Source organism: Sciurus carolinensis, chromosome 15, assembly GCF_902686445.1.
Source record: "Sciurus carolinensis chromosome 15, mSciCar1.2, whole genome shotgun sequence".
Lineage (NCBI taxonomy): Eukaryota > Metazoa > Chordata > Mammalia > Rodentia > Sciuridae > Sciurus > Sciurus carolinensis.
Window position 1 is genome coordinate 11,386,816 of NC_062227.1, and position 288,358 is coordinate 11,675,173.

At 43.9% G+C, this 288,358-nt stretch overlaps 2 protein-coding genes, 1 long non-coding RNA gene and 1 pseudogene across 4 annotated transcripts; 2 read left to right on the forward strand and 2 right to left on the reverse strand.

Annotated features, from left to right (window-relative positions):
• The first annotated feature begins 35,861 nt into the window (after window positions 1-35,861).
• On the forward strand, window positions 35,862-50,197 carry S1pr3 (sphingosine-1-phosphate receptor 3). Its single transcript, XM_047526521.1, has 2 exons — window positions 35,862-36,061; window positions 44,664-50,197. Exon 2 carries the CDS (start codon window positions 44,812-44,814, stop codon window positions 45,946-45,948), a length of 1,137 nt encoding a protein of 378 aa, XP_047382477.1. The 5' UTR covers window positions 35,862-36,061; window positions 44,664-44,811; the 3' UTR covers window positions 45,949-50,197.
• Window positions 48,952-233,677, reverse strand: Shc3 (SHC adaptor protein 3). Of its 2 annotated transcripts, none has more exons than XM_047526520.1 (12): window positions 232,937-233,677; window positions 187,324-187,394; window positions 150,002-150,065; window positions 147,381-147,500; window positions 144,252-144,305; window positions 139,107-139,158; window positions 113,498-113,624; window positions 104,481-104,631; window positions 103,338-103,425; window positions 100,554-100,712; window positions 95,819-96,114; window positions 48,952-56,486 (listed from the first exon to the last, which is right to left on the reverse strand). In XM_047526520.1, exons 1-12 carry the CDS (start codon window positions 233,414-233,416, stop codon window positions 56,358-56,360), a joined length of 1,791 nt encoding a protein of 596 aa, XP_047382476.1. In that variant the 5' UTR covers window positions 233,417-233,677; the 3' UTR covers window positions 48,952-56,357. The 2 variants fall into 2 exon arrangements, with proteins under 2 accessions (XP_047382476.1, XP_047382475.1); XM_047526519.1 differs by having other exon boundaries at window positions 103,326-103,425.
• On the reverse strand, window positions 161,707-183,207 carry LOC124965519 (uncharacterized). The gene is made up of 3 exons (XR_007105192.1): window positions 182,206-183,207; window positions 181,765-181,843; window positions 161,707-161,948 (listed from the first exon to the last, which is right to left on the reverse strand). It is a non-coding gene; the product is annotated as an uncharacterized LOC124965519 (long non-coding RNA).
• A 27,602-nt stretch (window positions 233,678-261,279) lies between the features above and the next one.
• LOC124965768 (microtubule-associated proteins 1A/1B light chain 3A-like) lies at window positions 261,280-264,632 on the forward strand (annotated as a pseudogene).
• The last annotated feature ends 23,726 nt before the right edge of the window (window positions 264,633-288,358 follow it).

Consider the following 288,358-nt stretch of genomic DNA (forward strand, 5'->3'; position numbering starts at 1 on the left):
ACCACTACAGACTATTTAGAATATTTTTGGTGAGGTAAACGCCGTAAGGAAAATAAGGGAGTGGGTCGGATTGGTGAGAGATGGCAACATGGCCTGATTAACTGCACATGCTGAAAATTTAATTCCTCGTAATGAAGGGCTATTTACCTGGATAGCCATCAGCTGATTAGGAGGGTCAAACAGGCCAAAGGTCCACAGGCTATGGATTATGAGTTGACCTTTAGGTCCTTGATAATACGCTCCAGGGCTTTTGACTTGCTTTTGTGTTACATGGAGAAACGTAGGTTTGGGTAATCTTGACCCAAGTTCAATAAATTTACCTCTAACGATGCGCCTGGGTGGTCACTACCACATGTGTATACAAGCACACGTGTGTGTGTGCATGCATGAATGTGCGTTCCTGTGAGTGTGCACGTATGTGCCCCTGAGCAGACATGCCTGCATCCGGCTCAGCAGAACAATGCATGCCACCCGGCTCTTTCTGTGGCTTCATAGGCTGCATTGCTCCCATGGTCCCACTGGTTTGACAGTCAACTTGGCTTAGCTATGGTGTCCAGATGTTTAGTCAAACACCTGCTATGAAATTGTTTTTTTAAGATGTGATTAATTGAATCAGAGGACTCTGAATCAAGCAGGCTATCCTCTACAGTATGGGTGGGCCTCACCTAGTCAGGTGAACTGTTAGGAAAAATACTGTTTCCCTGGAAGAGGAAATGCTGTCTCCAGATGATCTTCAGGTTGGAGCCACGGCATCAGCTCTTCAACTCTTCCCTGGTTCTCCAGCCTGCCCTACAGATTTTGGACTGTCACAACTGCATGAGCCAATTCCTTAAAATAAATAAATCTATCTCTGCACAAACACCCTATAGGCTCTGCCTCTCTGGAGGACCCTGACCAGTATGCTGGCTGATGGACTCATGGACTATTTCTCTGGTTGGAATCCAAGCAATGTAACCATCAATGATGTTCAGTGAACACCGTGGTGCATCTCCTGGATCCCTGGGAAATACAGTGAAGCACAAGCCTTGCTCTCTAGGGTCTCCAGGCAGAGAAGGACCCCAGGTTGCTGAAAGAAGAGACAAACCATCTGACCATGAACAAGGAAAGGGGAGAAAGTCTTTGGCATGAGGAAAGTCATCTTGGAAAGAGGCAGCTAGAGGGATTCCTCCAAGGCCTGGAAAAAAGGTATCAGAATGTTTATGAAACCAGCTCTATTTTGCCCAATGCACAGTATGCCAATCACTGAAAGGATGAGTTTTGCAAAGAGAGAAAGTTCATTTGCAAGGCATCTTGGTGTGGAGGTGGAAGACCTAAGTCTCTAATCCACCTCTGTAGGGAGAGGGTTTAGAGATACTAATGGGACAAAGAAGCAGGGTGAAAAGATGAATGGAAGAGAAGTAGTCAGTGGTCTGCACACGTGAAATCAATCTTTGTGGGTTCTTCATGGGACACGTGTTGAGAAAATTGTTTCATTAGCATGACCTGATGGTGGAGTTTTGGGCCTCCTGAAGTCAAAAGATCACCCATTGGATATTCACAGAGGCCCAAGTGAAGAGTCGGTGGTTTATGACAAAGTGGTCTTCACATCTCTGGAAAGTACCCAGGCAACCCATATTATTGTAACCCACACATCGGGGGTGTTGTCTACAGCAAAGACAGTGGGAAACTAATGATCTGTTGTCTATCTGTGTAACCTCTAAAATTAGTAATTTAAAAAAAAAAAGTCATCTAACAGCCCATGAAGCAAGAGGGCTATTCAGGTTTTCCCTTGGTTTCTGAATGACAGTGGAAAGGGAGGGCCCTAGCATTGGTAATCCTGAGCTGAATTTTGCCTCAGCTCATCTTTAGTGTTCCAAAGCTTACTGCTTCTCATTGCAATGGTTCTCGTGCGTCAGAATCCCATCGAGAACTTTTAAAAATAAAAATTGCTGGATCCTACCCCAGAGTTCCCAGGTCTGGGTTACAGTGTGAAGAAGAAGAAAGAGTGAAACTTCTGCTTTAGAGACACTGCTATGGTTTGAAAATGTCTGCTAAAAAGCAAATGTTGGAAACTTAATCTCCAAAGCAACAGGGTTGGGAGGTGGGGCCTCGGGGGAGCTGTTTAGGTCACGAGGACTCTGCCCTCCTGGGTGCCTATTCTAAGAGGGCTTGAGGTTGTAGGTTTGATCTCCTGATATCTCTGGAGTGCATTCTTGCCCTTCCACCTTCCACCGTAGGATGACAAGCCCGAATCCAGAACCTCAGCCCCAGAGCTCCTTCCTGCGGTGTGGCACCTAGGAGGCATCATGACAGTCATAATAGTCTGACGCAGAGAGCCCAGTGGTGGTCCACCCTCGCCCTGCTGGTGTCTTGGGTAGCCAAGCTCACAGGACCCATCTGTTACAACACTCAATAAGTACATGTTACCAATGTTTCTGTGCGGACTGAAAGGTGCCATGATGCCTTCCACTCCTGGAAACAATGAAGAGATATTAACTAGCAAAAATATCTAACTGGTGGCGTGCGAAGAGCTTTCTCTGGGAAGTGGCCTCTGATTATTCTTGGTGGTCCATGGTTGTTGTCAAATGTTGTAACGACCTCTGCAGAGTCATTCTTACACTTAACCTACATACAAACTGGCAAAGAGTTGATTTTCAAGCTTTGTGAAAATTTGTCCCTAAATCAAAGATTTTTCTAATTTTGCCAATGAGTTTTACCATCTTGTGCTAATTTACACAGCTTACTATGACTATGGTCATTTCCTGTTTTTTTTTTTTTATATTAGTCTATATAAACAGTTAAATAGGGCAATATCTCTGCTTCCTTTCTCATCATTCATCATACAAGAATATTGATCATGGCAAGCATGTCATTTAATAAGAATGATTAAATAATTTAGTGAAGATGGCTTTTAAGTTGAGTAAAAGGCAAATGAGACTACGAGTTACCTAAACTAATGATGGTAATCTCAAAACTTACAGTCATTCCATGGTATCCCTGGGGGATTGGCTCCAGAACTCCTATAGATACCATGGATATACAAGTTCCTTACTTAAAATGATGTACTACTTACATATAACTACACACATCCTCCCATATACTTTAAATAATTTCTAAGTTACTTATAATACTAAATACAATGTAAATTGTATAAAAACACTTGCTATATTCTATCAGGTGGGGAATAGTGGTAAAAAATTGTTCAGTGTAGTTGAAAGTTTTAGCACATATTTTCAATCCAAGGTTGACTGAGTGTGTAGACACAGAATCCTCAGATATGGAAGACCAACTGCATTTCCCTCTTGCAACATGAAGGAGGTCTAGCAGAATAATTTCTATGGTATTTTGATTTTTCATCTGACTTGAAAAGCCCCTAAAGGTGAGTATTCCCTATGTCACTCAGAGAACCCTGGAATACATCTGAGGCTAAATGAGAGAGGGGCCTTGGCCAGATGCAGCTGGCAGCAGAGGGCTGTGGCTCCAGTTTCCTTTGTCCACTTTGAGGGACACGTAGGGTGGGCAGCTCTGGCTTTGGGTGAGTCTAGGGCTGACCTGGCACCCAGAGGGCTGCTACTCTGCTGGGGACACTGTGACAGTGTAAGAACACCCACAGAGGATCCTAATTAGGATGTTTGCAGCTTGAACAACTTCCTGACGCATGCAGGATAAAAACCCAAACTGGTTACCTAGCTGACAATGACAACATAATGGCCCCATAAAGCCATCCTAATTCCCAGAATCAGTGAACACGCTCTCTTACATGGCAAAGGGGAAAATGGAATTAAAGCTGCTAATCCATTGATCTTGAAAATGAAATGAATGATTGTTCTGGATTATTCGTGAGAATCGCATATTCACAGGGTCCTTGAAGGGAAGTTGGGATCAGAAGAGATGACTTCCGAGAGGCAACCTACAGTTGATGTTGCTGCTATGAAGGAGGAGAAAGGAGCCATGAGTCTTAGGCTATGGTGTCCTTTAGAAACTGAAAACAGCAAAGAAACAGAAACACTTCCAGAAAGGAACCAGCCCTGCAGACCCCTTGATCTTAGCCCAGTGAGACCAGAGATGCATCTCTAATCCCTGAACTATAGGGTAACAAATTTGTGTTGTTTCAGTCACTGAGTTTGTGGTTAAGTTTTTATAGCAGCCTGAGGAAACTAAGACTTAGAGGATTTGTCCTTGACCGTGGTTTGAACCATTCTCAACCTGACCTGTTACCTTCTGGGCAGGCTGTTCTTTTTTTTTTTTTTTTTTTGTCTTCACTCCTCCCTAATATGCCAAGCTGGTTTCTACCTCAGGACCTTTGCACTGGCCACTCTTTCTACTTGTACCACTTGGGCACCTGTCCTCACATTGGTCAACCTCCCAGGAATTGCTCATAGTCACAGGTAAGTACATCCTCAGAGAGGCCTCCCTAGCCACCCAGCTAAACTACCACTGGTCACTTACCTCATATCACAGTAATCTATTCCACACAGTGTTGCTGAGTTGGCAGGGGAAGTCGAATGGACTCAGCTCAGGCTCAAGGCTGGCATAGGATACTCCTCTGCTGTTAATGCTGTCATCCTTCCACCAGATGTGCATTGACAGAGTCCATCATTTGTTTGATTTTTATTTTGTCTGCTGCTCCTTAGTGGGCTGTACACAACCTCACCTGTCTTATAGAGGCACTGAGGAGGACGCTTTCAATAACAAATGATTCACGGAATAATCGGATGGTCCTGCTGGAATCAAGGGAAAAGACGAAACACTCTCAGGGTGACCGCTAGCTCTGCGAGTCCAGGATTCCAAGTCACAAGCAGTCATAGATTTGAATTTCCCCTTCATGATACGATCTCTCTCTTGTGGGGATAACCAGTCCAATATAAGGCTCTGTGGAGGCAGGAGGCTGTCAGGGCAGACGGGGGAGGACAGGTGTGGAAGCGGGGAGGTGGGGACACCGCAGGCCACAGAACTCCAGCTCCGCTGTGATTTGGGCAAAGGCACCTGCCCACGTCACCCCACCCCATGCAAGGACAGACATGAACATCATCACTTTTATTTCTGTCTGGCTTCCTTCTTCCGGTAAGTCTTTCTCCTCTTTTTCGCACTGTTCTCTTTTTCCCTTGGTGCCACAAAACCCAAACCTTAGTGGGACTTCACAAGCCCCTTAAAATGAGAGCCTGGTAGAGACCGAAGCCCTGGCCCTGGCACATCAAAAGTGTCCAATCTGGCTGCAGCAGGGGACAGAATGTTTGGAGCAACTGAGGGATGATCCCTGGAGGTCCCTGGGGGTCCCTGGGACTTCACTTCCCCAGAGGCACAAGCAGGGGGTGTAAAATCTCAAGCATATAATTTTAGAAACACAATTGTTTTATCTCAGGAGATTTAGTAACAATCATATTTGCAATTAACACCTTCCTTTAAAAGAACACTTTTAACGATATTAATTATTCCAATCCATGAACATGGGCTTTCTTTCCATTTAATTATGTCATCTTCAATTTTTTTATTAATGTTTTATAAGTATAGAGTTTTCTATGTATGGGTCTTTCACTTCCTCGGTAAAATTTAATCCTAAGTGTTTTGTGTTAAGTGTTTGGATTTTTAAAAGCTTTCTTTTTTAGATAATTTGCTGTTGGTGCATAGAAATGCTACTGATCTTTGTATGTTGGCTCTATCTTGAGACTTTGCTGAATTTCTTTATTGGTTCTGAGTATTTTAGTGAGATACATATGCATATCTGTCTTTGTATTATGTCCGTCCCTTAGCTGCCTTAGCTCTTGGGTCAGATCCTCTGTACGTGTACGTGCTGATGGCTCATTGGAGCAGATATGTCTTCTTCTACCCACCCACGTGGGTTTTTAGCAGGTATAGCTGCAATCCACACACCTGGAGTCCTTCAGCCTATCATAGGGCTCAGACCAAGCCACAAGGCTAGAGTGTTTGCACAAAACATTGGCATCAGCCCATGAGTAATTCAGTTTCCAGGACAAGGTGGCCATGGCCATCTGTTGGACTGTCTTGAGCAAGGAGAAACATCATTTGGAACTGTGCCCCCAGCTAATGCAAAATTACCAAACCCCCGTCCACCCCAGCAAATCAATGAAAGCTTGCATCTCCCTGTTCAGGGGACAGCATGGTCCCTCACTCACTGCTGTCTCCCTGCAGCTGAAGCCCCAGTTTCCCCCTTTGGCCAAAACTTCAATTAAAGCCTCGCCTAGGTATTCAAGCTCATCTGACCTGATTTCTTTTCTACTGTCACTGAGTCAAAAGTCCTGCCTCTGGTATCATATCCATTATGGAAAACAGGATGGAGTTTCCTCAAAAAAAAAAAAAGAAAGAAAGAAAGAAGTAGAACTACTGTGTGATCAGCAAAGCCACCACTGAGTGTACAACCAAAGAAACGAAATCAGTCCCTCAGAGAGATGTCGGGGCGCCCATGTCCACTGCAGCAATTGCAGCGTTATTGACTAGAGCTACCATACAGAATCGACCTGAGTGTCCCCCAACAGATGAGTGGATGAAGAATATGTGGAATATATACGGAATGAAATGAAGTTTTGTTTAGATTTTAACAAAAGCATTTGTTAAAAACATGCCTGAACCCAAAGGCCCTGATGTTAAGTGACACGCGCCATGCAAATACAAGATGAGTTTGCTTACATGTGGAACCTAATGTGCTGAACTCACGGAAGCAGAGGCAGAGTGCAGGGTGCCAGGGATGAGGAGTAGGGAAATGGGGAGGTGTTTGTCAGAGGATGTGGAGCTGCAGCCAGAGAGGAGACACGAGCCCGAGATCTTTGGTGCAGCCTTGTTACTAATGCATTGTATACCTGGAAACTAGCAGGAGGTTAGATATGCAATGTTCTTGCCACAAAAACACACTAAGTAGATGAGGTGCTGGACATGCTAACTGACCTGATTCAATCATTTCACAACATACCTATGTATCAAAACTTCGGGTTGTACTCCAAAAATATAGACAATTTTTTATTTTGTCTGATAAACCTTAATAAGCCTGGGGGAGAAAAATGCTTTGAAGTCACCATCAGTCCTAGATGTGATGGCCTGTCTGCTGGGATCAGTCACACCCTGCTGTTGTCGCAACTGCCTGTCACTCTTCGCACCCAGGCCTCAGAGAGGAGAGGCCCTGGCTTCAGTCCAGGAAGTGAGAGGTGGGGCTTCTCCGCCAGCACCTCCAAAGCATTTGGCACTGATGTCCTTAGTTATTTGCCACTGATGTCATTAGCCAAAAGCAGAATCAATACCAAGGTTTGGAGTCCAAGACTTTATGGTAAAAATGACCGATGTTTTATAAAATCGCCATTGATTATCAATAAGTTGATAAGGGAGACATTGGAAAGGATTTTTATAAATGAAGAGTGATTCGCTGTAGCTCTAGCAGAGAGGTCTTTGAGCTGTATAGGTCAGATCGAATTAGAACAAAATGCTTCCCTTTCAGGTTAGAGCTGTAAGGGTGGGGAGGAAATGTCTCAGGACTTCCTGGGAAAGGCCCCCAGCGGGTGAAGTCCAAGGAATTGATACATAAAGCTCTCCAGCACTGCAGTGGACATCCTACCCCAGGTCCCAGAGGCTGTGCCTCTCCACTTGCATACACAAATTCTGCAAAGCCACTTGGTATTTTTCTCTTCTGTGTAAACCTGTCAAATGTGCCACCTGGAGGGCAGACCTTTAAGCCTTCCGGGGCTTTAGGTCTCAGGTTTGATTGGCAGTGGCCCTGTGTTCTTAGAGGTTTAATATCTCCCAGGGTCTGGTCTCCCAGTCTGGTCTCTGTTCTTCATCTCCAAACTTGGATCTGTATTGCCAGCCCCTACGAAGTGTGGAGTGATCTCAAAAAGTGTCTTCATTGTCAAGTTTCTTACCTGGAGGAACACCCTTTGGAGGAACATTCTTTTTGTTTATCTTCTGCAAAGGGATTTGAAAGGGAATGCTACCCAGATATTTTAATGCAAAGTATCTCAGCATTTCTTAGAGAAATTTTGTCCACTAAATCAAGAAAAGGAAGTCCCTATAAGCAAAGTCACAGACTATCAGCCTATTTTTGGCAAGCCCTCTGCCAACCTTCTCAAACGTCCTTCCTTCTCAAGCATCCATCTTTTGAGGATCATCCCTGGAAAGTGCTGGAAGAGTCCAGGTTTCTAGATGTAATTCACTCTCAGCTGCTTGTTTCTCCAGACGGCATTGTCTCCACCTTGTCAAACTACCTTGGAATTGAAACATTCTGGAAAAAGGAGCTGACAACCTTTTCCTTTGATATAATTTTTAGCATTAACAGTACATTGTCCCAGCAAGAGAGGCAGATGGTCCCCTACTGTCCCTGTGGGCCTTGGGCCCTCGCGTCAGCCTTGGCCTTGTCCCCCACTCTGCCCTTGCCTGTTTGGTCTTCTCTGCAGAGAGGAAACCCCTCCTGGGAGGGAGTGCCTGGTCACTGCAGCTGACCACATCCTGCCTGGCAGAGGCCATTCTGCAAGCCTTCGACCTCAGGTCCTGGCAGCCCTTCTCGCCTGGAATGGGAGAGAAGGCTCCATCCCTTTGCCCATAAGTGGACACTGGTCTGGGTCAGGAGTCTCCTGTGCTTTTCTGGGAGCCCCTCTGGATCCAGTTATCAAATCCAACATGGCCAGGAAACCCCATGGCAGAGTCTCCACCTGACTCTTGCCCCGAGCTCTCTGCCGTCACCCTGAACCTCTTGGCTCACTGTCACGCCCTTTCCTGCAGCCCATCTCGCGTCCATCTTTCCACCCTGATTGGGACAGGAGCGTGGCACATCGTGTCCTGGCTAACAGCCTCTGGGGCTGCTCACAGCTCGTTTCTCTCCACCCCACATCCTGCAGCCAGCTCACCACTGCCCGGGGCCATTGCCCCCCGTGACTGCTGTACCCCACAACACAACCCATTTGTCATTTGTCCTTTCTGGATTGCGGCCTGCAGGGAGCTCAGAACCTGCACCTGGGGAGCTTCCTCCGGGCTTCTGGCCATCATCAGGACCCCCAGAGTGAATCCTTCCTTGGACGTTTGTGTGTAAGTTGTCATGATAGCAGTAAGAAGTCCTCCACGTCACAGGACTGCCACTGTCAGGCAACTGCTGAGGACCCCACAGGTGTCTCCCGTGGCCCTGCAGCTGCGGTGGCGGAGCCACGTTCTCCCTGCTGCTCCTCAGTGACCTGCCGGTTCTCCCTCCCCAGCCACGCCCTGCAGTGACTCTCCCCACCCCACTCACTTACTGCTGATTCTTACTCAATTTCAAAGAGTAAAAGATGTTTTTTCAAACAAAACTTTGTATTGTTTACCTTAAACTCTCTAAGTCTCGGCACAGTGAATCAGAACCCAAAGATGGAAAATGAACATCAAAACATTCAGACTCTTTACCCTAAGGAAGCGTTCTCAGCCAGGTGCCGTGGTGCACCCATAATCCCAGTGACTCAGGAAGTTGAGGCAGGAGGATCACAAGTTCCAGTCCTTAGCAATTTAGAAAGACCCCGTCTCAAAATAATAAAAAATAAAAAAGAGGGATGGAGAAGAACTTAGTGGCAAAGCATCCCTGGGTTCCATCCCCAGTACCAGAAAAGAAAAAAGGAAAAAAAAAAAAAAAAAAAGAATTCTCATGATAAAGTTTCATTTGTCATCTGTTTGCATTGAAAATAATGATCATCAGGCCACCAACCTGCAGAGAATCACAGGTAGGAAAAAGAATTGGAACAAATATGACAGGATTATAATATTTTTTTAAAAAGCAAAATATTTCCCACAATATTAGTGAACAGAATTTTTAGGCTGAAATGAATGTGCGTGTATGTGCACCTATATGTGAAGCATATGTATCAAGGTGGTTACACACTGGCACGTTTCAGGGCAGTGTGCTTGAGTCGTATGTGTTCACGTGTGCTTGTATTACAAGCATATTGAACGCATGCGGTGTGTATCCTCTGTTCAGCTAGGAGTGTGTTAAACAAAGTATAAGCCCCAAAGGCACGCCCCAGTGACCTATCTCCTCTAGTCACACTGTACCCACCTATAGTTACTGCCCAGTTAATCAGGATATTTAGCATCTCTTCAGGGACTGGAAAGTCTTTAACAACCACAACTTCCTTAAGCCCAGTTTTACTTGGACTTTTCTGCCACTTCACAAGTTTTTCGAATTTTTCTTCTCCTGATTATCACAAGCACCTGCCTAAAAGCTGCCAGCAATATCCACGCCTCTGCCTGAATGTGACCTAGAAATTCCTTCCCCCAGATTAAGAAATCCATCACCTTTAAATTCAGACTCACAGAATGTCTCAGGACATGGGCAAAACCTAGACAGTTTCTGAGCCAGACTAAAAGATGAATGTCCTCTAGTTCAATGTCCAATAGAGGTCTCTAAAACCTCAGGAGCCCAGTCTATACTGTCCACAGAATTGCCTGTTAAGCTCCTCTGAAGACAATCTAAAATTTTTGCAGCTTGCATCTGCAAAATTTTCCAAAATTCTTCCCACATTTTCTGAAAAGCTCCAAAGGCTTCTGACTAGTCAGGTTAGTCATAGCAACGACCCCACTTCTCGGTAACCATTTCTGTTTTAGTCAGCTTTTTCGCTGCTGTGACCAAAAGACCTGACAAGAGCCATTAGAGGAGGAGAAGTTTATCTGGGGACTCTTGGTTTCAGAGGCCTCAATGCATAGACTCCATTGCCTATGCCTGGGGTGAGGAAAGCAGCTCAGGACAGACAAGCAGGCAGCAGAGGCTAAGCTATTGTGACTCACTAGGGACACCATATCTACCTCCAAGGCACGCCCCCCCCCTACCCCTGGCCACCTGTCTCCTTCAGCTACACCCACCTGCCTACGGTCGCCATCCGGTTGACCCGTTCGGTGGATGGATGCACTGGTGAGGTTGGGCTCTCACAACACAATCATCTCTCCTCTACACTTTCTTGCACTGTCTCTCACATGAGCTTTTGGGGGACACCTCACATCTAAACCATAATAGGGCATCTGTTGGACATATGGAGTCTGGAGTTCAGGGAGAGCTGAGGCTAGGGGTCCCCGTGTGACCCTCGCAGGTGGGGTTTAAAGCCAGGGATGCAGGTAGAGGAGAGAAGAGGTTGAGGCTGAGCCCTTGGGACTACAAGGCTTATGTCGCCAGGCAAGAGGACAATCCTGCCAAAGGTTTAAAGGCACAACTTCAAGGCAGGGGGACCAGAGAGCGGTGCTGTCCCATGACAAGTGAGGAGGATTTCCAGAAAGAAGACCCGCCCCAGGATAAACTCTCTAATGGGACAGAAAGGTGTGACAGGAGATTGGGGTCCAAGGCCTGACCCCAGGAAGTTCTAGGAAGGGCACAAGGTGGAGTGATGGGGATCGTGAGGAGAAGACTTTGGAGATGTCTGCCGACCCAGGTGTTGGGGGTGGTCCACAGCACTCCGCATTGACAAGAGCCAGTCAGGAGATGGTAAGCAGCTGCCACCATGTCATCTGACTTCAAGTCCCCCTGCACTCTCTGGGCAGAAACAGCTCAGCCACCCACCAGGAACAACGGGAAGTCCAGTGGGAAGTTCCAGAGAGGGCGTCCATCTCAACGGGAAAGAGGGCAGCATCTGGGCATAGGGCCAGTAGGTTGGTGGACACTGTATGCAATGATGTACAGGTGCACACAGTCCCTTGCAGTGAGAAGGGGTGAGATTGTCAACTGCAAGTGACGAGGAGGGCAGGGCACTGGAGCATGGGGGAGGAGATGTGAAGTCATGGCATCCATGTGTGGTCAGTGAATGGACCAGAGAACAAAGTCACCTTCCAGGGTGGAACCAAGTCCACCAGGGTGTGAGGCCGGGGGGAAGATGGGACTCATCAGCAAGAATTCTGGAATTTTTCCACTCTCAATGGGCTGCCGAAGATGGATAAAGCAGGTACAGAGTTTGACTCAACCAAGTTCAAGGTCTTGTTAAGGTCCCAACAAGCAGCAAGAGAAGAGAGGGTGAAAGTAGGTGAGGGCTCTGGAGAAGGAGGATTGTAACAAGGACAGTGGAGGAGCGCGGTGAGGTTAGGTGGAGGTAGGTGATAGCCAGTGGGTAAGATGGAGAGATTTGAAGATGACTTTCTCTGGGCCATACCGACAGGCCTTGGCTCGTGGGTGTGGGTGGGTCCTGGTTTGGTATGCTGAGGCTGCTGAGCCACAGAGGACCAGCAGGAGGCCAAGGGATGCCACGGGGTGGAGGGCGAGAACGTGGAGAGTACGGAGTTGCTCATGGAGGCAGGTCGGAGGTTCTGAATCTGTGGCAGAGCTGGACATCGGGCCACCATGGCAGTGAGCTGTCACACAGGGGTGTGGGCTCAGGCGAGCCAACCTGCTAGGTGAGCCTGGAGGAGTCCCTCAGCCCCAGCTGCCTGGGACAAACGATTGACATTCATGCCAGGTCACCCCAGGCAGGCTGATCCTGTTGGTGTGGACGGTGACCAGGACCAGAGCTGTGAAACCCTCCCTCGGTGTGTGGACTCCAGCTCAGAGCTCCTCCCCGCCCAGCATGCTCGGGAGAGTCCTGGAGTTCAGGTTAAAACAGGTTCTGAGGCAGGAGGCCTAGGTCAGGAGGGCCTGAGGTCTGCGCTGTAAGCAGCTCCCGGGTGCTGTCCCTGGGAACTTGGAGGAGACGATGCCGCAAGGCCCCCTTCAGCCTGACGGCTTATGCCAGCCAACAAGCACGCACCTCCGAGAGTACTTGCCACTGCTAGGTGAGAGACATGCAGACAGAAAGCAAGCAAACGGTCCCTAAGGCATTTCCAGGGAGGAAGCACAGCACTGTCCCGCCACCGCTCAGGGCTGCGTCGCGGGAAGCGCCAGGTTCTCTCAGCCCTTAGCAGACAGTCCAGGCCGGCCTCCCGGGCCTCTGCTCTCCTTTCCTTTGGAGACTGCGAAGGAAGCCCTTTCTCACCAGGAGAACATGGAGGTCTGAGATGGAAAAGGTTTCCTGATCAGTCCTGACCCTAACAATTGACCAAATCCCCCAGGAAGAGGCTAGAGGAAACTCACAATTGGCTGGTCCCCACATTTCAGTCCTTCCTGACTCCTTGTAGCTCACAGAATCTCCCACAGTCCCTCAGCCTCTAAGCTCCTGAGTAAGGTCTATTCAGCTTCTTTTTCTGAAGGAGATTTGGTTGTCTATGGCCAGGAACTCTGACCAGTGTGTCATCCTTCAGGATCTTAGACCTCGCTACTCTGCAGAGACGCCAGCACGATGCCTCAGCACCAGGGCCACCAACGTGCCACCTTTATGCCCTGCACTGGTGTATCGCGTTCACACAGGGCACCACTGCACATTTATGATTTGCATCCTGCGCTGCACACGCCGTATTGATATCCTCCGTGTACACGTGGCCTGCACAGTGTGTAAATCCCACGCTGCACATGCATCTACGCGGGGCACTGCTGTGAGTCATTTACACGGTCCACGCAGCATTTGCCACCTTCCCTGACACCCCTGTGTCACTCACGTCCCCGGCACCTGCGGCGTCACACACTGTGGAACGGCCCCGGGAGCTGGCCGCCTCTCCCTGCTCCTTCCACGGGCATCCCTCTAGAACCTGTCCTAGGCCCGTCACGTGTTCAAGGCTTGTTGGGCTACCTGTCCTTTGTGCCAGCCAAGCCTCCTTCCCTTAACTTTCCAGTCTTTCCAGGAACTGTATCCCTTGGGCTGCGTGGAGTACAGTCCATTCAGTTTAATTGGGGCTGAGCAGGAATCCCTGAGAACAGAGGTATCTAGGCAGGGTCCCAGCCCACCGCCAGCTTCACGCCTGCTTCTGGGCCAGGTCCAAGTGCCTGCTCTGTAACCAGCACTAGGAAAGCAAACCGAGGGAGCCAGGCACCCTGGCAGACCCAGCAGACCTGGGCTTTCTTTTCTCTTCCTTCCTTCCTTCCTTCCTTCCTTCCTTCCTTCCTTCCTTCCCTCCCTCCCTCCCTCCCTCCCTCCTTCCCTCCCTCCCTCCCTCCTTCCTTCCTTCCTTCCTTCCTTCCTTCCTTCCTTCCTTCCTTCCTTTCCTCCCTCCCTCCCTCCCTCCCTCCCTCCCTCCTTCCTTCCTTCCTTCCTTCCTTCCTTCCCTTTCCCTCCTTCTTTCTTTTCTTTTCTCTCTTTCTTTTCTTCCCTTCCTTCCTTCCTTCCTTCCTTCCTTCTTTCTTTCTGTCAGATCTGAGTTTTTGACTTTGATGGCAAACCTAACTGCCTGGTGATCAAAGCCACAGCCTGGAATTGCAGCTCGGCTAGGCTGGAGGGCTGGAAGGGCTGGCACCTCGCCTTCCTCGGGTTGCCACAGCACTGCCAGGCTCCCAGGGTCCCCACGGTTTAGCCGACTCCTTCCCCAGCTGCTGGCCTGACCATGCCCGGGGAGCCCCTGGGAGGGAAGCATCCTCCCTCCTCTCTTCTCATCCTCCTCAGGTGCCTCCTTGGTCCTGGTGGCCTTTGCTCAGGCCATGGCCCCTGGAAAATGAGAAAGCGGTGACAGCATCAGCGCAGAGTGTCACACTCCAACTGAAGGTGGAACAGGTGCCGCAGACGGGGACAGTCTTCTGCAGCAGCTCCGGGAGGCAGGCCTGCCTTCCCCTCTTCCTGTGCCCTGGCCAAGTGGTCAGAACACGCACCAGGCACTTCCTGGAGAGAGCTGGGAACGCTGGGCGTCTGCCGCTTTCCTCCACCGTGCCAGCCCTGCAGCACGCACGCGACCACACACGCGACCACACACCCACGCACATGCCACACGCTCACACGTCACTCACGGGCCTCAGAGCCCTCCAGCTCGAGCCCGTCAGGGGCCTGCTCCCTCCAGGCGGTGCCACCCCAGCGTCCTGTCCCAGCCAGGTGCTTATTTCCTTCTGCCTTTGGAGGTCAGAAGTCTGCTCCTTCAGGAAGCCTGTGTCCCCTCCCACTGCAGGCTGGGGGTCGCCTGTGCCCCACGTGAGAGCCGCTCTTGTGTTTGTTGCGGTGTCCGCCTTCTGGGTCCTTGCTCCTCACAGGTGGTAGGCCTTTGAGGCCATTTTTAAACATTTGCTCCTTTTAGTTATACAGGCCAGTAGGGTGTATTTTGACATATCACACAAACGTGGAGCATGACTTCCCATTTCTGTGGCTGTACATGATGTGGAGTTTCGCTGGTCGTGTATTCACATGTGAATGTAGGAAAGTGATGTCCTGTTCATTCCACTGTTTTCCCCTTCCCATCCCTTTTCCCTTCCCTTCATTCCCCTTTGTCTAATCCAAAGTTCTTCTATTCTCCTCCCTCTCCTTTATCATGTGATAGCATCCGCATATCAGGGAGAACATTTGGCCTTTGGTTTTTTGGGATTGACTTATTTCACTTAGCATGATATTCTCCAGTTCCATCCATTTATGAGCAAAAGCCATAATTTCATTCTTCTTTATGGCCGAGTAATATTCCTTTGTGTACATATACCACATTTTCTTTATCCATTCATCTGTTGAAGGGCATCTCGGTTGATTCTGGAGCTTGGCTATTGTGAATCGAACTGCTGTAAACATTGGTGTGGTTGTGTCATTGTAGTATGCTGACTTTAAGTCCTTTAGGTGAAATGGTGGTCCCATTCCAAGTTTTCTGAGGAATCACCATACTGCTTTCCAGAGTGTTTGCACCAATTTGCAGTCCCACCAGCAAGGTACGAGGGTACCTTTCTCCCCACATCCTCGCCAACATTTATTGTCACATGTATACTTGATAATTTCCCTTCTGATTGGAGTGAATGGAATCTCATCTTTGTTCCTATTCATCACTGCTATAATTTGGTTCTTGAGTGTCCCCCAAAAGCCTATGTGGTAAATACTCAGTCCCCAGTGTGGCACTATTGGGAGGTGGAGGAAGTTGTAAGAGATTGGGCCTAGCAGGAAGTCTTCAGGTCAGAGGGGCTGAAAGTCCCCATTCTCTCCCTCTTCCTTTCTGTGGCTTCCCAGCCATGAAGTAAGTGGCTTTGCTCTGTCACACACTCCTGCCATGACGTGCTGTGTGACCTGAGGCCCAAAGCAATGTGGCTGATTCCTCATGGTCTGAAACCTCTGAAGTCATAAGACAAAATAAACCTTTCTCTTTGTAAGTTGATTATCTCAGGTATTTTATTATAGTAACAGAAAGCTGATTAATACAATCACCATGCACCCAATGCCAGTTCTGAGCCTGGCATAGTGAACACTAGTTAATGGATTGAATTTAAAAAATAAATGAATGATAGAAAGGGGGAAGGGAGAGGAAGAAGAGGGAAAGCATTTAGCTGCCCAAACCTGTTTTCTTCTTTTTTTAAGGGACCCTGGAATTTACTCTCTGTATGACAGAGCACATGGCAAAAGAGACACTGGTGAATGCGGTGGGTTTGCATTTAAAGTTTAGTTAAAAGTGACATGAACATAAACGTAAGTTGCTTGGGTAACGAGTGGGTCTAAACTTCACCCATGGACAGAATAGCAAGGCTGCCGTGCTGCACACTTAGGTGAGCATAACTAAGCGCCTGCCCCACTGCTGACACTATTACACAGAAAGCACCCAGCTTCCCCGAGGTCCAGACCCAACAAGATGAAGAGTGGTAAAGAAAATCTGAGGGGTTTCATCTTAAATTTTCTTCCAACATAGCTAACAGAAAATGGGTTGAAAATTCTAGAATCAAAGTGACATTTGGCATAAAACCTTTAGATGGGCATCAGAAACCACCCTGGGCAAGGAACCTGGGGACAGGGCAGCCCTGCTCCAAACAGCCTGCTCCAGCTGCTCCAAGGTACAGACACACGTGTACACATGGGAATACACACACACACGTGTGCATCCATGTGCACCCACACTCAAAAGCATGTGCACATGCACAGCTGGAAGCACGTGCATCTGCCCATGTGTTTTCTCATGCACCTGTGTTCACACACATGCACATTCATCAGCATGCACGTGTGTACATAAACATGTGCCAGCACACAAACACACAAGCACGTAGGTGCACATCTATGCACATGTGCCTTTGCACACATACACAAAGCACATATGCCTTTGTGCACACGTGTGATCCACACTTGCCTTCCATCTTCTTCGCAGGTCCTGCTGAGCTTCAGGAACACGGGATGTGGTGCCTACATTTCTACCATCTCCAGGTGTTGGAACCCACCCAAAGCGGCTGTCTGTTTTCCCAGCCGTGGTGCCAAGGATAGACTTCCCTCCTGCCCACTCGTGTTATGCAACCAACTGGCAAGCGGCTTAACCTGTGAGCAAAACGCTCTGGGGCCTGGAAGACTGTGAATTAAACGCGGCCTTGTTCTCCCTCCACACCGTCAACCTGCCTCACGTCTGCCTGCCGCGGGCTCCGTGCCCACCAAGAGTGTCATTGAGTGGATGCCCCCAGGCCTGGCTGCGGCATGGGGATGCCCCAGGTGATTCCCCAGGGCTGCTGAGCACCAGGTCCCAGTGCAGGAGACCATGCTACAGTGAGACCAGAAATAGTCACCACATCCTGAAGGTTTGCTGCTGTTATATGTAGATTTTAATTGTTTGAATTTTTAAAAATAAAAATACCATCTCATGTAAAGGAAAGAGATACACATTCTCTCGCCCCACCTCACACCCCAAAAAAGATCAGGAACTGCGTCATTTCCAGGCAGGTCTTCAAAGCGAATTTAAATTGTGTTTCCACTCCACAGGGGAACAGAGACCAGCCCCCCTGCCATGGAGCTGGCTTGAAGGATAAAGGACATCAGGGATGCGTTGCTCACGTGCAAGGGATCCAAGCCCTCTCCACAGGGAGCTCAGGGGGTCTAGGCAGAGGTAGAATCCAGGTGAGGGTGAGGGATGGAGACTAGGGAAGCATTTTTCTCTTGAGTGGACAGGAGGAGATAGGGAGCAAATCAGATAGTTCAGGAAAGGCCTCCTGTAGGAAGGATCAGTTCATCTGGAAGCGTGTGGGGAAGTAAAAGGGAGGCAGACACTCAGGTTACGGGAACGGTCTGTGCAAAAGCCCTGTGGCAGAGGCAGCTTGCTGAGGACCAGGTTTCCAAAGCTATAGAGGACAGAGTTGAGAGAGAGCAGGGTGTGACAGGGCAGGGGATGGATTGGGGGTCAGGTATGCAGGGCACAAAGGCTGTGAAAGAATGTGGACTTCACCCCCAAATCTGGGGCACCGCTGAGGGGCATTTTGGAAAGATCCCTTAGACTGCAACGATTCAGTGGTGTGTGCACATAACCTTTATGGAAATGGAAAACGAGGGGCCTCTACCCAGCCCTAGGGTAGCCACGGCTGAGCCCCAGGGGAAAACAGGCACATGCAAAGCAGAACAGAGGGACCACAGAGAGGAGGATAACCAAGGGCCAAGGACGCAGCAGCCATCAGGAAGGCAGGGTCCCAGAGGCTGAGGGGTCACCGTGAACAAAGGGGCAGCGGGGTTCAGCCACATGTGGTCTCAGGCGGTCTAGGCAGGAGACGTTTTGACTGGCGCAATGGATTCAAGCAAAGAGGGAGGGAACCCAGGAGAAAGAGAAGGAGAGGAAGGAGGGAGGGAGAAGCTTGGGGAGGAAGCGACAGTCAGGTGAGCAGGTCGCAGTGTGGTGGTCCTCACTATTGTTTAAAATGAGAAACGCGCCCCTGGGTTCAGAGCCCAGGGTGCTCTGCAGCCGAGGGTGGGGCACATACCACACTCATCCCCCTCCCCGCCAGCTAGAGTGGCCCTAAATCTACGCACTTAGAAGGTCAAAGGGATAAAGGAAGACGGACCAGTGACATCAGGGAAAGACACAGCTCAACCCACTTTGGGGAGAGGAACGTGGAGGCCAGGGCTGGAACTGCCGTGGAGGAAGCTGCAGAGGGGAATGATGGCAGCGAGCTCACAGGGCTTCCTCCAGACCTGCCCGCCTCAGAGATGTGGGCTTGAGGCAGGAGCAGACACAGAATCAAGCAGGGCAGGAACCCTGGGTGCCCCACTGCCTGCTCCCAGAGCCCAGCCGGGCTGCTATCTCAGAGTGAGAAGACCAGAAGATTCTACTGCCAGAGAACAACTGGGTGTCAAACCAAAGAACTGCAGGCACTACACTTAGGTCCCCTACCCACAAGACCCCCTGTGTTGTCCAGCTTTCCATCACTATAACAAAATACCTAAAGAGAATCAACTTATAAAGACGAAAGATTTGTTTGGGCTCATAGTTTTGGAGGTTTCAATGATTGATTAGCTCTGTTGTTTGGGGGCCCAGGATGAGGCAGCAAATCATGATGGGACCCTGGGCTACAGCAAAGATGCTCAACTCATGGCAGCCGGGAAGTGAGAGCAAGAAGAGGGGTCCCAATATCTCCTTATGGGCATGCCCCAATAAATGGAAGACCTCCTAAGCTGTCTGTCACCTCCTAATAACATCAAGTTGGAGATCAAGCCTTTACACGTGGGCCTTTGAGAGGTGTTTCAGATCCAAACTATAGCACCAACTGACTGCTCCTACGTACCAATGTAAACAGAGTGCAGACCATGTCTGACAAAGACCTCCAGCTTACCAGGAGTCAACACAAGCAAATGGCAAAAAGTGGGAGGCCCGGGGGAAAAAATATCATGCAAGAAGAGAAGAAGACACTTTTGAAAATCATAGCTACAGAGAAAAATGTGCATAAAAAAATAAAATCAAGAGCTATTGAAAGGGAAGAATCAGAGAACGAGCCCCAAGGCTCAGAGAGACAGATAGGCAGACACGTATGTGTGGACACACACACATATTTATATAAAGTGTTGAAATTCAGCAGATATATTAGATGGGATTTTAAGAGAAGTTCAAAACAATGATCTCCCAATTAGAGAAAAAGTCAAAGAGAGGTTAAATAAAGAATAAAGGAAAAATACAATTAAAGGTTAAATCCAGAAATTCAATGTTTCAGAGGAGAACAGAAAAAAAAAATTGCTTTCAGATTGAAAAGACTCCCAAAGTCCCTGGACAATTACTAATTAAATTCCACACTAATTACCAAAACATTCCAGAAGTTTAGGACAAAGAAAAAACCCCAAATGGTGCCAGTGAGAGATCAGCCATGTTCCAGGAAAGAGTCAATGGAAAACAGACATGGTGGCTGCAGTCTCCTCGGCCCCAGGTGAAACAACACCTTTAAAATTCCAAGGGAAAATGATCTTCACCCTGGAACTCAACACCCAACCAAACTATCAGCCAAGTCTGAGGCTACTGTAAAGATGTCTTGAAACCACACAAGGAGTCCGACAGTTTGACCCTGATCTCCCTTTCTTGGGAAGTCACTTGAGAATGGGTTTCAGCAATGAGAGTGACCAGGGACTCTGGAGAGAGGAGACACAAGCCCTGTGCTCCTGAAGGCCAACGCCAGGGTGCTGCAGGAGCCCACAGAGGAGGCAAAGCAGGAGGCCAGTCGGCGATCTCCTCCACTCCTACTCTTCTTGGCACTGGAAGGTTGAAGAGCTCACACGAGCCCTCCATTGGCTTCCTGTCTGGGCTGTTCCTGGGCAATGGATGAATCCAGAGGTTCTGGGATGGAAACACTGGGGTGACAGGCAGCGTGTAGGAGCAGTTGGTGTTGAGGGAGGGAGAGGGAAGGACACACGTGTGAGTGTTGGATTGAGGAAGGCACTGGAGGAAAGGCTGCTTACAGGGAAGGTGTTAGATTGAATCATGTGGAATGACCACCGGCGCCATTTTGAACCATTAAAATGGCCATTGTACCACAGTGAATTCCACCATGGTGTACATCCGACGATGGCGTCCTAAGTAGAATAAGCTGTCCTCCATGCTAGTACAGTTCATCAGAATGCATGCTGCTGTCGTGTACTACTAAAAAGAACCAAATAAATAAATAAATAAAATGACTTAAAAGATTAAAGTATCATTTTATTTTATTTTTATTGGTTTATATTTAATTGAAACACAAAAGCTCTTCCGTCTAAATGCCCTCAGTCTTCCATGAACTAAACCCACCCACGCTCATCCCTTCCTCCTTTCCTCCCTGTCTCTCCCTGTTCCCTTCACTAGGCCAAATGATAAGGAAAGAAAGAAAGTGACCTGAGTCCTTCAGGCCTAGAGGCCTGTGACAGCTTTTGATCTGAAAATCTCTAATTTTAGTAAAGCCACCGAAGGTCCTCAGATTCCTAGTTCTGGAGGCTGTGGTAGCCTTAGCCTCTTGTAAAGTCAGATAAAAGCAGAGGTAAATCATAACCTAGAAAATAACTCCTGCCCACAAAGTGTAGCCTGCTGTCTGAAGCCTCACGGGTTGGAGAGGGCTGGAAACTTTTCCAATCATCTGATAAAAAGATTCTTTTGCACCAGAAGAAATTAACTTTGATTCCCATAGCAGAGTGGATTCCATTCGCTAAAAGGGGAGCAGGAGGGAAGGTACGGGGCCTCCCAGCCGATCAGGGCCTACGTAGGCACTTGAAGATAAATTAAGGGGAAAGCTAAGGGGGTGGGGACAGCCTTTGGAGCACTATGATTTTAAATTTAGAGGCTCAGGCTAACCAAGAGGGATGAAGAGATAAACCCAGGAAAAATAAACACGCAGGCTGGGAACTCCACAGCTATCTCGAAGGCCGAGCCGAAGGCAGCTAATGAACCAGAGAGGACGGCAGGAGCCACGCTGAGCCCCAGACGCAGGAAGTGGCCAAGCAGCCCCAGCCCTGAGCACTTCGCAACGGGCACAGAAAGCTGCAGCCCGGGGACTGCTCCCACCTCCCCAGTGACCTTGGGATCCCGGTTGCTGGCTCCAGTCCTTTGAGTTCTGTAAGCCATACTGCATTATCTGAAATGAGGATGTTTAGGGAAAAAGGAATTCCTCCCTGAGACCACAGTGCCAGGAGCAGCAACAAAATTTGAAACCAAGTCTGTGGGATTGCTACACGTGGTTTTCTGCCACCCCTCCTGTCCCCATGTGAAAGGATAACCTGGTTCTTTCTCACGGGGGGGTCTACACTCTTGTCTGGTCCTTAGAACACACTGTCCACACCACGCCGCTTCAATGTCCCCGTGGTACAAAGGGATACCCGTTGTGAAATCTTTTGTCAGAAAAAAACAGTTTTCTGATTTTTAATTAACTTTACATTTTGAAATCGTTGGAGATTGACGGGAATTTGCCAGGATAAGAATAGGACTCGAGTACCCTTTGTCCCAATCCCCCGGTGAGGACATCTTACATCATTCCAGCACAACATCAAAACCAGGAGGCTGACACTACAGGGCACGTGGGTAGTTCTGTGCCGTTGGTCACAGGCATAGACTGTGTCACCACCGTCCCAATCATGTCCACACCCTCTCCCTCTCACCAGAAGCCCCCCGTCCCCGCCCCTGGCAGCCATAATCTGTTCCCCATCCCCAATTATGTCACACATTAGGTGACCTTTAGAGACAGCTCGAGACCCTTGAGATCACCTAGACTGTGGCACAGGTCAGCATGGAGTCCCCTTCACTGCTGAGTGGAACTCCAGAGGGACCCCCCACCCACTGAACGATTCACCTATTGAGAATGTTTTGGTTGTTTCTGGTTTGGGGTGACCACAGGCCACCCTGCTGGGAACCATCCCTGGACGGTCTTTCTGTGGACGCTCCGTGGAGTTCCGCTGGGATGGGTTTCATTTCAATCCCAGGGAGGTGCCTGTCAGGGGGTTCAACTCCTGAGTTGTTTGGTATGGCAAGTATAAGTTTTTAGGAAAGGGCTAAAATGTTTTCCAGAGGGACTGTACCATTTTGCATTCCCACTGGCGTGATCCAGTTTCTCCACATCCTCACAAGCAGTTGGCTTGGGCAGAATTCCTGTTTGTTGTTTTGTTTGAGGGTCGTCGCAGGTGGGTCGTGAACTCTCAGGGTGGCGTTATTTGCACTAATCGCTAGCTCTGTGTCTACTCCACCCGGGTGACTGCTTTACCTCTTTTGCCCGTGTTCTATTTGAAGCTTTTGGATTATTTTGCTGTTGAGTTTTGAGAGGTTTTTTTTTAATATTCTAGAGAACCCTTTATCAGACCTGTGGTTTGCAAATGTTTTCTTCCAGTTTACAGTTTGTCGGTTTACTCTTTTAACAGGGTTTTTTTTTTTTTTTTTTTTTCTGCCTGAGAGAAAGTTTCCATTTTGATGAGGTTCTGTTTATTGATATTTTTCTTTTCTGGATCGTGTCTTGCTGCCCTATCTAATTACTCTTCATCAAACTCTAGGTCCTAACGCTATTCTATGCTATGTTGTAAAAATGTTTATAATTTTATACTTTATATTTAAATCTATGGTCTACTCTGAGTTAGCTATTAGATTTAGATCAAGGTACATTTCTTTGCTTATGGATATCCAATTGCTCTAGTACCATTGGTTGACAAGAAGATTGTCCATGTATTGACCTGCTTTTGCAGTACAATAAATAAAATAAAGACTACTGACCGATATTCCTTATCCATATAGACACATTCTTATGAAATAGTAATCCAGCAATATATAAAATACAACATGACCAAGTTAGGTTTATTTCAGGAATGGAAGAAAGGTTTACAAAATATCAAACAATATAATCCAAAAACTTGTTTAACATCTGGGAACCATATCTGTGTAAGGTTGTGTCTGGGTTCTTTATTATGGGTTCTTTATTCTGCTCCATTTATCTCTCCCTCAGCCAATATCATAGATTTTGATTAATGTAGTGAAATATTAAATCCTGAGATTTTATAAAGTGATTCCCTCTCAATTTTATTCTTCTTTGCTTTTGTAGTTTTTAGAATAATTTTTATCCATGTCTACCAAAACTCTTGCAGGGATTCTGATAGGAATTACATTAAATCCATGCATCAATTTGAAAGAACACCTTCATAACGTTGAATCTTCCAATCCATGGACATGGTATGTTTCTCTGTTTATTTCGACCTTTGATTTTTCTTCTCAGCACTTTGTACTTTTCAGCATACAAATCTCATGTATGTTTTGTGAGATTTATACTCTAGGAATTCCTTTTTTTCTTCCCTTCTTTTTCTTTTAGTGTTTGTAAGATACATTGCAGTTTAATTTTAACTTCCATGTGTTCTTTGCTGGAATATAAAAATGATAGATTTTTACATGTTGATTTCATATCTTGAAACCTTACTGATTAATATTTAGTTACTATTTAGGAGTATTTAGTTTGCTTGTTTTGTTTGTTTTTGTAGATACCTTGACATTTTCTGTGTAGACCATCATCTATCATCTGCAAATACAGACAGTTTCATTTCTTCCTTTCTGGTTTATATGCCTTTCATTTTCTTTTCTTTCCCACTAGGCTGACTGAACTTTGACTATTATGTTGAATAGAAATAGTAACAGGAGACATCTTTGTCTTTTTCTAGATCTTAGAAGAATACAATCTTTCGCCCTGAGGTATGATATTATCTGTGGGATTTTGCAGGTGCTATTTATTAAACTGAGGTGTGTCCATTCTGCTCCTACTTTCCCAAGAGTTTTATGGGAAATAAAGAAAAAGGAGAAATGAGTGGTGGATTTTGTCAAGTATTTTTACTTCATAGATTGATATGATATTGTGATTTTTCTCATTTAGCCTAAGAGTATTTGTGTCAGTATTTATAAGGGATATTGATCTCTAGCATTTTTTAACTGTATTTGTGTGATTTTGGAATAAGGATAACACTTGCTTCATAAAATGCATTGGGGAGTACCCATATGTCTTCTGTTTTCTGGTAAGGATTGTACAGAATCAACACGAATTATGTGTTTGGTACAATTTTTTGTGAAACCCTATGTCTTGAGATTTCTTTCTTACTTACTTTTTAAGGAAGTTTATAAATTATTAATTCCATTTTCTTAATATTTATAGGCAGGCTATTTTGTTTTCTTATTTCATATTAGGAGAAATGTGGTAAATGTTGCCTTTCAGTAAATTAGTCCATTTTATCTAAGCAGTGAAATGTATGTAACAGTTGTTCACAGAAACCTTTTAGTCTCCTCCTCATAACTGCAAGGGAATATTATTTTTCATTCATGATATTAGTGATTTCCCTTCCCTTCCCTCCCCTCCTCCTCCCCCTCCTCTCCTCCTCCTACTCCTCCTCCTCTTTCCTCCTCTTCTTCTTCTTCTTCTCTCTCTCTCTCTCTCTCTCTTATTTATTTATTTATTTGTTTATTTATTTATTTATTTCGTACCAGGGAAACCTAGGGGTGCTTAAGGGTGTTTAATGCTAAGCCACATCCCCAGCCCTTTTTATTTTTTCTTTTGAGCAGGGTCTCACCATGTTGCTTATAGTCTTACTAATTTGCTGAGCCTGGCTTTGAACCTATGATCCTTCTGCCTCAGTCTCCTAAGCTGTTGGGATTACAGGTGTGTACCACTGTGCCCAGCTTCTATTTTCTTCATTAAGCCCTTCCTTCTGCTTCTTTTGAATTCCTTTTGCTCTTTTTTTTTCTAGTTTCTTGAAGTGAGAGCTTAGATTATTGCTTTGGGAATTTTTCTTTCTTTACCTGAACTTCTTAAAAATTTTTCTTTTTAATCAAGAAGTAAGATTCATGAATGGTTTCAACTCAAGTAATAGGCAAGTAGAAAGTTTCCATGCCTGCATATACTGTATAAATTTGTAGAACTTCTGTGGTCCCTGTAAATGCCCAGATACCTAACACCATACCCAGAGGTGGAGGCCAACATGTTCCAGATGAGAACACCAACATGCAGAGGTTAAACTCTTTATTAACCAAGAGTGAAGTGGAGGCAAGACACTACCATTCTCCCCGCTACTGTACCCCAATCCGTGCTGGCCATCCTCAAGGGCAGGGGCAGGGACTGTCCAAAATGAATCCTCTGGAATCCATCCAGCCTCTCTAAAACCAACCCATGGTGAGCCACAGCTGGGAGGTGTAGGGAGATATAGGATTGACGGTCTGTCCTTCTTCCTTCCTGTCCTGCTTCCTCTCTGCTGGGCCCCAGGCATTGGTCACCCATGCAGAAAGGCAAGCCAGTGTCTTCCGGGGGAGGTCTCCAAAGCTCTGCAGCAGATCAAAAACCTCCCACTGGGCAAGGCATCCCAATGGGTTTCAAGTGGCCAGGGTCAAATCACACCTCTGTCACTTGCCAACTGTGCAACTCCCAGTAAATTGCCTCAGTTTTCTCGTCTGAAGAATGGGATGGTATTGTCAGTGATCTCCTTGGGTTGTTCTGAGGAGCAAGTCACTGCATCTAAGCTGGTTGAACAGCGCCTGGCCCACGTAGACACCAGATCAACGTTTATTGGCGTTTGCTCTTATTGCCCCATGAAAACGTCAGTCCTTAAAACCCACAGCCTTTGATGTTGGAGGAGTGAGGAAATTGGCAATTACTATTTTCATTGATCTCCACCCTATCTCTCCACCCTCACCATCAAGTAGACCAATTGGTGGCCAAGGAAAAGCAAAGTCACTTGGGAGCATTGCAGGCACTTGTTCCAAACCCCAGGGGCACAGCAGAAATATACCAAACCAGTTTAGCAGAAAACAGACAGGTTTGCACATAACCACTCTATTCACTGCATGCTGTTGAACGGATGAGTAAACACCACTGGGCACTCTTGCTGAATTACACGGTTCACCTTGTGTGTGAACAGTTTGTCAGTGGAGAGCCTTGCTCCAGCGAGCAGGCCCCTACCACAATTTCCCAGATGGGGCATTCACAAAATCAGGGAGAATTGGATTAATTTGACCTAAGGCCTCAAGGTTGCTGTGGACTGAGCTACCGGTTGGTGGAATTCAGCTGTAAGCTTCACTGCAAACCCTCCAGAGCCTCAAGACAGTAGAGAGTGAATTGAGATTGCTTCCACCCACTGGTGCATCTGCGAGCTCTTTCTCTGGTTGCTTTCAGAAGGTAGGACTTTTACGCAAAAGCGCGCATATGCAAGCACAAGAATCCCCCCTCCTCCCCTGAGTTCTCAGTTCCCTTTCTGTCTGTTCCCACTGCATCTGAAAACCCCTACATCCTGCCCATTTCAAGCCCTACTCCTCATGCCAGAGGAAGTTATTTATTTTTCCCAAGTCTTAAAACGATGTTGAGCTAGCAAAGTCTGAGCTGACCAGAGTCCTCCGAGGTTGCAGTACAGATAACCAAGATCAATTTGCAGGGACCTAGAACCCCTGAGTAAAAGCAGCCAGGCAGCCACTTGCTATAATAATATGGACCGTGTTTGCTTCCTTTCTTTAATATGGTGGTTAAACATCAGGTTTCCCAGCAGGATCACTGGGAAGGGGCTGGGGCAGGACTGGGAGAGCAGAGGTGGGAATATGGTTATGTGACAAGCACCAGCTCTCCTACTTATGGGCCATGTGGGCTTTGAGTTCCCCTTTCTAAGTCATGTTTTCTCATTTGCAAACCACAGCAAAGCTTCACAGAAAGGCGTCTGGAGCAACCCAGTGCAGATCTCAGCACACACGTAGCAGGTGCTTGGTGGGTGTTAGTTCCCTCACTGCCCCCAACATATCTGGGCCTTTCCCCAAGTGTGTTTCTATGTTTAAACCAGTTACTGTTTCCTATGCTTTTGAGGTCTATCCAGAAAATCATTGCCTGTACCAATGTGTCAAAGTGTTTCCCTTATTCCAAAAATATAAGAAAGAACTCTCAATACCATTAGCCTTGGGGAAATGCAAATCAAAACTACAAGGAGATAGCATTTCGCCCCAGTTAGAGTAGCTATTATTTTAAAAAACAAATAAATAAAGCAAACAATAAATTCTGGAGAGACAGTGGGAATGTAAATGAGTGCAGCCATTTTGGAGAGAAGTATGGAGGTTCATCCAAAAACTAAAAACATATCTAGCACTTGATCCAGCTGTCCCACTTCTGGGTATATATCCAAGGGAAATGCAATCAACATACCAATGAGAGATCTGCACTCCGTGTTTATTTTAGCAATATTCACAATAGCTAAAATATGGAATCAGTCTAGGTGTCCATCAGCAGATGAATGGATAAAGCAAATTTGGCACATGTTATAGTTTGGTTCTGAAATGTTCCCCAAAGACTCATGTGCCCAAGGCTAGGTCCCCAGCTCGTAGTGCTGCTGGGAAGCGGTGGAAGCTTCAGGAGGAGGGGCCTGATTGCAGGCAGTGGGTCACTGGGGGTGTCCTTGAAGGGGTCATCCTTTTCCCTTCCCCCACTTCACTCTCTGTCTTTTTTCACTTCCTGGCTGCCATGAGGTGAGAAGCTCTTTCCCACCAGGTGCTCCTGACTATGAAGTTCTGCTTTACCAGAGGCCAAAGCAAAGAGGTTGAGCAATCATGGACTGAAAACTCTGACACCGAGAGCTGGAATAAATCTTTCATCCGTTAGTCGATTTCCTTGGGTACTTGGTCACCGTGATGAAAGGCTGACTAACATGTCCCATGTACACGACGGAATGCTATTCAGCCATGAAGAAGAATGAAATCCTGTCATTTGCCACAAAATGGGTAGAACTGGAGAGTGCAGTGGTGTTAAGTGAAATAAGCCAGACACAGAAAGACAAGTGTGGCATGTTCTCTCTCATGTGGAAACTAAAAAGAGTCGAACTGAAAGTGAAATAGTGTTTAGCAGGAATTGGGAAGGGTTTGGGCGTGGGTGGTATGGAAACAGGGTATGTGGATTTGCTTTGTGTTGACTGTATACATATCTGGAGATATCACAATGAACCCCATAAATATGTACTAGTAATACTTGTTAATAAAAGCAACAATAAAGGACTGAACCAGTCAATTTTTCCACCTATGATGAGACTTTCATTTTTTATGGTTATCTATACATTGAAATGTCACAATTCTAAGGAAAATAGTGACGGTGGATGTGCTGAAGACAGGTCGTTAACATTTTTTTGTTGTTTTTAATGTAAAATTCTTGCATCGTGTGGGTTCTTCTGAGCTGATTGTCGTTGTGCTTGGAGAGCATTTCAATCCGCTGCCCAGTGGTTGGAAGAGGAAATAGTGATCACAGGCTCAAGGGGTGGTTAATTCCCATTTCGTCATGTGGTCAGGGACAGGGTTGGGTGGGGGAGGCTTTTACCCAGAAAAGAACTGTGATTGGTGGAATCTGCCATTTGGTCATTAACCCCTTCATGAGCCGGGCCTGATGTGCACCTGTCACTCAGACGTGCGGCTGGATTTTTACCTGAGGGCTAACTCCAGCGCTGCCTGGGCAGGATGTAGCCCAGGAAAGGAGTGAGAAGAGGGTAGCGGAGCCAGCAGAAAGCCACACAGGAGGCCACTAGAGGCCTCAGGCTGCTCCTCCCCGCTGCTGCCCCCTACTGCGCCCCCATTGTGGCTGACAAAGGAGCCATAAGAAGTAGAAGGCCAGGGGACAGTCCAGGCTGTGGCTCTCGATTGTGAAGACTGCCTTCCTCCAACACTGCTCTCCAGGGGCCCCTCCACCTGTGGCTGCCCCGGGTGACCAGCAGGGAACTCAGGTGGGGCCCAGGGCATACGCGGGGGAGGCCACCGTTCTCTGAACTGGCCTGGTCTTCAGGTCTCCACAGAGCCATCCAGGCGGAGCGGCTGGGCTGGGTGGAGCAGACCTGGGTGACAGAGCAAGGATGGACAGGCGCACTGGAGGATGGAAGGCTTCACGGCAAAAACTCAGCCACACGAAGCTCCGAATCAAAACAGCTCCATCCCGAACACCTTGTGTAGGCCTTCGTTACATATGGATCATTGTCGGATAACGTTTTCCAATCCAGATTGTCTTTAAACAAAGATAATATGTCCACATGGTAAAACGACTCAAATTATAAAGCCACAAATAAAAGGAAAGTCATTCTTCCCACACCACCTAACCCTACTCCTCAAAATGTGGGCAGTCTTCCAGAAATCTCCTGGACGGACTCAGATAATTTTTTTGGGGGGGTATCCGGGATTGAACCCAGGGGTGTTTTGCCACTGAGCCCCATCTCCAGCCCTTTTAAAAATATTTCCTTTTGAGTCAGGGTCTCGCTAAGTTGCTTAGGGCCACTGAGGCTGGCTTTGAACTTTCTGTCCTCCTGCCTCAGCCTCCCGTGGCACTGGGATTAGAGGTGTATGCCACCATGCCTGGCTTGTAGAATAATTTCTAACACCTTCAGTGAAATGTAATTCATCCCCTAAGTTCATGATTTAAAGTGCACGATTCAGTGGATTTTAGAGGATTCACAGAGTAGTGTGACCATCACCACCCTGGGTTTCAGACTCTTTCTATCGGCCTCCCAGGAAGCCCTGCCTGCTCCCAGCTGTGGTCAATTTTCCTCTCCACCCACTGGCCTCCCAGCTGGGGGGCATCACCAATCTACTCTCTGTCTCTACACATTTGCTTATTCTAGACATTTCATGTGGTCCCTCCTTGGCGGGTTCCGCATTCACAAATTCAAACAATTTCAGATAAAAAATATTCTTAAAAATATTTCAGAGTATTTTGAAACTATTTTAAAAAATAGTTTAGATAGTCTAGACCGAACACGCAGACTTTTTTTCTAGTCTTATTTCCTCAACAATACAGCATAACAACCATTTCCATAGCGTTTCCCTTGTCTTAAGTGTTACGAGTCATCTAGAGATGATTTAGGTCTATGGGAGGATGTGTGCACGTCATCTGAAAACGGTGCAGCGTTTTATACGAGGATTTGAACACTTGCAGACTGTTCGGGATCTGAAGGGGATCCTGGAACCCGTCTCCTGTGGAAACAAGGGACGACTGTAAGTAGAATCCTGCTCTCTGCTGCTTTCACACACGTTAACAGAGAGGGGATCCCACCTCACTTGCTTTCTCCCTTGATAGACTATCTTAAGTGATCTTATCATGTGAGTGCAACAGATCTATCTCATGGATTAAAATGCCTACGGAGCTACTCAGCCCCTGCTGACAGATGATCAGATTGTTCGTGCCTCATGGGCCACGCTGTAATTAAATGTGTCTTGCTGAATTCTTTCAGGTAAAAACATGGGAAATTCTGACCATGAAGTAACTAATGAAATGGTCTGTTCAGGTTAAGCCAGGATGGATGTTCCAGAGTCCCTCCAGAAAGGTGTCACATGTCATCACACCAGGAGGCAGAGACACACACAGGGCAGGCCAAGAGCCTCCAAGGAAATGAAAGTCACCAAAGCATGTGAAAATGAGAGTAGGGAAGGCTTTGCAATGCAGTGCCCTGTCTGCCATCCCCTCCAGGGTTTGGGATGATTGGCAGCCGAGAGGACCTGCAGAACAGGCAGAGGAAAATGGGGCAGTGAGGGGCTGCGGGCTGGGGGAGGGCCTCCTCCCACTGGCGGTCAGGGGCATCTTGTGGAGCTCCTCAGCTGTGGCAGCAGAACCTGCGGCCAGTGAGCCTCTCTGTGGATCTTCCTGATCAGGGTCTGGGAGGTTGTTTCCAAGAACAAACGCACCATTCCGACACCAGCTGGTTATTCAATGCTGCAACACCACCGAGCGTCCTAGCGTCTACTCTGACCTAACTCCCTGGAGTTAGCAAGGATCCTGCAGGTTAATGGGTCAGTCCCACAAGACTGTCCCCACTGTGGACAGTGATGCACACTTCTGTCCACAGGATCACCCATCTAGGGGTTCCCATGAGGCCCCCTTAGGTTCCATAACTTGCCAGGATGACTAACGGAACTCAAGGACACTTTTTACTTAGAATAATGGTGTGTTATAACATGTTTATTATAAAGGACTCCACTCCTCATCAGCCAGATGGCGAGACGCAGAAGGAGGGGCACGCAGAAGGAGGGGCACGCAGCTCGTGCACTGCCTCAGGCTCCGTTGCTGCTCACCCACTTGGACGCCCTCCAGTTCCCGAGTAGGGTCTGCGTGGAGGTTTCCCAGCCTCACCGTGTGGATCAGTGACTGGCTATGGGTGATGGCTGTCTCCAGTCCCGCTCCCCTCTCTGCAGAGCTGGGGTTAATGCTGAAACTCTCTGAGCCCATCACTATTTTTCCAGACACCAGCCTCCATCCTAAAACTAACAGGGCCCCAAGCTAGTCAGTCATTTCATTAGATTAGATACAAAAGAGAGCAGCCCCAGGATTTCAGGAGCTGCCATAGAAACCCAAAAGGCCAAGGTCCTTGTGTATATATTCCTCAAGGGGCTGGATGCAATCCCACCCTCTCCTGCACACACACACACAAACACACACACACACACACACCACACTCCACATTCATACACACACCACACACATACACACTTACCACACCATGCATACTACACACATCACACACAACACCACACATACATACCACACACACATGATATGCACATACATAGACACATACCACACACGCCTCACACACATGCACACACCACATGCTATGCATACACCACACACACTCACACTGTGAACATACATACACATATGACACACCTCACAGGCATCATATGTACACACACCACTCACATTACATACCACATATATGCCATATGCATGAACTCACACTATGCTACACACATCACACACCACACACCATGCACTTACATACCTGCCTCACATACGTCACACATACATGCACACCATATACACACACCACACATCACACAGACACACACCACACGCACATTACATATCACATATATGCCACCCACATGAATACTCACTACACCACACACATCACACACACCATGCACATACATACATACCTAACATACAGCACACCTACACAAACACCATATACATACACACACCACACATGCACACATACTACACACACACATGCACATCACTCACACATCGCATACATTTCACACATATGCACACGCACCATACATACCACATACACACTAATTAGGTTTCTAAGTGTTAGAAACATTCTTATAAAATGTGAAATGTGGAAAGAACAAATCCTGGCACCCTGATAGCTCCTAGTGACCTCAAGGGTGGAAGCAGGGGAGAGCAGGAGTGTGATGATGGGATCACTCGGCTTTGGGAGACATCTCTGTCAGTGAGGGTACACTCCTCCTTGAAGGACTCCAACAGTGAGTCAGAGGCTTCCTTTGGGTCCAGACAGGCTTACTGTATAAAAGGCAAAATTTCATTTGCAAATCCACATCAAGATGGATATTTTAAAGTTATTGCTCCTGAGTATAGAGCAAGTCAGCAGAGAAGAAGCGGCTTTGGGTTGTCTGTCACCTTGCAGACAGAGTGACCACAAGACCTGAGTGGCCAGCATTACTCAGGGCTTCTTTCTACCACCATAGCCCTATCTGTGAAAAGGTCTTCCCTTTCCCTGGGGCCACCATATCATGTTGGGACCCTCCAAAGAAACAAACAAGAGGCGATGTACACACACACTCACACACACACACACACACACACACACACACAGGCAGATCTACCATGAGGGACAGGTTCACACAATTATGGAGGCTGGCAAATCCAAAATCTATACAACTGATGTCCCTGCTCAATTCTGAAGCTATGTACACTATTGTAGAGCAATGTAAAGACAGACTCTAACTAAGGGGTGTGTTGGTCTTTTGTCTTCAACAAAGATCCATTCAGGCCTTCAACAGACTGGATGAGGGCCACTCACACTGGGGAGGGACATCGGCTTTACTCAGTCTACAGATTCGAATGTTCATTTCATCCAAAATCACCTTCACAGACATGCTCAGAATAATGCTTGACTAAATATCTGGGCATCTCATGGCCCAGTCAAGTTGATACATAATATCAACCATTCCACCCACCAAAAGTCTCTATGGAAGGTGGAAAAGCCTTTATCCTCTTCCAGTGAGCATTCTGTGATTAGCTGGATTGCCTGCACACTTTCACCTGCAGGCACCACACCACACCTACTGGCGCACCCTGGCTGACTCAATTATTTCATCCAGGGTTGCAGAATGAGGATTTCCTAACTCGCCTGCTCCTTCTTGTACCTACAAGTGGGTATCCCTCCATTAAACTGCTTTCCTCATGAACCAGGGATGCACAAGGTGAGACTTTTATTCAACCGAACTGTAGGGAGAGATATTCTCCCCAGAGAAGCAGTGAGAGAAATACCTCTCTAGGGGCTTTACAGGGGCACAGAATGCCCCATTGTCAGGACGAGCATCTTGAGTCTTAAAGTCCAGAGACAAGATGAGGCCCTTGCTTAGTGAGAGTCCTGTGTGTGGGGAGAGCTTCTCCAAACTAGGAATCTTTGGAGAAAATAAATTTAATTGAAAGAGGAGTTTTGGGGACCCCTTAGTGATGCTGTGGGCCAAATCCCTGTATCTCTTTTATGGAAATCTTCAGTGAAGAACAAAGAGTCCCATTTTATCCTCAGGACTGCTGGAGTCCACTCTGAAAACCTCAGCAGGACTTATGAATTAGGGTTACAGATTTTCTCTGTGAATGAAGACATGGGTGCTGTTCAAACTTCAGTCAGCACCCCAACAGTGAATTTCACATAGTGGGAGGTAACTCAGTGAGCACACTTGTTAATGAACCCATTGACCACCTTCATGAAATGCAGATTTAGTGGCCAGGCTGCGGTGTTGTTACCCCATATGGTAAAGGCCTGTGAAGCGCACTGCCCCCTCCTCTTCTTGACTTGATGCTGTAGGACTCAAACAAATGGAAGCACATTTGGTCCCACCTGCAGTTGGAGTCAGAAATTTTTTTTTCTTTTTTTTTTTTTTTCCCCAGTGCTCTGCATAAGACTGAGAGCAAATTTGGTAGACTAGGCAAATTAGGTGATGTGAAAACACTAAGCCGGCTCAGGGACCCACTTTACCAGCAAGTCCTAGGGTAGGAGAGCCCTGCAGCCTCAGCTGGGCAGGGTTCATGTCCCTGAGGGTTTGCATTTCTCACCAGGCGACAAAACTCGCCAACTTCTGCTCTGTGCCCTAATATGCCAGATGCAACCCTAATAAGCATACGCTCCCTGCTCCGAGGGAAGGATGTGGGGGCAGTGGGGGGCGGGGGGAGGGCGCATCCTCTGAGGTAAGACGACAAAGTGAAAAGGGACCCCGGAGCTTTTTACACCGAGAACCCTAAACTCTCTCCAGGGGCTTCCACGCTGTCTGCCCAGGAATTTACAGTCCTGATCTGGATAATAGCCCTTTAGTTCCTCCTTCTTTTTTGTCTCCCCTTCTCCCTCTCCCTCCTCCCCAAAGCGTCTAGGATTGTACCCCTATTGAGGCCATCAAGGTCTTTGCTTTCCGCTTTTAATTGACAATTTGGCCCTTCCCTGCGGGGGGTTCTTCTGTTTAAAGACTTCACAGGGATGACCTCAGTTATCCACACACGGGGAGAAAATCCCGGCGCATAGCTGGAGGTGCAGCACCGCCGTGGTGGGGTGGGGGGGTTCACAGGTCATCTGGTTGCTGGGCTCTTTGCTGGACGGCTCCGGTGCCCAAGGGTGGGCGCGGCGCCCGAACAGCAGCCGGGAGTGCGTTCCCAGAGGAGCTGGGTTCTCCCGGCTTCAGAGGGGTCCCATCGCCGAGAGGGACCCGGCAGGCGCAGGAGGGGAGATGGGCAGAGAGGGAAGAAGTCCAGAAGAAACTACTGCCCGTCGCCAGAGGCTAACCCACAAGTTCAAACCGGCGGACGGTCAATTTCAGACAGGGATGGTAGCGATCAGGACAATAATAACACTATTAATAATGGCAACAACGATATTAATAGTTTAATCACCATCAGTCCGAACCCTCGCTCTCAGCTCTCGCTGGACACGGGTTCGTCCAGTTAGATTTCTGCCCCGCCCGTCCTGGGCGCCCTCGGGAGCTCCCGTGAGGGTCGCAGGTGTGGCATTGGTCTGGGCCCAGGACCTGGTGTCCGGGCGGCCCCCAGGGGACTGAGGAATAGGGCAGCGGGCGTCCAGGCTGGGTGGCGAGCCCCTGCTCAGGTAAGAGGGGCCGATGGCGGGGGCCGGCGCCGGTCTCCAGGCTGGGCGGGCAGAAGGGGCGGGCAGAGGGACGTGAGTCGGTGGCGGGAGGAGGGCTCTGCGGGGCCCCGCCCCGGCGGGCCGCTGGAAAAGTTTGTGCTCTGACTCGCTGGAGCAGAGGCTGAGCGAGCCGGTTCCAGGGACACGCGACAACGACTCGGCCCCGAGTGAGTGTGCAGGACGAGCTCAAGGGAAACGCCAGGGCAGGAGCGACCTCCCGCCCCTCTAGACTTGAGCAGAGGAAGGAGCGCCCCGGTCACCACCGCACCCCACCCGCCAGGATGCTGGTGGCCCAATGCTCTTTCCAGACGGAGGTGAGCGAACGGCACTGGTCCCGGGGACTCGTGGACACGGAGCCCTGGTTGGGTGGCCTGGTGGTGGTGGGGTTCCCTCTGGGCCCACTTTTCGAACAAAATTCCAGCCGATGCTGGGTGCCATCGTGACCTGGTTCGCTGAGCAGCCAGAGCGCTTCCCATCAGCATCCCCCTCCGGTGACCGAGCCACGGAAGGGGCAGGGAGGGGCAATGCCTTTTAAACTACCCTGGGACCGCTTAAAAAGATCTGGATCTGGGGGTGGATGGATGGGTGGGGGGTAAATTGAATGAAAGTGAGGTGACTTGAAGTTCCTTTAGTATTTTCCTTGGACAATTGAAAATGTTAGGCGCCCTCCCCAAATGAGGACCTGGGGAACCGTGGGCGTGAAGGAGGGTTGGGTTTCTTCTCCTGAAAAAAAAAAAAATCATTATTTTAGGTTCCATTAGCCACAACATGCCAGTTTTCCTAACATATTTCAAACGAGTCAATTAAGGCTATCGGCATCGGAGCTGGAAGACAAAGTCCCCACAAAACTGTAACCAAGTTCTCAACAGAAAATTGGCACTGTTAGTTTCATAATTGAGGTGCAGCCTAGGAAGAGACCAGTCTCAGAATGGTCTCTGTCTCAAGCCATCTTTCTGGTTGCTTCTGTCTCTCTTTCTGGCTTTGGGCACTCCCAATGGCATATTTCTTTGTGGTGTTTTTATATTTAGATGTAAGAGAGGGACTCCTTGTTGGGTTTTTAAAGGGAACACACTTTGATTGGAGCACTGCAGAAAAGAAAGGACAGCAACTTAAACTGAGGGTTCTTCTATCCTGTGTCTAGTATCCCTGGCCAGAACTCTGAGACTTCCAGAATGATGTGTCTTTCTAAAATCTGAACAGTAAAATTAACAAATGTTCCATGTAATCACATGTGTGCCATTTATTTTTTTCAATATCATTTTATTCTTTTCTTCATGGATGCAAATCTTGCAGACAGGGTTAAGGAAACTATAATTCCTAGAAAGTATAGAGAAGGCTTTTGTTCTGTAGGTCAATGACCAGAGCCAGTTTTTGTATGAGTGGTGGGTGGTGGTGGGGATATATGTATATGCGTGCTCTGCTTGAGTCATGGAAGTGTCCAGATTTTAATGGATACAGAGCTCAACGTTCAGATGAATTATTTTGTTGCCATAGAAGAACTACACATTGGGTTTTTTAAATCAACAAACCAACAAATGTCCACATTGTCCCTACTAAGTCCTTCCTGTTCTCTGACACCAGAGATCTACCCTGCAAAGGCAGTCCTTTAGCCCCCCCCTCCAAGATGCAAGGAAGAATGAAGTTACGACCAGATTTCAGCTTTGAAAAGGCCCTTTTTCTCATTACACTTGTGAATTTTTTAAGTGTCCAACTGTCCTATTTTTCTACCATATTTGGATGCTAGAAACTCTCATTTCCTGTAGGAGAAGCTTTACGTATTGGCCTAATGACCTGATTCCTCAAAATTCAGAGACTGATTTCCCTCTTTCTGGAAATCATGATGCTTACTTATTTCCATGGTATCTCTTCCATCTTCCTCAATATCTACAGCATATTTATATATATACATATTTTTGATTTATAGAAAATAATGAAAATAATGGAAAATAATGGAAAAACTGGGGATTTCCCTATTGTAGACCCCCTTTTTCCTGCCAAATCCCGGGGAAACCCTTGAGCAAACCATTCAGGGCTGGAACCGTGGTGCCGCAGGTTACCCACGCCTTTCTAGCTCTTCACATCTGGCTTCATAAGTTTCTCTTATCACTTTTGGAGCCATTTCATATTATTCCTGTGTCATGCATTTTCTGTTCAATTAATTATCTTAAGAGATTTTTCAGAAGATTTTGGAGATCATGTTTTGAGGAAAAGAATACACTCCGTAGAATCCTATTTAGTTTTAGTTAGTACATTTCAGCTGTTGCTTTTGTTACTGCTACTGGGCAAAAATTCTCCCGTTTTGTTTTTGCATTCAACTTTTGAGGAATTGAAGCTGTTTCAATGCAACAAGGCAATGGGCCAATTAGGTGAAAAGATTTGGGCATGCAGAGTGTGACACTCAGTAGATAGGTGACTTTTCCCTGTTGGCAAGCGTGCTGGTGGTGTGGTCAAGCAGCGTCCCGGAGGGAGGTCCTCAGCCACCTCTTTTGTCTTGAAGGTTCTTCTCCATTTCCCTGGCTTCAGAATTTTCTGAATATTTCAGTAAAGCCCCCAGAGTGTCATTCCAACATATTTCCAGCACAGTAGCTAGGCAATTCAGCTGTAAAACACACTGGAAAAGTTCTTATCACCTCCTAGTTAAAGGGCATGTGGCAAGGTGACAGCCTTCCAAAGCGCTTATCCCTGAGGGCATGCATGGGAACCAGATGACAGGGACATCCAGCCCAGCCAGGCTCTACAACTAAGGACAAACGACCCCTCCCCCAGTCTTAGTTTCCTACTGTGCCCACTCAGATGCATATGATACTGTGGCTCTAGTCTTGGCACAGGACGGAACTCAGTGGACTTCTTGGGCAGGACACCTCTTGTGTGAATTTCCTTTGGCTTCCTCGCAGAGCCTGTTTCCACACACCTGCATTCATTTTGTGGAAAGCTTAGCAGCAATTCAATCCAGTGCTCTTGAGGACATGAGCAAAAAGCGTTTGAAAAGACTGGTTAGAAAGCAAAGGGGCAGATTCAATTGTCTCCCCATGGAACAGTCCGGAAGCCTAGGAGGATGTTCACGGGGCGGATGCCTGGGGCCAGTAACTGAGGTTCCTGGGACACAATCCCCCTGTCTAAGGTTCCCTGGACTCTGCCCAGATTCATAATAGCACCCCAGACTTGTTTGCTAAAGAGAACTTGTTTGCTAAAGAGAACATCAGAAAGCAGGAATTCCCACCAGAAAAGTGAATTCAATTCTACACTCTGAAGAAGAAAAGTGGAAAAAGATGCCAAGCCTTTTGTGTGTCATAGACCTGGTGTGTCTATGACGGTTGGCATCTCACAGGGAGCTTCATTAAAGGGCCTAGATCAAAGCATTAGGCACGGAGACTGTGTGTGAAGCCTGCATTTTTCCATGGACGATGTGAAGGCAGAGTGAGGTCACCCAAGAAAACCAGAGCAAGGGAGGAGACTCATTAGTGAGGGAATCTCGCTGGACCCGTGAAAGGGCCAGCTCATTATTTCCTTTCTAAGTTCTTTTAAATGAAAAGAAAAGGGAAATTCTTGCTTTTCAAGAAATTTTGCTTGTTGGCAAACTGCGGGTGCTTTGCATTCAGTTCGGGGGATGAAGTGGTTGACTTTCCTGGGAGAACATTCCTTTTTTTTTGGGGGGGGGGGTACTGTTAAAAACTTAGCATCTTGCATCTGACACGGGAAATGTCTTCCTATCTCATTGTGCTTGCTTTTTATGCCGGGGGGGTTGGGGAGAGAGGGGGCTAGACTTTGTGGAAATATTAGCCTTCTTCTTTTTGCCTTTCCCTTCTTTTTATAGTTTGTTTATTTTTCAAAGCGACATGTGTAGAGAAAGTGAATCGCTGGAGTAGAAGGCACATCTGGAATCCATCTGGCCCCCTCTCCCAGGCTCACCTCCCCCCAGGGGATGCTCCTTTTGGAGTGGGGGAAGGTAGCCATGGTGAACATTGGTAGGGTCTAACTTGGGGTCATCCGCCATGGAATCATCTTCTAGAAGGTGTCTTACTCCATCTGGGCAAAAAAGTAAACATGTTGGTGTTAAATTGCCTCGAGGTAGGCCGGAGATCCCAGGTCAACCATGCCAAAGGGAAGATTCTTAGGAAACAGAGTCCTGAGGGAAGTTCAGGGGTGAGCAGAGCTCTCGTGCAGACCAGGGCAGGCAGGAGGGGAGCAGACACAGGCAAAGAAATGCCCAAGTCCCTGGCAGAGCTGGGGAGTGAGCGGGAGCGAGGGGCTGCCAGCGTGGTCAGGGAGGGTTGTTGGGGAAGGACTCAGCACTGAGCGCTCTTTGCTGATGAACTTCAGGCAAGACGCTGCAGAGGAGTCTGGCTGGCTGGAAAACCCCTGCGGCCCCTCTGCCCTCCTGTGGCTTCTGCCACATGGCCGCTGCTTTCCAGTGCTGCCCAGAACTCTACGCCCGTAGTGGCGTTCCTCAGCATCAGGCTTTCTTTTTAAGTGTTTGGGTGGAAATTAAACAACAATCAACATGTCACTGCCGTCTCCGGACAATGATCGTTTAAAATAAAACAGAACGTGAGACCTCCTGCTGTGTCAGCCTTCCCTGGAGATGAGGGCACCCTGGCTCCCCACTTTGGTTCCGTTTTGCAGGATGAGGAGACAAGTTCCCGTCAGTGCCCACTTCCGGGAAGCCCAGCACCTCAGAATCATGGCACGGGTTCGTCTTAGACACCAGCACGCTGCTCAGAAAGCCAGGGGAACCAGCAGAGCATAGGGGTGTGTTCACCCGGAGGGCACCCTCTCCAGACCTGGCAGCGTTACTGGATGATAAGCAGCATGTGGGCCGTAGAGCAATTACCCTGTGTCCACAAATGAGTTTGAGTAGAGGGTGGCATGTCTGTCCACGTGGTGGATGAAGGCAGTCAGGACTGGCCGTGTCCCCAAGCATGATTCTCATGAGCATCCTAGTGAGAGAAATGTGTCAGACACCATATGTGGAGGGCAGAAACAGGAGGAACTCACCAGGGGATGTCAAGTCCAGAGAGTGACCACACTGGGGGCTGTAGTGACCAGGAGGGCACTAGATAGCCTGGGGGGCTGGGTCCCATCTGGGGATATTCTGGGTGCTGTTCTCATGGTATTTACGTCGTGTCTGTGTGGTGGGACAGGCTGGCCACCCAGTTCTCTGGCAGTGGGAGTCCTGAGCTGAGCTTGCTGGGGACAGAACTTTCTTCCAACACACTTGAGGTCTGTGGCTAGCACCCTTCAGGAGTAGGAGGAAGAACTTGCTCATGATATGCTTTTGACCACTCGCAATAATGTTTAGGCAAAGCCAAAATCAATATGGCCTTTTGGCTTTTAGCCCAGCACTTAACTCTCAGGATGGGTCCAGCTTTGTAAATGCTGATAATCCAAAGAAAATAAGCTTTTAGATTCCAAAGAGAGACTGATATCTTCCAGTTATGCAAATGCAGAGAGTTGTATTTCACAGAAGATGTCCTGCAAAAATATACTCTTTGAGTGATGAATATCTAATTAAGAGAAACGATAAATCTAGCATCGATGGGAAAGTATGTTCACCCTCGAGGTTCATGGTCTTCTTGGTGGCTCTCTGGCACATCTACTAGTTTTATTGTGGTCATTTGATTGCTGGTTACTCGTCTTCATTGTTTGCCTGTTTTTCTGTTGTTCTGCACGATCTTGCATATGGGAAGGAGAGGAAAGATGTGTGCTTACATAGCGTTTTGTCTCTTAACCCTCAGTTCTCTTCCAGATTTGGCTATTTTAAAGGAACTCTCCCCCCCCCCCCCCGCCCCACTTCATGGCAAAATCCAAAGTGTGCAAAACTTTCCAGGGAGCTCTGAGGTGTATAAAACGAGGTGTGCGGTTATTGTGGAGGAAAGTGAGACACAGAAGACAAGATGAGTTAGCTCAAACACAGTCTGAATCATCAAGACTTACCCGTGTTACCTGAGGGGACCATAAATGCAGCACTGCATTGAGTCCCCACCCAGGCAATAGCAATGGAACCAGGGTTTGTCTAAGCCTGTCATTTCCTGGGACCCAGAACCCTGGTGGTGATACAAATTGCCCAGGGACATTTTGAGATAAACCTGGATAGAATGGTGTCTTGGAACATAACTGGTAGCCTGGAGGGGAGCTGGGCAGGGTGTGGCAGGTCAGTTCAGTGACGACGGCTTAGGCCCAGCATCCACAGGACATGGTGCCAGGATCTGTTCATCCCCAACCACGCAGAGTGAGGGAGTGGGAAAGTGATTCTTCAGTCCCTACTCACAGATAAAGAAATAACCAGAGAAGCATCATGAAGGGCACAGGTCTCTGCTGAGCACCTATTAATGTCCAAAGTGGTGGGAAAGACACCGGGAAACGAGCCCATCCAGGCAGAGTGTCCGTGTGTTCATGGGTTTGTAGTTAGTGCTCAGAAAATTTTATCTGCTTCTTATTATCACTGTTCTTCAAAAGATTGCTGTCAATTTTTAGAAAGTGATATTCAGCCTTGGGTCAAGTTCACCAGGGGCTGGGCTGATACCAGAAAATGCTACAAAACAGATAGAACGTGACTTGGGGCCTTGAAGGACAGAAAAGATTTGAATAAAAATCAGGGTTGGGGGCTATGGGAAAGCTGTCCACTGAGCAGCTCTGTCTGCCTCCTGGAGAACCCCAAAGTCCTGCAAGGCTGGGGAACAGGGCTGGATGAGACAGTGCTGGCATGGGGTTGGTCATGAGTGACATGGAGAAGCCTGGGTAGGTGACCCCTCCTGTCCTTCAGTCAGCCCAGCTTCGGAGCTGGGCTGCTTTTCTTTCTGAAGTCAGAAGAGAGCTTTGGTCAACATCTAAAGGTTTCTCCAGCATGTGACATTCAAGCTGACCTTGACCCACGCCCTCTGTGATCCCAGACAGCTCTCATGGAAGGGCCTGGCAGTTCCAAGCAGAGAACAGACGTCAGATCACACAGCTCCTGGGGCTTCCAGAACAACCAACCCTTCAAGCTCCAAAAAACTGGAAGAAGTTCTGCGAAGAAGTCATGAACCCTCTCTTCCCTATCTGGGAAAATCCAAGACTTCCACAGTAATGTAGGGAGGCAAGGACTTGGACTGCGTCTGTGCCCCTGGAGGTTCACTAGGGTGTCAAAAGATTTTAAAGCCACCTTTGTTTCTCAGCCTCACAGTGTAGCTTCCAGTGCAAGCGCCTGCACCCTTCATGGGACTGAGGTCCTCACAGGGTCTGAATTCACACATAGGGAGGAAACGCAGGAGTGGGGACACCTTCAGATTACACCAGGCCCCGAAATGGAGAGCCGCATATTGTCGCAGAGAGATCCAAGTGTCTCTGAACCAGATGCAAGGGCTGCAGCTTAAACACCACGAGAGTAAAACATCTTCACTGGATACACACAGCGGGCTATTTTAAATGAACCTCATTTGGTCTTCTTTAGATTTTTAAATATGTAAATAATTTGAATTTAAAATAAGTGAGTCTAGAAAGATGCCACATGATCTCACTTGTATGCAAAAGTTAAAATGTTCATTTCATAGAAGCAGAGAGTAGAACAGTGATTACTAGAGACTGGGAAAGGGAGGGGCAGGAGGAGGGATAATGGGCACAAAGTTATAGTTAGACACAGAAATAAGTCCCAGTGTTCAGCACAGTGGCTACAGCTTATAACAATTTAATATATATTCCATAAAGAACTAAAAGAGAGGAATTCAAAACTCCCCAACACCGAAAAATGGCAAATGTTTAAGGAGAAGGAAATGCTAATGACCCTGATTAGATCATTACACGTTGTGTTGAACTAACACACGGTACCCCATACAAATGTATGGTTATTATGTGTCAGTTACGAATTAAAAAAATAATTCTACAGAAAGCAATTTCTGCTTTGATAGTTGGGTCCTCATCACTACTAAAGGATGCTGATCAAGATGACCAGTGGTCAGGGTTCAGTGGAGGAAACATTAAAATCCAGAACCCCTCAAAGGCCTGTGCTTGGATCTGCCGCCCCACGACCTCACAATGCTCCCAGACGTGTGGTTTCTTCTGGCTCGCAAGCATTGATTTAGTTTTGCTTAATATTCAGGCCTCTGGTTTTCTTTTTCCTTGAGGTGCTGGGGTGGAACGCAGGGCCTCAAACACGCTTAGTGCACACTCTCCCACTGAGCTACGCCCCAAGCCCAGGCCTCGGCATTTGAAGCACACTCAAAGCCTGCATGGTCTCCATTGCTGTCTCTTCTTCCCTTAACGGCAGGCTTGTACTCCTTCTTCGCCAAGCTTTGAACTCCGGTGCACAGTGGCTGCATGGCCCACACTCCACCTTCAGCTGTTTTTCCCGTGGTGGCTACATGGCGGTCAGGTCTTGGACTCTCTGCCAGGCAGCCCTAAGCCCCTGCAGACCCCAGGGGAAGCTTTCCAAGGAAATACTAGTGTTTCCCACGATGTCACTCCAACTCTCATCTGAGAGGTCTTGAAAATTGAGCAGGCGTCATTCTGGATCCCATCCTGTTGTCCCTTGTTTGTTTGTATGTATTTGGTTGGTTTATTTTTTTTGTTTGGGTTTTGTTGTTTTGTTTTGCTCTGAGAAAACCCTGAATCTCTCTGGGTAACTGGGGAACATGGTTTACCAGCTCCCATGTGGTAGCGGAAGGCTGACAGTTTAGCATTTCCTGGTGCTTGGAGATTTTCAAGTGGAACCTTAATTTGGGTCTGTACAGTCACATGATTGAATTTCACACCTGGGTCACTGCAGACCCCAGAGAGCTTTCCCAGGTCTCTCTCAACCACTTAGAAACTTGGCCTGTGTTTACAAACCCTCCACAGCCCTGACTAGGCCAGCTGTCCAAATGCTTCAGCAGTTTTCTCTCTGTGGTTCCTTGGGTGTGATCAATGGCTTTATCCAGGGCTCTCTCCTCCGTCTTGTTGCAGGAGGCCGTGTGCAACACCCTTGCTGGAATGGGGCCTGCACTCAGTCCTGAAGCCACAGCCAGCCGCAGTCCTGTTTGTCTCTTGAAATGAACGTTCCCTGGGCGCCACCTGGTGGATCGTGGAGCTAACTGTCCGTCGATGCCAAGCGATGGCAACCGTGCTCCCACCAGGTCCCCAACCCGCCTTGGGGAACGAAACTCTGCAGGTACATTACAACTACGTGGGGAAGCTGGAGGACAGGCTGAAGGACTCCTCCGAGGGCAGCACGCTCACCATGGTCCTCTTCTTGGTCGTCTGCAGCTTCATCGTCTTGGAGAACCTGATGGTCTTGATTGCCATCTGGAAAAACAATAAATTTCACAACCGCATGTACTTTTTCATCGGCAACCTGGCTCTCTGCGACCTGCTGGCCGGCATCGTGTACAAGGTCAACATTCTGATGTCGGGCAAGAAGACGTTCGGCCTGTCTCTGACGGTCTGGTTCCTCAGGGAGGGCAGCATGTTCGTGGCCCTGGGGGCGTCCACCTGCAGCTTACTGGCCATCGCCATCGAGCGGCACTTGACCATGATCAAGATGAGGCCCTACGATGCCAACAAGAAGCACCGCGTCTTCCTTCTGATTGGGATGTGCTGGCTCATCGCGTTTTCGCTGGGCGCCTTGCCCATTCTGGGCTGGAACTGCCTGCAGAACCTCCCAGACTGCTCCACCATCCTGCCCCTCTACTCCAAGAAGTACATCGCCTTCTGCATCAGCATCTTCATCGCCATCCTTGTGACCATCGTGATCCTGTACGCACGCATCTACTTCCTGGTCAAGTCCAGCAGCCGCAAGGTGGCCAATCACAACAACTCGGAGCGGTCCATGGCCCTGCTGCGAACCGTGGTGATCGTGGTGAGTGTGTTCATTGCCTGCTGGTCCCCCCTCTTCATCCTCTTCCTCGTAGATGTGGCCTGCCGGGCGAAGGAGTGCTCCATCCTGTTCAAGGACCGGTGGTTCATCATGCTGGCCGTCCTCAACTCGGCCATGAACCCTGTCATCTACACGCTGGCCAGCAAGGAGATGCGCAGGGCCTTCTTCCGTCTGGTCTGCAACTGCCTGGTCAGGGGCAAGGGGGCCCACGCCTCGCCCATGCAGCCAGCTCTCGACCCAAGCAGAAGCAAATCGAGCACCAGCAACAACAGCAGCCACTCCCCGAAGATCAAGGAAGACCTGCCCCAGCCAGCCACCACACCCTGCATCACTGATAGCTCCAGAATGCTTCAGAATGGGATCCTCTGCAAGTGAACGTCTCCGTGCGCCCCACTCTGCAGCCAAGCTCTTATTTATTGTCTGCGTGGCTTCCAAGGGGACCTCGAAAGAGCTGTGGCTCAGGAGATCTACTTGATGTTGCCCGACAAGCTGCCCAGTGGCCATCTCCTGAGGAGGGGACCCAAGGAATCACCAACCCATTTCAATAGACAGAGTGCCTTGTCTGTTTCAGGCACCAGACTACTAAGCTGCTGATGTCATCCACTGCCTTCTGCTGAACTCTGGAGCCACGTTCCATTGTGCATGAAGAGGGAAGGTCACCGGCTACCCGATGCGTAGGGTTTCTCGGTGTGCCTCTGGATGACGTTTCATAACTCCACACTACACTTACTGGGCCTGGAATGGGTGCTTGTATCTTCGTCTCTTTCTGTGTTGCATGGAATTCATGTTCCGGGCATTTGCCACGTGGTGCCGACATAAAGTTCGTACCTTGCTCGTGCAGTTAGGTGACTAGTTCTACAAATGTGTTCTGACTGTAGCACCAGGTACGAGGACATGGTGTGAATTAGGTGGACCTGCTACTCCCAGCCTCTTTAGACTGATATGAAGTCTCACGGTAAGCAAAATTCTAAGGCCTAAATTCCCAAAATAAGGCTTGTCCAAGGCCAGCCTCTGATATGTGAGTCTGACCCTAAATAGCCCTGTGTCCCTTCCATCCTGTGTCCCTGAATAATTTTAAGCATATCCAGAAGTGAGAGATCACTTAATTTAGGGGAGGGGGGTTTCTGCAAATTGTAGCCAGGATCTCCCAAGAGCCTGTGCTCTCCAACTAACCAAAGAAACTGCCCAGGAGGGAGAGGCAGGGTTTTGCCTCCATCCTGGTTTGCCTTACCAAGTCACTGGGGGTTATAATGGGGGAGTTTCCACTGGAAGGAGAGGGTGAGAAGACAGAACTCTGGTTCTATGTCAAGTCTGATTCTGCACTGGAAAAGTGCAGGGCCAGTAACCCCCCATGCCATCGCCGCCGAATAGCTGGGACCATCAACAAAGTCTCACGGCTTCCTGAAAGCAGACATCAATGGTGACTAGGAGAGCAACTTAATTGTCAGGTTAGAAAACGTAATTGACGATTCATGCATGCTTCAGAGAGATGCATCGTAATACTGCATGATACTCTCATTTTATTTTTCAACACAAGTTGGACCTATATCACTCTGTTTACCTTACAAAGGAATTACTCAGAAGCAACCTAGTACGTGTTCTTCCCCAAGGATCTTACATGCGATATACATGGAAGAAAAACGAGTACGTGTGTAGAGCTGGCATGTACGCAGGGTCTCTGTGCTCTTTGTGACAAGAACAGAAGCCCCTTTCAGAAGGCTTCTCGCTGGGAGTGACTTCACATCGGTGCCCCCTACTGTTTTGTTTTGTTTTTTTAGGTTTAGTGAGAACTTTGCCTTATTAATACCTAAAAGAGCAGTCTTAACTCATGAATGACTCTTTGTAACAGAACTTCCCTCCTGGCGAGTTGCTCTTATCAAGGAACATTTCTGTGGGTCCTGGGTAACCTGTATGTACTGACCAAAGACCTTCCTCTTTTTTTTCCTGTTGAGATAGGTCCTATTGGTAAGGAAATGTTCCATGAGGCATCTAATGCTGCCTTTGCTACATCACTGAAAAATAGCGTATTCTCTTATAAATAGCATGAGAGAGCCCAGAGCATTTCTAGGAAAGCTTTATGTAAGGTTCTGGGTTAAGAATAAGAACAATAAAAATGTATTAGGGAGCCAAAAATGCATTTTCACATAGGAAATGAAATTATTTGATCTGTCACGATTCTGAGTTGCTTTGGGGGCCTTGGGTCTCTCTGTCAGTGTTATCGTCACACTTTGGTCCATAACTGTGACTCCTCTGGTATCTGTGCATGTTAGTTTTCATTCATTAACTTTCCTGGGGGGCCACACCTGTCATTCCCTCTAGGAGGCGTTACACAGGCTCCTTGGAGATGACGGGCAAAGCGTTTAAACAATCTGAATGAAAAATACACTTAAAAAGTAATTGTGCTTATTTGATATATGCAAAAGCCAATCACCTTCAATACCCGTATGTGCATTCCTAACTAGCTAACCAACTTCCTAACTAGAAGTTGAGCATGTCAAAGTCATCACGTGAGGTTTGGAAACAGGTGATCTTATATGCTGCAGAGAACCTGTGTTAGATCTTGTTGCAGTTCGTAACCTTTACCATTTCCAATGTATGTTTGTTAAAATAAATAAATAAAACCAAAAGGCCTCATGTCGACCAGTTTTGGGGGAGTCCGTGTGGTGGGATTGTTTTCTCATTTCACCTGGGCCACCCCTAGCGGTGTGCGGTGGAGTGGGCTGGTCACTGCTGCCTGCGCTTCTCAGCATCTTGGGGATAAACAACATTTAGAACCCCAGATCACCTTCTCTGTGGACTTGCCCACTCTTTATTGAAGGTCTGGCGTACTGGATGCTATTTGCACCAATTCTGGTAGAGTCTTCTGTTTTGAGGAAGAGGACTAGGGGGCTCTTTGGACAGGGAGGAGATTGTAAGAGCCATTGCAAGAAAGTACAGCCCAGAGAGATGGAATGTTTGGCTCTGCTTCCTTTGCTGTTATTTAAGCCAAGGGAGTGAGTGGGGCAGAACCCGGCTTTGCAGCTGCTTTCTCCACTACGAATGGTAAGGTTCAGCCTCTCCATCCTGTCCCTGGAAAGAGGAGCTGGTGTTGGACCTCAGGGTTCTGGTGGTGACACTTATAACAACTTACAATAAAAATGCCCCCTACCGCACTAAGAACTGGAGCCCTCCACCCCTCTGTCCACCTTCAGTTCTGTTCAAGGCAGACTAGGCACTAGGTCACAAAATTACCATAAGTTCCCTAGGATGGCTTCTGCCTAGCCACCGCTTTTCCTTCTCCCGGGGAATAACTGAGAATACTATTTTCCAGGGGGGGAAAAGGTTCAAACTACCCTCCTCTCTTTTATGATCCATCATTCAAATGAAAGAGACTTTTCTCAATAGCCTTTATTGCCAGCAGACTTACATTTATAGTCATTGAAACAATGAACTATTTTAAAAATGGTTTTTTTCTCTCAACCCTTCAGCCATAGTTACTCTGCGCTGGTTAAGAGCCTTTCACAGAAATGTAACAAGGTGTATTTTATAGAAAACGTCTAATTACATTGGCAGTTCCATGCTTTTAAATTGTATCTACAAGTGCAAAACCTCGACACCCAAACGTTTTTAGTAGCTAAGTCAAATATTCAAAGGGGTTGCTATGTAATCAGAAATGCACATACCACTATTCCAATAATAAAGGCACATTTGCTGATAACCAATTATAACGAGAAGGGCAGCACGGCCTGAATTACGTGTGCCATCTTTCGCACCTGGGTCACCGTGATGACACCCAGCATGCCACGAGATGTCTCTCCGCTGGGCCATCCCAGAAGCTCAGGGATGCACCAGACGCGAGGTGATGGGCTCTAACGGGAAACCACATCGTTTCCTGAACATGTGAATTGGATTCGTTGAAGGTGAGGAGGGAACCAGAGACAATTGTCGTTACTCGCTTACAGTCAGATCTCCGAAATAACCGAATAACTTAGGTTTTCTCATTCTTCAAAGAAGAAAGATTGGAAAACTTGAAGTCAGTTTTGTATTTCCCCTCCTCAGGGATGTCCCCGAAGCCAATTCCTTTCCAGTCCCAAAGTGGGAAAGGCAAACTGGCAATACAACCAGACAGTAATTCTTTTTGCTTCACGAAAGTTAATGGAAACAAATTTTTCAAATAATCACTCACGTATCGATATGTATAATTTGCCATCCAAATGCTTTTTTAAAAGTAATAAATATCTTATTATTACACATTAAATTTACATGGAATCGTCTCCTAATCCTGGGATTGAAACACCAAATGTTTAATTCTGAATACAAAGAAACATTCACATACTGAATTTCACAATATTCTGGAACAAGTTACAGTCAAGAGTCAAATGAACAGAACATTCCACTTGCAACTCACACATAGTTGTTACAAAAAATGTAACTCATTGTTTGGAGATGGATTTGCCCATTCATTTCTGCTTCGTTAATTGCTGCTTGATTTCAGTGGTCAAGAGAGTTTGGTTGCGGTAAAAATGTCTACTTGTGTGTCAATTCATGACCTTGAAGGCTTGGGGCCATCGGCTCGGCCTCGCTCCCCAGTGTGTGTTTTTCTATCTACAATAGTCCAAGCTGAGACGACCAAACAGATTCATAAATACTTAGTAGGATTGTTTCCTTTCCTGTGATTTCTTCTGTAAAAATCTTTCTCCAAGCCCTGGGGAAAACACCTATGCGTTTTAGGTTTGGGATTCACTTATTCAGGGCATCTGGGAGGAAGAAAGGGGGGAGACTGGGAACCCCACCCCTCCCATCCAGCATCCTTCTGATACTGGTGCCTCACCTGTACCAGGTGGGTCCTGAGCCTCCCCTATTTTTAGCCTTCCACATCTCGACAGCTTCTTCTGACATTCCATGTCAATGCCCAGTGGGCCAAGCCTTCACAGCGGACCCAGACTGACCAGGTCCTGTTGAACATGGGTGCACAAGCAAGGCTTGTCACACTCCAACACTCTCGTGTGTGCGTGCACATGCACACGCGTTGATTTCCTACTGGATTACACTCTCAGGCAGAAACTCTGTGTATTTATTTCTCTATTCCACAAGCTCAGTGCAGGGCCTGCCACCTAAGAATTCATGGGCAACTGAGGCTGAGAAGACTGGTCAGAAAAGAGGTTGTACCCATCAAATGCAGCTGCAACCAGGGAACAACCCACCTTCCAAAGCAGGCTGCCAAGGCGACAGCCTCCCGTACTGCACAGAGGCCTGTTAGGTCTGCAATGCTTTGTCTTCCCTCTCTCTTCGCTTTCCTTTTGTCCTAGCTCTGCCTTCTCCCTCCCAGGGCTTCCCTCGCTGGCTTCTTTTCCCTCTTGTCCCTCATGGCCCACAGTGGCCTCATCCCATCCCAATGTCCTAGTATTTTGTGCTAGGCTCCTGCCAGGGAGGAGTTCGATGGTACACAGCAGAGACTTAACCTGCGTGTGGCACGCACACACACACACCCAAATGCATATCCGTCTTAATCACCCGTACAGGTGTATATATATATATGCAGTTCACATTCACAGGTCCTGGTATAAAGTTGAAATTTTTCTGACTACTATAAAATATGCCAGTTTTAAAACTGTGCATTTGTTGCTTGCAAACTTATAAATATGTGTAAACGTCATTATAAATAAATCGTGGCTGGCAGATGGCGTTTTATCTGCCAGCAATGGTTGCAGGAAGTTATAAGTGCTTATTAATCCTCTGCTTTTGAATTCTCAGCATGGACCCTGGGAACTAAGACACAAAGAAAGTATGAAACTTAATCATAAAACAGAGGGCAGGAACCACCAATAAGTGACAAGAAAACTCTCTTCAGTCAATTGTTCTCAAAGCCAACCAGCTGCACCAAGGTTATCATCAACAAGGTGATACCCTTGTGATGTAATTGAAAAGCAAATGCTCAGGCCTCACTCCAGACTCACTGAGTCAGGAACTCAGGTTGCAGGACTCCGTAATTTGTGTGTGAACCAGCAAGCCAGGTGGTTCCAATTCCTGCCTTTCATGCCAAGTTTGTTTACTAAGAACATCTGTCTTTGCCCAAGGACATCCCGGATTGCAAAGTGTGCTCAGGTGTGCTCAGGGTCCCCCAAAACAGCCTTCCATCAATGATGGACTTGGTAAATAAAGCCCAACTTTCCACCCCTCCCCCATCCACTGGGCTACTTCCGAGGTGTCCTCAGCCCTGACTCTCTGGCCTCCCAGTGGTGAAGGCCCCATTGTCCACATCATGGAAACTTGACAATGCTTCCTTACTACCTTCCTTCCCCCTACTGCTAAAATCATCTCCCAAATAAATTAGATACACTCGAATCTTCTTCAGGTTCTGTTTCCCAAAGAACCCCAACTAAGACAGAGGAAATAGAAGCACTGCCCTTCCCATCTAAATGGCTCAGGCCTTCGTGATTTTGAGATGGAGCATAGAGGTAAAGCCTGAGAACAGAAGCGTATTTGCCATTGTCATGGGGCTGAGCTCCATGTGCAAGCCCTAAAGGACCTTAGTAAGTCCTGCATTCTGTCTTAAATTCATCCACTGACTATTGCCATTCTCCAGCAGGACACCTGGCTCCAGTTTCCTCATCTGAAAAACAAGGGTCCCCTCCCATTGGACCATCCTGTAAAGCTCCCTTGTTATCCTGTATGAAGCCAACAGGCTTAGGTTTTCAAACTGTTCCAGGGATGGGATTCCTCTACTTTGCCTTTCTTAGAAAACACTTTCAGTTCCATGAGAACCAGAGTGCTATTCTGAAACCCACTGCAAAGACTTGTCTGGGTGCAATGATCTATTTTGCAGTCTTTCCAAATCCTCCTACCCACTTCCAATCTGGTTGTCACCCTCCACAGAAAGGGATTTACAGATGGCATGCAACCTTGGGCCAGTGAGAGAGAACCGATGTACACTTTTGTGAATGAGGCATCTCAGCCAGTATCTGTTTACACATTACCCGTTCATCAACCCCCAACACTCCCATGGGGACTACGTGCAGCCACGTTGCAGTGTGGAGCAAGCCATGCTCAGAGAAATCCAGCCACTGACATGCCCAAGGCCGACTCATGCTGGGCATGCTGGAGTTGAGGATGGACAGAGGTGCCCAGCTGCTGCTGGCACTGCCCCAGAGGTGCCTGTGGTGCAGGTTTCTACTCAGCTCAGCCCAACAGGAAAGGACCGTGGGACTGGCTTTCGTATAGCAGCCAATGCAGAGGAAATGAAGACTGGATGTCTGCCTGAAACATCACCTGGATGATGGGGTCATCCAAGTAAGTGGTGCTCCTGGGAAGAAAAGCTTCATTTCAGGAGCTGGGGCATCTTCAGAACCCCAGGATAGGCAAGGAGGTCGAACATGTGTCAGCAGTGACCCTAAGCTGATGGGCCCTCTTGGGCTCACTCCTCACTGGGCCTGTCCTTCCCTCCAGGCGGGGCCTTTACCTCCACTCATGGCTTATCAGTTTTTGTCTTCACTTAAAACTATTTATGATTCCTTCTGCCACCAGGCGACCCTCAAGGACACCATCATATGGTGTCCAATTGGACCCTTGGCCCAATTGGACCTTGGTCCGTTCACCCCAACATCCAAGATGGCCTTAAACAGAATAGTCACTCATCCAGGCTGAGCACGAACCCAGATCTGTGGTCCTTCAAATATCAGAAGCCCCACTCATTGGTAACCGAGGCATAGGATTTAAGGTTGAGTCATTAGACCCTGTCCTTTATCCACCTGCTCACCTGATGCTGTAGGGAGCCCATCCAGGGACAGCCTGAGTCAAAGCTGATCAGACCACAAGGAGCAACCCCGTGGGAGCCCCAACCAGCTTCAGGGGGACAGGGATGTCATCTGAAGCACAGATAATTCACCCAGGAGGGCAGAGGCTGGAGGGGCTGGGTATCCCCAGGTTCACCGTGCCAGAGCAGAGAAGGGCATTTTAAGACTGCTAGGCCCCATCGGGCACTTCCAGCAGAGTTCTGGCTGGGGTGGTGGGATATGCTCATGAGAAGGGGCGAGAGCTCTGGCATACTCTGCAGGGCCCAGGGTGGCCCGGCACAGAGTGCGGCTACTACGCCCAGGGAGTCACAGCCCCAGGATACACCAGACAGTCCTGCTCTGCCTGGGTTTGTTGTTCAGCAGCTCTGCCCCCGCAGGCAGAAATGCAGTCTGAGAATCATGGGGAAACAGAGCCCAGGCGAGGGAGGGAGGAGGTTCCATTAGGTGTGCCTCCAAATCCCAAGCTCCAAGCACAGGCTGGCACATGGCAGAGTTCAGAAAATGCTGGACAAGCAGCATAGCTCTGTTGCCAGCTGGCTGCATGACCTGGAGCAAGCCTCAGTTTCCCACATGGAAGCAAGAGGCTTCTGGGAATGCCCCATCACATTCCCCGGAAGGAATGTGGAAGAATGGGTGAGATGACTCATGTGTGCAGTACCCAGCTGTACAAATGAAGGGAAGGAAGAGTACAAGATCCCTGCCATTCACCACCTCTCATATCTGCTTTGAGATGTTGTTCCCAAAAGGGAATGACAATTTTTTGACTTGGCATTATTTCAGTGTAACTAATCTTGTCATCTGAAATCAAAATTACATATTTTGAATTAATAGTGAAAAGTAAAAATTTGATCCCAATACTTTGGATTTTCTAAATTGATTCCCATGCAGGAAAAAAAAAAAATGTTTCCTATCATCCGCTAAATCAACACTGACTTCAGATAAGAGGGTTACTAGAACCATAGACTAGCACTTTTTATTTCACCAAGAGGAAAATAAAATGGCGTCCGTGGTTCTTAACCTTGGTTTTCTATAATGCTAGTACCCCTAAACATGAATATTTTGACCTTTCACAGTGGGGGATGAAAGAATGTTGAAAGAAGGTAATCTCACAACATTTTTATATGTAGTTTATGCTCACACAGGAGGGTCAGAACTGAATATGCATGTATAGGGGACAGCTTCCCAGGGGACAGGAGTGCAGGGTGATTCAGAGCCACCCCAAACCTATGTGGTCACAAGGCAGGAGTCAAAGCAGCTGCCACCAGCCACCTTGTCAGTCCCACTGAGGTGGATGACATGGAGCAGGGTGTCCAGGCTGTGTCTGAAACCAACAGCATAGAAAGTGCAAGGTGGTCTACACCAGTGCCAGGCTCTCCAGAGTTCCAATCCACCACAGAACATTCTAGAAGACTGACTCAGCTGTCAGCTTGGATTCTTTGGACGCTTCAAGGGCAAAACCTCCAAAGAAGGCTGCTTATATGACATCTGGGAGTCACCCAACCCATCCTCAGTCATTACCTCCACACTGTCCTCCCATTTGGCGGCACATCCCCCAAAGCAGAAGTGGAGACCACACGCTCAGCAATAGAACTTCACCAGACATATTTAAGTCTCCCTTAATTCCTCTGAAAACATCCAATTTTACACGACCCAACTCTGAGTGGAGCATCTTTCAGTTCAATTGGCCAGGGATGCCACGTGCTAACAGGATCTCACTGGGACCAGGGTGACACTGGAGGAGGTGTCAACCAATGACCGAATCATCCAACTGTGTTTGAAAAGACAGCATCTGTTAAGTTACGGGGCAATCTCAGTCCCTATATATTTTTAAAAGTCTTAAGTGTTGCCAACTTCCTAACACCAAAGGACTTATCAGAAAATGACAGCATTTGATCCGGAAGGGAGTCAGGACAGAGAGCTGCCACAGGGGGCACTGGCCCTGCCCACCGAGCAGTTCACCATCCCTCACTCCAGGAGGGGAACCTCAAACTAATTCTGAAGACTGTAGAACTTCCTTCCGGCCGCACAGACCCAGGAGGACCCGCGGGTGTGCGGTCTCCAGGGCTGAACTCTGCGCGCGTGCGCACTCCCGCAGCTCTTAGACGTTCCTCTCTCTGCTGAATACAAAGGGCGGCTGCGGGGCTACTTCACTAGCAGCTATTACAGGCAGCCCGGCACCAACCTGCTGGCTAAGAAAGTGCCTCCGCTGTCTTCCATGCATACTCATTTCATCATGTAGGGAGGAAAACAAGGGTGGCATCTGCCAGTCAAGATCTTGATGGGTGACCTCAAATGAATCCCTACACATAACTGGGGTCAAAGGTGACAGGCTCCCATGCTCAGCAGGGCCCAGAGGAGCTGGAGCATCCCCTGCTTTATAGTGAAGCTGCAGCAAGTGGTCCTGCAGTGGAAACCCCGTGCACACAGAGCCCCGAGGTGCAAGAAGTAGGAACACGTGGAAGGAGGGGCCCAGTTCAGCAAGCCCATCCAATCTCAGGGCCCCTTTCATAACAGTACTTAAAATGCAAGGTTAGACACTACTTCGGCAGCTTGCTACCTTATTGGATTACAATTCCATGTTTATTATGGAACTTCCTGCTTGCCTTGTATTGTGCTTATTAGGTAAAACTGCAGGCTACACCTTCCTAGAGAAATTTCCCAGTGGAACAGGTCAGTGGAGTTAAATTTTTGCCTGGACAACTACAGACAAACTTTTTTTTTTTTTTTCATTAAAAACATACAGCACAGAACATTAGTCTTACATCTTTCTTAGTCTTAAAAAATATAAATATAGAGGGATAATTTGTACAGGATGTATAGGTATGTACACCTTTCATATGCATATGAGAAATTTGGAACAAGTTTATGAAACTTGAACTTGAAGGAAGCTTTCCTTTGGGGGCTTTTGAAGAAGGCTCTGTGCCCTCAGGCGGCAACCCCAGGTCCTGTAGCGGGAGACTGTCGCCCCAGGTCCTCCTGACCTGTGCGGCGTTGGAAGAGGGCCGGGCCAGCTCACTGCTTCCTCTCCACTGGCTGCTGGAGGCAGAGTTCACTCCCCGCAGACACAATAGGCAGGCTGCTCTCAAGGTGGTAGCTGATGAGGTGGCTGATACTGTCGAAGACCCTGTCCTTTGTCCGGATCTGTGCAGGAAGCAAACAGAGGGTTGAGCATGTCCCATAAACAGAAGAAAAGAAAACACTGTATTCAGAGCCAGGTGGACCTTCTGAATTGGCCCAAGGGCAAAGGGCAAGAGGAGGGTAGCCTTCCTGGAACTGGGGCCTCCCCACACTCCAGAGATGCTGTCTATGAAGACCCTGGTCACTAACTGCAGCTGGTCGGTTCAGTCCATTTCATCTGCCCACTCTCTGAGACAGCCCTGAATATCCCAACACACTGCCGCATGGACCCTGTCCACCTTGTTCCTTCCATCCTGACCACACCGGGACAGGGCCCTGGAGGCACAACCTTCCCCAGGGACTACTGCACCAGGGACTACCACACCTCTCTGCCCTGTTCCTTCCCTCACAGAAGCCTCTGTCCAGCCACCCTGCACTTTACCACTGGGGTCAAAGGGCTCCTGTGCCCCTCTTGCGTATGGGCCTTTGCATAGTTTTTCCCTGACCTGTAAGTTCTTCCACCTGAGAATCTGGCTCAGCCTCAGTCTTGAGACCAGAACCTCCTGATGGCCTCTCTCCCACCATGCCTCCCAGACCAGCCCTAGCACATATACGCTGCCGTCACAGGCTCTTCCATTGGCGGATGGGCCTGGCCGAGACAAAAGGATCACACTACATGTTCCTGGGCTTCCAGTTCTAGAGTTGTGCACAGTGTGTGCTGTGGGAAGCTTTCCTTATTTAGCAGAATCAGACTAGCTGAACCATGGGACGCAGAGGCCTGGATTCTAGGAACTGCTGGGAAGCATGTGGCGCTGTGTGGAAGTGGTTCCCTGTCTCCTTCTGGAATTTTCCCCCTAAGAGAATGGCTTCCCTAACTCCACCCTATCCTGTCCATCACAGAAGAAGTTCCTCCCGGTCCTTACCCCCTTTACCTGTATATTATAAATAAAAGAGAGTTGGGCGAGTTGTTGTTTTAAGAGGCCAGAGCTGGTATGACCAGATCCGACATGCCCCCTCCCATTTAAAAAGAGTATTGGCTCTTGTGTGTTTATTGAGTAGATAAGTTTTTTGGATACTAGATTAAAAAACCACCAACATCCTCCTCTGGCAGTTAACCCTTTTCTCCTCCACACGGGATGTAATAGAGAGGACCCCCACAGTGTGCCCCATGAAATTTTCCTGAATAAATAAATGGGAGGCAGAAGAAGGATTTGCATCCTGCTCTGCTCAGTAACCTGTACTGTGGTCCCTGAGGACCAAAAGCCATCTCTACCCTGAGCTGGTAAATTTTATTGGTATACCTGCTCACCTTTGAGCAGCCCAGCTTTGCTCCTTTGAGATGTGGGAGATGGGAAGTCGATGCCTGGCTAGATGGTTAGCCCTCACAGGTCAGGATGCCTGGGTGTTCTGGTCTCACTCTCCAACTGCAGGAGATCCCTCTTCACCAGTGTTCATATGAGTGGCCAGGAGCCCATCCTCTCTCTAGACAGCTAACCCTCTACCACCCTGCAGGAATGTTCAAGGGCACGTATATTCTCTTCCTTACTTATTTGTCCTAATACTCTCCTTTCTCCAAATTCTTAATGTCATTCCCACCTCCCCTAAGGTAGCTCCTCTTGTCTATTCCTCCATCAACCACTGATGGGATGTTAGTTTCTGGGTCATTAGCCCCAGATTCCACTCCCAATCGGGCTGAAGACTCAGAAATTGATATGTTCCGAGTGAATGTGTTGCAAACCCCACCCTAAGTGCTAAAGAAGTGCAAGCCACCTTCTCAGGGCCCTACCCACTGGCAGCTCAAGTAGTTACCAGAAGCTTTGAAATTAGGATTATCTTGCCCTTTGTGGTTTTCCTCCACCTTTCTCTCTGTGCCCTGGAGAGGGAAGAGACTTCCTGAGCTGCAGAGGCCCCTGCTTCATGGGCAACCAGCCTCACCAATGATGAAATCTGTTGGACAAGTTGGAAAAGAATCTTTTTTTGCAAGACTTCCCAGTATCTTTTCATTGAGAAGGTTGTTTAATTCTCTTGAAGCTCCTTGGAATTTCTGACCACCGCCCCCCCTCCAAAAAAAAACCACCCTGGGTGATGCATTAGCTAAGTATTTAGAATCTGGGGCACCCAGAAACTCAGCTTGGGACCAGTATTCTTGGGGTATTGTTTTAAACTTAACCCCTTATTTCTATTTTTTAATATGTTGGTTATGGAGGAATTGGGTGATGAAGGAAGGTGTACGACAGAAAGTGCCTGAAACAGCAGTCTCAGCCAAGACCCAAGTCACCTGAGGGACTTTCAGTAACCCCATACCCAGGTCACACCCAGGACAATTCCATCCAAAGCTGGGGAGGTGATGCCCACACATCCACATAGCTCAGACTTCCCAGGTGATCCCAACATGCTGCCAAAGTCAAGAGCCACCAGTTGGTGTCTTTGAAGTACACAGGCTAGACAACATAAGCACATAGGAGTAGTCATATATTTACTAAATTAAATAAAAGGATCTATTCATCTAATTTCTATAAATACTTCCTAGAACTTCAATCTGGCTCCTGCCCAGAAAACTTGCAGCCTACAGAGTTATCTGTATGGATCCACAAGTTGCACACTAGAAATGCCAGTATCTGATTAAAACCACCCAGCCCCTGGGATAAACCAAGGCTCTAGACAGCTAAAGAGAGTCTGCTGTAGTGAGGACACACTGATTGCTAACCCCAGACAACTAACTGTACAGAGATCTGTATAGCAAAGAGGAAATAAAAATGAGGAAGGAAACTCCATTCTTATCAGTCTACAGAAGAATAGACCAAAATATGCATATATTAAAAAAGAAAGGTCTAAAATCAATAATCTAAGCTTCTACTTTAAGAAACTAGAAATGAAAAAGCAAATTAACCTAAAGTAAGCAGAAATAAATACTGAGAATGAGAACAGAAATCAGGAAATTGAAAGCAGAAAACCAGTAGAGAAAATTAGTGAAATCAAAATATTAACAGAATTGTTAAGCTGTTAGCAAGGCTAAGTAAAATGAGGGGTGGAGGGATACAAATTACAATAAAAAATGAAAGAGGATTACAGATCCCATGAACATTACAAAGATAATAGAGGAATACTATGAACAACTCTATGCCCATAAATTTGATAAACCTGCATGACATGAGGGACAAATTCCCTGAAAGACACAATCTGCTAAAACTCACATGAGAAGAAACAGACAATCTGAATAGGCCTCTCTAGCAAAGAAATTGAATCAATGATTAATAACCCTCCTCAAAAGAAAGCACCAGGCCCAGCTAGGTTCACTGGTGATTTCTATCAATCATTTGAGGAAGAATTTATACTAACTCTCTAAAATGTCTTGCAGAAGACAGAATCAAAGAATACTTCCTGACTCATTCTATGAAGCCAGCATTGCCTTAATACCAAAACCTGGCAAAGATATTATAGGAAAACTATAGAAAGTATTTCAAAAGAACATAAATGCAAAAATTCCCAACAAAATATTGTCAAATCAAATTCAACAATGCATAAAAAATTTATATGTCACAACTGAGGGATTTATTTCAGATGTTTAAAGTTGGCTCAATATTAAGAATCAATATAATAATTTATTACATTAACAAGTTAAAGAAGAAAAATCACATGACAGTATCAATAGATACAGAAAAAGTATTTGACAAAATCCAACACCCATACATGATTTTAAAAAATCTCTCAATAATCTAGGAATAGAAGGGAAGCTTCTAAACTTGATAGAGAATATCTTCCCAAAAACCTACAGATAATACTATAACTAACAGTGAAAAACCAAAGATTTTCTGATAAGATCAGGAACAAGGCAAGGATGCCCTTTCTTATCATCTTTTTCAATATAATATGGGAAGTCCCAAAGTCTTCCTCAGTACAGTAAGACAATAAAAAGAAATAAAAGGTATTCATATTGGCAAGGAAGAAGTAAAACTACCTTTGTTCACAGACTCATGATTGTTCATTAAGAAAATCTGAAAGAATCAACAATAAAAAAGCCCTCCTTAAACTAATAAGCAGTTATAGTAAGGTTGCAAGTTACAAGGTTAATACAAAATTCAATCACTTTCCTATGTATCAGCAATGAAAATATAGAGTTGAAATTTAAATTGCAATACCATTTACATTAGCATCCCCCAAAATGAAACACATAGGTATAACTCCAATGAAGTATATACAAGATCTATATGAAGAAATCTATTAAAGTCTGATGAAGAAAATCGAACAAGAACTAAATATGGAGAAGGTATTACAAGGAATTCCAAGGTATTCCGTGCTTATGGATAGGAAAACTCAATATTGTCAAGAAGTCAGTTCTTCCCAAATTGATCTCTAGATTCAATGCTAAATCAACCAAAATCCTTGCAAGTATGTAATATTGATAAACTTTTTCTATAGTTTATCTGGTGGGGGAAAAAGATCCAGAGTATCTAACACAATACTGAAAGGGGAGAATGAATTTAGAGAATCATCACTACTCAACTTCAAGACTTACTACAAAGTTGTAGCAATCAAGACATTGTGGCATTGGTAGAGTGATAGCCAAATAGATCAATGGATGAGAACGGAGAGCCCAGAAACAGATCCACACAAACATAATCAACTGAGTTTTAACAAGAAGCAAAGGAAACACAGAAAAATATAGTGTGGACATCTCTATTGTTATTGATTGCATATGAAGTAACCTACCCCTGACCCAAAGCTTATGTGTGAGACAATGAAAGAAAGCTCAGAGGTGGAATGATCAGGTTCTGATACCTGTAACCTAATCAGTGGATTCATTCACTGATATGGATTAGCTGAGTGGTAACTGGATAGGTTGCTGTGGCTGGAGGAGATAAGGCACTGGCGTTTGCCTTGGGGGTTTGTATTTTGTCCATGGGGAGTGGAACTCTCTCCCTCTTCCTATTGCTGTATCCTGAGCTGCCTTCCTCTGCACGCCCTTCCACTATGATGTTCTGCTTCACCTTGGGACTGAGCTCTGGAGGCTGATCATGAACTGAACCTCTGAAATAGTGAGTCTAAATGAACTTTTCCTTCTGTGCATTTTTCTTGTTGGGTCTTTGGGTCACAGCAATGGAAAAGCTAACCAAAACACAAGAAAAAAAGGTTAATTTATTTAAAGACAGACTCTTTCAAAAATTAACTCAAAATCTATTACACAGTTAAATGTAAACCAAAAAACTATAAAATCAGAAAAAATGGCAGATGAAGGGAACCTACTGTAAAGTAGCTGCTCTCTGAGATTGAATCAAGACACCAGTTCTGCAACTGCATGGTGCTACTGAAAGAGTGCGGGAAAGTGCCAGAAGGCAATGCGGAGAGCCAGCAACCAGGTGAAACCAGAAATACCAGTATTTATATTAGAGAGAGAATTAATAAAAGAAATAGACTGCGCCAGAGCCCAGCACATGGTGGTTCAGAGGGAAGGGATGCCTCCCTCCAATAAGCTAAAAGTTCCCCAAGGAATTTAAGAAAAGCAGGCTCTTCTGTCCAGCAAAACCACAATCTGAGCAGAAAAGACTCAGATCCTGCAACATGAGCAGATGCTGGAGAGTCCTGACACTTCCCACCAGGTTTAGTGAAAGTGGTGGAGACGGGTCACCTTAAAAAATTTCATTTTTAAAATGAAAATTAGAAACAGAAAATTAGAAATCCCTGAAACTTAACTTTCCTTTTTTTCTTTCTTTCCCCTCCCTCCTTCCCTCCATCCCTCCCTCTTCCTTTCTTTCCTCTCTCTCCTTCCTTCCTTCCTTCCTTTCTTTCTCTCTTTTTCTTTCCTTTTCCTTCCTTCCTTTCTTCCTTTCTTTTTCTTTCTTTCCCCTCCCTCCATCTTTCCCTCCCTCCCACCTACCCCCCTTCTTCCTTCCTCCCTCCCTCCCTCCTTCCCTCCCTCCTTTCCTTCTTCCTTTCTCTGTTGTCTTGTTTTTGGCTTGCTTTCTTATTGTGTACCAAAGACCAATGTCCACCTAGGCTTTAGTTCTCTCTGGATCAGTGGGCGCTCAAATCATGAGCCACTCTAGGCTCACGAGTGGCGCTGGGTGGTGACAGGAGATACAGGTATCATTCTATGGGTCTTCAGAGAAGAGAAAAGGGTGCTTTCATTTGAAATTGTTGGTCTGACTCTATGACAAGGGCAAGGTTGACAAGGTACGGCAGAGGGTGGGCTCAGAGTCCCACAGAAAGCTGCTACCGAAGCTCCCACTGCAGGCCCAACCACTGTCCCCGTGCCTGGGAGGGACCACTGTCCCCGTGCCCAGGAGGATCTCCAGTGCGACGGAGGCACTTCCCACACTCTCCCCAGCGTGTTCACTGGCACCCTTGGAACTGAGGGGCGCTGTACAGTCCCAACCAGTGCCCAGACTACAGAGGGACAGGCTGACCCGCAGAGCCTGCTGCCACTATGCTCCCATTCAGCACACAGACGCCCCTAACGAGAGTGACCAGTCTGGTCTGAGCTTTGAATGGATGGACAGAAACTTAACTGTGTGTGTCACAAACCACCTACAGCTAAGGGCCTCTGAAATCAAATCCCCAGAAAGAACTGTCCATTTCAAACACCTCAGCAAGGAGAAAACTGATATATATATTTTTATTATTGTTGGCGCATTAGATATTTTGTTTAAAGTGTTTTGTTGGATCTTCCTTCATTATTTGTTTTTTCATAGGTCTATCCAATTTTATGTATTTTTCAATTAATTTGATTGTTTTTCTTGACAAGTCTTCTTCCCCATCTATGTTCTGTTCCCTTCTCTTTCATCCTTCTTCTCTCCTTATTTTATGTTTCCTTTCCCTCCCCACCCTCTTTCTTGCCTTTCCCCCTTCTTCCAATATAATTTAGCATTAAGTATACTATTGATTCCTAACTTTACAATCTATTCTATATTCTTTCTAACCCACTTTTATCAATGGTTAGTAGAGCTGTAGAATCATTAAGCTTCTAAATATATGATGCTGTATGGTTTGCTCTTAGGTTTCCTCTGTTAACTGGTGTTTATTCTCTTTTCTCAAAGCACTGCTGGTGGTAGAAGCAAGCACCTCGATGACACTGGATGTTTTGAAGCTAAGACAACCTCAGTTCAGTCTATGGTAAAGGGATAACTGCTTACTGAATGACCTTCACATTTCTTATGTGAGGAGGAGCCTCACAGGGGATGCACGCAGAACATGGAATGTCCAAACACATGAGATAGCAAACCAAGGACATATTTCCAGAAGTTCACACCCCCCTATAACGAAATCCACAGATATTGAAGTGATGAAACGCTGGATGACAAACTTAAAAAGTTGACTGTTAAAATGACCCATGAATTAAAAGAAGAGCTAGGGAATGAACCCAGAGGAAAAAAGTAGGATACAAATGAGCATTTCAATACAGAGACAGAGATTCTGAAAAAGAAATACTCAGAAATCTTGGGAGTGAAAGATGCAATAAATCAAATAAAAAACTCAGTTGAAAGTCTTGCCAACAGATTAGATTAAGTAGAAGGCTATCTTGGAGCTTGAGGACACAGTAAACAGACTCGAACATTCAGGCGGTATTAAAGAAAATTGTAGGAAACTATGATCAGAATAGATGAGAACTCTAGGACAACCTCAAAAGACCAAAGGCAAGGCTCACAGGTATCGAGGAAGGAGCAGAGATACAGGTTAAAGGCATTGGCAGCCTATTCAGTGAAATAATAGCAGAAAATATTCCAAACCTTGGGTTTGGGATGGATATCCAGATACTAGAGGAATTTAAGACCACAGACAAACAAGACGAGAAAAAAGTCTCTCCGTTACACATTATGATTACAATGCCAAAATTCCAGAAAAGAAGGAAGTAATTTTAGAAGCTACAAGAGAGATGACCAGGTCATATTTAAAGGAAAACCAATGAAAATAACAGATTTCTCTGAAGAAACCCTTAAGTCCAGGAAGACTTGGAATAATGGATTTCAAGACCTTAAAAGGAAAAAAAAAAAAGAACCTGCCAACCAAGATTTCTATATCTAGCAAAAGTCTCCTTCAGAGTCAAAGAAAATAAAAACCTCCCAAGGTAAACATGAAGTAAAGGAATTCATGACTACTATGAGAGCTCAGGAAGAATAAATTTCATTAGAATGGATAAGCAAATGAGAATTAGGATTGAAGCAAACATTGGAAATAAATCAAAATGACAGGAAGTAATACGTACCTATCTACAATAACACTGAATGTGAATGTTGTAAATTCTCAATTAAAAGAGACTGTCGGAATGGATTAGAAAACAAGGCCCAAATCTGTTACCTGCAAGAAACACACCTCATAGGTAAAGACGTTCCATCGCAAGGATATTCCATGCAATGGAAACTGGAAGCAAGCAGGAGGATCTCCTCCACCTGACAAAGCAGACTTCAAGCCAAAATCAGTTAGAAGTGACAAAGAAGATCATTATGTACTGGTAAATGAAACAATTCAACAAGAAGATATAACAATAGTAAATATTTATGCCCCAAACAGTCCACCAGATTACATAAAACAAATGTTATTTGACATAAAGCCTCAGACAGATTCAAATACAATAAAACTGGGTAATTTTAATACACCTCAGTCACAAATAGGTAATTCAGACATAAAATCAGCAAAGACACTACAGGGTTAAACCAATGTAAATCAAATGAACATAAAAGGTATCTGCAGAGTATTTCATCCAACAACTAAATATGCTTTGTTTTCAGCTACTCATATAACCTTTTCCAAAACAGATTATATTCTAGGCCACAAAGCAAATCTTAACAAATTAAAAAAAAATGAAATAATTCCTTGCAATTTATCAGATCATATTGGAGTGAAGTTAGAAGCCAAAAGCAAGAAAAACCATAGAAACTAAACAAACACATGGAGATTGAACAATATACTTTTGAATGATGAGAGGATCATTGAAGAAATCAGAGGAGAAATTTAAAAATTCTTAGAATCAAACAAGAATAGAAATAAAACATACCAAAATCTCTGGGACACAGCAAATTCAGATATAAGAACAAAGTCAATTGCAATGAGTATCTACTTAAAAATTGAGAAAGATCCCAAATAAATAATCTGCATCTCAAGGTTTTAGATAAACAAGAACAAACTATTCACAAAATAATTTTGCTTATACTGACAAGCAAAGAAATAATAAATATCAAAGGTAAAATTAATGGAATAGAGAGTAAATGGACAATAATAAGAATAAATGAAGCAAAGGAGTTGGTTGTTTGGAAAGATGAACAAGATTGATAAACCCTTAGCCAAACTAAACAAAAGAAAAAGAGAACACTCAAATTTTAAAGTTAGAGATGAAAAAGGACATATCACAACTGATGAAATCAAAGTTCAGAGAATCATTATGGATTGTTTTGAAAATTTATATTCTAGTAAATTGGAAAATCTAGAAGAAATATATAAATTTTCTACCCATATGAACTACTAAAACTGAACAAAGGGGCCATACAAAACCTAAGCAGAGTGATAATAAGCTATTAGATCACAGCAATAATAAAAAAAATCTTCCAACAAAGAAAAGCTCAAGACCAGATGGATTCTCCACTGAATTCTACTAGACCTTTAAAAAAGAAATAATGCCAATGCTCCTGATATTTTTCTATGAAACATAAAGGGGGGGTACTTCCAAACTCTAAACCACTATCACTTGCAGAGCCCAACCAGAAAAGGACACTTGGAGGAAAGAAAACTGCAAACCAAATTCCTTGAGAAACACAAAGGCAAAAATCCTTAATAAAATTCTAGCAAATTGAATTTAAAAAACACATTACAAAGATTATACACCACAATCAAGTTGATTTCATTCCAGGGATGCAAGGATTGTTGAACATATGTAAATCACTGAACATAATATACCACATAAATGGAACCAAGGACAAAAATTACATGATCATCTCAACAGATGCATAGAAAGTCTTTGACAAAATTCAACACCTATCCATGATTAAAAAAAAAAAACCTGAAGAGTTTAAGAGGAAAAATCCTACCTTAACATCATAAAGGCTACATAAGACAAACTCAAAGACAAGATTATAACAAATGGGGGAAAACTTAAGACCTGTCCTCTAAAATGAGAAACAAGACAAGAATGTCCACTCTCACCCCTTCTATTCAATATGGCACTTGAACTCTTACCCAGTGCAATTAGGTAGGAGCAGGAAGCAAAAGGGACAGACCTAGGAAAGGAAGTAGTCAAATTGTTGCTGTGGGCAGATGATGTGATCCTTTACTTTGAAGATCCTAAAAGCTCCACCGGAAAATCCCTAGAGCTGATAACCAAATTCAGTAAAACAGCAGGATAAAAAATGAACATATAAAAATCAATAGCTTGTTTTATACACCAACAATGGATCTGCTGAGAATGAAATCAGGAAAATTTTATTCACAATAGCTTTAAAAAATAAAATAATTTAGAGTAATTCTAATAAGAAGTAAAACACATCTATGAGAAAATTATGGAACACTGAAAAAAGAAATCAAAGAAGACACTAAAAGATTGAACGACCTCTCATGTTCATATATAGGCAGAATTAATACTGTTAAAACAGCCGTAGTACCAAAAGCAACTTACAGATTCAATGCAATCCTCCTCAAAATACCAATGACACTCTTTTCAGAACTAGAAAAAAAAAAAGTCCTAAAATTCACATGGAAGAACAAATGAATCAGAAGAGCCAAAGCAATTCTGAGCAAAAAGATTCAAGATAGAGGTATCACAATACCTGAGTACAAATTATACTACAGAACTGTAGTTATGAAACAACTTTGGCATAAAAACAGACACATAGGCCAATGGACAGAATAGAAGACAGAGAGACAAACTCAGACAGTCATCTGATTCTTGCCAACATGCCAAATAATTATGTTGGAGAAAAAGACAGCCTTTTTAACAAATGGTGATGGAAAACTGTATATCCATATGTAAAAGATTGAAGCTAGATCTCTCTTTCTCAACCTGCACAAAGACAACTCAAAATGGACGAAAGACCTGGGACTAAGACCAGAAACTTACCAACTGCCAGAAGAGAACATAGAGGAAGCATAACATATAGACATAGGTGGTAACTTCCTCTCCAGGACTCCTACAGCTCAGGAAAAAGAACTGAGAATCAATAAATGGGGTGGCACCAACATAGAAAGTTTCCGCACAGCAAGGGATATAACAGCATGAAGAAAGAACCTGAAGAAGAGGAGAAAATCTTTGCCATCTACTCTTCTGACAGAGACTGAATATGGAGAATATATATAGAACTCAAAAAACAACTCCAAACAAACAAATTGCCCATTCAATGAATGGGTACTTGAACTAAACAGACACTTCTCAAAGAAGAAGTACAAATGATCAACAAATATGTGAAAAAATGTTCACCATCTCCAGCCATCAGGGAAATGCAAGTCAAAACAACACTGAGATTCCTTCTCCCTCCAATAAGAAGAGCAATCATTAATGAGACAAATAACAACAGATGCTGGTGAGGAAGCAGGGAAAGACAGCCCTGTGCACTGTTGACGGGAATGTAAATTAGTACAGCCACTATGCAAAGCAACACAGAGGTCCCTCACAAAACTAAAAATGGAGCTACTGCAAGATCCAGCTCCACTACTCCTTAGTATGTATCCAGAAGAATTAAAGACAGCGTACTTTATACATGCATACTAATGTTTATTGCAGAACAGTTCACAGTAGCCAAGTTTTGGAATTAGCCTATTTATCTATCAACAAATGAATGGATAAGCACAGTGTGGTATATATACACAATGGAGTTTTATTCAGCCATAAATGAGAATGAAATTGTGATATTTTCAGGAAAATGGATGGAACTGGAGAACATTGTTAAGCAAAATAAGCCAGACTCAGAAATATAAGTACCATGTTTTCTTTCACATGTGAAAGCTAGAGAGAAAAAAAGGGGAGACAGAGGACCTTATAAAAATAAAGCAGGGGCCCATTTTAGTAGAAGAGGGAAGAAGGCGGGGAAAGGGAGGGACAAGGTAGGGACACTGATCAAATTATGTCACATGCATGTATGAATATGCCACAATGAAGCACACTCTTGTATAATTAATATGCACTAATACATTTTATTAAAAAACAGAAAATTATAAAACTCTTAGAAAAATACTATAAGAAAAAATATAGACAGGAAGAGGGTGGAAGAGAGGGGTGGATCCGTGGCATGAACCAAGAAAAGCAGGCAGACAGCTTTTTGACAAGGTGAGTGAATGATCAAGAATTAGGGGGGACTTGACTGGAATTTAATACTGGACACTCAAAACAGGTCAGGGACTCAGAAGATCTTATATAATGAAATAAAAGGGGAATCTGCAGCCCCACAGCCAGAGCAGTGGCTAGTAGTGCAAACCAGAACAGTTCCTATGTGAATACAATAAAGCAATAAAGAAATTAAAGGAAACCACATTCTTGGGAAGACCGAGGCATGTTGGGGTATGGAGAGCTCAGAGATAAGAGACGCTGCTCAAAAAACTGTGCTGCACAGTATCCATGTGTGGGAGGGAAGCCACTATCTCTCTCAGTGGCATGCACAGAGGACAGTAGAGGGAACCATGTGCAGCTGTGGTGCAGGGGCTGGCAGCTGGGGGAGCTGATTATTGGCAGACCTGCGTCTGGCAAACCCATGCTGCATGATAGAGAGTACTTAAGTGACCAGCAGAAAAAATCAAACATGGAGAGAGATTTACACAGGGGAATGCTAGTCATGGAACCCCACCTGGCTTCCCCCTTCCCCTCCAATCTGGCTGCTTGCAGGACCAGCTGGGACAAAAGCACCTGATTGGGAATTCAAAAGGACGGGGTAGGGACAAGGTAGGGACACTGATCAAATTATGTCACATGCATGTATGAAATTGAGTTCAGAGACTAAAGCAGAGACCAGGAATCACAGGGTCCACAGGCGAAGTAGTGGGCTAACAACAGCTCCTACAACAACCAGTGGAACCCAAAGAAGATCCCTGGGGTGCAATCTTCCAATGCAGACCAGCAACTGCTGGGCCTTGGAGGTGCACTGACCAGACAATTGGCACCCACTGAAGAGACCCAAGTATACCCAAACCTACAACCTTGTCTCTAGGAGTTCCATCTCCAGGACTAACCCTCTCACCCTAGCAACCCCAATCATCCTGAGAGTGGAGCTAGTATCAAATTCCAAACAACTCCACCTAACTGCTAAGAAGGGAAGCTGAGAAACTTCTGAACTCCAATGGAAACAATTGTTCAATATTTTATGGAGATCCTTTTTCTTTCTTCTCCTCTCACATTTCTACTCTTTTCGAAACCAAGTAGTTCTCCTGCATCATTTTATTAAGGACTGAGATGTCTGAATAGTATATTACAGTTTTGTTACGTATTCTTTTATTTTTACTTTTTCCTTTTTCAAAAATTAGTACTTTATATATATTTTTCCTCTCACTTATCTGTTTCCCTGGATTCTCTTTCTCTCTTTTCTCCAGCTAACAGTCAACTTCTATTAATTCCTCTTTCACTCTTCTTATAATTTTTTACCTCTATCTTCTCTCCTCATTCCTCATAAACATCATATCCTATACCACTTCTGTTCTTTGTCCACCATTTGAAATTGTGAATACATTTGCAAACTTACTGTTTGTATTGTAGACAATAATTGAACACATCATTTCTGTTTAATGCGGCAAAACTGTAGAAGTCTTAATAGGAGCTATTTGGTTTAAGGCTGTATATTGTTCGCATTGGTGCTGTTATTATTTGTCTCCCCCTTAAAGGTGAGGTCCTGGAAACCACGAGGGACACCATAACTCTACAGGGTAGAAACTGTACCACCTAAGATCCACACTGCTAGATGGGAAGACACATGAACAACATGAAAAAACAAGGGGACAAAGTGCCCCAAAGAAACCAAGATGCTCCAATAACAGAATCCAATGACAACACAGTAGAAGAAATGTCATAGAAGAAGTTTAGAATGTACATAGTTAAACTGCTCTGCAAAGTAAAGGATAATGTAAGAAGTGAAATCAAAGATAACTGTCAGGAGGTGAAAGACCACTTCAATAAAGAGATAGAGATTTTGAAAAGAAACCAAGCAGAAATCCTTAAAATGAAGGAATCAATAGACCAAATTAAAAATTCAATGGAAAGCATCAACAACAGACTAGACCATATGGAAGACAGCCCATCAGACAATGAAGACAAAAAATATAATCTTGAAAATAAAGTTGACCACACAGAGGTGATGTTAAGAAACCATGAACAGAACTTCCAAAAATTATGGGATAACATGAAAAGACAAAATTTAAGATGTATCAGGACAGATGAAGGTGCAGAGATACAAACCAAAGGAATGCACAATCTTCTAAATGAAATAGTATTGGAAAATTTCCCAAACCTAAAGAGCGAAATGGAAAATCAAATACAAGAGGCTTAGAGGACCCTAAATGTACAAAATTTCAATAGACCCACACCAAGTCATATTATAACAAAAATGCCTAGCATACAGAATAAGGACAGAATTTCAAAGACTGCAAGAGAAAAATATCAGATTACATATAGGGGGAAAACAATGCAATCTGAGCTGATTTCTCAGTCCAGACCTCAAAGTTGGGAGGTCCTAGAGTAACATATACCAAGCTCTGAAAGAAAATGGATGCCAACCCAAAAATTATGTATATCTGGCAAAACTAAGCTTTGAATTGAAGGTGAAAACCTTCCATGATAAACAAAAGTTAAAAGAATTCACAACTAGAATTCACGCACTACAGAACATTCTCAAAAAAATATTCCATGAGCATGAAATGGAAAAAAGTGAAAACCAGCAAAGGGAGGAACTACACTAAAGGAATAGTCAATCCAAGAAGAAACTATTTTTAATTAAAAAAACAGAAATAAACTAAAATGCCTGGGAATAGGAATCATATCTCAATAATAACCTTCAGTGTTAATGGCCTAAACTCATCAATCAAAAGACACAGACTGGCAAATTGGATTAAAAAACAAGACCCAACAATATGCTGTCTCCAAGAGACTCACCTCATGGGCAAAGACATCCACACACTGAAGGTGAAAGGGTGGGAAAAAACATGTCACTCACGTGGATCATGTAATCAAGCAGGGGTTTCTAGCTTCATATCAGATAAAGTGGACTTCAAGCTTAAGTTAATCAGAAGGGACAAAGAAGGACATTGCATACTGCTTAAGGGAATTATACATCAAGACATAACAATCATGAATATATATGCCCCAAACAATGGAGCATCTATGTACATCAAAGAAACCCTTCCCAATTTCAAGAATCAAATAGACTACAACACAATAATACTGCATGACTTTAACATACTTCTCTCACTACTGGATAGGTTCTACAAACAAAGACTAAACAAAGAAACTATAGAACTAAATAATACAATCAATAATTTAGACTTAACATATATAGAATATTTAGAATATTTAAAATATTTAAATATTTAGAATATTTAAAATATATAGAATATTTCATCCATCAACAAGCAAATACACTTACTTCTTGGCAGCACATGGATTCTTTTCTAAAATAGACCACATCTTATGCCACAAAACAAATCTTAGCAAATACAAAAAACATAGAGGTAATACCCTGCATTCTATCTGATCATAATGGGATGAAATTAGAAATCAACAATAAAATAAAAATCAGAAGCTACTCTAACACGTGGAGACTGATATACTATTGAATAACTGAATGATCAATGGATGTCAGAAGAAATCAGAGATGAAATAAAACAATACTTAGAGGTAAATAAGAATAACAATATGATGTATCAAAATCTCTGGAACACTATGAAGGCAGGGCTAAGAAGAAAGTTCATTGCATTGAACTCATTCATTAAAAGAATAGAAAGTCAATGAATAAGTGACCTAACATGATATCTCAAAACCCTAGAAAAAGAAGAACAAACCAACACCCAAAGTCATAGCAGACAGGAAATAAATAAAATCAGAGTTGAAATTAATGAAATTGAAACAAAAGAAAAAATTCAAAAAATTGCCAAAACAAAAAGTTGGTTCTTTGAAAATATAAAATTAATAAACTCTTAGCCATACTAATAAAGAGAAAAAGAAAGAAAACTCAAATTACTAAAATTCATGATGAAAAAGGAAATATCACAATGGACACTACTGAAACACAGAAGATAATCAGAAACTATTTTGAAAATTTATATTCAAATAACATAGAAAATATTGAAGACATTGACATATGACATATGACCTACCCAAACTGGATCAAGAGGACATACACAATTTAAACAGATCAATTTCAAGCAATAGAATAGAAGACACCATCAAAAGCCTACCAAACAAGAAAAGCCCAGGACTAGATGAATTCTCAGTCGAATTCTCCAAGACCAATACTCCTCAAATTATTCTGTGAAATAGAAAAGAAAGGAACCCTTCTAAACCATTTCTATGAGGCTAGTATACCCTGATACCAAAACCAGACAAAGACACATCAAGGAAAGAAAACTTCAGAGTAACTCTGATGAATGTAGATGCAAAAATTCTCAATAAAATTCTGGCAAATCACATACAAAAACAAACTACAATGATAGTGCACCATAATCAAATGGGGTTCATCCCAGGGACTCAAGTTTGGTTCAACATTCGAAAATCAATAAATGTGATTCATCACATCAATAGACTTAGAGACAAGAATCATACGGTCATCTCAATAGATGCAGAAAAAGCATTTTACAAAATGTAGCACTCCTTCATGCTCAAAACACTAGAAAAACTAAGGATAGTAGGAACCTACCTCAACACTGTAAAACCTATGTATGCTAAATCCAAGGCCAACATCATTCTAAATGGAGAAAATATTGAAAGCATTCCCTCTAAGAATTGGAAAAAGACAAGGATGCCATCTTTCACCACTTTTATTCAACATCATTCTTGAAACTTTAGCCAAAGGAATTAGACAGAAGAAAGACATTAAAGGAATACGAATAGGAAAAGAAGAACTCAAACTATCACTATTTGCTGATGACATGATTCTGTATTTAGAAGATCCAAAAAATTCCACCAGAAAACTTCCAGAACTCATAAATTAATTCAGCAAAATATCAGGATATGAAATTAATATCCATAAATCAAATGCATTCCTATACATCAGTGCTGAATCAACCGAAAGAGAAATTAGGAAAACTACTACATTCACAATAATCTCAAAAAAATAAATATCTGGGAATCAATCTAACAAAGAAGGTGAAAGACCTCTACAATGAAAACTACAGAACCCTAAAGAAAAAAATTTTTAAAAACCTTAGAAGATGGAAAGATCTCCCATGCTCTTGGATAGGCAGAATTAACATTGTCAAAATGACTACACTACCAAAAGTGTTGTAGAGATTTAATGCAAGTCCTATTAAAATCTCAATGACATGGTTCATAGAAATAGGAAAGGCAATCATGAAATTCATTTGGAAAAATAAGAGACCCAGAAAAACCAAAGCTATTTTTAGCATGAAAAGTGAAGCAGGAGGTATCACAATACCAGACCTTAAATTATGCTACAGAGTCATAGTAACAAAAACAGCATGGTATTGGCACCAAAACAGACACATAGACCAATGATACAGAATAGAAGACACACAACCAAACCTACATAAATACAGTTTTCTCATACTAGACAAAGGTACCAAAAACATACATTGGAGAAAAGATAGCCTGTTCAACAAATGGTGCTGGGAAAACTAGAAATCCATAGGTAACAGAATAAAATTAAAGCCCTATCTTGCACCCTGCACAAAACTCAAAGTAGATCAAGGACTGAGGCATTAGAACAGAGACCCTGTGCCTACTAGAAGGAAAAGTAGGCCCAAATTTTCACCATGCTGGCTTAGGATCTAACTTCCTTAACAAGACTCCTAAAGCTCAAGAAGTAAAATCAAGAATCAATAAGTAGAATGAAATCAAACTAAAAACCTTCTTCACAGCAAAGGAAATAATAACTTGAAGAGACAGGCTAAAGAATGGGAGGAAATCTTTAGCTTAGATAGAGCATTAATCTCCAGGATATATAAAGAACTCAAAAGAACACCACCACTAACAACAACAACAACAAAAAACAACAACCCAAACAACAAATGGGCTAAGGAACTGACAGACACTTCACAGAAGAAATATGATTGGTCAACAAATGTATAAAAAAATGTCCAACATCTCTAGCAATTAGAGAAATGCAAATCAAAACTGCTCTAATATTTTATCTCATTCTAGTCAGAATGGCAAGTATCAAGAATACAAGCAACAATAAATGTTGGAGAGGATGTGGGAGAAATTGCTGGTGGGACTGCAAATTGGTGCAACCACTCTGGAAAGCAGTATGGAGATTCCTCAGAAAACTTGGAATGAAACAACCATTTGACCTTGTTATCCCACTCCTTTGTTTATACTCAAAGGACTTAAAATCAGCATACTACAGTGACAGCCAATCAAGTTTATAGCAGCTCAATTCACATTATGGAACCAAACTATGGAACCAACCTAGGTGCCCTTGGACAGAAGAATGAATATAGAAAATATGGTACATATACAGTGGAATATTACTCAGCCTTAAAGGAGAATGAAATTATGGCATTTGCCAGTAAATGGATGGAACTAGAGAATATCATGCTAAGCGAAATAAACTAATCCCAAAGAACCAAAGGACGAATGTTTTCTCTGATATGGGGATGCTAATTACCATGTGGGGGCGGGGGTGGTTAGGGAAGAATAAACCTACTTTGGATTAGACAGGTGTTATGGTTTGGATGTGAGGTGACCCCAAAAGCTCACATGTGAGACAATGCAAGAAGGTTCAGAGGAGAAATGATTGGGTTGTAAGAGTCTTAACTCAATCAGTGAATTAATTCCCTGATAGGGATTAACTAAGTGGTAACTGAAGTGGTGGGGTGTGGCTGGAGGAGGTGGGAATTGGGGCGTAGCTTTGGGTTTGTATTTTGTATCTAGAGAGTGGAGTCAGTCTCTCTCTCTCTCTCTCTCTCTCTCTCTCTCTCTCTCTCTCTCTCTCTCTCTCTCTTTCTCTCTCTCTCTCTACTTCCCTCTGCCACACTGTTCTGCCATGATGTCCTGCCTCACCTTGAGCCCTAAGGAATGGATCCTACTGTCTATGGACTAAGACCTCTGAAACCGTGAGCCCTCAAATAAACTTTTCCTCCTTTAAAATTGTTCTGGTCAGATCCTTTAGTCACAGCAGCAAAGCAGCTGACTGAAACACCAGGGGTGTGAAGCAGGGCAGACCAGGGGTAGGAAGGACAGGAGAATGAACCGAGCATTATCACCCTACATGCATATATGGCTACATGACCAGCGTAACTCCACACCACATACAACCAATGAGAAGTCAAACTCCATTTATCTATGATGTGTCAGAGTGCATTCTACTCTCATGTACAGCTAATTAGAACAAACTTTTAAAAAAGAAAAAAAAATGTAGATAACCTTGGGTTTGGCCATGCCTTTCCAAATACACCACTGAAGCACAATCCATGTAAGAAAGAATTGATAAACTAGACTTCTTTAAAATGAAGAGTTTCTGCTCTGGCTAAGACACGGTCAAGAGAACAAGAAGGCAAGCCACAGACGGGGAGAAAATCTTGGTGAAAAACATATCCAATTAAGTACTGTTACCCAAAACACACATACAAAGGATTCTTAAAGCTGAGCGATAAGAAAATAATCCAATCGGGGAAATGGGCCAAACACCTGAACAGAGCCAAAGAAGATATACAGATGGCAAATAAGCAAAGGAAAAGATTTCCACATTATGTACCATCCAGGAAAAGCTGATTAAAATGTCAACAAGACACTATTGTATCACGTCTTTTGGAATGGCCAAAATCCAGAACAGATAGCAGCAAAAGCTGGCGAAGATGAGGCGTAACCAGAACTCTATTGCTCATGGGAACGCAAACATACAGGAAGGCACAGGGCTGAAAACGCGAAGCAGATTCCCCTCGCTGACCCTGCACTTCCTCCATCAGCAGGGTCTAAGCCAGGTGTGAACACCTACTGAGGGACATTAACACATCTGGCCGAGCTCTACTGTCCAGGCTCACTACCTTGGTGGTGGTCGGAAGTGCCTGTGATGGAAGACGATAGGGGGAGACCTTTGCTCTCTGGTGGTATGTGTGAGCCTTCCGAGGATGGGCGGAGTTTGGGGGACATGCAGAGCGAGTTGTGGGTGATCCACAGAGCTGCAGGCCTGGTTGGACCTCACATACTGTGCATTGAACTTCCATGTCCTTGCGAGAGATGGTAGCCACCAGGCCAGCCCTTTGGAATGCTAACATGCTAACAGAATCATGTGTGTAACTTTTGTTCTAACCATATGGGAAGCATAGTGGTCCCTCAGTGTCCAGAGGGGATTGATGGCAGGACCCCTGTAGATTCCAAATCCATGGATGCTGAAGACCCTTAACATACAATGCCATAGTATTTGCATATGAGGTACATGGACCCTCCTGTAGACTTTAATTTATCTCTAGATTACCTATAATATCAATGACCTTGTAAATGCTATGTAAATTATTGTTATACTCCATTGTATAATGACAACTAAAAAGTCTGTGCATGTTTAGCAGAGGTGCAATTGTATTTCCTGAATACCCACAGTTGGTTGAATCAGCAGATGTGGAACCCACAGTACAGAGGGTATCAAGTCCATTCCACCTTTAAAATGATGTCTCAGGAGCTGGGCCCCTGGGCAGAATAGTTGTCTCTCATCCCTGTCTGAGGAGCTCTCCCCGCCCCCCAAATTCTGACCCCAACTGTGAAAGCCCAGGCTGTCTTGGGAGGTGTGTGGCCTCCAAGAGCCTCCAGGACACCAGCTGATGAGTCACTGAAGAGACCACAAAGAAGTCTCCATTCAGCACCAAACAGGGGTGGGGAGGGATGGGGTGCTGGGACCACCACACTCAATGACCCCAAGCTGTCCAGCCCCCAGAGCCCTCAGGGACCAGAGGTAGCACCAATTCCATTCACAGAGGGGAGGGCCCAGGTCCGAGGACACCAGCCCAGGAAGGTCACAGCTGTTCCACAAACAAACTCTGTATTTTCATAAAACTCCACAAATCCAGAGCAAAGCTGGAGAAGAGGAGGGAGTACAGGCAGGAAGTGTGCAGTGGACTCTCCCCTCAGTCCCCAAGACCTAGAGCAGAGGCCTGATGCTCACCTGCCTGGGGCCCTCCCAGGTGAGGCTCCTCCAGCCCCTGCAAGGTGGAAACGGTGTGCTCCTAGCGCCCCCTTGTGGCCAGAAGAACACAATGGTGGGGGAATTTGAAAATTTCCATTTGAAGGTTCCTTCAACATTTGTCTAGTATCTAGAAACATTTTCTTCTTGGTCATGGAACAACTCTGTCACACAGAACCCTATGTGGACACCCAATATATAAGACCCAGGAAGAAGGCAGGAGGGGCAGGTCACAGAGCACTTCAGGACTTGAAGATGGGTCTTCCCACCCAAGATCTCAAATGGATGGGGAAGTCACCCAACTTGCCCAGGGTCAGAGGTGACTGAAAAATTATTATGGCACCATAATCTCCATATGTTTATAATCAACAAATAACAATGACAACAATAGGAGACGGCACACCTAAATTGCCCACTCTTGTGTTTCAGTGATCATGCAAATTAATTCTACTGAACAGAGAACTCTGCCCCCACCCCACCCCACAGCAGAGATGGACCATGCTGTCATCAGGATTAGTCCCCCAGCTCAAGTCCCAGGCAGGAACCTGCGTAGCCTCCAGCACTGTTCAAGAGGCCTTGACCTTCCCCAGGAACCCAGACTCCAGGAGGTGCAAGGAGACCAAGATGCATGGTCGATGGGGGCCACTCCTGACCCACTGCCTGGCCTGGGACACCCAGCAGGAGGAGGTTGGGCGCCCAGGGCCTTCTCCATGCCTGCTGTGTCAGCGTAGCTGTGGTTCTTTGGCTGGTCTTGCCTTCTTAGGACGGGGACAGGCACAGGCTTTCTCAAAGTGACACAAACTACCCTGGAGTGAGACCTGCATGGGGTCTTAGACACACCCGATTTACGTGGTGAGATCTGACTGGCCTCAGGAGCAGCCTGCTTGATAGGGTTTGTCAGCATGGTCTCTGGGTTGCTTATAATGTTTCTAGTCATTTCAGGAAGAGTCTGAAAGTACAGGAAACTCGGATTCCACAGATGAAAGAGATAAGCGTGGTGGGAAGGAACCAAGCCCCAGGCAACCAAAAGGCCAGGTTTATTTGGGACCAAAGATGCCTGAGAGCCTTGGAGGGAACACGGGTCCTGGCCTTCCCTGACTCCCTTTTCATTCCCAGCAATAGTCTAACTTCCCCCACCAGGCCCAACCTCTGAGGGTCCACCACCTCCCAACAGTGCCCAGCTCTGTGCTGAGCCTTGAACACACGGGCCTTCGGAAGACATTTTAGACCCAAGCTGTAGCACTCCCTGTTCTTCCAGAAATAGATAGAAGTTAGTATTTCAACTTTTAGACCCAAGCTGTAGCACTCCCTGTTCTTCCAGAAATAGGTAGAAGTTAGTATTTCAACTTAGTCACCACACACCTAGGCTACCCGCTCTTGTGTTTCAGTGACTATGTAAAGCAGGACAGATCAGAAGGGACGGCTATGCAGGGGAGAGATCCCTGCTCAAGAAGTCGCCGGTCTAGGGCTTGAATCTCAATTCTGCTAATGTGCTGTTCTTGGTAAGTTACCGAGCGCATCCTTCCTCGTCTTTACAACTTTCTCCACTTGAGTGACATCAGCATGCCCTGGTGGGCTGATGAAAGCTCACGCCGTTGGTCCCTCACTCAGCATTTCTGACTCAGTGGGTCTGGGGAGGCTCTGACAAACTGCATTTCTGAGCAAGTTCCAGATGGTACACGCTACTCGACAGGGGAGCCACTCTGAGGCCCGCTGGGCTAGAAAAAGGGCTCAAAGTTCTGTCAGTCCACTTTTTTCTGTTAATTGGAATTAACACCTGCCCAATCCATTCAGTCCCTCCCACGACCCAGAGGGAACAGAGGGCCCTTCTCCGAGGCCACTGATTACGTGAACAGCCTGGTGGATGCACCGGGCGCCCGTGCATGAAGCAGTGCTCAGGCACAAGCCCCTTCAGTGCCATCTGTCCTGCCCACGACTCCCGTGAGAAGCATTCTGCTGCTGTGATGAGTGACAAGAAGGCAGTTTCGAGCACTGGCTGCATCCGGCCTGTCCCCTTCTGATGGTGCTCCTGAAGGTCAGTACGTGACCTTTCTGTGGAGCGGCTGTCGTGTGTCCGACTTCACAGAGAGGACTACGTCAGAATGACAAGATTGATAAGCACTGAGCGCAGGGCACGGCCTCTCCAAAGGGCTTGGGACGTGGTCACTATTGCTATTCTCTTACCATACTGGGCACTGTGACCTTACCCTGGATGTGACAGGTGTCCCAGGTGGATTCCAGGAAGCGAGTGACCTGAGCAGAGCCTCTGCTGGCAGTGCAGGGGGAGGAGCGGGCTGGTCACTGGAAGGTGGGTGGGGAAGAAGGGCCAGCATTCTGAGTTATTTTGGGGCCATCTGATCAGCATTTGGACGAGGAGCGTGTGAAGGGAGGCTGGGGCAGCTGAGGCTGCCTCCTGGATGGCGGAAAGGCCTCCAGAAGGCCCGCTGGAGCCAGGAGTGAGGAGGACACACGCGCTCTGCCTGCTGCTGGGCTTGCGTTGCCTAGGCAACGTCTAAGTGGAGTTACCCTGCAGGCAGTTAGAAATCCCATTTAAAATTTTTCACTAACAAATACACTCAATCAATGACAAAACGATCATGTCAGGCCCTTCCCAAAGGGTGACACTAGAATGGGCCAAGCTGCCCTGATGCAGGTTCCCTGGGAACAGCTGGCACATGCAGCTGCTGCCCCTCATCTGATTTCCTGGCTCTGGCTGGATCCACTGGGAGGCCCTGACCCCACCCAAGGGCTCCTGCCTGAATCCAGCCCAGCTGGGATGCAGACCAAGCCCAGAAGCACTGCCCTGGCCTCTCCTGGTCCAAAAGTAAGACCAGGTCCTTCCCGGAGGCAATGGTTGGGCCACAGGGCCGACCCCAAACGCCCACTCTCCCTCTCCATGTGACAGTGCCGGGACCTTGTTCACCCACCACTCACACACCCTTTCCCCTGCCCCTCGAGAGCACTCGCTGTTCTCCAGACACTGAGCTTGACCCGGGGGCTCTGCCCAGGTGGGATCCTGATGTTCCTCCCTGGCCTGCTCCCTTGGCCTCCCCAGGCAGCGTGTCCAGGGCAGGAGGAATCTCTGTTTTCTTTGAGTTCAGCCTCCCTGGTCCCACTCCTGACGTAATTTCCCAAGTACTGAGAAGACCCCATCATCCCCAGCTTTGCCCAAGAGTCTGCAAAGTCTCGTTCTGACAACAGAGAATATTAAAAAATAAAATAAAATAAGAGAACTGATCCTGGTGACACAAAAGGAAATTCATAGTAAAGGTCACCAATCAGAACTTCTTCAGATCCAATCAGAGAAGAGAGGGTTTGGGGACACAGGATCCCCAAGCTCCCCCAGACTAGACGCATTAGCCCTGGCCATTTGCATAGCATCAGAGAGAAGGAGGGAAAGTTCCTTAAGCACTGAGTGAGGAAGATGCTAAAATCTAGCTGCTTTTGTTTCTTTAATTGTGCTTGAGTTTGAAATCCTTCACAGAAGATAATAGATACATGAAGCACTGATGTTCAAGATCAGTCAGGAATTTCCCTACTTCTCCTTCCTACACCCAATACACGACGACAGAGGAATAAGCTTCTAAAACAAAAGGGAAGGATGCCGGCTATGGGCTAACAAGAAAGAGGGAGCCTGCCCAAAGAGCCAGGAGGAGGAGCCACCTAGAATGTGGGCGGGGCTTGTGGCCATCCACCTGACAGTGGGAGGGGCCATACACACCAGAGGGAGGGGCTGCAGACTGGGAACGACAGCTCTCCTCCTCTTCCCTCCCTTTTGCCTCCTAACAGCCTGACTAGCATTTTATATTCAGAGAAGAGGTCAGGGAATATTTATTCAGAGAAATCAAACATGCTGTCTGGGAGGAATTAAGCCTGAAGGAGAATCACGGTGACCCAAGGTAGAGGCTTCTTGAGAGGGACCCAGCCTAAAATGTCGCAGTGTCCCCTGCTTTTTTAATCTATCAGGCAACTCCCCAGCCCCTGTGTTCATCCCCTCCATCCTTCCTCCCATCCCAACACACACACACACACAATCTCAGTCAGTCTTCTGATGCCAGGGACAGACAAGAGGGAGAGAGAACTGTATATCACAGCAGAGGAGACCCATCACGGGTAATCAACCCAGCCTCTTTTCCCTAAATCTCACAGTGAAAGCATCTTTAAGGTTACAGAACATAGAGGAAAAGAAAAAGTTAAAAATTCCAGTAAAAAAGTCACCACAAGGGATGAAGCATCAGATCAGCCATACTATAACTAACCATACTGTGAATCAAAAGTGACTTAAAAACACATTTTCAGACAAGTAAGAATGAGAAAGTTTATATGTTGCACCTGTTCTGAGAAAGGCAATTAAGGAAGCGATCCAGTAAAATGTGACTGAATGCCAAGAAAGAAAATTTGAGATACACAGCACACTGAAACTCACCCAAAGTTCAAGGAAAATATGTCTCGGGAGTGATTAATTTGCTCCAGAAACATGTTAGTCCACTTCAGAAGAAGTCTATCTGTCTTCATGTGTGTTGAAAACAATAGAGGAATGATCATGGTGCTGACTGAACACCAGTAATGACACTGTGAGATAAACATAGCTTTCTTCTCTCAAGAAAAGCACACTTAGAAACTTCAAAATTAACTTATTGAAAAAGCAACTGCATGAAAGAGCACATCTATAATGCAATGTTGGGTCTAACATATAGGAATGTGATATAACATCTTTGCCAATAACAGCACAAAGGGAGTGAGTTGCAGTAAATCTACTTTGACTGAGCAAACTTCAGATGGCAATAATTATACCAATATATTTTTTGGCTTGTAATGTTAATAGATATAGTATATATGGCAATAATTCTACACAAAGGAAAAAGAATAGAGCTACACAGAAGTGATATTTTGCATATCAGAAGAATTAAGCTAGTATAGATTTGAAGCTAATTCCGGCAAGATAAAATGTATATAGTTAACTCTGGGGCAATCACAAAAAGATTCAAAAGGTATAATGGAAAAAATCATTAAAAATTAAAAGACAAAGGAAGGTACTAGGAAATTAAAATAATCAAATTATGTTGTGCACCTATATAAATATGGTATAAAAATTCCCATGATTATGTAAAAACAATGCACCAAAAAAAGATATAATGTATTGATCGTTAAAAAATTAACATGCTACATGATAAAATATTCACTTAATGAAAAGGTAAAACAGGCATAGGGGAATAAAAAAAGACTTGAGACATGTAAAAAACAAAAAGTAATACAGCAGTGTAAATCTAGTCATATCAATAATGACACTAAATGTTAGTTAATGGATAAAACAATGCAAAGATTATCAGAATAAATATAAGGAAAAATCATGATCTGACTCTATGCTGTCTGAAGGAGACTTGCTTTAGATTCAAAGATACAAGCAGATTGAAAGTACAGGATAGAAAAGGACATATTATCCAAATAGCAGCCTAAAAAAAATGTTACTTCAGAACAAAAATGTTACTACAAATGAGGAGAGTCATTTAATTTAATACTAATAAAAGGTCACTGTTAGAAGACATAGCAGTCATACACATACGTGCACTTAAGAACAGACCACCAAAATACATGAAGCAAAACTGACAGAAATGGAGAGACAAGTCAACAATAAAAGTTAGACTTTAGTACCCCATTCTTAATAATGGGTAGAATGACCAGGCAGAAGACCAACAAGGAGACAGAAAACTTGAACAGCACTAAAAATCAACTGGGCCTATTGGGTATCTATAAAACACTCCATCCAACAATAGAATATACATTCTTCATACATGATTGCCAATTTGATAGTGAGACAAAATGGACAAATTCCTAGAAAGGCACAAACTATCAAAACTGACACTTGAAGAAATAGACAATCTATTGATCTATGACAATGGAGGAGAATTAGTACTCAAACTACCCAAAACAAAAAAGCTAGGACCAAATGGCTTCACTGCTGAGTTCTGCCAAGAATCTAAGGAAGAATTTACCAACTCTTCATAAACTCTTCCAAGAAGTGGGAGATAGAAACTTCTAAACTCACTTTGTTTACTGCAAAGAGTAAATAATAATAATAATAATAATAATAATAAACCCTACAGATTCCCTTATGACTACAAATGGGAAAATCCTCAACCAAATATTGGCAAACCAAATGTAGCAAATAGTAAATTATACATCCACACCCAAGTGGAATTTGTTCCAGGAATACAAGGTTTAACATCTGAAAATCAGTTGGCATAATACAAAAACCATAAGTCATCTCAGCAGACACAGAAAATAATTTGACAAAATCCACCACTCTCATGTTTAAAAAAAAGTCTCTTAACAAACCAGGGGTAAAATGATTTTTTTTTTTTCAAACTGATAAAGGGTATGTACAAATATCCCAAAGTTAACATACTTGATTGTGAAAAATGGATGTTTTCAGTAACAAGACACAGAGGTCTCCTCTTGCCACTTCTATTTATCATTGTAGGGAGCTTGTAGCTAGGATAATTAGGAAATGCAGAGAAATAAAAGGCATCCAGGTTGGAAAGGAAAAAAAATAAAACTCTATTTGCTGATGACATGATCTTTATATAGAAAATTCTAACTATCCACTAAAATATTAAAACCAGTAATGACTTCAGTACAATTTGCAGTATACAAATATTTCTATACACTTGCGATGAATAGTCTGAAAATAAAATTGAAAAGATAATTCCATTAATAAGAACATTCAGAAGTAAAATACTTAGAAGTAAAATTAACAAAAGAAGTGCAAAACTTATACCCTATAAACTATAAAATATTGCCAAAAATTAAGGAAGATATAAATACATGAGAAAACATCTCTCTATCATGGTTTGGAAGACTTATTTGTTAAGATGTCACTATTCCCCAAATTGATCTGTAGATTCAATGTAATTCCTATCAGAATCACAACTGACTTCTTTGTAGAAGTAGACAAGCTTATTCTAAAATTTATACAGAATTACTAGAAACCCCAAATAGCCAAATCAACCCTGAAAAAGAATAACAAAGTTGGTAGACTCACCTGTCCTGATTTAAAAACTTACTAAAAAAAATGGTAATCAATATTTTAATCCAGTGAATACACTTGAGAGTCCAAAATACAATTATACATCAATGATCAACTGATTTTCAATAGTGGTGCCAGCAATATTCAATAGGGAAAGAATAGTCTTAACAAATGATGACAAGATAACTGAATATCCACAAGTAAAAGAAGAAAGTTCAACTATTACATCATACCATACATACAAATTAACATAAAGTGAATCAAAGGCTTAAATGTTAGCACTAAAACTATAAATTCTTTGAAGAAAATACAGAGGTGAATCTTCATGTCCTTGGATTTGGCAAAAGTCTCAGGTATGACATTAAAAGACCTGAGCATGAAAGAAAAGATAAAATTAACTTCATCAAAATTAAAAACTTTTATGCTTTAGAGGACACCATCAAGAAAGTGAAAAGACTACCTTCAAGAAAGGAAAAAAAATAATGACAAATCATACATCTGACAATGGACTTGTATCTAGCATATATAAAGAACTCTTAGAATGCAATAATAAAAGATAAACAATTCAATTTAAACAAATGGGCAAAGGATCTAAATAGACTTTAAGAAAGATATGTGGTCAATAAGAGAATGAAGAGTTGCTCAACATTATTAGTTATCAGAAAACTATGAATCAAAACCACAATGAGATATCAATTCCTAACCACCAGGATGGCTAGAATCATAAAGTGTGGTGACTTGTTGGTGAGGCTGTGGAAAAATCAAAACCTTCATATGCTGCCAGTTGGAAAGTAAAATGGCACAGTTACCATGGGAAAATCGTCTGGCAGTTTCTCCAAGAATAGAGAAAATAAGGACTTTCTCAAAAAATAATGTCTACCATATGACTCAGCAATTCCACTGCTAGGTTTATATCAAAGAAAAATGAAAACATAAGCTAATATTAACTACAAAAAATATTTACGGCAGTATTATTACTAACAGCCAAAATGTGGAAACAACCCAAGCATCTGTCAACAGATGAATAATAAAATGTGATCTACCCATACAAGGGAGTATTTTAATTCAGCTATAAAAAGAAAACAGTACAAATACATACTACCGATTGGATAAACCTTGAAAACATGCTGAGTGATAGAAGTTGGTCACAAAAGTTCACATACTATTTTATTTATATTAAATTCCAGAATGGAAAACCTACAGGGACAGAAAATATTCCTAAAAGGTCTGTAGGAGGTCAGAGGGTTTAGTGTGATGGGATGGTGTTTGTTTTGATGGTGATAAAAATGTTCTAAGATTGACAGTAGTGATGGATGCAAATGTGAATGAATTTACTGAAAACCAAATATAATAAATGCCCATTTGGGCATGCTCTGTGGATTATATCTCAATAAAATAACATTAAAAAAATCTCTGTACTTTCCAGTTTATAAAAAATACAAGAGAAGGAGACAAAGGAACAAGTTCAACAATACCACAAGGAAGCAACTGCTAAATCTTAGTGCAGGATATTTTACAGACAAAAAAATCTAATTTTTCTAAAAAATCATGAGTCTAGAAGAAAAAAAAAGCTGCAATATGATAAAATCATGTCAAAAGACAACAAAATTCAAATGCATGCCACATTTGGATTCTGATTCCAACAAATTTATAATAAAAAGAACATCTTTGAGACAACTACAAAAAATGAATATGGATTGGGGATTGGATAATGCTGAATAGTTATTTTTAGTTTTGTTAGATGAACAAGGATATCATAGAACTTTTAAGAATATTTTATAGGTGTACACGCATGCTGAAGTTCTTTACAGGCGACATGTATACAAGTCAGGCCTTGTATACACTACAAAATACTTTGAACACTCCCTCCTTCCTCTTCCTTCTCACTCTTTTTCTTTCTTAAATAATCAGTCCAAAAGGCAAGATGCTCTGGGGAGTGGAGGTAACCACTGAGACCCACGTGGGGTTCCCGAGTTCAGACAGTATGGAGAGGGTGCCTCTCTGGTATGACAGATCAGCAGGGAGTTTCAGAGGCCAAGTGGACAGAGGGGAGGGCACGGTGCCAGGGAGAAGGCCCGCAGCCCCGCGTGGGATGTCGGAGTCTGAGGAGGGAAGGGGCCATCTAGGTGAGAGGTGGGCTGGGGTGGGGTGTCAGCATGGATAGGGTGAGCAGAGAGCCCCAGTGGGGACGGGGCGGGGGGACAGGAGGAAGGGCTCACAGAGAGGAGGGGCAGCAGGCAAGACAGGAGAGGGCTTACCTACGGGGGCCTAGGCAAATAAGTGAAGGTATCAAGCGCAGAGGAGTCAGGTAGCTCACTGCTGGGGATGGGATATAAATATGGAAAAAGAAGAATTATAATGAATCCTGAGATACTGAGTTGGAATTGGAAGACTTGCTGTGAATGACATAGAAATAAACGTAGGTATCAATACAAATTGTGTGTGAGGATTGAGTCGGTATGTGTGGGTGTGTGTGCAGGGGTGGGTGGGCACGTGTATGAGTGTGTACTTGGGTGTGCGTGTGTCTGTGTACATGTGAGGGCATTATGTGACTGTGTATGTGGGAGGGTACGTGTGTGTCTGTGTGAGAGTGTTGCGTGTGTGTCCGTGTGCACGTGTGTGTGAGTGTATGTGGCCTAACCTTGTCCATTCAGAGGCCTGGGGCCAGACACACCACTGCTCTGGTCTGAGTAAGTCTCCTGAAGGCCCGTGTGTTGAAGACGTGGCCCTCAGCCTGTGGTGCTGCAGTGAGGCGTGGCCCCTCTAGGAGGTGGGCTTAGAGGAAAGACGTCCGGTGGCTGGGAGCATGCACTTGAAGGGGACGTGGGCACCCAGCCCCTTCCTCTCTCTTTCTTTGCTTCCTGGCTACATTAGGTGAGTGGCTTCCTCCACCACACACTCCCACCATGGTGTCCGCCTCGCCACAGGCCCAAAGGCAAGAGGACCAAGCAACCGTGGACTGAAACCATGAGCCAAGTGGCCCTTTCCTCCTTTAAGTTGATCATGTCAGGAGTTTTGTCATGGAGATGGAAAGATGACCAACACAGCTCCCCGAAAGCACACCTAGGGCCCAATTTTCATCTCTACAGCCATTGCCTCATAAAGGAACTGGGGTCCTCAGGAGGAAAAGTTGACGGCAGGGGAAGATGGGCCTCCTATACGTTTTTGCACTAGGAAGAAGTAGGTGCTCAAACAGTGACAAGGACATGTCACAAGGACAGAAGCCAGTTTGAAGGAGCCTCGGAATAAATACAGAAACAGATTAGAACCCACCAAGTAAAGTGGAAACCACAAATCCACGGCCACAAAAATAAATAAACAGATAGATTAGGAACTAGAGTAATTAGTTTCCAAATACCTCTCACTAGATATGTCTCAATTACAGAGGGAAGAGGAGGAAGTCTAGTGGGGCAGCCTGGCAAACGCCTCCCTAACTGAGTGACCACAATGGACACCATCTGTCATTTCCAGCTCAACAGATATAATAATTCAAGGAACATAATATTAAGTAACAATAAAGACATAATAATTTAATCACATTTCTTTGGGATGATACAGGGTCCCTGTCAAGAGAACTTTCAGAGAAACTACTGTTTCTCTCAGAAATGGTTCCAGTTTCACGTTCATACATTGCTGGTTGAGTTGCAAATTGGTGCAGCCACTCTGAAAATCAGTATGAGATTCCTCAGAAAACTGGAATGGGCCCACCATTTGACCCAGCTATCCCACTCCTCGATTTATACCCAAAGGACTTAAAGTCAGGATACTACAGTGATGCAGCCACATCAACATTTAAAGCAGCTCAATTCACAATAGCTAGATTGTGGAACGAACCTAGATGTCCTTCAATTGATGAATGAATACAGAAACTGTGGTATATATACACAATGGAATACTACTCAGCCATAAAGAAGAATAAAATCATGGCATTTGCAAGTAAATGGATGAAGTTGGAGACTATCATGCTAAGTGAAATAAGCCAATCCCAAAAAAACCAAAGATTAAATGTTTTCCCTGATAAGTGGATGATGATATATAATGGGGGTGTGGGAGGGGGGTGAGAGGAACTATGGATTGTGTAGAGGGAAATGGGGCAGGAGGGGATGGGGGAAGGAAAAATGGTGGAATGAGACAGACATCATTACCATGGGTACATGTATGGTTACACGAATGGTGTGAATCTACGTCGTGCACAACCATAGAAATGAAAAGTTGTACCCCATTTATGTACAACGAATCAAAATGCAGTTTGTAAAAATAAAAAAATAATTTACAAAGAAAAAAAAAGAAATGGTGCAGGGTCAGGAGGAGAGACCAGGTGCAGAGCTTTCTTTAAGAATTTTTCTGCTGGGTCTTACTTGGTTGTATTTTTGGTGTCACACTGATAAAAATGTACGAGGCATGTTGCTGAGGTCATCTGGTTGGGCAAACACTCCATGTCCCTCCTGGCATTCCTCAGCCACCTGTCCAGGTTGGGACAAATGGACTGGGAGGGGAGGTGACAGGTGACACCTCCCCAGCAAGGCCACCAAGAGCCAGAGAGCTTTCTCCAGCCCTCCTCTCCTCTGGGCCTCCATGTGGAGAAGGCAGATCCGGGAGATGAACACCACCAGGTCTGGGTCACTCGAGTGACAAAGGGGTCTGAGGAGCCACGTGACACACAGAGGACTTGGTGTAAGTCAGGGCTGAAGCTGTGTTGGGTGAAGCTTCTGACACATGATCATTGTACTAAATTATGGGGTACAGTATGATGTTTTGATCTGTGTACACACTGTATAATGATCAGATGGATAATTAGCATATCCATCACCTCTCCTGTATTATTTTTTTGTGGAATTCTTTCTTCCAGATTTTTGAAATATACAAGACATTACTGTTAGCTAATCACCCTACCATGCAACAGAACCAGAATTTATCCCTCCTGGCTAACTGTGACTTTGTACCCATTATTGAAACTTTCCCGTCTCCCTCCTCTTCCTTCTCCAGCCTCTGATAACCACGTTTCTACTCTCTTCTAGGAGATCAGTCTCCCTGGATTCCACACGAGTGAGATCACGAGTGGTATTTGTCTCTCTGGGCTTATTTCATTTAACGTCATGCCCTCTAGTTCATCCATCCATCAGTGACAGGATTTCATCCTTTTAGGGCTGAACACACAGTGTCCCTGTGTATAGATACACCATATTTTCTTGATCCATTCATCTGTTCAATTGATCCCACATCTTGGCTGTTGTGAACACCACCACATAAACCCAGGATTGTGGATGTGTCTCTGACATACCGATTTCATTTTGGATCATGCAAGAGCTCTGCTTTCAATTTTGTGAGGGACCTCCATGCTGTTTTCCATAGTGGACACACCACCAAGAGTATGTAAAGTTTTTCTTTACATCCTTACCAGAATTTGATTTTTTTTTTTTTTTGTCTTCAGGATAATGGCCATCTAACTATGGTGAGAGGATATTCCACTGTGGTTTCAATTTGCATTTCCCTGATATTTAGTGACATTGAGCATTGTTTCACACACCTGTTGGCTATTTGAGTGTGTGTGTGTCTCTCTCTCTCTCTCTCTCTGTGTGTGTGTGTGTGTGTGTGTGTGTGTGTGTGTGTGTTTGAGAAATGTCTATTTAGGTCTTCTCGTTTTCAATTGGACTTGTTTCCTACCGAGTTGAGTTCTTTATGAACTCTGGATATTAATCTCTTATTAGATGAATAGTTTGCAGGTTTCTTCACCCATTCTTGGGTTGTCTCTTCATGCTGTTGATTGCTTCCTTTGCTGTGTAAGAAGCTTTTCATATTGATGAGGTCCATTTGTCTAGAGTGCCTTGGCTATCTGTGATTTTGGAGGCTAATCCAAAAAAAATCCTTTCTGTTTTTCAGGATAAAAGAAAAATATAGTAAATGTGGGAGTGTTGGACTGTTGCTGCTGTTTTGTGTGTGTGCTCTTAAATGTGGAATAACCGGAGACCATGTGGGTCACGTCTGTGGAAAGTCCAGCCCCCTATGGGGCAGTGGCATGCCCAAACAGATCAGAGTGCCTGTCCTACTGTGCTCATCCTAAGGGATGAATCCATGGTGAGTGACTCAGAGGATAATTTTAGACACACAGGCTGACTAAATGATTCAGAAGATGTTGAAATTTTTTAAAAAGGTGGGGGGCATTTCCAACTGCAATCCCTGAGGCTGCTGGGACAGACCCGGTCCCCACTCATGCCACCTGCTATTTTAGGGTAAGTATTTTCCACACCTTTCCAGGGATGCTCAGAGGCTGCCAAGGCTGGCCTTCTCTCTGGGTTTCCAGTGACCTCAGCACACAGTGGGAGGCTCAGGGGTTGGTAGACTCTGGAGTAAATTTAGACGCAGAGCTGTTTTTCAGCCTTCCTTCTCTGAGTAATCTGTTCTGCCAAGTTCCCTCCCTTATAGTCAGGGACCGACCAATTACCATGAAAATCAGATGAATAAATATTGAAGAGAATGTGTTCAGCGTCTATTTTGGTGTCCTCACAGCAAGGAAGCGATGTTACATTTTTAATTAAGTCTTTCATTTCCATTTTCTTTTCATCTAAAGCTATCCTCCATAGGATCAATTAAACTAGATAATCAGATCCAGATAAAAGTCCCCCAAAAGAAAAGCCATTAGTAGGTATGACTTAACAAGTGTTCTCAGGGGTGCTACACAGTTCTCCTCCAAAATTAACATACATGAATCGCACAGCGATGGGTAACGGCGATGTGGACACCTGGTTTAACCAAGTTACTACAATTCCACCTCCTCACTTTCTACACCATCTTGAAACCGATTTGTGAATTTATGATAAATATATTATTAACAGGGGCGTATCTCTCTTATTTTTTGGTCTACGAAGACTAAATGGAAAAAATTAATCATCTTTGTTCTATACAATGACATATTTAGTTAGGTTTTAACATTTTGTACATTTCAATAACCCAGATTTTCTGCTGAAATGTGTATCTTCTCATAGAATTGCTCGAATTTTCTCTCCTATTTTTTTGTTAGTTAACCACGATGGAATCATTAGACAGCCTGAGCAGGTAGAAAGAACTCTGGGTTGGTTCTAGTTAGAGAATCTTCCTTGTGAGTCTGCATCTGGGGTAATGCGTGACCCTTGCACCCCTACATACATAAGCCCCTGTAACCTCCCTAGATTCTCAATTTCTAACGAGGAAAAGCCCAAGTTGATCATGTATTCATCGAACGCTTACTGAAACACCTACTGTGTACCAGGGACCATTCCAGGTGCTGGGCGTGGGAGGGACAATAAAGAAAGCCACTACTCTTACAGAGAGCAGAGGCTAGTGGAAGCAGGGAGGCAAGTAATAATCAAATTCACAAATGTACAAATGCTTGCTTGCCGTAAGTGCGTTAAAGTAAAAACAAATCAGAATACAGAAATGGGAAGCACCCAGGGAAGTAAACCCATCAGGGATGCTTCTGATAAACCATCTCTGATCTGGAGAAAGTCCGGCTCCCTCTAGGAAGCAAGCGTGCTCATGTGAGCTTGATGCCCAAGCCAGATGGGCTCACACGCACAAAAGCGGCAAAGACAGTTAAGATGGACTTTGCTTGCCAACAGTCTTAGAAAAATTCTGAAGAAAATATGAGGCATCCAAATCCGACAACGTATCTCACAGTTACTATGCCAAGGGACAGCAGTGCTTATGACAGGCTCCCAACATCAGAAAGACCTACCTGCCCAGCTCCCGTACAGACCGAGTTAAGGAAAACATCACGCTGTTATCTCAAAAGATGCTGAAGAAGCATTTGATGAAGTTCAATACCTGCATCTGATAAAAGTCATGAGGTAATTAATATGTATAAGTCCTGTCGAAGCAGAGATTTTTCTCCTTAAATTGGTTCACGGATACAGACCAAGTGCCAAAAGTGAAGTCAGGATTGAGTAGCTATTCCGTGCACATTTGTTAAATGAATGAATGAATTCCTTTAGGCTGAGAAGAACAAGCCACTAAAAGAAAACTGCAAAAAATGTCCTTGCAGCTGGGTTTAGGCAAGGGTGCTCCCTTCTGATTAATGCTTAACAGTGCCCCTAGTCCGTGCAGTGGTGTGAGATCAGGTGTGAGGATAGGCCCTGGAAGGCAGGAGACAAGACTCCCAATATCTACAAAGGTAGAGAGCCAGGGAAACTGCTGGAATCAGCAAAATTTCTGGGCACAAGATCATAACACATTCCTATTCCTACAGCAGTCATTGTTGAGAAAAAGATAAAAATAACATGCCGTTTACTAGGCACTCTCAGAAATAACCCAACAAGCTGGGCACAGAGGCACACACTTGTAATCTAGGGAGGTTGAGGTTGGAGGATTGTGAGTTCAAAGCCAGCCTCAGCAACTTAGCGAGGCCCTAAGCAACTCAGTGAGACCCTGTCTCTAAATAAAATACAAAAAAGGGCTAGGGATGTAGCTCAGTGGTTAAGCAGCCCTGGGTTCAATTCCTAGTACCAAGAAACAAACAAACAAACAAAAACCTAACAAAGGAAACAGAAGAACTTTCTGCACAGAATTTTTAAACTCAAAGAAAACCTTAAAACCTGGTTCATCACATCGTGGGGTGATAATCTAATATCGAAAACTGGCTGTTCTTTGCCAAAAATAACATAAGTCCTATCGATCCCAGCATGTATTTTGGGGGACTTAAACTGATTTTCCAATCAAGATAAAGAAGAATAAATGTTTGAGAAGTGCTTGAACAATTCTGATAAAGGAAAGTCAAGAGGAAGGACTCACACCACCAGATATTAAGACAGTTGCAAAGTCATAACAATAAAAAGGTCTTATACAAGGAATAAATGGTCAAGTCAACTGAATCAAGGGTCCAGAAACAGACCCAGGATGTCAAGAACTCAGTATGTCACAGAAGGAGAAGGAACTTCAGTAGGGCAAGGAGAAGATGAAAAATTTGATAAATGGTAACAACAAAAAAATGAACTTACTATAATGAAGATTTTAAAATCTGGGGGTTCCTATCTCATATTGTATTCAAAAGTATTTCTCATTGAAATTAAAACCTAATTGTAAATGATCAAACTATAAAGAGAAATAGAAAAAAATATATAGAACACAGTACATTTGTGATTTGTGAGTGGGGGAAAATTTAAAACTCTGAATCATTAATCACAAGGGTAAAAGTGGATGGATTCAGCATTCCAAAGAAAGACTTCTATTTGGTGAAGAACTTCACAGACAAAATGATCAAATAAGCAGAGAAGGAGGAGAAGAAGAGGAGGAGAATATACATGGAAATTCTACTATTGAAAAAACTCAAAAGAAAAGTAGGGGGACAACGGCATAATATTTACAGGAGATAGACCGATTCTTGGCTAATGATGTGCAATCAAAGAATTGACCATGAGCTATACCTTTGCTCCTTACTCCTACCAATCAGCAAAAGCAGAAAGACACTATCTAGGAGGAGAGAGATGTGGGCCCCCCACAGTCTGCTGGTGTGCCCCTCAGTAACCCAGCTGATCTGGAGGCAAGTGCAAACCCTGGTGAAATTAAATGTATGTATTTCCTGTGACGAAAACTTCCACCCCTGGCATATGCCCTAGGGACACTATCCCTGGTATAGAAAGAAACATGCATGAGGGTCTGTAGCAGCCTGGACAACCTTCTCCAGATTCAGTGGGACTCCAGATGTGTGTATGATGACCCCCAGGCAGTCCACCGAAGTGATGAGCCAACACACAGAAAGCACCATTGACACATATGGGCGGAACACGGTGGCCCACACCTGCAATTCCAGCAACTCCAGAGGCTGAGACAGGAGGATGACAAGTTCAAAGGCAGCCTCAGCAAAGGTGAGGCCCTAAGCAACTCAGTGAGGCCCTTTCTCTAAATAAAATACAAAAGCAGGGCCATAGTGCCCCTGAGTTCAATCCTCGGTACCCCCAAGTCCCCCAAAAAGAAGAAAAGCACCATTGATATGTCTCAAAAACTTGAGAGGAAGGAAGAAAACAGAAGAAGATTTGTGGACCATTGTGTTCATAAATTTCTAAGAGACATGGACGCAAAATAGATATTTTCACAGATGACATCTATATAAAAAAATGACTACAGAAAATAGACTGGAAGGAAATGGTTATGTTTATTATAAAATTCCATCCCTGGGAAGTGATTGCCTTGGTAGAAGAGGAACTAGGCAGACAGATGTTCCAAGAATGCCCAGAGCCAAGGTTTACAGGCACCTCAGTCGGGGCCCCTCACGGACCCCCATCCCACCTGCACCTCCCACAGGATGAGGTCAAGTCCAGAGGAAGACCAAAGCTTCACTCTTACCTCTCAATCACTTAAATAATTCCACCTTGCTTTTTTTGTTTTCACCAGATAAGAATTTTTAAACAACAATCCTGGAATTTCCTCAACAGTTAAGTTAATTTGGTTGCATTTATTGCAATTATCTGGACTAAGCCCAGGGTGAAGTCAGATGTATGTACGGATTGCAAGATGGTCAGTTCAGCCAAACCCATACAGTTGTGCAGACACAGCTGCACAGTCAGAGACCCTCAAACGCTGCATCACTAGGCACCATCTCTCTGGGCAGAAAACCAGAGACTGATTAGGGGGTTTGCTTACTGTTCAGCACTTTCCAGCCCACAGATCAAATCTCAGTGACTCAACTTTCAGAAATATTTGAGATAAACAGTACAAACCTAGAAGCACAGGCTTCCTTGTCTATTATGAATGTATTAAGAAGAAAAATGTCCTTTTCACAGATTTGGTTTCTTCTTTCACTTTGAGGTTTTAATTCCAACTGAAGGTACTTTTGAAGATGATATGAGATGGGAACCCAACATCTTTTAAATCTCTGCACATTAAGCCAAAGTTTCAGTGTTTATTTATCTTAAAGGACAGGAAAGTCATGACTTTCACCCTGGGCCATGAAAATTTTCCAGGCTTTATAATTCGCATGGGGCCCTGACCCCTGCCACCTGCTGCCTGGCTCTGTCCCTTGCGTGCGCACATGGACAGAGGAGGGAAGTGCCCCCGTGAGCAGAGATGGTTAAAGGCAGGTACAAGCTTAGGAGAAGCCCTGCCCCATGCCTCACCGTGCCTTCAGGGTCCACCAGCAGCAGATGCTTGGCCTGGCCATTGTGCATGCCCGTGAGGACGAAGGAGCCTGGGTTGGTGGTGCTCTTTCTGACCAGGAAGTCTCCATCTTTCTCCAGAAGCCCCTCCGCCTCCTTCCTACTCATCTCTCCTTGGTACCAAGGCTCGGCTTTCAGCTCCTCCAGCATCTTGGCGTCCGGGGCTCTGGGGGAGACGGGGCTGATGCACTCCACAGAGGCTGCCTTGCTCAACGTGGGTCCCAAGGACTGGTTCCTGAGTGCATCTTCAAAAGGCTCTGCATCAACGACACACCAGCAGTGAGTCAGTCACAAGGCGAGCAAATGATAAAAATACAATGTAAGAGATGAGAATGCAAACACCATCGCCATCATCATCATCTTCACAATCACCATCACCACCACCATCACCACCACCATCATCATCACCTACACAATCACCATCATCACCACCTCCATCTCCCCACTGTTATCATCTTCATCACCACTGCCATCATCTTCACAATCACCATCACCACCATCACCACACCATCGTCATCATCTTCACAATCACCATCACCACCACCATCACCACCACCATCATCATCACCTGCACAATCACCATCATCACCACCTCCATCTCCCCACTGTTATCATCTTCATCACCACTGCCATCATCTTCACAATCACCATCACCACCATCACCACACCATCGTCATCATCTTCACAATCACCATCACCACCACCATCGTCATCACCACCGCCATCACCACCACCATCATCATCACCTACACAATCACCATCATCACCTCCATCCCTACCACTGTTATCATCTTCATCACCATCACCATCATCATCATCTTCACAATCACCATCATCTTCACCATCACCATCACTGCTATTTCCATCATCTTCATCACCATCGCCATCATCACCTTCACACGTCAGCAGTGAGTCAGTCACAAGGAGAGCAAATGATAAAAATACAATGTAGAGATGAGAATGCAAGCAAGTCCCCCAGGGTAGGAAAACCAGAGAGAAATAACTGGCTGGTAATATATCAAGATGTATCATAACAAGCAGTTACAAGCACAGCCCAATTTTTGGCATGACTCCCTCTGGTGAGTCTGTTTTCCCTGACAGCTGAAAGTTCTGCCAAGGATTCAAGTTCACCCTCTGTCTTGCTAGGTAGAAGGACTTCATTGTTGCCTACTGTAAGAGGCCAGGCATAGTTCATTCCCTCTACTTTCCCTGGAATGTCGGTCATATTCCTTAATAAATTTTGAATAAAAACTTGCTAATATCAAAGGTAAAGACAAGTTATACAGCTTTGATTTCATGTAGAACTGAAGCCCAGCTTACCAATGGTTTACTTCAAAATCTTTGGGTGCCTCTTGTGTGACTTGCTCTAGGATAAGAGCTCTAACTCCCCTGGACCTTCATTTATTTCCCTGCAGCAAAAGGCTTTCACTTGACTGCCTGACACCAAGGTTGGCTTTGTGCCCCTTGAAACATATTTCTCACTGCAAGGTGGCTGTGCAGGGGAAACCGCTGCTCTAGCAGCAACGAAGACCAGTGGCAAAGGAAGGAGACAAAATGTCTAATTAAATTTCAGTATTCAATTTTCCAGTAAGGTGGTATGTACAAAAGCACTCTGAAACATGCACATGGTGTGCGCAAATGTAGGTGTGATGGGGTGACTTAGGACAGCACTGCCCACCCAGTGTGGCGCAAGCACCACAAGAAGAGGAATGGTCCTCTCCTGGGCACAGCTGTCTCCAGGGCCTCACTTTGTTCCTAGGACACAACTCATACTCTTTAAGTATCCAATGGATGCTGTAAAATAAGCCAAATGTGGCAAATTTAGTAGAGGACAGAAAGCAAAGAGATGAATACATGAAGCCCAAATTAGATCTTTTTGATAACTGCTAAGTCTTTGACATGTCTAGAGGGGAAAAGAGGCCAGAACTATAGCATAAAAATCACGTCTGTGGGTTCTGTGGTTTCTCCTCTTTGTCATCTTCTCTGATCACCTGGAGTACCTGGAAGTTAGGGTCACACTGTTTCTGCAGCCTCACCACCTTCGCTGTCTTCACCATCATCAGCATCATCCCCTTTGTCCCACATTCACATTGGTCAGCATAGTCACCATTAGCATCGACATTATCACCATCACCATCACCTTCACCATCACCATCATCACCACCTCCATCCCCACCACTGTTATCATCTTCATCACCATCACCATCATCATCATCTTCACCATCATCACCATCACCATCATCATCATCTTCACCATCATCACCACCACCACCATCACCATCATCACCATCACTACAATTTCCATCATCTTCATCACCATCACCATCATCATCACCTTCACAATCACCATCATCACCACCTCCATCCCCACCACTGTTATCATCTTCATCACCATCACCATCATCATCATCTTCACCATCATCACCACCACCACCATCACCATCATCACCATCACTACAATTTCCATCATCTTCATCACCATCACCATCATCACCTTCACAATCACCATCATCACCACCTCCATCCCCACCACTGTTATCATCTTCATCACCACACCATCTTAATCACCATCACCATCATCATCATCTCCACATCACCATCATCACCATCATCACCACCACCATCACCATCACCATCACCACCACCACCATCACCATCATCACCATCACTACCACCACCATCACCATCATCACCATCACTACCATTTCCATCATAATCTTCATCACCATCACCATCATCTCCACCATCACCACCACCACAACCATCATCATCATCACCTACACAATCATCACCATCACCATCACCACCACCACCATCACCATCATCACCATCACTACCACCACCATCACCATCATCACCATCACTACCATTTCCATCATAATATTCATCACCATCACCATCATCTCCACCATCACCACCACCACAACCATCATCATCATCACCTACACAATCATCATCATCACCATCACCACCACCATTATCTTAATCACCACCACTACCATTTCCATCATCATCTTCACCACCACCACCATCACCATCACCATCATCACCATCATCACACTTCCAACATCATCTTCATCACCACCACCATCTTCATCACCATCGCCACCATCACCATCTTCATTCACATCACCATTACACCATCACTACCATTTCTATAATCTTCATCACCACCACCATCATCATCATCACCATTATCACCACCACTAAAATTATTTAACACTAGTGGTTCAAGATAAACAACACGGTGCCGGCTTTTATTTCTTAGTTACTTTTTAGTAGACACCAGTCTCTCTAAGACCCTTTCTACCTTCTGTCTCCTCTTCTCTGGTTTCTGAAGCAGAAATAGAAATTCATTGATAAGAAGAGTGGTTCCAGTTCCCATTTTTCTCAAAGCCCACCCCACCTAGCTCTCCCCAGGCTCTGGGGCCAGGAGTCACTGGCAAACTGACTAAGTTAATAGTAAAAATGGCCTGCCCATAAATACAACAATGAAACTACAGCCAGGAGACACCATAACAACCCAAGCAGAGGCTGGGAGAGTCACCACTTTGCAGGCTAGGAAACTGGCTTCACACAACTTGGGCTGTCTCATTTAAAAAAATGAAAGCATTGAATTAAGAGATCTAAGGTGCCTCTCAGTACTGAGATTTGAGAGTTCTTCTAGATGAGGTGATTTCTGACAAAATGGGAGTCCAGTGTGTCTAGGAAGCCAAATTGGCTGAGGATGAGAATGTGGCCTAATCATAAAGACATGTGACTCCATCCTCACCCACATCTGATCCCTGGAGTAGCAAATACTAGACCAGCAAAGACTTTTACACCAGATGAAGTTCTTAACCTCTAGGATTCTGCACTTCCTCTTCTATAAAATAGGGATAGTGTTAGTAATAATATTATCTACCTTCCAGATCTGTATGACAGACAGAAATCCCATGGTTCACATGCCACCTCTGAACACTGCCCATCACTTTCCTTGTCTTATTTTGTTGTTCACAACTTGTGAGCACTTATTACCATCTGGTGGCACACAGTTAGTTGTTGAACACCCATTCATTGAGTGGGGACCGTCTATTTGACTTTTTGGGTATCTCCACTACATAGAAAAGTATTTGACACATGAGAAGTGCTCAACAAATTTTTGCAAGTGGGTAGAAGAAAAGAAAGAGAGAGGGGAAGAAAAGAAAAATGAGAGAAATGATGAGAAAGAGAAAGAGAAAAGAGGGAGGAAGAGAAAGAAAGCACATGTAAGAGAGAGGCGCATTGGGGTTTCTTGTTTCTACATTGGTCCTGCCTGGAAGACTGACAGCTCTGTGAATATGGCCCATTTCATCTTTGCATCTTTGACAACTAATACAATAGTTGGCATTTAATAGCCAATTAATATTTAAGTGTGTAGATCACTGAGCACACTTATTTCTGCATGTTGTTTATCTCAGTACATATGCAGGTCTTCAAGAAGAAAGTCTGTTCCAGAAAGAGAGGGAAATTGGCTTTGCCTATTGACTGTAGAGAGGGTTATATAAGTCCCAGAGCCATAAATGAGGCCAATCGTAGCCCAGAAAAGTGCAGCTAATCATCATCATTAATCAAAACCCTGCTAGCAGAAAATCCAGTCATTGCACAGAGAGCAAGTAAGAGTCAGTGTAAAAGGTAACCTCAAAAGAGAAGAAAACAGAGACAAATGGAGACCTACTCATGTCGAAGAGGTCTTTCCGTGGGCTGCTCTCTGCACTGTTGGCCACCGCCGGCCGGGCCTGTGGTGGCATGTGCTGGGTGTTGACGTAGGTGGGAGCATCTCCCATGGGGGCCACGTGTGATTTCCCTTCTGGCATACTGTAGATGTCCAAGGACCCTGCAACAAGAAATGCCTCTATAGTTGAACCACCCACCATTCCACAGAAGGGTTCCTTCATTAGCCCACCAATGGGACAATTCTTCCTGAAGATCCCTATCAGCTAAATTCTCCTTTCCGAGGCCTGTCTCTGCTGTATCCTAGCTAGGATGCTTCTCTGTCCTTCATGCCAAAGTGGGATCTGCCAGCCAACATTGCAGTGGACACCAAATTGGTTAGGGGGCTCACCAAAGATTCTGGACCACATTGTCCCCAGGGTCCTGCAAGCTCAGCAGCCATAAGATGCCCATCTCCTTCTCTCCTTTACAAACACTCTGAGATCAAATAACTGAGCAGGAGAACTGCAAGGCTTGGTTTGGCTGCTCTTTATGTAAGTGTCAGTGAATGCTTTGTAAATTACAAAGTGCCTCCTAAAAAATTGAGACAGCTTCCTTACAACACAGAGCCACCACTGCTGAGCTGGATCTATCCAGGGAGCCCGGGGTGGGTGCACAATTGAGAAGCCCCCTCTTACAAGGCAATGATGCTGCCTCCATGCAACTACTCAGCTGACCAAAGGGGTGCTGAGCCTGAGTGAGCCCAGGGTCCGGCTCTTCTGTCACACAGAGGTGGCAAAAGAGGTGTTGCCCAGGATTGCCTGTTTGGATCCCGGTTTCTGTGTTTGCCTTTTCTCCAATGCAGTTAAACAAACCTATCCAAGAGATTGTCCTGTGGCGCTGTCATTTCTGGAAAGAGGGCACCTTTCATACCCGGGGTCAGCAATTTGTTGAAGATGGTTCCATGCAACTGGCAAGAGTCAGTTCAGGGCTTTTTAAAAATTTGCCAAGAGCCTATTGCTGGGTGTTTGCCGCCCCCAGCCATCTCCCAGCCAGCACGCGTGAGGGTGAGCTGGCCTGCTAACGTGCCTCCACGGGGGAATAGCACCTGCAAAACCAGGAGCTGTGATTCTACTCCCCGAATCCCACACACGCTTTCTTTTTAAGAGGCTGTTTCTGGATCACCTGTCCTAGGGTTAGGAGCTGCTATTTAAGTATATGCATTTAGGTATATTGTGAACAAATCTCCTTTAGAAAAGAATTCCACAAGCTCATTTCAAAAAGAAGATCAAAATCCCCATGAATGACCTTCCTGACAGTCCTTTCCCACTACAGATGACAGCAGATGCTGAACTGGGACAGACTGACACCTGCCATGGTGATCCCTTGAGCTCATACTCACTCAGGAGGAATAGTTACGAGCAAATTAACGAGCGACATTCTTATTTGTTTCATGGGAAAACATACATATTATTTTTAAATGAGAGCTTGAGACTTACTGAGACTTATGAGTCTCAAGTTCCATATGGGGAACTTGCATAAGATTCATTTTGCCCTGGGGGGCCTGCTACCTTCTCTGATCTTGAACCAGCTGGAATAACTTGAATATATATATTTTAAAAAGACTTATTTTACAGTAAACCTGATTTATTGTACAATAATGTAAATATCTAGAAGAAATAACATGCCTATTTTAGCCTTTGACAATTGTATCTCTACATGCATATGTTATATAATACATTATAAACATAAATAGAACAGGGGCAAATAGCTCATACTGAAAGGTACCTGTGACAAAATCCTATCTTTGACTATTTCCATCCTACTTTGAGGCAGAGCCACAGGGTGGCTTCAGCCAGTCCTTTTGCTTTGTTGACAGGGCCAGCTCTGTGGGTCTCCCTTTCACTGGGATAGACAAGACATGAAATTCTTTTGCATGAGGAAAATTTGAAAAACTGTATTATCATTTGGTTCCTGGCACAAATAGTTAAAATAAAGGGGTACATCTTAATATTAAATCAATAAGTGGCTGCATTTATATTCATAGTGGTAGGAGTTGGATCCACCTCATCTAAACCTTTGTAGCAGGGCCTTAGAACTATTGAAAGAGTTAAGAACATTTTTGAGAAGAAAAAAGCTTAAAATTAAAAGAAATTCTTAAAAGATAAATGGACAGGTAGATTGATGGAGGGATGAATGGACAGATGGATGGGTGGGTGGATGGATGGATGGATCAAAGATAGATGATAGAATGGATGGAAAGAGAGAAATGAATTCATACATATATATTTATATTAATAGCTGTAGAAAATAAAGACATGTGAGCAGAAAGCAAGTTCTTAGAAAGTTATATGTAAATTACTATAGTTCTATCGGAATATGTCCAGATTATCCTTAGATGATATCTGGATTATAGATAGTTATATCTAAATTAGATCTAGCTATAGCTAGATAGTCACATCTAAATTATTTTTAGCATGTAATGTAAGTGCATGCTATTAGATTTGCTAAGACCTGAACGTGTCTTCTAAAAGCATGGAGGTTCTGAGTCTGGTCAGTCTCCAGGGAGACACAAGGACAGTACTTAATGGACTGGACCTGGATGGAGGCACTATAGGACCAGGCCAGTGGTCATCAATACTGCTATCACCTCCATTTCTATGGTCCACTCAGGAATCTACAGGACCGCTCACAGAAAATATCAGCAGGGGTTCACGCTGCTACTCCGCAGAGACAGACAGCCCACTGGCAAGCACACCGCTCATCCCAAGCATGCTTTTTTTCTCGGCGGCCTCACCTTGCCTCTCACCTTGCCTGGAAGGTGTCTGCTGCCAGTCTTCACCAAATGTGTCCCCCAAGTGTCTTCCCTGGTAATAAGTTTGCTCTTTTCCTGCAAACTGTAGACACACGTAAATATACAGAAAGAAAGAACCACCCTCTTCTCATTCCCCGTCTTGGAGAGCCATGGTGCAGTGGGGGACCTTGATGACCTTGATCGCTGCTTTCTCTGCTACATCCAATGTCTCGCAGTTTGCATTAAAGTCTGACGAACAGATTTGTGTGGGTGTGAGGAGAAGGCTGCACCCCGTCAAGACCACACACAGCCTCCTTCTTCTCATGACCTCACAGTCCCTCCCCAGGTGTGGCGGTACAGTCGGCTCTCGCGCATGTGGCTGTATCACTCCACGTGTCCTAACACGGGTTTTAACTAAAGAGAGTGTCCCTGTGCCACGTGACACTCCCACCAACACACACATCCACAGTCGTTCACACTAAGGGAAGCCCACTCCCTGAAAACAAGAAAGCTCCCTCGCCCCCCCGCCGTGTTAGAACTTTGATATCAGCGTCATTTTGCCATTTTTATTACGGTCATTATCATTCACCTAAGTGGATAATGGTAAAAAAGGAAAAATGTCCATGGCTGGGGCTCGGCGGTGGAGCATGGGCTTGGTATGCATGAGGCTCTGGGTTCTACCTCAGTTCTAGGGGGAACAAAAAGAAAAAGAAAAGAAAGAATTCCTATAAAAAGAGAGATACAATTCTAGAAGGCAATTTTGAATGAAAGGGAAATTTTGAGTTGGAGGGAGAATGAGGAAAAGAGAAAAATGCATAAGATTCTCATAATTTAAGGTTCCATATTCACTCTCTTTTCAGAGAACCCAAAATATCACACAAATTCCATCTTCCCCTCATTAAGATCAATCAGAGTGTGATGGGATTTGTCCTAGGACGGAGAGGACTCCCCAGATTCAAATCTCAGGAACCACAAATCTCAGGAATCCAAGTCCCTTGGCTAAAGCACTGTGATGTGTTAGACAAAAGTGTCTCCTACTCACATGCAAGAGAAAGTGTGTGAGCGAGCGTGTCAAGAGTTAACTGGAACATCAGCCTGACATAAAATTGAAGAGAATTCAGGGAATAAAGTTCAGTGAGCCTCCAACGCAGGACCTACCTGGGCCGAGTCCGGAGCATGGGGTCTGTTTTTCAATCGCGTGTCAAGAAAACCTCCCGGAGGAGGCATCTTGCTGGGAATACTGTTGTAGTATGGGTGGTCTGGGCCATCCCCCTCCTCTTCTGTCCACGGTTCATCCAGACTCTGCATTCTGTTAAAAGATTTGCAAGCGCTTTCACCAGAAGTTGAGCTTATAGGCAAACCCAGCAGCTCCAATGTGAGTACCTGCTTGGTTTGGATATGGTTTAAGTGTGAACCTCCGCCACCGAGTTTGATGTGTTGGAGGCTTGGTCCTCAAGGCAGCAGTGTTGGGAGGTGGTAGGACCTTTAAGAAGGTCATGGACATCAGGGTGTGCCTTCAGAAAGGATTATAGGACCTAAGTCCTTCTCTGTTTTCCTATCTCAAGAAGTGATCCCATCCCCTCCTTCCTCTCATGTGCTTCCTCCATAATGTGATGCATCTAAGATGGTCCTCAGAGGACTGAATATATGAACGTACCATGCCCTTCCTCCTTCCAAACTGTGATAAATAAACCTATTTTCTTTAACAAGATACCCAGCTCCAGGTATTTTGTTATAGTAATGGAAAATGAGCTTATAAAATATCTACTACCAAGAAAAGAGAATGTAGTCACTGTCCTCTCAGCCATCTATATCTTGGGCATATACTCATAAAAATTAGATGAGTAGTTTGATCAAAAGGTCTACTTTATTCAGAGTTATACCCATTGGGAAATCCCAGTCATATTTGACACAGTCCTTTTTGTGCATTTTAATTGAGAAATAAATAATTTATAAGTAAAGATAACCAGGTTGTCAAGGTACTGGCATACATTTCAGTATGTCATGAAATTTATGTAAGATAAAATCAACTAAAATATGAAGATTACCTCAGAGAAAGTGGCAGAATAAAAATCTTTAAAAATCATCTCTTCCATAGAAGCAACAATAAGATTGTCCAAAGATAAACTTTGGTCAAAAATTAGTTTTTCAAAACTCTTGAAATTAACCACCAGCTCAGGAAGCTTATAGTACCCCAGGGAGTATTTATTTGTTAAAAATTGTAAGAACAGTATCTTTGTAGCATTTTTAAATTGCCCTATTTCCATCTCTGTGGTAGCCTGGGAAACCAAGTGTCCTTAATCACAGTGAAAACCAATACCCTGGCAGTCATGGAAGGGCAGAACGGTAGTGAGACTCCTTCAAAGCCCCATTCCCAGAAACTGCCATTATTTGACCTGATTGATCCTTGAAAGACCCAACTCCCAAAGCTGTCCTTTTCAAAGTTTATTTTGAACTAATGCATAATAATCATGTATATTTATGGGGCACAGTGTGACAAATCAACACACTTACATAATATGTAATGATCAAATCAGAGTAATTAGCATTTTCATCTCCTAAAACATGATCATTTCTTTGCAATTGTCTTTATTTGACCTGATTCAGAGCTGGCCCAAAGAGGCAAAAAGATCTCTTCCCCAGGGCACTTGTCAAAAACAATTCGAGGTGATTGTTTAACATTGTGGCTTACTGAGGCAGTGGGTGACATTTGGGTTGAACAGTAGCTTAATCAAAAAGCTTGAAAGGAAAAGCTGGCATATGAGGTTTTTATAGGGATTTTAACAAGCTCCAACATAATTCTGGGCATTTAAAAAGACACATGCTTGTGCAGGCTTATGTGCATGCCTAGGGTTGTGTGTCTGCACGGGACCAAGGTAAGAAGTCCTAAGCTCTCACCTCTGGCTGACCTTGAATCTCTGTATGAGCAGAAAGAGAAGGCTAAGGTAAAGCTGTCGACTGCCTGGCTGAAGATTGAAGGAGTGTCCCAACAGCCCTGGCCACACACACACACACACACACACACAGCCCCATCGGCAAAGGCTGGGAGACTTAGTGGTTCCAGACATTTAAGGAAACATGTCTCCAGTCATTAGCAAAGTAATATAGCTAACCAAGCACAGCCATTGGTGGACATATATGACAAAGAATATAGACTTCCCAAATTGGGCAGAGAAAAGTCACTGGAACAAACAACCACAAACAACAAACCTGAAAAGGGGAGAAATACGATTTTCAGTTTGCACATTATATCATTTAAATTTCAATTTTTAACAAAAACTATCTGGCATATGAAGAAACATGAGACAATAGCTTGTATATAGAAAAAAATAAATACATGGAAACTCAGACTTTGGACTAAGTAAACAGACTCTAAATTAACTACTTTAAATGCGGTAAAAGAACTAAAGGGCCACGTATAAAAACTAAACAGGAGAATGATGCCTCATGAGATAAGGAATATTAACATACATACAAAAAGAATAAAATAAAACAGATACATTCTACAGTTGAAAATTCTAGTAACTAAATTTTTTAAAAATCATTCAAGGGTATTAATAGCAGGTTTGAGGAGGTAGAAGAACAAGTGACAGGACTTAAACATTGGTCAACTGAGATTAATTAGTCTACAGAACAAAAAGAAAATAATGATCAAGGGAAATGAGCAGATCCTCAGACACCTATAGGACTCCATTAAGCATACCAATGTACACAAAATGGAATCCCCAAAGGAGAAGAGAGGCTGAGGAGGACAGAAGAAAAAAACATTGAAGACACAATAATGAAGAAAATGAAGACATTTGAAGAAAAAATGGTCAAGAGAAGGGGAAAATCCTAAATCTTCAGTAACTGCATTCAATATAAATGCATTAAATACTTCAATCAAAAGTCAGAGATTGACAGAATGGATTAAAATATGATTTGACATATTTTCTATGACAGACACTTTGGGAAAAAACAAAGGGAGAAATAGAAAATTTAACAATAATGCTTGGAGACATTGATATACCACTTTCAATAATAGATGGAACAATTGAAAAGAATAAGAAATAGAACTTCAAGCAACACAATTAGTCAATTAGACCAAAGAGACATTTACAAAGCACTCTGCCCAACAATAGAGAATAAAAGTTTTTCTCAAGTACATATGGAACATACTCTAGGATAGACCATATATATGTTAAGCCATTAAATGACCCTCAGAAATTTTAAAGGACTGAAATGACAAAAAAAAATATGTTTTCAGACAATGTTGGAATCAAAATAAAAATCGATAGGAATTTTGCAGGATTCACAAAATGTAACTTATTAACTTATTAATAAAATTAACTTATTTCCAAATAAACATAGATCAAAAAAGAAGATCACAAGGGAAATTAGACATTTCTTTGAAATTGATGAAAATAAAAACAACTCTCCAAAAGTTATGGAACAAAATAAAATAAATGTTTAGAGAGAAATACCTATATAATAAAATACCTAATGATAAAAGAAATATCTCAAATCAATAATGAACTTCCACCTTAAGAAACCAGAAAAGAAAGAGCAAACTAAGCCAAAAGTCATCAAAAGGAAGAAGATACCATTAAAATAGAAATAAAGGAAATGAACAACAGAAAAACAATAGAGAAAATTAATGAAACCAAGAGTTGGAAGGATCAGCAAAACTGTCAAAGGTCTAGCTAGACTGACCAAGGAAAAGGAGAGAAGGTTTAAATTATAAAAATCAGAAATGAAAGAAGACAACACTACCAACCATACAGAAGTGAAAAGGATGAATACAATACAATTGTATTCATGTGAAAAGTGTAAGAGAAACCATGAATACAATACAATTTTTGCAGATGAAATGGAAAAACTCCTAGAAAAATTCAAACTATTAAAACTGACTCGAAAAGAAATAGAAACTCTGAATAGAGTAACAAATAAGAAGATTGAATTTGCGATCAAAAAATTTACCCTCCAAGAAAAGCCTGGGAACATATTGCTTCCTAATGAATTCCAACAAACATTTAAAGGAAAATTAACAGCAGTTCTTCACAAACTCTTCTGAAAAAATAGGCGAGGAGGTCTCTGAGGTTGATAATACCTTGATACCAAAATCAAAGACATCACAAGGAAAAAAAAACTGTATATCAATATCCCTTATGAATATGGATAGAAAATAATTATTCCTAACAAGCCAAATCCAACAACATGTAGAAAGAATTATACAACATGACAAAGTAGGATTTATCTCAGGAATGCAAGATTGGTTCAATGTTTTAAAAAATCAGCTGTTGTAATATACCATATCAATAGAATAAAAAATAAATATCACATAAAGATCTCAACATACACACAAAAAATTTGATAATATACAATACCCTTGCATAAGAAAACACTAGAATAATAAAAACACACTTGGAATTGAAAGTCATTTCCACTAAAGGAATCTAAGAAAAGCCCACAGCTAACATCACAACTAATGATGAAAGACCAGATAGTTTTCCTTAAGAGCAGGAACAAGACAAGAATGTCCCTTCTTGCCTACCCTAGTTCAGTCAGAGAAGATAATAAAGAGAAGCAAAAGGCATTTATATTTGAAAGAAAGGAAGAAAGCCATCTCCATTTGCAGATGACTTGAACTTGTAAATAGAAAACCCAAGGTCCATTAAAAAAATATTAGCAATAATAAATGAGTGGAGTAAGCTTGATGGATACAAGATCAATGTACAAAAATCAACTGTATTTTATACATTAAAAATGGGAAATAAACAAAAATAAAATTAACAATTTCATTTATTATAGCATCAAAAGGAATAAAATATTTAAGAGAAAATTACTAAAACCAGTGCAATATTTGCAGGCTAAAAATTATCATCTTGAAAGAAACACAACCCACAAAATTGGAGAAAATATTTGCTAAGTATATATCTTTAAAAAAATCCCTCGATCCAGAATATATAAAGAACTGCCACAACTCAAATATAAAAAGATAAGTAACCTGATCTTAAAAAAATGGACTAAAGATTTGAGCAGACCTTCTCCAGAGAAGATATACATATGGCCAATAAATATACGAACAGATGTTTGACATCATTCGTCATCAGTAAAATGCAAATTGAAATCCCAATGGAGACCACCTCACTTGCACTAGGACAGCTAAAATAAAAGACATCATCACAAGTGTGGGGGACACAGAGAAATCAGAAGCCTCCCTGATGGCTTATGGGGATGCACAATGGTGTAGACACTTTGGAAAAGAGCTTGGCAGTTTCTCACAGAGTTCAGCATCACGTGGCCATTGGACCCAGCGTTCCCACTCTGAGGTCTATGCACCATGTCCATACAAAACATCTACCTTCATAGAAGCAAGGTTCATAATGGCTAAGAGGCAAAAACAAAACCAAACGTCCATAAACGAATGAGTGGATGAACAAAAAATTATTAATCCACATAACAGAATATTACTAAGAGTTCCCAGAAGAACGAAATCCTGATGGATCCTATGACGTCAATGAATCTTGAAGACATTCTTTTAAGGAAAGAAGGTGGACTCATACTCTAAGGGTTTGGATCTGAAATGTCCCCTAAAAGTGCAAGTGCTGAAGACTTGGTCCCCAAGGTGGCAGTGTTCAGAAGTGGGACCTCTGGAAGGTTATTAGATCGTGAGGGCTTTGATCTCATTAATGGATGGAAATATTGATGGATTCATGATTTAATAAGCTATTCACAGGTGGTGAAATCTTAGGAGGAAGGGCCTACTTGAAGGAGGTAGGTGCTTGGGACTGCACCTGAAGCTATATCTCCTCCCGTCTTTCTTCCCTCCCTTTCCCCTTCCCTCCCCTCCCCTCTTTTCTTTTTTCTTTTCTTTTCTCTCCTCCTCCTCCTTCCTTCTTTCTTTCTTTCTTTTTATTTCTTTCTTTCTTTCTCCCCCCTCCGCCTCCTCTCCTCCCCCTCTCCCCCTCCCCACCTCTCTCTCTCTCCTTCTGAGCCATGAGGTGAGCAGCTTTGCTCCCCCACGCTCTCCCCACCCTGATGTTTAACCTTACCTCAGGCCAAGAATGATGGGGCCAAGTGACCAGGGACTGAAATCTCTGAAACCAAATAAATCTTGCTGCCTTTACATGATTTTCTCAGATATTTTGTCACAGTGACAAAGAACTAACACACACGCACACACACACACACATATATAATTCTAGTTATACAAAGTAGCCAGAATTAAGAAATCCACAGAGACAGAAAATTAATAAGCAATTAGAAAGAGGAAGGTGGAAAATTCAGAGTAATTGCTAATGGGTACTGAGGGTTTTTTTTTTTCTTTGTGTGTGTATGTGGGGGTGATAAAATATTTTTGGAATTAAGGTGATGTTTATAAAACCTCCAAATATAACAAATACATTAAACCATACAGTGTAAAGGGTGAATTTTATGATGTGAAAATCACACCTCAATCATATTTTCCTTTTTGTCATGCTGGGGGTCAAATCCAGGGCCTCGGATGTGCTAGACAAGTGTTCTACCACTTAGCTACATTCCCAACCCTACACATCAACTTGAAAAAATAATAAAAATATGCAGAGCTTTAGCTGCATGTGATTTGTCTTCCATTGTCTTCTCTGCTATTGTATTGAGACGCCCTCTGGAAAATCCGACCATAACCAAAACCACCCTCCAATGAAATGCTCTGGGTTTTATTTTCAGCTAAAGAAGGGTGAAGAATCCAGATCACAGAATGTCTCCCCCAATCATTAATACAATGAACAAAAAAACAATACAGGAACAAGTAACTTCCCTCACCAGCAGGGACACAAGGGGCTGGGAAGCCTGGCTCTAGGAACAGGGAAGGCTTTGGACTCCTGCGCAGCGTGGGAGACCCCAACCTCGCCACAGTTCTGTGCCACCCTTTGCCGGTCCCTCTCCACCCCAGGCAATGTGGGATCAAATCCTCCGGCTTCTAGCAAATACTTCCCTATTTGGAGAGAAATGGCCTGAAGAAGAAGAAAGTAGAAAGACCAGAAGCACCTGCAATGCTGGGCCTCTGGGAGCCTGGCGCCCCAGAGGGAACGCTGCGGGTGCCATTATCCACAGTGCAGGTCCCCAGGACTGGGCGGGGTGAGAGGAGAGCAGGTGGAGGAGGGGTGCGGTCCCACAGCACCAAGCTGCTCCTGCTGGAGGGGTGGAACGGGGGCCCAGGTGGAGCCGGCCCCAGGGGTGCCACCTGGGTCTGCCCTCCTGGAGCCTGCGCAGTGAACATAAGGAGGACTCCCCTCAGGCTGAGGCTGAGCAGGACAAGACCCTGCAGTACCAAGCTGCAGGAAAGGCCCCTTATAATGTTCCCTTGCAGAATTCTAATCAACAGTTAAACATTTGAAATTTTTCTTAAAGGATAAGATCCTGTCTACTTCCTTTCCTTTCCTCCTGAAGACCTTCAGACTTAATTCCCCTCTACCTATGTTTGTACGAATCATTTTATCTGACTTTAATGCAACATTTTAAAAATACAGAAAGCCATAATAATTACTCTTAAAGATGCCTAGGCATCGGCCACTGTGATTGATCAAATGTTAACCCATTTTGCTCTGTTTCTTGCCACCTTTCTTTTAAAGGACTAAAATTTCCCCAGGACCTCAAGAAATAAAATACATACATAAATAATAAAAGAAAATAGAAAGGAAAAGTGAGAGAGAAAGGAAGAAAGGGAGGGAGGGAGGATGGATATTGATCACACTCTGGATGGATAAATAGGTTAATAGTGTGTTAGTGGCAGCTACTAAATGCTGGAAATATAGGTATTCACTCTAAAATTCTTCGTGTATATTGAAACATTTTTATTTTAAAATGGGAGGGCAAAATTACATTTGACAAGTCTATTTCAAACCAACCCATCAACCCCCACCCATCCTCAGATATCCTGCAGTTGATGTGTAATATTCTTAGATGCTTTTGATACTCTACACACATGTACATAGCCATAAACTATATGTATAATTGTTTATGTATTTTCAAAAGGTTCACATCCATTTCCAATTTGTTCAAGCTTTATCCTAGTAATACACATATACTGATGGATTCTTTTTAATGACTAAGTCCATCATGTACAAAATAAAACCTGTGTTGACTTGTTCTCAGACCAGGGTACCCAGGGCCCTGCCACTTCCTACCTTTACCTCCCCTTACAGATCTCTCTCTGCTCCAGCATGCTGAGCTTTCTAACAACCTGGAAAAAATGGGCTTTTCACAGGTGCTTCCAAAATAGACGCCTTAAAGGGAATTTCCCAGGGGATAAATAAGATAAGAGACTTTTAGTCTCTTTCCAGAGAGGTAAAGAGCAGAAGGCAGATGAAATGGGCCTTCATAATAATGGAGAAAAGACAGACACTGACCTAGGACAATAGCACAGAGTGAGGCTTTAACCATTATAAATTTTCATTATGCACGTCGATCAAGGACAGGTTGTATGCAAGCTCAGTGAAGGGCAGAATACTGGGCGACCCATATGTCTTGTATTATGGTTTTTAATCCTTTATGCTGCATGGAATACTCAAAGGAAACACCACAGTAGATGCCGCCCATCACTTATAATAAACTTGATATCTCATGAGTGCTTCTGACAATCACTATTTCACTTAACAATGAACTGTCAAGTCAATCTATCTATTTTGCAGATGAAGCTCCTAGATTCAGAGAGTTTAAGGAACTTGCCCAAGGCCACACAGCAGACAAACAAACAGATTCCAAAGCTGTTAGGCCACCAAGGCCAATAAAGCAAAAGGGATGCTGGCAGCCAGTGAGAACTCCTTGTAGCAGGATGTTGGTGAATTGTAATGACAAGGACAATGGGGCATTTGGAACCTGTAGCACAGATCTAAGGAGGTGACATATGGAAAAATCACATGGTTGCAGAAGAAACAGAACAAAATATTACAATGAAGTCGCTTTTTGGTAACCTTGGTTACTATCACTATAGTTTCAAGAAAATATTTTCTACACATTCGCAGCATCATCCATATGTTGGCGTCCATCTGTGGTTTCCTGGGCCTCAGCCCAGCACGATCAGGTGTCTCTGGGCCCAGGAAGCCCTCTGATGAACTGGGCCTGACCAGAGTGCAGCTTGGGGATGTAGTTTTAAAAGAAAGTGTCATCAAACACAGAGAGGCTGCCGCAGGTGATGTCAGGTCCCTACTCACCGATCCTGGAGAGTGGGAATCTTGGAAGGACACTGCAAGTATTGCTTAAACCGGAGCTCAAAGGCTTGTCCAATGGAGCCAATGACATCTTGGGCCAGCCCGTCACAGCATTCCAGAATGTGACAAGCTGAGAGAAAAGGAGACACAGGCCAATTAGAGACAGAGGCTGGAGCTCCCCAGCTCCTCAGCAAAGAGCCCCTCCTTGAAGACAGAGAGACAAAGAGGTGTCTTCCTCCTCCATAATACATCCCAACAGAAGTGCCTGCACCGTCATCTCTGGGGGCGTCTCTGGGGGTATCCCACAGCTATGGCAGTAGACATTCATTTTTTAAGAGGCCAATGTCTGCAAAATTATAGGCTCTATTTTTAAATAAAGGATTTTTCAGTCCAAGTTGGTGGTTCTTCAATATCTTTAGAGTCTTCAAACCATCAATTCTAACCTTGATAAGGAAACAGCATTTGGAAGGAAACCTCAGCCCAACTAGAGTCTGATCTTGCACAAATGGAGTCCCATTAAGGCCCCGTGGGTTTTAAGCAAAGGATTTAAACTGGTGTCTATTAAATGAACCTTCATCTATTCAAAAGACTTGGAGAAAGTTGTTCGGTTACTTTTCAGCGGGAGTACAAAGTAGACCACAAAATGCAGCCTCTGGAAATAGTAAGAAGCACAACATTTTCCAATGATTGTAAAGGGGAATTAGTCAGTATGCCCATCTCAGCAACGTGCAACCTGCGTCCACACAAAACTGAGTCTGGATTTTCATGCCACATCTCAGGAAGGCAGCTTGTGAGAAAGAAGAGATCAAAGTCAGGGATGCAGGTGGGTCAGAACAGTGCTCAGGGCAGGGGAAGAGGCCCGAGAGGGCTTTTAATGGCTTGAGGGCAGGTGCCAGCAGGACGGCCTTGACACCAGACAGCGTGTCCTGATGTGAACCCTCCAGACAAAAGCAGGCTGAATGAGAGAAGGAACAGGAGAGGGCCTCCCAGCCTCCGTGCTCCAAGAAAGCGCTACTTCTCTAGAGCCTCAGAAAATACTCCTACTCTCAGAACAGTATCCGTGGCACCCACCAGAAGAGGCACAACCCCTCTACCTGTCCCTCCTGAGGTGCTACCCCCCTGTCACCAGGAGCAGCATGCTGACAAAATGACAGAGGCCAGAGTTTGCCCTGAGCTCCTGCACTTGTCCCAACAGACCAGACCAGACGAGCATGGAGTCATGTATGCCAAATGCCCCAGACCATGCTGAAACTTTAAGGAAGCAGACAAATCCCAAAATAGACCGGTTTTTCCAGAGAACAGGAGATTCTAGTTTACTGGAGCCAGTATAATAAGAAATGCCCTCTGTTTTAGTCCTTACCAAAAAAACTTAATAATAAGTAACTTGATGCTGACCAATCGGATTTTTTTTTTCTTTTGTTCTGTTTCCTTGTTCCCACTTTACAAAACCCGCTGTTCTGCCTTGGCCCTGAGGGAGCTCTCCTTCTATTTTTAGAATGAGACATCCCCAATTCATGAATCACAAATAAATGAGATCTGTGACTAAATTTGTTGTAATTTTGTCTTTTGACAAGCATAATACACAGTGTTGTTACGAACAGGATAAAGGAATTCTCCCTAGAGAAAAATGACAGATGCCTATCACACTCCATTTTTCTCTTGCCAACAGTCACAATGTGTTTCTAGGGAAGCTCCTTCCAGAAGCCCCATTGATCTCCCAGCAAGGAGCATGGGTAGTTATTCCCAAGGGGTGACAGGGACTAGGGAGACATGGAATTGCACCCACCTTGCAGGAGAAACCAGGACACACGAGAAAGAAGCCTCATGTCGACAGGAAGTGGGCAGAGACCCCACCACCTCCACTCTCAACTGCACAAAGCCAGCCAGGTACTGGCAGTTCACCTAGAAGGCAGCCCTGGAATCTCAGGTTGCCTCTCCCCAAGACTGCAGGTGGACACAGGGAATTGTATTTGGGGGAAGAATGTGGGTGAGCACACCATTGCTTCTGATTGCAGTGAATCCCAGTGGATATAGTGGTCCTATTTTAGTGGCAGGTGAAGAATTCACGTACAAAGGTACAGGTGTCCTGGCGACCTTTTTTAGGTTGATTATTGATCTTATTTTACTTTATTGTGGACATTATTATTAAGTATAGTCCTGGGTAGTCACAAAGCAAGCCCATATGAAGCAACTGTCACAGTTGCACGAGTTGTTAATTAATACAAATGGAAGCATTTTTTTTTTTCAGGCTAATAAGGAAGTAGGAATTCAAGTAGACCTGAAGGAGGAAAAGCCAGAACACCATTGTTCCGCCAACCTATCTGCTGGCTTCCAGTCATACTGGGTCCCCGAAGGAATTGGCTGGTGGAAACTTCGAAGAACCAGAAAATAAGAGTGGAAAAATGTCAAAAAGTAGAGTCTTTAAAAAAAAAAAAAAAAAAAAAAAAGAAGAGAAGTCATAAGCTAACATTTGAAATGGAGAATGAAGAATAGGATTTTTTTCAGGCAGTACACTCCACCTCATACTGACTAAACTTCTATACACCTGAAAACATGGAGGCCTGAGAAGGGTGTGCTGTAACGTAAGGCCAGGACGCTTGGAGCCCTGCAAGGCCCTAGGTGGAAGGGCCCTAGCAGGATGAGGACAGGTCCCGCCAGTCTAAGTGACAGAGTGTGGCACAGCCTACAGATAGAGAGCAGGCACATGAGCTCTCAGGGATTAAATCATGACTCGGTCCTGGAACCTGGCACAGTCCCAAGTGAATGGAGAAAACAATGTCATCGGCTGCTTGATCTGAGGATTTCTGTTGTAAACTGGCCTTTATAAGTCCCAGAAACTCACTCCACATCCCAAACGAACCCTGGATGTCGTGGCTCGAGCCTGGTAACTTCTCTGAGAGTTTTTACAGTCTTTAGCCAGAAGTCACATCCTCTAGCCTAACCCATGGGATCTGGCATGTGCATCAAAAGATGAGTCCCCCTAATGGTGGTCATCCGACCTGTGTGGCACTGTTGAGCTTCACATGTCCATGAGGACATGACAACCAAAGGCACAGTTCCCAAGCAAGGAGAATGACGAGAGAGACCCAGAGCACGGGACCCAGAATTAAGATGTGAAATGATAGACAAGTGAAGAACATGGGTCAGGGAGCCAGCAAAATGGAAGCACGGCATGTTCCATCTCCTTGGGGGAACCTGGTCCTTTTGCTGGTACTGACAGCCAGCAGGAATGTCATTCACCTATTTGTGGAGCACATTTGCCAACATTAGTCTCTCTCTTGTTTAGCCCTGGCCAATAATAAAAGTCAGAGTTGCCCTCAAGAGAGCTGGTCCAAACTTTGTGGTTGCACCAAAGACTACTGCATCCCTGATATGGGTCACCGGAGAGCAAGCTACTAAGCTGTGAATGTACTGTGGCTCTTGTAACCACCCAGAGCATGCAGCATGTTTCTCCCACAGGGTGGTCCCCTGGTAGTCATACAGATGCCTTCCATTTACTGAAGAATGGTAAGCATCAGTGGATCAGAAGATGGGGCCCAGCTGTACCCCAATCCATTAGAATTCTGGTTCACATAATTCACATTTCTTCAAATAAGTTCAAAGGCCAGTGACTGCCCATGTCCATTAATGATCAAGGTCATCTTCTTGCTGAGTGGACTGTGGGTCAACTGGGAACCTCCAGTAACTAGCATGCAGCTGGTTCGCATGATCACGATCTCAACAACCTGCCTGACACCTCCTCTAATGGTCAGGATGGGCAAGTTACGCTGCAGTAACAAACAGCCCCTACAATTCTGGCTGAAAACAACCCTTTCATTCTTGCTCGTTCATTCCTAGACAACTCTCCAAGGCAATTATCCTCAGTGATCCAGGTGCTTTTGCCTTCTAATCCTGGGTCTCAATATAAGGCCTCCTCCACAACCTAGAGAAGAAAGAACCAGCAGGGCCTTGCACTGGGACTTCATGCTCCATTTATTCTGCTGACAACCTTTGGCATAGACCTGTCACTTGGCTCCTGCTAAACAGGAAGACCGGAAGGTGCAGTCTGCTATGAATTTGGGAAGAGAGGAGAGTAGGATATGGTAGTCCCCCTTATTCTTGGTTTTGCTTTCTATGGTTTGTTCCCTGGAAAATTCTAGAAATAAACAATTCATGTTTTAGATAGTGCATTGTGCCTCTCCTGCCACCCTGCTCTGTCCTGCCTTGGACATGAGTCATCCCTTTGTCCAGCATAGCCATGCTGTTGAGGGTCATATTCAAGGGCCATATGGCCAGGACCATATTCAACTAACCCTTCTGTTACTTAACAACAACTCCCAAGAACAAGAGTAGTGACACTGATGATTCAGATATGCCAAGGAGAAGACAGGAAGCACTTTTTTCAAGTGAAAAGGTGAAAGTTCTCAACTTAAGACCTCCTGTAAGAACCAGTCTACTCTCCATGAAATCGTGAAGAAGGAAAAAAGAAATCTATGCTGGTTTTGCTGCAATAACTCACACTGCAAGTTACACCCAGTGTGTGAAAAGGACTTAGTTAAGATGGAAAAAGTCTTAAGTCATAGGATTGGGGGCTAGCCTCAGTTTCAGATATCCACTGGGGGTCTTGGAACACACCCCCATGGGCAAGAGGGGGTTCCATGTTTCTTTGTACTCACACCTATTAGTAAAGACCTTTTTGAGCATGTGTCCCAGATATGTGTGTTTCTTTATAAATTATTAATATGTGTCCCTTTGTTAATATGAATTATAAAAACATTTTAAAGATATGTTTTATCTTTAAAAGTGATAAGCTAAACAAAAGTTTAAGATGTCTTGTTGACCCTATGAACATTACTGCATTGTAGTCAGTGTCTCAAGACACATGACAAATATTTTGGGTGCAGTTCCTCATTAAGGTCAATGGTTAGAAATTTATTTTTACATCTTTGAAATACTTTTAAAATAATTTTTAATTTGGAAGAGTTGATATCTTTTCTGATTAGATTATTGTTTTTACTTTAAAATGACACCTATGAAGTGTTCGTATTGGAAGTCAATCTTACCAGCTTTTCTCTTTCTTTCCTGTTTGCCTAAGTTCCCATTGTTATTATAATCCCTGATTTATGGTTTCTCTCTGAGAGGTTTTGTTCAGTTAAAAATAGTTAATCATTTGATGTAACCCCATTTCTCAGTTTTTGCTCTTGTTAACTGTGCTTTTGAGATCTGATCCAAAAAATCCTTGCCCAGACCAATGTCATGAAACATTTCCCTTGTTTTCTTCTACTAGTTTCTTGACAGGTAAACCTTCTGTCAATTATGTCTTTAATCCATTTTAGTTGACTTTTATATGTGGAGAGAGACAGCAGCCAGCTGCATTCTTCTGTGTGTGGATATCCAGTTTTTCCAGTGATGACTTTTGAATAGACTATCCTTTCCCCAGCGTGTGTTTCTGGCACCTTTATGGAAAATCAGCTGGCTGTGAATGCATGGATTTATTTCTGGGATTTCTACTCTGTTCCATGGTCTATGTGTCTGTTTTATGCTCAAACTGTACTTTCTTAGCTACTGCAACGTTGCAGTATAATTTGAAGTCAGGTAGTGGGTTGCCTCCAGCTTTATTCTTTTTGCTCAAGATTATTTTGGTTATTCGGGTCTTTTGTGATTCCATACAAATTTTAGGATTGCTCTTTTTTTACTTCTGTGAATATCATTGGTGTTTTGATAGGGAATCTATAGACTTGATTTTTAAAAGTTGATCTCATGGAAGGAGAAAGTAGAATGGTGGACATCATGAGTGGGAAGTGGGTGTTCTGGAGAGGAGGGATGGAGAGATGTTGGGTAAAGGATACACAACTACAGTGAGATAGGAAGAATCAATTTCCAGAGATCTAGTGTACAGCATGATGACAAAATATTGTATTATTGAAAAATGTAAAAAAGAAAGTGGTTGCTATCAAAAAAATAACTATGTGAGGGTGATGCATTGGTTAATTAGCCAGATTTAACAATTCCATAATAAATGTCTATAGCCTTCTCTTAGAATATGTGGGGGATTGATTCCAGGATCTCCTGAGGATACCAAAATCTGAGGATGTCAATGCCCCCATAGAAAATGGCTTATATTTACACACAATCTGCACACATTCTCCCTATGCTCTAAATCATGTCTAGATTACTTAACATACCTAACACAATGTAAATGCCATGCAAATAGTTGTTATATTCTATTTTTACGTGTACTATTTTTATTGCATTGTTGTTCTAAATATTTTTGGTCTGTAATTCTGAAGATGTGGAGTCCATGGATACGAAGGTCTATTGTACTTCTATTTTAATGTACAACATGATGAAATCACAATGTTATCCATTAATTTAAAAAGTAAAAAACAAAAACTTTTAAATCTAGTTAATGCAAGATTTGAATCCACTTCCTGAAGCTACTTGATTCAAATTCCTCAGCACACCAGGGTGGCAGCAACATCTTAAGAGCACCCGATCGCCCATGCCCTCCACTGAGCCCACTCTTCCCCACACCTTCTGCGGCAGGGCCACCTGACACACACACAATGTCTCCTGAGTCACTGTGCCTTTTCTATACTATGTTTTCTTCTATACCATTATAGGCAATGCTGCCCTGAATTTTCAGACTAGCTATAACTCAAAGAGGTGGCTCCACCCTTTGTAGAGACAAGGAGATGCTTCCATCCCCTTCAGGGGAGCCACCTGCCATAGTGCTCAGGACAGAGATGGTCTCTAGCTGCCTCCCCAAGCTAGCCCAAGCTGTCCCTCCTCAGTCATCTACAAGCCTCTTATCAAGACACCCCAGGTCTCCTAGAGTTCAAATTCACGGCCTCACTCTCTACTAGCTGCAACTGGCATGGGAAGACCTGGGGACATCAGGAGTCATTACTCAAATTGGGAAAGTTCCTGTATTATGGTTTGGATCACAGGTGTCCCCAAAGTTCATATGTGAGACCAATGCAGGAATGTTTGGCAGTGAAGTGGTTACGGTATGAGAGCTGTAACCTAATCAGAGGTTAATCCATTTAATGAATTAATAATTCGAATGGATCCATGGGTGGCAATTGTAGGCAGGTAGGGCATGATTGGAAAAAGTAGGTCGCGGGGTGTGCCCTTGGGATTCCATCGTTTTTAGCTCTGGGTCCTTGTACACATGCTCTCTCTGCTTCCTGCTTGCCATTCCCTGAGCTGCTTTCCTCTGCCACACCCTCCCATCATGACACTCTGCCTCACCTTGGACCCAAAACAGTGGAGTCAGCCCACCATGGTCTAAACCTCTGAAACCATGAGCCAAATAAACTTTTCCTCTCTGAGTTGTTCTTGTCAGATCTTTTGGTCACAGAGATGAAAAGCTGACTAACACATCCTGCTGAACAGTAGCTACTCTCTCTTCCTCTTAGGGGCTGAGAGCTCCCCACTTAAATAGAGCATCAAAGTTCAGTGAACTCTAAGCAGAGAAAGGGAGACTCTTCAAACTCTAGCAGATTTATCAGCCAACCTTAGTCTGCTTATTTCATGTATTTATGTGTGCATCATTTTTCAGAGTTCCTGACTCAAGGTAGGTAAGAAATAAAAAATGAAGCCACCATTCTAGTAGTTACTTAACATGTGTCCTAGCAGTAGAGGAGCAGATTATACCCATTAGACTGGCAGGAATTTCAAAGTCTAAAAGTGTCAACTGTTCAAACAAAGGAGCCCTTCTATGTCACTTGTGGGATAATAATTTCAGAACAGTTGAAGCTGAACAAAGACATGGTAATTCAGCCTTGGAGGTGTGAATACCCTGGAAAAATTCTTGCACTGAAGCACAAAACAGTGTGTCTAAAATATTTACTGAAGATGTTATTCAACAAACATTTATCAAGCATCTACCCAGTGCTGGGCCCTGCCCTAGGATCTAGGGACAGAGCAAGAAACACACAGAGTTCCTGCTCTCATCAAGATCATCTGTCTCATACGAGACAAAAGAAGAGAAGACAGGGACACAGATTAGGAAGAGAGGAGGTAAAAATGGAGACAGAGATCGGAGCAATGTGACCACAAGCCAAGGAAAGCTGGCAGCCACCCAAAGCTGCAAGGGTCAAGGAAGGATCCTCCTCTAGGGCCACTGGAGAAAAGGAGGCCTTGCTGACTACTCATCTCAGACTTCTGGTCTCCAGAAGGTTGAGAGAATAAATTTCTTTGTTTGAAGCTACCTACTCTGTAGTCATTGGTTACAGTACCACAGGAAACAAATACAACCATGAAGAAAAGGTAAAATAAAGAGGATTCTGGTATCCGGTGAACATACAAGATGATCAGAGGAGGTTTGACATTGGAGAGGACACCTGAAGGGAGCCAGGAGTGAAGCGCGGGAAGGCTGGTTGTAGGAGGGTCCTAGGTACTGGGTCCAACAAGTACAATGGCCCTGGGGCAGGAGCTTGCCAGTCATGTTGGAGGATGATCCCAAAGTTACTACTGCTAGAGTGGTGGGAAGGGGAGGTTGTGGGAGATGAGATAGGGGTCAGGCAGGAGGGAGTCCACAGAGGCTGATGTCTTGTTGACAGGCGGCCAGAGTAGATAAGGCAGAGATGTGGGGAAGTAAGGAAGGGGTCATTGCCACGGATCACAAAACCTGAGACAGCAGGTGGGTTTTTTTTTTTTGGGGGGGGGGTGCATTTTTTCCCACTGAGCCCACAGCTGGAGTCAACTATAAAGCACAAGGGAGTACCCCAAACCACCACCAGATGGGTCCACTTGGAATTCCAATTAAAGAAGCTTCAAATACCTGGGTTTATCAGTTCAGAGCATTTATAGGGGAACTGAACACAATGCTTCAGCTTATTTTTACTAAGGACACTGAGAGAACAGGGATTAAGATTTAGATATTAGAGTTCCCCCAAAAGCTCATATGTGAGATAATATAAAGAAGATTCAGAGGGTAAATGATGAGATTGTGAGAGGTCTAACCTGTTCAGTGCATTAATCCCCTGATAAGGATTAACTGGGTGGTAACTGTGGGCAGGGAAGGTGTGGCTGGAGGAGGTGGATCACTGGGGGTGTGCCTTCAGGGTCTATATTTTGTCCCTGGTGAGCATCTCTCTCTCTCTCTCTCTCTCTCTCTCTCTCTCTCTCTCTCTCTCTCTCTCTCTCTCTCTCTCTCTCCTTCTCTCTTTCTCTTTCTCTGCTGCCTGGTGGCTCTGTCCTGAGCTGCTTTCCTCCACCATGTTCTTTGCTATTGGATCACCTTGAGCCCACAGCCATGGAGTCAGCCATCTATGGACTGAAGCCTCTGAAACTGTGAACCCCCATTAAACTTCCCTCCTCTGTCGTTCTTGTCAAGTCTTTTGGTTACCACATTGAAAAAGCTGACTAAAACAGGCACGTCTACAGCAAGGCACTTAGGTACATCTACAGCAAGGGGGCTGGGCACAGGGTTACACGAGGGTCTGGTGAGTGCTTGATCAGGGCTGGGGGCAGCTTTTTCAATGTTTTGGACAACCAAAACACCTTTGTCAATGTTTGAGAATGTTCAAGGCCCTGGCTGGGAAAACCCCACAGTCTCAGATGTGACTTTTCATGTGTCACTCCAGGAGTACAACCAAGGCACTCTGATTTTAAATCCGAACCCAACAAGAAAGTTGGGGTGGGGAGAAACAGGGGAAAAAAGAGAAAAGAAAAACAAAGGAGCATCAGGGGTGTGTGGGTGGGCTGGGAACAGTTCAGGGAGGACCCAACAGATGGGATCAGCCATTCCTGAGTGGGAGGGACGAGGTAGGTCTCCTGAGTGGCACAAGGAGCCGGCTGGCGACACGTGAGTCCAGCTTCCCAGGCTACAAAGGTGTATGTGAGAATCTTCAGCACAGGGATAAGATGGGGGACCTGGCACCGTTGGCAAAAATACTGCTCCCAAGAGCCAAATGTGGGAAACAATCTCAACATCAGTCCATGGGGAGATGAACCTTCAGCCACACTGTCATTAGGAAAAGTATTTAACCTCCTGGGTAAATTGAAAGAAAGAAAGAAAAAAAAGACTAAGTATTGCATGCACCCATTACACAGATAAGGCTTTGTTTCCAGGGGAAAGAAAAGTCAGAGTGGAGCTACAGTAATTTTCACCAGTGGGGTTTTTGTTTTGTTTGCAGCATTGGGGATTGAACCCAGGGGTGCCTACCACTGAGCTGTATCCACAGCCCTTATTTTATTTTGAAGCAGTGTATTGCTAAATGGCTTACACAGTCCACTGTGATCCTTCTGCCTCAGCCTCCTGAGTAGCTGGGACCAGGGGTGTGCACCTGTGTGTACATTAGGGGTGTGTGTGCCTGGTAATGAGTTCTTCTGATACAAAGCCTTTCTGAGAAGGTCACCACCTAGTGCCTACTGCCATCAGGGTTGAAGAAAACAGATTCCTTTCACTGAAATAACCACCTATTAATAAAGGCCAGAATAAGCAATTCTGGCTACCTGTAGTACTCACCCCATTTCCAGGTTTTCCACTCAAGCCCAGTCTACACATCCCCCACCAGTCAGAAAATCTTGGGTACAGAGTACAGGATGTTTTATGAGCTTTAGGTCGAATATGTCAGTTTTTCTCCTACTAAGTCAGCAACACCTAAGTCTCAGATATGACTTTTCATGTGTCACTCCAGGGAGTACCAAAGGGTGCTTAACCAGGGTGCCATTATGACTGTAAACTAGAAGAATCACATGCCCCTTGTAGACAACTGTATGTCCAACTGGAGCATCATTTTGTAGTAGTTGCTTATGACCCAAATAGATCACTTAGAACTAATAGGTGCATAGTAGGGATGCACCTATTGTAGGGATGGAAGTCACTGGGTAGCAATGAGAGTTGCTATCCCAAGAAACTGAAATAAACATATTAAAGAGAAATCTGTACTTACATGTTGACAGCAGCAGTGTTCACAATAACCAAGACATGGAACCAGCCTGAGACCATCAACAGGTGAGTGTATGAAGAAAATGTGATAAATAAACACAGAAAAACCACTCAGCCATAAAAGAGAGTGAAATCTTGTCATTTGCAGCAGTATGGATAAACCTGTAGGGCACTATGTTAAGTGAAAGAAGCAGGCACAGAAAGATAAATTCTGCCTGTTCTCATGCATGTGTGGAATCGAAAAGCAGCCGATCTCAGCAATAGAGAGTAGAATGGTAGTTACCACAGGCTGGGAAGGGTGTGGAGGAGGAGATGAGGAAAGACTGCTCAACAGGTACAACACTTGGTTAGTTGGAAGGAATGAATTCTGTTGGGCAATTGCACAAGACCGTGACTACAGTCAACAATAAACTATATGTATCAAATAACAGAGAATTTTTAATATCCTCACCATAAAGAAATGATAAGAGTTTGAGGTAACAGAACTGCTAATTATTCTGATTTGATCATTACACATTGTATGTGATTAGTAAAACATCACATGTGCCTCGTGAGCATATATAATAGTTGTATGTTGATTAAAAATTAAACAGAACTTTAAAACATGAATTTTAGAAAAGAACATTGATATGGTTTGGATGTGAGGTGGCCCCCAAAAGTTCCCCTGTGAGACCATGAAAGAAGGTTCAGCATGATTGGGTTCTGAGAGTCTTAACCCAATCAGTGAATTACTCCCTGATGGGATTAACTGAGTGGTAACTGGAGGCAGGTGGGGTGCTGCCGGAGGAGGTGGTTCGTTGGGAGCGGGGCCCTCGGGTATATATTTTATATGTGGAGAGTGGAGTCTCCCTCTGCTTCCTAATCACCATGATGCGAGCTTCTTCCCTCCACCACCTTCTCTTGAAATGACATTTAGCCTCACCTTGAGTCCTGCGGAATGGAGCCGGCCCTCTGTGGACTAAGACCTCTGACACCATGAGCCCTCAAGTCAACTTCTCCTCCTCTACAGTTGTTCTGGTCAGATCTTTTAGTCACAGCTGACTCAAACAAACATGCCTCACTAGGACCCAACAAAGCCTGATGCACTAGGAGTTTCATCAACACACACATCACCGTCTGGACCTCCCGTTGGTCCCGGTTTTCAGCTCTAACTCACCAACCTCCTGAAACTTCACTCGTGTGCCACCCTTGTCTCCTGGAGATGTTGGCGGTGGTTGTCCCCATGGGACTCAGTGACTAGGAAAAGAGACCTTTTTCCCTTCCACCAGATTAACATAGTAACTGGGAATTCTTGATACCAGACAGACAAATATGGATGCTCACTAGAAGAACTACTTCTAGATGAAGAGGGTGGGAAAATGGTAGAAAGGTAATAGAACAGGCATCTGCTTTATGCTTTAAATATAAACCTTGCTGCTCAGCCACTGGTGGCTTATTCTAAAACTGACATTTTCCCCTTCTCTTGTCCTGCTCCTCTTCCCTGACCTCACATGAAGCAAGATTACCATTCTTCCTGAGCTAGGCCTAGTATCAGTCCTGCTCATCAACTACAAGAAGGAAGAGATCCAGACTTGGGAGCGGAGGCTCTAAGAAACAGCTGTCTCTCAAGGCTGTCGCTGGGATCTGAACTGACTCCTAAGAGAGACACCTGGAGTTTAGCCTACTCTCTCCCACACTCACCCTCCAGTACTTAGAATCACTGACTACTCTGGAACAGGAGTTCCTGTGTGTTCTCATTTGCCAGCACATCAAGACAGCTTCTATTTCCTTTCTCTCAAAGCCTTATCCTTGGTGTTGGATCAGCAATGGAGATAAAACTGAGCTCCTGGGATCGGTAGCGGCCAGCGCCCTGGTTGCTCCCTGAGATAGAAGAGCCTTATGCAGCTGCTGGATGAGATAGGCGAGCAGAAGAAAAGTGTGGACTTCGACTCAGGAGTCAGTGAACAGGTGGGGCGCAGGAATAATGGCCCCTTGGAATAGTAAGAGAGAAGAGGAAAAAAGAGAAACAGAACCCATCATGGCCAGCCCTGTGGCTGCTGTGTTCAAGCTGAAAAACAGAATCAGGAAGACTTCCGGAAATGCAGTCTTCCCTCCTGGGCAGGTAAGCAGTCTGAGCTGAAGAGCAGACCTGTACCTCTGGCGCTTCCCTCCGGACTCTGAGTGAGACTGTGGCACGACCGGCTGAGAGCTCTAGACTGAGACAGACTGTCAGCGGGACCTTTGAAACGGGAGGGTTAGATCTTCGCCAGCCCACGCACACCAGCTGCAGTCTGTCACAGCTTAAACCGTCCAGCTCCCAAGCAGAGGGATTCGTCACAGGACAAGCAGAACCACCCCAGCTGCCCCAGAGAAGGGCGGGCGAGATGTGTGCAAGGGCAGGGACATCGTACGTCCCCCAGGACACAAAGCTGCCCTCCCCGTCAGGGAAAGGTCTGGCAACAGGCTGCAGTCACTCGGGCCAGCCCCTCAAACTGTTCTAAGAGCTTTCAGGTGCCCAGGAATGCCACAGAAACACGGGAGCCCCACAGGTGGGACGAGATGGGTGGGGAGAGACGAAGAACCTGAGTTGTGTGCAGCATTCGAAGCAGAAGACTGAGCTGAACCGGTCAAGAACGGAATATGCAGCAGAGGGCCGGGGCTGCGACCTCCACGCCATACCTAGAGACACTGGGGTCACCCCGTCAAAACCCCAGTGTCTACTCTTGCCTCCCAGCATGTGGCATAATCCCAGCTGGAAGGCCCAGCAAGAAACCCCTCCCTCTCACATGCTTTGACAAGGAGTAATGTTAGGTTCCTTAAGGCTAGCCTTCCTGGTTTAGCCTCGATCATCTTCTGTACTGCTTTGACAGATGGCACCCCTCCACTTGATACGGCACTCTTTGATCCAGTTTTATGCACTGATTCTTTAAGCGTGTTAACTGAGGTGTTCACTCCACTGTCCTTCTCTCTGTCACTCCCCCTTTTTCTTCCTCACCTTTCCCCCTCCTGTCTGGCTTCCCTCCCCACTTCCCGATTTTGTGTCTGTCCTGCGATGATAGGGACTGAATCCAGGTGCTCTGCCACTGGGCTGCTTCCCCAGCCCTTCTTGCTTTTCCTTTTGAGACTAGATCTCTCTGGGTCTTTGAGGCTAGCCTTGGGTCCGCAGGGCTCTCCCTGGGTCTTTGAGGCTGGCCTTGGGTCCGCAGGGCTCTCCCTGGGTCTTTGAGGCTGGCCTTGGGTCCGCAGGGCTCTCCCTGGGTCTTCGAGGCTGGCCTTGGGTCCGCAGGGCTCTCCCTGGGTCTTCGGGGCTGGCCTTGGGTCCGCAGGGCTCTCCCTGGGTCTTCGGGGCTGGCCTTGGGTCCGCAGGGCTCTCCCTGGGTCTTTGAGGCTGGCCTTGGGTCCGCAGGGCTCTCCCTGGGTCTTTGAGGCTGGCCTTGGGTCCGCAGGGCTCTCCCTGGGTCTTCGGGGCTGGCCTTGGGTCCGCAGGGCTCTCCCTGGGTCTTCGGGGCTGGCCTTGGGTCCGCAGGGCTCTCCCTGGGTCTTCGGGGCTGGCCTTGGGTCCACCGGGCTCTCCCTGGGTCTCCGAGGCTGGCCTTGGGTCCGCAGTCCTCCTGCCTCTGCCTCTGCAGGGGGTGGGGCTCAGGGTTGTGCTGTCCCACCTCTTTTAAAATGTAAGGTGGGGGGCTGAGGTCGTGGCTCGGTGGTAGAGAGCTTACCGGGCACGTGTGAGGCACTGGGTTCGATTCTCAGCACCTTGTATAAATAAACAAATAAAGGTCCACCAATAACTAAAAAAACAATTTTTTTAAAAAATGTAAGGTGGGAACTGGATTTCTTCATCCTATCTTTTCCTTATTCCTCTTTTTCATGATCTTTGTGATCTTTCCCTCTCTTTTCCCTCTCATCACTTTTCCTTCTTCTGTCCCTCTACCTTCCCTCTCCGCTTCTTTCTTTTTATTTTTTCTTCTTTTTGTGGTTCTTGGTTTTCTTTTGTTTTTGTTTTCTTAATTTTCTTCTGTTACTTTTTCTCTTCTCTTTTTCTTTGTGGTGTCAATTGGATGCATTCATTCCATCTTCCTCTCCTTTCTCTTTTCTTTGCTCTCCCCCTCTCTCTTTTTTCCTCTACTTATTTTTTCTTCTTCTGCATCTCTTCTGTCCCCTTCCCTGTTTTTTTCCCTTCTTTTTCATTTATGCTTCTTCTTCTTCTTCTTCTTCTTCATTTTATTTTCAAGTCCTACATAGTATAATATCAATCTTACTTTCTTTAAAATGAATTATCGTCCCATTCTAGGATATTACTCCCCTTTTCTACTACTGGACTAGTGGAGTGGTATAGAACATTTTAAGTAAGTTTTTATGGTTAATCAGTATATGGTTTGCTCTCAATCAATCAGTTATGGGGGTCATCATCTCCTCTCAGAAAGACGTTAGGAACTGATCGAAACAGACATACTAAGTGGGTCCTCCAACACCAAGCTGCACACCTGGCATGGGGACCACAGTAAAGAAACCAGCTTACTAATGAATCCTCTGTATAACAGCAGAAGAGAGAGACATTCCAGCAGATGGGCAAATCTCCATATAGAAGAAGAAACACTGCAGAAAGTTCTGAACTCCCCAATAATGGAATTCACATATACTGAAGTAGATGAAATCTCAAAGTATGATTAATGAATTTAAAAAGATCTAAGGAATAAATTAAAGGAGGAAAAAAAAAACAGGATCTGAATGAGCCTTTCACTAGAAAGACAGATTCTTAAAAAGAACCAAACAGAAATCTTAGGAATGAAAGGTATAATAAGACAAATAAAAGACTCAGTTGAAAGTTCCTAAAATATTTTATCAAGGAAAACATGGAATCTCAGTTCAAGGATGAGATAGCCACCAGCCTTCAACATTCAGAGAGCATTAAAGAAAAAAATAAGAAATCTGTGATGGTTTAGATCTGAGGTGTCCCTCAAAAGCTCATGTGTGAGAATGCAAGAATTTTCGGGTGAAATGATTAGACCATGACCTAACTGGTGGATTTATCCAGCTATATGGATTAACTGGTTGGTAACTATAGGCAGGCAGGATGTAGCTGGAGGAGGCAAGTCACTGGGGGTGTGGCCTTTGAGTTTATATTTTGTCCTTGGTTAGTGGAGCTCCCTCTGCTTTCTGGTTGCCATGTCTTGAGTTGCTTCCCTCTGCCACATCTTTCCATCATAATGTTCGTGTCACCTAGAGCCCAGAGCTATGGAGTTGGCTAACCAAGGACTGAACCTCTGAAACTATGAGCCAAAATAAACTTTTCCTCCTCTAAATTGTTCTTGTCAGATCTTTTCGTCATAGAAACACAGAGCTAACTAAAACAGAAACTGATCAGAACATATAAGAACTCTGGAGTAGCATTAACAAATCAAACAATACTCATTGGCAGTGAGCAAGCAGTAGAAAACAGGCTATTGTCATTGATGTCATATTCAGTGAAATAAAAGTAGAATATTTCCTAAACTTTGAATGAGTTGTACATCAAGACACCGGAAGCATATGGAATCCTAAATAGACAAGACATATGACACAGTATAATTACAATGATAAAAATCCAGAAGAATGAAGAATTTTAGAGGATACAAGAGAGACAGCCAGGTCACATCTCAAGGAAAATCACTTAAAATAACAGCAAATTTCTCTGAAGAAAGTCTGAAGTTCAGGAGCACTTGGACTGATGTATTCTGAGTCCAGAAAGAAAAAGACTGCCAACCAAGATTGCTATATCCAGCAAAGCAATCCTTCAGAATCAAAGAAGAAATAAAAACCTTCCAAGGTAAACGTAAAGTAAAGGAATTCATGACTACTTATCTAGCATTGTAGGAGATACTTAAAAGAATTCTACACACCAAGAGAGCTTAGGAAAGAATAAATCTCACTAGAAGAATAGATCAGCAAATGAGAATTAGGATTGAAGCACACACTGCAAATAAGTAAAAATGACAGGAAGTAATACTTATCTCTCTACAATACCACTGAGTATACATGGTTTCAGACCTCCAATTAAGACAAATTATCAGGTTTCATTAAAAAAAATTGGATCCAACTATATGTTGCCTGCAAGAAACACATCTCATAGATGAAGACATCCAAGGCTTAAAGTGAAAAGACAAAAAATGATGATCCATGCAAATAAAGCCTGAAAGCAAGCAGGAGTAGCTGCTCAATCTGTCAAAGTGGACTTCAAACCAAAATTAGGTAAAGGGAATAATCCAACAAGAAGAAATAATAGCAAATATTTATGCCCCACTTAGAGGTGCACCTGATCATATAAAACAAATGCTATTTAACGAAAAGACTCAGACAAATCCCAATACAATAAAACAGTTATTTCAATACACCTCTCACCAATAGGTCACCCAGACATAAAATCAGCAAAAACACTACAGAATTAAAACATACTATGGATCAAATAGACTTAACAGGCATCTATGGAATATTCCACCCAACGCAATATGACTACACTTTCTTCTCAGCTGCTCTTGGAGCTTTATCCAAAATAGAACACATCTTGGACCACAAAACAAGTCATCATAAATGCAAAAAAGGATGATGTGATTTGTTGCATGTTATCAGATTGTAATAGAATGAAGTTAGAAATTAACAGCAAGAAAAAATACAGAAATTAAACATGGAGATTCAACAATACACTTTTGAATCATGACTGAGTCGCTGAATAAATAAGGGGAGAAGTTTTTAATTCTTAGAATCAAACCAGAATAGAAATATAACATACCAATCTTTGGTATACAGTAAAAGCAATTTTAAAGGAAATTTTATATCTATAAATGCCTATGTAAAAAATGAGAAAGATCCCAAATAACCTAATGGTATGTCTCAAAATCTTAGAAAAACAAGAATGAACCATTCCCAAAATGAGTAGAAGGAAAAAAATATAGTCTAAAATCAAAGTTAATGAAATAGAGACTAAAAATACAATGAATGGACCAATGGAGAGTTGGTTTTTTTGAAAAGATAAGCAAGATTAATAAACCTGTATTCAAACTAACAGAGAGAGAAAAGTCAAATTAATAGAGGTGAAAGGAAATATTAAAACAGACATCAATGGAATCCAGAGGATCATTAGGAACTATTTTGAAAACTTATATTCTAATAACTTAGAAAACCTTTAATAAATGAATAAATTTTTAGATACATATGAACTACAAAAGTTGCACCAAGAGGCTATAGAAAACCTAAGCACACCAATAACAAGGAATGAGGTTAAAAGCTCTAATAAGAAATCTTCCAACAAAGAAAATCTCAGGACAAGATGGGTATACAGCAGAATTCTTCCAGACCTGTAAAGAAAAAATGCCAATACTCCTCAAGTTATTCTGTGAAATAAAAAGAGAGGGAATATTTCAAACTGATTCTATGAAGCCAGTATCACCCTAACGATCAAAACAAGGTAAGGACACTCCAAGAAAAAAACTATAGACCACAAAAAAATAGTGACATTTATGTAGAATGAGTAGTCTGGGGAGCTAATGTACGGTTAATAGTGACAAAATTGTATGCTTGGAATTTCTGAGGCAGCAGATGTTAAGTTCTCACCACACACACGTATAAAGGTGATGGATGTATTACTTTGTTTGGCTGTAGTCAGATTTGGCCTACATCAAAATATCACATTAAATTCAGGTGTGGTGGTGCACACCTGTAATCTCAGCTACTTGGGAGGCTGAGGCAGAAGGGCTACAGTTTCAGGGTAGCCTGGGAAACTTAGTAAGACCTTGTCTCACAATGAAATTTGGAAAGGGCTGGGGTGTAGCTCAGTGGTCGAATGCCACTGGATTCAACCTCCAGTGCTATTAAAGAAAATCACTTTGTACATTTAAAATATTTACAAGTTGTAGTTTAAAAATAAATATAAAAGAAAAAAAGGAGAATTCCAATTTCCTGAAAAAGAGTGGATCTACTCAGGGCTATACTAATAACATAATCAAAGTTGAAGATTTCCATTCAGTCTTTTCACCTAGTTCTGATGCTTTGTTTTCACATGAAAATGGAAAAATGGAGGAGCATGATGGTACACATCTGTAATTCCTGCAAATCTGGAGGCTGAGGCAGGAGAATCACAAGTTTGAGGTCAGCCCAAGCAACTGAGCAAGGCACTTAGAAACTTAATGAATACATTACTCAAAATAAAAAAATAAAAGGGGCTGGGGACGTGACTTAGGAAAGTACCCCTGGGTTCAATCCCCAAAAAAAATAAAATGGAAAAATGGGTGAATTCTAAATTGTTGTTTTTTAAGTCCTGAATAAGATCCAGAAATACGAATGATGTGAGCACAAGAGTAATATCCAAGGCCTGGCGATGTGGCTCAGTTGTAGAGCACTTGCCTACCATGTGTGAGGCCTTGGGGGTGGAATATACATGTTTCTCTCATAGATGAGAGAGAAGGAGAGATAATCCTTTACCTGTTTGATACTGTTTCACATGATCTTACATACTTGTTCAGCAAATAGGGGTATAGTCAATCACCAATCAAAAAGGAAGAGGAAAACATGAATCAAACTGTGATCTAAATCAGTCACTCAGGATGTAGATAGAGTCCCTAGTTTAGCCAAGGACAATCTCAGAATGAGAGTTCTTTCCCAAGTCTCTAATGTTCTATAGCTAGTCACATCTCCAAAGTAGCACTCCTGTTATGGTTTTGGTATGAGGTGTCCCCTGAAAACTCATGCAGGAATGTTCAGAGGTGAGACGATTAGGTTATGAGATCTATAGCCTAAGCAGTGGATTAATCCATTAATGGATTAATAATTTCAAAGAACTACTGTACTTGGAGAGACAGATAGGCAGCAATAGTCTGGAAGGAGGAAGAAGGTCACTGGGGACATGCCTTTGGGGTTGATATTTTGTCCCTGGTGACTCATTTTCCTTCTGTTTTCCAGTCCTCAGTCATATCCTTCTACCATGATATTCTGCAGAGCAATGGAGTTGACCAATCATGAACTAAACTCTGAAACTGTGAATCCAAAATAAACTTTTCCTCCTCTAAATTGTTGTTGTTGTTTCAGGTCTTTTCAGTCACAGTGACCAAAATCAGACTATTTTAGTCAGATTTTTCACTTCTGTGACCAAAAGACCTGACAAGAACAAATTTAGGGGTGGAAATGTTTATTTTGGGGCTCACACTTTCAGAAGTCTCAGTCCATAGATGACCGACTCCATTCTTTGGGGCCCAAGGTGAGGCAGAACATGGTAGAAAGATGTGGTGGAGGAAGGTGGCTTAAGATATGGCACCAGGAGGCAGAGAGACAGCTAAGCTCAACAGTACAAAGCTCAACAAGGCATGCCCCCAATGATCCATCTCCTTCAGCCACACCCTACCTGCCCACAGTTACTAACCAGTTAATTACTAGGATCAATGCACTGATTAGTTGAAGACTCTCATAATTCAATCATTTCCCCTCTAAGTTTTCTTGCATTGTCTCACACATAAGCTTTTGGGGCACTCCTCATATCTAAAACATTACATTCTGCCCCAGACTTCATGCCCATTTCACAGTGAAAAATACATTTAGACAATTTCCAAGAGTCCTCCTCATAGTCCTAACAGTTCCAGGATTGCCCAAAAGTCCAAGTTCAAAGTCTCCACCAAGACTCAAGATAAACTCTCAAGGTAAGCCCTTGTAAAAACTAAAAGCAAGTTACATATATCCAAGATATAAAGGCACAGAGCATATATTTCTGTTTCAAAATACAGAAATATGGGCAAGAAAGAAGGGATGGGACCAAAGGAAGACCAAAATTCAGCTGAACAAACAAGTCCTATAGCTCCACATCCAGTATCTACAGTACATGGCATGATAATGTTCTCACCATAGGGCTTGTGTAGATCTGCCACTGTAGCCTTGTTGGTGGCAGCCCACACGGCCTCTTTCTGGGCTTCTCTTTGCTTGATTCCTGCAGCTTTCCTCAGCATTCATTCCACTTGACTGACAATCTCTTAATCATGGAGGTCTGCGGCAACATCCACTTCCTTCTTATGCATTGCTCTCTCAGGGGCTGCCTACTGGGATTCCAACCCTGCTACTCTTTGCCTGGCCTCTCAGGCATTCCTCTGAAATCTCAGTGAAGCCTCCATGACCACCTAGTTCCAGTGTCCTGCATTCCTGCAGAACCAGGACCAGGTGGTTGACGTTAAGGTCATCTTGAGCAGTAGCCAAGGACCATGGGACCTGGGACCAGGGCTGCAGTAGCCTCTGAGTGACTGGGTATCTGAGCACAGTGAAACAAATTCCCAGGCACCCCCTATACAATCAGAGGGCCCCACCCCTGGTCTCTTCTCAAAGGAATTTTTAGTTTTATACCTCCAAGTCTGACATAGGTATGGTCTTGCAAATTCCCGAGATGCCCTCAAGTCATCTTTCCTATTGTATCTGGGTAAACTACCTTAGCATCTCTTTAGTGGTTATAATTTCTTTAACAACCACAGCTTCCTAAGCTCTGTTTTTACTCACAATTTTCTGGTGGAACTGCAAGTTTTTCGAATCTTTATGCTTTGCTTTATGCTCCTGATTATCACAATAAACTTGGCTATAATCCCCTAAATGCTGTGCTGCCTTGAAATTTCCTCCACCAGATTAACTAATTCATCACTTTAAATTCAGCTTCACAGAAAGGCTCAAGACATGGGGAAAATGTAGACAATTTCTTTGTCAGACTGTAATGCAATCAGCCTCTAATCCAGTTTCCCATATAGTCTTCTTTCTCTGAAACCTCATGAGCTCCATCTTTACAGTCCACAGTCCTACTGGCATTCTTTGAGATCCCATCAGAATCACCTATTAATCTCTGCTTACAACATTGTAAAGCTTTTCCACCTGCATCTCTATACTTTTCAAAATCCTCCCCCTGCAAACCAGCCCCAAAGGCTTCTGAATCACATGGTCAGGTTACTCACAGTGACAACCCCACTTCTCTATAACAATTTCTGTTTCAGTAAGCTTATCCAATACTGTAACTAAAATACCTGACAAGAACAATAAAGAGGAGGAAAAATTTATTTTGGCTCACAGTTTCAGAGGGTCAGTCCATGAACAGCCAACTCCATGCTCTGGACCCAAGGGAAGGCAGAATATATGGTGGAAGGGTGTGGCAGAGGGAAGCAACTCAGGATAAGGCAACCAGGAAGCAGAGAGAGCTCTGCTCACCAGGGAAAAAACATAAACCCCAAAGGCACATCCCTAGTGACAAATTCCTCTAGCCACACCATACCTGACTACAGCTATCAACCAGTGAATCCACTGATTATAATATAATATAAAATAATATAATAATTATAATATCTCATAATCTAATCATCTCACCTCTGAAAATTCTTACATTGTCTCACACATGAGCTTTAGGGGACACCTCACATCAAAGCTATAACACCATTTATATATATATATATATATATATATATGAATTAAAGTCATAGCAGCATAATTCACAATAGCCAAGTTATGTAACCAGCCTAGGTTTCTGTCAACAAATGGATACAGATGATGTGGTATATATACATGATGGAGTTTTATTCAGCCATAAAGAAGAACAAAATCATGTCACTTTCAGAAAAGTGGATGGAACTAAAAAGGATCATGTTAAGTGAAATAAGCCAGACTCAAAAAGTTGAGGGTCATGTTTTCTCTCATATGCAGAAGCCAAGAGAATTTTAAAAAGCAGGATCTCATGAAAATAGAACACAAGTAGGACAGAGGAAGGGATCAGAGGCAGAGAGGAAGGAGGGCAAGGGAAGATATTAGGGAACAAAATTTACCATGTACAAGTATGAATATGTCACAACAAATCCTACAATTATTTATAATTATTATGCCCTAATTAAAAATTTTAAAATACTTCTAGGTGAGCCAAAATAACATGCAAACATTCATAAGCAGGAATCATCATGGAAACAAACAGTAACAGCAACAAGACACCATGTCCTAGCACTGCAGGGTTTCTGCAACCCCAAAGTGTCACAACCCTTGCAGTCTTGAGGACTCTGCTTGCAGTCTAAGGAACAACAAAGCTTCAAGGCTTCCTGGAGCACACAGACCTAGTGCTGTCTGAATGAGGACTAAGGTACTTGAGAGTCTCGGTAAGAACTTCTAGAATTCTGACTACTCTGACTGTTAATGGTCGAGACATTCATAGTAAATTAAAGCTTCCAGTTGGCCTAAAGGAGGAAGTATAGAAGTTTGGAAAAGGCCCTTCCCCTGACTCCTTCTAGGGAGGAGGAAATGCTGGGTGGACACAGATGGGATGGGCCAGAGGCAGACACTGTGCACTCATGTTCATGGCAAGGTGGCCACAGGGACACAGCTAGACCTCCTCCCCTTTCACACTGACTCGGAAACAGTGTGGACAAAACAGAGGTATGACAGATCATCATGGCTGCAAATTCCTTGATATGACTGTCCTCAAAGGGGAGATGTGTTAGTCATCATTTTGTCACCATGACCGGGATAGCTGACAAGAATCACTTAGAGGAAGAAGTTTATTTTGTCTCACAGTTTCAGAGGTACAGTCTATTGTAGGTCAAATCCATTGCTCTGGTCTTAGGTGAGGCAGAATATCAAGGCAGAGAGCACAGTGAAGGAGAGCTGCTTGTCTCATGGCAGCCAGAAAGCAGAGAGAGAAAGAAGGAAGAGCCAGAGGGACAAGATAGAATCCCCAAAGGCATGCTCTGAGACACCTACTTCCACCAGCCAGGCCATACCTGCCTGCAATTACCACCCAAAAATCTATTCAAATGACCACTCAATCAATTAGATGAATGCACCAATTGGTTATGACTCTTGTAATCTAATCCTTTTACCTCCTCCATTAGCACAGATTTTGGGGAACACCTCATACCCAAACCAAAGCAATGAGCGTAGTTCTACTCTCCATGAATCTGAGCTACATGTGGTTGCTTTGAACAATAAAATACAGCAGAAGTGCAGCTGCCTTTCTCAGCACTAGAAGTTTCCACTTTTGGGCTCTCACAGAGCCCAGAGCTGCCATGTAGGAAGCTATACTTCCTTGACAGATGGAGGGACCACCTGGAAACTCCACACAGCATAGAAGGACAGGCTGATGCAAGCTTCTAAACATTCCTGCTGAGTACCAGACATGGAAGTGAAGCTACCTTGAACTCTCTAGATCCAGATCTAAATTAGCAAAATGGGTTTGTGTTCAACTGGTCTGGATGACAGTCCTGACTATAATAGGTGTGACCCTGCTCACCTGAGACAAATACTGGCCATCTGCAATCATCATAGAAAAGCTGCCTCTCCTGAGAAAAGGTGGACTAGAATATTATGTTGGCAAGGAAGGCATCATGGGGACCACCCTAGGCTCATCAAGACCACCTGGGTCCCTTTTCTTCTATCCTCACAACTTTGTAATTACCTCATCTCTGTTCAGGAGTGACAATGTGACAATCATAAAATAGGAAGATATCTGGATTAGAACTGAATTACCTCACCTGTAGAAGTTCCCCTATCCCCCACCTAACCAAAATGATAGTTTCTGGTGATGGATGGTCAAGCTTGTCTGGGAGAGAACGACAGCTATTACTGGTGGTAAAGTCTTGGTATCTTCAATCTCAAGAAACCATTCAAAAGGAAAGACAACCCCATGAATTCACTGCTTATCAGCCCAGGGGTAGAAAAGACCCAGGTGGAAAATTATCCTCACACACATACATGGGAATGAAAATTTTTACAGCCAGGTTAGGGTTCCATTTGCAAGGGCCACTGACATATTAACTGCCTAACCCCTTGCTCTGCAAATACCCCTTTAGGAGGAATCGTGAGTCATAAGACATCATGCCTAAGAACAGAGGAGCCTGCAGGAGTCCCTGGGGAGCAGGTCTCCACACTGTGGATTCATCTGCCCATATGGGTTGTCTTGAAAATATTTCCAAGATAGAGGGTTGCAAGGGGGGTGGAAAAACAGAATGCTAAGAGCTCATTCATATTGAAATTTTAAAATGGGAGAAAATACATGAGTGTGGTTATGAATTATAAAATGATGCCAAGCCAACTGGAAAATCAGCAGTTGGTACATGGGGTAGGGGCCGGGAGGAAGTGAGGGGCCAGCTGGTAGTGGAAGGAAGTGGTTTGCATTGTTGTAAACGTCAGTGGTGGTAGTTCTCATCAATGAGTTTTCGACTGCAGCTGTGGTGTGGCACACAAGGAGATGCCTGGCATTTAAGAGTCACACAGCATGGGCAGCCCCACCCCGCAAGTGTGTTATCATCCAGTGGGTCTTGGTATTACAAATGAACCTTCCCCCTCTCCCAGGCTCTGTGTAAGACCCAGGAGCTCAAAGTGGTATAAGGAGACAGCACCCTGAGCTTGGACACTGGGCTGCAGAGCTGGGCAGGGCATAAGAGGCAGCTCAGGTGGCTTAATCATCCGTGGGCACACACAGGTGTGGAGTTTTCAAAGTGTAACCAGGGTCACTACCAGAGCACAGGCGGGAGCTGCTAGTGTGATAAGTCAGGTGTAGCCAACTGTAGTCATCTGGACACAGGTGTGTGTTTTAAGCTTAGCAATGTCCAGGAGCTCCTAATTCAGTCAGGTGACACTGCTACCATCGCAAATCTCAATTATCCTTAATAATACAATATGACACATGTTCATTTTGGCAAAGGGAACTGAGCTAATGAGGAACATCTGGTACAGTGTTAAGCCTGGCTGTACACAAATGAGCGATTATGTGGGTCAAGCATCACTTACCTCTGCGATTAACAGGGTCCTTAGCTACATAAGCAACGTAGTCTGTTGTGTCCTGTTAAAGAAAAACAAGATATCTGTATCACTCATCACAGGGAGAGGCAACACCACAGGGGTACAGCACACCAAGCACAAGCCGAGAAGGACTCAACCCATCACACAAAGAATCAAACACTGGCTACACAACAGCCCAACCATGGCAGGTTCTTGTGATGCAGATTCTGACTCAGCATGTCAAGGCAGGGCCTGAGCTTCTGCATTTCCAGACACCTTCCGGGTGCTGATGCTACTGGTCCCTGTTCACATTTAGAGTAGCAAAGATGCAAGGTGCCACTTCTCTGCATGTTGGAGCTTCTGGGAAGCTTCCAACGCTTTGATACCCGAGTCCCATTGCCCAGATAATTTGATTTAACTGGTCTGGATGTGAGCCTTGAGCATCAGGAAGTTTTTAAAGTCCCCAGATAATATCAAAGTGAACCTAAGCTAGGAACCACTGCTCTCAGCAATGTCTATACCTGGGACCCTCAAGTTTGACTTAGTGTCAGAATCCCCTGCAAGTCTTGCTACAACAGATTGCTAGACCATACCCTGGAATTTCCCCTCTGATGGGCCAGGTGTATGACCCCAAAACTGGATTTCTGACAAGTTACAGTTGCAACTGGGCTGGGACCATGCTCTGAGAAGGACTGGTCTAGAAGAAAACCAGAGTAGAAGGATGTTCAAAGGTTGATTGAAAACATCCCCTCTTGGGTGATTGAGATAAGATAGTTCTGTTCTGTTCTTTTCTTTTCTATTTTTTTTTTTTTTTTTGGTACCAGGAATTGAACTCAGGGGCACTCGACCTGTGAGACATATCCCCAGTCTCCTATTTTGTATTTTATTTAGAGACAGGGTCTCATTGAGTTGCTTAGGGCCTCACCTTTGCTGAGGCTGGCTTTGTAGTTGTGATCCTCCTGCCTCGGCCTCCGAAGACACTGGGATTACAGGTGTGCACCACCATACCAGGCAAGATAGTTCTTTTATTTTTGGACATAAATAATAATTTTATTCCTTTAAGATATTTTTAAAATATAAGGTCTATTTAGAAGTCTTGTCCTTCCTTGTGAAATAAGACTTTCCTCACCTGCCTTTTCATTAAACCAATGCATAGAGAAAAACAAGACTTCAAAAGTATACTGAAGCAGCAAGGCACAATGGCTCACACCTGTCACCTCAGCGGCTCGGGAGGCTGAGGCAGGAGGATCACAAGTTCAAGGCCAGTCTCAGCAACTTAGCAAGATCCTGTCTCAAAATAAAAGTAAAAAGAACTGGGGATGTGTCTCAGTGGTTAAGTGCTCCTGGGTTCAATCCCAAGTGCCAAAAAAAAAAAAAAAAAAAAAAGGAGACCGAAGCACCCATGTGCTTGCTAGTTTCTAAAAAAGTAATAGGAGGAGGAATTGTCATCTTAAGTCTTGAAAACCAAAACACTTCTCTGCAGAGACAGTATTTTCAACATCAAAAAAAAAAAAAAAATCTCAGTGGAGTAACTGGTAATGGTACTCTCACATTGGAAGCTATTTACCAAATATTATTATTTCAAAGGGCTTCAAGGTGATTCAGCTACTGGGGAGGCTAAGGCAGGAGGAACATGAGTTTGAGACCAGCCTGGGCAACACAGCAAGACTTCTCAGGAAAGAGAGAGAGAGAGAGAGAGTGGGGAGGGGGGATGGGTTTCAAGGTGATTGATCAGTTCCTACTGTTGTCAGCTCCTGTCAGGGTTCTCTATGGTGACCTCCTCCGGTCACTGTCTACGAGCAGAGGAGACATCCCTTATCTCTCAACAACACTCTAGAAAATGCTGCGATGAGAGAAGGAACGAGGGAGCAGGTGTGTGTGGAACAGGCATGGGTCCCTTTCTTGTGTGCACCCACCTCCAGGTGTTGGGTGGTACCAGACATTTTCCACACACCATCCCCTGCATCTCACAGCAACCCAACACACCTGCACAAGCTAGAACTCTTCCAGCAGCAGTTGAGATAATGGAATGTTACCCTGGGCCACTCTCCAGGGTGAGGCTCATCGAAGCCACTTCCTTTTTCTGTTCATTGGATTTTCACAGACTGCCTAGAAAAGGGGAGGAGAAGCCAGTCCAACTGGCTTCTGTTCACTTCTATCCAGGAGGATCTGGTGAAGATCTGAAGCTACTGGCAAAAATATGGATTGCAGCTCATAATCAGACTCTTCCTGGCTTCAAGAGATGTGAGTATTGGAAGGGTCCTTGGGAAGCCCTTAAGAGCGTCTTAGCATCAGTGTTGCTCAAACTCAGGACCACAGAACCCTAGGGTGTGTTCTCCAGTGTTTGAGATGTTGCCAGGTTTGGGGGTTACAATTTCATATTTTCCTTGCCATGATAATCTTAAAACCTAATTTGATAATATCCAGGAACACTTAGATGGCCACTCTCACTGACATTGGCATACAATTTCAATGCCAAGATTTGCAATTGGGTTTCCAACATTAAGGGTGCCAGGTTTTTAAAGAATATGAAAGAAAAGAACAGTCAGAGTAGATGCCTTAAGTCCCACTTGAAGTAAATTGCTGTCACATTTGGACATAATGATGCACAACTGCAGATTTTGCTTGAATAGGAGAAAGTAGTAGAAGAATTAAGTCATCCTTACACCGATGGCAGGAGGGAGACACTGAATTCAACAGCTTCTGCACCTTGGCAGTGAGTCTGGCAGCACATCAGGAGCACAGATTTAGTTTCAGTGAACTTTGTCCATCACCATAAATTCAAGTTACTTTGAATGTCCCTTTACAATGTGTATTTGTATTTAACTTCCAAATTTGATTGGAGTTTAGAGTTCAATAAAAAGTATAAACATAAGAAATCTATTCTTGGATTTTTGTACAGATTCAGATAACAAAACTAATTTGAGTCAGCACTAATGGTAGATTCAAGGAAATATTTAAAAATAAAATTCCATTCTAGTCTAAGAAATTCTACTCTGGCTAAAAGTTGGGAGAGGAAGGCCAATAAGAAGACCTGATATGTATCTCTCAGATGATCAGTGGCTCAGCCTGGACATGGTTGTTCTGATTCCAGTCTTGATCTTTTTCTGGAATAGTACCAGAGTGTATTAGGATTCAAAACAATGTTCTTGATATCACCCAACTACCAGTGAGCATACAAAGTTCCAAAGAAGGGGTTGCAAAGTGCCTATTCTGTACTTGGACTCTCTGAACCTGGTCATTCTAAAATTCTTTTGGTGGTATTTTAACATTGCTTATCATAGTAGACTATAATTATTATGTGACTATTATTATTTTTGGAGAGGGGTTAATTATGTTTTCCAGTCTGTCTCATTTGATGTTTCTATCCACCATTTTCCTAAATAACACATAGATTTAGCAGGAGTATCAGGACTAGAACCTAGAATTCTTGGTTTTATTTAAAATATCTACCAATAATTATAATGTGCTAAAATTGTGGTTACAATTCAATTTGTAATGAGATCTCATGCACTGTCTAACATGTATTTGGAAAGTATTTGGATTGGTTAAAATGGAAAGTAACTAGGCTTCCTGTCCTCTGGGATCATGACATTTTCTATATTAGACAAAAAAACACAATAAATATAAAAAGTTATGGATTACTTTAAGTATCAGTAAATAGTTCCATTTATTAAAATGAAAAAATGATAAGGAAATTTGAAAAGAAAAAGTTCATAATCATGTGTACATCCTGGAGAATAAAATAATTTTAAGACAAGCCAATGAATCTGGTTTTCCAGGATCTTGGATATTTGTATCTCCACTCAAAATATCATCAAGACAAAAATTAAGAAAAGTTCCTGAAGGGAGTTATTGATGCAGTTAAGTAAGATATCTGTCCTTTAATTTTCTAAACTGGGTTACATTTTACATTTAAGAAACTTTTCATCCCCTGCACAAGGAAGGAAACAAGGAAAGGAAATTATGGTTCCAAGCATCACATCGGTTAAGCAATTAGACAACCACTGCCAATTACTTAGACCCAGAAAAAGGGAAGGATCTTGGTCTAGATATGTGTATGAGTGCATTACAGGTAGGTACACAAACTTACACAGACAGGATCCTAACAAATATAGTGTGGGAGCGTCTCTATGGAAGACTTCCGTTTTCTAACACACATCTCAATGAGGGCTTTCATGTTACAATGAATTGTGGGAAACTGTCAGGATTAGAAAGAAAACAAAGGCACAGCAAGAAGGAAAAAAAGAAGGAGAAAAGAAAAGGAAACCACTGTGGGAGAACTTTTAAAACAAGACTTTAAGTATTAACAAGAGTTAATGGGATGTCACTGCTGAACTGTGCTCTGGTCATCCTTGGTCAATTAAGCAAAGCTGTAGGGGGCAAAGATCCATGTGCAGGGTGGGCAATCCCTTCTGCCACCAAGTGTCCTGGGCTTGAGGTCTGAGGTGGGGGTGCTGGAAAGTAGTGGGGCCCAAGACTCTCAAAGCAGTTATACTGGTCTTGGCTAGAGCCGACAATGCCAGCCATGCCTGCCCCTGACAGCCACCACCCCTGGACAAAGAGAATCACTGCTTTCTTGTTGCTGAGATCTGTGTCCCTATTATTCTGTCCTTTGGAAACATCTAGAATCTGCAGCTGAAATGACTCTCCTGATTGATCTGACGTCCACTGTGCCAGCAGCAGTTCTATAACAAGGTTACCAGGTAAAGGAAGTAGGAAGATCATCAGGAAAATTCCCCTCCCAGGGCGAGCTGCAGACAGGATCCCCAGCATTAAGATAAGAAGTAATATGTGCCAATCACAAGAGCTACCTCAGGGAGAGAAAAAAGAAAAGCAGGGCAGAGAGCAATGAGGACCCCAGCAACTCTGAAAACTAGCACAGGGTGCCATCTGTCACCTCTTAAAAAGGCCAAAGCTTCCAGAATGTCTGACCGCTTTGGGCTGTGAAATAAAAATGAACAGCAGGTCCTTGTCATAGGTTACCTCCCCACAAAGAAATGACAGTCAAGAAGAGTTTCTAAAATTTGAGAGGGGGAGGTAGTTGGCCTCACAATTAATTTTTGTACAGTGTCATGGGGGCACACTTTAAGTAAGGGTCCCTTCTTGGAAATCCCCAACAAGAACAAGAGGAACAAGTCCAAGGGCACTTACCGGATCGCCCCCAGAGGCGAAGGAGATGGACTGCATGTGATGATTCGCTATGATCTGCGGGACCCAAAACAAGAAATGACACGTGCTGTTATCACCCTTTCCGCATCCTGCAAAATCCACCCTTCGTTATTAGGTGATCCAAATTGACAAGTTTTCCTGAAAACTGGTACCCATATGAAAAGAGCAACTGTAAAAGTAATGGCACTAGATCACCTTCCATGAACGTTCACACCCAGATGGCTGCTGTCTAGCTGGCTGGTCTGAATGACTTCCGTTAAGTCCTCCCCGCAGCTGTGGAGTGGGAACATCAGAATTCCATTTGATAGGTGAGGTGGCTGGGGCCACAAGGGCCACATGACTTCCTCAAAGTAACTCAACTGATAATCAAAGACCTGTGTTGGAACAGCCTCTACCCGCCGGCCAGGGTCTTAAGGACCACACCTTGAGAAGGAAAAAGTCTCACGTGCACACCAAAACATTGCAATTTAGGGTTGCTGTTTCCAAAACACACCAGGACCCCCATCACAGATCCCACAGCTAGGATGGGAGGAGTGGCCCATCCCTCTGTCTTCATGCCGTTTGTACTGTGCACATACAAATGAGAAAGCCAGAAACAAAGATTAAGAGTCGGTGCTATCTAGAGCACGCTCATAATTTATCAACTTAAAAACCAAAAAGGACATTCCAAGTTAATTTTAAAATGAGAAATTTCCATTAGCTTTATAAACCGCAGCATACAGTGGAATTTAGTAGACACTAAGTAAATTAGAAGCTGCCCTAAATTTAAAAAGCTACATAAGTCTTCAATGCTATTTTTATCTTTATAAAGACAATGTAATGACATTGAAGTACATTTCTGGGGGTGGGGAAAGAGCTCTCGTCTCCAGCCCAACACAGCCAGGTTTGTTTCTGCACAGTCCCTCAGGCCCTTGTCCTCAAGGGCGCAGGTAGAATTTACACTGCTACATTTGTGTCATCCGAGGGATCTTGCCAAACGTGCTCCTGTAAAACTCGAAATATAATCAAATTATATCAGATATTTACTTTTAAATGCCTACTTTTGTTTTTGCCGATTGCAAAACTTCAGGATATAGGAAAAATATGAACATATAAGTTACCATAAGACAGTGAGGCTGGCTAAGTAACCTGTACCCAAGCCCCAGGTGACCCAAGCTAGTAATAGTCACCCTAGAATCCTTCCCTCGGACCACAGGTAGAAGGAATGGTGAGGAGATAGCTAGGACTGCCAAAGTTTTGAATTCTGCATGATTAGCTTCTGTGTACTTAATTTTTTGCTTATGCACAGCTTTAAAACTGGGGTTTAGAAATTAAATTGGAAGGTAAGATTTAGCAGGGGAAAAGTAAAAGTCATATTTGATCAACATGATGCATGATCATTATTGTGTGACTGAATCTAACTCCCTAGAGTAATGGAAAAATTGAAAAGAGGAGTAAGAAAATTAGAGCTAATTGAATCTAATAGATATAGCCTGTGCTTCCACTCTGAGGGCTTTATCTCCATTCTTCTTCTTGGAACTCGGGAAAGTGGGGTGCTGCCTGTCTGCTCTCTCTGGACAGAGGAGGAAGGATCTCACTACACTGTCCTCAATTTGCTGCATTTGATAATCAAAGTCAACTGGAAGGGAGTCCAGAGTCATGGGCTTTGCCTCTGCTTAACCCACCACAGACTGCACTTTGTCATCTGAGTGGGCAACACCTGGGTGTCTAGAGCCCACCCACCCAACCTAGGGGCCAGAAGATAGGAAACAGACAAATCCAACCAGCTCCAAGTCCCAGATGGAGCAGCGCCAACGGCAGCAGTAGCAGCCTCAGTGCCTCTTTTATTTTATTGATGTGGGGAAGGAGGTAAATGGAGGGAGAAGCTCCCATAGATTGAGGGGTACAGTCGGAACATTCCTGGAAACAAAAGCCCACTAGCAGTAGAGAAGGTGAATGGGTATGAGTGTAGATGGGATGCAGGGTTGAGTGGACCAGCCTCCAGAAACAGCTCAGGCAAAGGTGGAGCCTCCCCAACAAGCTTCAGCCACAGCAGTCCTTGGCACAGGGAATATAAAAAGACTCGGGAGCAAGAGTGGTATCCAGTTATGCCCAAACAAAGCCTGGATGTGGCTTCTCATGTCTATGCTGAATCTAGAATTTATTTCTACCTCTAGGGTAGGAATTGGAGGAATAAATGAAGCTGAGGATGCTGCTGAGTCCGCCTGAGGCTGTGGAGGCCAGTAAACAGAACTATGAGTAGGAACACCAGAATCATGGAGTGTGTTGTGCAGAGGTCACATTCAATTTCCAGTTCATACTGCAAGCAGGGGAGGCAGAAACATTGCTGTCACTTAGACCATGACAGGTCAGCCACTTCAAAGTTGATAAAATAAAATGTCCAGTCCACATCTGCTTTCCTACTCCACAAACATTTCCCCCTCCACCTCATCTGACCTTCAGAATCTCCTGCTGGTAACCAGGACCACTACTCATATGTCCATTTTTCCAACTGAAGAAACTTATGATAGATTCAGAGAAACATCAAAGACAGACACTGCCCAGGAACACAATCGTCCTAAATGGAATTAGCCTTAATAAATATGGCTGTGCTGCGCTGCTCAGCTCTGAATTCATCCATTCTGTTTGCACCATGGATATGCCACATCTTGTCAGCCCTGCAACACTATGAACTAAGATGCTCCAAAGTAACAAACCACTAAGGAAGAAACACTACTGTCAATCAGACCATCATAGGCTAGCCACTTCACAGTTGATAAAAAAAATGTCATCTATAGAATCCAAGAAAACATGGTTATAAAAGGGCTAGGACATCAAGAGTCTTTTGCACATACATCACCTTTTCTCACATTGCAAATAAAAGCAACAATTTCTTCCACTGTCTTTCAAAAACAACAACAACAACGAACAGTTACTTATAGCCAAATTAAAGAGAACCAATGTCACCCACCATTCTCTTGGTGACTTCTCAAAGTGGTCAAAATTCATTGCCTAGTCAAGATTTCACACAAACATGTTCTATGTGGGTCTGGTGAAGCTGCAAGCAGGAAGCCCTTGGAGGACCCTCCGCTGGGGCTCTTGGAGGGCGGGAAGGCCTGAGTGATCACACACCTGTTTGGAGTCAGGCGTCCTCAGGTTCAGACTGGCGGTGGAGATGGTCAGAGAGATGCTCATCCCTGCAAACTGAAGGTTGCTCTTTCCCAGGATGCTGGACAGCATTTTGCTCGGAGGCTGTGAAATCAAAGAGCATTATTTTAGCCTTTTATTTACAGAAGACCATCCTGCCGGGCCTCTGGGTTGACCTTGTCTGCAGGGATGGAGACCCGGATGTCAGCCACACCCCCCCCCACACGCACACCCCAATCCCTGACAGACCACGCTTCCCTCCTCAGACACTGGAAGATAGAGATGAAATGCATGAGCTAAGAGGGAGAGAGCCGGCGCTGACAGGGACACTCTAGAATATGCAATGTGCACAAGGAGAATCAAACTCCTTTCAAGGAGGAGGAAAGCAGACCAGCGTTGGGGATTATAAGCAATATCCAAGGATGGTGAGAACGTTGGTCGCTAAGAGAATAGCGCACAAATCCTACCACACAAACATCTTCCAGGTCGGGGCTCACGTAGAGGGTCCAGCTAGAATCCCATGGCCAGGAGCCAGCCCAGGATGGACAGACACGGGCTGGCTATACCTGGCGTTCCCATCCTTGCAGGAATCAAAGGGCTGCGTTTCCCAGTTGGGTGCCTTCTCCCCAAGTCCCTGGACAAGCACTGTCAACACTCATTGCTCCATCCTTGGGGACCCACCCAGCCTTTCCATTTGAAGTAAAATATTCTCTCTTTCCAAATGCCAATTAGTTTCTAAACAAGGCATATACCATTTTTTAATCTCTGGAAAAGAAAAGGAAGTGACGAAGGTCAAGGTTTTCTCAAGTGGAGTCGGCAGACTGTGAGGCCTGCCCTCCACCTGCTGAAGGTAGAGCCACGGAATGCTCCCGCAGGCTGGGTCCATCCCTGAAGTCAGCATCCGCGGGCCTTCTCTGTCTCTCAGCAGGGCGTACCCTATTTAACTAGCCAATCGGAATGGGTTTGCAGTTTAGGATTTCTACCCAGCCAATGAATTGTCTCCAAAAATGACTTTTTATGGAAATTCCGTACTGGTAAAAAAAAAAAAAAAAACCTCTTCTGTGCTTCTGTGCTTGCCTTAGGGGACACTATTCATGGCTGCCCTGATTCAGTTTGTCCAAATTGCAGCACTTTGCTTCCCAGATAAATGCTACTTCTTCTGATCTCTGTGCTGGTTCTTCTCTTTTTAAGTTAACACTCCTGAAAAAGTTCTTTAAAAATAGAGAGGCCCAGGCCCCACCTGTGAGATTTGGGTCAAGCATACCTTAGGTGAAGCCCAGAAATTGGCATTGTTTCTTCCTCTTCCCACCAAGAGAACCATGAGGGTAACCCAAGACCTGTTAGCACCTCCGACCTTTGAGAGATGAAGTTCCCTATCTCTGTTCTCAGACCCCTCCTGTTTATGTCATCCCAGTTCTCTGCCTGAAACCTGGTTGATCTAGAGGTGCATGAATGTCCCCCAGCTCTGAAGACAGATACCACCTGGTGCCCTAGGAAGAGCAAAGCCAAGCTGGCAAACTGCCCAAATGATCTGGGATGGAGATAGCACAGCCTCCAGAGCAGATTTAGTTTCTTTAATGTATGCTTTTCCCACAATTCAGTCTAGGACCAGAAAGACCATGATTGTGGGTATCAGTTTATGTATTTACTAGATGACTACTTAAAGAGGATTTTTCTGATTTCTCTGAACTAAGTTTTGTTGCCCCACCCCCACCCCTTCCAATACAACCATGTTCAGGATGAAAAGTTCTAGTACTGTAGTTCAACCCTCAGGCTCTGGAGCTGGTGGTGTGGGTTCATCCTCAACTCCACCACCTGCTCGCACTCATCTCTGCATCTCAGTTTTCATCATCTGTGACGTGAGGATTTCCAGTGGTGTTGCAGAACTAGCTAGTATCAGCTAATGAGAGCCAATGAGAAATTTATATGAGCTGGCCAATCTACAGAGTTCTTAAACACTAATTTTTACAAACTCACACTTAAATAGAACACATCTCAAAGACAGACAATAAGTGCTCAACACTTCATATCCTAATGATTTTGTTGCATTAAATATTAACTCTGTTTTTCAAGTTCTGTCTACTTATCTTGGTGGTGCAAATACTATGTAATCAAGTGTTACTGTACAGCTCTTTCATGACTTGTTTCCAGGGATGCTATGTTAAAAGTTTGTGCTCAGCACACAGAAGTATTTACACCACAGAAATTGGCAGATGCTGCAAATTCAGTGCTTCTTGTCCTCCTTCTCAACCAAAAGAGCTGGTTGGTAATCATTTTCCAGCACACCACTGGAAGATCTAGCACAACGAGTAGTTAGGATTGAGTGAACTAAATTTTATAAAGTGCTCTAAGGACAGGAATGCCTAGCCAAGTGTTTGCTGCTGTCACTGTCTGTCGGGATGAAGCCACAGGGAATAACCAAGGTTTCTGCTTTTGTTCAGCAGTGACTGCTCACTGTCCCTAGCCATGTGAGGGAGCAATCTCAACTCCCTTTGCTTTTAAAAATAGCAAGGGCAAGGCCACAGAAAGAGGACAAGGAGCAACTGTGTGGTTGAAGATCCTGAGTGGCGAGAGAGGATGTAAAGGAGGAGACAGACATGCAGTACCTTTCTCTTCTTGAAGGCTCCTTTGGCACCGGGTACAGCTTCACAGACACGGCTGATGGCTTCCCTTAGGAGGACAGGGAGAGAGATCCATTTTATCATGTGTCAACTGGCATTATGTAACCCAGAAACTCTCCACTCAAAAGTCCACAGAAAATAACTGCCTGCTTATTTCAACAGAGAAAATAGACCTGCCAGGTGGGAGCCATCCTTCTCTTCTATAAAAAGTAAAACTAAACAAAACACAAACAGGTCAACTTAAACCTCCAACTAGTCACGCTCTGGCTTTTTCTATCTTGCTAGTTGTGTGCTAATAGTGTTATATGACCAATGACCCATTTTTCTTTCTCTTTCTTTTTCCAGTTGGCTAAGAGTCTGTTTTTTAAAATCAGCACCCTCCAAGGTACTCTTCCCAAGGTCATCTTCATTGCTATGGTCAGGGCATGAGGGCCAAACCTGATTAATCAATCAGTCACCACTATTGATCAGCATTCTACTGAAGTGAGTTAAAATGTCTTTCAAAGAAATTCACTCCTTGGAGTTTGATATCCAGCTTCTACAGTTATAAATACAGACAGTCCTGGCTTATAATGATTCAATTTACAATTTTCCAATGGTATGAAAGCAATACAGATTCAGTAGAAACCATGCTTGAATCTTGAATTCTATTTTTTTTAAATATTTTTGTTTTTCTTTTTGCATTAACTGTATATGTATTAAGGGGGTCCCATGTGATATTTCAACCCATGCATAAAGCATGCTCTGATCAAATCTAGCCTCCCTTTATCTAATCCCCCTTCTCAAATCCTAGTAATCACTATCCTACATTCAGGCGAATATTTTAAGCTTCTCCAAATGAAAAAATACTTGTCCTTCTGTGTCTGGCTTATTTCACTTAACATGACGTCCTCCAGTCCCATCCGTACGATCCTCTCTGGGGATTCCAGACAGCGGCAATGAACCTCAGCTTCCAGTCTGCCCTGGGATGGAGGGTGAGAAACCCACGCTCCACTGAGTGCCGTTGCTATGCTAGCATCCTCTGCAAGTCTATTCAGTGCATTTTCCAATTAGAAAATTTTCAACTTAGGATAGATTTTTAAGTTGAGGAACTGCTTCATCCCAAAATTGATGGTTCAGAAGAAATAGAGGAGCTCCTGTTGTGTGTCATTGAGCCAGAAATGATGTCTATGGAACAGCAGTGGTGGAGTGGCTACTATGTCAAGCACTGTCCTGGCTCAAGGAGTCAAAGAGTGTCCTTGATGTTGAGGGACACCAAAGCGGGACAAGCAGGACAGGGCTCTGACACACAGGTCTGAGCACACTTGGGCAGCTTCCTGGGAAAGAATGCAGAGTAAAACTAAGACACAGGTTGCTGAGGTGCAGATGTGGGCAGTGGAAGACTAGGGTGACCAGGAAGGGGACACCTCCAGTTCAACTCCGTGACTCAGCCAAGGTGAGAAGTGACAGGGAGATGGGCCGAAGGTGGTTTCAAAATCAGGAGCCCAGAAAGGAGCTGCATGAACTTCTCCACTCCCACATAAAAAAAGAGAAAATATTACAATAACAGAGAACAAATAAACAGAGATCTGGAGGAATGTTGAATGAAAAAAAAAAAAAGATAACGGGTCCTTAGAAACCTCCCACAAACTTTGCAAACTGAATGCTTCTTGCATTTAATTTTCATCTATCATCTGGGTGACAAATAATCACTATCGCAATGCAGAGCTCTTAGGAGAAATATGTCCTTGTCTAATTAGGCAAGAGCTTGTCTCAACAAGCTTCCTATCTGCCATTCAATTCATTGTAGAGAGTGGGGAAGGAAATATTTTTTTAGAAGTTCAGATGCCAAGAAAACTAGATGAATCATCACGACTTGGAAGAAGTGAAGAAAGAAGCAAATGACTTTGATGCTTTATGCTTGCTCCAATTTTTTTAAATAATAGTCTAACTGTGGTTCTAGCAAAATGGTCAAATACTTATCACCCAAAGTACTGTCTAAAGGTAAATTCCTCGTTACATTTAGAAGAAGGTCACCTTGCCTTTTTATAGAATGATAAAGACCTTGGTATCTACATTTTATGACTTTATTTTTTTAAAAAAGCAGGTCAGTGACCCTCTGCACTGTGCTTAATAAGTGAATTGATATATTTAGCTCAGTGCAGCTGCTAAATCTCTGATGTCCCAGCAAGCTAGAAAAATGCTATATGCAGAATATGTCCCCTAAGTCATTCCTTAAATGTCCCCAGTAATCTCAGATCTCTTTTCCCATCCACTGACATGGAACATCAGGGAGAGGGGAAAATCAGCCTTAGCAACAGGACACATGCTACCAAAGGCCTGGCCTACTCAGGCCACGGGACTTCTACAACAGGGTGCTGTTCCTCGTGTGCTGCTTGTGGGAACTGCAGGGAGAAACGACACATCAGCATTCAGAAGGGATTTCAGAGCCCTGCAGAAAATAAACTGTTCTCTCCAACAGTGGTCACACAAAGAGGCACACAAGGGTCTCAGGGCACATGGAGACACTCAATCTTTTGTCCTTAAAATTTGCAAATGTAAGGAGTTTCAGAAATCTCTCAGAGCTCATGCACTCAAGAGAAGTCCTAAGGATCCCCTTGTGAGCCTTTAGAATCCCCAGAGGTTTTCAAATCAAGCTGCTTTTCAGAAAAAAAAGGTTCTGCCTTCATAATTGGTATAAATTCATTTCTAATGCTCATGTGGTAATATGTGTGTGTGAATCCTCATTTCAACCCAGCTGATGGTATCTATTTCTGTTTGAAATGTGACATAACTATTAAAAATCGCAATATTTAGATGCCTGAAATTAGTAACTTCAACTCCAAAGTCTAATTTTAAATGTAACTGTTCTCAATTTCCTTCCTTGCTGTTTAAGCTCAATGCATTTTAGCAAGCAGAACCGTTTCAATTTGTTCACTTAGCAATAATGATTTAGCTTCGTGTAATTTCATTTAATCCCCTTTTGAGTCCCAGGTACCAATTTTACCCTGTTTTTAATAATAGAGTTTGCTTCTTAACATTCTGTTCAGTACAACACCGTTTCAGTCAGCCAAACTCTGACCTCAGAACTCTTGCTAATACGAAAATGGAACATTTGGCAAACTCTGTGGTCATCTGAAAGTAACTGGAGCCAGACTGCCACCAACGCTAACACTCCACGATTTTACCATCTTCCCCCACTCAAGCTAAAATTCTCATCGTTAGAGCCAGTACCTTCAAGAGCTCATTGCTTTTTCTTGGGAATGCAGAATTTTAAAATTGAATCCTTTTACATCATGCAACACCATCTATCTCACAGTTCATCTGTCTGTTTCATGGCTGGCCACCCAATACCCCAGATGTACACATGAGCACTTCACAGGCGCACACACACACACACACACACACACACACACACACACACATACACTTTTTTGAAACAATAAAAAATAGAACGGTAAAACAGCTGGGTGAGTTCTGCCTTCTTGGGTTTACATTCTGATAGGAGGAAGAGCAACAAACAAACAAATACATGTAAGAGCAAATTGAGGTCAATTCCACAAACACACAGACACAACAGGAGTGATCTATGTGATACGTGTGGTAATAATACACATCAGTAGGGCGTCAGCCAGCCAGTGGCTTTTAAGTGAGCAGGTAAACTATCCAAGAAAAAGCCAAGCTGAGTTCATGCCTTAAATGCAGATAAATCCTAGATGGATTGTGAATTGAATTCGTTTGTGACAAAACCGTAAAAGTACTAAATGAAAACTGGGAAGAATTTATTTTTAATTATCTTTGAATGGGAAGATGATACAAAATCCATGAAACATAAAATATTGACACAACGTGCAGCATAAAAATTTAGGCACACAGAAAACTATGGCAATATTTCACAAAGAGAGAATTGTTTTACTGTGAAGCCAATTAGGAAAATATCAAAAGCCCAATGGAAAACTAAGCAAAGGGTAGGGACAGAGTGTTCACAGGAAAGGAAATAAAATGGTTTTTGAAAATAGGAAAAGATTCTTAACTTTATGCATAACAGAGATCCAAATTAGAACCTCTCTACTGAAATTGCATTTTATAGCCAAAGAATTACGCTTCATAATATTTTGTAGGGACAAAGACCCTTCTGCATTGGTAGGTAAGGGACCTGGCATGGCCTCAAGTGGGGGCAGTTTGGTCAGACGCCTAACAAAATGGAAGGTGCACAAACCCTTTGGTCTAGAAGATGCTCACTCTAGATATGCCCTGAGACAGGCCAGGTGGCTCCATGCACAGCCATTGACTGCAGCGATGTTTCTAATAGACTGTCAGGAAACAATCAGCGACTATCTCTAGAACCCCATTCACTAAATTATGGTGCACAATCAAACGGACCACCAACATGGTCACAGCCCTTCCCTGGAAAATGGCGTCAAAAGTGCTGTTGAAGCTACTCTTACCTCACTCTTAGCCTCTTTTAATCAGATACATGTTCCCACAAGTGGTTTCTGCAAAATCACGAGCACCTTCCACATTACAAATCAAGTGGGCAGCTTCTGTCCTCGGCTGATCTTGTCTGCCCCCAGAGCTGCTGGATGCCTCTCCCATGTCAGTTTCCTGCCTCCTCTGCGCCCCAGGGCTCCCTTCGCCCCTCTCCTCCCTGGAACTTGAGTGAGTGGAATGAACGGATGCAGTTACAGTCAGAACCATCTGCCCCAACACCAGCCTTGGTTTTATTTTCTTTCTTTTTTTTTTTTTTAGAGTAAATGTGTATTTACTTATTTTCATGTTTTTATTAGTGCATTAAACTTATGCGTAATAGTGGGGTTCATTTTGATGTAACCATGCATGCATGGAATGGAATTTGCTCCATAACTTCCCTTTCTCTTTCTATGTACTCAGTGAACCAGTTCCTCCCCACACAGAGGAAGCCCCCAGGCACACCCTGAACCCCATCTGCTCACTTTCCAACAAGAAAAAGCCCTCAATCACTTATGAGGACAATCCCCCGGCTCCATTTTTCTAGTTACAATAAAAACATGTCAGACTACGGCAGAATAGTAAAAACCCTGAATTTCATCAAAAGCAAAAAAGCCCTCTCCCTTCCCTAAGTCCACCAGTAACTGGAAAGTCCAGGTGGCCACAGAGTAATGGTGTCTCCTAGGCTTCTAGCTGTAGCTCCTGACCCCTTGGTGGGCTAGAGAGTGACAATTGGGGATGGATACAGAGGTCAGGGGTCAAGCAGTGACATGGACTACTACAGCCCTGGGCCCTCTGGTCAGGGCTAACGTTTTCAGCTGACTCCTTTGTCCTTCCTTTTTTGATGGTTCCTCCATCTAGGAGGACAATATTCTCCCTCACCCATCATTTTGTTTTCCATGGTTTCAGTAAGTTGCCTGAGGTCAAATGCAGTTCAAAAATGTTAAATGGAAAGTTTTTAAATTTTAAATTGCACACATTCTAAATAGTGTGAAATCTCTCACCCTCCTGCTCCATCCTACATGGGATGTAAATCCTCCCTCTGTCCAGAGTATCCATGCTGTATACCCTACCTACCCATTAGTCACTGAGTAGCCATCTTGGTTATCAGATCCACTGTCACAGGACTGAGGTGCTTATGTTCAGATAACACTTATTTAACTTAAGAATGACCCCAATGCACAAGAATTGTGAGGTTAGCAATTCAGAGCTGCCAAAGGTGAAACCATCAAGTGCTTCCTCTAAGTGAAAAGGTGAAAACACAATAAAATATTTTGAGAGAGAGAGTGAGAGAGAAAAGAGGGAGAGTACATCCACTGGACCATGGCAGGTGGACCACAGAGGGCTAGACAGGGCTACTTGATGCAGGGTGGAATCTGCAGACCTATGGAAACGCTGCATATGCTCATTTCCCTCCCAGTTTTGAAGAATTTCTTATCTTTTTTGGAGAAACATGCCCTCTGAGATTAAATACCAAGAGTAAAAAACACAATTCCACAAAACCTGCTTCCTTAGTTGCAGAGTACCAAAACAGGAGAAGCAAGTGAGCTGCCAAAGGCCTCTGTGGACCTGGCATTGCTGGGCTTTGTTCCAAGTGCCTCCAAGTTGCTGTCATTCAGTTCTCCACCCTCTGAGGGAATCGGGAACCATTTATGCCTGTTTTATAGATGAGGAGTGGAGACACAGAGACAGTAAGTGACAAACCCAAGATCAAGTGCCTGAGCCCATATGGAGCCCAGAGAGCGGGACACCAGTGCCACAGACCCCGGGGGCTACACAGTCAGTCCAAGTGGAAGGCCCCAGAAGGACAGTGCTCTCTGAGCCTGTGCACACGTTGCCCAGCAAGGCCATCCCCAGCAAGGCTCAGAATCTTAGAATCCTGAGAACCAGAGTCATGCAGGACCTTCAAAATCCTGAACGTCCACTCGGGTCCACCAGGGACTGAGGGATGAGCGTGATGTGATGGGGTTCTGGGACCAGAAACCAGGGCGGTGACGATTAATATCTGCCTTGAAAGGATTCTCAAACCATGGTAGAGAGGGGACAGGCTTAGCCACGAGGACCACCCATCAACACACACCGCATGAGCCAGTCCTGGTGGGACCCTGCTGAGTGAAAGAGGTTCGACAAACACAGTACGTGCCATGTGCTTCCACGTAGGTACAAAACTCTAGGAAAGGCGGACCAGCCTACAGCGAGAAAGCAGATTGGGGTTTTCTGGTGGAAAGGGAGGAACAGTGCTTGCGGGGGGCTCCAAGAGGCCCTCCAGGAAGTTGAACATCTTGCTACATCTGGAGTGTGGTGATGCTTTCACAGGTGTACACATGCATGGCACATTTTTAAAATTGGGGGTTTATTGTATACCTCAACAAAACACAGTGAGGTGACTATAAGCAGCCAAAATAATGCCATGGTTGATGTCAGAAAAAGTGTGTCCCAAACAGCCACCAAGACCTATTATATATTTTATGAATTCCTGGAAGAGCTCAAAGGCACCAAACAAACCCTGAGAGAGAAATGCTAATTAACCTGATTTGATCAGAGCATGCTGCATGCATACCATGGTATACTTCATTAATATGTTCAAGCATTATACTTCAATCAGAAAATAAATAAAAAATTTTAAAAACACCACCTTGTCACGGTCATGTGATATTGTACCACAAAATCCTACCTGGTTTTTGTTTTCTCGAAAAAAAAAAAGAAAAAAACACCTCACACACTGACAGTTTCATGGGATTCCCATAATATGCTGGGTAGAGAGGAAATTAAAGACTGGAATACAAGTGCCTGGTGGTGGTCAAGAGCAAGGGCCTGGGCAGCGTCTCCCTGGGTGGTAACTAGCTGTGGGAACTAGGGAAAATTACTCAACTTCCCTGAGCCTGAACCTCTCCCCATGTAAAATGGACATAAAACATGGCCATTTTGCAGACAAAATAAAGTGCAGTGCTTATCACAGATCTGGGTGCAGAGCAGAGTCTCCATCTCTCACACACATACCCCTGTGTGACTGTACAAAACTCTTCAAAGCCAGGGCAACCTGTCCCCAGCCTCTCCTCCTGTGCTCCTCCTGCATCCTTTCAGCTCTGCTGTCCTTGGAGAACTCCCGGCTGAGCAAACCTGCCTCCTTTCACTTCCGGCCAACAGTGCCCAGGGGCCAGCAGTACACAGACTCTGTCCCTGCTCCAGGGCCTAGTTTCATGGATTTGGAGGCAGCTCTCATGCCCCTACAGAATCCTTTCTGAGAGCAGTGCCACCTGCCATAGCAGAGGGTCACAACGCATGCTTCTTTGCTTGCTGACTGCCCTTGTCTGCAGACACACCCACTGCCAAGTTCTGAAGGTGATTGGTTCCCACCAAAACTCACACTGAGTGGCACTGTTGAATGGTAGGGCAGAGGGAGAGTGTTTGGGTCCTAGGGTGGTGCCCTTGAGTATGGATTAATGCCTTTCTCAAGGAAATAGTTTGGCTATGTAGGGGGCTCAGCTACCCTTTCTCTCTTTACCACACACCCACCAGTCCTTCCATTTTCCACCATGTGCGGAGGCAGAAGATGCTGGCGCCATCTTGGACTTCCAGCCTCCAGAACTGTGACCACAACAAACCTCTATGATTTATAAACCACCCAATCTTGGGTATTCTGATACAGGAACAGAAAATGGACAAGGGCACCGATCATTCTACAGGAAGTAGTCAACTTCATTCACCAACCCAGGACTTATCTCCATGGATTTAGGTGCTGGTTCTATTGCGGCCACCTGGAATGAGTGACTTGACAAGTTTACATGTACAAAGCATTGAGACAACTAATTTCCCGAGAGCTTCTACCCCTAGGGGGCATATGGCTCAGCCAGTATCTCCCACCCTATATACAGGTAGGATTCTTTGTAGCCCTAAGGGTAGGAGTCTATGCTTCTCTGTGAAACTGAGGGAAACCCTGAATCAACCATTTGTTCTTAGTTCTAAAATTAACCTTCTTGACCTTACCCAAAACCCTGTTTTCAGAGAGGTGGATTCAACTTGCACTCCTCATAAACATAAATAAACTCTCTCTTTTTCTCTCTTGTGTGTGTATGTGTGCGTGTGTGTGTGTGCGCTTTACATGTGTTAGGCAAGTGCTCTACCACTGAGTTACATCCTCAGCCCCACTCTTTCTGTTTTGCAAAACTCATCATTTTAGTGACTGACATACTGCATGCCAGGAAACCTGAGCCTGGTTCAGTAACATATGTACTCAGTTCTTTCCTGTTAGACACCCTGATTATTTTAGCCTATGGGGTTCTTTTGCTATTGTCCAGTATTTCATAGATTCCTCAGTGTCTCCTCAGTCACTAATTTTAGCAGCATTTCCCAACCCTCCAATAAAGATGGTTGATCACAACAAGGCTTAGAATCGAGCCTCTTGGTACAGCATGAAGGAACTACTGATCTACTAGATTTTTTGATGAAAAATATCAGAAAAATAGTCAAGAAAGAAGAATTGAGATTCAACAAAAAAGTATGGCCATGAATGTCACAGTTGCAATATGTAGAATATGACTAGAGAGAGAACAAGGGACGATACCATCTTAGAGAAGCCAGCAGTGCTCAAGGGCACCCAGTTAGGCCTGGGAATGGAAGGTGCCTGGTGAAGAGTAGGACCTGAACAGAGAGGAAAGTGGAGGCATCATCTTCCCAAAGAACAAGGGCTGAGAAGCAAAAAGGCCCTCACAGGAGGAATGTGACCATCCTACCAGCTAGAGGAGATGGACAGTGTGTAGTGCAACATGCTACATGGTACAGCCACAGAGGCCTCAGCAAGACGGGGGTGCTGGATAACCGAGGGGCAGGAGTGGCACCCGCCTAGAGGATGGTCACCCACCATGTAAACCTAAGTGTGAACCAATTCTGGGCCAATGCGATGTACAGTTGTGGACTAAGAAAGAGCCCAATTGGACACTGTGTAGGGTTTGCAAGCAGAAATGGGGTTAAGGTCAGGGAGAGCCTGGGAGGAAGGTGAGGCTGGTGAGCGTCAGGCCAGAGCACCAGGTTCCTAGGATCCAGGCTGAGGAGTAATATGCAGGAAGCCTGAAGTTCACAGGCAGCAAGAGAAGGCTGCAGGGCCCAGGAGGAGGCTGCTACAACACTTCCCGAGAAGATTCTGTCCAGGGTTCTGACTGCATCCTGCTGAGCTCAGGGCTAGTCTCCAACACTGAGAACGAGGCCTTTTGCACAACTGACTGAACCACGTACACCTGACTAAACATCCACACCCGGTACTCAGTCTTCTATGCTCGCTTTTCTTTGTAAAATGGCAGAGAAATCATTTTGGAAGCCTCCATTAGCCAGGGCAGTGGAGACACAAGCCCGGCTGGCTCCCAAGGTCCTGGGTCTGCTGAGGCACTGAGAGGAAGCGTGCATTTCCCACAAAGCCTTTTCCTGCAGGATTCTGTAGGTGCATGAACATGGACCTCAGAGGCCACTAAAACTAGGTCAGACAGCAGAAGGATTTCAAATGCAGACCTCGGCCACAAAGATATGTCATCCGTCATTGTTCCACATGAGGCCTAATGGATTTCATCCAGTTTCTGTTTAGCTCAACTTTGTACAGGTTTCCTCAAAGGCACATACCCAGAGAAGGCAGTGCTGAGCCCACCTCTCAGAGACACACGCTGGCTTTCCTTACAGGACCCAGGAGGCATCAACCCCCAGGACACAGGAGTTAAAACAATGCTTCCTCAAATGCCTCACCATCTGCCTTGGAAGGAAGCAGAGATACAAGGGTGTTCCTCCATAAGACTCTGGGGTGCCTTTCCCCGCTTCTGACACAAGAGGCTGCTGCTTTGGCCCCTAGACCTCAGTTTGTAAGGGATCAACAGTCAAACCTATCTTTTGGGCCTTCTGTAAGGATAAATGGCATTACCTATGATTCCACAGAATGTATAAGCATTAACAACACCCAGGAAACATTAATGAGCTATTAATGTCACCATCATCACATCCAAATACAAGCTGCTTGTACATGTCATCACTTAGAACTGAAAGATATGTATATATATCATATGGAGACAGAAGGGAATAAAAAGAGAGAATTATAAATGATAAAGAGATAAAGACCTGGTAGTTAATTCTGTCCCCAGATTCTGCATCCATCTTCGTGATCACAGTCTGATTCATTACCAACATATGGTCCCAAGAACCACATGGTCTGTTGAAAATTATAGGAAAATAAGCAGACCCCTGTGGAAGCTACTAAAGTTCCACTGTAGGACTCCTGTGAATAGTTGGATGATGATGATGGTGGTGGTGAGACAGACACAATGTGGAAAGGCTTCCAGGTGATGTCATATCCCCCTCACTGCCACCTGGATCCGCCATACACACACACCCATCCACACTCACGGACATATGTGGAAGCACCAAGGGGCTCCAGGCATCCTTGGCTACACTGCACAAACCCTCAGCAAGTCCTTGGTGAAACCAGAATTAAAACTAGTTTTCTGGTTTCCCAATCCAGGAGAATACAGTGAAATCAAAGACCTAACACTGGAATGGTCATCAGTGAGCAAAGTCTTTTTACCCAGAGTAACTGAAATCACACTCCCCTGCCTCCTGAGGGTAACCGGCTGCCATATCTCAACATTCTTTCTCCAGCAGCAGCCCCCACATGGGAGGGGCAAGGGACGTGGAAGTTCTGCGAGGCTCATTGGAGAAAGTACCCCTAGGCATCAGGCTGTGCTTGATCTTCTGACGGCCACCTCAGCTGGGGGCTGACCTCAAGAACACCTCCAGATTCTCCCCAGGCAGCTGTGAGGACAAGGGCCGTCTCAGGACTCAGCAGTCAGAGAGGAGAGGGAAGCCCTGGGTTCCCACACAAGGTGGTCTACTGAGCTCATCCAAAAATGTCCTCCTAGGGAAAGGGAATGGGGAGGAACTGGGGATGAAGTTGACCAAACTATGTTACGTGCACATGTGAATATGTCACAATGAAACTATTATGTATAATTAAAATGCACCAATCAATAATTAATTTTTGAAATTCTTCCTTGATCAAAATTCTATTAATCATAAGGAACTACCGAGCATTATTACAAACTAGCTCTAGAAGACAAGCAATGCAGAATACAAACTTTCAAAGCATAAATCCCAGAAATAAACACTCTGTGCTATTTTTTTTCAAAAAAAATTTAATATCACAGAAAGAGGTGCAGTGCAATCAGCAAAGAGGCTACCCAATAGGCACCATCAGAAATGACAAAGGAGGGCACATTAAGGAGTGGGAAATGTTGATGGCGCAGCCGGAGGGGAAGAGGACCTGAGGAGGGTAGAGGCCCAGGGAGGCTGCAGAGACATCACAGCCCAGGTGTGAGACATAAGTGCAAAGAAAATTCCAGGCGCACTATGAGTCCACAGCTCCTCTAGACGGACCCAGCAGAGGCCCCCCAGCAGAGGCCCCACCAGCAGAGGCCCCGTGGAGGCAGCGAGAGCCTAGGTGGGCAGAGCGCACCTGCAAGGCAAGAGAGAAGATGCTGGGTTAGTCTTCATCATTTATACACAGCATTAATCAATCATTTCCAAACCTTCCTGTGGGAGGCTCATGGCCAGCTTATTGGTTTAGAAATGCTTTCCAACTTGTGGCATAGTCACAGAATCTGCCTCTGAAGTTCCCTTTTCTAGTGGCTCAACAGCACCTGTCCATTATCCCAGGGATGAAAGGCACTGCAGAGCTGTCTGTCCACCTCAGTCCTCATCTCCCACCTCTCTCTGTTCAGGGTTGTGTGATTCTATGTGGATGCCAAGCCCCCCCAGGCTGACCCGGGGAGGAGCAGAGCAAGAGCCCTGACCACCTTGTCTAGGTCCATCCACACAGTGGCCAAGGAGGTGGTACTGCCAGCCCATCTTGGAGTGAGGGAGCAGGCACCCCCAAGGAGCATAGTAAATGGGAGGGAGAGCCAGGGTGGGCACCCACCCACCAGCTGAGATCTTGTCCAGTGTGCAAATGAGCAGCAAGAGCGGTGTGTTCATCGCACACCAGGAGAGCCCCCAGGCTCCCAGGAAAAGTCTAAACCTCCACGCCCTGACTTCAATAGCCACCCTCAGATCCACACACAAGCACACTGCACACCTGAGCCCCGAACACTCAGCACTGATGCGCACCAAGGATCTGTGAGGCCCTGCAGACAGCAGCTCATTTAGTGTTGAACACGGTGTCAGGTGTCCCTTGCCTCCTCATTCCCTTCCTTAGGAGGACATGTTTGGATGAGCTCAGTAGACCACCTTGTGTGGGAACCAGGGCTTCCTGCTCCTCTCTGACCTTACCCAACCCACTGGTGGCCACTTCTCCTCCAGAGGCACAGAAAGGTCCACCCACTGGTCAAGACCGCAAAGCCATTTCTTGCACTGGGTTTGGTCTCTGCCCAGCCAGCCGGTCCACCGGACTTCACCTGCCCTCTTGGGAATCAAGCGAGGGCAAAGTGCCCAGACTTGTAGGACACTGGGACACAGGAAGAAGACCATCCCTTGTGCTGTGTGGGCTCAGATCTGACCCAGGGAATGATAAGCAGCTGCAAAGGATGGTATCCAGCCAGACATCTCCCAAAGTGGCAAAGAGCTCAGGGCCTTCCAGCAGAAGGCCATAGCTGGGAAGTGACTTTGCATCCTGAGCACAAGCAGAAGGTGCTGAGGCCGGTGTGGTCAAGGTGGCCCTGCCACTTTCCTGCCACATGAGGGGTTAGGGAGGCTCCCCTTGGGAAGCAAGGCCTGCATGGGGCTTTGGAGGCTGAGAAGGTGTGAGAGAGAGGTCATGGCGAGTGCACAGAATGATGGGAAGGGAGGTCAGGCTGGGCCCGAGTGGACCACAGAGGGGGTGGGCACCATGGTATAGGGACAGTGAATGGAGGTGGGTGATCTGGAGAAGACCCAGCACCTGCCACCCAAGAAAATGAGCAAGAAACCCAATAGGTAGCATCATAAATGCTGGAGGGGGTGATCTTTCTAAAGAAACTTAAGAGGGAAAAACACTACTAGAAACTAAAAGGAGGGCTTGGTGATGTAGAGGGAAACAAGAAAGAATGTTTTCCTTCTGAAAGGAAGATAATGGCGGTGAAGGATGGGAAACTCAGACACACGGGACAAAACTACAGGAGACAAGGGTGGACAAACCTAAAGAGTTAGGCACAGTCTGCATGAAGAAAAGCAGTGTTTTATCAGAAGACACAAAGCAGGGCCTGAATACACGGAAACCACGTCCCAGACATGAAGATGGAACGTTACTGAAATGCAAATTCTCCCTGCCGTGGTTTGACTGAGTGACCCCCAAAAGCCCCCGGGCTCTATAGGCTTGGTCCCCAGCTGGTGCTGCTGGGAGGAGGTGGAAGCTTCCGGAGGTGGGGCTGAGTGGGAGGTCTTCTGGTCATCAGGGGAAGGCTCTAAGGCCCCTCATGAGTGACTGGGATCCCAGCCCCACCCTCTGCCTCTCTTCTGCATGCCAGCCATGAGGTGAACAGTGCCACACACGGTCACCATGATATTCTGCCTCCATCCTGCCCCACCCCAGTCCCAACTGATCAGGAACCATGAGCCAAAATAATCCTTTTCTCTTTCTACACTGATTCTGTCAAGGTTCTGTTCCAGGAACAGAAAAGCTGACCAGTACACTCCCTGAATCCATCAATCAATCAATGCAGTTGTAATTGTCATGGGAACTTTTTGCACTAAAAAATTTCAAAAATTGTGAAGAAATTCTTAGAATCATTCAGAAATAAAAGCAAGGGTGAGTGTGTCCTACCAGTAATAAACATGACTATAAACTACAAAACTCAGAACCATAGGATCTTGGCATGCAAAAAAAAAAAAAAAAAAAAAAAATCAGTGGACAGAAATGAAGAACTCAGAAACAGCAACAAGTGGGTGCAGGAATTTGGCATATAATGAGGTGTCATTTAAGTACAGTAAGGAGATTTGGGCCTCAACGGTCATCTTATTACGGGTTTTTTAAAAATCCAAATATAAAAGGGAAATAAGTGAAAATATTAGGTTATTAATAATCTTACACAGAGAGATACTTAAGACAGAAAAACTACAAGTTATAAAGGGAAGGTTGATAGATACACCTGAATGAACATTTTTAAAAGGCATGGCAAAATATTTCCAACACATATAAAATATGCAAAAAAGCTCCCACAAATTAATAAGAACATAAAGAAGAATCCAATAGAAAAATGGGTAAATGATGTAAACAGCTAATTCATAAGAGAAGAAATGAAACCGGCCATCAACTGCATGTGAAAATGTATTTAGTTTCCTAATACATGTACACACACAAACACACATGCACACACACACAATCCCCCCCCAAAAAAAGGATTTATTATTTTGATAATAAAACAGGCAAAAACTGACATTAGCAACACCCAGTACTGCAAAGAAGGTTGCTTTCCTAAATTGCTGGTGACATCAAGGACTTCAGGAGGAGCCTGCAGTGGCACAAAGTGTGAACTGCTTCCAATGCACTGCTCCAATGCACAACTGTGTCGGGAAAAACAGGGCATGGTTGATTCTACTGGTATAGCTGTAACGTGCAGCTCTGAACTATAAGGACTCAATCATCCCGTGTGGTGGCACAAGCCTGTAATCCCTGTAAGAGATTTGGGAGGCTGAGACAGGAGGATCGCAAGTTCAAGGCCAACCTCAGCAATTTAGCAAGACTCTAAGCAACTTAATGAAACCCTGTCTCAAAAGAAAAAAAAGAAAAGAGGGGCTGGGAATGTGGCTCAGTGGTTGAGAACCCCTAGGTTCAATCCCCAGTATTAAAAAAAAAAGAAGTTAGACAAAAATGTTCTGATCCATTGAAGGGGGACTTATGTGTGACTGTGAACACGCGTGAATAAAAAGAAATGGGGAAAGAGAGCCACTAGCTGGTAACATGAAGTACCTGATCTTTTCTTTCATTAAGCATCTCTTGTTTTAATAAGAAAAATCCGTTTAAAAAATGCAATCAGTGGGGCTGGGGTTGTGAATCAGTGGTAGAGTGCTTAACTAGCATGTGTGAAGACTGGGTTCGAATCTCAGCACCACATATAAACAAATAAAAGTCCATTGACAACTAAAAAAGTATTTAAAAAATGCAATCAGTTCACCCATGCTGCTGTTGCGTCAGTAGAGCATCATAATTCATTCCTTTTTATTGCTGAGTAGTATTCCCAGCATGCATATACCAAGATATGTTTACCTGTTCACTAGTTGATTGACAATCGGGCTGTAGTTTAGCTTTATTGCAAATAACGCAGGTAAGTAAATGATGGCTTGCAGTCGTCAACATACATCAAATTGTCCGCTCAGAATGAGTGGACCTTCTGTGAACATAAGTTCTCACTGCCGGGTCACATGGTAAATTTATATTCAGCTTTATGACAAACCGTCCACCTGTTTTCCTCAGTGCCTGGGTCCTTTGGCCTTCCTCCTAGTGATGACACACAGTGACATGGGAGATCCCCAACGCATTTAGCTGAGCCAAGGAAGCCAGACACCAGAGACTTCCTGCAGACTGTTTCATTTAAAATGAAACTTGAGAAAAGGCAAAGTTATCATTCCAGAAACTTCTGTGGTTGCCAGAGGCAGGTTTGGAGAAGGCTACTTACCGACTGCCAAAGGGCACAAGGGAGAATTGGGGGTGGGTGGAGACATGCTGAGCCTGATCACAGTGGTAACTAAACAGCCCCGGGCAGTTGTCAACACCCATCGAACTGTATACTGAAAGGACTTTGTATATGCAAATCAGACCTCGATGAAGCTATGGAAACATTATAGTCACAAAAAGTTCTTCAATGAAACAAGGAACATAGTCTTCCCTTTGACCCACCAATTGCACACTGAGGTATACATCCAGGAGAAATGAGGGCAGATGTCATCAGCAGACACCCGCACAGCCACCCTGTGAAGTGACTCACTCTGGAATACTACTAAGCAGTGAAACAGAATGAAGTACCAGGACAGGCAATAGCATGGAGGGACACAGACAGAGGATGAGGAAAGGAAAGAGCAGACCCGACATGCACTACATTGTATCTTCCCACATAAGAGAAGTTCAAGGACTGGTCAATCCTCCAGAAGGCCAGTTGTGGGCATGGCCTGCCCAGAGGTCATGAAGGTGTTGTTGGCTGGGAGGGTTCAGAGGGGACCCTCTGGGGCCTGGAACATTTTGATCTGGGTGGGAGTCACTCAGTGAATGCTTCTGGGAAACGCCAATGAACTTAACCCTCACAATGTGAGCACTCTATAAGAGGTGTGCTATATAGCTCAACAAATTGTTGATAAGTCCAAAAATAAAAGGAAAACAAGAAAACCAGTCAGGAGGATTAAGTTGTCATTTGCTATGGCATAAGGAGCCATTATTGTTTTAAAAGCTGGTGAAAACTACCCTGAAAGTCACTTCAGAATGACCATGTCACATCGTTTGATTTTGCAGTGCTGGGGGTCGAACCCAGGGCCTTGCACACACTAGGCAAGTGCTTACCACTTGCTACACTCCCAGCCCATGGCATTGTTTTACAGATCCTAGTGAAGGCAGAAGAGGCGGGACATGACCACCAGCCCCTGCAGTGAAGAGAGGGGGCCTGGGAAGGCCGGAGGTAGGGGGCAAAGATGGTAGGAGCCCACAGATTTCCAAGAAGAGCATGCACATGTGTGGACAGTGACTTGAAGCCTGGTGACCCCGTGATGTCATGCTGAGTGCCAGCAAAGTCAGAAAGATGGGGAGATTGTAAAAATAATAATCCACAACTAATGTTCATAGAGTGCTTACTAGGTGTCTAGCCTTGCTCTATGACTTTGAAGGCATTAAGCTTTCAATATTGAAAGCATCATCCTGATCCTGATTTCATGAGTAAGAACCTGAGACCAGATAGGGTAAGTAGACCAGCCATCCTGAGGTCACACAGCTGGGAGGTGAGGGATTGGAAGTGGACCAAGCTTGGTGCATAAGCCTGCAAGCTGGAAAAAAAGGACAAGCTCAGTTGGGGACACCTGAAGAATGTCATGAGCAAACCTTCACCACCCAGAGAAGACTGAATGACAACTCATAGGACAAGGGACTTGGGGATTGCTGGTGGCACTGTGGAGAAACTGGAACCTGCCATATTGCTCATGGGGATGTCAAGTTGTGCATCTGCTATGGGAAATCTATGGCAGTTTATCAAAGAATTAAACATGGAATCACCTTAGGACCCAGCAATCCCACTTCTGGGTATATCTACCCCAAAGAACTAAATCAGAGACTGAAACGGCTATTTGCAAACTCGTGGTCATAGTAGCATTATTCATACCAGCTAAAAGGTGGAAGCAACTCAGATGCCTAGCAACTGACAAATGCACCAAATGTGCTGTACAATGCAATATCATGTGGACTTGAAAGCGAAGGGAATTCCGACACCTGATGCAACCTGAAGGAACTCTGAGGATACTCTGACAAGTAAAATAAGCAGATGCAAAAGAGCAAACACTGCAAGGTCTCCCCACATGAGCTATTCTAAGCAGTCAGATTCACAGAGATAGAAAGAAGAATCGTGGTTGCCAGAAAATAAAAAGGAGAGCTGTCATTCGATTTGCAAGATGAAAAGGTTCTGTGGACGAATGCAGGCGGTAGTTGCATAACCACGTAACTGTGCTTAATGCCCCTGAAATGGACACTTCACAACGGTTCAAAGGTAAATGTATGAGCTGTGGGCACAGTCCCAAGGTCTCTGCTGCAGCCTGGTGTAAAGCTAAGGCACGCACCCACCCACAAGCTGTGGACAGACAGACTGGGTTCCATATTGGTTTTGCCCACTTCCTTCATTCTGGGCATAAACTTTCAGTATTCCTTGTCAAAATCATCATCATTGTGTGATGCATTTTTATGCCAATAGTGTTAGGATTCTTGCCTAAGGCTATAAATAATTCAGCTAAGGCACTCGCAACATTAAATGGTAAGATGCTTCTCATGGGACATCCGCGACAGCATCCTTCAACACGGTCTGCCCGACGCAGCTATTAAAAGGCTCCGTGGGCGTTTGGCCACATGTCAGGAAGCTCTGCCTCAGATGTAAACAAACCAGAGCTGAAAAGCCATAAATCACATATAGAGAGGCACATCTTTTCAGAGAGACCAGGTTCACTCTACTACACATGGATCTCAAATACAGGTGAGACTCATATTCAGATGAAAATAAGAATTCAACCCAACATGTGAAAATAGTTAACTGCTAATAAGTGAGCATAACTGGGAAACCATTACCTGCTGGGGGTCCCAGCAACAGCAAAAGCCCAGAGACCATGAAGCAGACCCCTTCCAGGGTGCCCCCAAGGGAGGTCTTTGCTTTAGCATAGCTTCCACTAAGTGTACAAGGTCAAGGAAGCTGATTTTTATTAACACTAAGTGGATAGTGTTAATCTATCCACTTAGTGTTAATCATATATATATATATATGATATCCACTTAGTGTTAATCATATATATGATATATATATCATATAAAATATGATTAATTAGGATTACAATAAGAGGAAAATATGGAGCACCTGACTTGTGTAAAGTGAGATTGCGAAAGTATGAAAATCAAGCGAAACTCCACTCCCATTGTCCGACATTGATATTCCTTCCTAAGATTTCTCTAGTGAATATTGTGGATTTATAATGAAATAAGATTTATTTTTAAAGCATTTAAACATTTAGTATAAAGCAGGGGACATTAATCCCCCAGGAGACATTTAGCAAAATCTGAGGGCAGTTTTGGTTGTCACAATATTGTAGGAGGTGCGAGTGCTACTGTCATCTCAGGGGTAGAGGCTGGATCCAGAACGTTGGAGGTGCTGAACATTCCAAAATGCATGGGGCGGGGGCAGCTGGCCCCCAAAGGTCCAGCTGAGAGAAACCCAAGCTTATAAAGTCCAAGGGGAGGCTTTTTAATTTCTCCCAGCAGGGTCCCTTCTCAGTGCCTTGGGCTCCTGCTCCCCAAACACCTGCAAGGCCAGGCTACTCAGGCCTGAATTTGCAAAGCAAACATGTGAACATGCACATTCAGATGAAGAGGAAGGTGACCAAGGAAGACAGACTTCCCCGCAAAAGCTCTGGGTTATTTGCTCCCACCTCCCCAGCAGACAACAAGAACTCCAGGCTGCAGGCGGCAGGGTCACCCTGGACCCCTTCCCTGTCACCCGGCTTTCTTGAAGGTTCCAGGGAGACTGAGAAAGAATGTGGGTAGGATCAGGATGGGCCAGAATGGGTCCAAGGTTAGACATGACAATTGTTCCTAGTCACCTCTTATAATGTAAAAGGACCCATTTTCTGTTCTAGGGCCAAAGGCAGAGGCAGAGGGGCAGCTGGATGAGGCTGGCTCTGCTGGACTTGGGTTTCAGGGAAGTGAAGATTGATCTGTTCAAACAGAAGAAAGCAAGACAAAGAATGATCAGAGCCTCATAAAGTACCGCAGAGAATACATGATGTCAACAGAACAGGCGATTCCTCCAGCCTACCACTGAGGGCCAACCTGTCCCTGGGACAGGTCAGGGGATGGCTGCTATTAGATGCTTCACCAGAGGGGGCGCTGCAGAGACTACCAGGGTTGGGAGGACTCTCCACAGCAGGCACCAGTAGACTGTGTGGGCACTTGGGGAGCATTCTCTTAAAAAGAACACCAGTCAGAGCTGGGGACATGGCCCAGGGGGAGAGCACTAGCCTAGCATGTGCAGGGCCCTGGGTTTGATCCCCTGCACCACAAAATAATTAAGAATAAAAATAATATTTAAAAGAACACCAGAAACAAACCATCTCCCGGGAAGGGTAGGCACACTCATTATCCAACAATATTTTGAGTATTCAAGTATATTTGACTAAATTATAGGAAATTGAATAATCGTTAATTGAATTTCATCTTCAGTGTTCAAAAGTTTTACTTCAAAAGATATAATACGCTCCTAATCTTGAAGCCACCCAAAAAGGCTTCGTTTTTCAATGTTAGAAGTAGTCAATGAAATGTGAAGAAAAAGGACACTATACCAAATCTCTGAACCTACAAAGGAAGTTGTTTCCTAAAACGAATGACTTCCATGCTGCTAAGCAGGAAGGGAGCATTCATTTTCATAAAAAATGCCCTGGGGGAAGAAAGGAAGGGGAAATTATTTAATCTAACTTTTTCCCCATGCAGCCTGTTATTTCTGCTGCTTCATTTTTAACCATTTCCCTGAAAACTTAAGATTCAACCCTTTCCCACTGGATGAGGGAGATGCAGAAAGAAAATGCTCTTTCAGAGTCTCGCATGAACGGAACTGTTTGCTTCAATGAGCAGTCTGGCTCATTATTGGGGCAATTGATAAAATATGGGTGTAGACTATTAGATTGGCAATAGTGTTCTCTCAGTGTCAAAGCTTCTGACTGAACCACGGTACTGTGATTAGATAAGAAAATGCCAATGTCCTCAGGAAATACACGCTTCACTAGTTAGGATTACTCTAGCAATATCATTTTTTTTTTTTTTTTTTTGGTACCAGGAATTGAACCCAGGAGCACTTAACCTCTAAGCCACATCCCCAGTCCTTGTTATTTTTTATTTTGCAACAGGGTCTCATTGAGTTGCTTAGGACCTCACTAAGTTGCTGAGGCTGGCTTTGAAGTCACTATCCTCCAGTTTCAGCCTCCCAAGCCACTGGGGTTATAGGACAGCACCCACCACTCCTGGCTCATAATTTATTCTTGAATAGATCCAAAAAAATTTAGAGATAGGTCAACTTCCTTTGTCCTATTCTATACCTTTTCTATTAATTTAAAATCACATAAAGGTTTGTAAATGCACAGGAAAAATCAAGGAAAAGCTATATTTAATCAAATCAAAGATGCCATTGATTCTAAAACAGGTCATTTCTTTCATGTTCCACAATTAAGGAAAAATACAGTTATTTTAAAATGTGGCATAATACTTTCCTATTAATTTAGAATGTCTCTTCTACACTTTGAACTCTTTTAGATGTATTAATGTGTAGGTTTTATTATACATCACTCTTCTGCATACATAAAAACTAAAAGCCAATAGGTAAGGGAAATAAATAGGCTAAAGTATTCTTCCGACTTCTCCACTTTCTGGTTTCAGCGTTTCTGAATCTCTTTTGGGTTCAGAATTGTGTCTGTGCCTGTCTGTGCCTTCCCATCCTCCAAGACATCAAACCTGTAGGTGACACAGCAGCTTTCCTAAAGAATGCTCCATGATTCTTTCCAATATTTTCTTCCAAGTCATTGAAGCCCATTATGCAGGTTTCGATGCTTGGTCTTCTCAGAAGGGACCAAAAAAGGCTTCTGGAGAAGACAGGACCCTCGCTTCCTCCACAGTCATTTAATTGGGCGGGCATGAGAGTCCACTAAGTGTGCGCATGCTCAGGAATGTCAGCAACCACACAACTCCTACCAGCCCAGCAGAAAGAGATGCTACGACACCATGAATATAAGAAGCATCCAGATTTCAGAGGTTTACAATCAAATGTGAAAGGGGTGCATCTTGCAGTTGAAAGGTGATATTGTAAAGTTAACAGGGTGGGGGTGGTGGAAACTGTTTCTGTTCACTCCAAATTTGTGCCAATAAACACACAATAATTTGTTGGCATTATGTCTGAAATAGGAAAGAAAAAAAAAAAGAACACACCTGATCCACAGAAGATAGTTATTCTGTCTAAATGTCAAGTCTGATTTTTATCCATGTATTCCCTATGTATCTCAAGGCAAACAATTATCCATTCATTTTGTTCAGATCTAAGAAGCTTCTCTGCTATGAAATGCATTAATTGGCCCAAACAATATTAACCAAAAACCTATAACAAGTAAGGAAAAGCCAAACTCTAATAATGCCATGAAGGAGCTTAGAATCTGGTAAGATGCCACCTTGAATTCACCCAAGTACACTTTTTTTTCCCCAAGTTTTAATATTTCTGAAGTTGCTCTGGGCCAGGTAGCAGTCATGATGTAGTTACCATTGTCTGCACATATACATCAAAACTCATAATGGATATCATTAATTTTGAAGAAACCATATTAGAGACCATATTGGAGAATTTTTCAAAGTCAGATTTACTGAGATATAATTTACATAGGGTAAACTTCATCTTTTTTAGATGTTAAGTTCTAGGAGTTTCTAAAAGCATGTACAGTCATGTAACCATCACCAAAGCAGAGATGTAATATTTCCATTATTCCCCCCAAGTCCCCCAGTACCTTTTTTTGTAGCCAATACCTTCCCCAACCTCCCCACCCTGGCAACTGGTGACCTGGTTCCTGTCTCAATCATTTTGCATTTCCCAGGATGTCCTATCAAAGGGTCATAAAATGTGCAGTCTTTTGTATTCAGCTTCTTTCACTTAGCAGGGTGTCTTTTAGATTTAGTCATTATTCTTGCACCGATCAAAATTGTATTCCTCCTCATTTCTTTGTAGTGTCCCTTGATTCTGATTGGTTGATACACTAATTGGTTGTTTATTCTCCAATAGATAGATAATTTGGAGTATTTCAAGTTTGAGGCAACTAAGAATGAAGTTGCTACTAACATTCAATGCAGATTTTTGAGTGTTATGTGGGTATATGTTATAATTGGTCATGGAAAAAAAGCCTAGAGGTGGGCTATGTTTAATGACTAATTTCATAAGAAATTGCCAAATTGTTTCCCAAGAGGACTGAATCACTTTGAATGCCCAGCAACGATGTGGCGGTCTCAGCTGCTCCACATCACTGCCAGTGCTTTGTGTTGTCAGGAGGTTTGGTTTTGTTTTATCTGCCATTCCAAAATATGCGCATTCGTATCTCAATATGGTTTGAATTTGTTTCCCTAATGACTAATGACAGTGTCTTTTCAGGCACTCATTTGCCATTTTCTTTAGTGAAGTGCTGCTCAACATTCCTATTTTTAAATTGGTTGTTTCTTTCATGATTGCACTGCAAGATTTCCTTCTACGTCTGAACACAAGTCTTATTGGATAGGTACTTGATAAATATTTTTGTCTAATTCATGATTTTTCTCTCACTCTTTAAAGTGTATTACAAAGAATTTTTTTTTTTTAAATTTCGATGAAACCAACTTGTCAATTTTTTTCTTTTATGATTTGGGTTTTATGTGTCCTAAGTTAATGGATGTTTGCCTAATGCAAAATCACAAAGACCTTCTCCTATTATTATTCTAGAATTTGGTAGTTTCAGCATTTGCATTTAGGCCTATGAGCCGATTTAAGTTGGGAAGTTCTTGTGTTTTGCAGTACCAGGGATTGAACACAAGAGCACTCTACCAGTGAGCTACATTCCCAACCTTTTTTATTTTATCTCTGGGGTCTTGATAAGTTGCTGAGTTTGACATTGAACTTGTGATCCTCCTACCTCACCCATTGTAGTAGTTGGGTTTATAGGCACGTGCCACCACGCCCAGTTGATGGGAGATTTGTTGTTGTTATTATAATTGCTGCTCTTTGTTTTTCCATGTAGATATTCAATTGTCTCAGTAGCTTTTGTTGAAAAGACTATCCTTTTCCTGTGGACATCTTGGCACCTTTGTCATAAATAAATTGTCACATGGGGGTATCTTTCTAGGCTCTCTAATCTATTCCATGTATCTATATCTGTCCTTGTGCTGATGTCAAATTGTATTGATAACTTCAACTTTTAGTGTATATTGGACTTACATTGCTTTTTCAAAATTATTTTGGCTATTCAAGGTCCTTGATTATTCTATGTACATTTAAGAATCAGTTTGTCAACTTCTACCTAAAGCTCACTGGAACTCTAATTGGAATGTTGCTAAATCTGTACATTTGGAAAAGTCAACATTTTCACAAAGCTGGATCCACAAACACAGTTTATCTCTCTGTATACTTACATCTTCTTTAAGTTCTCTCATCAATGTTCAGTAATATTTAGCATGAAAATGGACATTTTTAAAAATTTAACCTGGTACATTTTATGTTTTTTCATGCTACTGTAAGTGGTTTTTTTTTTTTTTTTGGTACTGGGGATTGAACCCAGGGTGCTAAACCAGTGAGCCACATCCCCAGTGCTTTTTTATATTTTATTTAGAGACGGGTCTCACTAAGTTGCTTAGGGTCTCACTAAGTTACTGAGACTGGCTTTGAACTCACAATCCTCCTGCCTCAGCCTCCTGAGCTGCTGGGATTACAGGTATGCTCCACTGCACCCAGTGTAAATGGTCCCTTTTTAATTTCATTTTAAATTGATCTTTGTTAGTATATACAAATGCAATTGATATTTGTATATTAACCTTGTCTCTTATAATGTCCACTACTGGTTCAAGTAGCTTTTCTATAGATTCATCAGAATTTTCTGTGTAAATGGTTATGTTGTTTATATCACCAGCAAATAAAGACAGTTTTACTGTTTCTTCTTCAATTCATGACTTTTCTTCCCATACTGAACTAAGATCCTTAGTACAATGTAAAATCAAAATAGTGAAAGTGGACATCTTTGCCTTGATTTCCAATCTTCAATGAAAATACCATTTTCACCATTAACTATGATGCTGAATACAGGATTTTGTGGATGCCCTGTTATTGGATTTAAATTTTCTTCTATTCCTATTTTTTGACAGTTGTTTATCAGGAATGTATGCTGAGTCTTCTCAAAAACTTTTCTGCATCTGTTGAGATTTTTCATGTAATTTTTCCTTTTTAGTCTGTTAATACAATTACACGGTCAGTATTTTTAATGTTGGACCAACTTTACAGTCTTGGAAAATACCTCCACCTTGTGATATATTCATGGCTGGATCTAATTTGCTAATATATCATTAGGGTTTTGTGTCTATAGTCATGAGTGAGTTATTTATTTATTCATTTATTTATTCTTGTAATGCCTCTGTTTGGCTTTGGTGTCAGGATAGCACTGGCCTCAAAAAAAATCAACTCTAAAATACCATCTACTGTAGGATACTTCATTATTTTATAACCACAAAAAAAAAAAGAAAGAAAATCCCCAAAACCAACCCACCACCTATTACAATATGACATAATGCTTCCATATCACTTAGAATCAACTTGTATATATCAAAAAAGCTATTGTGGTTTGAAAGTGTTTCCTACTATTTTCTGGTATACATCGTACATACTTGATGTTATTTCTCCTTTAAATGTTTGGAACCATCTGGTCTTAGAATTTTCTCTATGGAAAGGTTTTGGTTTTCTATAAATTTAATTTATTTAGTAGATATAACCTATTAGTCTGATTTTTCTTTAGTGAACTTTAATAGTTGTATCTTTCTAGGAATTGGTCCATTTGGCCTACGTTGTCAAATGTGTTACATGGAGTTGTCCTTCATATCCCTTAACTATTCTTTCAGTGTTGGGGTGATGGTAGGGTCCCTCTGCTGGCATGAGGTCCTTTCCTTCATTCCTGATATTGGTGACTTTAATTTTCTCTCTCTCTCTGTCTCTCTCTCTCTCTCTGTCTCTCTCTCTCTCTCTCTCTCTCTCTCTCTCTCTCTCTCTCTCTTTGTTTTTTTCTTTTTTTTTTTTTTAATCAACCTAACTAGGAGTTATCACTTTTCCAAGTTTTTTTTTAAATCACCTTTGGTTTCATATATTTTCCATATTCTTGTTCTGAGTACAATTTCATTGAGTTCTCATGTTCTTAAAGTAACCTAAAGGGCAATAAATGTAGGGGGGAAAAGTATAGATAGCAATGATTCTGAATCAAGAAAAGATTCAGCATATTCAGACTCTGAATTTGAAGAAGTTTCCAGGAACACCTTTATTTTAATATTGCTTATTTCCTTCAGCAGATATACAAGCATTATAGTGATATTGGTTGGTGCTTAGGGTAATCCACAACAGCTTTTTCAATATATACAAGTTGATTCTAAGTCATATGGAAGCATTATGTCGTATTGTAGTAGGTGGTGGGTAGGTTGGTTTGGGTTTTGTTCTTTTTGTTTGTTTGTTTTTTGGTGGTGGTTATAAAATAATGAAGTATCCTACAGTAGATGGTATTTTTGAGTCGATGACAAGTGGTCTTGTGTCTTTAAAAGTCTAATATGACTTGCAGTGAGGTGAAAATCTCTAGAGGAATCAAGGCCCAGTGGTCTTAGAGCTCAGGAAGAAAGCAAGGAAGTTTGTGGCTCAAACTCGGGCTGTTGAAGGAAGAGAAGAGGGGAGGTGGGCGTGCCTGAGACCGAGTGCTGAAAACGTGTTTGGGAGGGTGTGTCAGCCAATCACGTGGAACCCTGAATGCTGAGAACCTTTGCGCTGCATCCTGCAGGTAACAGGAGGAGAGCGAAGCTTCATGGGGAGTTACGTCCTTCAGGCACATTAACCCATTAGCAAGAAGGAAAAAACTAAAAGTGAACACACCCAGAAAAAAGGACACAAATGACAAGGGAGGCTTCCAAGGGGGAGGTACTGAGCATTGTGACTGAACCAGGGAGAAAAATGAGATCAAAGGGGCCCTGAGGTCCGGAGTTTGAGAGAACAAGGGATCATGTTGACACAACAGATGCGGAGGCGTGATCTGAACCAGATCTGGTGTTGGAGGTGAGACTGGAGGAAATGAGCAGGGCAGAAGGCACTGCGGTGAGAGGACTCAGGCTGGGCAACCTACGGACCATCCCCAGAAGCCACATGGCCCCTGGGCTGCTGTAAATACAGGCCTGGAATTGAGGAAGAAATTCTGAAGTAGCGATACAGATTTGTGACTTTTCCACCTAGGAGTGTTGTATAAAGCAATGAGATACCAACATGGAGAAGGGATAATGAAAGTGAAAACATCAATCCACACCAACAAGTTTGAGGCCTTCCATGTATCAGACAGCAACCTGGTGCTCTTTGGTTATTAACTCAATAAGTTCTCAAACCCAGGAAGGAGATACCATTATGGTTCCCATTATAAAGATGGGAAAACAGAGACACAGAGAACTCAAGTTACTTGCAGAAGGTCACCCAGCTGGAAAGTTACAGAGCCCAGACAAACACCCAAGTAATCTGACTCCAACCTGCTCCACAAGGCTGGCTCTGACAAGAGCGGCAGGGATCCTTATAGAATGATATATTTGGGGGATAAGTGAGCTCAGACACAGAGACAGAAAAGGAGCAGTCAGAGAGGTACATTGTGACACAAATGTGCTTCTGCCATGAGGATTATAAATACGCACCATGCCAGATGGTCCTTACAGAGAGTATGGGAATGAATGCCACGGATTTGCTGTATGGATTCTATTTAAACCATTTTCAGCCACCAAGTCATCTATGTTATCCATTTTTAAAATTTCGGGATGAGTGGGATCAGTTAAAAAAAAATAAACGGACTCATTTTCGAAGCTGTGGTTTCATAGATGGTAGATGCAAATGGCTCGGAAATTAAAAATAGCATTCTAGAACAATGATTCTCCAAGTGAGTTACTGGGATGGGAAGTATCAGCATCCCTTGACAATTTGTTTAGAAATTCAAATTCTCACGCCCCTCCTCAGACTTACTGAATCAGACACTCAGTGGGTGGGACTCAACACCCCATGTGTGACGAGGGGGTGACGAGCTGGCCAGGTGATTTAATGTATGCTCCAGTTTGAAAACAACATTCTAGAAGATGAGATGATCTAGGTGTGAGTGACAGATCTTTAGGCCCCTTGACCCAATCAGAGAGGCTGTGAACAAGGCCATCCCTGTGGTCCAGTTCTAAGCAGGCTGCTTGATTCTCAGGGGAGTTTATACTCTGGTAGAGCCAGTGAGGTGAGAAGTCCTTGCTTTCTGTTGCCCCGTGTCAGGGAACAAGTTCTTTTGCTCCTTGTTATCATCATCTGGAGATGTGGAGCGGAATGCCCTCGGGGTTGCACAGGCTTTCACCAACCCCATTGCTACAGTTCAGCTCTTGAACGTCCCCCAAAAGTCATGTGTTAAAGGCCCGGCTCCCAGGGTGGCGCTGTTGGGAGGTCCAGGGAATCTTTAGGAACAGGGGCCTTGTGAGAAGTCCTTAGGTCATGAGGGCATACCCTCTAAGGGGACTGTGGGCCCTCACCTCTTCCTCTTTCTCTCTTTGGCTCCTGACGTAAGCAGTTCTGCTCTGCCACGCATTTCTGCCCTGATCAGATATTTTGCCACAGGCCCAAAATAATGGAGTTAATCAATCATTGCCTGGAACCTCCAAAACTGTGAGCCAAAATAGACCTTTTCTCACTTTAAGTTAACTCTCTCGGGTATTTCATTATAGTGACAGAAAGCTGACCAGCGGAATCTTCACAGGAGGACATCGCCCAATTTCTCCAACCTTGAAGTCGACACCGTATTACCAACCAACCAGAAAGTGCCACCAGGAGGCAGAGCCAGTTTCAGAGGCGGCCAAGAGGCTGCCAAGGAAGTCAACAAATAAATAAATAAATTTTTGAAATCTTTAGGGTTTACATGTGAAGTTTAGTCCTCAACTTGCAAAATAAATAAATAAATACATAAACCTCTTAAGCCTCCTATCTCTGCCAGGCTTAACCCCCTTCTCTGCATTTCAGTAACATCCGAACTCATCCTAACCACTTGCCCTTCCTCGCCACACATCCTGCCAGCTTATGCGCGTCTGGCTGTCTGTGTCTTGCGGGACTCTGGATCTGCCATCCACACACACATACCCAGCGAACTCCACCCACCAACCCAGTCACCCTTTGGGAAGTTTTCCTTCCCTTGAGCAATACACATCCCCACTGGTAGAGACAGCTACACGGTTTGCACCTGAATTCCATAACCAGTCAGTCAAAAATGACAAGCAGCTATCTAGGAATGGAGTGTTAACCAGAGCTAATGGAAGGGAACAAGAAGCAGCAGAAGGACACCTGGGTTTCCCTGTTGGGGACAAAAAAATGGGAGTCGGGTTGGCTTATTCAGATGTTGGAGGTGAGACTAAGAAGATGTTCTCTCCTGGGCCTCTTGGAGAAAATGCCCTTCCCCACTCCCTCCCACCCTCCAGCGTTCATGAAAGTTAGGACCTTGACCTTTCTACACATTATTCACCATAATGTTCTGTTAAGAAGACTTTGTTCCATTTCCTTCTATTATTTGGGGAATCCAACTTAGAATTGCTGGACCATAGCAAGAGGTGGTCGTCGTTCCTGGTGAACAAAGTCAGGAGAAGACCACAGAGGCCACACTGCCCCAGGCTGACCTGCATCCTTCCATGGTCTTGTCCTGCATCCCACAGACAGCAAGCACCCTGCAGAAAACCCTGCCTTCACCTTCACCTTCATCTTCTCCGTACCCTGCACGAGACCATTATCCAGCACCCACGTCTGGCCTCTCTGATGGCGGCTTCTTCAGCTTTCTTGGTCAGTTCGGGGCAGCCCTGAAGAGCAGGGGCTATTCTTCTCTAGTGAGGGGGGCAGCCGTTGGACAGATACCCCAGCTTTCCATCTTCCATATGTTTCTTCAAAGGGCCGCACAGGACTGAGCCCCAGCGGGGCTCCCTCATGACTCTTCCTTCCTGCTGGCTGCGGCCACTCTGCAGCCACAGGGGCTCCCTAGCTAATCCCCCAATAACCTCCTTCCACCAAATCTCAGGGTCTACTGGTTGGGAGGGGAGGGAGGAAGGCACATTATGATATGTATACCTACAGGTTCACCCAAGGAAATGCCTCAGGGGTCCCTACCCTCTGCCACCGCAGAGGGGACCAGATGTTTCCATGGTAATATCTTGCTAAAACTTACAAGTAAAAATAAATCTATTATCATGTATTAAGGCTGAGGAACTGAAAGGAAAACGAAGGCGGAGCCCTCGTCCTTCCAGGGCTCTCCTGATGGCCTGATACCAGCTGGACTCAGGCTGAACCTCCTCAGGTGCAGACTGTCCCTGGTCCTTCATGAACTGGCTCAAGCCCCCACTCCCGTGCATGCCCAAAGTGGACCCACAGAACCTGTGTGGAGCCACGGAAGGGGATTCCAGGAGCGACCCTGCCCACATTCGAGACACCCTAAGGGTCTGGCATAGAGGCGGGCTCAAAGCCTGGCCACTGCCCCCATTCTGTGCTTTCTCGGGGTCTGCTCTTCGCCTGGTTTAGCCGCTCCCTCCTCTGGGAAGTCTCCCAGACTGGTCCTCTGTGTCCCACTGCCCTGTGACTTTGGGTCCTGGGGACCTATACTCCCTGTACCTCTGTGTTGGGCACATTCTTAACATACAAATGATGATGGAGGAGACCAGAGAGGACAAGATTATTCTACTTTGGATTAAAACTGGAGTAAAAAAACAGGAGTGTATTTAAAGTGTACTATAGTTATACATAACAGTGGGGTTCATTCTGACATATTCATAAATGCATGTAAGATGGGTTTCTCCATTTTGACCCCAGGTGCACCTCCTTCCCTTCTCCTCCTCCCTCCCCCTGATCCCCTTCTTCTACTCTGCGGGTCTTCCTTCTTTTTATCTCTTTTCTAATTGATGCATTACAGTTATATTCAAAAGGCAGGATGAACACGCACAGAGGTAAGGTTTCAAAAAGAACACTAAACTGCGAAAATACTGACTTCTCTCCACTGCCTCCTGGCCTCACCCTCTGGAGGGCGGTAAGAAGCTCGGGCTGGAAGCATATTTAGAACAGGAACATCGAGAATGAGCCCATAACGCAGAAATTCAAAGCCAATCATTCTGCACTATTCAAATGCACTGGGGCAGGGAGGGCTGATTCATGCTGGTGCTCTCCCTCCTAATTCAGGGACTAAATCAGCCTCAGAGAAACCATAAAAATAGTCACTCTTTTCCCTGGAATGTCTAGCTGAAATCGACCTGAGCGCTGCTTATTTTGTCGTGAAAGAGGAATTCTAGAATATCACAATCAAGTCTACTGGCAAAGATCAGATCTACCCATGAGATTCCTTCACAGATCTAAGAAAACCAAGAGAAAAAGTCACCATGGACCACATGTAAGAGTGGCTTTTTTTTTTTTTTTTTTTGCAGTGCTGGGAATTGAACCCAGGGTTTCATGCTTGCAAGGCAAGCACCCTACCAACTGAGCTATATCCCCAATCCTGCAGTAGATATCTTAAGACGCTTTATGTGGTAGATTTCCAAGATGAGACTCTTCAGAATTGCTTCCCCTGAGTTTCCAAGGTGAGAAAGTCATGTCGCTCTAGTTAACGTATGCTTTTCCCAACATAAAGCACCTGCAGCAAATTTCTATTTAGTAGTTTGTGCTACCTACTTTCCAAGAGGAAAGACTACCACCCAATCTGAATAAAAAATACTCCGAGCAGTACTATCCCAGGTAATCCCCCCATTCAATGGAATGGTTGTAATCAGACCTTCACAGCATTCCTTAGACATCTGAGGTCCCCAGGAGCTCAGGCCTTACCTGCCCATCTTCTGCTCCTGCTCCATCTTCCACTCCATGCGCCTTCAGCCAGGGTGGGGCCCTGAGGACAGCAAATCCTCTATGAACAACACAAAACTCTCATTAGTAAACGTGGCCTTCCTTAAAACTGCACCATATGCATTGTTTAGATGCCTCCAATAAACTTGTGCTTCAGTGTCCATGCAACAGGGAAGCGACTGGGGCGAGGCGGTAGCAAGGTGGCAATAGATGCTGGTGGAGGAGGAGGTGTCCGCCACGGTGGCCAGTGCACAACCTGGCCAGACCCTCTCTTACGAGGGGCTCGGCAAGGGTGAGTATCCATTCTGGGGGAAGGTGCTCTGCACACTAGGATAAATGCGGCCAGCTGCAGGATGCACGCCAGCAAGGATGGATGCTCAGGTGCTTGTCGGGTAGGAGGGATGGCATGGTGACAGTGTTTACCTTGGACGGCTCTCCTCTGAGGGCATTTCTACCCCGTTGGAACCCGGGAGTCACGCTTTCCAGTTGAGGAAGAGAAGAGGGTGGCCATAGAGGCACGGCCGTGCTGGGGTCAGCTCTGTCTTGTCCTCCTTCAGCTACAGATGAAACTTCGGGGTAGGTGTTGAGGAGACCGTGTGGACACACGTCAGGTTAAGACACTCAGGAACGTCCACGACACACACATCTTCAGGCCTCTGCTCCCTTCTTCACACAATCAGGGCTTGCTGTGCCCTAGGCTTTGCTTATTATTTGCTCAAATTCAAAACTCTACAGCTGCCAAGCACTTGGCGATTTCAGACCAATTTCACATGATTATACCTCTACCTTCCAACCCAAGTCCCTGGCAGGAAACATCAGACAGAAAAGACTCCAACTTGAAGCCCACGGTTCTACTCTGTGGCTGATGACTGATTTGTGCATCCACAGTCCATACCTGGAGGTTTGGGTACTGGGAGAAGGCCGTGTTGTGAATGTCAACACACATGCACTAACACCCGTGAGGAAAGTTTCCCGAGATCCCAGTCAGCACCCGGAAGAAGAGCAAAAAGGTAACACCTTCCCTAAAAGAAAGACAGTTTCCTTTCCTGGGTTTTCGGACTAAGGAGATTTTATGAATGCTCCTGGGGAATTTTCAAAACATGCCCAGTCTGAAGCAGTGAGGTCACATCCGTGCTCACAAAGTGCAATGCTGTGGGCCAAGCCCGTCCCTCAGGCTGTGCTGCACGTGTCCATGTACATAAGTTCAGGTAAGACAGGAATCCGAACCCATTAAATAAGGGAAGCAGAAACCTTAAAATAGATTCAATTGTTCACTCTCTAGAGTTTGCAAATGCAGGTTTTTGTTGGACCTGGACAATGTGCTATAAATCTGCTGCTCACCCTGGAAGCACAGCAAAGCCACATGTCACAGAGACCACGTGTCCCCGGGACCCTGCATGGAAGCAGATTCGTTACACAACACCTCCAAGCAGTGCAAGAAGTAAGCTGAACCCTTTACAACCCAGACTCCACAGTACATTTGCATTCTGTTGTTGAGGAGAGGGTTGTTTCAGGTTGTTGGGAAAGGGCCAGCCCACCCAGTGCGCTGGATTTATTTGTGTATATATTCACAGCCTTCCATGTTCTAAAGATGGCTTAAGTCACTTCCAATGTAGGCAAAATTTACCATGATAAATAAAGTAAAAATAAGTAGGTGAGGAAATCAAAGTAAAAGGGGGAAAAAGTCAGGCCACATTGGGCCTACGGAGTAAGGACATGGGGGCTGCTTGTCCCTGTCCAGGGCCAGCCAGGCAGGGCTGCTCTGAACAGAGATTCACAGTGGCAGAGAGCCCAGCAGGCCAGGGGGGCATGGCCACTCCATAGCAATGCAGGTACTCTGAGTAGAAAACACGTTCCCCATCCATAACCCTCTCTACATGACGTGGCATGCCACCCACGCAGGAAATACAGTAACAAGGTGCAATGGTGGAAATGAGAGAATCGCAGGAGGGGGGTTTTCAATGAGGTCTACACGACGGCCACGTATGCAGGTCTCTGATGTCAAACTCAAGCCCAGGAGGGTGACCAGTGTTTATAGCCACAGTAGCCAGAATAGAAATCCCATGACCCAACTCAGATAAAAGCAGAGGTCTCTGACTGACCTCCAGGTAGGGAGCCTGGGTTCACCCCACTGAGGGTCCTTTCCTCTGTTGGGGTGACACCAACCTGAGTTTCATCTCTCTAGCCCCCTAGGGGCTGTACAACAGGCTGAAATCTATCAGATATGGGAAGGAAAGGGGCCTCCCTCCAGTCAGCTGAGCAAGATTAGAAAGCATCAGAACAGCCAACTTTTACTTTTTCCTACAACAGGATTTCTGTACAGCCTTTAGTATTCTAAAGTACATTGCGAGTCTACAAAGGTGTGGTGGGCAGTATATTTTATGCTACATTTCAGAACTGTATTTAACAAGAGCTACTTTCAGGAAACAGCTCAGGTAATCTGTCCTCTGCTGAGTCTGGAGACCACGATTTTCTTCCAGGGAATCTATTTGTTCCTCAGGTGTATGTTTCTGTTCTCAGGGCATACTGTCACAAATCCTGAATCCCTCTGTACTCCCCACCAGAAGGCTGATCCGAGGGAAGCAAAGGCTGCCAAGGGCCACCATCAACACAACCTTGGCTGATGTCCTGCTTGTGGAAACTTGTTTGGGGCCCTGTGATCTCTGTGCTAAATAAAAACTGAGCAATGAGAACAGCGTTTCCTCTTTTGCAGGCCTTGGCCTGTCAAAACAGTCCTGTTTCCCACTACAACCATGGAGGTGGATATTATCTGGACAGACTCACTACTCGGTGTGCAAATCAAGGCTGAGTTTACACAGAAGAACATTGGCAGAACTGGGTCCCCCAGTCATCTCAACACAGTGGACAATGATTCAAGTGAATGAGTCAACAAGCCACCTGGACCATGGTCTTAGGGGTAGAAGGCTTTTAATGACCACTGAGGTACTAGGTACATAAACAAAGGCAACTTCATTGGGTAGTTTTAAAAGTTATCTTTTGATAAGAAATCAGTAATCCATGCCTAGTGCTTTTGAAAGGACCTCAGTAAATTTAAACTCAGATGTCAGGAACAAAATAAAACTAAACCAGTCCCGAAAAAGATACATGACATAGCTGTCAGAGCCTCCAAAATATATCTGGATATGATTTTTAAGTTAGATCCAAAATAAGTGAGAATTTTTTTTTATAAAAATAGACTATTTTTTGTACTGGGGATTGATACCAGGGGTGCATAACCACTGAGTCACATCCCAGTCCTTTTATATTTTATTTAGAGACAGGGTCTTCATAAGTTGCTTAGGACCTTGCTAAGTTGTTCAGGCTGACTTTGAACTGGTGATCCTCCTGCCTCAGCCTCTAGAATCACTGGAATGACATGCATGTGCCACTGTGTCTGCTAAAAAGACTTTTTAATAAAAGGTGTGGCCTTTGGAAACATGTTTTCTTAGTGCCTGTATAATTTGATCACAACACTAGATTTTCCTGAAACCTTCCAGGAATATCTTTAGTGTGTAAAATAAACTATGACAGTAAAGTTGAACCACTGGCATGTTTAACACTTAGTTATCACTGAGACCTTAAAAGCTCCACACTGCACCACATCTACAAGACATTTGTGGAGGATTCATTTCATGGATGCACAGGGCTTCCTCTTGATGTTGATTCATCAATATTTTTCCTTTGTGTGGTCTCTAGCAATTAGCTACAGTAAGAAATATGTCATATCAGAAATATAACCCATTGTAGGGACAAGCAAATATGTTTTTTCAGAAAGTCTAATAAAACCCAAGGAAATTCTGTACAATCAGAATTCAACACCATGTTTCTGAAGTCCAATAATGATGCTCCACTTGCCTATTATGTTGCTTCCCTTTTGTACAGATCTAAATGGAACAGGGCTAAAGAAAGAAATCCAGTCTCCAAATCCACCAATGTCTGTTCCACCTGCTTTCTTCCACAATTATTATCACTTCTATCCATTTAGATTCTAATCCAGAGATCCCCAGGAATCTAATCCTCACCAAAGGTAAAACTGGAATTATTCACTTGTTCCCCCACACCACCATCCCCAAGGAGCAGAACTTGGTCTGTGTCCCTTAGATGCTCCTCAATTATTTGTGTATATACATTTCTCCCCAACACTGGAAGGCCAGGCAAAGCAGACAGCTTGTGTTGCCCAGCATGTTGTGTACACACAGAAAGCATTAGAGCTCATGAAAATATCAGAAGAATTAAAATGGCATGAAATCATCTCAGAAATTCTAGCATCTATAATAAAGGGAATTCAGTAGAAATGATCAATAGTACTCTCTCCATCAACTGTCAGTCCCTTAAAAGCAAGAACTGTGCAAGAGATGTGCATGGTGCTACCCAGTTCTCATATTCCCCAACAATGGCAAAGTGCTTTGCCTCCTTCAAGGGACTGTGTGACTTTTCATGAGTAGGGTGAATGAATGATTTAACAAGGAAAACTCAAACTTTTCTTTTAAATGCTTTTGCTTCAAGATGCCATTCCTTCTCCTTAGAAAGTTTTGTGAACCATTTTCTACAAATATATAGGGACAGATTCCTTCTTCATTGTAGGTAACTGGTATTCATACATTCCCACCATGTGTCTTGAGTTGTCTCAGAGAGAAGGGCAGCATCAACTCTTGACCATGAACTTCTTCAGTGAGGAAAAAGTGTTATTAGGCACTTAGAACTGACATGTGTATATTACTTAACAGCTCATAACAATAACTTATTTTACATTTTAATCTTTAGAATTTGGTTTGCTCACTCAAAGATACATAACATAGTGGTTTGAGTGAAGTAAACAGGAAGTTTATTTTCTGAGGTCACTATTTAGATTAAGCAGTTCCACAAGTTCCACACAACATAAATTCTTTGGCCATAGAAATGTAGTCATTTCATAAATAGCTGTAGTTCTCTGCAAGACGACTTGAAATTGGCATTTTTCTAAAGGTATAAGCTCTACCAGGAACTATACTAGGCTATGAAATTTCATAAAAACAGTGCTCAAATACTGGTCTTCAAGGAGTTTAAAATCTAGGTGATGGTGTAGAATATACAAATAATATTAAAAAATCACTGACACCTTAAAGAATTGGTCCACTTCCTAAATGACTTATTCTCATGAATGTTTCTACTTCCAGTTCTATGCAATTTCTTCTCTCTGTGTACTACTGGAGATTATCTCTTGACCTCTTGATGTTCTTTTTTTAAAAGGAACACAGTTCAGTAAATTTTAAAATTGTCAATCTCATATTACAGGTTTTTTTGCATTGAAGAAACAAACACAAGACTCATGTTGCTACATCTATCTGCAGCTTAATATTAAGTTTGGAAAAGACAGGGTGTTCTTTGGGATGCATCACAGACAGAGACAAGCACATGAGATACCGTGAGTCCTGACTCACTGCCACCAGTCTCCAACATCCAGAAGGGTAGTCTTTTCTTCCCAAAGTTTCTAAGCTGTAAACCTCTGAGACATTTCCTTTTTTGGTAAAAGTGTAGGAATCCACTTTCAAGAGGGCTTACCTGGTAATTTGTGTTCTCGTGCTGAAGTCAAGAGACCTCATTGAGCGTAGAACTTCAATGCACCCCAAGTACTGCAAGAGGAAGAAACATAAATCATGAGTTCTGGGAACTGAGATGCAGAGAAAATTTCTAACTACAACAAGGAAATTTTTTGGAAGCAATACACATTTCTTAAATCACAGTTTAACTCAGAATTCTGAGACTATATTCTGTTTCTATGAAAGCAATAATTCAAGCCCATAAGGGAGTATCATGAATACTTAGATTGGCACTACACTGATTTTCTAAAACCTATTAGAATTGTCATTTTATTTAGATGCACATTCTTCAAAGTTTTTATTAGGGTTTAATTTACACACTGTAAAAGGCAGAAATCTTACATAATAACTCAACATTATCTAAATACATATTTGCCATGAAACTGCAACTGAGACCCCATAGTTCTAGTTCTTTTTAAGAATTTAGGAGAAGTTAAATTTTTTAAAAATTTTATTGGAGCATGATATGTGTAACATAATAGTGGAATTCATTGTGGTTATTCCTATGTAATGAAGCAATTTGATGATTTTCATTCCCTAGCACCTCCCCCTCTTTCCTCCCTAAATCTCCCTCATCTATTCTACTGGTCTTCCTTCTATTTTCATGAAACTTTTTTTTTTTTCCTTTTTCTCTCTAGCTTCCCCGTGTGAGGGAAAATATATAACCCTTGACTTTCTGAGTCTGGCTTATTTAACTTAACATGATGCTCTTCAATTCCATCCATTTTCTTGCAAATAGCATGATTTGTTCTTCTTTATGAATGAATTAAAGTTCATTGTGTACATATACCACATTATCTTTATCATTCATCTATTGATGGACACCTAGGACGGTTCCATAACTTGGCTATTATGAATGGTGCTGCTATAAACATGGATATGCATGTATCTCTATGATATGCTGAATTTAATCCATTTGGATAAATACTGAGGAGTGGTATAGCTGCATGATATTGTGGTTCCATGGCTAGTCTTTTGAGGAACCACCATTGTTATGGTTTGAATGTGAGGTGTCCCCCAAAAGTCATATGTGAGACAATGCAGGAAGGTTCAAAGGAGCAATGATTGGGTTGCAAGAATCTTAACAGATTTTGTATCTCCCTCTGCTTCCTGATCATCATGTGAGCTGCTTCCCTCTACCACACTCTTCTGCCATGATGTCCTGCCTCACCTGAGCCCCAAGGAATGGAGCCTGCTGTCTATGGACTAAGACCTCTGAAAACATGAGCCTTCAAATAAACCTTTCCTCCTGTATAATTGTGCTGGTCAGATCATTAGTCACAGCAGAAAAAAAGCTGACTAAGACAACTACTGCCTTTCAGAGTCATTATGCTAATTTACATTCCCACCCACAGTATATAAGAGTTCCTTTTTCCACACATCCTTACCAGCATTTATTGTTATCTATATTCCTAGGGTTTAAATTTTAAAGAAAGAATGAATGAAAACACTACATAACCAACACTTTCATTAACATTAAACTTCATTTTCTAATAAATATATTTTGGAGGTCTATGAGTAAACTCAAGGTGGCACTGATTTACAGAAAGCCTTCTTCTGCAATATTCACCATAAATTTTCAGAAGTTAAAATTTATCCATCTCAATGTGTAGCTAAATTTTGATCAGCTTCACACATGAAAATGTACATATGGATATAGGGACGTAACAAAAATTATGGATAAAATGCTAGATAGAACATTTATGTTCTTCAGTCCTTGGGGAGTTTGAAGGTGTAGATGTTATAGACAAATGCTTTTAAATTTAGATACTTTAGACAAATGCCTTTAAATGTAGATTTTGTGGGAAATCCTCACGGTATGGTACATAAAAAACTGTATTTGAATTATTCAGAAAATCTGAGTTTGAACTTGGCTGTGTCTTGTCTTGTTATGTAGGTTTAAGCAAAACTTTATACTTCTCTGAACCTAAACCTCTACACCCCATAAATGTGATGGTTCCTCCTGCCACTGTGTCACCACCAATGTCATAGAACTATTTAAATACCATCACTGTCATCCCAGTTACGTGAATTGCATGGCCAATGCCACAAAGATACATGACTTATACTACCACAGACACTACAGAGTGACATGACTGTGACAACCAGCATCACCAGTTCCTGTGACTATCAGGGCCAACGTCACAGAAGTATGTGACAACCTCCACCGTCAGAGTCACAGATCATACAAACGCCATGTGCACATTGCGGAGTTATGTGAAAAACACACCCAGTGTGACAGAGTTACATGAAAACCACAGCCAGCCACACAGAGCTATGCAAATGCCATGCACACCGAGGTCCTGAAGTTACGAAATACCACAACCACCTTTGCAGAATCACATTTATACCACAGCCCAAACTGCAGAATGGTGAGCTGGAACTCTAGCACATCTCCTTGTAGAGTTCCACCAGGAGGTGGTACAAGTCCACCATTGTAGAATGATGTAAATTTGATAGCAATGTCACAGAGTTATGAAGAAACTATGAACAACAATGAGTTACATTCATACAAAGTTATATGAATATGTTCCTCATCACAGGTGTATATTTACATGAACACTATGACCAAGTCTGAGTTACACAAGTACTACATCTACCATCATAATATTATATGAAAACCATAACTGATGTTGCAGTTATATGACCCACATTTCCATAGATGCATTTTTCTTTATTGTGGTAGAATACTGTTTTACCACAGTTTTTTCACCACTGTGACCAAAAAGACCTGACAAGAACAATATTTGGGGCTAGGCATATAGCTCAGCTGGTAGAGTGCTTGCCTCAGTCACATGCACAAGGCCCTGGTTCAATCCCCAGCACCATCAAAAAAAAAAAAAAAAAAAAAAAAAAAAAAAAAAAGGACAATATTAGAAGAGGGGAAGCTTATTTGGAGCTCACAGTTTTAGAAGTCTCAGTTCATGGATGACCACTCTATAGCTTTGGACCCAAGGTAAGGCAGAAAATCATGGCAGAAAGGTGTGACAGAGGAAAACAGCTAGGACATGGTACCAGGAAGCAGAGGGAGACAGTCCAACTCTCTGCGAACAAAATATATACCCCAAAGACTCACCCACAGTGACCCACCTCCTCCAGCCCTACCTGCCTACAGTTACCACCCAGTTAATCCCTATCTGAGGATTAATGCACCTGTTAGGTAAAGGCTCTTATAATCCAAACATTTTACCTCTAAACCTTGCATTGTTTCCCACATGTGTTTTTGGGGGAAACCTCATATATAAACTGTAGCATTCTGCCCAGAACTCCCAAAGCTCACACCCATCTCACAATGCTAAATGCATTTAGTCCATTTCCAAAAGTCCCCATACAGTTTCAGTATTTCCCAAAAGTCCAAGTCCAAAGTTTCCTCTGAGACGCAAGACAAACTCTCAACATGAGCCCTGTAAAAACCAAAAGCAAATTACACCTATCTAATATATAAAGGCACAGAGTAAACATTTCCATTCCGAAATGGAGAAATAGGGGAACAGAAAGAAGGAGTAGGACTAAAGCAAGACCAAAACCCAGCTGCTCAAACAAGTTCTGTAACTCCATGTCCAGCATCTGGAGCACATAACATCATGATTCTCTCTCAAAGGGCTTGTGCCACTCCATCCCTATGGCTCTGCTGGTTGCAGCCCATGTGGCCTGTCTGTTGGATTGTCTCTGCTCAATTCTGCAGCTTTCTTTGGCAGATGTTCCATGGTACTGGCATTTCTTAATCTTGGGGATCTCTTGGATAGCCTTGGTATCCTCACATCTGCACACATTGCCCTCTCAGAGGCAGCCTGCAGGGACTCTGACCCACTGCATTTTGCCTGGTCTCCCAGGCCTTCCTTGGAAATCTCAGTGGAAACCTCCGTGACTCCCTAACTCCAGTATCCTGCATTCCTGCAGAACCAGCACCACGTGGTTGCTGCCAAGGTCTGCAACAATCTCAAGCAGTAGCCAAACATCCAGGGAGCCTGGCTGCAGCAGTCTCTGAGTGCCTGAATGGCTGAGCATGGTGAAACAACTTCCTAGGCAACCCTGTGCAAAAAGGATGCCCCGCTGGTCTCTTCTCAAAAATAATTTCTGAGCCTCAGATGGGTGCAGTCTTGCCAATTCCTGAGATGCCCTCGAGCCTTCTTTCCCATTGTCTCTGTGCAAAGTACTTAGCATCTCTTTAGTGACTATGTCTTTAACCACTGCACTTCCTTAGTCCCAATTTTAGTTCCACTTTTCAAGTCCAAATTTTAAAAAATCTTTCTGTTCTGTTTTCTGTTCCTGATTATCACAGTAAGCTAGGCTTATTTTCGGGGCTCCCAGAAGAAATTCAAAAAAAGATCCACACATGGAACTGCAGTGGTTTAATATCAGAACTAAAGGATCAAGAGAAAAACATTCTTAAAACATTCCACAAGTAAAGAATTAACATTAGACTGAGTGGAGAAAAGCTGGAAGCTTCCTCTCTAAGATCTGGGGCAAGACAAGAATGCCCACTTTCACCACTGTCATTCACACAGTACTGGAAGTCCCAGCCAGAGCAATCAGACAAGACAAAGACATGCAGGGCATCCAAACTGAGAACCAGGAGGTCAAATTCACACTGTTTGCAGAGGATGTGATCTTATACACATAAAACCCAAAATACTCCATGAAAAAGCTTTTAGAACAAAGTTGCAGAAGACAAAATTAGCCTACATTTCTATACACCAATAGCAACTTATCTGAAAAAAAATCATGAAAGCAACCTCCTTTACAATGGCTGCAAAAAAATAAAATGACAGGGAATATATTTAACCAAAGAGGTGAAAGATTGCTGCAATGAAAAGCATAAAACTTTTATAAAAGAAGTTTAGAAGAACACTAGAAATAAGGAAAAACATCCCTTGTTCAATGTTTGGAAGACTAAATACTGTTTAAAATGTCCTTACTACCCACAGCAATCTACAGATTCAAAGCAATCCCTACCAAGTGCCAAAGATTTTCTTCACAAAAATAGAAAAAAAAAAATCCTAAAATTCATATGGATCCCCCTCCCCAAAAGTCAAATAGCCAAAGCCATCATGAACAAAAAAACAAAAATAAAAATGGACCACGAAGCTGTAGTAACCAAAAGTGCAACCACTCTGGAAAGCAGGATGGAGATCCCTCAAAAACACTAGGAATAGAACCCCCATATGACCCAGCTCCTCGGGGTTTATCCCAAAGAACTAAACTCAGCATACTATAGCAATAGTATAGCCACCTCAGTGTTTAAAGCAGCTCAGGTCACAGTCGCCAAATGATGGAATCAACCCAGATGCCCATCCACAGATGAATGGATCAAGGAAGTGTGGGATACATACACAAAGGAGTCTTACTCAGCCATAACAAAGAATGACACAGTGGCATTTATCAGTACAGGAATGGAAATGGAGAAAATCACGCTAAGTGAAATAAGCCAGACTGAGAAAATCAAGGGTCCAGTGTCCTCTCTCATATGCGGAAACTAGAGTCAAATAAGAGAAAGAACGTGGAGGTGGAGGAGACCAGATATCGTAAAGATGGAGGGTAGAAGGAGGACATCCAGACAGGGAAGAAAGATGAAATGAATCTAACAAAATCATGTTAAATACAACATAAAAGTACCTAAGGGAATTTCACCTTTACACATACCTAGAAAGTACCAATCAAAAATAAATAATAAAGGAGTGAAAGGAAGACCAGTAGAGTAGAGGAGGGAGGTTAGGGGGAGGGAGGAAGGGGATTGAAATCCAATTCCTTGTATGTATAATTTTGCCAAAAGTAACCCAAATGCTATATATAATTACGATATTTTAATTAAAAAAAAATAAACAGCACAATATTGACATGGCCACAGACACAGAGACCAAAGGAGCAGAATAGGGAGCACAGAAGAAAACCCACATGACTACCACCAGCTGATCATCAACACAGGTGAAGAACAAGCTCTTGAACAAAGGGCACCGGGAAAGTGAGGTCCAAATGCTGAAGAATGAAGCTGAAGCACTCTCTCACTCTCTCACTCTCTCTCTCCATATACAAAAATCAACTCAGAGTGGATTAAAGACTTCAAAGTACAATAGGAAACTGAAATTTCCAGAAAAAGAATGATAAAATACTTCATGACATTATTGGTCTGGGCAAGGACTTTCAGATAAGTCACCAAAAGCACAGGAATCAGAAGCAAAATTAGATGAATAGGATTATATTGAATTTTAATATAATTCTGCACAGAAAAGGATATAATCAACAGAGTAAAAAGATAACCTGCAAAATGAGCGAAAATATTTGTAAACAATACATCTGATAAGAAGTTATATATCCGGAACATATAAGATATTCAAACAACGAAAGGGGCTGATTTAAAAATGGGCAGTAGACCTAAACAGGAATTTCTCAAAAGAAGACACACAAATAGACAACAGGTCCATGAAAAAGTGTTCAGGGAAATGCAAATCAAACCAACAATGAAATATCACCTCACCCCAGTTAGAATGACTATTATAGAAAGAAAGAAAGAGAGAGAGAGAGAAAGAGAGAGAGAGAGAAAACAAGATTTCTCAAGGATGTGGAGAAAAAGGAATCCCTAGGTACTGTTGGTGGCAATGCAAATTAGCATAGTCATTACAGAAAACAGTATGAAGATTCCTCAAAAAATAAGATAAAACTACTACATGATCCTGCAATCTCACTGCTAGATACATACCCAGAGGAAATGAAATCAGTATGCTAAATAGACCCCTGCACTTTCATGTTTATTGTAGGAGTGTTCACAATAGCCCCCAAGGGGAAACAACTTAAGATTTCATCATCTGATGAAGGTATAACAAAAATATGGCATATATACAAAATGGAATATTACTCGACTATAAAAGGGATGAAATCCTGACATTTGCAACTACACAGATAGAACTAGAAGACATTGTGTTCAGTGAAATAAGTCAGACACAGAAAGACAAATATTACATGATCTCATTGGTGGAATCTAAAAATATTGATGTTACAGAAATAGAGAATCAAATAATACTCTCCCAGGGGCTGGGAGAGTAGTAGGAGGGAGTAGGAAGAAGGGTTGGTCAGTGGGTACTGGAGAAATAGGCTCTGGTGTTCTGCTGCTGTTGGGTGACTACAAATAATAATGCACTGCATATTTTCTGAAAGTTAGAAGAAAGAATTTTGAACATTTTTATGACAGAGAAATTATAAATGTTTGAGGAGATAGATGTTTATCTTGATTTGAACAATATACCATATATAACTGTGTCAAAACACCACCCAGTACCTCAAAAAGATGTGTGATTTCTGTGTCATTTAAAAAATACGTATTTTAAACAGCTTTCATGAGTGAGGGGTGGGGAACCAAGTTACTTACAAAGAAAGAAAACGCAGAACAAAAACAATGAAGTTCTTTCAGCACCAAATACACGGAGACAAATAACATCATCCAAAACCTAAAGACAAGACATATCGAGGCAAGAATCTTATTTCCACCCAAACTAGCACTCAAGTGGGAGGGCAAAGCAAAGACTTGGGAAGTGAACCACCCACAGACACGCTCTGAAAGAAACATTCTAGAAACATAATGAATGCAACAGAGAGGAGCTTGTGGGCTTGAAGAAACAAAGAGGAGAACAGAGTCAACAAATGTTACAGGTACATCTCAGGCTTCAGCAATGAGCACAGTGTCTCACGTGTGCCTCGTGCATCACAACCAGGGATTAACATCTCAGAAGACGTCAACATGGGCAGCAAAGTGTTCGAAGGACTATTGTGTTTTATCAAGGTGGGTGCAGAAAAATATGTAGGTAGCCATTAGAAAAATATGTTTACGTGTGTGTATATGAGATTATCAACCAGGCTGGGGTTGGGGATCAGTGGTACAGCACTTGCCTGGCATGTGTGAGGCACTGGGTTCAATCCTCAGCACCACATAAAAATAAATAAATAAATAAAAATATTGTGTCCATCTACAACTAAAAAAGTCTTTTAAAGAAAAGATTACAAATCACTGTAAAAAGAATAGAATGATCAACTTTCAGATCACTATGGAACCAAAGGAACATCCAAACAAAAATGTCTGTCGGTAAAAACAAAGTATAAAAATAGAAAGTGCACAAATGAACCACAAAGGACCTACAAAAGTCAGGAGCAGATGTTTGTCTAGGTTTATCCAAACACCTCAGTGATCACATAATCATGAATGGATCAGACCTGACAACTAAAGGTCACAGCCTTACACACTGGTTAAAAATACATGTGTGTTAAATACAGTCACAAAGGAAATATTAAACAGATAAAAATGCCAGCAAAAGAAAACAAGTATATACTGGGGGAAGCATCTCTTTCAAATGGGCAAGAAAGAAAACAGCATGAAATAAATCTAACAAGAAATGTGTTAGACCAAATTGAAGAAAGACTTAAGGAAGGAAGGATGACTAAAAGAAAACCTTCTGTCCTGGTCCATTTTGTATTGCTATAACAGAACACCTGATGTTGGGTAATGTACAAGGAAAAGAGGTTTCTGTGGCTCCTGATTCTGTTGGAGGATCTAACTAGCATGGTGCCAGTGTCCTGGTGAAGAGCCCTGGCTGGGTAACATGGGAGAGAAGCAGGAAGGGGACTCTGTTACATGCAGAAGGGGCCAAGGAATGGGGAGGTCTTGCTTTTTAAATCTCGCAGGAACTAAGTCACTTCATGAAATCAACAGTAATCCATTCATGGGTGGTGTCCCCAGTGACCTGATTACCTCCCACCAGGCCCTGCTTTTAAATGTTCCACCACCCCAAAGTGGCCATACTCACCGGGGACCACACTTCCAACCATGAACCTTTGGGGAACACACTCAATCCATATTCAAACCACAGCGTCTGCATTTGTGGAAAGACAGGCCATGCTTCCTGGGTTGGAAGGTTTCATCTTGAAACACACCCGCTCTCCCCCTAATTCATTCACAATTTTACTGTGATGATAATAAAAGTCCTAACAGGACTTCAGTCCAAGAACTGGGAAAATTAATTCTAAAGCTTACAGAACAAAGAAATTTCTGAAGAAGATAAAAGTGAAAAGGAAAAGGGGAAAATTCCATGATATTGACATGGAGGGAGGGAAATCATGCAAGGGGTTAGGATAGGGTCCAGAAGAAAGCACACACAGGGGTAGGAGTCACTGAAGAAGATTAGTCAGTCGATACACTTGAGGTTGTTAGTAGCTGTACATTAGAAAACGGTAGCTGGAGACATCTCCGCCAAGGGCTGTTGCCATAAAGCATTATGCAGTTCGCGATGTGGGAATTGTACACCCTTTCCAACAAGCCCACCTTACCAATACACACAAAGCCTAAAAGGGTTAAAGGGCTGAAGTTAAGAAACACAATTATAAAATCATACAAGAAAACAAAGAATAACATTTTTATTACAAGACTAAAAACTCAAAAAGCTGCAAGAGAATTCATGAAAAACACTAACTTTTGTAGAACAAAACAAATAACATAATTAACATGAAAAGTCAAGTAAAAACTGAGAAAAGAATTCAATAAGTCACTGAAAACAATTAATACCCAGGGTATTCTAAGAGTTTCTGTGAGTTGTTACATCAGTCCATCAACTCAATAGGAATAAAATGACCAAAGAACACAAGGGGTAAACTCACAGGAGAAAGACAGTCAGGACTAGTGGTCAGAGAAATTAAAATCACCAGTGAAGGAGAAACAATTTTTCACCTAGAAGAATAGCCAGATTTGGTGAGACAAAGGAAAATGGCCATATCACACAATCTTGGAGAGAATGTACTTTAAAGAAAACCTTCTTGGAAGACTAGTCGGAAGTCTCTGTGGATATGAAAACTGTGTTTGCCCTTTGACACATTCATTTCACTTGTAGAAGTCTATTCACATTCGAGCATGTGAAATCGTGTGTGCAAAGACAGTAATGACTAGGTCGCCTGTTTAGAATGAGATTCTGAACTCCCTCCCAAAATGTTTAGCAATATATGTGTAGTTAGACACCTAGGTCACAACCAAACCGTGGGTCCCAACACAGCCCCTGTTTTAAACAAGGCACACACAGATCTCCAAGAAACACTGTGGGTTAAAGCAAGTCGCAGAGTCAGGAGATCTAAGGGCAAGGGCCATCCCAGAGTGTGGCTGCAAGGAGACTTGGTTCCTGGGCCCCCCTTGGAGACATGAGTGCACACAGAGGAAAGAAAGTTGGAGCAGATGAGGGAGGGAGAGCAGGGGAAGGGAACAGGGAGATGCTTGAAACTCTGAATGCTTTTGCAGCCCTTTCATAAAGAATGTGTTCACTTTTTACTTGCATAATTTTGAAATAATGGAAAACTTGTTTAAAAAACATCAAAAAAAAGAAATAGGTCATGCTTCATAAAATTGTTTCCCCATGGTCTGATCAAAAAATGACCGATGGGCTGGGGAGATAGCTCAGTTGGTAGAGTGCTTGCCTTGCAAGCACAAGGCCCTGGGTTCGATCCCCAACACCGCAAAAAAAAAAAAAAAAAAAATGGCCAATGGACCTCAGGTGACTCAAATTACAAATCCCTCCTCATTGGGCCTCTTAAGAGTCAGATACTACTACCGTGCCATGAGGAGAGAAGAGGAGACAGGGCAGCAGCCACCCTCTTCCTCAGACAAGACTCAGCTGGGCTGGACCCCTGGTGGCCTCCAGGGAGACTAAGTCACTGAATCCCGTCCTGATGGCCCCAGTGATTGGTCAGGGATAAGTAGGTGATCCCAGACAGGCCGGAACTGTCCACGAGTGACAAAGTCACACCCAGTTTCTGAGAGCAGCACAACTAATGACAACAGGTGATCCATCCTCCTACTGTTCACCACCAAACGTTCCCAGACAGCGGAGGTCTGGAGAAGGTATGAATACTTAACCCTAGTGATTTCCACCCTCAGTGGCTATTTAGAGACCTCTTCTAACATTCATTTGGAAATATGATGTGCCTAGGAAATATGATATGATATTTTCAAGCATATCCCACAAGGAGGAATCTAATCCATGCCGGATTTGAAAAAATCATCATAACTTGGATATTTTATTATTAGTATACTGAGAGTCTTGCCTTTTAGACTCTGGTACTGAGAAGGAAAAAAAAAAAACGTGTCTCTTCCATGATTGTAAAATACTTAAGCAATCATGAAATTTTAGCTGTTAATAAGATCACACTTGTTTTATAATAACAGGTAAAACTCTCCTACATCACTCAAGTCATTAATTAATAAATATGTGTCTGCATCCATGAGAATGAACTGGGAGAAAGAAATGGAATCTGTCTCCTATTGCTTAGAATTTATTAGTCAGCCTCTGAGAGTTTAATAGTCATGCCTGTGAGTTCTTACTGGTCATGCCTATGAAAAAGCTACAAGTGGAAAAACAAAGAAATGCGCCCAGCTGAGATTAAAGACAGATTGCTGGGAAATCAAAGATGGGAACCAGGTAGTACCACACCTAGAAGCTATAAGTCTGAAACTACCGATCCCCACGAGTGGCCCCCCGGCCAGCAGCAGCAGCAGCACCTGGCAACTTGTTAGATATGCAAATCCAAAACATCCCACAGGCTCTCCAGAGGATGATACTGTCCACTCAAGTTTGAGATTTGTCTGTATGAGGACTGATCCACATTCCCAAGTTTTCTGTGTCACATTAGTATTATTTATAGGCTATCGAAGTTCAAATGTTGGTTCTTCTACTTAGTAGCTTTAACCTTAGTTTTTTAAGGTGGTTTTTAAATTGTCTCTTTAAGCCTCAGTATCTGACAATAGCTATTCCCTGGATATCTCACTCAGCTCCTGGAACACCACATAGCTGGGGATTATTGTTTGTCCACTTAATCCAGGTTCCTAGGGGCACCTTTACCCGTATCTGAGGATTCAGTTACAGTTCACACTTAGCTAAAAGTGGCTTAAGTTTCAGTGTTGTTTCATTTCTTCAAACTTGTTATAGTTTAGCTATGAGGTGTCCCCCAAATGTTCATGTATGAGAAAATACAAGAATGTTCAGAGGAGAAATGATTCAATTATGAGAGCTATAACTTAATTGGCAGATTAATCCACTTGAATGGATTTTCTGGGTGGTAAGTGTAGGCAGATAGGGTATGTCTGGAGGAAGTGGGTCAATGGGGGATTGCCTTTGAGGTTTACAATTTGTTTCTGGTTGAGCAGAGGTCTCTCTCTCTCTGTCTCTCTCTTTCTCTCCTTCCTAAATGTCATGAACTGAGCCACTTTCCTCAACCACACCCTTCTGCCATGATGCTCTGCCTCACTTCAGATTCAAAGCTATGCTGTTGGCTGACCTTGTACTGAACCTCTGAAACTTTGAGCAGAAATAAACTTTTCCTCCTCTAAATTGCTCTTGTCAGATATTTTGGTCACAGTAATGGAAAGCTAACTAAAACAGAAATTTATATCAAGAAGTGCAGTTAGGGCTATGACTATGTTCAGCAACATTTGGAGTTGGTGTTTGTGGAAGAAATTTTGAAAAGTTTAGAGATGTGAGCTGGAAAAGCTTTAGAATGTCTTAAGTGGAGCTTAATGAGTGATTCTGGTTGGAACTCAATTAGAAAGAACAGTAAAGACTGGGCTCATGAGGTTCCAGAGGGAAAGGAAGAAGCTATTGAAAATTGGACAAAAGTCCATTTGTGTTACATTCTGGCAAATAAGTTGTCAACATTTTCCCCATGTCCTGAGACTTTTTGTGAGGCTAAATTCAAAGGATTAATCAACTAGTTAATCTGGATTAACTGGATAGTGACCATAAGCAGGTAGGATGTGATTGGAGGAACTAGATCAATGGGGACATGCCTTTGAGATTTATATTTTGTCCCTGGTGAACAGAACTAACTCACTCTCTCTCTCTCTCTCTCTCTCTCTCTCTCTCTCTCTCTCTCTCTCTCTCTCTCTCTCTCCCTCCCTCCCTCCCTCCCTCCTTCCCTCCCCTGTCTTCCTATGTTATCAATTAATACAGCAGAGGAAATTTCAAGGCAGCACAGCATTCAGGTGGTGCCACGGATATTGCTAGTGACTTTTAGCTAAATTTACTGTGATCATCAGGAGCAGAAAAACAGATCAGAAAGATTGGAAAAATATGCAGTACAAGTAAAACTGGGCCAAGATGATGCAGTTGTTAAAGAGATTACAGCCATTAAAGAGATGCTCAGTACTTTACACAAAGACAATAGGAAAGATGGTTTGAGAGCATCTCAGTAAGTGGTAAGCCCACACCCATTACTGGCTCAAGAGTATAAGGTAAATTTTCTTTTGAGAAGAGACTGGAGGTACCCTTCTTGCACAGGGAGGCCTAAGAAGTTCTCTGACTATGCTCAGCTGCCAGTCACTCTGAGATTGCCGTAGTCATGGTCCTCAGAGGCTTGGTTACTACTGAATTGGTGGCAGACCTTGGCATCAATAACGTGGTGCTGCTTCTGCAAAAATAAAGAATACTGGAGTTAAGGGATCATGGCTTACACCAAGACTTTGAAGGAAGGCCTAGGAGGCCACACAAGGCAGCCTCTGAGAGGGTGATGCATGAAGATTTGAGAAGGAAGCTAAAGCTACAGTGTAGACCTCCCAAGATTAAGAGATGCTTGTAACATAAAACTTCTGTCAAGGAAAGCTTCAGGAATTTGGGAAAAACAAGCCAAGAAAGAGACCATTGTGGTTTGTCTCAAAAAAGTCACAAGGGCAGAGCTACTACACAAAGCCTCTGGAGAGAACATCACAATTCCATGTGCCCCAGATTACCAGATGTGAAGCTACAGGACTTGTTTACCTAGCTGAATTTTGGTCTTGCTTTGGGCCCATTCCTTCTTTCAATGCCCCTATTTGAACCTTGTGGAATGAAAATGTTTAGTCTGTGTCATGTATGTTGAATACATGTAACTCACTTTTGATCTTTACAGGGGAAATCACTCAAGAATTTCCCTTGAGTCTCAAATGAGATTGGACTTGGACTTTTGGGTAATGCTGGAACTGTTAAGAATATGAGGACTCTTGGAAATGGTCTAAATGTATTTTGCAGTGTGCAATGGGCATGAGCTTTGGGGGGGCCAGGAGAAGAATTCTGTCATTTAAATATCCCCCAAAATTTCATGTGTGAGAAAATTCAAAGAATGTTAAGAGGTGAAATAATTTGATTATGAGGACTATAATCTAATCAGTGGATTAATGCACTTGAATGGATTCACTGGGTAGTAATGTAGGCAAGTAAGGTATGGCTGGAGGAAGTGGGTCAATGGGGGTCAATCTTTGGGGTTATATTTTGTCCTTGGTGAATGGAGCTCTCTCTCTCTCCTTCCTATTGGTTATGAGCTGAGCAGCTTTCCTTCATCATACCCTTCTGCCATGATGTTCTGCCTCACCGTGTACCCAGAATTATGGAGTTGGCATGGACTGACCTCTGAAACTGTGAGCCAAAATAAACTTTTCCTCCTCTACATTGCTCTAGTCAGGTCTTTTGGTCACAGGGACACAAAAATAACTAAAACGGAAACCAAGATGACCTTGCAGATTCCCAAACCTTATGGCTTTTCAGTTCCTTCTGCTTCCTACACTAAGCCCTGGGCACACAGCTCTCAGTTAGTGAATCCAAATTCTTCCCAGGCTTAGGAAATTGATGGCACAACAGTGGTAGGTGGACTTGGTGAAAACCCAAGTCCACAATATTAAAAAATAATGACTCCAATCAAGCTTCTGAAAGATTTCTTTGGGAAATAGATGGAATACGGTGAAACAGTGCTGTTATTAAAAATAATAACTCAAGGGCACAGAATAAAATTAGCTTTCTGAATGAGAACCGTTAAAAGCAAAAACATGTAGGGGTGGAGACAGAGTTCCTGCAACAGAAAGGAGAACGTCACCGATAGAATAAACTGAGCTAGCTTGCTAAAGAATTCAAAGAAATAATGGGAGTGTGTAGGCAAGAAATAAAAGCCATCAGAAAAGAGCTCAATTTATAAAGACTCGAAAAGCAAACTCGATTCATCGGGGGCAAAAGGAAAATAAATGAGAAATGTTGCTCCTTCAAAGCATAAGAAAAGAGCGATAACCACCAATGGCAAGACAAAAGCCATTATTCTGTAAAAGAGTCATACTCTGCAACTACTGAGTATGAGCAGCAAAGGAGAGCTGGGAAAGATGAGTCATAGCTGTCACCAGCTGCAGACTCTGAGGGCTCTTGCTTCACCCTGGGAAGCCTTGAGCTGCCATCTCAGGGATCTATGGATCTCTGGGAGGCACCAACCAGCTGCAGCCATGAGTGGCCTGATGACCATGGTAACAGCATATCTGTCCTTCCACCTGTCTCAGAGGGTGCAGGGATTGGGGAATGCATTCTTGAAGCCAGATTTGCAGAAGATCCCATGGGGACCTGGGGAAATAAGGGAACACAGGACCAGGATCAAGGACAACATGTCCTCAGACAGGTCCATGAGTCTCGGAGAGCTGGGATCTCTGAGGTGGCTTCCACTGCAGCTCTAAGTTAATCCTGCTTTTGCCTAATGCCAGGAACCTCTGGGGCCCCAGGGTACAGAGGCTTCAGGGTTAGTGTGTCCAGGTGCTTCATAAACCACAGTGGATGGTACTCAAATTTAAAAATATGTTCCTCACTCCAGAAAAAGGAAGTACCACACAGCACCCTTCCACCCCTGGGACATGTCTGGACCCCACAAATATCCTGCATCCTTTGTGGGGTTGCATTAGTTCCTCTTGCAGCATTGTAGTGAACTACCTGAGGCAGTCTACCCTATTTGTCTAAGAGGCTTAGTTGGTTCACACCTTTGGCGGTTGGAAGCCCACACGTCATCAGGCAGGTTTTGGGGAGGGCTTTCCCTGGTCCGTGTCCCCTCGTGGCAGATGGCAATGGGGGAGCATGTGTGGGAAGAAGAGGTCACATCTTGACACAGGAAAGCCAGAGACTGGGTCCCGCCATCCCTTCCAAGGGCACTCCCTCAACTTGACCTAAGCACACTGATGGGGCCTCGCCTCTTAAAGGTGTCACTTCCCAACATCAACACACAGAGAACTAAGCTCCCAACATGTGAAACTTCGGCCAACACACTGAAACCGTATCCAAACTACGGCAGGGATGGAAAGGCGATGGTGGGGTCTCCTGGGCCCTGCTGGTGAGCCTTGATCATGAGTTTTCACAATGGGGATTCCTACACATGAACCTGAGAACTAGCAGTGTAAGTCACCATCAAAGATGCGTGTGTGTGTGTGACAAAAAGAAGGCCTGCAAAACCAACGACCGAGAGGGGCTCTAATGCACTGTGAGGAGAGGGGCTCTTGGTTTTCACTCTGCCTACATCTTACAACATTAAATATTGACAACAGGAATATGTCCATGTGTTACTTATACAATGATAAATAAGTTCATTGCTAAAGGGTAGATAAAAGAAGTTGATGCTTAGCTCCTCGGGTCTCAAACTTGAGCATGAATTAGAATCCACTGGAGACTTGTCAAGCCCAGGTTGCTGGACCCCACCCCAGACCCTTGGACTCAGGATTGCTGGGGTAGGGGGAGATTATCTGCAGATTTTCTAAGAATCAGTGCCTTTGGGAGGTGAAATGTTGAGCTTGGAATGTCACTGAGGTTCTAGAACTTCAATCCAGACCACCTCACACCACACATGTCATGTCACAGCGGATGAGGCATCCAGCAGGACAGGGGAGCAGGACAGAATGAGTGAATCCCTAACTACAGCCGGAAGCAGAAGGGGCATGTGGGTAGAGCGGTCACATTAAGGTACCACATCACATCTGGACCTCAAGTAGCTGACCAGAGCTCTCTTTGTGTGACAGGATTGGGGGAGATTTGTTTCTTGACCATTGTTGTCAAAATATATTTCTTGGATTTCTAAATAAAAAAATCAATTCACCCTGAAAAATCCTAAAACTATACTTTCTGCATTTTCCAAAGTTGATGAGTATTTATTATTTTGGTAATTTTTTAAAAAGTATGTCACGAGACTCCTTTGCTCAGTGAAGTGTCTACCTGAGTCGGGGACTCCTGTTGCAGATGTAATAGGACTCAGTTCAGCAGCCATGGGGACACCCTCTCTGCACCACATAGGCTGGCAAGGACCCCTCCTCTCCCCAAATAGCAGGCATCATCCTAAAACACACGTACTTTTGATGAACCCAAGGAAAAATCTATGCCATGATTGAGGAAGTATTTTCTTCTGTTTAAAAAACACATCAAGGCCCAGCACAGTGATGTATACCTGTAATCCCAGCAACTTGGGTGGCTGAGACAGAAGGATCACAAGTTCAAGGTCAGCCTCAGCAACTTAGGGAGACCCTATCTCAAAATTTAAAATTTTTAAAAGGACCGGGATATAGCTTAGTGGTAAAGTGCCCCTGGGTGACATCCCTAGTACAAAAAACAAACAAACAAATAAAGGTTCCAGATGAAGTTGGTGACCTGCATGCACACAGCACCCTCCCCTCCACTCAAATCCCCAGCAGTACACAAGAGCTAGAAAGAATAAGTGGATCCCTAAGAACAATGGGAAGAGAAGGAGGGGTGCACTGGTGAACCAGCTACCACAGGGCACCCCTAAAGGAGAGAAGGCCAATCAAAATAAGGACAGAAACACTGCACCTGGAGCAGACTGACACAGAAGCCCACAGGGTACTAAGAAGACCCAGAGAGAAAGTCACCAAGAGAATGCTTTGTGACGATCAGCTTCCTCCTGGTTCCTGAACCATGTACAGTGGGGATGTAATTACAGTGATTTAGAGAAATCTAGGGCACCCCTAGAGAGGGTACGCAAGTCCCAAAGCAGATCACACAACTACACGATGTGAAAGGACATGGGTCACGGCCCCAGGAGAATGCTCTGAAAGGCACAAGTGGATAATGAGGTGAGACGGGTGAAAGAAAACTTAAGAGACAGGAAAGGTGGATCCAACATCCCAACACCCATCAACCATGAGGTGCAGACGTAAGATTACAGAGGAGGCAATAGAGAAAATTCTTCCAGACCTAAGTCCTCATTTGAAAAGTTGCACCAAATGCTAAACAAAGTTAAAATAATAAATGAACAAAAATCTCCCACGTCCTGGTGTAATGTCAGAACAGCAATGATAAAGAGAAAACTAAAATATTCAGGGGCAAGGGGGAAGTATTAGATTACTGAAGAAAGAATGAGACAGAATCATGTGAAGGAATTTAATGACACAGAACTATACACACAAAAAACTACTTAAATAGGGCATTTCATGTTGTACCTGCTTAATCATGGTTTTTAAAATATATGTTAATTATTTTAAAATAGTGAACAATGGATGATGGATTTTTCATTAGCACCTTCAGACAAAAGAAATGGATCAACATCTTTCAGATTCTGAAGGAAATAATTTTTGAACTTAAACTTCAGCACCCAGCTAAACTAACTGCAGGGGTGAGGAAAAAGCAGAGAACATTTTCAGATATGCATAAAGGCATTTACCACCCGGGAACTCTTCTTGAAAGAATTCCTGAGGCTGTACTGAAGCAGAAGTTCATATAAATCTAAAAGAAAAAAGGATGAAGGCAAGCAGCAATGTGGAATTGCTGTGCTGTACGTGAGCTTCGGTATAGAGATAGTCTGAAAGTAGCATCCCAGGTCAATGTGGAAGATGGAATGGCAGGGGAGAGGCAGAACAGCAATGAAGAGAAATGAAAGGAGCTGTGGTTTGTGTCCCCTCTGGACTGGGACACTGGCTAACTTCAGATATTAGGACCAGTATTTAAAAATACTAGCTTTGCTGGGGGTGATGATACACACCTGTAATCCCAGCTACCTTGGAGGTTGAGGCAGGAGGACTACAAGTTCAAGGGCAGCCTGGGCAACTTAAGGATACCCTGTCTCAAAATGAAAAGGGCTAGCAGTGTAATTCAGAGGTAAAGCACTTGCCTAGCAGGTGTGAGGCTCTGTGTCCAATCAATAGTTCTGGGGGGGAAATGGTTTAAATTTGTGCATTGAAATATAAGGGGATTTGAAGTGGCAAATATACGAAGGAAAGGTGCTCACTGCACAGGACCAGGAGGGGACAGTGGAAAACGCAATATGAGTCAACAAGTAGAGTGAGGATACAGAGCAACGGGGACCCTCGCTCACTGCTGACTGGAGTATAAATTGGAGAAAACACTTTGGAAATCTGATTGGCATTTTTTTCCCAAAGGAGAACATGAGCAATGTCCTATGACCCAGAAATCCACACTGAGAGAAATGAACCCATCCCGCCACCCAAAGAAGTGTGCAGAAATAGTCACAGTAGAACCATTCATCACGACTTCCAACTGGAAAAGAAGCAAATATCCACCCACAGCACATGAATAAACAAACCACAGCATATCCACGTGATATAACATCACACAGCTACGAAAATAAAAGATCCTCACCCACGTGCTGCAGTTGATCTCTGTAACTGGCAACAAAGGATTGTGTCAGTCAGCTTTCCATGACTGTAGCAAATACCTGAGATAATCAACTTACAGAGAGAAAAGATTTATTTTGGTTCACAGTTTTGGAGGTTCCAGCCCACAGTCATTTGGCCCCGTTGCTTTTGCATTGTGGTGGGGAGTGTGTGAAGGAGCCAAGCTGCCCACCTCATGGCCAGGGCACAAAAAGAGGAAGAGGAAGAGGCTGGAGTCCCACAATCCCCTTTAGGAGCATGTCCCCACTGACCTATGACCTTCCAACGCCCCAGCTCCTAAAGGTTGCACCAGCTTCCAACAGCCCAAGATGGGGACCAGTCCTGTAATACATCGGCCTTGGGGGAACATGCCAGATCCCAACTGTGAGCCAGGCCCTTCCAGCACACAGTATTCATTCAGCTCATGTTGACTGAGACTCACCGTGTGCCAGATACTCATCTAGACGCCAGGCAGGACACCAGGTCCCAGATGAGTAAGGTCCTCTACTTACTGAGGATCCATTCGGTCAGGAAAGTACGTTGTAAGTCTGAATAGATGATCAGTCTAGCCTTCGCCTTCCTTTGGCACTTCCTGTGCCAGCTGCCTGCCCATACTCCTGCAGAGCCAAATCTGTCAGCCCCTTCCTGTCCCTTCACACATCCTGTGTCTGCATATGTGATTTCTCCTGCCTGGAATCCCTTCTTCTCTGGTGTGCCTCCTTCCTCTCGCCCCTTCCTCCCTTCTCAGATCCTTTCCCATGATCTCGAATGATTCATGCCCAGTATCACACAGCCAACAAAGCCCCCTCACCCCTCATGCAATAACCCTTATCTCACAAGAGGACCCTCAGGGTTCCATTTACACTGACCTCGCTGCCTGCTTGCACGGATGCCTTTTTTCAATTTTTTAATCATACCAAATGCTTGGCACAGAGAACGTAAGAAATCCATGCTGCCAAAACTCAAAATAGAGAAAACTTAACTGTTTAAGGCTGTCTGGCATCACCATCTCCTTCCTCCCTACTGATACACTGACACCCCAACTCTCCTCCAAAATGCTGAGCCGAGGCCCTGCGCCGTCCCCCCAAACACCCAGCCGGGGCTCCAGCTCGGGTCCACACATCTTGTCACTCAAGCTGCAGAACAGTGCCTCGCTTCTCTGCACATTCCCGAGGCCTTGCATGGGCTGGGCACAAAATAAGTGTTTGCTGAACGTCTTCACCAGGGGCTAATGAAGTTAAAGAAGCTTCTGACAACCCCCCAGAGATTAGGACTAGAAAGATGATAGCACTTCATTTGATAGTGCAGGGATCTCATGAATCATAATTTTTTCATTAACTTTTTATTTCACTTATTAGCACCAATTTGTATTGGTTTGTGATATGTAAAGTACTTGAACATTCCCTGACAGTGTTTCTCTCAAATTATTCTGGGATTTAGACACATCAATGTAAAATAAATAGGCCTTTCCCCCTCAGCTATATTAATCCAAATAATGTCTGAGAGCGCATACGTCGCAGTTAAAGAGCAATGAGGGAAAAGGCAGGGTGGGAGGTGAGCTCAGCAAAGGAAGAAAGGGGTAAAATGTGTTTTATATTTGTAATGTTCTGTGAGTCTGTAGCCATTTCAAAATGAAATAGTTTTAAAAATGGGCTGGGGGACTGGAGTTGTGGCTTAGTGGTAGAGCACTTGCCTGGCATGTGTGAGGCCCTGGGTTCGATCCTCAGCACCACATATAAATAGATAGATAGATAGATAGATAGATAGATAGATAGATAGATAGATAAAATAAAATATCTATTGACAAACAAGGAGGCTGTGGGATCAATGCCCAGTACTACTATCCATCCATCCATCAATCAATCAAGGGAAAAAATTGTAGCCTATCACATTGATATGAATTTCAGCATTTTCTCTCAGTTTACCCATGTGCTTTGTTTTCCTGTCTAGAGAGGTGTCCTGAAAATGAGAACAGGTCACTTTAATTAGGATCATTTTCTAAAGATCGATTAAGTTGACACTTTCCAAATTGAATAACATGCTTAGAGTTTCCCAATGATTGATTATAATATTAAGATGAATGCATATTCTATACACTGATTACCTAATCTTTAAGGGTGACTATTAACTGGCATGTGCACTTTTGAGCTGAGTCTACCACAATTATGCCATTCGACATTTACTAAATGTTTCCCTGTGCCAAGCACTCAGAGAGAAAAGGGAAGAAGTAAAAGCCACCGACTTCAGATTTCACTCTTTCTGTCTTCTGTTCTTTTTAAAGTATGAGACTTTCTATAAAAAGCATATGTCACTTTGCCTGGACTGGAAAATGACAAAAGTCCTATAAAATGTACATATATTTCTATGTTTTTCTTTATAGAAGACTAGAGTGGACTTTGGAGTCATATAGCCCTAAATTAAAGACTCACTTCATGGCTGACTATCGTTGCGAACTTCGACAAACCCCTGGACCTTGTTGAGTCTCTGTTTTCTCGCCTGCAGAATGGGTCACAGTAAGAATTCCATGAGAGGTCACACTTTAGACAAGGGACCTTGCACTGTGCATCACCAGTCTTCTGGACATTGACTATTCATCCGTAACACTTTGCTGTGCTGTTTCTAATTTCCTTTTTGCTATGCTTTGAATGCTTTGAATCCCACCCAAATTCATATGTTGCCATCTAATGCCAATGGCATTAGAAGTAAGACATTCCTCAATGTCATGAGGATGGAGCCTCAGGAATGCAATATAAAAGAGCCCCAGAGAGTTCCCATGTCCCTTCCACCACATGAGGACACAGTGAGAAGGCATCACTATCAGGATGAACCCTCGCCAGACGCCAAATCTCTTGGTGCCTTGATCTGAATTAACCTCCAGAACTATGAATAGTAAGTTTTTATTTTTAATAAATTATCCAGGCTCAGGTATTTTGTTGTGACAGCTGAAATGAACTAGGACCCTAACTCTTTTACCTAACATTTTGCCAATTCTGTAATTATGGGTGATTTATTTTCATTTTGCTTATGTATCCAAATATCACTTTATCACATTAGAAATGAAATTTAATGTAAATGTTAATGCCCAGTCTCTTTCATCTAATCTAAGGAAATAATAAGCATGAAAGAAAAAAATAGCTGGTCCTTCTCCACCCTTCTTCCTAAGACCTTTCCACCCTGGATATCTAGAATACTTTTTCCTCCCTTCTCCATCGAGGTAATTGAGATCTATCTTCAGACCTCAGATCCTTGATGAGGTCAATCCCCACTCACTCCTGGTTCATTTGCTTCAACAACGGCTGTATTTTTGCAATTATTTTGGAGACATTTTATGGGATGAATGTATTCTTCCAAAATTCACATATTGAAAACATAACCCTCAAATTCATAGTCTACTGTTATTTGGAGGTGGTGCCTTTGGGAGGTAATTATGATTAGATGAAGTCATGAGTTTGGTTCCCCATGATGGGATTAGTGGATTTATAAAAACAACAGGAAGATAAAGAAGAATAAAATTATGGCATTTGCAAGCAAATGGATAGAGTTGGAGAATATCATGCTAAGTGAGATAAGCCAATCCCCAAAAACCAAAGACCAAATGTTTTCTCTGATAAGTGCATGCTGATACATAATGGGGGTGGGAAGTGTAAGGGAAGAATGGAGGAACTTTGGATTGGGCAGAGGGGAATGAGCTGGTGGAACAAGATGGACATCATTACCCTGTGTACATATATGATTGTTTGAACAGCATGACTCTACATCATGCACAACCAGAGAAATGAAGAGTTGTACTCCATTTGTGTGCAGTGAATCAAAATGCATTCTGCTGTCATGTGTAACTAAGTAGAACAAATTTTTTTAAATCCCCAAACTATCACACTGGAAAACATAATTTAAAAAAAAGCGATATTTGACTGAAAAGCCTAATCATTGCAAAGGTTAGAAGAAATTTCTAAGTCTGAAACAAAGGTCCTTGGACAAGGAGAACTCAAGGGGTCCATAAACAGATGAAGACCAAGTAGACCAAGAAGGCAATGTTCTGGAGCTTTCGGAATGAATTCATATGGTGTATGGCCTCATCTGAGATGATGCTCCACTTTAGGATCCACTCTCTGCTTATGTACGAATTTTACTATGGAGTATAGGACTGTTTATGTTTGTACACAATAATTCAAAATAAAACTTCTTGGTATTTTATTTAAAAAAAATAAAAAGAAGAAGAAGAAGAGGAAGAAAAACTGAGTTTGCACAATCCTACTCTCTCAACATGGGATGCCGGCCATATGTTTTATGATACAGCAAGAAGACCTTCCCCAGATGCAGTCCCTAGTCTTAGACCTCCCTGCCTCCCAAACTAAGAGAAATAAATCTATTTACCTTATTAATTACTCAATCTCAGGTATTCTGTTGCAGTAAAACAAAACAAATTAAGATGAGGCATAATTCACAAGCCATGAAAATTCACTTTTCAAGTGCACAATTCAGTGATTTTAGTAAATTCACAATGTTATACAGTTATCACTACTGTTTTATTCCAGAACCTTTTCATCACCCCAAAAAGAAACTCCAGACACATTAGGAGTCATTTCCCATCCCTCCCCATCCAGTTTCTGGCAAGCCCTGATCTCTACGGATCTGCCAGTTCCACACATCCTACATAAGTGGAACCTTACATACGTTTCTTTTTATTACTGGCTTCTCTCACTTAGCATAATGCTTCAAGGTGCACCATGTTGTAATGTGTGTCTCAGCTTCGTTCCTTTTTATGACTGACTGCTATTTCTTCATATAGAGGCCACACCCTCTATCCATTCAGAAGTTGATAGAGTTCGGGTGGTTTCCACTTTTTGTTATTATAAATCATGGTGCTGGGAACATTCAAGTGCATGTATTCATGTAGACATGTAATTTCAGTTTTCTGAGATAAAAAGCTAAGAGTGGAATTGCAGGTTTAACATTTCCAAGCATCACCAGATTGTTTTCAACAACCGTTGTGCAATTTTACATTCCCTCCAGCCATGTAGGAGGGTTCTAGTTTCTCCATATCATCACCAACTTGTATTATTGTCTACCTTTCCTCTTCTTCCTCCTCCTCCTTTCTTATTCTTCTTCCTTTTCCTCCTCCCCCTCTTCTTCTTCTTATTTTATTATTATTATTATTATTATTATTATTATTATTATTATTATTATTATTATTATCAACCCGAGGGCAAGATACTGCTTCATAGCATTATTTCACTGTGGTTTTGATTGGCATTTCTCTGAAGATGCTGAGCATCTTTTTATGGGATAATTAGCCATCTATGTCTTCTTTGGAGGACTGTCTTTTCAAATTCTTTACCCAGTTGTTAATCACTCATTTTTCTTTTATTGCTGAGTTGTAAGCATTTTTATGTATTCTGGGTGCTAGTCTCTTATCAGGCATATAATTTGCATGTATTTTCTCTCGTTCTGTGAGTTGTCTTTCCATATTCTTGTTAGTATCCTTCAAAGCACAGAATTTTTAAACTCTAATGAAATCAAATTTATCTAAAGAATGCTGTTTGTGTTTATCTAAGAAAGTTACCAAAATAATCCGAGGTTCCATAATGACTGGATTGATGCTAAAGTTAAAATTGTTATGAATGTTTATAAAGTTAAGATTGTATGAGTAATATATAAATACTTGAGAAAAGGAAAACTTTGATTTTGATTAATTAATTAATCTATTGTATATAGGATTTGGTATCATCAGTTATCTATTTAAAAGTTTCCTCTAAATAATTGTCTTGAATTTGTCTAAAAGTTACTATCTATGCTAACTACTGTCCCATACTTAATAGTACCAATCCCTCAGCATTGTTAATAGTTTATTTAAAAGGTCATTGATATAAACTAATCAATGGTGGCAGAGTAGTCAGAATATTCTGAAAGACATACAAGAAGCTTCTGGGGACTCTAGGAACATGCTTTAGATCCTAGGCAGATGGTGTTTGCGTGGCTGTGTTGTGTATAAACATGTGCTCATTGAGCTGAATTTTTAAGGTTCCATGGTCTGCTATGTATGTTGTCTTCAATGAAAAAGAATGAAAGATCATTTGTTTTAAGAGAGCCCTTGAAATGGCAGGAAATTTTGGAAGCTACAAACACATATTAAAAATCACTTATAACCAATTCACCCAGAATAACCTGATATTATAATAAATGTTTTCTGAAGCCCAGAGCAGCAGAGGTTGGCAAGCTCTTTATTAAAACCATTGACTGGAAGCTGGAGTCCCCACAGACACCACCCACCCCTGATGGCTGTCCCCTTGTCCATGCTGCTCCCATCTGAAGGACTTGAAAATTATCATGGGTATTGCTTTGTCCTTTGCTCTCCATGAGGGGCTCATACTGTTACTGCTGTGACCCCAATGCTCACTATCAGGAGCTGTGAAGAGGAGAACCCATGATCTGGACCAGGAAGGGCACTCGGCCACTTTCAGTTTCCGTCCCATCAGTCTCAACCCCCTGTCCACCTCAGCATGTCGTGCAGAATGGATTTCACACAAGTTGAGAGGCTGATCTGACACATGACTGGAGTCACCATCCTGTGACGTAGAGTCATTGTCTCTTGAATAAGTGTCATGAATAATCAACCTCCTTAACCAAAGGCAGAGGCTGGCCTGACTCATGGAGCTCCGAAGAGGCTCAGAGCGTGAGCACCTCTACCACTTGCCAGGTGCTCTGCGGGTCCTCCACAGTGCTCTCCCGCCGTTCCTCCTGATGATCCTCTAAGGACAGCGCTGCTGTTGACCCCATTTTATAAATAAGGTACTTGAGACTCAGGTACATCTCCATACAGCAAGCATCATCCCAGGAAGTGAAAGATCAGAATTAAGTGAAGTTGTCCATGTGTTCAGAGAGCCCAGGCACCTGTGACTGAGGCTGAATCCTGCTCCGTCAGTCTTTCTAATCTATCTTGTGTAGCCACCTACAAAGGCATGTGGAAGGGGCTTCCCCAGGACAGCCCTGTGGGAATAAGGGGGCTGGTGTGGCAAGAGGTGCCAACCCAACAACCCACTTCAGTTTTCCTACCTCCTTTGCCAGACTTTTCCCAACTCCCACCCAGTTCATTCAGGGAAGAAACTAGTCATTTAGCTACATCCTATTCCCACATCTGTTTCTTCAGTTAGTGTGACAACTCTTCTCTAATCTTCTATTTCACACAGAAAGTTGTATTAATATAAATGCCATCTAGGTGTTCATCAAAAGAACCAGGAAGCCTTTATGAACACTAGATGGTGGCGTGTGTCATCGGCCTCATTACGATGAGGAAGCTGAGTCAGGGAGGAAGTGTTACTGGGGTTTGGTTAAAAGGAAACCACTGTGCTGGATTTCTTCTGAAGAATCACAGCAGTACAATAGACTGTATCTGCCAGTCAGAGTCAAAGGACGAAAGTGAAGAAATATTCCAAAGATACATATTCATATCCAGCAAAAGCCACATTCTAGCCAATGTGCAAGGGAGGTAAAGCTGACCAGCCAGTCTTCCTCTACTGCCTGTCCAGTTACCATCTAGTCAGTCTCCCTCTGACATGAGCCTGGCTGCTGAGTCTTAGAAAATTCATTCTCTTCCCACAAGCACTGATTTTCTCCAACCTCCCAATAATAGGGTTATGAGCAAGATGGTCCCCCACAATATGGCCGGAGTAGGTCTTCTCTGCACAGCCGAAGCCAGGGCCAACAGCCCGTGTCTCTATTCTGTTTCTGGTTAGAGGGAGCATCCTCTGTTGCCTTTTCTTGGACCCCTGTCATTGAATTGGAACATATCTGGGAATAGTTAGTTTTGTTTTGAGATGGAATCTCACCATGTTATCCAGTCTGGCCTCAAACTCCTGAGCTCAAGTGAAGCTCCTGCCTCAGCCTCCAAGTCAGCTGGGACTGCAGGCACATGCCACTGCATCCAGCTGGATGGGACCATATCTGAAGTGTGACCTGTGTTGTCCCCTGAGACACTGTCCCTTAAGACCACAACCTTCTTCCCTTCTCACTCCTAATGAACCACCGCTCATTCCAGGACCTGGCTGGAATGATCAGGAATAGAACCAGTCATCTCTGAAGGATGAGCCACAGTGCTGGTCTTGGGGATCTCAGCACCCTCATTCTGCCATTGCTCTCCAACTCATGGTTAAAAAACACCCTCTTTACAGGATGCATATGTATCATCTGGATCTCATGAGACTGCTTCATGCTAAATCTCCTAAAGAAATGTCAGCACAGTCTTGCAGCCACCAGTCAACATGCTAAACTGGATCTGGGCACCACTGAGCCACCCTAAACAGTTATGCTGGAAAAGCTTTGGGCTCTGGCCTCAACTCAGCCCCTGAACCACATCTCATATACAAATCATCATCTCCCTGCCCTTCCATGGAGTCACCTTCACGCATACCACCATCCCGTGCCTTAAGATTTTCCCTCCTAAATCCCTACTGAGGGTTAACCCAGCTCTGGATAACTTGACTCAGTGTCTGAGGGTCACTCAGTATAACCAGACAATAAATTAATTCATGCCCAGGTTGGGTAACCCATCCCATCTGCCTCTTTGTAGATGAAAATTGTTTCTCTTAAACTTTCAAATTTCATTTTTCCTCATCAATGGGGATGATCCTTATTCTCATCCAGGGTCTTTGTGGGGTTCCTTCCAATCCGAAACCCATGAATCTCTACCCATGTGTGTATCTGAAGCCTCCTAGTTCCATGTCTTTATGGAGTTCCCTCTCCGGCTGAATGGCGATGACCAATGTGTCCAATAGAAGGATGTGAAAGTTATGACATGTCCCTTCCAAGGTTAGCTCGTAAAAAAAAATATTACTGCCTTGATCACTGCTCACCGTGGGGCAGACCATCCCCGTGTGGTAAGAACACCCAAGCAGCCCAGTGGAGAGGTCCAGAGGAACTGAGGGGAAACTGAGGTCCTCTGCATAGAGCCAGTACCAACTGGCAGCTCTGCGAGTGGGCCACCCTGAGATGGCTCCTCCAACTCCAGCAAGTCGTCAAATGCAGTTGACATCTGATAACCTCATGGAAGACTCCACGTTGGAACTTAACAAATGTGTTAAGCTACTGTATGTTAATTTGTAATGCAACACAAATACCCAGTATCATGTGTTTCTTTCTTTCTCCGTGATCCTATAACTTTGCAAGGACAGAGGTATATACATATGCACACATACTTTCTGAATTAAACTTGGAGTTTTGAGATAAGAGAAGATTTACATGAAGTTGCGAGAAATAATTCAGAAAGATCCCAGTTTTTCCCAATGGTAACATCCTGCAAAACTATGTCAGAATATCACCGTGAGGATACTGACATGACACATTCACAACAGAGAACAGCTCCATCACCACGAGGGTCCCCCACCTCGTCCCTTTGTGGCCACACCCACCTCCCTCCTGGTTCCCCTGTGTTTAATATCTGACAACCATTTATCTCCTTTTCATTGCTACCATTTTGTCATTTCAAGAAAGTTAAATACATGGAGTGATGCAGCATATAAACTGAGTAATGGCTGTTTTCATTCAGTGTGATTCTATGGAGAGTCATCCAGGTTGTTCTGTGTATCAATAATTCACTTCTTATTATAGCCAAGTAGTGTTCCATGAAATGACTGTTTAAACATTCTTTCTTCAAAGGACATCGCTGCCGTTTTAATTTGAAGCTGTGATGAATAAAGCTGCAATGAACATCTACATGAAGGTTTTTGTATGAACATGAAGTATCACTCTTTAGCTAAATGCCCAAGAGTGTAATTGCTGCAGTTGCATTTTTAGTTTTTTAAGAAACTTCCTGGGGTAAGAAGAAGATATTGAGATCCTAATCTCTGGGACCTGTAAATGTGAATTTTATGGCAGAAAGGACTCCATGATTAAGGATCTTGAGGAGGAGAGATTTCTCTGGAACATAAGGCTAGACCATAAATGTTATTGCAAGTGTCCTTATAAGAGGGAGGCAGAGGACACTTGGTCACAGTTGAGAGAAGGGCAACGTGATCATGGAAGCAAAGTCTGGAGTACCGTGGTCACAGCTGAAGGAGTGCTTGCAGCCCGCAACCTCAGAAGCTGAACAACACAGGAGGGAGTCTCCTCTGGAGCCTCAAAAAAAAGCAAAAAACAAAAAACAAGAAAGCCAGCCCTTGACTTTAGCCCTTGATTTCAGACCTCTGGCTTTCAGAACTGTAAGACAATAAACTAGTGCTGTTTACAGCTGTTGTGTAGTACCTTCTTAAATTGGCAACAGAAAACAAATACACTGCAGTACGTTTTTATTCTGGATGTCATTGGGCCTGTGATATCACCTAAGTAGCCACGCGGTGTCCAGGGTGGCCGTGCCATTTTATGTTCTCATGAGTAACACGTGACTTATTTTCTCCACAACCTTGCCGGCATGGACTACTATTGCTATTTTTTTAAACCATTCTGCTGGGCATATGTAATAATACTTTTGTAGCATTAGTTTGCATTATGGCTAATGATGTTAAACATATTTTCATGTGTTTATTTGCCCTTGGGTGAAATATCTTTCAGGTCTTTGTGCATTTGCTAATCAGATTCTTTTTGATTTACTACTATTTTTGTTGTTCATTACTTATTACTGGCTCTTATTATTTATGATTGTTTCATGTGGTTTTCATGATTGACTTCTTGAGTTTTTTAGATTCTAGATACTACTGCTTTGTCGGACATGTGGTTTGCAAATATTTTCTCTCACTCGGTAGTTTTTCTTTTCTTCCACTCATCAGGGTCTTTGGAGAACATATGTTTTTTTAAATTTGGATGAGATCCAATTCATCCCTTTGTCTTTTTAAGGACAGTCCTTTGGTGTCGAGTCAAACTCTTGAACTAGCCCTGAATCTCAAGGATCTCCTCCCGTGTTTTTACTGGTTTTATATTTTGCATTTTATGTTTCAGTCTATGATTCATTTTGAGTTGATTTTCACATAAGGCATGAGGTTTGGGTTAAGATTTATTTTTTGCCCATCGGGGTCGCTTGCTCTTGAACAATTTGTTGAAGAGGCCATCCTTCCTCCACTGAATGACTTTGGTATCTTTGTCAGCAATCAGCTATCTGTATTTGCACGAACTTATTTTAGGGTTCTTTATGCTGTTCCCTTGATCTGTGTCTCTTCCTCTATCCTCTTGCAGGAGCTGGATTACAGTGTAGAATAGGTCTCACTATCAGGTAGAGTGATTTCTTCTCACATTATTCTTCATTTTAAAATGTTTTAGGTCTTCTGGGATCTGTGCCTTCTACATAAATTTTAAAACAAGATTTTCCATGTCTATAAAGTTCCTTTTGGGAATTGTGATAGGAACTGAATTAAAACAATAGTTTAATTTGGGGATAATTAATATATTTTCTATCTTGAGTCTTAGTTTTACAACATGGAACTGGTCTTCACTTACTTATATCTTTTTTGATTTCTTTCATCAGCATTAAAATTTTTTCAGGAAGTATGTCCTATACATGTTGTGTTGGGTTTATATATGAATATTTTCCTTTTCCAGTGTGTCTGGTATTTCTACATGTTCACTTTTAGCCTTCAGAAATGGGATTACTTTTGTGTAAGCCTCTTGGATCCTAACTTTACTGAACTTATTAGATTTTTAAGAATTGTAGCCAATCCCAAAGAACCAAAAACCCAATGTTTTCTCTGATATATGAATGCTAAATCACAATTGTGGGCGGGGGGTGTAGGGAAGATTAGAAATACTTTGGATTAGACAAAAAGTAATGAAGGGAAGGGAGTGGGGGGATGGGAGTAGGGAAGACACTAGAATGAAATGGGACATTACTTTCCTATGTACATGTATGAATACACAACTAATGTAATTCTACAACGTGTACAACCAGAAGAATGGGAAATTATACTCCTTATAGGTATAATATGTCAAATCAATTCTACTGTCATGTATAACTAATAAGAACAAATACGATTTAAAAAGGAATTGTATCACAAATTCTCTAGAATTTTCTACTAATCATGTTATTTATTGCTTACTAACCAATCTGTGTATCTTGTACTTCTTTTTCATGCTTTATTGTAGGGGCTAAAACTTCAAGTGCCATGTTGAATCAGAATGGTGAGAGCCAACACTTTGTTTCCAAACTTGAAAGCATTCTGTCTTTCCTTGTCAGGTGCACTCTTAGCTATATGGTTTGGTAAGTCCTCTTTACCAAGTTGAAGAAGTCCTTCTTACTCCTAGTTTGCTGAGGACCCCTATAAGGAATGGCATTGTTCTTGGTAAATACTTTTTCTGCTTTAATTGATATGATCATTTGATTTTTCTTATTGAGACAGCTGATTCTATTGGTTGATGTTCAATTGCTGGACAACTCTTTGAATACCTGGAATAAATCCCACTTGCCTATGGTATCTAATTCTTTTTATATATAGTAGATTTTATTTGCTAATATTTTGTTGAAAATTAAGTACTTTAGTTTGTGAAAGATGTTGCTCTGTAATTTATTTATTTATTTATTTATTTATTTATTTATTTATTTATTTCTCTTCCCTGCCCCTCCACCCACCTCCTGGCTGGGTACTGGCTTGTGGCTTGTCTGGTTGCAGTACCAGACTAATATTGCTTGCATAAAATCAACTGGGAAGTGTTCCCTCTTCTATTTGCTAGAACAGATTAAGTAAAAGGAGTTTTAATTCTTTAAATGTTTAGCATTATTCTCCAGTGAAACCCTGTGGGTCTGGGGACTTCTTTTTGGAGAGCTTTCTTGTTGCTAATTTGATGTCTTTAATGGTTGTGGAACTGTTCCAGTTGTCTCTTTCAACTTGGTTGATTTGGGATAGTTTGTGGTTTTAGAGGAATTGGCCCACTTCATCTAAGTTGTTGAATTTATGAGCATAATGACATTCATAGTATTCCCTTAATATCTTTTTAATGGTTGCAGAATCTGTTGAGATATCCCCTATTTCATTCCCACTATTAATGATTTGTGTCTTATGTCTTTCTATCTATGTGACTCTTGCTAGGTTTTTCAATCTTATTGATTTTAAAAAAAAAGATTTGGGGTTGATTTATTTTTCCCCATTCATTTCCCATTTTTAATTTCATTGATCTCTACTTTTATCTTGGTTATTTCCTTCATTCTGTTGACTTTTGATCTTCTTTAGTTTCTGGAGGCAATTAGATTATTGGTTGGAGAACTTTTCTCTCTTCTGACGAAAGCATTTGAAGCTGTCAATTTCCTTCTTAGCACTGTCTTAGCTGTGACCCACATATTTTGATATGTTTAGTCTTGTTTCCATTAAATTCTATGCATTTTTTTAAATTTCTTTGGAAATTTCTCCTTTGTCCATGGATTGCCTACAGACATATTATTTAATTCCCAAGCATCTGAAGACTTTCCTGTTGTCTTTCTAGTATTGATTTCTAATTTAATTCCATTTTAATGCAATTCCATCATGTCCAGAGTATGCAGACTGTATGATGTTCATTGTTTTAAATTTGGTTAGATTTGTTTTACAGCCAAAGATGTGGTATACTTTGGTAAATGTGTCATGGGCATGTGCAAAGAACATTCGTGGGAAACAAACCTTGCTCTTTCTGAATGTTCTTTGGTGAATGTGTCGTGATCATGTGGAAATGTTTATTCTGCTATGGTTTCATGGAATGCTCTCTGTGTATCTGTTAGATCCTGTTAGTTGATTCTGTTTTTAGTTTTGATATGTCCTTGCTGATTTTCTGCCTAGCAATTGCTAAGAGTGGGCTGTTGAAGTCTCCAACTATAACTGTGGATATATACATTTATTTTTGTCGTGTGAAACAAGAATGGATTCATATTGCACATGCTTTGCTGCATCAAGCTCTTGTCAACTCACATTGCCTCATGAAAATCTTCAAACTAACTGTAATGGGATTCTAATTCACTTCGTTACATGACTGTATATCGTTCCATGGTGTAAGTGTACCAGAATGTAGTCTATTTTTCTACAGTGATACATTTGCTTTGTTTGATGGGTGATGTAATTTCTAATCACCATTCAACTGGCCTTCTCAGTTGATGGCAGAGGCTGATGGGTGGAAATTCACAGTTATGAAGTGGCCCCGTGGTATGCAGTGGGGGCTGAGGGAGGAGGGTGGAAAGGAATCTATAGTGAGCTCTTTGATAAAAGAAAGCATGACTTTGGAAATCACCAATCACCACTGCTTGCAGATTTTTTAAAAATAAAGAAAGCTTTATCATCCAATCATCCTTTCTTGAAAAAAGAGGAGCAGTATCTTAGATAAAGATGAAGTTATATCTCAGTCATGCAAACATAGGAACTAAAGACCAGAAATATTCTTCAGACAGGACAGAGTTCTTAAAATAAAATATACACCAACCCTGGCCAAAACTGCAATTCCACCATATTCTTTACTCCAAGTAGGGTCTCTTAAATTTAATTCACAGACTAGAATGTAAACAGATAAGAGAATCCCAGATACAGTGGAATCACTATGGAAGGAATGAGCAATGTTTGGCTTGGAGAAGAGAAGGCGAAGGAAAAATCCACCTTCGGCTACCCTGAAGGCTGTCCTCTGGTGAGGAAGGAGCTTGGGGCTGCAGAGGGCACATGTCAGCCAGACGGAGGAAGGTCAGCAAGCATGGGCACAACGACCAGAGATGCACTGGTGACTCCCTTCCACAGGAGCTGCCAGTCATCGAAGGAACTTGAGCCTGATTCTAGCCCTGGCGAGTGTATTCCAACTCTAAGAGCCTACAGCCCATCTTAGGAGCAAATGACCACGGACACCCAGTGCCGGGCTTCCCTCTAACCAAACCAGGCTGCATCACAGGCCTTTCCCACCCCCTCAGCGGACACTGTTCTCACTCTGGCCTCCAGAGAGATCCCCGCTAGCTCTCCGGCCCTAGCACCCACCACCCTGCCACCCAGCTAGATTTGAATAGTCTTTTAGGACTCCGAATACATCCTGCCTCCTCCCCTCCTCCCTGAGGCCTTTCCTGATAACTCCAACCAACCACTGACCTCTTACCATGAAATTGGCCCCTTTTGGAACACAGAGTTTTTATTGTTGTTGTTGTTGTTGTTTTCTCCTTGTTTCCTTTTTGGAAAATCATGCTGCACCTCTCACCACCTACCATCCCTTCCACAGGGCAAGGTACACAACTGAACCCATAAAAAAAGATTTGTCGGTCCATTTATTTCCCCCTTTCCTTTTCATAAATTCATGTGCTTTAATTAGAGGTGGGTCCACGTGGAGGCATTAAGGAGTTTGGCTTTCTGTTTGGAAACATCCTGGCTGTACAGTATTTTAACATAATAATGATCTCTCGTGGCTCTCATTAAAGTTGAGCCTCTTACTGAAACTCTCCTAGGGTTAACTATAAAGAAGAAGGATGGCAGGGTGCAGAATTCATGGGTCTGCTAATTATGCTTCCCATCCGATGGAACAGCCTGCAAAGGCTTGGGGTGGGCTGCGGTGGGCACGCATGCCCCTTGAGGAATAAGGATCAAGGAATCTGCAAAGAGCACAGAGTTCAAAATGAGCTCTCTAGAGTTCCCGTCTTCCTTACTCTACATCTAAATAAGTCCTTAGATGAATTTCTCCAGCAATCACTTTTCTTTTTTTTTTTTTTTTTTTGGTACCAGGGATTGAACTCAGGGGCACTCAACCACTGAGTCACATCCCCAGCCCTAGTTTGTATTTTATTTAGAGACAGGGTCTCACTGGGTTGCTTAGTGCCTTGCTTTTGCAGAGGCTGGTTTCAAACTTACAATCCTCCTGTCTCAGCCTCCTGAGCTGCTGGGATTACAGGGGTGCGCCACCATGCCCAGCCTCAACCAATCAGTTTTGATCTGTCACATTCCCCACTACCCTGCAGCCACCTGTATTCCTCTGTCCTCACATATTGCCTGTTTGTCAGGGAGAGCTGCCTGTTGTGGTTTGACCCCTCTGACACTCACATCGGAGTTTAACTGCCAGTGTCCCGGTGGGGAGGTGTGGAGGTCATGGTCACAGAACTCTCAGGAGAGCCATCTACCAAGAGTGGGCTAGTTCTCCCCTTCACAGGTACCAGGAGAGCAAACTGTCGGAAGGAAGACAGCCCTTGGGGCTTGGCCTCCAGCTCTCCACCATGAGTTAAGCAGCACCAGGCCCTCCCTGAGGGTGGCCTCTCAAGCTTGGTCTTTCCAGTCTCCAGAACCAATAAATCGCTTTTCTTTATATATTGCCTGTCTCAGGCATTCTCAAAACATCTTAAGACAACCAGCTGCCCACCTCTCCCATAATCCATGGCCTTACAGCATCTCTTAGTTGGCTCAGGCTGCTATGGCAGGTGTACGGTACACTGGTGGCTCTAACAACAAACGTTTCTCATATTTCCTGGGGCTGGCAACCAAAGTCAAGGTGCCAGCAGATCCAGTGTCTGGTCTAGGCCCTCTTCCAAGCGTGCAGACAGCTGTGCTCACATGGCAAAAAGAGAATGAGAGGCCTCCCTCCCTTTTATAAGGGTACCGATCTCTTTCATGCTTCATACCTAATTACCTATGAAAGACCCCCAACTCCTAAAACCATCACCTGAGGGCTAGGATTTCAACATAAGAATTGGGGGGGACACAAACACACAGACCAGAGCATATCATATAATTCATGGCTAATATCACACTCCATTTAATTCATCTTAGATTCTCAGGCCCCTGGCACCAGCATTTAGCAGACACTCATGTACAGTGGATTCGAAAGTAATAACTACAAAGAAAATATGTGAATCTGTGGAGACCCTGAGCAATGAGTCCTTGACTAACCACATGACAGAGGCAGGAAAGATTTATTGGGGCTGAGCCTGAAAGGCTAAAGAGCATTATCTGAGATCAAGGTGGGATGGAGAGAAAGAGCCCCAGAGGGGAAGAGTTTGGGCCAAACCCAGAGGTACAAGTAGTATCGGGAAAAGTTGTCCCATGTGGTTGAAGGACCAGGGGACAGGAGATAAGAGATGAGGCTCAAGAACCAAGATGAGGCCAAACCAAAAGCTTTCATACTCCTAGTAAGGAATTTGGATTAAACTCTGAAAGTGTGGAAACAGAGATATTTTATTTAAATGAGAAAGATGAGATGACAGACAGGAATTTTAGAAAGATAAAAGATGCACCACATTAACAGAAAAAGGTAAAAAATGCACGTTTATCTTACTAGATGCCGATAAAAAATGATTAAAAATTCAACCACCATTTCAGATGTTTTTGAGTATGAAAACTAGAATCCCCCCCAAAAAAATGTCCAACTTGTGAAAGTATATATAATAGCAAAAGTCCTCTTTTATGGTTGAGTACAGAAGGAAAATCCTTCACTTTGTAACCAGAAGCAAGAAATTAACCTCCATCAATAGAATTCATCATTGTTCTCCAGACCCTAGTCAAGGCAATAAGAGAGGAAAAGACTGATAGGAGCTGAAACTTATTGTGCATACAGGCAAAAATATTTCCCTAAGTGGAAAAATGAATACAGAAGAATGTGCACTATTGTATTATTGTAAGAAATGATAAACTGTCTACGTGTCTAACAGGGAACCATTGGAATAAATTTTAGCCCAACCATAATTTGAAAGTGAACTGAATACCAAAAAAAAAAAGATGAAGCAAGATTTTAGGTACTAATATTGAAAGTTCCCCAAGGCATAAGAACTGAAAAGAGAAGTCACAGAACAATACATCCAGAATGTTTTGCTTTGAATAACAGAAAGGAATAAGAAAAGGTAAAAGAAAGGAAAAGAAACAGTTGTGACTCTGTGTGTGTGTGCGCGTGTGTGTGTGTGTGTGTGTGTGTGTACAGGAATGTGCATGCACACCCTGGAAATTTAAACAGCAAATAAATGTAGCAAATTATCTCCAAGAGGAATAAAATTATCAGCATTGAGAAGGGCAACGAGGGGAAACTTTCTCTTTTCACTCAGTACGTTTGTCTATGGTTTGAAACATTTCAGAAAGACTATCATACATTTGTCTCTAATTTAATAAAAAGAGTCTCTCCCAAAGCAACCATCTGGCAGGACCAGTCGTTTGTTTCAATAATCAAGGCAAGGAATGGTGAGGCATGCGTCAGAAAGAAGAGGAAGCAAAAGGAGTCAGGTCTGATGTGCTTTTGAGGTCGAGATGAGAACTTCCTGTCTGAAATGAGCTTGGAGAGAGGGAAGTATTCAAGGATGATTTGGGGGAGTGGGTGAACAGCAACACATTAGCAAGAGACAGACGCAGGAGGGTAAGGCTATCAATTCAGCTCAAGGCACACAGCAAGTATGAGGCCCAGGAATCAGAGCCCCCAGTCATGGATGCAGATCCCAGCTACACGCACACCTTTAGCCTGTGACACTGGCCCCAGCTGCCATCATCTCTCCTAATTATCACCTGATTACCTCCACTCTCATTCCATCTTTTCCAGTTGGTTCTCCTTATAGAAGATGGAACCATCCTTTGGAAACTCTCCGGGGGCTTCCCACTCTGCTGGTCCAGAGGGCAGCAGGTCTGACCTGGCCTCCCTCCTCCCCAGTTCTATACAGTCCATCCACACAGCCTCCCTCTGCTTTATCATGCTGACTCCTGCACACACATACTGCATCCACCTTCCAGACTGTTCCACCCAACACTTAAGTCTCCCTTTCAACATCATCTCCTGGGAGTGGCACCTTGATTCCCATGTCACCAGGACCAACCTGGTCCCTCATGTTTCCTCTCCTCTGCCTCCCGCATTGGCACCAAAAGGACAGGAAGTGTGTCCAAACCACCACTTTATCCCCAACTCCTAACACAGCTCCCCCCAGAGTGGAAACTCGATAAAGACCTGTTGACTTAAAGAATCCATTAAATTGTTGGAGGAACACGGGAGATGAATAGACGGAGAGGGGAAGACAGTTCCAGAACAATCCTGAAACCAAACCGAGAAGACAAGAGGGTTGCACAGGAACCAAAGAAGAAACTTCAAGGCGGAGTCTGGGAGTCCTCTAGAGAGAGGCTGGGGGTCAACAGGGAGGGAGGCCGAGCTGGCCGAGGATTGGAGGAGGCTACAGGGTCCACCTGGAGGGGCTCCAATGAGCCCTTTCCAGGAAGCCGGCAGCGGATCGGGAGAAGCCTTCACTGCATGTGGATGTGAACAAGAGGAGAAGTGCAGCGGGGCGGGATACTAAAGGAAGGAGGGACGCTTAATGGGGAGGCAAGAAGAAGAGAAAGAGGTTTTAGTGTGGAAGAGACTTAAGGAAGATGCTGATGTAATAATATTAAAAAATAAAGATCATAAATACCCAACACTCAGAATTTCCCAGTTATGACGCTGCATTTTGCTGTTGTCCACAGCTTGAGATGGAGTCCATCGGATCTGTGTGGGGTACCATGAAGCAAGTGCACCACCGCACACCTCTTCCCCACTCCTCCTGGCAACAGAGTGGGAGCGCTTCACCCCACCAACACTGGCCAACACCACGGAGCTTCACTTCCACTGAGCCGGTCATTCACCACATCCAGCACGCCCCTGCCCTGGTGCAGGAGTGGAGGTCCTAACCGAGATAGTAAACAGCAGCAGCAGGAGGGAGAGAGTGGGACAAGGGAGGCGGCTGGTGTCCACCCTGGGAAATCAGGGTCATCCCTGTGACCATCATTTGATGAGTACTATTTTCTTCTCCCACCTGGGTTCATAAGTCACTTTGCAAACAGGGTCGTGATCTATTACTGGAGTTGCAACTTCCAGGGAAAAAAAGCACAGCTCAGTTCTTCAGCTCGTGCAGTCAGTCCCTCTTCAGAAAACAGCAATCATTTAGAAAGCAGTTGCTCCTTCCTGAAACCAGAGGAGACCCTGCAGAACTCAGTCCTAGGCAGGAGTGAACGTGCCAGGGGCCACCAAGAATCCAGGAGTCTTCAAGATGTGGGCAGTCAGAGGGAGACAGAGATTTCTTGGAATGTAGGAGCAGGAGGGGTTCCAGGTAAAAGGATGTCCCATCCCCTGCCCTGCCCAGCTTCCTGAAAATGCGCCCCACCCCCAATCTTCTGCTGAGCTGGCTGTGGGGCTTCTGGCTAGAGGGTTCCTGAGACTCTTGGATGAAGAGGAAGCAAAAGGAGATGTTCTAAATCCTCGGCAGCAAAAGGGATCTTTGGGACCTGACGTAGGACACCCCAGTGGCCCCTGAAGGAACTACACCGTGAGCTTGCCATGGGCCAGTGTCTATTTCTGACAGCCGGAAGTACCTTGTGAGAGATACCAGTGGGCGGGAGGTGCACCGAGTCCTGGAGAGGCGCCTGCGCAATTCACTTTTCTGTTTAGTCATAGAAAAATGCATGTTCTCGGGAAAGATGGGATGCACAGAGCCCTCGTAACTAACTTAACTTTGCCCATCTCCAGGTAGAACAGTAAGTCACCATGAGGAGCTGGCTCTTTCAACCAAACACTTAAAATAGTTACGATTTCCTTGAATCATGGAGCTGTGAAAGCTTTCAGTGATCCCTCCTTTGGTGCAAACCATAAGGAGCCCCGATTTTCCAGTACCTCTGTTAACAACAACCCCGGGGGCTACTTCTTGCCAGCAGAGCTGGAACCCTGTTTTGGTTTTTAGTTTTGTTTTTCTTTTTCCATTTGGACTCTTGGCTATAGAAATTTTTAATATTTGCAAAGTAAAATCAATAGTATTAAACATACTGTCAGTAGGGCCCTCTAGACTGCCAAGTAATTATACTTAGTGGACTTTGATCCGATGGAGTTTGTCAGAATGATCTCAGCAGAGAGCATGGCTCATGTGAGGCTGGGTGAAGGCCAAGTTCCGTGGAGTTGGAAGAGTTGGTTAAAACGCTTAAAATTTGGGATGGAATTTTTGCTTCTTTTTCTGCCTATTCAATGGTTGGAAGGGTGGAAGGACTCTGTGGAGGGGCCTTCTGCTTTGGGAAAACATTTCAGATGACACCCCAGCATGATTTCAAGTCCAAAGTCAGCAGCATTATAACCATGAGCTCTTAAAACATGTTTTCTCATGAAGCCTCAGCTTTGAAGATTGTTGGACTGTTCCCACGACTACGTGGGTTTCAGGAACCCAGGAACTCTAACGGTCAAGGGAGGCACCAGCTCAAGCAACATCATCAAAATTCCTTTTCTGCAGCTTCCAAGTTTCACTGCAGTTCCTCCCAGGAGCCTGGGATCATAGCTAAAGATTCAAATCTTCCCCCTAGATTCTGGTAGGATTTGCCAGAGGACCTCTGGAGCAGGGCGAGGCAACTCTGAGTCCAGAACCCATGGATCAGCCAAGCATGGCCCCACTCTGTCATCCCAGCAACTCGGGAGGCTGGGGCAGGAGGATCAAGAGCTCAAAGCCATCCTCAGCAATTTAGTGAGGCCCTAAGTAACTTAGCAAGACCTTGCCTCAAAATGAAATATGAAAAGGGCTGGGATGTGGATTCAATCCCCGGCACAAAAAAAACCAAAAACATGGATCAAAGAAGCCACAGATCTAACAAAGCTGCCATCATCTACCCTGGCAAGAGCTAAAGGCTGATTAAGCCAGAGACACAGTCCAGGAGCTGAGAAGATGCCAGATGGCCAAGGGCAGCAGATGATCTCCTTCTGGACATGTCAGGTAGAGCAGGAAGCTTGAAGTACACCTGGCATTTCTTTGCTGACTCCACTCGCGGAGACGGAGCAGCACTACACAGCCTGTAACTATGGAAACACAGCCTTTGGCCCCTGGAATCTTGTTGGAGGTCAAGTGGTCCAAACAGAGATGCCCAGTTGCCCCTGACTTAAGAGGTGACATCTGTAACTGTTCTGAAAGTCACCAGTCCGAATACTGGGAGGCAGGGTCTGGTGCGCACCTCAGTGGGCCACTGCTGCGCTATTGTTTTGGTAGGGAGAGGAGGATGTGAGATCACGATGGGAACAAAGTGGTTTGCTTTTTTACCCAAACTGGAAGCCAGTCATGAATTTATAGGTCCAAAAGCATACTGCAAGTGTTAGGGTGTAGCCTTTCATACAGCTGCACACTCCATCCCTCTAGTGTGCAATTACACATCCACATGCTCCATACATCACAGTGTAGTTATATACCTACACACTCCGTCCATTCTGGAGTGCAGTTACATATACACACGCCCCAATGGCCAACATCCATTCTAGTGTGCAACTGCACACACACACAAACTAGGATCAAATCCACCCACTCAGTGAGCTGTTCCTATGCTCAATGCCTTCCACTGTAGATATTCTTTATCCAGAACATACTGCACATATCACAGGTAAAACACAAAATGAGAAACAGTCTCAAATACCAGGAAATAATTCACCCCTTTTCTGATTGTTCAGATCTCCTATAAATAACTCATAATTTTCAGTAATGGGTAACACTCCACCAACCAAAACCTATCTAAGTTTGACAGAGCTGTCACCAAAATTCATGAATGGTATAATCCACTTGCTCAGTAAATGTTGGCGATAGTATTAACAGCTCTGAGCAGTGTGCCCTTAAACCCTTGCTCTTAAATTAGGCCTCCTGATTTTTGACATTTGCCCTTGGGTCAGTTCTAAATGTGGTCACTTCTTGTTGTGTGTGTGTGTGTGTGTGTGAGAGAGAGAGAGAGAGAGAGAGAGAAAGAGAGAGAGAGAGAGAGAGATATGCTGGTCACTAAGTCCAGGGCTTTGAGCATACTGCGCACATGCTCTACTGGTGAGCTACAACCTCACCCCATGAGCCTTTTTAAGTCTATGATACACTCCATAGAGTCACCTTTCTTGTGGGCCTACCATGGGGCCAAAGGTTGACCTAATACAGCTCATACAGTGTCACCTTCTGGCTCTAGCCTTGAACCTCAGGCTTACTTGTCTTCTATGATTCTTCTACATCAGCCTAGTGGCTCTTTAAGAATGAGTTCCCATGGGCTGGGGCTGTAGCTCAGTGGCACAACACTTGCCTAACACGTGTGAGGCACTGGGTTCCATCCTCAGCACCACATAAAAATAAATAAGTAAGATAAAGGTATTGTGTCCGTTTACAACTAAAAACATTTTTTTAAAAAAAGAACTAGCTTCCCTCCACTCCCCTGAACTATCACATCTACCTTTCCTTCCTAAGTCTTCCTTGCACAGACCTGAGGACCAACATATTGCCTTCAAATCTACCAAAATCCAACAGCAGCTGCAGGTGATTGGGATGCTAGCCAGCTTTGACTTTAGGGCAATAAAATTTAAAGGTGAGCAGCACCATAATCAATATTCTTTTGTATTTCTATTAGTCTTTTAGGTCCAAATATAAAATAGGTTTTAAATAGAAACTTAATGAAAATATGTATTGATCTTTGCCATTGGATTTTTCTTTTCTGTCTATCCAAGGCATATTTTCTTGTTCTTTCTCTGTCACCAAAAGGAAAAAAGCAAGAGTAGGTACACTCAGAGGTGTGAAAAGGTGTTGGTGAGAACTTCCTGACATGCATACAAACCTTGAGCCTTCCTCAAGTACATAACCTCTTGCTGTTAATAAACAGCAAACTCAGTGGTGGCACAAAGGACAGATTAAACATACCATGAGCTTTGGATTCTAGTGTTGCTCAGAAATTTTTTCCAGTGTTAAATTGTGATTCTTCATTAATTAATATTACTGCTGAAATGCTTTGATGCCTCCTAAATGATCAGAACCCACCAGACTTGTGTATTTCACAGTCCTTCTCTTATGTAAGAAAGTCAAGTTGAACTATTTGCTGATTATCATTCTGTGTGCAATATCCTGATATTACCTGTCAGCAGGTATTTCTGAGAAGCAAAATCTATTATGATCCAGTATATGAATTTTCCTGAAAACCAGAAACCATCCAGGGTTTCCCTTAATTTAGAAAAAAAAAAAAAATTACATCAAAGAGAATAACAAGTCCTTTCTCAAACTCTAAACCTTTGGACTTTATAATTGATATCCAGTCATATGATAAAGATTGCCCCTTTCTATCTACCAGAAATCATTTAAAGGAAGGATGTCAGCAGAACTATTTACAAAACAGTAAATAACACCAAATTAATTTTTTTTCCATTTTCACAATTTTTTAATAAAATTAATTGGTGGTTGAACCGTACATGGGCAATGTGGGAATTTGCACATGTGCACCAACAGAGGGCCATGTGATAATTTGAATCAAACATGCACACAAGGAATGAAATTGTCCTTTAGTGTCTGACTTTTCTTTCTGCGTGGTTTTGAACTTGTCCAAGAAAGCAGGGACAACGCCAGCATTTATATTCACATGACGCTGTGGTTCACAGCTGCTGATGATGGGGGGCAAACCCAGGACAGTGCCCAGCACTCATTAGTCATGCTATGTGACCCCTGGGTCACTGCAACCCACAGGACACAGATAGGTTCCAGATCTAGCCAGCCCTCTGACTCTTCGAGTACCATCACTGAGGGTAACTCAAAAGACAGTCAAGCAGAGCAGACTTATTTTAGAATGATCATCATTATTTTGCCACAGCTGACCTTTAGAATTGGACAGCGACCTTCATCCTAACACAGAATCAAAGCCCTAAGCAGAGTGAGACTTTTTAGAGAAAAACTTCAAAAGCCTCAGTTTGACGTTATCCTCAATTTAAAAACTACCCTCTCTGTTTGACGCAACATATATAAAAAGCTCTGTCAAGACATATTTGTGTATTTCAAATGCAAGCTTTTAAAAAAATAGCAATTACTAACACTCTAGAAGTGGTTAATACACTCTAGTGTCACAGCGTAACCTCAGAGTTAGTTGTTAGGGTTTTTTGTTTAGTTTTATCTTTTTGGTTTTGGCCCCTGGATGTATGATTTAAACAAGCAATACAAGAACATTCATTTTCTTTTAAGATGAACTCAACCAAGTGTGCATACTACACTCTGATCTATGTCCCTTTTGGTAAAATATAATAATCCATATTCAGAAGCTAAGAAGCAGGTCAGATTAAAATGCAGACTCGAACAAGAAGGGGCCCAGTTTTAAACACCAATGGTCACATGATTTATAAGTACTTCTCATAAAGGTAAAGATAACTCATATAATAATCTGTTTATTTGGAAATTTTAGTTCCAGAACTGCCAAGATACTACATTTTACCGGAAGATGTGTTCTGCTGAATTTTTTAATTGGATCTGCAGCCAGTATTTACAGACCAGATAGTCCCACTGGTTTCCCAATGTTATTAACACAGGTGGGGACAGAATGTGTGTCCCATTTCTTTTTCACTAAAAAACCATGTCTTGGATCCAATATAAGTCTTGGATCCATGTCTTGGATCCTTCCCCTCTTGCCCAGGGGAGTCTGACCCCCTCTGGACCTGCTGATCCACTCACTGCCTGGCAGGCAGGAGGAAATAAGCATTTGACAGATTAATTGAACTGAGCTGAGTATTTGCTCCTTAAATATCACAACTTGTTTGCATAAAGAAAAAAATCTATTAACTACATCCTGTTTTTATAATTATCTGTATTGGAAGAAAAACTCCTTTCCAGCCTGTGGCTCCAGGCAGCAGCACCTTCGTACCCTTTGAGCCCATTTAAATGGAAGACTACAGGCACTGGGGAAAGAGTCCCAAATTCTTTCTCTACTGCAAAGCAAAACCATTGGGTATGGAAAGAAAGACTAACGAAAACCTTGCTACACAAGAAAGTAGAAGTCGTCTTACAGAAAGCAAGACAGCGTTTGACCCGCCCTGCCAGGAACTGGAGAGTGTGGCTGTGGTGGGCAAGAGATCGCCCACCCCGCCGCCAGGGGAGGACACAGTAGAAACAGTGACATTCGGTGCAACTCTCAGCCCGCAGGGGACTGCCCAGGTCTAACAAGTGTGTTTCATAAACACTAGGTAGGCCAGACCCCCGGTCCCACGGATAAGCGCCAATGGTGAAAGGGGCACTGGCCAGACATTTGGTGAGGCCAGGTGGCAAAGGCATGCCAGCAGGGTGGAGCCCAGGGGAAAGCAGGACAGAGCCAGGTCACGCGATTTTTCAACCTTTTCCCAATGGACGCGGAGAAGGCGCATTTGTAGTTCGCTCCTCACCGCTGCCCAGCTAACTGATTTCTAAGGAGTGCGCATCTCCTCGCCTCTAACGTGACAGCCGCGGGTGTTCCCCGCACCCTGGGGCTTCAGGAAAGGGCCTGACCTCGGTTGGCCCTCCCACCCGACCTCCAGGACCCCTACCAGGACGGCCCGCGCCAGTACCCACCTTGACCACATAGGTGACTCCGGGTCCCAACACCTGGTCGCTGGCGTGCGGCGCCCCCCGCGGGGGCCTGGGCAGCGGCTCCTCGCCGGGCCGGCCCTTCTTGGCGGTGCTCATGCTCACCGCCGGGGCGCGGGGCGCCGGGGGCGCGCTGCCGTCCGGGGCGGCCAGGCTGGGCGCGCTGCAGCTGCCCGAGAGCCGCGCGCCCGCCCGCTCCCGGGCGGCCGACGACAGGCCGCGGAGGCCGGAACTGGAGAGTTTCAGGTGGGACACCTTGTGAAGCAGGTGGCCCAGGCTGCCGGGCCCATCGTCGGGCGCCTTGCGCAGGGCTTCGCCGGACACCAAATAAGGGGCCGCCTCCGGGGTCGCGCGCGCCGCGGAGACCTTGCCGCCTCCACCGCTCACCGACAGGCTGTGGAGAAGGTCATCGACCGATGTCACCGAGTCATTCCTGAAACGGTTGTACTTGGTGCGTGGAAGCATGCCCCTCTGTGGGCTCGCCGCATCCGCCCGGGCGCTGCTGGTGCCGGCCCCCGCGCGGGCTGCCGCGCATAGCAGGCGAGCCGCTGGCCCCGGAGCGGGACGAAGAGCTGGGGTCCCAGGACAGCCTTCTGGAGAGGAAGAGCAGAGTCAGAGGACGATGCACTCCCACCATTAAAAGCCAGCACAGCAGCGGCCGCGCAGCCCCGGCCCGGGAGACCGCTGCTTGGGGTTGAACGTTTGCTTTGCAAAAGTCATAGTTGCCTGTGATGGAGAGCCCAGCTGCTTGGGGCTGCTCACAGCAAAAGCATGACTCACTCTGAGAGGAGACCCTTCTCAACAAAGGCTCGGTGAGCACTGCAAATCACTTCCTGTAGAAGAAGAAAAAAAAAAAAAAAAGGAAAAAAAAAGAAGCAAAAAACGACATCCACCCGCTGACAGCAACTGGAGCCAATCAATTCTCAAATTTCCCTTTTCTACCTTCCCAGATTTTTCCTTCCAACCTTTGCTTTTTCACTTTCCCAACCCCCCATTCCGCAATTGTGCCAAAGGTAAATCCAATTCCTTCAAATGATCAAATGAACTTTCGGAAACCCATTATTCCATGTTAGGTTTTTCTCTTCCCTGCTTAGCTCATTTATGTGAGCCCTAAAAGTGTATGACGGCGATGCCTTAAAATGTGACGAAGGCTTTTTAAGAACAAGTCTTCAGCGAATCCTGATGAATTCTGACTAGGAAAGCAATAAGATTTTTTTTTAAAGAAAACAAAAAGAAATATTCACCCCCAGGTGAACATAAGATGCCAATTTCCTGGGTTTTCCTCTTTCTTTTCAAATCAACAGAGCAGCCATGATGACTCTTTGTGGCAATGCAGTTCCTCCAAAAAAAAAAAAAAAAGAATCTGCATATGAACTTCTGCACAGTGTGCTCAAGGGGTCTTCCCTGCTAATTTACAGCAGTCTTTCTCAGCCAGGGTTAAGTTGAAAATCTACTTCCAAAAAAGAAATGCTTCTTCGATGAGTGGCAACAGGCTCCAGAAATCCATTCCAAAAAAGGGGGGGATGCGTTTCAAGTTTTATTCCAACTGAATGTGTTTAAGCCCTGGAAAAATGCCTGAGAAATGCTACCAATGCATTACAATGTCCCTTCAGTTGCTGCCTGCAGCCCGGCAGTCAGGAGGAAAAAATTCAGCTGCACATCAAATCCACAAGGGGGGGGGGGGGGGGAGCCTTGTTTTCAGGAATCGGGCTCAGGCTTGCAAAGAAATGTACAGGCCTTCTTCCTCCCAGTTAGGAGAACAGGACGTTGGCATCCTCCAGGTCTGCCCTACACTCTGAGACCCACTGTCCCCTTCCCCAGTAGCCTCTGCAAGTCGGCCTCATGCATTAAGATAACCTGCCCCACCGTGAAACACTGAAAGTTCCCGGCCAACTTCGGTGCGAGCAAATGAATTCACCTCTGGCTCACGCTCAGGTCACCCTGAGCCTTCTCCCGCCTAGGACTGCACATGTGTGGCACATGAGGTCCCGCGTTTCTTGTGGAGCAGGGTTTAAGGAGCGCCACTCATGGCGGGCGCGCGGGTGAGGCGGGTTCCGAGGACGCAGGAGCGCGGAGAAGCCGCGCGGTCCCGGCGCAGGAAACGCGTCCCCACAGCTCTCCTCCTGCGCCGCAGCCCTAGCAGAACAGCCACTCGGCACTCATTTTTTCTCTTCCCCTCTCTTGCATAGCAACAGCAAATGCACACCCCAGAGATGATTTTGATGGTTATCAGAGTCTCCCTCAAATCGGAAGCAAGACAGCCCTATCATTCCCAAACCGTGATCTTCATTAGAAGCAGACAAAAACAGCAAAATGTGAATGAAATGCTGTTTGTGTGAATGAAAGGGCTAGCGAGCGAGCCAGCGTTTCTGTGAATGAAGCCGGGCCTTGCAGCCGGTGCCAGGCAATCCCCTGGGCTCCGGAGGCCTCAGCCAATGAGCGGCCGCGCGGATGACTCATTCAACAAAGGCTCGCTCAATAGTGGAAGATTCCATTTCAATCAAGGGCGGGATCTTTTATCCAACGGCAGTGTGGGAAAAAAAGAAAGAAGGGGAAAAAAAATACCACCCAGCTCGATTACAAAGATGCTGGGAGGAGAAGGACAGCTGTTCATGGAGAAAGGAAAAACTAGCGTTTCAAGGAAATTCAAGATCAACGGGTCAGGTCTCAGTGTGAATAGAACCACTCTCTTGGAGGTGAGCTCTGCCCCAAAGTTTCATTCACCAGTTCGGTTACATCAAGGAGCAGCATGAATGTGCCTTTCGGTTCAGCTTTTATTATGAATGTACGTTGAACGCACATTCAAAACCTAGGTTCCCCTCCCTTGATTCTCTTTTTGATAAGGGAATAGAGAACACCTGTGCATGCTACAGTCTCCAAGGCAAGAAAAAACCCAATGCTACCGAATTAACCCTTTAGCCAACAGGAGTCTTTCGAGTTCTTTTATTATGATGAGGCCAGTAGAGGGAAATGGGTTATTTAAAAACATAAATAGCAGTATCAAGTTGCTACATATTACAGGATATAGACTCAAAGAGGATGATTAATGTTCCAAAATCATAATCGTGCAGTGAATCCACACTTACGCAAGATGGTATCGACATTTTGGAATATAGGAGAAAAGCAGGAAAGAAAAACCCAAAGGAACCTGGCATAGGTCTGTAATCCCAGCTACTCAGGAAGCTGAGGCAGAAGGATTGTAAGTTCAAGGTCAACCTGGGCAACTTAGTGGAACCCTGAATCAAAATAAGATTTTTAGAGGGTTGGGGTTTTTATCTCAGTGCAAATCGCTCCCAGCTTCAATCTCCAGTACCACAGAAAGAGAAAGGAGAAGCCAAAGGTCTCAACATCAGAACAGAGCTGCCCAGCTCATGAAGAGAGCTGAGGTACCTCACGCCCAGGGGAGCCCTTGCTTCCCTGGGGAGCTGTGAATTCTTATTTTAGGCTCGGTCCCCCAAAGCCCCAGTATCTGGTTTATCAGTCTGCAACAACCTAGAGATGAGAAGGAGACTACTAGGGTAGGAAATGCTAAATTTAGATACAATTTTCATCTGTGCTATGACTTATATATGATTTGTCTTTTCTAAAAACTGATGTTGAAATCTAATCCTCATTATAAGGTATTAAGAGAGTGGAAACTGAATCCAACCATAGTGCTTAGAGGTGGACTGTTTGGGAGGTGATTTGGGTTAAATAAAATCAGCAGGGCCGAGCCTCCATTATTGAATTCCGGTGACTTTATAAGAAAAGGAAGAGAGACCAGAGGGAGGATCTCACACACACACACACACATGCTTCCTGACTCTTGCCACGTTAAGCCCTATGCCACCTCAGGAAACTGCCAGGAAGAAAGCTCACCAGATGCAGGCCCTTGACCTTGGGCCAAAACTGGAGCCGAAATAAATCTTTCTCCTTTAATAACTCACCCAGTCTGTGAGACTGTGTTATTAGCAACAGAAAACAGACCAAGACAGTCTGACAACACAGAAGAAAGCACCCTGCCACTGAGGCCCCCTGAAGGTGCTGACAGTGAGACTGCTGGCCCCTTGTAACCCGCAGCCCACCTTCTTCTACTGAGAAGAAAGAAAAGTGAAGCCCACGTTTCTGACCTGAATTTGCAGGCTGAGTTGAACCTTATCCATCAGGATGAAGAGTGCAGGAAAGACGAGGTGCTGGATGCATAGGAATGGGGTCTCCCACATAGAGATGCCCAGTGCTGGACAGTCAGGGTTGAGACTCAAACTTGAGGATCTTATTTTGTATGAAAAGAAGCCAGTGGTCAGAGGGCTTACAAAATATGCCAGCTTAGTAATTGGTAGAGTGGTCTGACTCCAAAACCTTGCTCATGACCTTGCATTTTCCTCATTCAGAGAGTCTGTATGAGATACCTGCTGAGCTCTCTCCTTTGCAGGTGGTGATTATCCATTATTGTGTTACCAAGGAAAAACCTAAATAAGCCCTCTAGCCTCACTTGCTCTGAGTTGGCTTAAAATCATTACTTTTGGAGGTCACACAGCTAGGCAAAACATTATTGATCTCCGACTAGCTCTGCCGTAAGTAAAACCTCTCGCATGTGGGGTTATGATGCTAACATCTGCCGAGGTTACTTTTCAGGGATGTAAAGGCCACTCTTGACCGCTCTTCACTTGGGCTGGCAGATGTCTGATGGGTGACTGGAATGAGATGCAAATCTTAACATCTCTGTCTCCTTTGTTGCCTTAAAGGAGGCAGAGTCTACTCAGTACTGCCTGTAAAAATATTGATTCCTTGAGAAATATTCTGTCCAAAATCATAACACAGGGTTAACTTGACCTAGACATGCCGTGTGTGTGTGTGTGTGTGTGTGTGTGTGTGTGTGAGAGAGAGAGAGAGAGAGAGAGAGAGAATTCAAGGCTAAAGACTTTTACCTGCTGCCATGACCAGAAACACCAGATCATGAAAGGAGTGAGAATTGACACCCAAGTTCCTGGCAGATCTCCACTTATCCCCAGAAAAGACACCAACACCCCTCCCCTTTATTAGCCTCTCCCTCTCCCTTGCTATTCCCATCCTGTATCTGTACCCTCTCAACCCTCTGAACTGGAGAAGCTGATTTGCGAGCAAAACTCCCTCGTCTCTATTCTTTGGCCACTGAATGAAACCTTTCTTTCTCCCCAACACTCTTCTCTTAGACATGGGTCTTTCCAAGGACTGAACTTCCGGACCTGGGTTTGGTAACAGTTGGACATCTTAGCAAGGAAAATGATGCCAACTGAATGAGAAGATCTTACTTTCCAGAAGATGGAATGAAACAAAAAGTAAGATATAATGCAATAGAGAGAAGCACAGCAGACTCAGCAAAGTCAGTGACAGGAGGTTTCGAATGTATTCAGAGGAAGAGACTAGAGCGGAAAGAGAAAAATTAAGGTACGGGAAAGAGGGAGCGAGAAGAACAACAGGAGGAGCTTTGATCCTCTTGCAGAAGGTGGAACACTTCATCCATGGAAGGGAGAGAGAATTGACAAGCAGATCTTTTAGGGTCCAGGTAGGAAAAGAGTGCCCCCTCCCAAATGGTTCCAACATACAGTTTCACGAAAAGAATGCCTAGAGAGGTGGTGTTAAGTCAGTCCCAAAGGATGGTGATACACCAAGGATTCCTAAGAACCAGAAGCCATTTCTACCTTTAGAACAGGAAGGAAATGAGTCACCCTGGAGCCAGTGGAATTCCACTGGAACTCCAGGGAGAAGCTACTGGAATTTGGGGGGAGGACTAAAGTTACTGACAGAGAGCAAGGAACAGGGAAGAAATACCCAGTCTCTGCCTCTCCCTACTCTGGTCTCCTGGGAAGCCAGAAGTCCAGGGAGCCTGGTGAGGGGTCCCTGGGAGGAGGCAGCCCTTGGCACAGAGCTGGTGAGAAGGGATGAGGGAAGGCAGACAACAGCCAGCTCCATGGGTAGGTACACTTGAAGGTAAGTTTGTCCAAGGCCATTGTAGGAATGCAAAGATTTTATGCCTGATTGGGATGTGACCCCTGATTTTCTCTGTGAATCAAAAGCAAGGTTTTACTTTGAGAGGTAGAGGGTCCATTTAAATATAGAATCTGAGTTAAGGGTAAATGTTTACAATCTTCTGAGGGGAGTGAAAAACCACCAGCCACTAGATTGAGATAAAGGGTGGAACTGCCCCATGGCATCAAGGACCAGCCATGATTCTGAGGTGTCCCGGGGCGGAGGTGTGAGTTTCTCTGTAATTGTGCATCTGCCTATATGTGAACTGAAGACAGTGAGTTGTTATAGACAATTTCCTCCAGGATAAAGGCAGAGGCAGCAGGTGTGGAGGACTCAGGCTACCAGAATCAGGAATGGGTTACGGAAAGGAAGAAGGCTAGAGGAGGACCTGGCCACCAAAGGAGCAGATTCAGGCCCAGAACTCTCAAAACCCCAGGGAGCCAGGCATGGGGGCACACTCCTATAATCCCAGTGGCTCAGGAGGCTGAGGCAGGAGGATTGCAAGTTCAAAGCCAGCCGCAGCAACAGCAAAGCACCAAGCAACTCAGTGAGACCCTGTCTGTAAATAAAATACAAAATAGGACTCAGTGGTTGAGTGCCCCTGAGTTCAATCTCTGGTCCTCCCCTACACACACACACCAAAATAAAAAGCCTCAGGGAGACCAGAGCCTGGTCCTTAGGGATATCCACAGAGGTGGACAGACAGAAGCAGATGGTCCCTAATCATATCTCTCGAGGCATAGGCGGGGAGAAGGAGCAACTGCACTAAAGGACTTGAGGTGAGGGATCCAGTTGTCTTAAAGCCAGAGACTGATATCATCAAGGAGAAGCTGGGGATAGAAAGAAGGGAACTGTCTCCCCACAGCAACATGGGAAGAAGTGGAATGACCAGGCACTAGGGAAAGAGTAAAAGAGAGCACACATTGTTTATCAGGAAAGAGTTGAGAGTCATACCTTGAGTGGCTATTGGAGGAAAATGCCCTGTGTTAGTCAGCTTTGCTTCACTATAACAAAATACCCGACACAGTCGGGTTTATTTAGCATGTGGTTTGGATCCAGTGGTGAGTGGTAGCTGGTGGAGCACATGAGGGATCCAGCAAGTGAATACTTCTCAACCCAGGTGCACAGAGGGTGGTTGTCCCACAATCCCTTCTGAGGGTAGTGCCTCCAGCGACCCAAGGACCTCCACCAGGCCCACCTCCTGCAGGTCCCATCACTTGCTGAAACTGCCACCCTGGGGAGTAAGTTTTCAACACGTGAAACTTTGGGTGGACTCGAATTATATCTGAACTCTAGCAGGACCTCAGGCCTAGTGACAGACGTGCAGCGACCTGTGGGTGACTGTGTGGTCATTCCCCACATAGGGAGAGGGTAGGCAGGACTGGTGTTGGGATATGTGGTGAACACTATGGGGCAGGTCACCCAACTGTGGGACCCAATGGTTCAGTAACCAAGAGAGTTCTCTAGGACACCAAATCTGGTCCTGGCTCCCTGTTTTCAGAGGCAGACCTTGAACCTTGGCCAGCAACAAGGAAAGGTCAGAGAAAATGGCTCCCTAACCTCAGTGCCTCTGCACAAGTGCTACATCTCTTTTTCTCTCAAGATCACTGCATTGCAGCTCTGGTTTCCCACACCCATTGAGTGACAGCACAGGAGGGCCAGTTTCTCAGCGTCTGCTCAGTGGGCCCAGCACGATATCTAAGCCCTTCCTGCCGGCCCACCTAAGCGTCAACACCCTGCCACGTTGGCCTTTTTATGACCCCATTTTACAGATGAGGACGCCGAGGCCAGGAGAAGCTAAGTGACTTCCTAGCATGACACAGCTAACAGGTGGCAGAACCGCAATTCCCAGATTCCAAAGCCAGCCTGACTCCAGCACCCCCACAAAGACAGTCCTACAAACAGGGCAGGGGTGTCCATTCTAGGTCTGCCACTGTTCTGTTTCCACCTCCAGGGAGAGAGATGAAAACACAGCCTATCACTGTTGCCATGGTGACCAGGCAAAGCTGAGAGCACACGGATTCCGCATGACATGTTTTATTATGGTTGCGGGGAGATGGACGGGTCACTGCCAACCTTACGCTCAAAAAGGGGTGCAAGCAAATGCTGAGGAAAGTCTAGCAACATGTTGGCCTAGTTAGGGGAGGTGAGAGGGGGCATTAGGGTTAGGGTTGGGGTTTGGAAACAGAGATGCAATAAAGCCAACAATACTGGGAAAACAACTCTTGTTTCAAACAGAAGAAACCCAGGGAGCCATCCCTCAGAAAAAGGTAAGAGAACTACCAGGATTTACACTCCACAGTTTATCTCTGAAGCTCCTGTGTGCTTAAAAATAGTTCTTGACTAAAATATGTAAGAGCCTCGTTTCATTTACAAAATTATAAATTCTAGCTTTTCCTAAAGAATTAATTCATTTAAAACATTTTGAATGAAGTTTTGTATTCCCTTTAGAATCTTTTGACTCTAGCTTTATGTAGAAACAATTTCATGTTCCTCATCTTTTCTCCCAAAGATTTATTCTTAGAGACTTCTCATATTACAATACAATCTCCATAAATATGTTTCATCCTGAATAGTATTCAGTGGAGTTGAGACATTATCATTTCCTAACACCTCCTATCACTGGGCACTTCAGTTGATTACAAGATGTCAGTATCATAAACTTTGCCATAAGAGCCTTTGCACACACGACTTTCTTGGTATCCATTGAATTATTTCTCAATATAGTCACAAGGGAAGGAAAATGTCTATGACTCTTGATTGATATTGCTATGTTAGTCAGTTTTCCATCACTATACCAAAATGCCTGAGATAACTAGCTTATAAAGAGAAAAGGGTTATTTTGGCTCACAGTTCTGGAGGTTCTAGTTCAAGATGGGTGAACCCATTATTGCCTTGGGCCTCTGGTGGACCTGCCAGATGTCTATGATGGGCAAAGTGTGGAGGTAGAACCAACAGCTCACCTCATGGCCGGAAAGCAAAAGGACAAGAGGAAGGGGCTGTGGTCTGACAGTCCCCTTTGGGGGCATACACCCACAACTTAAGGCTTCCCCGAGAGGCTCCGTTTCTTAAAGGTTCCAGCACCTCCTAAGAGCACCCCCTGGACTTTGGGGGATTTTCCAGATCCAAATTACAGCAGTTGCAATGTTCTATCAGTTTTCACTACCCGCAGTAATCACCAGGAACCTATTAACTTCCCTGCCACTTCGGCAGCTTTGGTTGGTGTTATTTTGGGGTTTTTGTAAGAGTCGGTGTACCTCATATTGAATAGTCACAAGATGGCTACTGAAGGGCTTGTGACTGTGGTTGCGTCAGACTCCACCTGCATCCTGACTGGTTGGCTCCAAGGCCAGAGCAGTAAGATCTGCCAGACCTCAGGAGGCCAGGTGTGTGTGGACTTGCACCTGCAGACCTTTACCTCCACCTGCCATCAAAGGTCCAGGCTCACAGCTCTGGACTCGTCGTCACCTTTAGTTACTTTTAACTGAATTATTTCTGCCTGATTCCATGTAGATGTTCCCTATTGTTGTCAAATGTTTATCATTTTAATATTTTTATGATAAATATTTTAGTATATATATAATTTTCATAGCATATAACACTAGATATAAGTATTTTTTGTTATTTGAGTATTTATGTACTCTTTATTATGTGTTATGGTTTACACATAATTATACTAATATATGCATATTATTTATGTTGGTATGATATTGTGTGTATTAATTATATGAATTATTTCTTATCTATATGGATAATATATTTTGACTTCTATATAATTATACACACTAATATATGTAAGAATTCTTTATCGGTACAATATTTATATATATTATAAAAATACTATTTTCTATTATAAATACTATTTCTCATATTTATGTTATGATTTATACATAATTATAGATACTAGTATGCATATATAGCCTATATTTGTGTAATATTTACATACATTAATTATACCTGCAGAATCTGAGTCAAGTCAGTGGTCAATGTCGTCCTGGCAAAACTGTCAATGAGGTGTCTTCCTGGAGCTCAGAACATTTTCATGTAAATCCATCGTGAGCAGAGTTCCCAGCCCTGGCTGCCCATCAGAACCACACTCAGAGTTTCCTAATCAAGAAAGCCAGGACTTTACACCAGGAAACCTCCAAAATATTAATAATCACTAAAATACAGAGCAGAACCTCTGTTAGGTACTTTAAGCAGGATTTCATTCTCATAATGCAAGTAGTATCATTATCTCTGTTTCATAGATAGGGAAACTGAGGCAGAAAGAGATTAAGTAACTTGGTCAATTCACAGACTAGCTGGAGGCAGAGCCAGGACCCAACTTCAATCACAATGGCTGCAAGTCAAGCTGTGACCTCCACAGTCTTATGAGTTAGCAATGCCCAGTACCCAGGAAGAGTGTGTGAAGAGGAGGTAGATACAATAAAGTGGCTTGCTTGGAAGTCTGCTTAAAAAGTAGATGGATTGGGCTGGGGATGTAGTTCAATGGTAGAGGACTTACCCAGGGTTCTGTCCCCAGCACTCAAAAATAAAGCTTGGTCCCCAACTCCCTTTCCCACGCTACACATCCAAGCTGTAGCTTCTTACCTGCCCACCAGGAGACAGATACGTTTGCTCTGGAGATGGTAGATGGTGGATCTGTACGGGCAGATACCAGGTGCAGAGAAGAAAATGGGGATTAGCGAAGATATTTACTATGAGCACGCAATAGAGTTGGCTGCTTCCCATGCTGGCTCCCAGGATAATGCTGGCAGGGCCTGCTCCTTCCAAACTGGACAGAGTGGGTTCCTTCTCTAGGGAACTGACCAGGCCTGACAGAGGCATTATGATGAGGCCTATCACTGACAAGCATCCCCAGGCACTGCCCCACGTAGCGCCCCCAGCAGAAGCAACATGCATCTAGAGACAGAAGCAAAGAGGAAAAAAGCAGCTTGAAGTCAGGCATGGTGTGTGCCTATAATCCCACTCAGGAGGCTGAGGTGGGAGAACCACTTAGCCCAGGAATTTGGGCTAGTGTGGGCAACTGAGCAAGACCCCGTCTCAAAAGAAAAAAAGGAAGAGGAAAAGGAGGGGAAAAAATAATCAGGGAAACAACAAGAAAGTGCCCCAGAACAGAAGTGCTTGCACATCAAGATCACCGGGAGCATGAGACAGTCCTTGAGGACCTGGGGACAAAGAGACCATTGGATGCAGGCAGTCCTTGGTGGTAGGGACACAGACGGTGAGAAGCAGCTCACAGATAAAGAAGCAGGCATCAGGAAGCCTGGAAGTTTTAGCGAGCCAGCCTCTCAAATCCTGAGATTTTGTATACAGGCAGAGTCAATGAAGGACAAAGGAGAAGCAAAACAATTTTAAACACTCAAAGTACTCATCCCTTTTCAGGTAGCAACTGCAAAATGTATACCTCGCAGAGGAAGGCATGGGACCCGAGAAATGCATCCAACTCAAGAAGAAGAGGCGACGTCCAGGGTGAGGATGAAGGGGACCCCAGGGTGCCACCAGGAGAGCAGGTGGATGTGCCAGGGGAGTGTTCTCAAAGTCACTACCTAGAGTGAGAGGCGATTTAGACTCTGGCAGGGGCTTGGGGTTCTATTAATGATAGGTACGAAGAATACCAAGCAAATAAAAAAGGCAAACTTTAAACTCCATGACAAAATGTGCAGAAAAGACAAAATAATCTTAGGGTGCCATGTAGACTAAGTTCTAAGTAACATTTGCATAATCAGAATAACATAAACACTGAAAGTTAACCGAGCCAAAATGCACCGCAGAGTTGGCCCTTCATATCTGAGGAGCCTACATCCACAGACTCAACCAACACTGGATTGAAATGATCATTTTTTTGTATTCCATAAGTTTACCAAAAACAAAACTTGAATTTGCTGCGTACCAAGTACTGCCTTGAATCCACAAGCGAAGTGATGGGTACATGCCGTGCTAAATATTGTCAGTAATCTAGAGGTGATTTAAAGTATATGGAGGATATGCGTACATTGTACGAGGATCCTACACCATTTTGAAGAAGGGACTTGAGCATCTGCAGATCTGCAGAGCTACCCAAGTCCTCAAACTGATTCCCCTCAGATAGACAGAGGTGACTGTAAGCGTGCAGGAGGATGGGAAGTTGGGAAGTGGTTATGGGTGGTGTGAGAATATATTGTAAATTTCATGGAATCACCTGATTCCAAAGAGCAATTGAAACTCATTGCTGCTGGACCATGAGGCTTAGGAAGAGAGAATCAGGCTGCCATTTCTCATGACGGGCCCCATAGAACTAATGAATCTGCAGACAATGTGCACACGTTAGCCCACAGGTTTGTAGATCAGGTGCTGGAAGAGAAGTTCCACCAGGAAAAACTGTCTCCTTTGAGGCTCTGAGTTTGACAGTTCTGTGTCTTGTGATCCTGCCAGTAAGAACCGGCTGCAAACCGTTATTTCCAGATATCTCAGTGAAGTGAGCTGTTGGATCACATTCCTCATGATTGTCTGTCTGTGTGGTGAGAGTCTGCCAACACCCATGGCTGGTTCCATTGCAGTTGATGCTGGTGGTTCCACCTGCTGCTTGGGCCACACACCTGCTGGCTATGTTGAAGGCCTTCTGTCCTCAGGACAGGGAGGATGTCCGTCTTACCAAGACCAGGCCAAGGGAATATGCAACTCACTCGGTGAAAACCTAACTCAATGGGAATGCAAAATGGTATGGCCGCTTTGGAAAACAGTTTGGCAGCTTCTTAAACTGAGGGCTTGGATTGTAATCAGTGGTAGAACACTCGCCTAGCATGTGTGAAGCCCTAGGCTTGATTTCCGACACGCAAAAAAAAAAAAAAAATTAACACAGATTTATTCATCCACCCAACAATTCTACTCCTGGGACTCTAGCCACAATACATTAAAAAAAAATGTTGTCCACAGAAGACCTGGGCCCAAGCATTCATAGCATCATTATTCACAATAATGGGGTCCACCCAAATGCCCATCAGTTGCTGAATGGAATACTACTTGGTGATAAAAGGAGCAAACTATTGATGTATGCTACAACATAGATGAACCTCAAAAACATTATGCTCAGGGAAAGAAAGCCAGACACAACAGCCCACCAGCATGATTCCATCTGTGTGAAGTATTCACATGAGGCAAATCTACAGAGACAGGAAACAGATCGCTGGATGTCTGGAGCTGGGGCCTGGGGGCCAGAATAGGGACTGACTAAAAATGACACAAAGGAACTTTTGGCTGTGGTGAAACCATTTTAGATTCAGATCATGGTGATGGTTGTACAGCCTGTATATATATTAAAATTATTGAGTCGCACTTGGATGTTAATCAAGCCTAGGGAAAAAATTTCTCTTTTAAGAAAAGTACCTGGAAATCTAGTTTTTGATAAAAAATAGAAAGACATCCCTTTGTATAAAGGCGTTTGCATTCTGATGTGCCCAATACTGTTATAGGTCAGCTCTTGAAACCATTTGTTCTTCATACAAGATGCTGTATCAGACCCGCTCTCCTGCACTAAGTGGGTGGGATGGACTAAGACAGGGCAGGAGAAGATCTGACAAAATGAAGAATCTGCAATTTGAGCAAATGAGAGAAAATTATTGTCACCTTTAAAACTGGAGTGTACCATACTTTGAAGTCTCTCTGAAGAAGCTCTTCCCATGACATTAAATTTTGTAGTAAAAGATCTTTTTTAGGGCACCTCCCCACCCTAGGCAGCAATGGGGTAATGACTCCCATCTGAAGAGGGTGCGGAAGTCCACCGAGATGCAATGATATTTGCAAAGGTGCAAAGTGGAGAGAAATAATTCACATCACGATTATTGAAAACTGGTGCCCCATGTTAGTCTCTGATCTATTAAAAGTCGGTTTTTAAAAAAATATGTTTTAAAAGTTGAATGATTTTTCTGACCTTCTCAGAACTGCAGATTTCACTGGTTCCATTTGGCTTTCCTGGAAATTTTTATCAAACCACCCAAGAATGATGTGTTGAAAGAGTTAGGATGGGTCTAAGGGGAGGATGGCTGCCCACGGCTTCCCCTGAGAGCCATCTTCTGAGCACACAGGGCATCGGAGGACTGATAATAATTGATACATAAATAATATAATATGACCAGAGTGATCTATAATAATACTATAAGTGAATAATATAAAATAACCTGTAATACTGCACATGAAACACTGTACATGAGCATTTTCCAGCCCTGAGCCTATGACTGCCATTTAATAATATTTAGCTGTGATTACAGGTTAGTTTTGCCCTGTTAGTTCCCTCCCTGAGTCAGACGTCTACTCTAGGGACGTGACGCAGGAGGAGACAGCCATTAACTTGTCTGGCAGTATGCCCCGCCTATAATGGCACAGTTAACTGACAGAGGGACAGAACATGCAGATCCACAGGCCTGGCTGGTGATACCAGGATAGACCAGGTTATACTGTGATCACAAAAGACCCCCCACACCTCTGTGGCTCCTTTCCTGGCCTCTTCACACATGAGCCCTGGGTCAGTTAGGGCTCTGTTCCCTGCTGTCTACCCTCAGGGACTCAGCAAACAGAGCAGCCTCCGTGGGGGCCACGGCACTCAACTGCATTCAGGAGGAAGGGTGCTGGCGATATTTTATGCAGACCTTCCATTTCCCACCAGGAAGTGACACCAATGAATCACCGCTGCTGGCATTATACCAGCCAGGGCAAGTCACAAGACCGCGCTGAGTCAGCAGGGTGGGGCTGCGCCAGCCTCCCAGGGAGAGAGCGCTGGCTAGTGAATGCTAACCGGGTGTCCCACTGTCACCCCACGGCATCTGCATCTTCAGCATCTCCACTCTGCCCAGCACGTGTCACAGGCTCACTCATTTCTCAGCGAAGACCAACCCAGTGAGTACTCAGATGAAGGAATGATTGAATGAAGACTCGAGAATAAAGAGAAGCCCATGCAGGAATGGCTCCTGCCATGCTCAAGAGCAACAGCACCGGGCTGGGGAGATAGCTCAGTTGGTAGAGTGCTTGCCTTGCAAGCACAACGCCCTGGGTTTGATCCCCAGCACCGCCAAAAAAAAAAACAGCACCTGTACCATGATTCCCATGACCCAGAGGAGGTAAGCATGGAGCAGGCCATCCTGAGAGTGCTGTCAAATGGACCGGACAGGGCTTCTGAATGTAAAATACAGACATGCAAAAGAGGAAGATAAACCACTGCTAACATTCAATCCACTCTTTCACTCTCTGTCTATATTTTTGCACATAAATAAAATCACGTTGCTTTTGCTTAATGATAGCATGAACATCTACCCTTACCAGCAGATATTCGTCTAAGAAAACAGGATTCTTAACCTGGTTCCATGTAATTCAATGGGGGGAAAAAATGAATCCTTGTAACTTGGATTTACTGCAGGCAACAGCCTCGGTAGTAGTTTTCACAAACATTTAAAAAAATTCTTTATGTTTCTCACTATCTCAAATTATAATAACTACCACCACTCACTCTATCTGGATATTTTATGAAATAATAAATAAACATCTATATTTGTATGTGATGTGTATTTTTTTAAAATATAATTGGTTGCCTTTGTAATTTCATAACTTTGATTTTATGCATTCAAAAACATCATTATGTACAATTATATGCTGTCTTTTTTTCATGCCAGGCAAACATTCCAACCTGAGCTACATCCCCAGCCCAAGAGACTCACTTACGCAATGTGTTGAAAGTGAAAGGAAGAAAAGACCTTTCATCCAAATAGTGACCTGAAAAAAAGTGAAATAAAAAGGGTTATGAGAAAATACTATGTATAATCACACACCAACAAATTGGATCAATTAGATGGAAATTATAAATTCCTAAAAACCTATGGCCTACCTATCCTGAATCATAAGCAGTAGAAAATCTGAGCAGACCTATAACTAGTAAGGAGATTGAATCAGTAATCAAAACCTGCCAATGAAGAGAGCTGAGGACCAGATGGTTTCACTAGTGAATTCTTAAAAAAAAGTCTAAAGAATCAGCACCAATCCCCCTAAAAAATTAAAGAGGAGGGAATACTTAAAGCCAAAGAAAAAGGAAACCCCAGATAAATACCCCTGAGGAATACTATGCAAAATTCCTCAACAAAATACTAGCAAACAATTCATTATCTCATTAAAGAATAATACACTACGGATCAAGTGGAATTTAGCTCAATATACAAAAATAAGTAATGTGATACATCATATAGACAGAATGTAGGAAACATAACTCCACATAGTCATCTCAATTGATGCAGAAGAAGATTTGACGAAATTCAACACCCTTTGTGATTCAAAAAGACAACAAACTAGAAAAAAATTATATCAACATAATAAAGACCACATATGGAAAACCCACAGCTAACATCATTTTCAATGATGAAAAAACTGAAGGCTTTGTTTTTAAGATGAGAAACAATACAAGAAGATCAGCTATTACCACTTCTATTCCATATAGCACTAGAAGTCCTATCTAGAGTAATTAGACAAGAAAAATAAATGAAAGGTAAGAAATGACTAGAAAAATTAACTGTGCAAATGACATGATCTTATATGTAGAAAACCTTAAAGATCACACACGCATGTGTGAGCATGTTAAAACTAAGAAATAGATTCAGCAATGTTTTAGGTTACAAAATCTACCTACAGAATCACTTATAGCCAGGAATGGCAGCCCATACCTCTAATCCCAGCAACTCAGGAGGCTGAGGCAAGAAGATTCAAGTTTGAGGCCAGTCACAGGAATTTAGCAAGACACTGTCTCAAAAATAAAAAAGTACCAGGGCTGTAGCTCAGTGGTAAAAGCACTTCTGAGTTCGATCCACAAAAAATCAGTTACCTTCCTGTGAAAGTCCAACTTCTTTCTCATGGGTGTCTGACTTTCCCAACACCATTTGTTGAAAACACTATTCCCCTGTGATTCTTGCCTTCTTTAAAGATAATTTTCCTCTTCATCTCCAGTCCACGTAACAGAAAAGGGAGTTCCAGAAGGTATATGTTATAGGTTAAATCGATTGGAAGAGACTACAATTTTTACTCCACTTCCAAATATTGCTTTTTGAGGTTGGTTGGTTTGTTCACAGCGGCTGAGGAGGAAACCTGGGGCCTCAGCCACACCAGACAAGTGCTCTACCTTGAGCTAGACCCACAGCCTGAAATACGACTATCTTCATGGACCACTTCTCAGTGTTCACAGGGTTGAGGTCACTTGACTACTGAGGACTCCTTATGAAATCATCAGTTTGATCAGTATTTATGAAGCATTTCCTGGCTACCTACTAGTGTTCTGGACATAGGGGTACAGCAGTAGCCAAGGCAATGTCTTTGCCCTCAGAGAGTTTTTATTATAATAGACACGGGGTTGGAGAAGTCAGGGTAGATTCAGAAAACCAGTTAGAGCATCCAAGAGATGTTCGATACAGTAAGTAAACACTGTTTATTGTTGCACGATATGTGACTTGTGCAAATGCCCAGGACCTTTCATGTTACGACCTGTCATCGTATGTACTACCAATTTTTCTTTGTGGAGTACTGTGGCTTGAACCCAGGGTCTTGTGGATACCAAGCAAGTGCTCTACCACTGAGCTACATTCCCAGACCTAATGATGAATTACTTTTAAGAAGAGGATTTATTTGACAGATGAATTAGTCCAGATTATATTTCAATTATAAGTTACATAAATATGACTTCTCAGTGAGGATAACTTTTTTATAAGGTAGAATCGAATATATTTTAATAAAACTATATAGCAAAATAATTGATGTGTTAACTTTTTGTCACCATTACAAATTTCTGAGATAATCAAAGAGTTTGATTTTTTAGTACAGTTTTGGAGGTTTCAGTCCATGGTTGATTGGCCCTGTTGTTTCAGGTGTGTGGTGGCACTTCGTGGCAGGAGAGGGTGGCAGAGCACAACTGCTCTCTTTATGGTCAGGATGTGAAAAATAGGAAGAAAGCAGAGTCTCACAATCTCCCCGATCTGAAGACCTCTCACTAGACCCACCTCCTAAAGGTTCCATCACCTCCCAGTAGTACCACTCTGAGGATTAAGTCTCTAATAGATGCAGAACCTTCCAGACCAAAACTATAGGAATTAGGAACCACAAAACAACTAAATTAGGGAGAAATTAACTTTGGCTGGAAAAAAGCCACAAGATCAGAGCATTTCAGTATATGCTGGGTGGGTAGTGGGGAAGGAAAAGCAAGGCAGGGTAGGAAGGCATACCTGCTTGTAGGAAACACTTGTGCAGAGAGAGGCATGGAGTCTTCATAGTGGGTTGGGTCTCTACCCAGGGCAATGTGCAGGTGTTTATCTGAGACATCCTGGAAGGATCTCCAGATGGCTCCATAGGTGACCCCAGAGAAGACTTTTTCCTGGAAAAGTGGCACTCTCATGTGCATGCTGTGTTCTGAACAGATGGTGGCATATCAGCTGGTGTCGAATCTCAGGTTCAGCATGAGGGCCAAAATGATGAGCTTCACCTTCAGACCTGGGTGGAAGTTTTCTTTAGGAAAGGCATTTCATTATCCCGAGTCTTTGTTTCATCATCTATGAATTCAAGAATAGAATCAATCTCTTGAAGTTGTAAGGAGGCATTTGTTTTTTCTTTAAAAATTCTAATCATTTATTTTATTACCAGGTAGGAAATTGGACAGATTTGACTATCTCTATTTCGGGCAGTGTCAGCTGAGGCAGAATGATGGGTGTACTCATTTGGTTAGCATCATGGTGCTGGTTTTTGGCTAGTAGCTCAGTTGTAACTTGTCTGGGGCTTTGGTTCCTCTTCATGTGGGACTCCACACTACTGCTTGGGCTTCCCTACATGATGGTCTCTGAAAGTAAGCATCTCAAGTAAAGGAAACACTCTCTCTCTCTCTCTCTCTCTCTCTCTCTCTCTCTCTCTCTCTCTCTCTCTCTCTCCTATCTTTCTTTCTTTCTGAATCCCCTCATGCCACCTCCCTTTCTTCTACCCCCAGCCCTAAGCATATAACCAATACAATTCTCTGAGTTCGTAGTCATTTGACTTTTATGAACACATTCCTCCCCTCTGATATCTAACCTGGCATTAGTCTGTTCTCAGCTTCCTGCTCTGGCTGACATCTTTCTTGACTCCCTCAGTCTGGATTCCTGTTATTTATCTTTGGCTTGTCCCCAGTGTCAGCTACATTTTGGCTGGTAGTTTGATTCCCTCCCTAACCCATAGTTTTTTTGGAACTGATCTAGTTTACTATCTGGCTTGATTCTATGCACTCTTCCTTCCAGCAAGTAGTTTCTGCTGGTTCTATGCTTTCGTTTTGCATTACTTATGTGGTGCAGGAGTTTGCAAACAACAACAACAAAACAGTGGGGCAGTTGTGAGTAACAGTAGCAGAAGGAGCAAGGATTCAGAGTTCCAGCTCTGGGATTTACTTGTCAATGTGCTGGGCAAGACATTTACACTCTTTGAGCCTTGATTTTTTTTTTTTTTTCATTTTAAAATGAGTCTAGATTGTGCTTAGACAGGAGGAATAACTTCTAATATTCTGTAACACAGGAGGATAATGATAGTTCACAACAATTAATTGTATGTTTTGAATAGCAGAGAGAATTTGAATATTTACAACACAAAAAATGATCAACCTTTGGGGTGATGGGCATGCCAGCTAGCCTGATCATCAAAACAGGTGTACATTGCATACATGTATTGAAATGCCATACAGTACCCCACAAATATGTAAAATTATATGCCAATTAAAAATAAAAAACAAAGGTCCTAAATACTAATGACTATAACAAAAAAACAAAATGAAGATGATAATAACACTTTTGCTTGCTGTTATGATGATCGAAGGAGATAGTGCATGGTGGAGGTCAGTGAGTATTCAGTTCCTCCTCCTTTGCTCTCTCCTCCTGGCACATGGAAGAACCAAGTGCTGCCTGCGGGTTGTTCTGGTCAATGGTGTCTGCATCAAGGGTACTTGCTGGTGTGAAAGTGGGGAAGGTGTGGTCAAGGCTGAGCACAGGGAGGCAGGAGTGCCACCCAGAAGAGCCCACAGGGTGTGAGCATGGGTCTGACAGTCAGCTAGGACTCCCAACCAAGGTTGCAGACCTGGAAGTGGATGCGGCCATGACGGCACTGAGGTTGGACTCCTGCAAAGCAGGATGTGAGCACAGTCCCTGCATCCTGGCTAATGAGGAGCTCAAGTTACTTCAAGCCTCACCGGGAGCCCTGCGGCATCAGGATGCATAACTCTTCATGTTGCTCACTAGAATGAGAAGAGTGCTCTGATAGTTCTTCCTGAAGTTGAATTGGCACATCAAGTTTGTTATTGCAGGTTGTGAGAGACTCTGAGGGTGTAGGAAGTTTCCAGTCCTCCAGTCTGATGACTTTGGTAAAAGAACCAGTGGGGAGATGATTTGTAAGGTCAGGAGAAATGAAGACATGGACGGTCCTTAGCAGGGACTACATTATTATTTTGAAATCTTCTACAAACGATTTTTTCTACATCTCACTGTAAAACTCAGAAAATAAAGCCTAGCAAAAATAGAAAATAAATATTATCTGTATTTAAATGTTGATTCATACATGACCAGTGAAACTCCACATCATGTTCAACCACAAGAATGGGATCCTAATTGAAATAAGTTATACTCCATGTATGTATGATATGTCAAAATTCACTCTACTGTTGTGTGTATCTAAAAAGAACAAATTTTTAAAAATAAAAAATGAAAAAGTTTATTTACAACTTTCATTTCTTCTACCTGCACACACACACTGCACATACATCCATGCTATACACGTCACATCACACACACGACATGCCCATCATCCACACACATGCCACCTCACACACACACACATATCATGCACCACACACCACATAATACCCTACACACCCACCACACACTCTCACACACATACCACATACCCTATACACATACACTGCAACACACACACACACACACACACACACACACAATCTTTAAACCAAAATGAGATTGTATCAAGCCTACTATTTTTAAAACTGCATTGGCCCTTAGTGACTTATAAGGATGACAAAAACTCTTCTGTAGCACCATTTTAAATGGCTACATAGGATTTTGTTATATGAATTTACTTAATTATTCATAATTGATTTATTTATTTACTTTTTGTATAAAATTTATTTAACCAACTCTCCATTTTGAACATTGTATTTCCAGGTTTTAAATATTCCAAAATATGACTCTTGAATATTCTTGTATCTGAATCTTAAAGCACATCCCTGATCATTTTCTTAGAATAAGCTCACAGAATTAGAATAGCTAGGAAGGCATTTGATATCAAGTGACAAAACACCATCCGCATGGTTGGACTCATTTATATTCCCTTCAGCAAAGTGTGAAGCTGTCAGTTTCCTGATGCTCAGACCACCAGTTAATTTTATTAAAAGTTTTTCTCCCCAATTTTTGGGTGAAAAATAGCATGGACTTGTTATGGATGGAATTGTACTTTGCCAGAATCCATGTCAAAGCCCTAACCCTCAATGTGACTATATATGGACATGGGGCCTTTGAGGAGGAAATAAAAATTAAATGAGGCCATGAGATCAGAGCCCTGATCTGATAGGGTTTATGAGAAGAGGAAGAGAAACTAGAGTACTCTGTCCCTCTCCTTGTTTCTGTGTCTGTCCCTGTCTCTCCATATGTGAGGAGAGGACAGGAGAGAAGGTAGCCATCTGCAGGCCAGGAAGCAGGCCCTCAGTGGAACCCACCCATGCTGGCAATTTGATCTTGGATTTCCAACCTCTAGAACTATGAGAAATAAGTACCTTTGTTGGAACCACCCACCTGTGTTGTGATATTTTGCTATGACAGCTTGAGTTGACTAATACACACCTTTTTTTATTTGTATCCCTGTATGTTCATTATGTTTTTTGAATGCTTTTTCCTATTTTTCTCTGTCACATTTATTCATGATTACTTCACTGTAAGAATGGCCTAAGATCGATACTTTTAAGCAAACTTTTAAGAGGTGGGGTCTTGTGAGAGGTCTTTGGAGCATACCTTTGCAGGAGGTGATGAGACACCAGCTCTTCCTCTTCCTCTGTTTTCTGCTAGCTGTGAGCTGAGCAGCTTTGCTCTGCCATGTGCCCCTGCCATGGTACGCTGCCCAGCAACAGGTCCAAAAGCAGCAGGACCAATCCATCATGGTCTAAAAGCTTCAACATGTGAGCTGAGATCTCAGGCATTTGTTGTAGTGACAGAAAGCTGGCTGACACGTTGCGTAAGGCAATACATTCACAGGGTCTGAGGACTAAGAACTGGACACATTTCGGGTGCTCTCGTTTAGCTGAATAGAGAGAGAAAGGGAGGATGAGGGAAACAGAGAAGTACCTGGAATCCTGTGACAATCTGGAATGCAGTCCAGCTCAGCACTGGGGACCTCCGTCCAAGGCACTAAGTTCACTCTTCCTCCTGTTCTTAATCATAGATTATGTCGCCTGCCATCTCAGCATGTTTGGGAGAGTGAAGATGATCAAGTTCTAGAGGCATCTGGCCAGCACATGGCCCAGACCATTCCTCCAGAACTGCTCTCAACCTGCAGAGAATTACACCCAAGAATACCCTCTGAGCACTGCAACCACCAAGCAAGCCCAAGTTATTATGGTGAACGTGGACTGACCCAGGGGGTAGAGAAAAAAAAAAATCGTTTTTAGGACTTTCAAGTGGATATTTGTTTTTAAACTGAATTTTCATTTAGCAGAAAGGCAGTGAGTTCAAAATCATCAAGTGAATGATTTCTGTTTAGAAAACTCATTAAAACTGTGTTTACAATAATGCATTTCAGGCTTTAATCCAGTCTGCTATGTTTGGGGGTGACTGGTGTTCCTGCAGACAGAAGCCACACGGACGCCTGGCACTGTGCCACCACCCCCTTTGGACACCCTGCTGAGCACAATTGAAAAATGCCTTCACTCCCTGCTGGGCTCCTCCATGGGGGTAGTAATGGCGTTGGAGGTGGAGTCACCTACCTGCGGAGCCATGCCGGGACTCTCAGGTCATGCACTGGCCCTGTGGCCAGGCAACTGACTCTTCTCTCTGGAGCCTCCTGCTGTCACCTGTAGATAACGTGGCATAGGGAGAAGAGAGAACAGAGGAGGTACTCAGGACCTGGCTGTGGTCTCCCTTGCTCTGGACTCATCCTCCTGAGACTGTCTCTGGTGACATTTTGATGACAGTATGTCTAGAAATCACATTTTTCCCCCTTTAGATTTAAGAATAAACACATACATGCACACGCGTGCTTGGGTACATACAGATGAACACATATGCACACACACATATACACACACTCACAGATGTGTACACACATTCCCTCACCCATGCCCACGCTCACACACAAACAGCAACACAAGACCTGGGACCCAGATTCTGATTTAACGGATTGGACTGGATCCTGGGTAATATTTTTTTTAATGGAACATGCACACAGATAACCCCTGGACACCATGAGTGTCACGGCAGACACTCCATCAGATGCAGAACTGCAAGCATCATTTCACATTATTCACAGATGTTTCTCACAATCGATCAGCAGGGGACACCTGAGAATTGCAGATGTTTGTGTTTGGTGGCAGCCGCCTCCCAAGAACCCACTTGGTTGTGAGCGTGTTGAAACTTTTGGTGAATTAAATTCATACTGCCTGGACTTACCACTGCTTAGAACACAGAACACAGCCACGCCTGAGCCACACCTGTGTCCCCACCTGCCCCTCTGTCCCTGAGCCATTCTTCTGTGGGCTTAGCAATGGGGAGCCCTGGAGAATGGGAGACAGGAGAGGGGATCAGGATACCACAGCCTGGCTGGGTCCCTCTGCTGCTGGTCCCTGCTCTCTTTTTAAGGGAAGTCCTCTTTATAAGCCCCTCCTCTTGAGCCCAGGGGTGTTCACAGCAGCACTGTGGTGTCCTCAGGGTGTTTCGCGCCAGTCCCCGTGGATTCCCTAGGCCATATATTTGCACACATTCTCTATTAAACCTTCCTCCAGTTACCCTCATGGAAAACATCTCATCCACTTTATGCAGGGACTCTGACCCGTAAGATTGACTGGAATGAAGGATGTGGTTGGCCTTGTCCCTGAGACCCACTGCGGACTGCATGTCCAGAGGAATCTGCATGCAGGTTGAGAAAGGGGCATGCAGAACACTGCTCAGGGTGCTGGTAGTAGGATGAGGCAGTGTTTTGATCTTGGGGAGGAAAGATCATCAAAATAGAGAGGGTGCATATTTTTAAATGCATGGGGAATAATTTTTTAAATGTAGTGCCCAAAAGGGAAAGCCAGAGGGGAAAACCTGAGAACCATTTATATGAATGAACATGCGCATGCACACACACACACACACACACACACACACACACACACACACACTCACGTGAATACACACATAATAGCGCTACAACAGAGCAAGCACATCTAAGCCTAGGACACACTCCTCTAGGAGGTGTCTGAAGTGGGCAATGGAGAAAGAAATAGATAGGCAGGTAGCTCTGAAGAGGACAGCAGCATAGAACCAGAGAAGCTTCTTCAAACAGATGCTATTTAGACCCTCCACATTAAAGAGTCTAACAAACTCAATGCACTTTACTGGAAGTTCAGAACATGCATTTTATAAAGATAGGCGAGGTGCTGCTTTGTGGTAGTCCATCAATCCAATCACAGAATACCTGTGTGATTTTCTTACAGAATACCTCTTCCAATATTTTCATTGTCTTTGTTTTTTGCAAGAGGCTCAATTTTGCCCAAAGAACCTGGAAATAATTCCTCCACTCTGTGTTATGGCAAAACATGTGTTACCATGGTTTCTTAAAACAAAATTTCAATTAGCAGATGGAGCTACCGAGAGGAAAGTGTCTTATTGGTGCAGAAATTTGGAACAGAATTAAAGCTAAAATAAACACATTTCAAAAAGTCCTATCATTTAGGTTCACAATGAATGACTGCCAACAGTATGGTGGTATATTAGTTATTGTGTTAAGCATTCTTAATTGACATATATCTCATAAAAATTAGCAAAGTCAGTACTGAAGTTTAGTTTACAATATGTTTTATTTTAGTCAATAATATTTTTAAACTTAGAGAATGTTGGATGGAGGTAGATAAAATGCAGGAACTTATTTAGAATTCACTGTGGATGATTATAAACCATTGGAACATTTTGAAAATGTTGAAATGAATCAATGGAGATAATCTAAATCATCATCAGAATTTCAATTATTTTATCTTGTAAACTATTTTAAGCATTCAGAAATTACAAGGTGAGACTTATAGTCAGTGGTTTGTTATCATGCAAAATCTGTTCTCACAGAGCAATGTAATTTTAGCTGAACACATGGCTATTTAGAATGAGGACTCTGTTTCCCAGCTTCCCTTGCAGTTACACGAGGTCATGTGACTAACCTCATGATGCAGGTCAGGGCCCTTCACCTTCTTAGTGAAGCAACCTGTGCCTTTGGCTTCTTTATTGACTTCTCCTCTTTGGTTTCTTGTTGGCAGGTGCTGCTCATGCTTCTGGGCTTGGCTTCCATGTGAGGAAAATCCACTTCTACCTACAGTGAGCAGAAGTTACTGGAGTCTGCTTGTCACTTACAGAGGTGCCTAACTCTAACCATTGCAAATTCCTTCATATATTCAATAGGGTTGAGAATGTAAAGGAGCAGCTGGTGTACTTAGCAAGTTCTCTCAGAAGAATATGATTAATATTGCAGTTCTGTCAGTGGTGAAACTCAGACACCCAGTGTTCTGGAAAAAACCTGGCCCCAGTGTATAAGCACCAGCCCAAGTTTCTATGAGACTCGAGAGGATCCAAGATTGCACAGGATGTGATTTAATGGGGAGACTCCATGAAAGAAGCAAGTCTTGGGCAGGAGCAAGACAGGTAGGTCCCTGTGATTTGCATCAGAAGGACAGGGATTATAAAGTACTCAGGACAGAAGTGATTTCATCCAAACTTGAATGTACCTGGTTTATCTTAAGCTAGTACCAAAGACATCAGGCACATTCCTAGTTGAAGTCACCAGGGTCCAATTTGTTGTAAAGTTCCGTGTATCACTCCAGTGGTTTTGCCAACTTATGGGTTGCCGGGCGACTATACAGGGAAAACAGCACTCCTAGGAGCACACGTGCTGGTTACGGCCCAAGATGGCTGGGTCAGGTCAGCCTTGACTGCTGCATTGCTATGCCTGGTCAGCGTATCCTCACTCTCCCCCCATCTCAGTCACCCACCAGGAACAGGAAGGAGCATGATTATGGGGTACAGGTTGAAGAACTGGGTGGGAAACACGTAGCTCAGAGTTCAGGCAGTCGTGTTTGGTGGTTCAGGGGTCTGGATTGGTGAACAAGATGAACCTGTGTCATAATGACTCAGCGAGGAAAAGGAATTTCTCATATTTAATAGAGTCTGGTGACATGTGCCTTCTGCAATGGCCCTGCAGAACCTTTGCTTCCCTGCAATACTGAAGCCACACTTCACCATCCCAGACTGGTCCCCTCCAGTCCACTCCCGCCAGCACAGGCTGTGGCCACTCAGTCAGTGGGGCAAGCCGAAAACCCAGAGCTCACCCTTGACCCTGACTGGTCTGCAAGTTTCCCCTACTGCACATCGTGATTCCCCTGAAACAGCTGCCTTCTCTCACTTACAGGCTCAGGAGCTGGCCCAGGGTACCCCAGACACGGACCTGGGCTTGGCCTCCTGACAGGAACCTGTATCCTCTCTTGTTCATCTCTGACCTGCCTCCACACACCACACAGTGACCACATCACTTTCTGTTCAACAGCCTTGGGAGGCTTCCTCTTGCCACCCAGATCACACCCTTCAGTGTCCATAGGCCCTGCCTGGCTTGCCCTGTGGACCTCTCTGGGACCCCTTGGCTCTACTCTCACTTCCTCCCTGCTCTTTGGTCACATTGGCCTCTTTCAGTTCTGCCTATGCCTCAGGTCCCTGCCACTCAGTCTTCACACGTGCTTTTCCCTCTGCTGGGAATCCTCCTCTCCCAACCTTCAGAGCATTCAAACCTCATGTCCAACATCACTGCTTCAAGGACCCTGGTCAGTCCCTCCTAATTAGTAATTTTTAATCAATAAAATGATTAAAATAATGAGGGTATAAATTCCCGCCATCATCTATCTACCTACCGATCGTCAACCTACCTTCCTACCTAGCTGTCATCTACTTACCAGCTATCTAGACTCTGCATTTATCATCCACCATTCACCCACCATGTCGGTCACCTATCTGTCATCTAATGTCACCCACCCATTTCTACCATCTACCTACCTACCTGTCATTATCACTAGCTTTAAAACAGATTCCAAAGTAAAGACTAGCAGACCCAAGGGAGAGGAGACACCTCTCACCTCTTCTTCAACTGGATCCTTTTCCTGACTCCACCTTCCTTTCTGGCCACAACCTCACCCTGTATATATCCCTTCTTAGCTTCACACTGTAAAGTCCATAGGAAATACTCTTACAAGCTTGGTCTGCATGTTTGTAACTCCTGTTCTCTTGTGAACCCAGCGCAATCTGCCTCCATCTAGGTCACCGAGGATCGTTCACATACCCCGATCCTGGGATCCATTCTTGGTTCTCATGGAATCAAGCACCCCTTGAAAGTGTAGATTACTTTCTCCTCCCCACTTGCATCCTTGTTTCAGGAGTTCTCCCCAAACCCTAGCTGGTGGAGTGCCCAATAAACTCAGGGTAGAGATTTTGTTTTCTTTTCTGTACACACTCAGGACTTGGTCTTATGATTTTAAATACTGCAGATAGCCTAATGGTTCCCAAAGGTTCATGCTTTGTCTTTCCTTCTCCCTTTAGCTTCTTACAAGCAAAGTGCACATCTCAACTTGTAGCATGGAGCATGGATGGGTGGAGTTTTTGTCTTGCGAATTTGAAGAATGAAATCTATAAACACAAGGGAGAGAGAGCAGGATGACAGAATTTATTAGAGTAATAGAAAGAAAGCAGAGCTCCTGAAGAGGGAAGGGTCCCCAGAGAGGGGTACCAATGGCGTCTCTTGTCTGGGAGTTTCATGCTCTGTTGATGAGGAGCTGACATTCCATTAGAAGGCCCCTCTCTAGATTGTTCCCTTTATCTAACCCAATTGAAAGTGTACAACTTTAATTTCTTCTTCCCATAATGGGATGGCTTAATATCTTCGTTGACCTGAGTTTGTCCTGTACTTGTTCCTTAAAACAAAAGCATTGTGACCCGCAGCCGCCGCCGCGGGGCTCAGCGCGAGCCCTCCAGCCCCCGGAGCCCCCGGAGCCGGGAACCGCAGCCACATCCCTAAGCAGCGCACCCCGTCGGGCCCGCGCGATGCCCTCAGACCGGCCTTTCAAGCAGCCGCGGAGCTTCGCCGACCGCTGTAAGGAGGTGCAGCAGATCCGCGACCAGCACCCCAGCAAGGTCCCGGTATCATCGAGCGCTACAGGGGTGAGAAGCAGCTGCCTGTCCTGGACAAGACCAAGTTCCTGGTCCCGAACCATGTCAACATGAGGAGTTGGTCAAGGTCATCCGACGCCTGAGGTTGAACCCCACGCAGGCCTTCTTCCTGCTGGTCAACCAGCACAGCATGGTGAGCGTGTCCATGCCCATCGCCCACATCTATGAGCAGAAGGATGAGGATGGATTCCTCTACATGGTCTGCGCCTCCCAGGAATCCTTCGGCTTCCGAGCCAGCAGTAGGGGGGGAATGGCCCGGGAGTTGGGGGGGGGGGGGGGGTAGCGGGTCAGGCTCTGCCCAGGGAGCTCCTGACTTCTGAACTGAGCTGCCTCTGCCCCTGGGGGGCTGGGCAGGGGTGTGGCCCCTAGTTAGGGGGCACCAACCTGCCTACTCTGCCCCTGGGTGGGTTCTGGGCCAGTCACCTTAGGGTTGACCCCCTGGGTGCTGGCTGGGTTGGGGGAGGGTGGGGAGTGGCCCCCAGCACCCCTGCTGTGTGGTTTATCTTTTATTTTTAGGCCCCTGCCTGTCTGCCCACCTGCCCCTCACCCATTTGTGGCTCTGCCCCACTGCCTGGACCTGTCCACCCCTGAAAGACTGGCCCTTGGCTCCCCCATCTCCACATGGTGTATGGATCTGTGGTCATTATCCCTCTGCAGAATAAAGATTGTACAGGCCTTAAAAAAAAAAAAAAAAAAAAAAAAAAAAAAAAAAAAAAAAAAGCATTGCTTAGGGTTTGGGAACCCAAGTATGAGTGGAACTTTCCAGTTGGGCAGCCAAAAAACAAAAAACAAACTTTAGTCTAGGGTTTCTATCTGCGTGGAGGGACCCCCATTCTCTGAGGTGCCCATTTCTGTCTGCCTGTATTCAAATCCATCTGTTGCCTTGATGTGTGAGCAGCTCATAGAATTCCCATACATTGCAACTCCAGGGCAGCCAGCACCAGGTGGAGAACTAGAACTCGGCCAGCCCCCCAGGACCCACAGACCTCTTTTCGGTTGTTGACCTCATCACCCCAACACTCTCCCAACTTCTAGCAGCAATCCTTCTTCCTGTTTTTAAATTCTGTGCCAGCAGAATCAGGCAGGGTGTACATTTTGGGGGGTCTCAAATCCTTGGCTTTCATTGGAGGCCCACTAGACTTGAGCAGGGGAGCTAGTTGTCCCAATTTGGCCAGAACTGAGGGGATCCCTGGCTCATGGATCTTTATATTTTTAAACTGGTTTGGTCCTGAGCAGATGGCATGAATAAGTCACCCGAGGCTTAAACCAGTCGACCATGTGTTCAAGCGTGAGACCAGAAATGCCATTAGAATCACAGGTGGTAGGTTGGAAATATCTTGCAAGTATGTCTACCCTTGTTCCCTGTCACTCTTGACGCTCGGAGAACGTGGGGCTGAGGGCTTTGATATTTGCCTGGCGTAGATGTGGGCATTTCTGAGAAAGCATTGTGTTAGGCAGTTTTTCGTCACTGTGACATAAACAACTCTAAGGAGGAAAGATTTATTTTGGTTCATGGTTTCAGAGATTTTTCAGGCCATGGTCAACTGGCTCCGTTGGTTGTGCTTGAAAGGAGACATCACATTATCTTGGAAAGGCATGAAGGAAGAAAACTGTTCGTTTTATGGCAGGAGAGAGAGAGAGAGGAATAGAAAGGGATGGGAGACAAAAAAATACCCGTCCAAGGTATGTCCCAGAGACCTACTTCCTCCACCACGCCCTACCATCTCCAGTACCACTGACTCCCAGTAGTCCATGCAGCTATCAGTGGATTAATCCAGTGAGGACATCAGATCCTCATGATCCAATTCCTTCTCAAGAGCCTTTGAACACTGCTGCCTTTGGCACCAAGCACATGAGTCTTTGGGGGACCATCCAGGTCCAAACCATAATAGCACTGCATGTGACACAATGAGGGTGGCTTTTCAGAGGCAGGGCCTGCCTAATGGGGTGCAACCTGACCTTGATGTGGACCCTGAGAGCCAGGGAGCCCCAGCTGCTTCTGCTTCATGATCCTGTCCCAAGGGCAGGGGTTTGAGTCAGAGCAAGTCCCTTCTCTGTGACAGTGTCCATCCTTGAGAAAAAGATTTCTTCTGATGAAGTGCGCTATGGGATTCAGACTTTCAATTAGGAACATGATTGTTCTGTAGAAACCTTTTTTTCCCTCCTGACCTTGAAAGGGATGGAGACAGTTCTTGCAGGACCCTAGTTACTTGTCTTGAGAGGAATGCTACAAAAATCATGACGGACTCTTCCCTGGTCCTCTCTGACTTCGGGTCTCATGGTGTCTCCCTGCATGCTCTCCTGCTGCGATCCCACCTGCCATGATGTAATGAAGCCAGGGGGGCCCTGGCAAGAGCCAGTGCCATACTGTTCCCAGTTTCCGACTCCCAAACTATGGGATAAATGCATGTCTTTATTTTACAAAGTATCCAGCATCAGGTGTATTTTTATAGCAATGGAAAATAAACAAATACACCCTGATTTAACGAGTGTCCTGAATAACTCTCTTTAGCTCTGGCTGCTAACAGTTTGGAGGGATCACTCTCTTAGTCCGTTTTGTGCTGCTGTGACAGGATGCAGAAGACTGGGTACGTCATGGAGAACGGATACTTATTTCTCACAATTCTGGGAGCTGAGCAGTGCGAGGTGGAGGGGAGCACCTCTGCAAGGGTCCCCTAACTGTGTCATCCCCTGGTAGAAGGTGGAAGAACAAGAGAGCAGGCATCATGAGTGGCAAGGAGGAGTCAATGAGAATAAATTTGGTCCAAATCAATTGGTTTTTATTTGATGCTGATCACACAATTATTATAGTTATTCTAACTTTAGTCACACCAATATCACACATTACTTAATCACTAAATTATTATAAGCCCCGAATAAGCAAGACTCACTCCTTACTGAGACCCGTTCCTAAGGTCCACTCCTGTGTGACGTGTCTTGAGTCGAAGGGCAGCGACTCCCAGAGGTCACTCAGGAAGACAGCTCAGGAGGTCTCACTGGGGAGCTCCCTCCCTCCGGCTGGAGTCCTGATCCGGGAGGACGGTTGGAAGGCGAAGGAGGACATCGAGGTCACGGCAGACAGGCCGGGTGGAGACGTCTTAGGTGGGATGCACACGGGCAATTCCGCTGTCATGGAAGACGAGGCAGCTCCGAGGTCACCTCCACAGGAACATCTGGGTCACAATCAGGACGACGGATATTCCAGCAAGCGACGAGCAAGTCAGTGAGTCTCTCCAGGCCTGGCGCAACGGTGGCGTCATTGGTGTAAAATGGGGACTGGAGCTAGGCTCAACATGAGTCCTTTTAAATCCTTTTTATCAGACCCTGCCAGCCGGTCTTGGTCGGGGGAAGTCAGTTATCTTACTCAGGTCCAGCTTGGGGCAATGTCAATCTTATCCTGGGGCAACACCACCTCATTACCTCATTACAGCACACAGCACTCAAGTTACTTTTTGCAAGTTACACAGCACACAGAATGTCACACATTTAATTTTGCTCCTTAGAGTAGACCAGGCAGAGAGTCTGGAGGCTGGGAGTCAAGTGCAACGGGGAACCAAACCCACTTCCATGGCCAGCCCATTCCCCATGTTTAACCATCCATGAGGACGAAACTCCTCCACCTGGTCCATCTCCCAGCACGGTTGCATTGGGGATTATGTTTCCAACATGTGTGCTTTGGGGGGCACATGGAAACTATAGAGATCAGGAACCCGACTGCCTTTTCATAAACTCATCCATCCACTGAGGGTAGAAACAGGACGCTGTCCAATTGCAGCTAGAAGCACTTGTTCTTCACTCTTGTTCTTTTCACCTGCTGGGTGGGAGGTGGGGGGGGGCCCATTCTTGCTTTTAAATCTTCAAGCTGGCGTTTGCATGGTGAAATGGTTTCCTCGGCTACCGTGCAGTGACACAGCTTGGTAAGCTATGCAGGCCATGAACACGCGTGTGTTAATGAAGATTAGCAATGAGTGTGAACGATACAAGTTGAAATGCCCTTATTAAAAGCCTGTGAGCGATGTTTTAAGACTGCAGTCTGAAAACTCTTGGTAGAGCATTACTTGTTTTGTGGGTATCCGGTGCAACCCAACCTGGAGTTCCTTTGACAACTGTATGTTTTTTTAAGTGGGTTAGAACATAAGACTGAGTCTTGGAGATGATTTTATGTATTTGGAATTTTACTCTTTGGTGGTTAGTAGTCGGTGTAGCAGTTATGTATTCCTTGTTTTAATTCCCTAAAAAAGTTTTCTGACTGGACAAAATGGGAGACAAATAAAAGCAGATGTGTCAGATGTGTCACCGGGGGCATGTTCCCTCGCTGCCTCTTGCCATTCTTGGTCCAGCCCCTTAGGAGAGTAGAGCGGGACCCAGCAGGCGAAGGTCCCGAAGGCCTTCCAGCCGGTGTGGACTTCATGCACCTTGCACACGTGCCGCTGTGTGTCTAGTTTATACCTTGATGGGATCTATTTTTCAGTGATTGCATCAGCACTTACATAATCAAGGCTATTGACGTTCAAGGAGGCATTAGGAAAACTGCATTTTTTTATTTTAATAATTTTCGTGATTTGCCAAAACATTTTCAGAACAGGTTGATTTCTTTTTCCTTTTTCCTGCCCTCCCTCTCTCTTCCTTCCTTGCTTATTGAATATTTACCAAGTGTCAAACAAAGCATATAAAATGAACATGATTGATTTTTTGCTTCATCTTGATCAGGCTGTGTTTCCCAGTTTGGGGGTCAGGCATCCGTCTGGATGTCACTGTGGAGGTGTTTTTAGTGAATTCACATATAAATCACTTGGAGTGAAGCAAGTTATCCTCTATGACATGGCTGGCCCTCATCCAATCAGTTGAAGGCTTAAGAAAAAGACTGATCAGCCCTGAGAAGGAGGACATTCTGCCCCTAGAGAGCCTTCGGATTTGAACGGTAGCACCAGCGCTTCCCCGGGTCTCCAGCCTGCCCTACAGATTTTGGATTTGCCAACTCCACAATCATGAGAGCCGATTCCTTAAAATAAATCCTCTATTCATCTCTGTGTCAATTTCTGTCTCTGTCTTATGCACATACTATTAGTCTGCTTCTCTGAAGAACCATGACTAATAAAATGAGTGAATTCAATTCCATTAAAAAGCATCTTTCATCTGGAATTACCCTGGACTCTTTAAGGGTACATGCAGCCAGGGAACAGACCATCACAGACCAGCGCGATGGGTACACAGTGTGCAGAGCACCATGGGAGCTCCTGAATACAAGTGACCACACTGGCTTGCTGGTAGGAGAAACTTCTAGACAAAGGCATCAGGTCCGGTGCTGCGTTGGTGCTTGTGTCATATAAGAGCACCAACTGTGACCTTCACGTAGAAGTACAAAGTGAATGATGGCTGAGGGGGCCCAGGGGGCTGGCAGAGGGTGATATTGCTTGGTACGTGGGAGCTTCACACACACAGTGGATGGCTGCCTTCAGAGTCAACCACCTATCAATCCTGACCCTCTAGTGTCCGTGGTCTTTTGCAAATGAACTCACTCTAGCTGGTGTGGACCCAGGATATTGGGCAATACGCTGAGTTCTTGGGAAGCACAGCTGGCCATGGCCTACTGCTACATGGGGCAAAGAGTGCAGCAGGCAGAAGTGCCCACCAAAGTGTAGGCCTGCCCGGGGACAGGTCTCGAGCTCTCTCCTGGTCTCACCTTCCTGGACACACCTGCCCCATCCTGATCACCTCCACCCTCCTTCTGTCAAGCATTCCCCACTCTGTAGAGGGAAACCATGACCCACGGTGAGGGAGGGGCTGTGAGAGAGGCTGTGTTAGTCAGCTTTCATCACTGTGACGAATATACCTGACAATAGCAACTTAGAGGAGAAAAAGGGTTGGGGGGTTCAGGGTTTCAGAAGTCTTCGTCTGTGTTCAGCTGAGTTCATTGCTTTGGGGCTGATGAAACAGAACTCCATGGTAGAAGGGCTTGGTGATAGAAAATTGCTCTGCTCATGGCAGCCAGGAAGCCGAGAGACAGAGAGCACACAAGTGCATCCATGAGGATCCAGGGACAAGATATAGTCCCCAAGGGCACGCGCTCAGTGACCTGGCTCTTCCAACCATACCCCACCTGCCTATGTTACCACCCGGTAGTCCATTCAGCTATGGGTGGATTAATCCAGCAACTGTATTGACAAGTTGATTCGTTCAGAGCCCTGATCATTGCCTAAAATCCTACCTCTGAACTTTCTACTCTGGAGATAATGCTTTTGAAGAGCTTGTGAGGAGACACTGCAGATCCAAACCATAACCGAGACTGTCCACAGTATGTGTGTGTGGTCTTCCTCACACTGACTCAGTGACAGCCAAGGCCACAGCCCTGGTCCCATAGTCTCCTTTTAGGTCTTGCTCCATATACAAGCCCAGCAAATGCTACACAGCACAAGTTCTGATTCTAGGAGGAGGTTGGCATTGCAAAAATAAGTGCCTTAGGCTACCCTTGGAAACGGGTTAAAAGCAGTCTTGTCATGTAGCTGCTGAGCGTGCTCCAGCCCAGCAATCCCTGCAGACTGCATTAGGGAGGGATTCCAGAACACCTAAGGGAGACTCTTATTAGACATGAAACTCCCTGCCAAATACAGCAGAAATAGATGCTATTAAAGCACAGAAAACTTTTGTTCCTAATTCTAAGGCACTTTATCTCCATTGATTATAAGTTCTCATTTTTTCATAATGTAAAATTTGAATACTACGTAATTCTAGTGATTTAGTTATCACCAGAAAATTGTTTCTGCGGATGCATGAGTTCATCTATTTTTTATGTCTAGATGCTCCAGCGCTTATTTATTTATTGAAGTCTTTATACTTAGGTGCCATCAGGTCCCAGTACGATTTCAATGTCACAGATTGTGTGTTCCCCTGTAGCAGACATCTGCCAGGTCTTCCTTCTGGAAAAGGATCCCTGGTCTATTCCAGGGAATACTGGGCTAATCACATGCTCCACCTTCCCAGGTGTGACATGAAGCCTCAACAGGCCACACTGAGTTATCAGTGATGTGGCTGCTGGCAGAGAGAGGGTTTTTCTCCTCTCTTTGGAGGTTATTAATTGTAAAGAGTAGGAACCTGGAGTTGTCCCTGGCCATCTTTGCTCACACATAGAGAGAACTGGCCTGAAATGAAGGTGAAAGAAAGGGTAGCAGATCTGCAGATATCTGAAGACATCCTTTGAACCCCTGGAGCCAGCCACACCTGACACAAACCCATTCCAAGGTCAGCCAGTGAATGACTTCCATTTTTCTTTGCTTAGGGTAGTTATTTTATTACTATTAAATTCAAAAAAATTTTAGTTATGATAAAATATACATAGCATCAAATTGACCATCTTGACCCTAAAAATGTGTGCACGGGTACATGTGACCTTGTCATTCAGTCACTCACCGCCCTCTGTCTCCACAACTCCTTTCATCTAGCAAAACTGAAACCCTGCACCTGGTATGGTTTGGACATGAAGCTCCCCCAAACTCATGTGTGAGACAGTGTAGGGCTGTTCAGAGGTGATACCATGACAGCTGGGGATGAATTAATGATTTGAAAGGACTCGTGTACTGGAGGTGAGGCGGGCAGGTCGGGTGTACGGGAAGAAGCAGCTCAGTGGAGGAGTGCCTTTGGGGTTCATGTTTTGTCCCTGGTGAGCTGAGCTCTCTCTGCTTCCTGGCTGCCAGGACCTGGGCAGGGTTCCTCCACTCCGCCCTTCTGCCATGATGTTCTGCCTTCCCCGGGGGCCCAGAGTGACAGAGTTGGCAGACCGTGGACTGAACCTCACACACCGTGAGCCAGAGTGAACTTTCCCTTCTCTAAGTTGCTCTCGTCAGGTCTTTTGTTCAGAGCAATGAAAAACTGACTTCAAACAGTTCCCACTAATCCACTCCCTCTTCACTCCACCCTCAAGACCTAGCAAACACCGTTCTACTTCCTACTACATTTCTGGGTGCCTCTGATCGGAGGAGTCAGACAATATGCATCCTTTGGGACTTGGCTTATTTCACTTAGCATCATGTCCGCGAGATTCATTCATGTCTGCCATGCACAGTGACATACTTTTATAATACCAGCTTCTGGGAAAGCTGAGATCAGAGGATCACAAGTTCAAGGCCAGCCTTGGCAACTTAGCAAGACCCTGCCTCAAAATTAAAAAATAATAAAAAAGGACCTGGATGTGGCTCAGTGGTAGAATTGTCCCTGGGTTCAATTCCCAGTATTGGAAAAATTTTTAAAAAGGATTCATCCATGTTGTATCATGTGTCAGCAATTTTTCCTTTTTAAGGCTAAATAATATTCCATTGGGTGTCTATACCACATTCTATTTATCCATTCCTCAGCTGATATGAATCAGTGGCTTCTACCTTTTGCCTATTGCAAATAATGCTGCCACAAATATAGGTGTCTATTGTTAAATTTTTAAATTATAAAGATCATTGTAGACTTGCATACACTCAAAAGAAATAATCTAGAAAGATCCTGTGCATTTTCTACCCAGTTTTTCTTAACGGTAATATTCTGGCAAAACCATCCAATAATATCGCAGCCAGGATTATGACACTGATCGAACCCCTTGATCTTACTGAGATTCTCTTGGCGTTACGGGGACTGATTTGTGTGTGTGCATGTGTGCATGTGTGCAATTTCATCACAGACCATGAACAGTTCTATCACCCCCAGGAGTCCCAGGGTCCCCTGCCCCACCAGCCTCCCTCCCACCACTGTCCTCAGTACCCAGCAACCTCTAATCTGGTCTCCATTGCTAGGACTTTCTCACTTCAGGAATGTTACACAAATGAAATCATACAGTAGATTATCTTTTGGTGTTGACTTTCTTTTTTCAATGGTACAAGAATGTTTGTAGCATCTTTATTTGTAACAGCAAAAATTCTGGTAAAAATCCTAATGTCCTTAGTGAGCAAATAGATGAGTAAACTGTTGTATATCCGTGTCACACATTATTACTCACCAACAAACAGAACCACCAGGATGGGACTTAGGATAATTTGCTTAAAGCCCTCAAAAAGGTACATGATATACACTCTTATTTGCATAACACTGCACTAACAAAAAAATTATAGATATGAACATATCTTATCACCAAGGGTGAGGGTTGGAAGCTAAGCATGATGGCATATCCTGGACATTCATCCAAGTAATTGCTCATAACAGTTCTTTTTTTTTTTCAATTATGTAGCATTCCAGGGTTTACCGAATGTTGCCTCTGTTTAATTTACTCATTTAATGACACTTGAACTGTTTCTAGGTTTTGGCTATTACTCATAAAACTTTTATAAATATTAATGTACAAGATTTTGTGAATATATTTCTCTGAGATACTGTCCAAGAGTATAAGTCGTGGGTCATATGATAACTACATGTTTAGCTTTGCAAGAAAATTCCAAACTGGTTACCAAGGTATTTGTGCTATTTAATATCTCAACTAGCAAAAAAAAAAAAAAAAACAGTGACCCAGTTTCTTTTTTATTTTCAGATTTAAGTTGATTGCATTCTTTTTTTATTTGTTCTAATTAGTCACACATGACAGTAGAATGCATTTGAACACATCATATATAAATGGGGCATAACTTCTTGTTCTTCTGGTTGTTCATGATGTGGAATTACACCAGTTGTGTGATCATATGTGCACATAAGGTCATAATGTCTGATTCATTCTACTATCCTTCCTACCCCAGAACCCCTCCACTCCCTTCACTCCCCACTGCCTAATCCTAAGAACCTCTATTCTTCCCAAGCATACCCTCCCTTATTTTGAAGTAACATCTGCATATCAGAGAAGACATTGGGCCTTTGGTTTTTGGGGATTGGCTTATTTCATATAGAATGATAGTCTCTAATTCCATCCATTTTTGCCTGCAAATGCCATAATTTCATTCTTCTTTAGGGCTGAGTAATATTCCATTGTGTATATGTACCACATTTTCTTTATCCATTCATCTGTTGAAGGACACCTAGGTTGTTTCCATAGTTTGGCTATTGTGAATTGAGCTGCTATAAACACCCATGTGACTGTGAAGTGACCAAGTTTTTCTGCATCCTTGACATAGTTTGGCGTTATCAATAGTTTTAAAGTACTCTGATAAAGTTTCTTTTTTCCCCTCCCTCTTTTCCAAATTCTTCTTTCCACTCTTAGTCTCTCTGGAGGTTTCCTCCTGCTGGAAGAATGGAGTGAGTAGGGAAGTGGTAATATGATGAAGGGGAGAATCTGAAGTAGTAGACTTGACAATTACGTATGTCACATATATATATATGACAATTATATATATTCCTGCACATATTAATTACATAATTAATATGTGGAATTGAAATTGCTGTCCAATGTACAGAACATCCTGGGCAGGAAACTTAAGGAACTGGGAAGAGTTGGTGCCTGGGGAGAGAAACTGCAGGATGGGTACATAGATTCATGATTGAATTATTCTTTGTGATATGCTACTTACTTGTAAAAATTTCTGTCTCCTTTTGTGTCTGTCTTAACAAAAGCAGAATTCAGCTTCCAAACAAATATATAAGAAAAAGAATTTGAAGAAAATGTCACCCGTGTAATAGAAAGTAGGGTACATAGAAAACCACATCAGAGATCTATGTATATGTATAAATATATATATATATGTGTGTGTATATATAGATATATGTGTATGTATATATATATGTATATATACATATACATATATAAACATATAAACATATATCTGTAACCATAATAAATGAAAACAGACTAAATGAATCCAACAAAACACAGAAATTTTCATTCAAATAAAAATCGGGGTATTTCAAGATGGCAGACTGGAGGGAGGCTGTGTTCCTTGTCGCTCCATAACTCCAGTTTCAAGCAGAGGATATCTGTTTCTTGGTGAGGCAGTTTTTGCTACTTATCGATCCCCTGCTGTTTACTCCATTTGTCTGCTGTGATGACCTGCAGTCTGCCAGCATATCGATGCCTTTTTTGAGTGCAGATTGCTCACTGTCAGGTGCCTATCATCCGCAATTTGCCTGCCTCTCGCCTGTCCATCGCCTGCCTGCCTTACACCTTTCCATCACCCAACGCAAGAGGTTCAACTCCTGATCGTCCAACAAAGTCAGCAAGCTGATCGCCGACCGACAGTGGAGCACCAGCTCCCCACTGTTGCCTGGAAGTTCACTGTTACAGTACCTGCAGGTTTGATTACACGTGGCTGCTGCCATTTTGAGACAACAATTTAAACAGATCAATATCAAGCAATGAAATAGAAGAAGCCATTAAAAATCTACCATCCTAGAAAAGCCCAGGACCAGACGGATTCTCAGCCAAGTTCTACAAGACCTTCAAAGAAAAACTCATTCCAATACTTCTCAAAGTATTCCAGCAAACAGAAAAGGAGGGTACCCTACCAAACTCATTCTATGAAGCTAATATCACCCTCATACCCAAACCAGTCAAAGACACATCAAGGAAAGAAAATTTTAGACCAATATCCTTGATGAATATAGATGCAAAGATCCTTAACAAAATATTGGCAAACCGTATCCAAAAACATATTAAGAAAATCGTGCACCATGATAAAGTGGGGTTCATCCCTGGAATGCAAGGATGGTTTAACATCCATAAATCAATAAACGTAATCCATCATGTCAATAGACTTAAGGATAAGAATCATATGGTTATTTCAATTGATGCAGAAAAAGCGTTTGACAAAATACAACAACCCTTCATTCTCAAAACACTAGAAAAAATAGGGATAGTAGGAACATACCTGAACATTGTAAAGGCTATTTATGCTAAGCCCATGGCCAACATCATTCTTAATGGAGAAAAACTGAAACCATTCCCTTTAAAAACGGGAACAAGACAAGGATGTCCTCTTTCACCACTTCTATTCAACATTGCCCTCGAAACTCTAGCCAGAGCAATTAGGCAAACTAAAGAAGTTAAAGGGATACGAATAGGAAATGAGGAACTTAAGCTGTCACTATTTGCTGATGACATGATTCTATATTTAGAGGATCCAAAAACCTCCTCCAGAAAACTTGTAGACCTCATCAATGAATTAAGCAAAATAGCAGGCTATAAAATCAACACACATAAATCTAAAGCATTTTTATACGCAAGGGACAAAACAGCTGAAAGGGAAATGAGGGAAACAACTCCATTCACAATAGCCTCAAAAAAAATAAAATACTTGGGAATCAATCTAACCAAAGAGGTAAAAGATCTTTACAAAGAAAACTATAAAACATTAAAGAAAGAAATTGAAGAAGACCTTAGAAGATGGAAAGATCTCCCATGTTCTTGGATAGGAAGAATTAATATTGTCAAAATGTCCATACTACCAAAAGTGCTATACAGATTCAATACAATTCCATTTAAAATCCCAATGATGTACCTTACAGAAATAGAGCAAGCAGTCATGAAATTCATCTGGAAGAATAAGAAACCCAGAATAGCTAAAGCAATCCTTAGCAGGAAGAATGAAACAGGGGGTATCGAAATACCAGAACTTCAACTATACTTCAAAGCAATAGTAACAAAAATGGCATGGTATTGGCACCAAAATAGACAGGTAGATCAATGGTACAGAATAGAGGACATGGACACAAACCCAAATAAATACAATTTTCTCATACTAGACAAAGGGGCCAAAAATATGCAATGGAGAAAAGATAGCCTCTTCAACAAATGGTGCTGGGAAAACTGGAAATCCATATGCAATAGAATGAAACTAAACCCCTATCTCTCACCCTACACAAAAATCAACTCACAATGGATCAAGGACCTTGAGATCAGACCAGAGACCCTGCATCTTATAGCAGAAAAAGTAGGTCCAAATCTTCAACTTGTTGGCTTAGAATCAGACATCCTTAACAGGACTCCCATAGCACAAGAAATAAAAGCAAGAATCAATAACTGGGATAGATTCAAATTAAAAAGCTTTCTCTCAGCAAAGGAAACTATCAGCAATGCGAAGAGAGAGCCTACAGAGTGGGAGAATATCTTTGCCACTCATATTTCAGATAGAGCACTAATTTCCAGAATATATAAAGAACTCAAAAAACTCTACACCAAGAATTCAAATAACCCGATCAACAAATGGGCTAAGGATATGAACAGATGCTTCACAGAAGAAGATCTACAAACAATCAACAAATATATGAAAAAATGTTCACCATCTTTAGTAATAAGAGAAATGCAAATCAAAACTACACTAAGATTCCATCTAACCCCAATTAGAATGGAGATTATCAAGAATACAAGCAACAATAAGTGTTGGAGAGGATGTGGGAAAAAGGTACACTCATACATTGCTGGTGGGGTTGCAAATTAGTGCAGCCACTCTGGAAAGCAGTGTGGAGATTCCTTAGAAAACTTGGAATGGACCCACCATTTGACCCAGCTATCCCACTCCTCGGCCTATATCCAAAGGACTTAAAATCAGCATACTACAGAGATACAGCCACATTAATGTTCATAGCTGCTCAGTTCACCATAGCCAGATTGTGGAACCAACCTAGATGTCCTTCGATTGATGAATGGATAAAGAAGCTGTGGTATATATATACAATGGAATATTACTCAGCCATAAAGAATGATAAAATTATGGCATTCGCAGGCAAATGGATGAAATTGGAGAATATCATGCTAAGTGAGATAAGCCAATCTCAAAAAACCAGAGGATGAATGATCTCACTGATAAGCGGATGATGACGCATAATGGGGGGTGGGAGGGGGGCAAGAATGGAGGAAGGAGGGACTGTATAGAGGAAAAGAGGGGTGGGAGGGGTGGGGGGGAAGGAAACAATAACAGAATGAATCAAACATCATTACCCTATGTAAATGTATGATTACGCAAATGGTATGCTGTTACTCCATGTACAAACAGAAACAACATGTATCCCATTTGTTTACAATAAAAAGAAATTTAAAACAAAAACAAAAACCAATAAAAATCGACCAGCTCTATGGTTTGTAATAGAGACACCTAGAACATAAGCCACATACAATGACAGTGATGTGAGTCAAAACTGTTTCTGTTAATAACCAAAAGAAAGGTGATATAGCTATATAAATTTCAGATTAAGTAAGCACTGTGGGGGAAAAATCTTGAGAACTAATAAAAGTTGTGTTAGTCAGTTTTCGGTCACTGTGACAAAATACCTGAGATAATCAACTTAAAAGGAGGGAAGGTTTATTTTTGTCCATGGTTTTAGAAGTTGCAGTTCATGGTCACTTGGCCTTGTTGTTTTGGGCCAAGTGGCACAGTACATCCTGGCGGGAGCCTGAGGCAGAAGAGGCCTGTTCACCTCATGACTGGGTATGAAAGAGAAGGGAAGAGGAGGAGCCGGGGCCCTGAGAGTCCCTTCAAGGGCTGGTCCTCAGTGACTGGAAGACTTCCTTACTAAAGGTTCTGCCACCTCCCAAGAGTGCCAAGCTGGGCACCAGGCCTTCAACACACGAGCCTCGGAAGACACCTGCGCACCAGGGCACGGGTCATTACTTCATGCAAAAGGAATCACATACTCCTAAAACTGCGTGACGACCCGACTCACCTTTGGCTTTTCTAAGCCCCAATATACGAAGACGGCGGCAGATCTTAACGAGTCTTTTTCATGGATGGACATATCAATAGACAAACATTAAGTAAAGACACAAATATTTGAAAAACAAAAGAACAGAAAATAAAGCACATTCTTAGAGCCCTGCGTCAAATAAACAATATCCGCTTAGGTTTGCGGACAGCTGCCCCTGAGCGCGGTGCTGTTCTAAGCGCCACCGCGATCAGCTCACGTTGACCGTGGAGGAAACCCGGGTGCAGGAAGGCGGATGGTTCACCCAGGCTCGCTCAGCCAGGCGGTGGCAGTGCTCGTGTCTGAGCCCAGGTTTCCAGAACGCAGCCCTTGTCTGCTGGTCCGGAGGTCAGCCAACTTTTTCTACCCGCCGGTATTCTAGGCTTTGCAGACGGTGTGGTCCCTGTCACCCTGCTCAGCTCTGCAAACAGAGAAAACAGGTGAATGGACTGGCGTGACGGGCGCCCGGAGAGCTTGACTCACAAACCTGAGACGCTGGCCGCGACTGGCGCGGAGCCGCAGTTCAGCCCCTGCACTAGACTCTCGCCCGTTGTACGGCGTTTCAGTCTTTGCAAAACAGCTACAGAAATGGAGGACACGTGGCCCACGCCCCTAATACCAGCGGCTCAGGAGGCTGAGGCAGGAGGATTGCAAGTTCAAAACCAGCCTCAGGAATTTAGCAGGGCCCTAAGCATCTCAGTGAGACCCTGTTTCTTAATAAGATACAAAAAAGGGCTGGGGAGGCGGCTCAGCGGTTAAACGTTTCTGGGTTCAATCCCAGTACCAAATAATAATAATGGTGATAAGAATCAAGAACATGCTGGATGACCTGAGGGACCCGAAGAGCACAAAGAATGAACCCCAGGAGCACCACATTCACTGACCATGGTGTGACGTGTGACTGCCTCTGTGTGTGAGAGAGAGAGAGATACAGAGGTAGCTAAGAAAACTCCATACCTTCAGAAAGTAAAGGCACATTTGCGAATAAATCAATGCTGGAGAAAAAATTATTATGGGAAGTATGAATATTTTGAACCACAACAAAACCACAAACTAAAGACCAAATGTTTTCTCTGATAAGCGGGTGCTGATCCATAGTGGGGGGCCGGTAGGGACGAATGGAGGAACTTTGGATTAGGGGGGCAGTAAGGGAAGGGGAGGGGCGGCGGGGATGGGAAGGACGGTAGATGGAGACAGTCATTGTCCCCTACGTACATGTATGATCACACCACCGGTGTGACTCAGCAACAGGTACAGCCAGAGGAATGAGAAGTTACACTCCATTTGTGTACAATGTGTCAAAATGCAGTCTACTGTCCTGTAAAACCAATGAGAACAAATTTTTAAAAATAAAAATTTCATTTTTTAAAAAACTGCATATCAATATTTGCAGAGGTCATGTATAGTCAATCATAAAGGAAAAAAGTTAGATATTAATAAGCCAGTCACACCACCCAAGAAGGAGCAAATACAAGAGTAGATCCAACAGAGAGGAAATGAGGAGACAGTAAAGGTCAAAGTGCAAAATAAGGGAAGAGAAAACTAATCAACAGATGAGAGAAGATTGACAAAATTGGATTATTTCTGAGCAAAATTCATAGTGTAGAAAAACATGGCTAAACAAAATCAGAATTTAAGAAGCAGAAGGCTTTCAAACATTTCAAACATTTAAGAAAAGGGATATAACTGTTAACATATAAAAGAAAGACAGAAAAGAACAAGAGAATACCAGGATAAAACTTTGCACATATTTTTATAAACTTGAAGGAAATTGGCAACAACCAAATGACCAAAAGTCACACAAAAAGAAAAGAAAAACTTCAGTTGGCCTATAAGTGATTAAGAAATTATGTCCATATGGAAAAGTCTGCCTACCACGTTCAAGTTTCACCCTCCACCCAGGGAGAGATAATTTTATGATGATTTTTCCTTATTAGCATTAAGGAACATCCCATTCCTATTTTATAGAAGCAGTTTTGGAGAATCCAAAAAGAACTGCTGTTCCCTAAATCATGGGGTTGGTATACAATCATTTTCTTTAAAAGACATAAAAACTTAGCTATTGTGAAGTGTGCTGCTATAAATGTCGATGTGCCCATATCTCTATAGTATGCTGATCTTAGTTCTTTGGGCAAGTTATGGAACCAACCCAAGTGCCCGTCAACAAGTGAATGGATAAAGAAAGTGTGATGTGTACATACACAATGGAATATTACTCAGCCACAAAGAAGAATGGAATGATGGCACTTGCTGATGAATGGATGGAATTGGAGACTACCGTGCTAAGTGAAATAAACCAGACTCAGAAAGTTAAGGGTCAAATGTTTTCTCTCATGCACTGACACTGGAGTAAAATAAGCAGAATAAAAGGAAAGAGGAGGATGCCATAAAATAGAAGGGAGATGGGTGGAGTAGAGGAAGGGATAAAGAGGGAAGGGAGGAGAGAGAGGCAAAGGGAGGAACTGCAGAATGAAATGGACCAAGTCATGCTGTGTACTTATGGGAACATACCACAGTGAATTTCACCATCATGTATATCAATAAAACATGAATTTTAAAACTATAAACAAATAGAAGGAATATCACAAGAGTGGGTGAAGGAGAACAGGGGAGGGAGGAGGGGAGGAAAGGGGAAGTACTGGAACTGAGCAAATTATATTCCATGCATGTTGGATTATGTCAAAATGAATCCCAACGTCATGTATAACCACCATGCACTAATAAAATAGAAAAAGCAAAACAGACACACAATAAACTGTTTACGGCACAGACTGGACCAATTTCCCCACATCCTCACCAACACTCCGCCTGGTCATCTTTTAAAATGGTGGAGCGTCTAGTAGGTGCGTAGTGATATCTCACTATGGTTTCGTTTCCCTGATGGTTCATGTTGCTGAACTTCTGATGTGTTCACGTGCCCTTTTTATTTTTCTCTGTGGGAAGGATCTATTCTAATCTTCTGCTCATTTTTTTTGTTAAAATGTTTATTTCTTATTTACAAAATCATGATCACAATCAAATGGTTGCGGTTTTATGCCACTAAGTTCTGGGGTATTTTTTGTTTGCTTGGGTTTTTTTTCAAAATTTTATATTCGCATTTCTAATTCTTTTTTATTAATATTTTATTTGTTTTAATTGGTTAGGCAAGACAGTAGACTGCATTTTGACAACTTGTACACAAATGGAGAGTAACTTCTCCTTCCTCTGGATATACATGGTGCTGAGTCACACCAGTGGTGTAATCATACATGTATATGGATAATACTGTCTCATTCTACTGCCCCACCCCTCCTCTCACCCCCCTCTGAATAATCCAAGGTTCCTGCATTCTTCCCTACCCACCCACCCCACTATGGACCAGCATCTGATTGAGAAAACATTTGGTCTTTGGTTTGGGGGGATTGGCTTATTTCACTTAGCATGTTATTGTCTAATTCCATCCATTTACCTGCAAATACCATAATTTCATTCTGCTTTAAGGCTGAGTAATATTCCATTGTGTATATGTGCCACATTTTCTTCATTCGTTCATCTGTTGAAGGGCATCTAGGCTGGTTCAATAGCTTAGCTATCGTGAATTGAGCTGCCATAAACATTGATGTGGCTGTGTCACTATAGTATGCTGATTTTAAGTCCTTTGGATGTAAACTGAGGAGTGGGATAGCTGGGTCAAATGGTGGTTCCAATCCAGGTTTTCTGAGGAATCTCCATACTGCTTTCCAGAGTGGCTGCACCAATTTGCAGTCCCACCAGCAATGTATGAGTGTACCTTTTCCCCCACATCCTTGCCAACACTTATGCAGCAATAGTAACCAGAACAGCTTGCCAGGGTAGAGGGTAAAGAAGAATACATTCATCTGCTATGGGTAAGAGTGCAGCAGCCTGGGGCTCCCAAACACTGGGACGGTAATGATCCCTCTTCTGGGAGTCAATGAGAGGGTACCACCAGAACCTCAGGATAGGTGGGAACAATCTGGGAAAAAGTCACACAGTCAGGGAGTTAAATTAGGAGGAATGCAGCAGGGTTCCTGCTTAACTTCTCTATTAGTCCATCTTTCATTACTGTAATGAAATCCCCGAGGCAGGCTAACTTTATAAAGAAAAGAGGTTTACTTAGCTCACACTTTTGGAGTCTGAAAATCCAAAGGGCATGAGTGCAGGGTCTCTATAGGGTACCCTTTGGCTGTATCAATTCAGGATAAATGGCAAGGAGGGGAGAGTGTGTGTGAGAGACGATTCACACGGTGAAACAAGAAGTCCAAGAAGGATTCAGGGTTCAGCCTCAGGTTTGTATTATGACTCCCTCTCAGAGAATCTCACCTTGGAACAACAGTTCTCCCTTTGGAGGGCACTGCTCCCAACGATCTGAGGACCTCCCACCAGGCCTCACCTCTTAACGTTCCCAAGAGCTGCCACGCTGCGGCACTGAGGGCCAGCTTGCCCGCACATCGGCTTTGGGGACCAACAACATCCAAATCACAGCAAGGGCATGAAAGTGCTCGTGTGAGCACAGCCTGCTCTAACTGAGGACCTGGGCAGGTTTATTCCTCTCAGTTCTGGGGGACGGAAGTCTGAGGTCAGGAGCCAGTACGACGGGGTTGTGATGCGGGCCTTCAATCAGGGTGCAGACTGTCCTCGTTCCAGAACCATCTGGCCCTCGCGCGGGAGGACTGGCCCCCAAGGTGCTGTGAGACTGAAGAGAGAGAGCCCAATCCGGAACGGCACACAGGACAACGTATGGGGGACTACCTGCCAAAGTGTGGTCCCCAGTGGCAGCCAGACCATCGAGATCCCTGTGACGTGGATCAGAAGTAGGGACAAATATATCATCCAAGACAGAAGCGAAGTTATGAGCGGGACCTCCTGGTGCCCACTGGGGACTCCAGCTACTTGAGAAGCTGAGCCAAGAGGATCTGCAGTTTGAGGCCGGCCTCCGCAACTTAGCCAGATACCACCTTCAAGTGAAAAAGGTCAGAGATGTGGCTCAGTGGTTGAGGGCTTGCCCAGCACATGTGAGGCCTTGAGTTCAATCAATCCCGGTACCAAGAGGGGACAGGGGATTTGATCCAAGTCTGAATACACCAGGTTTGTGTCAGGCTAATACTGAAGAGTCCGGCACATGCTGGTGCTAATGGTACCAGGCTCTGAAGCTAGAATTGGGGACAGGCAGTTAGTGTAGAAATAGGGGATCGGGTCAAAACGAGGAAATGGAGGCCATGAAAGCCATCCACCTTTGGAGACTGCCCCTGGGAGAATGGAATGTCAAGGATCTCGGGAGCCCAGTGATTACCAAATTTACCAGCCCTTAACAAGGACTGCAAGCAAGGAGCTGCTAATTAATGCCCCCTGGGCCCTTGCCTGCCTGAGTCACCTTGGCCTTCCCCCTGCCCCATCCATTTCTCACTTTTTGCATCTCATCTGCAAAACCAGGCCTCGTCTTGTAGGCAGGAAGGAGAGATAAGTGGGGAGAACTGGAGAACTAAAGAGACTTTAACCTATAAAAGATGTAGGGTGCGCTCACTTCTGAGGACTTAGAACATCAGCCATGGCCCCCTTCTTCCTGCCAGGAGAAGTCTGTATTATTACCATTAAATAAAACCTGCTTAATATGCTTGCCTTGGCGTGCTTCTCTAGTATTCAGACTTCAATATTATAAGGAGCAGAACTCGTCGCTGGCAAACTGGTATCAGCTCTAGTCACAAAGCGCCCTATACCACCTCGATGGTTTTGTCTACTTAAAGTACGCTGGGAAACTAGGCAGGAAACCAACCAGGCGATCATGGCGGTCACACAAGGAGCTGGCTGCAAACAGGTCAAGCGGGTCCCTACCTTCCACACACGGCAGAGAGCAGAGAGGGAAAGCAGGCTCCCTCCTCTGCCCTTCTACCTCTTAAAATCCCACCTCCTAATCCCATCCCACGGGGGTGGGAGGAGAAGGCAGCAACATATGAACTGGGGGGACACACAGACATCCAGGGTGCATTTGACAGACACCAGTCCCAGAGCAGACAAAGCCATTTTGTGACTGTTTCCTTAAGAGGGGGACTTGTGCACCTGGCACCTTCCTCTGGCTCAGTTCAGAGAGATCAGAAAGAGCCGCTAGCCAGGGAGAAATCAGCAACAAGCAAGGAGGAGGAAGGACGCAGCTCTCTGGCAACCCAGAGCAGGGAGCAAGGATGGGGCCAACAAAATGAGACCACGCTGACCACTTAAAAGGACCATAAGATTATTTTGTAACTTGGACGCAGCCAGCAAGTTTAGGGCTTGCTAGAGCAGGGACAATGTTGTTGACTATCCCCACTGAATAAATACGCAAACAGAAAACAGGAAAGCAAAGGCGAGCTGCATTTTTGTTTCATCACACGCTTGGGCTGGTTGGGTGTGTTTTGTAGCCCTGTGTTGAACTGCATGCATTTCAGTAGGGTCCCTAATACCCAACACACAAAGGAATTGTGAAAGGCGTTTACTACCTATTTAGGGCTGGCTGAGTAGGGCACAGCAGGGACCGCTTGAAAGCAATTCTTCCTCCAACAATTCTCTATTACTACTATTTCTATACATGCAGTGTTTTTATTTTCATATGGTATTGCACGTGAGTTGTGAAGGGACACCAGTTGCCATTTCTCATTATATTGTGGGAAGGGGAAGTATAGGGGGATAGCGGAGGGTCCCCAGGGAGATCCCGGAGTAGATGTCCTCAGGGAGGGAACAAGCAATTTGCAGGAGGCCTCCGAGGAGGTAGGAGAGGAAGACAGGGAGAACAGTGATCCAGGTGAGCTTTAGGAGAAATGGCATCTTCCTTGGAGGCCTGGGGCCAAAACTGGGTCCAGGGGAGAGCTGGGATCGTGAGTGGCAAGTCTCAAACTGGAGGAAAGGCACTTCCAAGAGCCCAGTGCAAGGAGCAGGATCCAGGGCTTGCAGGCCAGACCACCTGAAAGTGAACTTTAGAGGGGGGAAGAAGGTTAGTGGTACTGTCTATCTACCCTTCCCAATCTGTCCCTCTCTCCCGGTCCCTTCTTTCTATCTCTGAGAATTTGTTTTCTTTTCCTTTTTTTTTTTTTTTTTTTGGTACGGGGATTGAACCCAGGGGCATTGAACCACAGAACCACATCCCCAGTCATTTTATATATATATATATATAAAATGATACATATATAACTTTTTTTTTCTTTTTTCTTTTCTTTTCTTTTTTTTTTTTTTTTTTTTTTTTTTTTTGCAGTACTGGGGATTGAACCCAGGGCCTTGCAAGCACTCTACCAACTGAGCTATATCCCCAGTCCTTCTTTTTAATATTTTATTAAAGATGAGGTCTCACTGAGTTGCTTAAGGCCTTACTAAGTTGCTGAGGCTGACTTTTAACTCGTGATCCTCCTGCCTCAGCCTCCTGAGGAGCTGGGATTATAGGCCTGGGCCACCAAGCCCAGCTTGCCTCTGGTAATCTCAAGATTAAAAAAAAAAAAAAAAATTCAGCATTCACCCACTCCATTTTGTGACAGTATTGCTATGCTTTGCTATTTTCCCAAACATTCCATATTTGCATATCAGGTACTTAAGGTGCTTAATATCAACAGAGTGTATGGTTCCACAGCTTCCTGTGGCAACACTGGAATGTTCCAAATCACATCACCAATAAATAAACATGGAAACTCATGTCTCTGCGGAAGGAGAAGTTTGATGGAGGAGTTTGCATTTTTAATCGCTCATCTTCTAGGAAATCCAGAGAAAAGATGCCAAATATGATGATGAAGATGTTACAGACTCCCACAATCTTCACCTCTGACAAATTCTGTCCTTCATAATCCATTTCCATTGAAAATTCTGCTTCAGCCAGGCACGGTTGCCCACACCTGTAATCCAGTGAATTGGGAGGCTGAGGCAGGAGAATCACAAGTTCAAAGCCAACCGAGCAACTTAGCGAGGCCCTAAGCAATTTAGCAAGACCCTGTCTCAAAATAGTAAATAAAAAGGGCTGGGGATGTGGCTCAGTGGTTAAGCACCCCTGGGTTCAATCCCTGGTACCAAAAAAAAAAAAAAAAAAAAAAAAAAAAAAAAGGAAGAAACAAAAAAATTCTGCTTTACCAGATGAGAAGACCCTGTGATCTAGATACGATATCTAGGTAGAAAGAGACTACTGTGATTTGGGAAAATTTTACTCCATATTTGCAGCTCCTGTATTGCAACATTAGATAACCATATCAGAGCCACGGGTGGCAGGGAGGCGTGCAGCCTCCAGCTTCAGTTAGTATAGGGAGGCTGAGGCAAAAGGATCGCAAATTCAGAAGATTTTAAGTTCAGTTAGTCTGGACCACTTAGACCCTATCTAAAAATGAAAGGGTCGGGGATGTGACTGAGGAGAAGAGCGCTTCTCCGCAAGAGGGAGGCCCTGGGTTCAAGCCCGGGTTACGAGGATGTGGGGCGGGGTGGGAGGGTCTCCAGAAACAGAAAACCGCTGTGAAACGTGGTGCCATTTCTCCCAGGAGGAACATTGAGAATGGAAGCGCATCTCCAACTTCAGAACTGAATTCCCTCCCCGACATTGACCTTCTCCTCTTTCACCTTAAAAAAATAATAATAAATAAATAAATAAAATAAAGCAGATTTTGACCCATGCCTGCGGTTGGGGTGGGGTACTGCGTGCGCTCCCGGGTCGCTGGATAGACCTCAACGGATGACCTTGATCTCTGGGGAGATGCGCTCGCGAGATGACGGGCAGATTTCGCTGTGTCACAATCCCTGCTCTGTGGCGTCAGTCGCATTCGTCGGCACCTGTGGGTGGCGTGTCGCCGGTCTCCGGGGTTTCTGTGGTTCTGGGCACAGGGAACGCACTGCCTTTCCGCCTTTCCGCCTTTCCGCCTTTCCGCCGCGGACTTGCAGGTCTGCACTTGGAGCGCCGCGCTCTCCGCTGCCCCGGCGCGGCAGCCTCACGTGCGCCCAGCCTCCGCCGCCAGCCTCCGCCGGCCCCGCCCGGCGCGTCCCCAGGGCAGGATTCCGCGGTTAGGAGTAGTCACGACTCGACAGCTTAGTCCCACGCAGGTCGGGCTGCATTTCCATAACAACCCGAGACCAACCACGCCTGGAGCCGGGGATCCCAGGGACACATTCGCGCCATGGAATGACAGACTGGAGGCCAATCGGAAGCCTGCAGGAATCAGATGAGCCCATCCTGGTGGAATTAAAATGGATTTAATCCTCATGCTAATGAGGACTTGGGAACGGTAATGCTGCAACAATTCATAGCCTGCTTTGTGCGATGACATGAGCAGTGACATTTCAAGAAGATAATGGTGGATGATGCGGAGAAAGCAGTCGCATCTTCCCACTGAAGCCCGGGTTTAATTGGCTGCCGTGGGGTGGTGTGTGTGAGCGCCGATGAGGAACAGCAGCACAGACGTAGAGTGGGCTTTAAAAACATTGCTGTCTTTTCCAAAATGTAACTAGCGTATACTAAAACCAATATGCATTTCCGTGGAAGACATACTGCTATGCGCAGGAATAAACAGTTTCAATTTCTTGCAAGTAATTCAATTAGTTTGCAACCTCAAGTTTCTTCTAAGGAAGTTCGTAAGACCATTTTCGACAATGACTTAACAATAGACGTTTTGAGAATGTAAAGATGTACGTGTGACTGTTAGAATGTAGTGCTATAAATAACTTTTTGAATTTTTTATGATTCTAAGGAAAAAATTCTCATTTTAATTCTGAGGTTAGTTTGTTGGTTTGGCTAAAAAGAAGCTAAGTAATATATTAAAAAGTGTCATTTACATAAAACAGTCTGTGTAGGTAGATATGAAAAACCACATATTCTATTAAGATGAAAGGTTTACTATTATGATTTTCCGTGCCTGGCAAGGAAATCTCGTAAGGATCAATCTCTATTGGATGGAAATTTTCATTCTTCCTCAGAATATTTGACTCTGTTTGTTTGTTTGTTTGTTTAGCTTATTCACATGAGATTTTTAAATTCTTCAAATCATAAGAATCTTTCAAATATGAAAATAGATCTTTTCTTAAATATGGCTAAAACATTTTAATAGCTTTAAGTATATTACAGAAAATGTCTTAATTTGAATTTGGATGCCAGATTCAAAAACTAGCTGACTCTGGTTTTCTAGAACTAGCCCTAGGGAAACTTTTATTTGTCCTGCTGCTTGATAATTCCCTATATGTCCACAGAGAATCTTTCCTTACAGGTAACTAGGACATCACAGAAAATAGAGCCAAAGCATTTTGACAGATCTTTTAATTATTTATCTGTAAGTTGTTAATAATTTTTAAATCCAGTACTTGCCCTTCAGAGGTTGACTTATATCTCATTTATAGTAGTTTTAAGAAAATTATCTGAAAATGCTACCTATTCTTTTGTGTGTTGGATATTGGAGACTCTTGAACTGTGCCTGCTGTACATGTTTATAAAATACACCCAACAAGCACAATAGGTGCAGTGTAACAAAAATGTGACTTTATTTTTTTTTTTTCATTGTCTCTGTAAGAATTTACTCGGTAGGGGCTGTTCCTTTAGACCTTATGAGAAGTAAGTGTCAGGATTACTAGAGGTTCATCCTTGGCGTTGCATGAATCAGTAACATTCCTTTGGGTTGGGGGGTCTTCCAAGGCATGGATATATCTCAACCCTACACACTGAAAGACATTTGCATAGTTTCCTGTTTTAAATTCAACAAATACAGTTACGTTTCTCTAGCACCCTTCCACCTGTTCTCCCCAGCCTCTGATAACCACTGGCCAAGGGATACAAAATTATAGTTAGTTGCAAAAAGTTCTGGCATTCCAAGTCACATGGGAGGGTGGCCATAGTAACAATTATGCCTTGTATATTTCAAAATAACTACAAAATTCTGAATATTCTCACCACCAAGAAATGATCGCTGTTTGAGATGACAGATATGCTAATTATCCTGATTTGATCATTACACAGTATTTACATATATCAAAACATCACACCATAAACATGTACAATTATGTATTGATTTAAAACAAAATAAAACTTTTAAATGATTTATCGTCAAATGACAAAACAAAACCACTGCTATGAACATTTATGTACAAGTGTTCACATAAAAATGTTTTCAGGGGTTGGGAAGATAGCTCAGTCGGTAGAGTGCTTGCCTTGCAAGCACAAGGCCCTGGGTTCGATCCCCAGCACCCCCCCAAAAAAAATGTTTTCATTTAGCCGGGTGCACACCTGTAATCCCAGCGGCTTGGGAGGCTGAGGCAGGAGGATCTCAAGTTCAAAACCAGCCTCCCCATTGGCCAGGCTAAGGTGCTAAGCAATTCAGTGAAACCCTGTCTTTAAATAAAATACAAAATAGGACTGAGGATGTAGCTCAGTGATCAAGTGCCCCTGCGTTCCATCTTCAGTACCAAAATAAAAATAAATATATAAATAATTTTTTCATTTGCTAAAAGTGTAACAATTCAGCTGGGTTGTTTTTTTTTTTCCCCAAAATTATTTGTTTCATTAATTTTCTCTATTGTTTCCTTATTTTCAATTTCATTAATTTCATCTTTCCTGCTTTCCTTGAAATTTGTTTTTCTGCCCTTTTGTAACAAGGACTTAAAGGCGGTTTTTGCTGAAACCATGGCCTCTTCACTGAGCTCTTCAGATGTTTTATGGGTTAGAACCCTGGCATCTCCACTCTGATATCACATGACTCATCACTGCCTGAGACTGGGGTCAGAGTCTTGCCCAACTCTGCAGATACGTCTCCTTCTTGCCTTCCTGACTTTTCTTTCTGAGTCATTCTCTACTGAAGTCGCCTTAGGTCCCAGCAACAAGTCTAATGGAGAACCATCTGGTGACCAAAGTAGAATTCCTCATCAGGCAGCAGGAGCCACTGCTCATCACCATCATGACCCCATCTGACCAATCCTAAAATAATGATCAGACCATGGCCTGACCAAGTTTGGTGGCCACGCAACCAATCCTTACTGTATAACCCCAAGACCCTTGTTAGTCCCACAGGGAAACAGACTTACAATCACCAGTCTGCTGTTTTTCTCCCCAGGGTGACCACGCAAAATAAATGTCTTTCCTGCCACCACCACCATTTTCTCTCTGATTGGCCTTTTGGGATGGATGGTCAGAACTCGTCCATTGGTACCCCAGAGTCAGGTTGCTGGCCTAGGTCTCCGGTTATACTTTAACTAGTTCCTTGAGGTAAGAACCCAGATATTTTATTTATGACCTATTATAATTTCCAATGAAGCCATATAAATTTAACTCTTGGTTCGGTGTTGGTTCCACAAATTTGACAAGTGATTTTATTTTGTTTCTCCATTGTCTCTTTAAGAATTTATTCAGCATGGGATGTTCCTCAGGACCAAGCAAGGAATAAATGTTCAGGATTACCTAAGATAATTCATT

Excerpts from the sequence above, each read along its gene's own strand:
- S1pr3 (XM_047526521.1), top strand. The coding sequence starts at position 44,812 with ATGGCAACCGTGCTCCCACCAGGTCCCCAACCCGCCTTGGGGAACGAA.
- Shc3 (XM_047526519.1), bottom strand. The coding sequence starts at position 233,416 with ATGCTTCCACGCACCAAGTACAACCGTTTCAGGAATGACTCGGTGACA. Across the intron at positions 144,306-147,380 it reads GGACGCCTGACTCCAAACAG|ATCATAGCGAATCATCACAT; the intron begins GTGTGTGATCAC and ends TGGGTCCCGCAG. Across the intron at positions 103,426-104,480 it reads ATGCTCCGGACTCGGCCCAG|TTTGCAGGAAAAGAGCAAAC; the intron begins GTAGGTCCTGCG and ends GTGTGTCTACAG.